Genomic DNA, 288,358 nt, shown 5'->3' with positions numbered 1-288,358 from the left:
GGCAGCGAATTGTTTGAGTACTTTCTCCCTATGTGTTATGTATTCAACTTGCGTGTTTATAAAATCCGAAAAACATTAAATCGAAATTAAGTTGGGGTTGTGTTTTTCATCACGCTGGCGCAGTGTAGCCAAAATAAAAAAAAGCCCTACCAAAAATCCCGACCGATTTTTCTTGATTTGTTTTCTCGAAATATATTTCGAGATATTTTATCAACTTGGTGCAGACTTAACATAAAAAGTTCAAGTAGTTTAAGCATTTAATACAATTGTTACAAAAATGTACTCTGCCACTCCTCATCTGACACATTTTTTAAAAATGACACGTGTCATATTCTTGACATTTGACACAACAGATGTTTTTGATATGATAGTGCACTTTTGCGCTGAGTTAATAATAAATTAAGCCAGCTGATTATTCATTGTTAATTTAGATCTTTTATGAACTATAGTATCAGTTTTAGTTTATTAAAAAAACACACAATTAACATAATATCTATGATTTTCAACGTGGAAATCGGAAACGAGGCTCCATATGCATGCACGGTAATTATCAACCAACGCCTAGATCATTGCATCTGTAGAGTAGATCAAAGCTTTGACAATTGTATCTGTAGAAAACGCATTGATGATACCTGATTATCTATAACAGATACTTGTCAGTCCTGTTCAACAGTAACCTCTATTTTATCATATAACACGTGTTTTCTCATGAAGTCGAGTGCATATAATACATGTAATAATAAAAACCGGATATCCTTAATGCATATCGTCTACAATATCCGGTCTGCAATGTAATTATGATATAGCTGGTAAACAACCATTTCACTCTGTATGCAATCAATGTAACACTGTACAAGACAAATCGGGGCTTAAACGGCCATCTGGTCTGGTAATTAATCATTCAGGATAACTAAACCACTTAACACAGCGTAGATGTTTTTCAATTAAAGGGATAGTCTCTATGTTATGGGTGTAATTTATTAGATTTAATGATGTCTTGACGTATAACAGTCAAAATGTTTAACAGAGTATATGTATTGTTAAAATGCTATTACACGGCAATTTAAATTGATTTCCGTATAATGCGTACACGTACGTTAGGCATTCTTGGTGTTTGACATCTTTTCCAGATAAGGAAAATGTTTGCAGTTTAGAATCAAATAATCTGTACACTTTCTTTTATTCGCGATGACTTTATTTCGCGATTTACCAGAAATGAACTAGCTGGCATCGACTAATGGAGTCCTATTTGTAATCTCTAACAAGCATTAGGACTTGAGCGGAATAGTTAACAGCAAGAAATATTTGCAAAGACAAACCTATTTGATTTAAATATAGACTTCAAATTCATTTTTTATGAAACATCTACACCTTAAACTGCTAACCGCCTGTTTAAGAAGAGGTTGTTAATGGACAATCGCGTAAACAAGCGCCATAAACTATAACAGCCATTTAGCCGTAAATCTTTGGTAAAGGATAAGACCATTATTTATTATAATACAGTCTGTACGAGAATATTTCAAAAGTGGTCAGTAACCTTGAACACGGTTAATTATCAAAGGTCAAGGTCGGTATTGTTATCGGTTAAAGTCCGTTAAACGTTTGTACGTCACATCTTCTGTCAGGGTTCGCTGATACGGTATATCTTCTATATTGGTTGCTGATTATCTGGACATTAACAATGACAGGAAAGACAAAATGTGTCATGATCTCTTGTGGAGATGAATATTGAGAATAATGGTATTTATGGAAGTGCATTTTCTCGGAGAAAAAACATACCATAATAATCAAGTTAGAAATTTCAGAATGATATGTTATGACAAAAAAATCTTGGAGAGACACATTGTTAGTATGAATGGTGTTTATGACTGTTGACGGTTTGTTTATGGAAATGTATATCATAAACCTGTAGTATGAACACATCTTTATAGTCTTTCTGGTATGATCATAAAAGGAGGAGAGGATATTACCTGTTTTAACATTATCCAAATAATAATATTTTATCTTTGGAATATAATAACAAAATTGACCATTTTAATTAACATTATAAAATTGAAAGTATACATACCAGTTGATTAAAATATAAAATTGCCTACACACTAGAGATTCAGCTAGATGCAAAATATGATAATTATAAGATTAAGTAATTAGTATATAAAAACCAATGTGTATTAAATACAGCTGAACTTCGATATCTCGAACACTAATATCTCGAGTACCATGGATTTGTCGAAGTGATTTGTAAGTCCCAGCCAGTTATTTTTTAAGTATTTTACACTCGATACAATACAATTTTATATTATTTAGTGTGCAATGATTAAATAAAACAATGATACAGCAATCAAATTAAAAATATATGAAATAGCAAATAGCTAAGAGTTAATTAGATAGCATTTAAACTACAACAATACAACAATAACATTAATGTGCAATATCAAGAGTAAAATGAAACAACATTTAAACAACGACCAACAACAACGAGGTTGAAATCCGATAACCTTTGCACTACACTGAAATAACATTAAGACCAGATAAGACATACTGATTTATTAAGACTTACATGAAACATCATTAGCACCACAAAAAATTACGCTTGAAACTACCACAATACTTCATTAAAATCACAAATTACATAATATACATAAACACAGAAATTAAACATTGGATAAAACTACTCATACAAGGGTCTAAAATCTAGACAACAAAGGTATTGTATTGATAAAAGCAAAAAAAAATAACTCATAAAAATGTTAGCTGCTTAAAATAATTGTTACATAGTCTTTAAACGTAACCAGAGTTAAAGATGTTTACGACTTTTCAGTCAGGTGATCGCTTATGACATTTCGTGAGAACGAGATTGAAGGAATTCTAGTAATTTGCTGGTTGAAGCATGTTACGTAAAAAATATCAAAGCACATTTTCAAGTTCAACAAAACTAGAGGAAGATGGGTAAGAGGCACTGACCTAATATCTTAAATGATCTCATTTGATAGATTTCAAAGTATAAAAAAACACCTTCGTTTTGTTACATTAATGATATATTTCACAGCATATATAGGTTAAAAGATTCACCAACCTCTTCCTCAATCAATGTTGGTACAGAATGAGATGTACTAGTATATGATGATAACTCTTTACATTGCTGGTAATAGACTATAAGATAGAAACCACTAAAATCGTCTTATATATGTCCGCCTGATATCTGGTCTTCATTTTAAGGAAATAACCTCGTGGGGTGAAAGAGTAATTTTTTCGGTTAAAGAAAAACTGTTTTAATTGATTATATATATAGAGTCAAAAAGCAAGTCATCAGTAAAGGGATTGCATCTCATAAATACCACTTTCAGTAACGAACATTCGTATGATATAAAGGAACTGCTAACGACCTGTACTTTGACTCAGAGAGTAAGGTTTATTTTTACGCAATCTTAGGCAAGACAAGAAAGATAAAAGAAGAAGAAGATATGCTATGATTCAACGCTGAGAAATGCTTCATTTGAACATGAATTTAAAATTAACCAAGTCGGACCAAGGAGAGATAAAGGTTTAACAGGGTTTTTCTTCGATGACCTTGACACTATCCTTGTATCTGTATTTAAAGTGATTGCACATGCTAAATCAGTAATGAATCTCTGGGTAAAATATGGTCTAGATTAAACAAAATCAGAGTTAAATGCTTTGATTTATGATTTTTAACAAGTTTTGTTATGTTATTGGTAAAAAAGATCTACCATAAACATGACCTCCGACTCCAAAACACGCGACGGCATTTAAACACGATCACTATTTAGGTGAGGTATGAGCCGGATTGAGAGCTAGGGGCTTCTACACAGAAATCTTATTGACTTTGACCCTTGATGTAGAATATTAGCTCAAGGTCCTTGACATTTGTTTTCGAAAATTCGCCCATATGCACTCTTAGCAAAAAGGCAGAAATAAGACTAATTTTACGCTATGAATTGTCAAGTGGACAAACCATATATTCTGTAAAAGTGGTGTAGTCCGGACAGTTGAGTGGTTTGGATGCTTTTTCAGTTGTATTTGCTTAACAAAACAATTAATACAATCGAAAATCTGTTCAACACGTTTTTACTGAAAGCGACGAAGATCCGTTCTAGTAGTATTTGTGCAACGTGATTCTTTAATTAGGACGTATAAATAAAATTGAGGAGTTTAAACTAGGCCACCCATGTTTATCCGTTTTTTAATAAAATAATTTAGGTGTCAATACTTCGAGTATCGATAATATATGAATATAATAGTTAACCAATATTTGATTTTATGAAAATAGGTTGTCAAAATAAATAAATCACAAGTACACTTGTTTCTCTTATTAAAAACGAAGGAATTATGAATATATATTCATTGCTATGAAATAAGAAAGTTGGAGAAAAATACTTGGTGACATTGCATTTTACATTTTTAATTTGTGTTTAGAGTTTTATAAGTTGTGACAGATTTGTAAAATAGCAAATACATCTATTATGGTCATCTGTTAAATCTTTAAATAGTCATAAGACATAAATCTAGTCTAAAGTTAATAAGGCAACAATAAATATTACAGCTGCTTTGTAAACCTGGCCCCAGGTCAGCACATGTAACTTTTAAACAAGATCAGGGGAGGGGGGGGGGGGGGTTGACCTTGCACGATCAATTTCTGGCAGACTTGACAGGATTAATGGCAATGTACCATGCTTCATGTACTCTTGTTTATATTTGTCTTAATCTTTTTATAGTTTAAAATGTGTACGTTGAACTGCTTAAACTAATTAAACAGTACAATTCCTTTTCTATATTTAAATCGTTGATTCTTTGTGACATTGGACATTATTTGCTTAAATCTGGAAAAAAAAATATTTGTACTTGCACTTTTAATATACTAGTACCTGACAATTCAAAGTTATGATTTTGATAAGTCATCATACCCTGTCTTTTCAACTTAATGTTTCCCTTAAAATATAATTCTCTTTGGAAATTATAGGATTGAGGACAGGACGAGAATGAAATATTTAAAACAGTTAGTTTCGAATTAAGATAAAAAGTGAAGATGCACAATTAAATATAAATCCATTTCTGTTAAGTAAGAAATTGGTGTCCACAGACAGGCTGCTTACTCAAGCTGCCTACCATGGTGCAAAATTTATAGGAGAAGAAATAATTTTTGTGCTAGATAAGACAAGACAACCAGATTCAGTCTCTTTTAATGATAATCATTTTAATAAGAAAACTGAAATGTCATGTATAGAACTTTGCATATTAAGGTTTTAATTTCATGGTTTTCAGTGGAAAATGTTTCATTTTTTATCTTTTTTCAAACACTGTTGTACTCCCCACTCGTAGACTAATTCTTGTCAATTTTTGGGAGTTGATCTTAATCAACCCTCCTATGCAGTCACTCTGGCAATCCGAAAGTGAAGCAGTGTTTGGACCTATCATCACCGCTGACAAGTCTTAGTTCTTGAATATAATAGAAAAATTCGATGTAATGTATGCTGAAGCATTGTTTTTCAAGGAAACTTATCTATAAACACTTTGAAAATAGTAAGATTTTATATAATACGAACAATTTAGATATTTATGTAGTCTCATGTATTCTAACACCAGAGTTTAATATAGTCTCGTTCAACCAAAGCTCGGCTGTCTCCGCAAATCTCCGACAAAAAGAGGGACTCTCGTCAATATGAATAGTGCTTGGATCCATATAATTTTTAGAATTGTTTCGATTACTAATACATAGTTTGAAATCTATCTTTAAATATTACACAACATGATTCATATGGGGTTTCTCTAAATTCTTTTCTGAAGAGTCTAATTAAAATTCATATTATAAAAAAGTGCGTAATTTAAATACAGACTAGAAACTAATTGCCATGCAAGATAAGTTGATTTTAAAATAAATGATAATCGATAAAATCAACTCCCGTCAGTACTTCAGTACTTTGATTAATTCTTGACTTGAAAATTATATGCCTAACGAATTTGTTTATAGCCAGATATCAAAAGAAAACTCGTTATATAATTTAACAATGAATTTGTTTTGAATAATTATGTGTGTATATCTTTTTTTAAAACGTTTTGAATACTAGTAACTGACATCACATTAACAATAATGTAATCATAACTATTTCGCGATATCATTGCGTTGCAATTCTTTAAGGATACATTCCTCTGGTATTAGAACAAAACGTATGTTCGTTTTATTACACAAAGCCAGCGCAGCTTAGCGTATCTATGTTTTCTATACTGCCACGGCGAGGTTTGTTTGTTTGGCATTGACCTACTTCCGCGGCTGGCAGCTTAAACAAAACAGCCTTTGATCGATAACATAAATCAACTCGACGGGCCTTATATGGGCATGAAATTGAACGTTGGTGTTGCTAGGCGGAATGTTTATTTATAGAAAGCTTTGAACGCTTGCCAGGATTTTGTTCGCCGCATAAACTGCCTACCGGGGAAACCTTTGTAGAACTTGAAAGGCAGACATTGAACGTTAAAGGGGTTATTGACGAAAGGATAAGTCTTAAATTGCATATGTGTCCTAATGAACAGTTCAAATGAAAATATGTATGAAGGATGCAATAACGCTTAATATACGGTTAATCAAAGTACTATCTGCAATGCATTAATTAGTAAGTGCACGATGTTTTGAAACCTTGATTTTCATGAGAAAGAGTTTAATTTCTTAGATTTCGCGAGTTCAATTCGCGTATCATAACTACTTTTTCTCACTACCTATTATCCTAACTACGATCCACTGAAAACTATCGGGCATTAAGCTTTCAGATTGATCGGTCATGGTTTAAATTCCATCGAGAATTGTACACTCACCAGAAAATAATTGTTGTCAAAGATATTAAAGAGTCATCATCACCCTTGTTAAATAACAACCATCATATACTCAGTAATGCATGTGATGCATGGGGGAAATTGCATAGAAGTTATAATATTTGTTAATTATAGTTAATTACTACAGTGCTTGTGTATGGTAGGGGTTTTCCTCACAATTCCGGAATAATAATTCAAAAAATATATGTATCTTTTGAATGTGCATATATACACCTATATCTAATTCTTTCTTTAATGGAACGAAAAATTTCCTCGATGCTTTAAACTTAAAATTGGGAGATATAGTTTACATTCAATTATCTACTCACAAGAAAAACATTTGTTGGTATAACTATATTGAATATAGACCTGGCAATTTTGCTTTTCAAAAAGCCTGTTTCGGAATCAATATCCAATATGTAACGGGAAGAGACATGTATCTAAATGCCCATAAAATCGCACATCATAAAACTATTCCCTGAGGAATACCTGTCCAAAGATTATCGAAAGGTTAATCCTCTTCATAGATCAAGACTGATTGATTATAAACTGTTTTAAGTCTCTTCGGGAAAACACATGTATCTAAATGCCCATAAAATCGCACATCATAAAACTATTACCTGAGGAATACCCGTCCAAAGATTATCGAAAGGTTATTCCTCTTCATAGATCAAGACTGATTGATTATAAACTGTTTTAAGTCGGGTGAGCCTTTCTGATCAAGATCTGTCTGTCTGTCTGTCTCTGGTTATTGGCGTTGTCGTTGGCGTCGTTTCACATTTTCATCTTCAAAAATCTTTTCAGAAAAAAAAGTTGGTCGGAAAAGCTTAAATTTGTTTGGAAGCATCTCAGGTAGTGTATATTCAAGTTTGTTCAAATCATGATCCCCGGGGATAGGGTGAGTCACAGTATGGGATGAAGTTTCACATAAGAATATATTGAGAAAATATTTAAAAATCTTTTTTTAACATCGATGAGCGAGAAAAGCTGCAGCTTGTGTGGAAGCATCCTCAGGTAGTGTAGATTAAAATTGGTCAAATTATGCTCCCCAGGGGTGGCCCACCATGGGTGAAATTTTTTAAAGAGCAATATAAAGAGAAAATCGTTGAAAATCTTCTCCTTAAAACTATTTGGCCAGAAAAGCTAGAAGTTGAGTGGAGGACCCTCATGTTGTGTGCATTCAAGTGTTTTCAAAATCATTGTCCCAGGGGGAAGGGTGGGGCCACAATGGGGTGATGAATCTTTTCAAACGAATATATTTTAAAAACTTTTTTAAATAAAAAATTGACCAGAAAAGCTTTAACTTGTGTTGAAGCATCCTCATGTAGTGTAGATTCAAGTTTGTTCAAATCGTGGTCCCCTAAAGCAGGATGGGGCCACAATAGGGTGATGATTGAGAGAAAATCTTCTTCTTTAAAAACATTTGGCCAGAAACACAGAAGTTTGTTTAGAACCATCCTCAGGTAGTATAGCTCAGAGTTTGTTCAAATTATGGTCCGCATGGGTACATGTATGGTGGGGTTATAATAGGGTGGTGTCAATTTTTTACTTAGGAAGATAAAGAAAAAATCATCTGGAGGAGTTCTCAGCCAGAAAGCTGAAACTTGTGTGAAAGCCCAGGTTGTGCAGATTAAATTTTGATCAAAACATGATTCTCTGAAGAAAATTTGGGAAAAGGGGATTTTAAGATAGGAATAAAGTTTTTCTCACAAATGTTAAAACACCAAAAGGGGCTCGGTATTTACCATAAAACATGTGTTGGATTAAACTGGCAGATTTTTAACTTTTCGTGTAAGATCAACTTTACTTAGTTGTCAAATTATTTTAATACTGTAATGCTAATTTGATCAGGGTTTTGACTATTGTTGCTCAGATGAGCAATGTGGCCCTTTGGTCTCTTGTTTTTAAATCAATCAGAATCTTTCTGTATGTATCAGTACAAAACACAAAAAGGGACACAAGTTTTGATAATCAACTTAAAGCATTTTAACTGGTAATTTTCTTCAAGTGATAATTAAAACAGGTACGTAGCATCGTCTCATTTTAAAAATCTTGACAAGCAAAACAAATACTCCTGTAAAATCATGAAAATCCTAATCTGTTGGAGGGAAGAGGAATATGCGTTTAGCTACTATAACTACAATTTCACTGTTAATTTCCTTAATTTCTCTGTAAGTTTTGCATGTAAATTTAAGAAAAATGTTTGCTGCAAGGAAAAGTGGTGCTACGTGCCGGTAAATACCGGTTATACGATTTTTTTTTACATGGAATCTTTTTTTATACCACTACTCATTCCATTATTGGCTGCTCCATAATTTACAATACGCCCATGCTGTTATCCATCTGCTGAGTATTTATGGGATGAGTCATCGCCACTCCTCGCCGGCAGCCAGGTGCTTGGCACGTGTTTAATGTTTCCGTACAGCGTGAGAAAATAAACCTTCCCTGCCTTGAATTTCCTTCAGTGTAATCACGAGGGAACATAATGAACGTAATAGAGGTTCTCACAACGGTTAATGCGAACATACGGGCCGCATGATACGCGAAAGATTTTTATTTATCAAACGCGATATTTTATCAACAATTATAAGCAAACATTTTCCACAGGAGGATTTCTATATAAATCTACAATTTAAGTTTCTATTTTTAATACGTAAAATACATTCTTTTCTTTCTAAACTATCTCCCCGGGTCGAAGATTTTGGTTGATTGATTTACTGATTGATATATTTTGTTGTTAAACGCTGTATATCTATGCAGCTGCTGTTAAGTATTGATCTTAACCATGGCAGATGTTGTGAGTTGATTTTCTTTTACACGAACATAATTTTTTTTACAATCAGGTACAAAAAATAACTTTTCTTTGTATTTTGTGCACAATGCAAGTACCTAAGAATAAAAAACCCCAACAAAACAAACTAAAACCGATTTGTGTGCTTATGTAAAGTAATATGCTCGTTATCTCAAGGTCCACTCTATCACAAAGACTGAAGGTCATATAACATGGTCATGTAATTCTTCTAATTCTTCTCATTTGGTAATACAGCAGATTTTGTTATCTTGGCCAAAAATTTAATCCGTAACTCAACACCGGTGTTATTCCTCAATTTTATCTTTTTTAATACGATATATTTGAAGAAAAAAACTATATTATTGTTTAACTTAAGATTTTCATAAATGATTTGTTTTTCATTTAAAGTGCTAGTCAATTGTTAAGATAAGAGCTAAAAAGTCCTGTCTGTCTACAATTATCAGTGGCTATAACCATTGTTTGAGTAAGATTGTTACTATTGATTCTGATTTAAAAAAAAAAAAATATTCAATTCATGGGCCTTTGAATTGCAAGACACATATATTGTTCGTGATCACTGACTGATCTCTATTTACGTCAAAAGGATAAAAGTCATATAAGTGTACTTATATCAGAAAATGTCAAAACTAAAGTAGTCTTCCCAATAGTTTTAAAGTTCCTTTATATGAAGTAACAGTACTTAAGTAAGCCATAACATGGTAACTGATTTCAGAAAATGTCAAAACTAAAGTAGTCTTACCAATAGTTTTAAAGTTCCTTTATATGAAGTAAAAGTACTTAGGTAAGCCATAACATGGGAACTTGTATTTGAGGTCAAATGGTCAAAGGTCGCTCTTTGTCCAACCAACCATGCAGATAAGAGTTCATTTGTCAAACAACAGAATAATTCTGAAAAAAAACAGCGGATGACCCAATTTGATTGTATACCTTCATGTCAAGGTCAACTAAAAAAACTACTACAAACAAAAGTGAAGAGGCAAACGGTATGAGAATTGAGAATCGTGGGTCATATAAAGTGGACATTCATAGCCGATGCTACTAGATAGTCGCAAGTCCCTATTAACCTTAGCAGCGTGTTCTTTATACAGCTTACTCTAACTGGTCACGTCTCAACATGAATCAATCAACGAGGGCGGAATCTGTTTTGAATGTTTTATTTATAATCGCGTTCTTGTCATTGTCATATCAACCTTAATTGGAGATTTGATTGAGTTAGTTATTTTCAGACAGTTGATAATCGCTCAAGGTCTCGGACGTCTTCTGGTGGATTGATCGATCCAATCTGTCAGGTTGGTTAAATCCTATCCAAATCAGTATGCCACGAGTTCAAATTTGTCTAATATACTTCAATGGTTTGCAGAGACCTTTAAGGTTTTCACGTCGATATGACCAGTTCACAAAAAGCCGAATACTTTGCTATACAATGAAATAAAAGGTTTATCATTTTTAGTCCAGACTAATAATAGACATGTCGTCATAGTTAAATGTCTTTTTTGGCCTTGGTGAACAGATAATCACTTTTCAGTTAAATGCCAACAAATTTTGATAAAAGTCAACACCATATCTGGAAGTTCAGTAAAGTCAAAGAGAGCAATCAGTGTAGAGGATCGGTAGCTAGAAATATCAACTCGAACGCTCGATTATTATTTCCAAACTGAGGTTTACAACAAGTACTAGTATATCATGGAGAGCACTGGGGGTCGCGATAATCTGCTTTCAGATAACAGGAAAAAAAATCATTCAAAATTGAAAAAAAAAATTACTGGACGAAATTGGCTTTATTACGCAAAAAAACGCATACAACTCGTTATGATTTTAAAACACTCTCACGCATTTTTTGCTTTTGTGCCTCACTGATGAGCATCTGGCAACCCAAAAAAAGACATTCACCCACAAATCCTTTTTAAGGTTTCTAAGAAGAAATTAATGGTCAGTAAATTTTTGTTATCAAGGGATCAAGTGTAGCTTAAAAAATTTCGCTGAATTTATTACGACCCACAACTCAATCTTTTTTAAATTATATTTTTAATTAAATTTTAAGTGAAATTTTGCTGGAGCTTATGATCTTACTTTAACATCCTGTACACCAATGTTGATGATGATGGTGTCACACATCAAAAAGAGTATATATTATAAGAGATAAAGGTTTCAGTAAAAATGACTACATTATTTCAGAAATAATAAGACCAAAAGTGGGTTTCTGATTTGATATTTGATATTATCTGATTTTACTTGCACTTATCTTAAAGTTGATTTATATAAATTATTAGACCTTATAATCATGCACACCAATTTGCGTTAGTTTGTTTCATTTTCCTGTGTTGTTGTTGTTGTTGTGTAAAGATTCAAGTCATGACACTTGGTATTGTGTTGCCTTTCCGTGTCTATTGAGAGATTCCATTACTTTTATGTCTTTAGAATACTTTTCACTTGTCTCTTTTAATCATTTCTTAATAACAATTGTAAAAATTTCTTTACAGATTCTTGGCGGTACATGCAGTTAATCCAAGAGGTAACGGGGGTAAATTCAAATTTTGCAAACCGGCTGCAACGTCAAAAAACAGCGGAGGACTCATTTTTTTTTCATGTTACCCTGACAAGGTCAACAGGTGAACTGCAACAGTTGAAAGCCATTAGGTGATCGGTTGGAATTGAGAGTCATGTGTCGTTTCAAGAAAAACAAAACAAAACCAATGCTGCACGCAAATATAGGTGTTTAAACTATGAACCAAATTCAGCTTACAATCTGCTCGTGTCACGTGTTTTAATGAATTATTTTATGAGGGAAGAATCTATTTTTAGATGTTATATGTTCAATTGCATTCATATCGTTGTCAGAACACATTAATGAAGTAAATTGAAGTAAACGCTTCATTAATGTTCAATCAGATATGTGTAAAAACAACCATGAAGCTGTTGATTATAGTTATTCTTCGACAGTTGATAATCGTTTGAGGTCTGGAAATTTTGCTCTGAGATTGATCGGTGCAATATCTCAGTCTGTTTATTCGTCTGTCATAAAACTAGTACACTACCTTATACAAAACATGTATGGAAATGTGCTAAAAGCTTTCTATTAGAAAGTTACAATGTTTTAGGTCGGTCAGATTGGTGTAAACCTATTCATATTAACATGTCGCAACCTCAAAATATTTTTCATGCATGAATGATATGGTCTTGCCTAAACAAATCACGTCAACATGCAAAGTCAAAATATTTTTAAAGGAAAATGATAAAATTGAATAAGGAAATAAAAGAATAACAGAACTTTGTCACAGATTGAGAGTTTAGCACCTAACAAAACGTTTTATCACAGTGTGATATCTATGTATATCAAAACATTGGAGAACGAGTTATAATTTGTCGGTCAAATGATTAAGGAAAGATTTTTTATGATAATCTTATCATTTTGAGTGTTCAGTTAAGTGACAGAGAACAAAAGATAATATGAAGGTCATAGACTCGAAATATCACATCGAACGCTCAAAACACTCGGTTATGAATTCCTACAATCGGATATGACTTACATCATGAATCTCATATGTATATCTTGCTGTTTTTCACAAATACCTCAAATTTATCCTTAACTTGAAAAAACTCGATTATCATTTCCTGTGCTCGAGTACGACTTTTATCATGGAACGCACTGGATGAATTAACATCTTCATCTTAATTAAAGATTGCCCGTCTTCAGAATAAACCAAGGTGGATATTCCAAATGATGGACGCAATTGACTTCACGTTTAATGTGTTACCAAAGTCATCGGTATCAAGCACAACGTTGACGTGGTGTTCAGTCATTTATTGATAAAGTTTTATGGACAATCAAACATAGTTGTAGGCGCATACAGATTAAATGTTCTCTTATATTTCTTTTACTTTTTGTATGTTCTTTGAATCGGTTTCTCTGCAGAAAAATCATCACAAGACGAACATCATTAGGTTTTGTGTCTGTGATACATATCCTGCTACTTAGAAAAATGCATTCGTTTGATATTAATTAAAAGCCAGCACCAAATCGACCTCTGGCACGACTCCAAACGTTACATCGCCATTTTATCCAGTTTCCACCTGTTCAAATCTGTCTGACTAGTAAAACTCTTTATCATCCTCTTTTATAGAAAGTATACATTTGATAGTAATATGTACATTCAGATGCATTCTCATTGCGTACTGATTGTGTTGAATCTTGCTCGGTGGTTATTCGAACCATTCATTTAGTGCTTGCACCAATTTTTCATCCCTTGACGACCTTTACCTTCATCTAGTTTTAACGTCAATATGTACTTTACAATATTCGATCAACTTGAACGTCATTACAGCACTATATGTTCATTAAAAAGTATTTTCAAAATCCAGATTTAGATAAACCGGTAATTTTTAAATTAACATAGTGTATTTACCAGGATTAATTATTTTTCTTGTTATTTTCTTGTTACTTTTGTTGTCTGTTAGTTATTCAAACCATGTTTTAAAAAAAGAGTAATGAATCGAAGTTTGACTGAAGGACTCGCATCATTCTATGTGATTTTTAATTGTTACACCACAGTCCTTTTTATCTGTTCATGAAGAAATCCAATCCTTTTGTTTGAATTTATTTTTCCTTAAAGAAGGAAGATGCAATGATTTCAAGAATTAAAACCTGCGCTTTGCCAAAAAATTATCGAATACAGTGTACTACAACAATAAAAGGTATCATTTTCATGCTTTGTCTATTTGCATGAAAAGCAATAATGTAGGACGGTGCTTAAATCTGTAAAATTACATATGTTTGGTGTTATTTAATTCTGCTGTTCAGCAAAATGCTTGATGTTACACGTTTTGGCCAAGCATTCTTTCATCCAATATTTTAGATTGTGTATGAGTTTGATATGTGTCCTACCACTTCGTTGTAAAATGAAAAAGGATGGAAAAGAATGAAGATTATAAAGATTTAGATCTCAGTTATAAATAAACTACATTATCTCAGAAAATAAGAAATTTCCGATTTTAAAATAGTACTCACACCTATTTTTCAAGTGATTTTATATGATATGTAAAATTCTTTACTCTAAGTGTATTATTCCCATTTCAATTTTACAGACTCATTTCAGCTGCATGTTGTGCAATTATCATTGCCATGGTATTTGAGACTGTGTTGTCATTTCATGTTCTTCAAGATTTTCATGACTTCCTTGTCTTCAGAATACAATTTGCTCTTCTCTTTTGGTCATCCATTAAATACAATTGCAAAATCTCTTTGCAAAATCTCATTAGTAAAGTTGAACAAGGACGTATTGAAGGTGAATACAAATCTTGCAAACCGGCTGCTTCGTCATAAAATAGCAGAGACCCATTTATTTCATGTTTCCATGTCAAGGTCAACAAGTTAACTGCAACAAACAAAAGACACCAGGTAAATTTGGTAAAATTGAGAGTCATTGCATTCCACGCCAGATATTCTGCTAGCTTTATAAAACTCCATTAGTTTTTGATAGCACTGTTAACCGAAAACAGGTTACTATCTGCACTGATCACGTGTCAAAATGGAAAGAATCTAATTTTAGATGTTGGTTTTATAAGAGCAGTTTGATTTTGTAAGAACACGTCAGACACTTCTTTGATATTCAATCAGAAATCTGTTTAAAACATTCATGTCGCTGTTGCTTAGTCGTTTGTAGTCTGGAAATTTCTAGAATAGGATAGACCTGTCCAATATCTAGGTCCGTCAATTCGTCTGTCATAGAGCTAGTACACTATCTGTATGCAAGAAATATATGAAACGTGCCAAATGTAAACTTATCCATATCACATGCCACAACCTCAAAATATATTTTCTGCCTGTTCCATGAATGATTCGTAATATCCCGAAAGGTATTTTCGGTTTAAAGGATAAAAACAATTCCACTGTTTTGCTAGATTTGAAATAATAATAAATAAAGGTTAACACAGTGTTGTGTAACAGATAGATATTAAACATACCAATGTATAAAAATGTCATTCGTTAATTGCTAGAACCTATATATCTATAATTGCATGGGTGAACGGGCAACTTGTCGGTCGAGAACAGCTAGAGAGGGCTCAAATAGGAAGATTGCCTGCTGATTTCGATCCCATTTTCGCCCCTTCTTAAATCATAAAATGTTGACCTAAATTAAACAAATTGCGAGTTACCGATGATGATGATGATGATGATGATGATGATGTTGCTGCTGCTGCTGCTGCTGCTGCTGATGATGATGATACACATATTATAAACAGAATTTAAAGACAACATTTTACATTGATCTTCCGATGGCCGACACGGACCAATTAGTTATTGCCACGAGAAGTACTTTAGATCCATATCCCATATCGACCAGTACATGTTTATAAGATAAAAAACAAAGCCAGTACGCACTAACCCTCTGGCACGACTCCAAGCGTTGTATCATCCGTTTTTTGTCTATTTAAAACCGGGTTTAACCGGTGAGACTATTTGTAGAAATTATGTATTGGATAGAAGTATGTACATTCAGATTCATTCTCATTGCATACTGATTGTGTTGAATCTTGCTCGGTGGTTATCCGTACCATTCATTTAGTGGTTTCAATTTTATGCAATGACAACCTTTACCTTCACCTAGCTTCAGCGTCAATACGTGTTATGCAATATCAAATCAGCCTGTGCATCATTACAACATTATATTCTTTACAAATTATTTTATTCTGCAAAATCCATTATTTGCTATTTACTAGGATAATTTTTTTCTTGTTATTTCTGTTGTATGTTAGTTATTCAAACCAGGTTTTTGAAAAAGAGCATTGAATCAAGGTTTGTTGTAATGACTGAGAGACTCGAGGCATTCTCTGTGATTATTCTTTGTTACAGCTTAGTCTTGTCATGTGGACATGAGAAAATCGTTTTCTCAAAGATCTCTCTTGATACTTCTTTCCTTAAAAAAGGAAGATGTGATGATTTTAAATTATTTGTAATCTAAATTAAACATTGTCTAAACATTATTGATTCCATTGATAATCAAATAATTTGCTATTACATATACTTGGCTTTCTAGTTCACTTTTAAACTGTCACATTATATTATGCAATGCGGTGTACTACAACGATAAAAGGTCTTCTCTTCGTGCTGAAAAAATGCAGGAAAATTACAGGCCGTCCTTTAATCTAAAATGTCGCATCAGTTTGTCAAACCATTTCCTTGTAAGATTTAAAAGTAAGACAAAGATGTTTGCAGTGAAGATTATCATAAGGGATAAAGATCTCGGTAAAAAAAAATATCTACATTATTTAAGAAAAGATTAAGACTAACATTGGGTTTCCGATCTGGGATAAGTACTTGCACTTATTTTCCAAGTGGGTTTATATGATATTTTAAAATTGTAATAATGAAAAGGACTTTGTTCTAGTGTGCTTTTATCCAATTTCAATTTTGCAAACTCATTTCAACTTGGTATTGTGTTTCATCTCTGTGTCCGTTGAGAGTTTTCATCACTTTCTTTTCTTCGGGTACTTTCTGCTTCTAGGAATTGGCCATCCTTTAAATACAGTTGTAAAGTCTAGTCTTGATAAAACCTCTGCGGTACATACGGTTAAACCAGAATGTATTGGTGGGGAATTCAAATCTTCCAAACCGGATCTATCATCCATAGCTTTAGAAAGAAGTAGACCATTAGTGTCAACAACAAACTGTTTTCAAAATCGATATCAAAATCAAATTTCAACGAGCTACAACTAAGGTTTCATGAATTAAAAAAAAATTTGATTCATTGATTACGAAGAATCAACTACTTGTTAACTGATTTCGTATAATTACATGAAACTGCGACATACATCAGTTTCACTAGAGCAAAAACGTTTTCGTTACAAAATATGATATTTGAATTTATGCCATTACCCATGCACCAGAAGAAGACTAGATATAAATGACCCTTTAATCATTTTTAATCAAAAGAAAAATAATGGAAAAGTTCAAAGTTTATATGATGTAATATTTACACTACATAAATGATGTTGTGTAGGATGAGTTCACTTCTAATTTAATTATTTTGAGAGAAAAATTGTCTATTTGGGGATTTGCAATGGTAGGTTGGAAGGTAGACCATCTGTTGTATAACCAGTATATTAATATAGCCCTCTGTTTGATAATCCTAACATTCCATACACATTCAGGACGTAAACATGGATGACTCAAATTGGCTTCCTGATCAGACGTTAGAGGCCACCTGGTTAACGCGTGCATTTCTTCTAATACTGTTCGAAAAGCGTCTTGAAAGTTCTTTAAGAGGCTTCGATGGTCGTGGCCATTTTAGACGTTATTGATCTTCTAAGGAAGAAGAGCTCTATACTAAGATATAGGAAAATATTTAAAGGACTATATATGATAAGGACCTAAAATGGCCCCCTAAAATGAACATCATCATTTTACTATCATTCTTTGTTTTCTTAGTACAGATATGTATGTGATGTGCTTACATAATATTCATTTTGGTTCAAGTGCCCACAATTTAGAAATATGACATTGTAAAGACAACCTTTTCCCGCCATTTTTGCATTTTTAGCGTAAAACAGCTTGTTTTCAAGCAGTTTTTCCTTCCGAAAACATAGAGCGCATTCTTGAACAAATCAAATATTTTAATCAGAGATGTATCTAGCCAAGACTAATAAGTGACAAAAAAATGTTCCTAGTTCAAGCATGCGCTCTATTTTTTCTCATTCGTAAATAGATAAGAAAAATGTCAAATTTTGGCTGATTTTGATTGAATTATAGAAATGGCGTCACTTCTGACGTCATATACTGCCAGTGAGTGCAAATAAATCAAATAAATAGATGAAAAATATATTTCATATCAACTCTTCTAAAAAAATTAGTTAACATTTTATTGTAGCGAAACACTTTAAAAAATGGCGAATTATGGGGGCCAAATTTAACTCTTATCATATATAGTTCTTTCCAAGCTAATATTTATGAAAATTATTCTTTGAATTCTTTACCAAGTATAAGTTTATAGCTAAAAACTTCATTTCTCTAAATTTAAGGTAGATCTGTTGGTTAATTTGTTGACCACCGAGCCCCCTTAAACTGTGAACATTGTATTGAAATAACTAGAGTAATTATTAGCCCCTAATGGTTTCTAAGATTAAAGAACCAACGGCATCATATGAACTCTCTGAAGAGCATTTGCTTGATGGTGACTAATATAAATTATTCAAGGCTTGAAGCTTCGCGATGGCAGAAATTTAACCCACTCTGATACTCATAACAAAGTCCACTTATATTTATTTTACATGCCATTTTAAAAAATCCCAATCATATAAGGTCATATTAGGTCATGACTCACCAAACAACGCAAATAGACGTCAAACAGGTGCGACAGAACGCATTCCGACTGTCGACTGTCCGTTGATATATGAGCGCGGTCATCTCGGGAATATCGCGATCAGGGTTTGAGGTATATATAATAGCATGGACGGATTATAACCGATCGATTACCAGACAAGAACTATCAACCTACATACTACACTACTTAAGTAACAACCACCACCGGGTAAAATCCGGTTATTAACCGACAACAAATATATATGTCGGTCGTGTCAGACAAAACGAAAATCACTAGAGCGAGTCTGGTTTATTCATTTCACGATCGGTAATTTACCGACAGTGAAATTCGGGTTCAATGAACACCAACGAAAGGATAAGGTCAAATGCAGCAAAGAAAGCCAATGAATGCCGTACAAAATGTGTGCCAACATGTATCAGCAAACGCAGATGGTGTTTATTCCAGTGTTTTAATAAACATATTCATAAATGTCGATGAAAGGACTTCGCCAATCCTCATAGAACATTAGCGTATTCGATTATCAAAATTAGACAACAAAAAGCGTACGTAAACGGAGACGAACGTATCAAAAAATCGTAAACCGTTGGACATCCAGATTTGCCAGCATTATCATTTGAGCTTTAGTTCAAATTTAAGAGAGGGCCTGTGAATGTTACTCGACATGCATGCAATCGACTTGATTTTAAGAAACTGGAATATTTCATATTCACTATATTATAGGTAATCGTATGGATGAAGCCATGATGTTAATTTGGGTCCTCTAAACAATCAAAATTTATCTGCTTTTAATACATAAACACCATGATGATGAAACGTGTAGAATGAATTTACTGGTCTTGCCTTTACTGAACTGGAATTAGAGGAAGAATGCTAGAAAATGACCTTAGAGTGTTTCAAGCTTTCCGTGATTAATTAAAAGATCGATGTTTTCGAAAAAGAAATCCCAGGTAACATCTAACTCATTTTGAACATCAAAGCGCAGTTGTTGAATCTGCAAGTTCGTGTAAGATATATATAATAATGCATTTATGGGGGTAATTGGTTTTGGATCAACTTATTACGTAATCTATTGTAAAACCAAAACTAAACCAAAAACCTTTTTTCTTTGCTGTTCATTTGCTTTCTTTGATTGATTAATTTTGTTTATTAACAGTGCATATTGTAATAGCATTTTGTTAATATGCTTTTCTTCAGTTCAACAAGTGCAATGTTTTTATAGTGCTGAAATAAATTTCTGGTTTCGGTCTGGCATGGTTCGAGAGTATGATGAAACTTCTCGGTGAATAAGTAATAAAATTTGATGACATGTAATTGGCCAGGAAGAGTTGCAAAATTAACATGGCACTTACATAGAAGAAGTGAAGTTTTACCAAATATATCCGGTTAAAACCAGACACTAAAATGTGTCAAGTTGACTTTAACTCTTGATTATCAATGTGAGTTAATTTATGCATTTATTTTATAGAAAAACTGATGGATGTTCACAGAAAGGTTAAAACAAGAAGATTTCAAAATGGGATGGAAAATAGTTTTTAAGCAGTGATTTCAATTACATGTATATGTAGTACACAGTACAATATTATGCATTTAGTGCATGATGGTGAGGGAGAAATACATACAGAGTAATTCATGGCAAAATCTGCATCACATCCCATATCAACCAGCGACTCCAATATCAGCACAAGAAGATTTCTAAGGGAATAAGTAATGAAATCTTCACATTTCCCGATCATTTGTAAGACGTCCGTCTTCTCAATCATCTTGAGGTGCAAACTTAGGAAACACTAAGTACAATAGAAGTTTCACAATCAGTTTATTAAAAATCATGATCGTATACGTTTGTCAAAGTTACAAAATCAAATATAACAGTCCAAGTTTTAAGGTGAAATTAAATCCAAATTCAAAATTATAATCCCAAAAATCAAAATTCTGCTTTAACATCATTTTACAGGGGATTATATAACATTTTACTTATGATTAACAGTTCCGACTAGTTCGGCCCATCTACGATGATCATGAGTGAACATTTATTCTTTAAATTCCAGAGTTATGTTTTATTTCCAAATACAGCAACAAAACAAACTGTCAGAACTGTCAATCAAAGAAAATTGGGATGCAGGTTTTGAGTCTCCGAGTCTCTCTCATGAGTATGACGCATCGCTGACGTACTATATTAAAAGGTCAGAGTTATAGACATTCATTCATACATGGCTTAAAGGGACTTGGTCACGATTTAAGCTTAAAATTCCAAATTTTATTTTTCTACTTTTAATGTCTAGAATTGTTAATATAGGCATTGTTAATGCTTCCTAAAATTTGGAAGTCAAATATCGAGTAACAAGCAAGATAAAGAGTATGAAGGTCTTTGTTTTGTAAACAAAGCTCTAGTCTTGTTATTGTTTCCATATGTGTTGTATTATTATAGGTTTTAATTAAATGGTGCTTATTTTTTTGTTTTTATTTTATTTATGAACACATTGAATCGGTTTATCTTGTTCGCCACTAGTCATTTTTGCAAAGAAATTGTATTTTTTTTTACTTAATATTATTTGCAAACAAACATAAGACTTGTTTAAGCTTTGTTTACATAACAATAATTGTTTACCCTCTTAATCTCGCTTGTAACTTGACATTAAACATTCAAATTTTGGTCAATGATTCAAAATTCACAAGTAAACCATTTTATGCATAAAAAAATTGATCTCAAATCATGTTTAAGTCCCTTTAAAGGTTACAAAGGTTAAACAGATAGAACAAGCATTACATGACTGGATTGCAGTATCAAGGCTATATCGTTGCAGACACAGGATCGCCAAATATGACCATTTGTTGATAACTTGTTTATATGATATTAACAATTTGGATTTTAATGTGCTCAAATTCCGTAGCTGAATACACAACCTTATTTAGGACTAGGAGTATAGGGATGCAGGTTTTGAGTCTCCCGCCTGAGTAGGAAGCATCGATTACGTACAATATTAAAGGTCATATATATAGAAGTTTACATAAGTACATGGGTTTCAGGGTTACAAAGGTTATATAAAACATGCAATACATGATTCAGTGTAGAGTTCCAGAGCTATCGATGCAGACAAAGGATCGCCAAATATGACAACTTGTTTATAAATTCTCAATTTGGATATTATTGTGCCCGCATTCTACACTTGGTTGCATAACATCATTTAGGAATACTGCGCAGTGCTACAAAAGTCACAAAGTTCATTCTGTTAGTCATCATAACCACAATTAATTGCGCAGTATCAAGGTATAACCACAATTAATTGCGCTGTATCAAGGTATACATAAGTATCATAATGACCGATTTGTAATACTAACAATTCAAGGTCATATCATTGCTATTACACATACATGCAATATTTTTTATTATACCTAAAGAACATAAGATTATACAAAATACGACAGGCTCTATTTTTTTTCAACCTTTAAAAAGCAAATATCTCGTGAATGTTTGATTTTCCTTGATATTCGGTTTTGTTTTTTGTTTTTTTATTAAATTGAAATTAAAAAAATTTGCTGTGTCCGATAAGGTATAATGTGATATTTATTCTCCGGGAGATATGACGGTTTGTTCGCCAGGTCACGTGCCTTTTTAGACCAATTATACTGTCCCAAGTTTCTGCTTCCACCACTTTTAGCAAGATATTTCAATAATCTTAAATACCTAGATATTGTAAGCATACTTTATATTTAATACATGTACATTGTAGTTAAGAGTAACCAATATGATACTAAAGTTTTATTTAAATCTAAATGATGTATCTTTAATTAGACTACCCCAAAAATAAAATGCTTACAGTATTAAACATGCGGAGGAAGTAAACATCATGCGTCATGGCGTTTTGAATTTTTGCGCCTTGTATTCATCCAATGACTTTTGAGATAAATGCTTGCGCAAAGAATAGAGCATCTATTTTAATTTTAGATCGGTTAGTACACCATTCGAATTTATTTCCAATATTTGAGGTCCCTTGTTATGATTCTACTTTACAGGTGGATTTTCACAACTACGTTTTATATATTTTTTTAATTCGGTCAAGTTAAAAAGTACAAAATGTAACAAGATATAACTTAATGACAAAATATGTATAAATTATTATACTTGTTCATGAGAATATCCTTTTTTATATCAATTGATTTGGCTGCTTGTATGTTGCTTTTTCGAACTTTATTAGGTCCCTTTATGTGTTAAACTTATTTTCAGCCAGTTGGACTGTAGACCCCATAAAGCCACTGTGTATAATAGTCAAAGCCCGGAAAGCAATTTACGAATTATGATATTGCAAAATGAAAAAAAAAACCGCTGCTAATATCTATAAAAAAAATCAGGTTGGCTGTTACCATGGAGCCACTACAAGTAAATAAAATTGCTACTTTCAGGCTATAAAGGATCAAATTTCACTAAAATTTATATCAAGCCAAATCAGTAGTGCTGTTAACTCAAATCATAGTTTTATTTGTCAAATTCCAATTAAAGATTCAAAAGCATGAGAAATTTTTTTTCTAAATGGCACGTACAATATACACTTATTATTAAAATAATGAATTTATATTGAAGTAAAATAAGATATTGCTATCATTTAAAGGAATTAAACTGGAAGAAAAATAGACGTGAAGAAAATCAGAGGAAATTCGGACTATGTTTTCTTTTCTTTTTGTTATTTTTCTTTGGCAATAAAATAATTTTTGACAGCCATTGATAACAAATTACAGTTTTTCATTTTTAAATAAATATAATTTAAAAATTTTCTATTGGTGATATCGAAATTATGAACAGTAATTCTACAAGTATGTCATGCAATGCAAAAAAAAAATAATTGAAAAATGTTCAAAATTATCAATCCACAGTATTTTAAAATTTTACCTCATATAAATTTAATGCCAGCAGAATAAGGTCATTATAAGTAATTCATGTTATAACAGTAAATGTTGGGGTTTTTTTTTTTTTTTTAAATCCGATTGTTTTTTTTTTCTTTTTTGCTTGGTAACTATATATTGATTCCAAAGTGGGTTGTTCAAAATTTGACAGATGTAATTTTTTACTGTATTTAGAAAAATCTCTTTAATTCACAATCACAATCATATTTGTGAAAATATATAAAGGGATTTATTAGACATATCAAAAATAAGTCCAATCCACATTTTGCAAAAGTTGTTTCCCTTTGCAGGGTCAACCCAAAGGTCAAAAGGGAAAAACCAAACTTTTCCCTTCTTTATGCTACCAAATATATGGCCATCCTGTGATAAAATCGCTTTGAATTTAATTTATTCCTTTATTGTGTGGGTTGTCCCATCCTGGGGCAATCAAAATACACAACGGAAACGGAATTTTTATTGTAAAATGACAAAGTTACAAACCTATAAACTACAAAGGCTACTGTGAGAAACCAAAGGGTTTTCCCCCAAAGATGGCGGCCAAGGGAAACTTTTGTAAGGTGTGGATTGGTCTATTCCAAGGCCAATGTCTCAAAAAGTACATGTAACGTTAGGTCATTGGTCTTTTTTAAGCTATGTGGTAGTAAAGTTTTAAAAAAAAATACAAAGATTCTCATCAGTGGATTTATTTACTCATATTGAGTTGAGTTAACAATAATTCATGAAGGAATCATTTTCATGAGCTCATTAAATTTTCAGGGAACTCCACTTAACCCACCCATTTTCCTCTTTTTACCTGCGCGTGATTCAACAAATGATTCAATGTGACGCTATATCCTGACACAATCATGACGCAAACGATCGGATAGCAAGTGATTCGATGAGTCACTTGATACATGACACAAAGTATTTACTTTAATGAATGAAATCATGATTGTATGAGGTTGTTGATGGTAACATATGCCAAGGTAGGGCGTGAGTTATCAAAAATTATTTATGACACGTGTCAATCAAATGATCCGCCAAGATCCGCCTCATTGATCCCGCCTCAGCGTTGTAGACTGCTACTTCCTGTCGTTCAGAGTGAGGCTCTACTCATGGCGGTAGGTTCGGAGATAGTGAAACAACTGTTCTGCAGCGAAACTAGTGCTTTTTATGAATGATACAGGATTGATTCAGAAATTTAAATGGCTGAAGCAAGCCTACCAATAGCTGAAAATGGTAATCTCGAAGTGTGTGTTTTATGTGCTTCGGAATTAAAAGACAAAAATCCGAAATTGTTGTCGTGTTTACATACTTTATGTGAGAATTGCTTGAATTCGCTGTTTCAAGTGCAAATTCAACAGAAACGGCCAAATGGAGAAAACGTCGACACAGCACCGGATGAAAAAGGCGAGGCCACAGGTATTTAATTTAAGATCGTTATGAAATAAATCCGTCCATGACTTTTGAACCGATGCAGTAGTGGTAGAAGCGTTATGTACGAAGGGGGGTAACTCGTAAAGTCCGTATAGAAATGCGATATAGTGCACTGTATTTTTCTAATTTTTGATGATTTTTTTTATTTGCTTTGTAGTAGCTGAGAACTGTACAATATTGTGTCCAGCATGTAACGCTACGGTTGAAAAGTCCAAGGTGTTGGACAACTTGTTCGTTCAAAGTGCACCCATTGTACATTTAATTGACGATGAAGAAGAGAAAGAAGAGGACAGGCATGTCTGTACAGGGTGTGATGAAAATGAGGAAGCCACATCTTTTTGTGTTGAGTGTAAAGAATGGTTATGTGACCAGTGTGTGATAGCACACCGACGTGTTCGCATTACAAAAGACCACATGATTCAATCAAAAGAGGAAGCCAAAAAGATTGAGGATGATACCAATTCCACGCCTCAGAAAATCATGTTTTGTACTGTGCACAAAAATGAACAGCTTAAATTGTTTTGTGAAACCTGTGATAAATTAACATGTAGGGACTGTCAATTAGAGGAACATAAAGACCATAAGTATCAGTTTCTATCAGAAGCAATCAGGCAACAGAGGGAAAACATTCAAAATGCAGTTGTTAAATTGAAACAAAAGTTAGTAAATTACCAGCAAGCTGACAAAATCTTAACATCAAAGAACACTGAACTTAAATCTAAACTCAATGATGTTTGTCAGAATATGAGAGATGTGGCAGAAATCATCACCAAAGAGGTAAACAAACACACGGACAATCTCATTCAGTATCTCGAAAAGTATGTCAGTACAAAAACCAATGTTATATCTGACAAACAGCGCTTGGTGAAGGAAGCTTTGGACAAGATGAAGCACACCATTGAATTTGTAGAAAATGCATTGACTGTTGGTGACGATACATCTATTCTCTATGCCAAAGGTGTGATGATGAAAACATTACGAGTGCTTGCTAACAATGGAATTCCTTTCCACCCAAGCATTCTCAATTATTCAATATCCTATGAGCATGAAAAAGATTTCATTTTGAAAAACATCAACAAAGCCGGGACATTGGTGATAGACAATAACAAGTTTCCTGCACCCCCAGGGCAAAGACCGACCTCTAGTCCTCAACAAGTCCAACCCAGACCCAGTCAGCCCAATGTCTACCCACAGCCTGCCATGCAGAACCGCACGACCAGTGCGAGTGGCTACTACACTAGTCGGAATACCATTCCACCTCGCATCCAACAAAACTTTGGCCACCTCTCAGAGGTCGAGCAGAGAAATCTGACTCAGAAATTTTTCACCATGTTGAATCGTCAGCCAGGACCAGACCAGGTTTCAGGGGCCTCAAATTACCAGCCACAGGTCCCTCCGAACCAATTGAATTTTGACCAGTCTGTGCGCAATCTAACCAATCTTGTGAATGGCACCCCTTCACAGAGAACCATGCCATCAACTCGATATCCGCATAACTCACCTGCAGCCAACATGATGCAGCCACAACAAAAATTACCTACCTCCAAACCAACATGGCCAGATCAACGAGGTGGGATGCAGTTGCCCATAAGTTCCCACAGTGGCATGCACTCTGGGTCAGCGAGTCAAGTCGGTGGAATGGCACCCCCACATGTCTCCGCTGGGGATCAGGCCAGGTCTTCTATCAGTCCAAGTTCTGCAGCAGACAGAATCATTGCAGGGAGATCACAGCAAGGCCAAACATCGGGTAAATCTTGGAATTTTGTTGACATGGGTAGCCGTTTTCATCAACCAACCTTCGTTTCTCACATTGACCAGGGCTCACCAGGTAATTGTTGGGAGCTGTGTCACATGTGAAGCTTATCGAGCAACAGTTCTGTGCATGGTTGAATAATTAATGCTATATTTGATAATGAAAAAAAGATATGACATTAAATGCATTATAATGGAAAGCAAGTTTAATATAAATATGTTGGAATTTAGTTGAAAACAAACCTTAAGATTGAAAAAATTGATGCAGTAATTATTTTTGGCCAGTTTTTATATATCAATATAATGTTGTGTATTGCATCAGATATCACATATTTCTTGCACATAGTATCAAAATGACAAATCAGTCTAGCATGAATACTAATGTAGTACATGTACATGTATTTGTGGAGGTTTTAGTGTGTTGTACTGAAAGTGAAAGGAAATATATAAGATATGTATATTTTATCTTTTATTGACATATACAAAGTCTTTCTTAGAATTCAAAAGAAATTGCTTTTATACCTCCACTCCAAAGGGGGTGAGGGTATCCTGCTTTATCCTTGTGTGTCTGTCCTGAACAAATTTCTGTTGCATTTTTCTCAGCAATTATTAATTGCAGATGCTTAAAATTTTAACACACTCCCATGTTTAGGTATGTCATTTGGTGGGATTCATTTTGTACCAATCAGATGTCAACTTCCTGAAAACTTTGTTTATTTTTAGCCTTTTTGAATTTTCGAACAAATTTTCATCAAAAATTTTTCAGCAACCATTCATTGCAGATGGTTGAAATTGTAACACATTTTTTGTTTAGGCTTGCCATACAGTGGGATTCATTTTTTAACAAATTCAATGTCAAATTCTGGTTAAATGTTCACTTTGCTCGTTTCATTTATTCACATTATAACAGGGGTATCACTTGTGAGCATTACCTCACAGATATTTTGTTTGCATTTATTCATCATTCCTTGCTCTGTCAGTAGATGTAATCACTAAATGTTTAGAAATGATTTAAAATGTGCCCCAAGTAAAGTATTAACAATTAAGTATTTGATTTACTTAGAATGTATTTAAGTACATTTGTACTACAGAATATGTAGATTTCTGCTGGGTTCAGGTTGAAGTACTCGTAGGTGTTTGTTAACAGTTGGGATGAATGTAACCTCTACTTGTACATTTTTATGCTATAGGTCCCCAGGCTGCTTCACACCATAGCAAGGTACCGAGCCCAGCAGGGGCAGGATTTGATGAGAGATCCAGCAATCAGACGCGACATGAAACACCGGTGTCTGCTGTAGCAGGGTATGTAGAATGACACATCACACCTATAATTTGAGTTCCAGTAAAATGTATCTGTCATTGCTGTATTGTTGAAATGACTATTACATTGAGAAGAGTTAAATATTTGAAACTTGTACATGTATTTCTCATGAAAAGATTCACAGCCACTGCATATAATATCTAAACTCATTTAAGCAAATTAAAACTGAAAGAGCTTATATAATATATATATTGGAAAATATGTTTATTACTAAATACATATGCAACAGATTGTGTCATATTGTGCTATCAAATAAGCCTTTCTATATTTCATAAAATATGTTAATGGTGAAATAAATATCAAAATTAAAAGTGACTGGATTACAAGAAAATCCATCTCAGGTTAAACCAATGTATTTAATTTTTGTATAGGACTTCATGCCAAAATTATAACCAGTTGAAAAATGTTGGGAAATTGGAACTTTAAGCTCCATCAGATTGAAAAATTGACCAGAATCTCCTGTTGTCTTTAAAAATATGTTGTCACTGATTAAAGATTTCTTATTTTCTTATGTTGCAGGTCCCATGTAAAGGGAGAGGATAAACAGCTTCCGTCCTGCCAATTTGCCTCCAATGAGTCTGTAAGTATTTTATGACTTTAATTTTCAGTGTATTGATGCTTCTTTACTGTATTATTTTTGTGTTAATATATTATTCTTTATTAGAATAGGGTGTGTTAGATTTTGATCATGCTGTTAAATTGACACAAATAAAGGACTCTATTATTTTTATTTTTAGACTTCCATGTCTGAAAAAAGTCGGACACCACCACTACCAAGAACCACCCCTCCACTGCGAAGATCCACCCCTCCGCCATCAAGAACCCCACCCCCTCAACGCTCACAGGCCACACCCCCTCCTCCCCCGCCTTTAGTGCACACCAGTCATCTGAGCGTCTCGCACGGGAAACAGATGCCGGAGAATAAGGATGATGACCCTAACGAGGATTACTGTGCGGTCTGTCAGAATGGCGGGGATCTCCTATGCTGTGACAAGTGTCCCAAAGTCTATCACCTCAAGTGTCACATACCAGAGCTTAAGGAGTTCCCCAGGTATGGTGCTAGTCACAAAGGGAGATAATTGCATCACCATGTTGCGATGCTACATACGTAACCTTCCTTTAAATCAATATTTGATGAAAACTAATATCGTATTTGATATTTTTTAAAAGTACACATTTTTAAATTTATGATTTAAGAATCATTTTATGATATGAATTAGTCTAATTCTTTGTATTAGGCTGATATCTTAAGCAAGTCGTTTTCTAATTAAGTGGAATATTATTCCTTCAAAAGGGATGTGGAATGTTAAATTCATCTTAATTAAGAGTAGTGAAAAAAATATATTATGTGTGTCAGATTCAGAATTGAATTCCTTTGAAACATACCCGGTTGCTTGTACAATCTTCAATTATTAGTGACTGGATTTTTCAGTTATTTTTGTTTTCTTTGCATAGTGATGAGTGGCAGTGCACAATGTGCACCAATACAGACGACATGGTGCTGGCAGAAATAGAGAAGAAGGATCTAACAATGGGGCCGGGGAAACGCAAGGCTCCCTCTGGGCTCACAGAAAAAGAACTCAAGGTATGAGGGACGTTCTTGGCTATTTATTGATTGTGTTGGTCGAGTATTGGAGGCAATCTCAGAACAATACTCTCCAATGATGATAATGAGTTTTAGATAGTAATTTGGGCAATTACAGTTTGGATGAATACAGCTTTGAGAATTCTGATTGAAAGAAAAAAATGTGACCTAAGAAATATAGGCCACACTGATTTGATTTTCAGGAATTAAGTCTAGCATGAGTTATCCATCTTTTTCTAATCAGTTTTGTCCTTGTAATGTCAGAGAAGTTCCCAAAAAAATATCACTTTTGTTAATGCAAAATATTTTCAAATGACTCTTTTCTTATTGTTTCAAACAACGAGAAAAATATCACTCATTAAACATGTAGTTATTCATGTTTATTTATAATTTTCATAAATCTGCCTTCAACTGAAACAGACATTGTAGGTGTGACATTTCATGATATAATCATGTTAAAGACTTGTAATGATTATTTGTGCTTTTCAGGCTTGTGAGAGAATTTTACTGGAGTTGTTTACCAACAAGGAGAGTGCCGTGTTCCACGAACCCGTCAGTAAACTGGTATGTAGGGCCTCCATTTACCATATGTCCGAGGGTTTTTCGCGTGTCACAAAATTTTTGAAAATATATAGCATTTTTAATTTGCATCCGTATATTTTTGCGATTTTAAAAGTTTCTTATAGAAAATATTACAAGTTATAATTTCTGTGTATTCAGTATTGTGTGATTTGACAGAGATTGCGAAAAAAGCAGAAATTACATCATTTTGGAAATTACATGATATACAGTATCTTTGTATTCCGTCATATAGCAAAAATATAGGAGATTCAATAACAATGATTATCGGTATACTAGCTGTCTGACTTCTGAATTGCTTTAGATGTCTGAAGTCCATGACTCTCTTTGTAGGTCCCAAACTATTACAAAATAATCACCAGACCTATAGATTTCTCCAAGATCCGATCCAAACTACAGCGGCAGAACTTCAACCATTACAACACTGTGGAGGAGTTCCTGGCCGACTGTAAACTGGTCTTCAAGAACTGTTTCACCTATAACTCGGTATGTACTTAGGACACACTAGACGTTTCTCAGTTTTAAATAATTTTCCTTGATCAATTATTCCTTATCTATTTGCATTTGAACCTGTTAATGCCAAAAAATTAGGATACATTACCACGCTCTTTTTTGAGTTTGAATATTTAGAATTTTCCTTGTAATAGTATGCGATGTGCAATTGAATGCGTGTAAATAATGTCATAGTTGTCGTCTCCCCCCCCCCCCCCCCCCCCCACAACTCCAATTTATAAACAACAAAACAAAGCTTGGGGATAGGGTTATAAGGATAAAACAGATATTTTGAACTCAAAGTCATGTTGAACACACTTACCAAAATCTATGTCAAGTGACTCGCATGGCACAGATGAGTAACATAAGAACCTTTGCATTTTTTAGATGTTTTTTATGAGTGCAGTGAGGTACATTATTTCTTCTTCCACAATTCACATATAGATAGATTTTGACAAAATACATTGACCAGATTAAGGAGAAAAATGTACCTAAGTGTGCTTGTATATTTTAAAGGCTTTCAAAAGAGGGGCAAAGCTAAAGGTCTTTGGAGATTTATTGTAAACAGTCTACCTCTACCATAAATAACGATTTATCATATAAATCTCCCATGTGATTGTTTTTTTGGGGGGGTTAGAAAGGGATTCTATAAGAGTACATATATCATTGATTAATGAATAAGTACATGCAAAATAAAAAGGAAGTACTTGTACCTGCAAAATAAAAAAAGAAAACATTGAACCCCTACCATAAATATTGACATTTCCCTTGAAATTGTTTGTTCTTGGGGAAAGAAAGATATTGTATAATTTACATAAGAGTACATGTACATTCATCAAAGATTATGTACAAATGTATTTGCAAAATAAAAAGACAATTTCCAAAATGCACTACTACATGTATTTTAATCCCTTGCTGTAAAAGCAAATTATATTATAGAAGTCAATGTTCTGACATATATAGGAAAAGCAGGATTGCCATTAAATTGGTGTGTTGGAATGCAATTGTGTGGAGTCTTAGTGTCATTGTGAAAAAAAGGGATTTGTATGCAACTGCCAATAGAAATTTACATATAAACAAACTTGTTATTCACAGACTGCCAGTATCAAGATTGTTTGAATGGTAAATTTGTTGTTGAGCAGCTTCAAAATAAAGGGTTTTAAAACGATTCTATAACCAAGTTTTATGCAACTTCAGTCTTCTTGCAACTATTGCTGATTATGACATAATACTATTACGATACATACAACACATATTTCTTTAAGTTTGCTTTTAGATTTGAATGAACAAGATTTAAATATTGATTTTATATTGAATTATAGGTTGGCACTCCAATATATGTACAAGGTAAAATGTTGGATGAAGAGTTTGAAAGACTGGTGCAGAAGTTTTTACCATGCTATTATGATGTGTTGGATGAACTTGAAACTCGGACGGACACGCCCACCAGTGACGCATCAGATGGGGGTCCAGGGGAAAAGAAGAAGAAGAAGCGATATGAAGAAGACCCAAGTGTTGACCCATTGCACATACATTGAAATTCATAGCGATGTTTTATTTAATCATTGGGAATGACGAAGACATATGCAGAATTCCACGGCATTGATCTACATGATTTAAAGCAGATGATTGTCGCAATAAAATCCTTAACGATGTTTTAAAAGGAAAGTAAAGAAAAAAGGATGGACAAGTGGCCAGTGAACATATTCTGAAACTCATAGAGATGTTTCATTTTGTCAGCCTAAGCAAAAAAGATCAGTGCACACGCACTTAGTGACGTTCTCTGATTTGGCAATGATGAAGACAAATGTGTAAGATGAGTACACATAAACTCAGAAATCTTTTCTTAGCAAAAGATGATAATTATGTTGTGGACAAAATGTGCATCTTGCCTTATTGAAACTGGGATAAATGTTTAAACATCTGCAGGAGTAAATGAAAACCTACTAGTCTCAAATTCCAGCTAAAACTTGAATTCCTCAAGAGACCAATGTGTTTTATGTGAGTGATATCACTGTTTTTGCAATTTTGTAAATACTTAAAATCATTATAATTTATGAGTTTGATTGTTCATCTTAGGGTTTTTTTATACTTACATGTATAATATTTCTATTTGTACTTTAATATCATGTTAACCATGTAACAATGTTCACAGTGCACTGACAGCTTTATAAAGGGACCTCTTCAGAAATTCCATGTATGTTAAAACTTTCTACACAGAAAAAGTATTCCGATATTTGTTGACAACACAGGAACATCTATCGCAACGTCTTAATTCTTGAATTGAATATTTGGTACATGTTTTATGTACATTATTTGTACAGTGAAAAATATTGTTAATAAATAATTTTAGATTGATTTGATTTTGAGTTATCATTATTAAACTGTACAAATTTGAAAAATGAAACATTTTTATATCCTCTCTCCTTTGGAGAGGGGGATTTACTTTAGTGAGCTTTTCTGATCACTTTTTTGTCCTCCGTCCCTCTGTTTGTCTGTAATCTTTTTACATTTTCGACTTCTTCTCCTGAACCACTGGCCAATTTCAACCAAACTTGGCACAGAACATCAATGGGTAAAGGGGATTCAAGTTTCTTAAAATAAAGGGCCACGCCCCATATAAAGGGGAAATAATCAGGATTTATTGAAAATTTGATGATATTTTTCAAAAATCTTCTTGTGTGGAAGCATCCGCAGATAGTGTAGATTCAAGTTTGTTCTAATCATTGTCCCTGGGGGCACAATGGGGGTTAAAGTTTTACATAGGAGTATTTAGGGTTAATCATTAAAAATCTTCTAGTCAAATACCATTAGGCCAGAAAAGCTGAAACTTGTGTGGAAGCATCCTCAGATAGTGTAGATTCAAGTTTGTTCAAATCATGGTCCCTGGGGGAAAGGTGGGGCCATTTGGGGGTCAAAGTTTTACAAAGAAATATATAGAGTTAATCTTTAAAAAAACTTCAACTAAAAAACCATTTGGCCAAAAAAAAACTGATACTTGTGTGGAAGCATCCTCATATAAAAAATTTAATTCACCAAAACAAATGTTATATTAAATGTATGGTTCTACTTACATGCAAGCTTTTTGAAATATTGTTAATTCTTTAAAATTGTTCAGACTGACCCCTGGACAAATTTTTGTCTTCAAAAGTTTGTGGAGGTTTATACCTAATTCGATTTAGATCTTCTTGAGAAATGTAATGTTTAATTTGTGAAATGACTAAACTGTGACTAAAAGGGATCAATGATAAACAGAATATCCATGAGAAAAAAATTTTAATACAGGATCTGTTAGACTACATTGTCCATATTTTTTGTATATGACTCAGTGATTTTATAATGGCTATTGTTGCTCCGGTGAGCAATGTGGCCCATGGGCCTCTTGTTTACCCTTGTGTTTGTCCGTCCATCCATATGTAACAAAATTTCTGTCACATATTCCTAAGCAAATATTCATCCCAGGTTCTTGAAATTTTAAGAGACTTAAGCAAGCCATATGTTGGGGCTATTTTGTACCAATCGGATGTCAACTTCTTGTCTTCAAAGCGACAACTTATTTTTAGCATACATTTTCAAACAAATTTTTGTCAAAAATTTCTCAGACACTATTCAGCACAGGTGCTTTAGATTTTAACACACTCTGATTAGGCATGTCATATGGTAGAATCTATTTTTATACCAATCGGACGTAAATTTCCTGGTAAATGACAACTTTGTTTATTTTTGCCTAAAGTTTAAAACATTTTTTGTCAAAGATTTCTCGGCAACTATTCATAGCAGATGGTTGAAATGTTAACACACTCTTTGTTTAGGCATGTCATAAGGTGGGGTCTATTTCTATATTATTTGGATGTCAACTTCTTGTTAAATAATGACTTTGTATTTTTTAAGCCTAAATTTTCAGTTGTATTTTCTTCAAAGATTTTTCAGCAACTATTCATCGCAGATGTTTGAAATTTTAACACACTCTTTGTTTAGGCCCGCTTTTTGATGTATTTTTGTACCAATCAAAAGTTAACAGTCTGCTATATGTTGACTTTGTTTATTTTGTATTTATTAATTCACATCAGAACGAGAGTATTACTAGTGAGCATTGGCTCACAGATGCAGTATCTTGTTTGCCCAAAATTCATAAATTTTGAATTCAAAAGTGTTTGGGAGGTAAAGATATTTGAAATCATATTTACTGGTACTTTATTATTTTGGAGTTGGGATGAGTCCTCATCTTGGTCCTAGTACTGGTGGTAAGCGTTTTGTAAATGCATGTTATCAATGATAATGATGACAAGCTTATTAATAAGCTTGTGATTCAAGGGTTAAACACATTTATAAAACATTTACAGCTCACCTGAACCAAAGGCTTCTTCCCAAAAACTTTTATGCAAGAAATACTCGAATTTGTGTAGAAGCATCCTCAGGGAGTGTATATCTTAGTTTGTTGAAAACATGGTCCCCAGGGGAAGGATAGGGCCACAATGGGGTGGTGTTAAATTTTTACTTAGATACAGAGATAAATCTTATGGGAAAAGCATTCAGCCAAAAAAAAGTTGAAACTTGTGAAAGCATCGATTGTGCAGATTGAAGTTTGATCATGACTTTTTTTTGGAGAAAAGTGGAACCACAAAAGGGGGGGGGGGGGGTAATAAGAATAGAGAAAAATCGAAAACAACAAAAGGGGTTAGTAATACATGTATGTGGATAAAAATTGGCAGATTTTTAAATCTATTGATTTAATTGTTAAGGTATTTTGAATTTGATACTATTATGCTCATCTAATCGCAGTTATGGCTATTATTGCTCAGGTGAGCGAGGTGGTCCCTGGTCATATTGTATTGCATTGTAAGTTGAACACATTGTGTATTGTATAGTTTCACTTAACTGGTATATTTGCAATTCGATCATCGTGTAAACTACCTTCAAATTAACGTATATTTAAACTATTAACACTTTTCAAAATTAGACATGCTAATCATTTTGAGATTGAGAACTGGTATTGCAGGTTCCTACAAACTGGATAAAACCTTTTGCTAGCCGTACGTTTACCAGTATAATTGCTGTGCTATTTCAGTCCCTTGAAATTTCCTGTCAATGAAACCTTATAGGGTTTGCTAACACTGTGATTTCTTTATTAACTACTTAGACTCATAAAAACAATTGATATCAAAGAAATCAAAGGCTGCTTAAGGTTTGCTGACATTGCTATTGCATCAGCTACTTAAACACAAAAAGGATACGAGTGCCTGCTCGAGAATTAAAACTTTTAAAAAAATCTAACTGGACCTAGCTAATCAATATGTATTTCACCATGATACCTTTAACTGTTTTATTTCTGTTTTGATAATTACTGGCATCAATGGTGCCATGACAATTATTGTGCTCTTTTTCTGTGTTCCCAAGTCTATCATCTTTATCTTCGTTCAAAGTCTAAACCCACACTGCCTAATTTCAAAGAAATCAGATAAAGCTTGCTAATTTGAATTAAAACAAATGGGTTTTTTTTTTACCACGCACATTTGTTGTGGTGGTGTTGTGTATGGACGGTGATTATTGAAACCACATTTAAACATGTGATTTTAATCTTATTAACATCATTAAAACAACACAGCGATGGCAAAACAAGGATTAAGGCTAACACCACAGTCTGATATATAAACAGTCTGCTGGTAATGTAATCCTCACGTTTAATCTTTTATTTTAAAAGGCATTAGAATATACGATTACATATACAGTTGTATACTGTACAGTCAACCACAACAATTTACATTCTGTATCATTTCTCTGAACGTGCAAACTCGCAAACAACCTTATACTTCCAATCTCCCATTCTCTCAAGTAAGTCTTATAAATATTATGCTTCCGAGCTGAACCCGCTCTCTCTATCACACACATCTCGCCTCGGTGAACACGTATTGGATACAGAGAGCAAATGGCTTCGCTCACTGGCATTTGACTGACAGATGTCAGCAACTGTTTGCCTTTTCTCACAAGTTTGAAGTTCGTGTCTGTCATCCGAGAACTGTGATGCTGACGCGTGTTTAGGAGTCACTGGCTTCGAGTGATTCATTGTGAAAGTCTTGCAAGTATTATATTCTATCATCTCCTCCTCGTCCTCGTAGGCCGAATCCCTATTGCTGTTCTTCAACCACAGATACCCTTCATAGTGAGACGATAAGCTCCGCCTTTTACATGGTGATCCTTCGAATCCCTTTCTTGCAAAAGTCAAGTCTACTAAACTATTTGATTTATACGATGGGAATTTTTGGTCCATGTCCAAAGAATTACTCCACATTTGATTTAAATGTGACGATTTTCGCCACTCGTTTATATGCGAAGTTTTGTCAGTTCCTTTTGCAGGGGGTAAAATAAGAACACCTTTACTTTCGGGCATTTGGACATTAGGCGCCGATTGCCCATGTTGTTTAATTGTCAATGATTTTAAGCCCAAAGTATCGTTCTTCACTTTGCGTTTCTTAAAGTTTTCGTTAAAAGCACGTTTTGGCACATCAGACACCTGCCGTAGTAACATCTCTTCCTCGTCCGAGGACAAATTCTTATCTTCAATTGTCGTTATCTGAGTCGCACATGAATGCAACCGTTTAGGATGAAATTTACCACCAGGACCTTTCTTGCATTTCCCACTTTCTTTGGTATGAACTTGCAAGATTTCACTTTCGTCATTCAAGTGAATGACGATAGCTGTTTCCGGTTTAGAGTCAATCGGAACCGTTTTCTGGCCCGATTCTCGCACGGAAGTTCGATATGCGGGGATTACACCATTTCCGGTTTTCAGTTCCGGTGACCTACTGAGCTCAAACTGACGTTTGCTTTCTGGAATACTGCGCTTCTTTTTTTCGTTGTTGTCCAACAGACTACTGCTGGTCTCTTGTAGTTCTTGGTTTGGACCTCCGCCCATACTTCCACCAGACACCGAGTTTGTTATGCTGCTCCGTTTTTCTGTATGGAACGAAGGTCCATGCATTTGAGAATTTCTCCAAGAAGAACCCCCTAACGAGACCCTTCGACTGTTCAAATTTGAAAAACTTCGAGTTAAAGAGGATTCTTCAATCCTCCTACATAATTTTACACAATCCCTTTTGAATTGTTTCGTGAAAATTGCGTACAAAAACGGATTTGCACAGCTGTTCAAAGGCAACACAAAAATAGTCAGAACTTTGGCTTCGTTCAGTCCAATCAGATTTTTCCCAAAGGCTGCGGTGATAGAAAAGAAAATGATAGGCGCCCAGCAGAGAAAGTCAGTAAAGACAAGAATGGCCATCCGCTTAGCAATGCGAAAATCCTTTGAATTCCAAGCGTTGGATCCCAGTATTGAGCAGTACATTTTGATGTAGCATATAACGATGACGACGAACGACACAGCATTGAACAGCATCAGAAAACACACGTACGCTACAATGAACAAGAACATTTCTATTGGCATTTTCAAGAATGATTGAAGATGTGGACAAAACTGAAAATTGTTATTTTGAAGATATTACCTAATGATGCCCTGTCTGATGTCTCAAATGGAAGGCAGATTGCAAACTTCCTGTAGTCGCTTATTCCAAAATAAGGCAGACTTGCGTTGGTAATGGAGAACACCCATCCAAATGTCATTATTATTCCTTTCAAGTAGACAAAAGCATACACATGTACTGATCCTTAAATTACAAAGAATAAATCCCTCTTAAAAACCATACTACATTTGGTAAAATCTCTCTCTCTCTCTCTCCCTCCCTCTCTCTCTCTCTCTCATTGATTTCAATGAACAAGTACCTGCTTGTTTCAGTCTTATTCGTTTGTTGAGCTGCATTGCATTAGATATGGCATAGAACCTCTCCACTGTGATGACAGTTAAGGTGTACACGCTCAGCATACTGGAGACGATGCCCAAGAACCCCGCCGTGAGACACCCCCCACTCCGCTGCCATTTTATAGCGTAGAACTGGAATTCATCTGAAACACAATTTTGAATATCAATTGTTTTTCCTACATTGTTGAATCGAAGATATTTCCATGCCCAATTAAGCACTACTAAGTCAATGGCATAGATAATTATATTTCGAAAGAAAAAAAATCATACCTAAGGTCGACGCGTCAAGAATGGCTAAAATCCCAAGATAAGCACCCATCATGAAGTCCGCGCATGCCAGGTTGCAAATCAAAAACCTGGGGACGTCCATGGATAGTTTGGACCGGGCCGTGATGGACACGAACAGAACTATCCCGTTACCAACGACAGCCAACAGGAACACTATCCAGACCCCGCAACGCAGGGACCACCAGCCGAATAGGTCATCACAGGGTAGAAATGGTCCTAACACAACACAACAAGACATTTTGATTTACTTTTTTTACTGCTACGATACATTAATCGCTAGAATTCATATCATTGTAATTTATATGTCCAAAAGCCAACAATTTGAACAACTGACAATAATGCGAGTGTATTGTTATAATGTATTAAAGTTTTTACTTCTGAAAAAGCGAGCGATATTATACATGTACATGATATTATACATATAATGTACTGAAATGTTTCAAATACCGGAGATATGTTCAAGACATACCTGGTACAGGTTCACATTTGATGGGTGGTTGGACCCGTGCCAGAGAATCTGCGTGAATCGTCTCGTGAACAGGGACATTGGGGATATTGATGTCCGATTCGAAAGACGGCAGTTTCAAGTCGTAGTCTCCAAAATCAAGAAATTCAAATGTTTGGTTTTCTAGAATGAAAAAAAAATGTTCTTGGCTTTGGATTTTCTCAAAATTGTTCTTAGCTTCGGGTTATCTTAACTTTGTTTATAGTAGTTAGAATGTTCTATCGTTTAAATGACAGATATCATACGGGCCCGGCGTAGCCAAGTCACGGTAAGATTATTCTTTCTATCTTTATAGGGTTATCTTTTTGTATCATTAATCCATAATTTTGACGATGCCAAGAAAAGTTGTCTAAAACCGGGGACTTTATGGTTTTTTAAAAAAATATTTGTTAAACTTTCATATATTTTTCACCGTCAAGCTTGTAGACCGTATGATATGCTGTAAGAGTTAAGCAAAAGACCATAAACTTTTTTATATAGTGTGTCATGTTACGCGTTTATATAAGGAATAAGGAATAATTCTTTGAGTATTATGAGGTGATAATTTTGGTCGGGGCGTGATCAAATCCAATAAAGCCCGAAGGGCTTTATGATAGATTTGATCATGCCCCGGCCGAAATTATCACCTCATAATATTCAAAGAATGATTCTTTATGACTTATATTTATATAATTTTAGGCCATCGCACGATTTAATTTTCAAATATAAATAAGCAAACCCCGCTGGCGCCTCAATTTTGCGTCATTTGTATTATGGGTTATATAGTACAAAATCGATACGTAGTGTTATCATAGGCAAAGACACTGGAAAATGTAAATATAAAGAATTTTGCGTCTCCCTTAAGAAAAGTTCTTAAACAGGATATGATAACATTACAAGTATAGTAAACATTTCCCTACCATGATACATGTAATAATAAAACTATAGTCCACATTTACTTACCATGATACATGTAATATTAAAACTATAGTAAACATTTCCCTCCCATGATACATGCAATATTAAAACTATATTAAACATTTCCCTACCATGATACATGTAATATTAAAACTATAGTAAATATTTCCCTATAATGATAATATTAAAACTTTAGTAAACAGTTCCCTACCAAGACCGAATAACGTCTGATGATTCCAGAGGCTGAGATCCGTCTTGTTTGGATTGTTCAACCAAATCACCTCCTCATCTACTGAAACCTTAGACCCTCCCTAAAACAAGATTTAGAAAATCCATGACATGTATGCAAAATCATGTCTTGTGTAGTTACCATCATCAGAAAAACATTTATGCCTTTCTGTATCACCAAAATTGTTGTGTTAACAATGGGACGCACAATTCACCAGAGCAATAATGCAAAGCTAACTAGCTTTAACAATTAACTACAATATATTATGACTTGTTAATTTTTTAGACACAAGGAATTTCTATTTTTAAAAAAGTCCATCGACTCTGTCTCGTCGAATTCCAAACGATTAGGAGAATGAAATGCATGTTAAAAATTGAACCGTAATCGAAAACTCTTTGACTGGTTATATATCCTGACGGGAAATACATTTTTGATACACAAGCTAGAACTAGTGCTGCGAGCAGGCGTACATAGATGTACCAAAAATGTTAAGAAATTTATTACTCCATATCAATTTCACAATATCGATCCACAGAGAGAGAGAGAGAGAGAGAGAGAGAGAGAGAGAGAGAGAGAGAGAGAGAGAGAGAGAGAGAGAGAGAGAGAGAGAGAGAGAGAGAGAGAGAGAGAAAAAGAGAGAGAGAAGCATTAGCATTCATTTAAGATCTAGCTTAGGTGTGGTTTACATTCAAAAAATCCCTAACATTTAACAACTTTCCATATTTAACTTTTGGTTTCTTTTAGACACTATTGAAATTCATTCTGATATATTCTGGACCTAAAACTTACATCAGCCTTTCGCGAGTTGATAAAACTACAGCAGTGGTAAGCATAGGATAACACCAGATTTTGGATATTGGGAAGGTTTTCAGGATCAATCCGATCCTGAAGGTTTGTGTTGTGGAACGTCTTCAAGAACTTGAGTCTCTTTAACCCCGTTGTTGGAAGCCTCTGAAAGTTGTTCTCGGCCAGATTTCTGTAATTCAGTATTATCAGTAATTAAATTTGCTTCGGATGCCGTACAAATTTGAAATATGAGTTTTGTTCTTTAATTTTTTTTAAATTGATGATCTAGTGAGGTTTTCACATTACTTACAAGTCAATGAGTGATTCTAGAGATTTGAAAGCGTCATCATCTATTCCTTCTATCTCATTGAACTGCAAATCTCTGGAAAAAAAACATTGGATACAATCCTTAAATTTAAGTAATAATTTATTGATAATGATCCATTTTAGTTTTATTCTTTTTTTTCGGATAATATTCAAGATATCAAGTTTTTTTTACTTCTCGTAAAAATTAGGATAATTCTTAAGGAGGCGGGGTAGTGGGCAGATTAACATTCATAACTACTTTAAAATAATAAATGAAAAAACATTTTTCGGGGGAATGAAAAATTTCTTATAATTTATGCTTGAAATTTGAATATTTCCCTCTATCTTTATACAAAGTTCTCCTTCTAAAAGAGACCAAAACAGTCTATAAATGGTCGCACCATCCAGTCCCCTTAATTAATCAAAACAAAATACCTATTTCTGAACAAGCTCTGTAATTTCAACGTAATAACAAAAAACAGAATCCCTAACCAACTAATTCGATTAAATACGTTGAATTGCGTTTTCGATGATTATATCGACAAAGGAGATCTTACGCCCCAGGAATTTACAAGTAATAAGAAAAAAAATAGATTTTTAAAATAGACTCTCATTAAATGTTTTTAGAGATTGCTTCCAATTTTGGAACGATGTAGACACGTTTTTATTCTAATCACTATTACATAAGTATCATTTGCCGATTACTATTGTTTTATACAAACAAACAAAAACCAAAATACCGGTGAACATATTTTTTTAAAGTCTTTCGAGTAGTGATGTAATGCAATCAAAGACCTTTAGAAACTGTTTGCAGAAGGAACTTCTACATTAATGTTTCACGATTTTCCAGACCAAAATACCACACAAAGACGGAGCGTGTTGTATGCCGACACCCACTTGCTTTTTATGATCCAGTTATTACGTCTACTTACAAGTACTCTAATTTCCGCAGACCTTTGAATGCCCCACTTCCAATGTAGGGAATGTAGTTATGGGACAAGGTCAGATCCTGTAGGCGAGTAGCGTTAACAAACGGACAGCCTTCCAGTGAAGTTATCATGTTGTTGCCCAGGTTTCTATAATAAAAATTAAATATACATATATCGTTTTGAAACATGCTTGCGACTTGCACTGACCTTATGTTTACAAGCAAGTCGCACTTGGTAATTGGTAACTTACAATTGTTTCAGATTGTTACAGTGTTCCAAGTCTGGAATCTTTGTTATCTTATTGGAATGCAGGTCTCTGAAAATAAAAAAAAACCCAACAAATTCGTTTTTTTTCTTTTAAAGAAGTATTATAACATTTGATAATGTTATAATACAAGTTCGAAAAAGCCAATTTCTAACTTTATTAAGTTTCAATATTTTAACAAACGATAAGAAAAAATGTACATAATGTCTGGGTGTTCTAACCACTGAGTCATTTCAGTCACAAATCATTGTATTGTTTAAGTGCTATATCCGACTATGGACACAAATTTAAGGATTTGAAATATTTTTTTTAAACGTTCACTTGCTATGATACAAAATGATATTTTTTAATGTAAAGTTGACCAGCTCTCCACGTTTTTGTTGGTTAAAATAAGTTCGTTTTTCCATTAGACATTATTAAGACTATGGCAAAAATATGGAGCACAGACCGACTCTATAAAATAAAAGGCATTGAAGTTCTAAAAATGACAATATTTAAATCATTTTTAAAAGAATTATCAGATTTGGTGTCATTTTAATTGTCCAGTAACTTATCCGTCGTTATATACTAGTAAGCATTTTACACATCTTATCCACATACCTTCTTTGCATTTGTTCTGATTGAAATTGTTATCAATCTAGACAATTTGTAGAACAAAAATTTCGATTGATTTCTGAATATTTAGAATTGTCATTGTGTTATGTGCTGTGCCATAGTGTATACACATTGCATGCAAATAATTACTTTTAAACTAGTTTGTAAATTAAAGATCAGCCGGTGTGAAGCTACTCGTACTCACAATGTGTTCAGATTTGGGAGTGTCATACACAAATCCCCGGGCACTTCTGCTATGCTCGCCCTATCTAGTCTGAGCAGTTCCAGACTGCGACATCCAGATACGTTAGGAAAATGTTCCAGGTCGCGGGCTTCCGATATTGTTCTAAATACAGAAAGACAGGATCTCACAAGCTGATTTATTTTCCTTGTGTTTTACTTAATTAGAGATGCTGAAATGAACCGTTAATGGCTTTTCTTGTTTCTCGATAACAGTGGTAATGAGCGTTCATTTTGGGCTTTTACCATTGGAAATGATTTATCTTGACTTTTGAAATAAAAAAGTATCCAATTTGGTTATTAGTCGTTACAAATGATCCACTTCAGTTTGCAGTGTCTATAACGACACGGCGAGAGCACGTGATCGATAATGGTCGCTAACACAGCGTGGGTATCAGATGCACTTTTTATACGTTATATATCGTTTCCCATTCAAGGAAGCAACACACTAAACAAAAAAAATTTATCATAATGCAAGCAGAACGCTTCTGAACGTCAGGTGAACATTTTATTAATGGGCACAGAAAGGTCATTTTTCGCATTCAATTTGATGTAAATACTAGTATGGCACAAGAATCTTTTCATTGTTCGAAAGTCACCATAAAACATTAAATATAAAAAGAATTATACATTATTAGAATACATGTATATTGGAAAATCACCTTATAAATACTAACTATATGGATTATTTTATGACTTTTTTTTTGTTAAATCGCGTCCTTTACTAGACCAAGGTACATGTAACTCTATTTAGTGTATTCTAGGTCATGAGCCGTAATCAATAGTGAATTCAAAATATTAATATCATATAACTTGATCACCACCAAACATACAAGGAAATGGACAAAAAATAAAAATAAAAATCGGTATACATATACTTTGAATAGAAAGACTGTCAATTTTGGAAGCCAAAGAAATACATTAGGTATATAGATGTGTCTGGAGATGAAAAATATAGTTCAACAAATGTTTTGCAGCCACTTTCATGATGCGATCAATGATACAACAAAGATATAGATTACTCATCGGGGATGAAACTATGAATAAAAAAGATATAAAAATGAGAATAAATATCTGGTTTGCACATATAAAAGAAAATCATACAATTCTCGTAAATAAGGAAGGCCCTGGAAAGCGTTGATTCCAAACGATAAAATTGGATTGCCTCGTAGCTTGATATCCCGAAGTTTTTTATTCAACGCAAAAACGTTGCTGGGAATGAATTGAATTCGGTTGTTTTCCAGATTCCTGTCAAAGAGAGAGATAGAGAGAAAATAACATTACGTCATTATAGTAATTAAAAACAAGGAAATAAACAGGGCAAACATGCAGTAAATAGTTGTCCATATTGGGTATAGAATGTCATTGCAAGAATTAATCAAAACAAAGACGGGTGACGTTATTCACATTCATCATGTTACTGTAGATTTGGTTCAGGAGAAATATCACGTAGTCAACAGGAGCAGGAAAGTTATTGGGTTAATTTGTCTTAGACCGAAATCTAATTTCCGTGTGTAACATCAGACTCTTTATTGCAACAGGCTATCTATTCGTGTTCCTCTCAAGTATCGACTACTGAAGTCTCTAGCTACGTCTCCAAATATGTTATTTTTTCTCTTTTTCTCTTTTTCATATGGGTCAAATTATTACAGTAAAACATGATTAAAGCGCACACGCTTATAATGAATTGACGCTGTGATATGGTCAAATTATTACAGTAAAACATGATTATAGCGCACACGCTAATAATGAATTGACGCTGTGATATGGTCAAATTATTACAGTAAAACATGATTATAGCGCACACGCTTATAATGAATTGACGCTTACAGCGTAATGTATGATATTCATTCCCCGTTATTTTATTTTGTGTTGCAAACTCAAATGATATAACGAATTATCACGCCTATAACGAAACATAACAATAAGCTATAACAATATGCCTTTGCACTTCGTTATAAGCGTGTTTAACTGTTATGTGTCACATGTGTATCTGCTTCTACCTTACTCCGATCGTACAAAAGATGTTTAATTGGCATTACAAAAAAAGAAGTATAAAAGAAGAGCACTTAAATTAAACAGAGAGACTTGAGGTACATCGAACTTACAGGTCCATTAGGTCTGGGAGGGTCATTATTCCCGGGGGTACATGGGAGAGACGGTTCCTTTGTAGTTCTCTGTCAAAACAGGAATATGGCAAGCGTTAACATAAAGCCGTATTCAGATTTGATGAAATCGATTACTTTCCTTTTTATCTTCACAAATTTAACACGATGAAGAATACGATTTTCTTTCAGACTATCTCAATCAATTACAATCTAAAGCCATCTATCACGAGTATAGCCTTTTTTGACACGTAGAGAGAAATCCAATACTGGTATCACCTTATCTCAAACTTGCTTTTGAAATAATAATGTTGGATAAAAAAAATCCCTTTTGTCAGATATTAAATACTTTTTGATACAAATCGCAACTTCTCGGACAGAGCTCGGAAAAACACCTCGAAAGTATGTCAACCCCTCAACTTTCTTTTTTATAAAACTTGATATAAATGCAACTCATTTTACGATCTGTTGAGATGTGAGCTAGACTTCATTTAATATATATATATATATATATATATATATATATATATATATATATATATATATATATATATATATATATATATATATATATATTATATATATATATATATATATATATATATATATATATATATATATATATATATATAATATATATATACTTTGTATAAAATTCTTACATGTAGTAGGGCCCGAGAAGTTGCGATTACTTTAGGCACATAAAAGTACATAACACGTTTTCTTTAACAGACGCTTATTTCTACAATAATAGTTCAGTCTGTAGCATAAGGCGAAATTTATTACAAAAACAAGTCCCTGTGTTTCCTTCACACAGTCTAGTACACTCACAGACTTGTCAGTACGTTTAGTCCTTCAAAAGCATGGTCCCGTATCACAGAAATCCTGTTGTCATGGATGGCTCTGTACGAAAAGGAAATATCATTATCTAATATATAATTCAAAACCAAGAAATCTTTCTTCGTCTGTGGAAAAATATAAATTTTGGTAGGTCACGTAACACCGCCTTGCTATTTACGAATTCCTTGAATGCATATGTACGTATATTTTATGAAAGGCAAAACATTTGCAAGTGTAAATATCAGTAGCCAATTGTAACCGGTTTGCTTTTGTCTTTATCATATATTCTTTCAGATTCCTTCTTTATCTTTAAACTCTAACAATGTTTAAGTGGTAAAATTATACCGCGCGATTCATTTAAACAACTGGTTTGTTGTTGATTGATTCGATATACAAACCATTCTAGATGTGAGATGCTATAATTCTTGATCGTTTAAATCTAAATATCACTTTATATTTTCGGGGTTTTTTTTCCATAAGCAACGGTCGTAGAGCTGACATACAATAAGATCATATATGATTCACATTACAAGTAATTTAATTATTTAGTAGATTAACATGTGATTTCAACACATTTGAAAAATAATCATATTCAAAATCGTGAGTGCGTCCGTTTCCATGGAAATACCAAGGAACGGTTACTGCTTTCCATTTTTATTCTCAATACAAACCGCGTATTGCCTTACATGGAGAAAAAGTGTGTAGTTTACCCACATATACTGTTCTTATACATTTATGTTTTAAATGGTTGTATCAGTGTAGCATTTCAGGTTTCGTTGTTTTTAATTGGTTTTTTTTCCAATTTTCACTTCAACTAATTGTCTAATTATAAAAGTGGGAGGAAACACTAATTGTCTGAGCTAGGAAGTATTCCACTATGACCCCAGAGCTCCCCCCAAGAAACAAATTGAAATTACAAAATTTCTTCATTTTGCAAATCTTTATGACGAACTAAATATGGTTTTAAAAGAAAGAACAAAAAAATGCACAAAAATGAAAACATTATATCTCTTGAAAGATTGTCAACGTTTATAACATCTCAATAACAAAGCCAAAAAAAAAAGGGAAACATTTTTCTTCTTTTTTTTCGCACAAAGCAGAAGCCAAACTTTCTGTTTCAATATCCAGACAATTAGCCTTTTTTTCTGCGCACTTTCAAATAAGACTGATAGATCAAGCCTGCAAACTTAATTTTTAAAAAAATGATTTGTCAGTTAAATAAATTTACTTTTGGCATCAGGGTTTTTAACCTTATCTTCTTTTTAAATATCTTTATTTTTTTTAAACTTGAATTAACTTGTTTATCTATAATTACTTACAATGAACTCAGGTATGTATTGTTGGCAAACGCAAAGTCCTCAATCTGTTGGATTTTATTGACAGAAATATCGCTGAAAGAAAACAAAATCTGATAAATAACGTCACACGCCATACTATTGATGATGGCGTTATTATAGTGCATTTGTCATTGATATTCTCATATAACATGGAGAGAGAGAGAGAGAGAGAGAGAGAGAGAGAGAGAGAGATTATATTTAGTCGTCAGCATTTCCTTTTCAGGAATGAATGTTATTGATTATGCTGCTATAGGATTTATTTTTTCCTACAATCGACTGTGTTATTTCGAGTGTTTTTTTCTTGGTTAAAATAATTTTTATCTTTTTCCTTCTTCTGTGAACAGTATGAATAATAACGAATTAAAGTATGCTCTTCTCCTTGTGTTGTAATAATTCTCCCATTATATGCTTAAATTAGCACCCATAAAAGAAAGGCATAAATCTATTTTAAAACTATCAATCCAATTTATAGTTTCTTTTGCCATACGCTGCAACTATTTTGCATATCTATTTCAGAAGGTGTAGGAACCGCAGAAGGAAAGAGAGAAAATAGTGATAAAGAAAAAAACTAAATTTTAAGTCTTTGCATATCATAATACTGTTGAGGGGAAAGAAACACACAAATTTATCAGACTCACAGCGCTTGCAGTCTTTGTAGCTTGGCGAGAGCTTCCCTTGGGATCTCTGTCAGATTGTTAGCATCTAGTCTTAGGAACAGCAGTCCATAAAGGCCCAGGAAAGAGTCGCTGGATATAGAGGCGATCTTGTTGGCATCCAAAAACCTTGACAACACAGATATAGTCGCATCGTTACCACACAAGACAACACAGATACAATCTTATAGTTACCGGTACGTGTTGCATGTAGGTTGTCATACAAAATAAAATCATTTGTTATGTTTTTAAGTAATTTGATTAATTCATCCTGCTCATCCAAAAACGTAGCGTGCAGTAACATTCATAAGGGGCTCTGTTTAATATAAATTCTGTATCAACAACATTGTATAGGCATTTTAGGCATTCGGATTCGAAATAATAAAGAAATCGACGGAATTAACATTGATGGTAAAGAGTGTAAGATATCCTATCATGCTGATGATAAATCCCTGATAAAAAATGGGTCAGCATCATTATAGATCGTATACTACAAACGTTAGACTCTTTTGCAGAAATAAGTTCAAGCTTCAACATTAATTTTATGAAACAAACAAGATCTGGATTGATAGTAAAAATCATAAAAAAAAATTTCTCTAAAATATCTAAACACGGTGTCATGAAAAAAATCCAGCAATGGTTGTAAATATTTCTGGTTAATTACTTTTCTATGCATTCATGACTGAATTTTTAAAAAAGAACTCGTCAAACGCGTCGAGACAAAGAGAGGCATAAAAACAATAGATGTTGAGATATTGTGTAAGCTTTACCAGTAGAAGTAGGGTAACATATCAATTCATTTATTGTACTAGCATCATAAAATAACAATAAAACAACAAAACAGCACTGTTATTGCTCGGCATTACACAAAAATGACTTCCATAGCGCTTCCATAGCGCCTCTGTCCATTTCATAAGGTTCCATTGCTGGTGCTGATGCATTAATTACACAACAAGCCTCGAGAGACGAGCCTGCTGCCTGGAATGGTGTTGTCGAAGTTTATGATTGAAAAAAATGTGGATATAGGGTTCTATTTCTGAGTCATTTCAAGACCAGACGTGAACTTCATTCTTACGGTCTGGCAAAGGTTTTTCAAAACAAGAGCATCTTAAAAATATGCTTGCATTTTTTAGGAGGCTGGGTGGTCAACAATTTGACCATCGAATCTGCCTTGAACTTTGACATATTATAAGTCTTGGCCACTAACTAACATTTAATATAAAGAAATTTTTTTTTTTGGAGCTTTCTCCCATACTTTTCTACAGGATTCTTCTTCATTGGGAGCTAGATAAACACAAATATGGCCTTAAAATAGCAACGTTCATCCAGCCCTCGGAAAGCTTGTTATTTTGGGTAAAAATCCCCTTTTACGATTTCTAAAAGATCCACAAGACCCATAAGTTATACTTACAGCTCGGTCAGTCTGTAGAGATTCCGGAACACGGCGCCACGGAGGGATGTTAGGTTATTTCCCATCAGGTACCTTTTACAGAAATAACAAAATGGTAAAATAGCAAGTGTTTTGGAAAGAGAAATATGCAAACGAATTCAAATTTCATTGAAAGCTTCATAGTTCATGTATTTTCCTTTGTAAGGGCACTTTATATTATCTATTCTTAATCTTTTTACTAATCCTTTAAATGGAGCATTCCATGATTAACGTTTTGATTAGATACAATGTAGAAATGTAACATTTTATAGGCGAAAATTTATGAAATGTACCATAAATATAAGAAGAAAATTTTAAATAATTCATAACGCCTGTGCCCTTGTTTAATGAGAGTTGATAAATTTTGCTGTGTGTTATTGTTGTTTGTTTGTGTTGTTGTTGTTTGTTTGTGTTGTTGTTTGTTTGTGTTGTTGTTGATTGTTTGTGTTGTTGTTTGTGTTGTTGTTGATTGTTTGTGTTGTTGTTTGTTTGTGTCATTGTTTGTTTGTTGTTGACTTACAGGGATTCCAGTTGATACAAGGACTGAAAGGCCGTCTCAGAGATACTGCTGATTCCATTACCCGCCAGTCGTCTACAAATAATCAACAGGTAATGATTACAACGCGTTATTACTGCAGGGTTCTCTTCTTATGTGAAGGTTAAAAAGTGACCTGCCATTTTATGAAAAATAGAAATTACTAAAATCTACATTGTATTGCTAAACTTGTTATTATTACAAGCATTCTTAATATTAGATTAGACAAAAATAAAGTAACGTCAAAAATTCATTTTGCATTACTTTCAAACAAATCGAAAGACTGAAAATCATTTATCAGTTCTGAAATATTTTAAGGGATGGCAATCTCTAATCGGTTAACCGATTACTCGGTCGGAACGATGAAAACCGGTTACAAAATCAGTAATTGGTTAGTCGTATAAAATAAAAAATAAAGTGTATTTTAACGCAAATTGAAAATAAATTTTTATATTATTGCCTTTCGAGACTACTATCTAATCAAATTAAATTGGTGACCGTTAAGGCCCCAAGGCTTAGCTCGTGGGGGGAAATTTGTCAGCAGGTGTTAATTATAAAGACTTTTAAAACAACAAGTCACTGCCTTGTCTGTTCAGCTTTTCAAATATCATTAATGATGATACCAATAATACTGCTGAGTACCGTTACAATTATTATTATTGTATCTACGGTCAGTGTTATCATTTTACCGTTTTTCCTTCACACAACACCAAATTATTACCTGTACATAGAAAGTGCAGTTGTCTATTGCGGATACATATTGTTGCATCTATGTATACTATCCGAAAGGATAATCATTTCAAATGGAGATCTATAACTAATATTGGGTAGACTTTGTTTTCAGAAGTCGAACTGACTGCGAAACTGCGACATCTATTTCTTGACTGTTTGCTCGTTGTTAAAGATTTCTTTTGGAAAATTATTATGAAATATAATTTTTGTATTATATTTTGATATATACACAAACAGAATATTCCTTTATGTGTTATTTTACATGTATGACAATAATTAAAAAATAATGATACCATGTCAAAAATCTGTGTATTTTGATACGAATAACCGGTTAATAGGTCGGAACGAATTGCGATTGACCGACTAGCAATTCTGCAATCGATTGCCATCCCTAATTATATTTTTGAAGATTTTTCTTTGGTATGAAACTATGGCATTTATCATTATTATGCTGAAAATAAACTAAATATAATTAATATGCACATCTTTATGCTATCGTAAGTCCAAAGTCATTATTCATAAGTGTAAATAGGCGTTTTATAGACATTAACACATCTTAGAAATACATATTTAGTTTAGAGTATTTTTCCTTTGGCGATAATATTATGAGTCGGTCTTTTGATATTTCGACTTTACGGAAAAGTGTATCCAACAGGCACAAACTACGAGGTCAGAATGGTTTTTTTTATTTGTCAATTATATCTTTGAATTTATCTAATAGAATGGCTACATTTGATATATTATTTCCTATGGGACAAACAAAGTTCACCTTGAATATCTATTTATCAATAATATACTTTGAAACGAGACATAAAGTGAGCGATATTGATCAAAATGCACAGTGACAATGATACCATACTCTATAAAATGTTCATGCAAGAATACATACCATAGTGTTCGACGGAGCTTTCAAATGCATACAAACCCATCTGTGCTGTAGATATTATTGAAAAGGGGGAAAAGCCTTTTGATTTAATGTTTTGATCATATATCTATTAATAAAGAGATTGCATCTGCTGTCCTTTGGGTACACATGCACTTGTAAACAAATACAGAATCCCTTTGACCGTATATTTTATGCATCATGTCTTTACACTATATAAATGTTTTAATATAATATTAATGCCACAAAACATTTCTACTAACAACAAACAACTAAAACATAAAAAAGACTTTAAAATACAATATCAAAACAGAAATCAAAAGGAAAAAATCCCAACCCATAAAAAAGCCATATTAAAGATAAAGAAACCGTAATATTGATGCATTGTTTAATGATGAAAAAAATGACGTTGACATGCTTTTTTAACATCATAACAACACAAAGATTAAAAACTCAACAGCTTTTGGCAATATTATGAAGGCCACGTTGACATTGGTGATAAATACCATGCTGTGTTTACACCATTACAAAACAAAAATATTCTAAACTCAACATTTTTTTGGCAATACTTACAAGGCCACAAGTTGATTATATCGTAAAAAAGCCTTGTCTGGTATTGTTGTCAAATTATTCATACTTAGGTCACTGAAAATACAAGACGCATCTACCATGTACATATAATTAATTAAGAAATCCCAAAAAATTCAAGAGTCTGGAATTTTCTTTAATATATCAGTTTCAACATAACAACACTGTAGAGGCACGAATTAATTCTGTAACATGTAACCATGAAATTACTCCTTGATTAATATCGTTGTCATAGACCAGACACACTCATCAATAACGGTTATATAATCTCGCAGAATACTGTAGATTCCTTACTTTACGCGGGTATTTAATTCTGCGATTCTGCTGTTTTGCATTATATCGCGGAGTATGAAATCGCGAACGCTAAATCATTTTCATTATTCCAATAGTTTGCATCTGTCCAAAAATAAAAGCGAGATTTTAAAATCCACGAGATGTGCTTCTCGCGATTTTACGCGGATATTAATTCTAATTGTACTATTAGATTGTATTAATCGCGTTTAATTAGGAATTTACTGTACTTCGTTATCTCTACGTTATTTCTGCCAGTATTGCTTAGTACTTTTCGAGCTTTCAAATGTGAGCCGACAATCCTTTATTAAGCAGACTTGGTGCAAACAAAAACACCTTATACCCACTATAATTCTGACACGTAAGTTCCTGTAAAATGATGTCTTTTCAAAGATTAAATCCGTTGCCAAACAATTATTATTGAATACACCCACAGAAATGTTTGAGTGGATAATAGCTTAATGGTAAATTAAAAGAATACAATCGCTTGATATCGCAATACAAGAAAAGGATACATTTATAATAGGGACCCTATCATTATTAAATCATCAATATCATTAATAATCTTTAGCTTCTTTGTCACAGGCCCGGGTAAGCAATAATTCAAACGGAAATTGACGTGTTTTGGAATGTAGCGCATAGTAAAAAAATGACTACAAGGAAAAATAGGAAATGAAATGTTTTCTAGATCAAATGAAGTATTGAACATAACTTTTGTAACTCATTAATAATTCATATAAAACACTATGGAAATTTTGTATATTCCTAGACAAAATGAATGTATATTCTTATCTTCGTTTATATTTTCGCGATAATTTGATTTTTACTTTTTTCAAGATAAGTATAATGGGTCCAGTACCAATTTCGTCTTGTTTTGTAACATAATAGTTACATTTTTTTAATAGCAACATTTTTGGTCTGTTTCTGGCAGAAACAAGCCTGTTCAAGAAATGTTTACATTTTTTTCCTTAAAGGTACAAGATGGCCGCACATTCCCCTTAAGCAGTCATCACAATTCTCTTGAGGATTATTTGACACAATTGCAAAATTCCAGTTTGTTTGCCTTGGTTTATTTAAACGACACGTTCCTCGAAAAATGATATTTTTTTCAAATTTTCAACGGCCTGATAATATACCAAATAAAATTATTATTATTCATTATCATATTTAAAATGATTAAGATTTTAAAAATATATATTCATATAATTTATATATATGCCAAAAAAAATTATATCATAAATTCAAATGTATTTTCAATAAGATTATATAGGAAACTGCATACTCTAGTATCTTGCACAAATGCCTGGTAACGTACCTTAATTTTTTAAAAGAAAGCATGTCAAAGTAGTGGTTAAATCAATAAAAAGTTCTGGAAAAAGTTATATCAAACTGAGGAACGTGTCGTCTGACCTTAAACAATAAATTGCATTCTTTGGTGTTTTATGCGGGTATCGAAGTATCGATCATTGCAGAAAACATGCATTACCCGCGTCATCAATGCAATGCTATGTTGCAGAGCAGTGCAATACCTTCACAGCCTGTATGAAACACCAAAGGAAGTATTTTACTGTGTATTTTTACGTCTTTCTTTGATTTTCTCTTCAGTTATCAATTATCATCTCAAACATTGCAGAAAAAATACAAATATTGAAATCATTTTAATTTTTTTCTTCAGTGGTCGCTACTACCATCATGGCTTGTTGGAAACAAAAAATAAAAAGCATTTTAATGTTTATATTTACATCTACCGTAATAATGAATCTTATCGATAAAAAGTAAGTCAAATACTAGTACTTAGTAAAATAACATTATTGTCGATCTGAACGATACACAGAAGGGTAGCATATTCTTCTATCAATGTAAAGGTAGCTATCATGGTTTTTTCAACTACATGGAAGTCTGAGGTCAGACTGTGCAAATCCTTGGAGTTCGTGTTCTCAGTGTAGCTTTTATATAAAGTTTTGATTGATCATGAACTAACTCAAAGTATGAGTTATAAAGGAATGCGTATATTCATACGCGGACGTGTAGTTTTAAACTAGGTAGAACTGGAATCAGGATTGCGTGGATTTCATTTGACTCTTATCATATTAGTGCTATGTAACAAAATGTTTTGAAATTATTGCATGAAAAGGTATTTAGTTGAAAAGTAATTCAATTTCGGCTAGAGAACGAGAACATGGTTACTAGAACAGTAACGTAATATGTTCAGGTCAGTATTCAAATGTGAACAAATTGCAGACAAGCCCTTCTCGTGATGCTGACCTTTGTAGCAATTAAATATATTTTGCAGTAGAAACAGGTACCCACGCGAGATCGAAAGTAAAAATGTCAGAATTGTTTTTCCTGCCTCGTAATAAAATCAAAACGAAATTTTGAAACTAATATGATGAAAGAAAATTAGAATGAAAAATATCACGTTCCTTCACAAACTGAAGTATATTTGAAATGTTCATGCATTCTTATCAACAGGATATAAATTTTTCATTTTTTTTTTGGTTTTGCTATAATTATACAGTGTATATCTTTTTTCACAAAATATCGTTGATGAGACGCTGTCATCAAAGTAAAACTGAACGACTGATTTTGCTTGATTGAAAATCCTTTGCGATGGGTTTCATTGCGACGTATAATAATAATTATTAAACAGGCTCTCTTGTACCCCTAGGGTATTGACCTATTATCACCCACCCATCTGTACTACGGTGTTTCATTCTCCGAAGCTCTCTGCTTCTTTAATACGAGACAAAATGTGATTAGCCAAAGCAATTACAGGCCGCCTTTAAAAAAATGAAATTCTGCACGTCTTGTAGGTAAATTACAATTGTTTGCCTCACCGATGATAACATTTATTTGATGTTTATTCCTTGCTTTATACTTTGCAAAAATGTCCTTCGGCATCAGTCTAGTCTGATATAGTAGTGGCAGTTAATAAACATTTCTGGATGGACGAAATGTAAAAGGGAAACAGAATTTCTAACGCATACAAAGTATTACCATTTATATGAAACCATCGGTATAATATCTTCTTTTGAATAATGAAATATAATCTTTGTATTTTCAACGTATACCATAGCAAATTTAGGCTGCATAGCAAAACTCAGGTTATTATTTTCTTCAATGTTCATTTCCCACAGTGCTTCATAAAGTGTTATTTGATGTGTGAAAGACTCCACTAATTTACATTCTCCATTTTATGCCTTTTTCCTATATATTTTGAAAATTGCAATTTGGAAGCGATATCTTAACATTACAAAATAGTGCATTATTCTTTTGATAAATTTTATTTTGTTTTCATCATAACGACAAAGAGATTCAATGAAGCTTTGTATATAAATGTACTTAAACTTTAAAGTGTATATCCAACAAATATTTGTATCAATAATCACAGATGTCAATTAATCTTGTACATGTGTTTACATGTAAACATATTTATTGGAATCGGACCAAGACAGTTTCCACCAATAGACAGATTTATCAGTGACACATTTATAAAGGTCAATAATAGAACATAAATATGAAAATAGATAAAACTTAAATTAGAGCAATGGATGTCATTTTTTTTTTATTCTAGATGAGTCTACAAAAACCGTTAAACGTCCGGAAGTGACGTCATGATAGAGGTTATAGGAGTTCAGAAGACATGCTTACACGAATTAATGGAGGCGACACAAATACACGAGTGAATGGGTATGACTGTCAGGCTTTGGGGTGACACTGTAAAGCTGCTGCCTCCCGATGTCTAACGGACACCGCGAGTTATGAAGCGATGGCCGTCAATATCGTGGTTTCATCAGTCTCATTAATTATACATAATTAATTTTAGGCAGTTCACTCTGTCCTTTGTACAATATAAAAATTCTTGTATTTTAGTCCGAGACAGATAAAGATAAATATCAGATGTTTATGAGCAAAACAAAACTGAGAGAATGGGGAAAAAGAGCATCCCGAAGGACAAAACTGCAATTATTTGATTTTTGTGTCATAGAGGCGCTGAAAGTTGATTTGAATATGTATGAAAATCCTCGGGGCGAAAATCATCGCGCTTAGACGCCTGTTGTCAAAACAAAGTGCATGGCGTCTGTCACAGCTTGTCTTTTTATAAGTAAATTGGACGATGACTAAATGATATTGTGGTTATGCCTCCAAGTACAGTACTATAACTACAGAGAGGTACCGAATGAGAAGGTTATCTGAACTTACGATTCTGGGCTGCATTTTACCAAAGAACCTACTACAAAGTCGTAAAATTTTCAGTCTTGTAGACTGATTTTAATGAACAAAATTTATAAAACCATTTGTTTATAACTATTTCAATTCCCATAATTATATTTTACGGACATAAGGAGAAAACATTGATTAATTTGTGATTAATGAGCTGGCTTTCTACTGGTGTATATAAAATCAGAACAAAACTTTCATATATAGGCGGTAGGTATATAATAAGTGAAATCTACGGTAGGGTCATAGACAGAATCTTAATTAAACAGCAAATCATCGGGATTTGACGCTAAAAACAAACCCAAGAGATATGATTCTCTTCTATTTTGTTTATCTTTACGTAAAACGACAACTTTTAAACACGGTGATGAAATACAAACAGGACAAGCCTCTCCACTCCCAAATCTATACTCACAACTACGCAAATGATAAAAAAAAGAAAACCTTTCAAATGAGAAAAATAAAGTACTGACATAAAGGTCTGCATTATAAATGAAGTCTCGCGAGATTTACGATCATTCTGTACATACTGACAGATCGGGATAAGATGCGAATCCCTATGACTGTTCAATTAATCAGAGCGTAGGGTGCAACACGTTTAAGTGCCATTTTTTATCGACCACGTCGACCTTATAGAAGATCAAAATCTGTTGAGTGCAACGTGCTAAATATTCTGTTTCGTGTAATGAACTGAAGAGATTATCGACATTCTCTCTCTCTCTCTCTCTCTCTCTCTCTCTGTATCTCTCTCTCTCTCTCTCTCTCTCTCTCTCTGAGAGAGATTGGGAACATTCTTCAGAAATTTCTTTCATGCTTTGTATTGATCTCCCATTCTCTGAATTTTTCTTGTACGGCGAAGAAATGTGTTGTTAGACGTAGATCTACTCAACTCTTCGTGTAGTTGAACTCGGCACACTTGGAGATCATACAAAGATGAGTCGACCGTGTTTTCCTATAGTTGTATTATATGTTGATCAATTCTTCCCTGTTCAAAACACACATCCCATGAAAAAAAAGGATTATTTGCATGTAATGTAAATCATTATGGTGGACTTATTTAGCCACCCCCTGTAGACCAAATACAAGTATATTTTTAATCGAGCTACTCAAAATTTTAATATTTTTCAACCCAAAACCAGCATGACAAATTGAAGAAACTTTTGCTATATAAATACCTTATACAGAACTCCAATAATCAAATTATTTCATAGTGTCTCCTTTTTACTGTACATGTTGACCTGCACTTGTAATGCCAACAAAATATGCTGTATGAATTGTTTAAGAGATCTACATATGTACATATTACGATGGGCCCTGATTGGTTTCCAGAATTAGAACGAATGTGTGTGATTTTCAAAAGTGTTACAGACAATGTGACGGCGATATGGAACAAATATCCAACTTCATAATTTAATAGGAGATAATGACTTTAGGCAATGTACAATTTATGGATAACAACTGATAAAATCATTTAGTACAAAATTTTCAAGTTGTGGTATTTTCTTATTTTTTTACCGTTTTTTATCACAGTGTTCATCTATATAGACAACAACATACGTCATGGTTTGAAAATGGTGTTCGATAAGTTTACAATTCTCACTTTCTGAGCATTCTAGCTAGTAGACTCACTAGACCACAACACAAGGGGGAAAAAGAACATCTCCTTTGTATGAGCTGCAATTAAACCACTTTTGACAGATTTTTGGAGCATGTTTTACTGTCATTTACATTTTTTGGTTGATTTTTGTAGAGATTGTTGTTCATGCAATTGCAAACATTAGCAATAAGCTAAAATTGATGTCTGGCGCCAAACGTCTACAGATTGTTGTTGATTAGGGAGCGGTTACGTTCTAAAACACTATTAAAACTTGAGCACTTTCAACCGTTGATCGATCATTCTCACCTGCATTTCATTTAGTAGCGAAATGATCGGTCGAGTATTGCGAGCTGTGGACACTCAGATTACAAAAATTGTTTGAAAAATAGGAAAGGATAAAGAGTTAAAACTCCAGAAGCTATAACGTTTTTGAAAATGACAGAAGAATCACATAGACTTTAATAAAAATCTATTTTTCTCCCGCCATTTAGCACTTGAAAACAAATGGTAACAGACAGGATGTTTATTATTAGATATGAAAAAAACACTTTTTTTTACATAGAGAAAATCAAGTACGGTACACATGATACAGAAAAAAAGGACAAAACAATTTTTTTTTTCGCTACAATTTTAACAATGCAATTTCGCAACTTCATTTTACGTTTTTGCTAAAAATAGTCCAAGATACTGAGCATCAGAGATCTTAAGTTTGACTATATCTCTGTTTCTGGATAAGTGTAAAAGATTTTTAGCAAGCTGTTCAACTGTCTGTAGATATCATTTTGTGATTGTGATTTTCAAATGACATTGCTTTAATTTTTGGACATTAATTTAGAATTTACGATGAATAATTTTCATCTCTTTGATTTTTTTAAATTAGATTTTCGGGTTATCTTTGATCTTTTGATAGATTTTCCGGTAGTAAATTCTAAATAAGTTATTCATTAAAATTATGTGAGGCAATTCTATTCGTTCTTTGACACAATTTCTATCAATTCAAATTGAATAATGGTGGTTTGAAATTAAGTTCTGCAACAGATCCGTATAACACAACGACTACTGAAACAAATATGGTACAGCCCATGACCTATTTATTTCAGTCCTTTAGTCAAGAAATCGTGTATTGATCTGATAGATGGCGTAATCGCCTGACGGGGACATGAACTTTCCGTATTGAACTAATTCCCTCAAATTAATGGTGATTATGTGTGTTAGGTCTCTTTTGTAACCTTTTTTTATGAAACAGCGTTTGAAAAACTGGATATCTACAAAATTATTTTAGAATTAACAGTAAGCATTGAAAAACGACACATTTTGCAATCCTTACGTAGTTAACACGTTCTTTCGGAAAACAACCCGCGCATTTCATGAAATTACGCAAAAGTACTTAAGGTACAATGACTTTATGGTAAGAGATTTTCTCGACGCTTGCGCGGTTAGGGAGTGGGATGGGGGTGGGGGTCCTTCAGACTTGTTAGATTTACATAACAAAGTTGCCAAAATTATGATCTCCCAAGGAGGGTTATTTCATGGACCTGAGCCTCTCATCAAAATAATCTTTGTAGAATTGTCAATTTTAAAGGTGTTTTCTTTCAAGGGTAAGCTTTAGATATCCGTATAAATTGTACACATACTTTATACATTTACCTTCGGGCATGTAGCACTCGATTCGAATACATGTAGTATGTAAATCATATTAAATATACACTTTTAAAAATGAATCTTTGTCATGTTTATTGAAAAATTTGTTGCTATTCTATTAATATCAAAGTACCTGAACATTCGTCTAAGCCAGGCTAGATTTTGCATCTCTAAAGATACACGTAATATTGGCACCAACAAGCCAATTCGTTCAATTTGCTCTCAGAGGACTATCAAATTATTTCCAATATAACGCATTTCCATTATTGGTCTTTCATGACAACAAAGAGAACTCTACGTATGTCAAAAGATAGTATTTTGCTATTATCGTTACAACATTATCGCTATATTATCTCCTGGTTTGCTTTATTGCATTACGAACGTCAGTCAAATAAATGTGAGATAAAACTAAAAAAAAAAAGGATAAAGGTTTTCATTGAGAGCATTAAGAAATGTATAATAAAATTTTAAAATGCATAAGTAACTCCCAAAGTAGCATTCAGAGTTTATCATACTATATCATATATTATTTCTATATATATTACATACATTGCATGTATGAAAGAATTGATGCTATAGTTGTGTTTAGTCAACATGAAAATAAATGTCATCCAAAAGTAAAGTATATACTTACAGATGCTTTATTTTGCCATCCATATTTTCCGGAATAGCTGTCAAATTTTTCCCGGAACACTCGACGGTCACAATGGACGGACAGAAACATCTTTGTGGACAGCCTGCTTGGACAGCAGCAACAAACAAGAATAGGGCAGGGACCCCAGCAGTGATCCCGGGGGTGAAAGCGTGCATGTCGACCCTCGCGCCCTCTACACAACTCCCATAAGTAGAGTATGCTCGTGCGTTGTACGAATGGACAGCAAATGAGGACAATGAAGACCACAACAAAACTGGAAATCTGGATCTAATCGGGCACAGACAAACATTTACCCAGTATTGCACTCGGACTAGAGATAACACTAACTTTATCTTGGTTTTATCTTCTTTTCAAATATTGAGATGGAGGATTTCCAGTCTTTGCTTGAACACCACAGAAGATAAAGATTCCTAATACAGCATAACTGGACATTTTATCTGGCAAGAAGATGACAAAAGCAGGCTACTAGAGTACCTGGGGGTCACAAGGAATTTCCGACCAGCTCCTTAGTGCTATTTCATGAGACATTACAATTCGTACGAGTTTCCCCTTCGACATAGCGACAGCATAATCTCACAGCAGATAAAATGACAGTCGCAGCGTATTTGTGACTGCAAAAAGCGGATCGCTGTGAACGCATTACATTGCACATTTCTCAAGAGAAGTTCCTCTGGATTCAAAGTATGAGACCATTCACTATTCATAGCAACCTTGGCCACAAATGTTACACATATTACTCCATGGCTATCTCGCCGACATGTCACTAGTAATTGTCTCAAACACGCTATTCCTCATGTTTATCCGGGAATTTCGGCTTCATTTGCTTTTAGAGTACAATGCTGCATGTACTTGTGGCATTTCCAGACGATTGCCAATAACGCCAATAACTCTTGATAGTTCTGTAGGAACTTCAATACCATCACTGACACATAGGCAGCAATATATCACAATCTCATTTTCATTGTGTCAGTATTATGGGATTATTTTTTGCATATTTTCTAATAAATCGGATCGGTTTGGTAATGTTAACTTTCAGCCACAAGGCAAACATATGACACTTTTAATCCAACTTCACACATTGAAATGCCAACTGATACATCTACTGCAATCATAGAATTCCCTGTATAAATTTTACGCAGGAAAAAAATCGAAATTGGTCTAACTACGTTACACATCATCAAAACTGCTGCGAAAGGAAAGCAATACCATCCGAATTTTAAAAAAATGCTCTAAATTCTTGTACTGTACCCGTAACATTGTGATGAATGTTTCAGTGACGAATCGATTCAGTGCGAACATTAAATTCGATCCACAGATTATACGAACAAGATCTAGAACACAGGATACAGGCAGTATGTATAATTCGTCGGGAGTGAAGGCAACAACAATGACCAGCAGGGGCTAAAGAGACTATTCTAAGGCAAAGCCAAGGTAGTTTAGCCCAGTTTACGCTTTCCATCGGTTATGATATGGCAGTTAAGGATATATTAAGCAAGATCATCGATACAAAAAAAAAACCGCCCTGGAAATTGATTGCGTCGCAGTGTTAGGACGTTATTTACAGGGTAGAGAAAGGGAGGAGGCCAGAGTAACTACAATGCACCAAAGTGTAATTAACGCTCATTATAATTAAAAGTCCTGTTCTCATGAGAAATAAACTACGAAAATAACCATTATGTTTTCGTCTGTTGATGATTTAATACTTGGGTCGGGTGTAATTAACATCCGTTTACATTTTCAAACATTGAACGCTACTTTTTGTGCATATTTGAACACAAACATTGAAGGAAAAATAATTGACTATTGATGAAAAGGAAGGTGTATTTATTATAATCACTAAACGTATCCTTACTAGTCTATCAATATCCATCATGGTTTTTTAATGTATGTTTGCTGCAATTGCTGCTAGCATTATATTTTATTCCCAAAAAACTTAAAATTGATTAATTTTAACCTAGTTAGCGCAAAACGATTACTGAGAACCGCAGAAAACAATTTCTAGATAGACAAAGACGAAGCAATAGTTTTTTGCAGTGTCGTAAAAGGCGATAAAACTCACGACGACGACGAAAGGGGACAGCTTAAAAAAGCCGTTTCGGATATTGAAGATTCCATTGAGTCTTCTTAATTAGAAAAAAATGTAGGACAAAACAGCCACAAGGGATTCCATTGGATGCCGGGGAGTGCAATGCGCTTTGGAGCAAATTGGGTTGGAACAGATAAAGGTCACGTGGTTTCATATAGCGCAACAGCTGAATCAAAACGTATGATCTAGATTTTACACTACTAACAAAACAAAATTAAATCCATCTCGATTGACCTCATCAATTCTTGTTCAATAATGACGACATAATGGTGATAAGACTCTTTATGAGGTAATAACAAAATAAAAATGATGTAAAATGATAATCTTCAATAAGGCGTGGTTGTAGTCGTTCACTCAATCATACAATAAATTCGATAATGGCCAACCGCATGTTTATTATTCCGTGTCGCACACAAATTCCTAGGACTCTTTTTAGATATTTGCACCCTAACCTTTCCATGACCAAAAAAATTAATTTCATTTTACATTTAATTCTAATGAATCAAAATTCATTCACTATTTATTCACAATTTTCGTCACATTACTATACAAGTGCGAGACATAGTTTTACAAATGCTTTCATAAAAGTTTGCACAAGGTAGATATTTCAAGTTGTAACCCTATTATTTACAACTGTTATTCAAATATTTAACTTGTTGTATCTTACAAGAAGGCCAATGTTTTATCGCATTTGATCTACTTTTTGTAGAAATGTCGGTGCATTGTATACAAAACAAAAGATTAAATCTGCTTTGTGTAAACTTAGGTTGGATTTTGTTGGTATTTTCTTTTCCTTCTCTTTTTAAAAAATGGTCTGTTTTTATGAGATGTCAAATATATTCATTTAAAAATTAAAGATAAATATATAGATATCTCATTCTTAATAAGTATTTTTACGACTCACGGGATACAAATGTAGCACCAGAAAGGGAAGTTGCAAATTGCTTCAGCTTGTATTTTCTTAACTAAATTTTTGTTTGGCAAGAACAGTATAGTGCCCCGGTTTTTCTTTTTGGAAAATAACATTTTAGCTATATATGTTGATAGCCTCAAAGAATGTCCCTTAAAAAGAAAAGAGATGAAACAAACTGAAATAATCAGAATGAAAGGCATATTTCATTATATCAATTAGAAAAAATGCACTAATATGAATATAAATCTGAGGATTGAGGATAAAAAATCTTCGTATTTGGAGCTATGAGATATTAATTCGCCTGACATTGCTTATATGAACATATATAACAAAGTGAACAGTAACAACAGCATTTATTTATTAAAAAAAAAGGAATTGATCGGAGGATGATACTAATTTTTCGTTTATCTTTTTTTCAGTTACAAAATTGTGAACCCTTTTCAAATCATTCAGGGATGAATATTTCTGATATTTTATTATGTTAATCTCCAGTAAAATGAAATAGTTTGGTTTGATTTGGTGCGTTTCTCGAAGAGCGAGTCTGCACACAACAATCGCCAGAGAATAGAGACGTTTGAACTTGTTCACACTGTACGGTCCGTAGCACAGAGTTTCTGGTACTCTTCAAATTGATTTTACAAGCTTTTTATTGTTTGTTTTTGTTTAAAGTTGATTTGATCATTACACGAGAAACGTATCGCTTTTGCATAATGAATGTTAATTTGTCACGATTCATGAAATTATATTAAAAAACAAAGCGTTCCTTTTTAATTATTTAGGCACTTTTAGGCAGAATTGATCTCTTTTAAAGAAGAGCTTAATATAGCAATGTAGAAAAATACAAAGAATTTAAAGGTAAATTAACTGGAATATTCCCTTTTTTAAATAGTACTTTATAGTTATAGAAACCATATCTTAAAATTTTGGGTAAATCTGATGGCTAATTTGATGACCATCCGGGCCTTAAAAGAAACACAGTCTAAGAGTCCTTTGACTCAAAACCCTCACCGAGCAGGGATTGGGTGGCGGTAATTTGTTTAATGGTTCTACCGAGGCATTGTTTGAAAAATTCAATGTCAGGACTATGAGTCAAATAAAAATATGAGTTAAGTATTTTAACCTCAGTATGGTGCGGTTTTTTTTATTGAAGATTGTGATCATTCTAGACAACATAGTTAGTTATAAATTGTTATAAATTGTTAGAAAATGATAAAATACGAATAGTTTTACTAAATTCATATTTTAATGAATTGTTTTAAGCTCATAGTAGGAATTTGATAAGTCCGAATTTCCTCTATAAATTTTTTAAATTCAACCATACTTTGATCAAGTATTCATAAAACCAAACCCTGACCTATAAAACCGTTTAGCTGGTCAATAATCAGTTTTACGAGATATTCTACCTGGAATCAATTTTATGTATTGCTAAAAAAAATTGCCCATCGCGTCCTACCCAGTGATATAAACTTATACACGAGATAATACAACCATACAAACTTAACTTTTGCAATTATGTTGCTACGAAACAAATATTTTTTAAAAGAAACTGAAAAATTTAAATTTCAAATGCTTAAGATATATGTTTTTACTTTTTTCTGTCAATTTCTAATTTTTAAAAGTCTTATAAGTTTGTGATTTCATCGCTTCAATTTTAAGTCCGCTATTCCTTTACCCTTTCCTCCAAAGTTTATGTCAGTTGTTAAGTGTATTTCTCTTTGCAACAAACGGTAAAGCACGAGTTCACGTCCATTGTAGTCGCAGTAATTACACGCAGACAGACAGTGGTCAAACCAGTTATCTTTAAATCGACAATAAGCAATTATGATATTGTTTATTACTTCAATTAAGGCGGAAACAAATATTTGTTCATAGATTTGATTGCCTTGGTGTTTTCATTTATTTGTCAAAAATGAATAATTATATATGTAAATAAATACACAAAAAATGAAGAAGAAAAAAACATGTAAATAAACACCCTCAACACCTAAAATACTATGGGCAGCGGAAAGGGCAAAAAATACATTTTTACAAAATCAACGATAAACTAAATTCAACAATCTAAAATAATATTATCAATGACCATAAATGCAAAACCAACAGTCTTCTTTGCAAAATAAATGTACATAAAAATCAACCAAAGGTATTTAAATACAAATCAAACACAAAAAGTAAAACCAACAGACATAAATGTAAAACGAACATACATCAACATGAAACAAGCGGACGCACAAATAAACGCCAGGTGGCGTTTTTTGGGTAGCAATATACGTCATCGATTATTGGAATCCGGGATGGTTTGCACCTATTCTGTTTCGCCCTGAGATGTTTCGCACCTGCCTCGGAGCGAAACATCTCACTGTATTTAGATATTTTTCTCGTATTATCATTCCCCTGAAATTAATCATTACCTATACAAGAATTGAAATAATTATGTTTTTTTTTTAAAACCTATTGAAACAGTGCTTGTCTTTATGCATGCACCGCCAATTAAGAGAGCGTTCTTGCTTGATTAGGATTTTTATTTACTAATTTTATTAAGACATGTCGTTTTTTATGGTCCAGAACAAGAGGTGTGAACTGTGTTGTTATAACATTTATAGTCTGTCATTCACTTGAGAATTACCTGTATTTTTATAATGAAAAATTTGGGAATGTTAATTACAAATGTAAAATATTATATTGTTAGCATAGCTCTGTTTTGGGGATCATTTAATTACATAAATTATCAGCTTGAACTTTACATTACCCCCCCTCCCCCTCCCCTGTATCCATTTTTTAAACTACGCCTATTGCCAGTCTTATTCTTATGGAAAAAGTCAAACTCGTTAAAATTTTTATTTTTATCCGACTTTTTTATATTCTATAAATTGTTTATTTACCGGATGGCAGTAAATGCAAAATTTACAAAGATGTCAAGTTGTAAATTTTGCATTACTTCCACCCAGTAAAATTAAAGTGATACGAAATGCAACAAATGACTGACAAATTGTACGTGAATAGAGGCGTGAAAATTTGGTTTGCTATAAATATCTATATAGATGTGCCATAGCCTGACGGAAACGGAAAGTCATAAAATAAACATTTTGTTTAAATTGTTATCACCAAATATGCATTAATTAATGCATACAATGTTTTCTATAACGAAGTTTGATTTGTTTTCCTACAGTCTTATGCATTGTCTGTACAAGTAGTTTGAAGAAAATTTAAGGCATGGCAGTATTCATGTCGCACTGGCGTCGGAAGCAAATTGAAAGTGGGGGGGGAGGGGGGGGGGGGGCTAGACTGATCCTCAGAAATATTGAGAGAGAAAAAACTAATTCCCTAAATCATAAAAATCCTAATCCGTGGGGGAGGGGGGGGTAAGGGTGGGGGGAGTAAACCTATACTTCCAAAAGAAAAAATCTAACCTACATTAAAAATTATTTCCCCCCAAATCATGAAAATCTTAATCCGTTGTGGGGGGGGGGGGGGGGGGTGGGCTAGTATGCCTAAGACTCAAACTTCTCAATCGTTCAAGGTACATTAAGGAACAATTATATTTCCTGCGAGAAAAAGTGGGGGGGGGGGGGGGGCTGAACCGTCTATTCTGCTATGTGCCTAATGGTTAGGTCTAACTTTGCAAAAAGCCCCCCCCCCCCCCCTGGTTCCGAAGCCTATGTGTCGATAAGCTTGAAGTATTCTGATACATGCACTTGATTTTAATTCACAATGTACATATGTCTTGTAGCATTTTAAAAATGTTTTTTTCAGATATTTGTATATCATCATGTTTATGGGTAACAAATAAATGACTTTCTTTTTATATAAGACTGTACAATAATTGATTATACATATGTTTTCATCCGAATATGAAATTTGGAACAAATGTACGAGTATAAACAGGTCATTAAAATATTATTTATAATTTTAAATAAATCATAATAAATAAATGGGAATGGAAATAATATTTAACCCCACCTTTGCTATAAGAATAAAACTGGTAAAAATCGTAGTTAAATAGTGGATGCAGTTGGGTAATGTAAAGTTCAAGCAGATACCGGTAATTTATGTAATCAAATGGTCCCCAAAATAGATCTATGCTAACTATATATACACATGCGCGGATCCAGAAAATTTTTCCAGGGGGGGTCCGAAGGATAATTGTGTTTGCCAGGGGGGGTCCGAGGCATATTTTCGCGATAATTTTACTATGTAAATTTAATAAATTTTCATTTTCCAGGGGGGGGGGGGTCGGGACACCCCCCCCCCCCCTCTAGATCCGCGCATGTATACATGTACATTTCTAATTACATCAACACTCCATTACATTACATTATATTACAGTCAGATGTTTTGCTCCGAGGCAGGTGCGAAACATTGACGTGGGAAACATCTCAGGGCGAAACAGAATAGGTGCAAACCATCCCGGATTCCAATAATCGATGACGTATATTGCTACCCAAAAACGCCACCTGGCGTTTATTTGTGCGTCCGCTTGTTTCATGTTGATGTATGTTCGTTTTACATTTATGTCTGTTGGTTTTACTTTTTGTGTTTGATTTGTATTTAAATACCTTTGGTTGATTTTTATGTACATTTATTTTGCAAAGAAGACTGTTGGTTTTGCATTTATGGTCATTGATAATATTATTTTAGATTGCTGAATTTAGTTTATTGTTGATTTTGTAAAAATGTATTTTTTGCCCTTTCCGCTGCCCATAAAATACTCCCTTCCTTTCGAGGCCAAATGACTGAAGTAAGTTAAAAAAAAATGAGGTAAAATTCAAAACATTTAATATATTCCTAATGTATTAGTATCTGTTCTGAAAGTTGTGGGGTTATTATTATTTTATGTTCCTATGTTATTTAAAGCCAAGACAACTGCACTTAGTTTTTTGATGTTGAGCATAGTGAAAACAAAACAGGTATAGAAATGAACACATGTCATTTATTGAAGTAAATGACGAAAAATAAATATATACACCATCAAGGGGGTCAGCATAGACTAGAAAACAACTGACTACTGTGTAAAGTCTTTGGCAGTACATTATGCAATATGCTGACCCCCAATAGTAAAACATATCAAAAATCAAGGCAATGATATATGCCAAACATCAAAAAAGGGTGGAAAATAACAATCTGGACCCCTGATGAGGCTTACTTAACCGCCGAAACACTCTACAACTACCATTATAACTACATGTATTTTTTCAATATTATCATGATGCAACAATCAGGTGTGGTTTAGAGTGTCGGGTCCTAATAATTCAATATCAAGTCTGGTTGATTGATGTTGTTTATTTTAAACATGTGGGGTTATTATTATTTTTTTTATGATTTTATAATGAGAAGATTAAAAGAAAATTCCAAAAAAGACATTACAGTCATGTTTTTAGCATTAGCAGTTCCACAAAAATATGACTTACCGATGTAATATTTTTATAAAGCAGTATTCGGGTTCACCATCTTAAGGTAAATTATTCATTTCTTAAGGAGGCTGGATGATCAAAAATTGATCATATCTTCCTAAAATATTTTGAATTTAATTGTTATGCTATGAATTTTAATGTGGCAGAGAAAAAAAATCATAAATTTTCATTGTTTTCTATATTTAATATGGAGCTCTTCTTTAAAAAGAGATCAATACAGTCTAAAAACAATAACCTAGACCATCGAACCTTCTTGATAAGTTGTTATATTTTTTATAACTCATATAAGATATGATATGATATGAATTCCGATTGAGAAAGAAAGACATGTATTGCAAGATCTACATGACTACAGTTTTAAACTCTGTCTAGGCAATAACAGTGAAGAATTTACGCAACTGTGGAATACAATAACAATAAAGAACTTACGTCAATTTAAAACGTTGAAGTGATGCAAAAACGGGTTTCATGTGCTGGCATTAAGAGTTATATTTATTGCCTTTCCGAAAAAGACACAATTAATTGGAAATTGTAAAAATAAAAATGAATTTCATTGAAACCAATGATCCAGTCTAGTTACTTCTAATTGTTCATTGTTTCTTAGTTTCGTTGATATGTTCGAGTCATGCGCACTTCATAATGGTAATTATCACACAAAAAAGTATAGTTTTCAATTACTTTTAAACTAGACGAATTGCTGTTAGTTTTTACAAGCAATTAGATTTTCAACCCACATTTTTGTCGGGTTTGTTCTATTTATTCATATGACTCACAAAGATACAAATTAAAATGATTATTTACATGTAATTATGGTAAGTACTTATTAGAAAAAATATATACTTTAAGCTAAACATGTACGTTTCTAGACACGAACATTTTACAAATCATGATTTTACAACATTATTGAATCGCTTATATCCAGCGTGTTGATAAAGACGTCTTTCAACAAATTATTGTAAAAATATTAATGAGAGGATGGAAAACAATAAATGTTACATAAATCTTAATACTCTGTACGAAAAAATCACACTTTTAAGTATTTCGTTAGGGAAAGTTGAGTTCACCAAATCAGATTTTTAAAGCTCCTTGAGGCATTGGGATGAGGAAAGCGTAGAACATTTATTTCTTTAGTTTATAGATGTAGAAAATGTCACTTATATAAGTTTTTATCTCGCAAATAAATCTTTACTCTGTCTGTCTTCATAAACTTGCAATAAAATTAAGCTTATTTGTCTATCTTTTTATTTATTTTAAGCATAGATAAATAGTTGCGTACGTTTAACACATTCGGTTTAGGTTTAACACTGAAAGTTTTACTTCAACGTTCAAAATGTGAACAAACGTTTTGTTTACATAGCGAAGAATTTCAAACTATGTAACTCGCTAATTACTAAACAAATGACAATCAAATTTCGGTTGCTTATTAAAAATGCCTCTCTAGAGCATTGTTAAAATTGGGAAAAAAATTTGACCAAAATCGTGACCATTCCTTCAAATGTAAAAAAAATCACCATTTAAATATTTTTTCTTTTTATTCTGTTCTTCTTGCTTTCCGAACTAAACAAAAAAAATTTGCATGTATGCAACATATTTTACAATTTTAATGCTATAAAAGTATTTTTAAAAAGACTTCCATACGTGTTGAGACATCTTTTAACAAGGATGCTGTATTGTATATTTCTACGTATCGATAAATAGCCTGATATGCAAAAACGTCATACTAAAATTGTTGAATGCTGTATTGAATTGTTGACCAGTTGCATGTATGTCATACGTTGTATTACCACCCTCTGGAATTTTTTTTTCACTTCGGGAGATTAACCCATATAATGACATTTTTTCTCTATCTATTCAGCTATAAAATTGATTGATCGTTTCTTGCATGCGTACATTGGATTATCGATTTATGTATACACCTATACAAAACAGAACTGAATGCAGTTTGGCCATGACATTCAGACACAAAAAATGAGAACAAAATTTCATCGACTTTGAAAGAAATTACTTCAGAGAGAAATAAAATCAGTTTAATTCGTAAACACATGACTCTTTCTCTATTTTGTTTGACAATCTACAAATTTTTTGATCAACAGTCTTTGTTGAGGATTATAAACCGGCTTATAGAATGCTGTGACAGGCGCTAATTTAACGTTGATTAGACTAATCTCAAAACAAATCTACCTTCCTATCCTTAATTTCACTTGGTATACTTCTAAATATCGTTAATCTAATTCATATGATTGATCCAAGCAGGGACACTTGTTTCAAAAGACAAGAAAATTTGGCTAGAATAAAATGTACAATAGATATGTTTAAAACTTTTCGTGATTTTGAAGTCCTGTGAAATGAAATCTTTAACACACATTCATAGTAATTTATTAATCTAACTCGAGTATCTTAATGTTGGGATCCGTCTAAAAACACTAAAGAACACGCCCTATCGACAAGAGTTTATTTGAATGAAGATAGTATTGTATTTAATTATAAAAACATGGTATTTAGTTTTGGTCATTGATCTCTGAAAAAAGTTAGAATTTTGTAGCTTTATTTGACAGGCAAAAGTTATAAAAATAAACAAGATGAAACTTTTGTGTTCCGCTGTTGTTTAACTAAATTCCTCGTCTGTATTTAAAATTAAACAGCAAATTACTGTCATTGTTCGCTTTTTTTTCCCAAGAAAAGGTGTACACTACAAATGGAATGGACATGATTCTCAGTACTTTCAGTACTTTGATTTTTCCTGACCTCAAATGAATCAACTGGTTATCAAGTTTTGAGTGGTGTCTTAATCTTTCAGGAAGATGTGGCTCTTTACGCCGCGACTGATGAATCCTCTTTTCAATGATTGCTCAACATACGAGCATACATGTACATAGTAGTCGTTAAGTTCTGACCTTGAGAAATCTCGACTCCATGCAGTCCTTGGAAATGATTTCCGCATTGGCATCTCACCTTTCTGCCTTGGAGTATGGACTAAATCTGACGAAAATTATCTACCTGTATTTCTTTGTATGTCTACTTTAAACAAAGGTTTTTCGTCGGCCCAGCAAATTTAACCTTAAATAAAAGATATCGTTGAAATTTTAAGTGCGGTTACAAACAGCTGTTGCTGTAAAGACCTCCGTACAATTATACACAATGCTTTATATGGTTTCTGATCCCATATGGTGATATAATTTATAAATCAATTATTCACTGAACGCCGATCATTGAAATTAAATTAAAGAATAAACTTTTTACCTGAAAACCGTTTTGCTGTAAATTGGAAAATCTAATTCATTGGGTTCAAAGAACTTTGATGTAATACGAAAAAAAGAGCTTTGGATTTTTTTTAATTAAAAGATACTATACTATCGACATTGTGTCTAACAGAAAAATTAAACACTTAAAATTAAAGCATATCTGCCAACTTTAGAAACGGATTTCAAGACGGTTAAATTAAAAACTATTGGAAATCGGTGTCTTTGAAAAACAGCTTGCCATAAAATATACGATTGTACTAGTTTGATTTTAACTAAAATTGCGCAAAACTGGATTTCATATACAATTTTACTTAGTAACAAATCATTCACATGAAGGACATTGTAATTATCAAAATGCAAGGGTCTTGTACAAAAATATATGCTGAATATACAGCAAACTAGATTGAACCTTAACAAACACTGTATTATTTTAAAGCTTAACTTCCCATTTGAATTATTTTATAGCGGAAAAAGATCAATATACGATGCAGAGAGCACGTAATTTCAATAAGGATTTGCTGGCTTGTTGTGTTTGTTTTTACAAATCATATCCAATGACATTAAGTTATAAAAACAATATAAATAGAATTTTCTTATTGGTTCCCTAGGGGATTACAAGTAGCTTGCTGAATAAGACCTTTTCCGCATCTTGCTTGCATCGATATTGCAAAATTAATACCCTCTGACAGCAGACTATGATTATATATTTGATTATTGCCCTAATACAATTAAAAATATAAAGTCATGTCTGAAACAGATATTATCCAATCGTGTCCCTTTGTAATCTTGAATCTGTTTTTCATCTAAATTTGGATGTACGTGACCTTGCTTTTAAGGAGATTATATGATATAGAATGGTAGTCTAGCCTGGTGATCAAGTTTAGGTTTGTTTAAACTACACATTATTTTCTAGACCACAAAGTTATTATATAGATTTAGTTACATAAACTGCACGTACCAAAACTTTTAAAAATAGAAACCAAAGAATTGAAATGAATTTTGGTTGTAAACACAAATTTTCCATGATGTTTTCTTTCATTCTACAGATTGTTCGACCTGATATGTTTTGAGGGGAAGACCCATACATTTTACTTTAATAGTACATATATGAAGAATAAATCTTAAAATCGGGGTTTTTTTTTGTCTTTGCGTTTTGAGATTGAAGACATCTAAAATCCTAATTATTGTTAGGAACAGTAAAGAAAATCGAGCTAATGTGGGATTTTTTCTATGGTCAGTTACTAGGACAAGAGGACTCAGAATGACGTGGCTTGTTACTGTGACGTCACAGGGAGACCACGCCAACTAAGGGCTCTGAAAATGTCCCACATTGTATTTTGACCACGCAATGTGACGTCACAGGGACGTTTTATTGTGCCAACACGACATGCAGTTAGAATTGTAGAAGTCCAACAGAGCGTCTTACAACCCGCTGTCGAGCTAACACGCGGCTTTTATGACGCATTATGTTTCACAACTTCACACGGCATGCCATTGAGCTATGTCACACAACACGCTGCGTGGTGTGCTTACATAAATACGCCTTCGTAACTTCACACAAGATACTAAAGCTCTGTCATACAACACATCGCCGAACTCACACAACTATATCGTGATAGCACAAAAAAGCTTTTTTAAGACGCAACAGCGCGTCGATTGGCGAATCAAGGCAACAGAGTATGACAATGGTCTGCTCTGGACACATTCTTGTTAGATACCGACGTGTAGTCGATAATATTGTCTAGACAATTTATAAAGTAAAGGAAGTGCTTTTTTAACACAGCAATTCACGTGGTTGTTCTTAACCTTCAGTTAGACACTACTGTGATTGCTTAGCGCTCTGCAACGACACTTTCATTATACTTGACTCTGACATTAAAACGGACATTTGCAAGACCAACATGTATTCAAGGCATTTGTAAATGAGAGAGAATTAAAATGTAAAGTTATTTCATGAACACTATTTTTATTTCAGTCAAAACCAGGAAACAGTTTACTGCACGCATTGTCTTACAGAGTTTGGCGACAATGTATTGATTGGCAGATACATGAATTGGCAAAAATGAGTTATGTTGTAGATACTCAAATATTGGAAAGTGTTATCAGAAAACTGTGTTTACGAAGGACTAATTATCGCTATACTCTTTTATACTTTTATTCAATGCTATATATGAATTGATTTCCCAATCGTCGATGTCATATTTTGAACATTTTATACTTTAGCCATTTTTAGAACATATGTGATTGTATACTAAATTTGATAAACATTTACAAACGGTTCGAACGAAAGTTCTTACAACTCAAAATTGTTGTCCTATTTTTTTTTTTTATTTGATCCCTTTTTATGCTTTGAAATAAGATTCAAATATGATAAATCAGATCGAAAACTTCAAACTTAGAAAAAAACAGATGAATACGACGGACGATGCAGGCAAGTTCTGATTTTACACACAGATTAAGATTGAGATCACATTCGCTTTGAAATATCTCAACGTATTCACATTGAAACTTCGTAAATTATACGGAAATACAAAATATAACAGATTTTCTGCTGCCCTCTATTGCAACATATAGCCATGCCCATTTATTAGTATCATACTGATTTTCGTTTTGTGCATTGAACAGCTGTTAGTGTAGAGACGACAAAATATTCTGTATGCTAGATATACTAGACTTATTTGAACGAGCAAGCGAGTTCATTAGAGTTTCATCATATGTTGAAAAATATAGTTCCTTTGAAAAGGAAAAACCATAATAGCAGGAAAATTTGTTTTTCTTCAAAGTTGAACATTTTGGAAGATAAAAGAAAGTATAAAATAATTGGCTCATTCTGATTGAAAAGACGTAATTGCTGACATAACCTAAAAATGTCATCATGACAGGCGTTATCCTCTGATGACCATGGTATCTGCATTTTTCATCCACCGTAGAAAACGCTACTTTGACAGCATAAGATTGGAACAAGCAAAGGTTTGATAGACTAAGGAGATGAAATCATTTGTTCTTTCGTGACATTTCAAAACATTTCTCTTTCAACATCACACCAAAAAAACCCTCAGGAGAATTAACATGAAGAATCAATTAATTGCAAATTCGTGAAAACAAACAATGATATTATGTGAATGCAGATAAAATCACATTAACGCGACATGTTCTCCGACATGTTTGTCACTTCAGATAAAGAGCACGAGATGGTCGTTGTCATTTTTAGACTATATTGATCTTCTTAAAAACAAGAGCTCTTCGTTTAAACATATAAGAAAATATAAGATTTTAGGGTCATTATATTTGGGATTTTACTTTCACAATTAGAGTTCATAGCTTAAAACATCATTTCTAAAAATTAAAGGTAAATCTGATGGTTAATTTGTCGACCACCGTGCCTCCTTAGGCATTAATAGTTGAATGTTATTTTTCCAAAAACCCTCTACAAGGTACTGGTAATAAAGCTATTAAGCTTACTTGGAACACATTTGGTTCTTGGTAAACATATTAATAAGACCCTTGCATGTCTTGAAGAAAGTATCGAAATTTTCTTGCATTCTTGTATTTGCATCCTGCGATTTGAGCAATGAAAGAAGAAACCGTACATCATAACAGACAAAAACATGGAACGGTATGGTAATATAAGGCTTTAGGTAAATAATATCGCCCAAATCACAGATGACAGATGTAATATAATGCATTCATGCATGGCAATATAATTTATTTACCATTTGTAAATTCTACTATACATGAATGAATAACAAAAATATGTACATAGCATTTTTTGCATCATGTTTCACGGGAGCCGAGACTTTACCTACATGTACTATTGTCTATATTAATCATAGATGTAAACAAAATCATATCATGATTTATCCAATCTTTGATTACATTTCAACAATTTCTGACAAATAAAATCACAGAATACAGGATGAATGTCATATAAATGACAATGAATCTAAAACGCATAAACCAACCACTCACAATTTGAAGTTTTTGTTGTTGTTTTTTTTTTTTTTTTTGAAATGAGGAGGAAGCAAACCCACTCAATAATAAGTCTGTCAACTCAGCATCTTTATCATGATACCATTTTTTTTCAACCAATGTACTCTTGCAGTGACGAATCCTTTTTTTATTTCACTCAGATTAATAAAAAGCACTTTTATATTGAAAACCAATAAGGATAGAATGAAAATTAATTTAAATTACTTTGTATGGACAATCCTTTGACTCTTTATGACTTCAATGATCATTAAGTCTGAGTCATATGGTAGTTTCCTTGTGTTCTGTCGTCATTTTTAAAATGCCAATGAAAACCAAAAACATTTTTTTCGAACCACACGACAAAGTCATGCATTTTTTTTTAAGCTTTTGAAATTTCCCAACCCCCATCTGAATTGTTTTCCATGCACGTTTTGTCACACCTCTTCAGTTATAAACACGATTTATCGTGTTTCAAATTAAATTTTGAAAATGTCAGATCGAATTTTCTGTAAACATCTTTCAGTTCCAGTTTCAATGTTAAATGACGTCGGCGTTTTTCCTGCCTAAATTGATTTTATTTTAGGATCCATCCTTGTTATTCTTCCTTGAGTCATGCTAACAACGATAACACAAACTTGGATATTTGCACTTTGCCATGACTTTGGTCACTATATGAGACACCTCGGCATATAGAGTGTAGGGTCTTAGGAGATTATTTATGGCAAAGCAAAGGTATTTAAGCTCAGTTCACGCTTACCATTGGTAATGCTATTGTAATTGAGGATATTAAGCAAGACCATCGATACCAAAAACAACCGCCTTGGAAATTGATTGCGTACCCAGTGTAAGGACGTTATTTACGGTGTAGAGAAAGGGAGAAGGTCAGGATAACTACAAAGCGCCGAAGTTTAATGAACGCTCATTATAATTAAAAGTTCTGTTCTCCTGAGAAATAAGCTACGAAAATAACCATTATGTTTTCGGTCGTTGATGGTTTAGAATATTGGGCGGCTGTAGCTAACATCCGTTAACATTTTCCAACATTAAACGCCACATCTTCATACATATTTGAATTAAAACATTTAAGAAAATATGCATTATATTGATTAAAGTCAAGGTATATTTATCATAGTGGCTACGTGTATCCATTATAGTACATCACATATTCATCAAGGTTTTCATGTGAATTTCTGCAATTGCTGCTACATCTCACCATATCCAAAACCTCCCACCCTAATCAAAGGAAAGTTTAAAATTGAATAATTTCGGTCTAGTAAGCGTAAAACGACTAATAAGGATTCACGTAAACAAAACAACGGTGCAACATTCTGTTGGTAGGATCGAAAAAAAGCCTTAAAACCAACGACCGACGACATCTGCCTCACAAAAAGAAGACAGCTAACAAAAAAGCCGTTTCGGATGTTGAAGATTTCTTTGAGTCTCTTGTATTAAAGAGAAAGAAAGTAGGACGAAATGGACGCAGGGGATTCCACAGTACAATGCGATTTGGAGGAGTTAGTTGGGTTGGAACAGGAAAAGTAACGTGGTGTTATCGTGCAACAACTGTATTATGGAGACTCGATGGTCAACAAATTCACCATCGGATCTACCTTAAAATTTTTGACACCATTTCTTCAGCCATTAACTATAATTTAGTTTTAAAAAAAACCAATATCTTAGATATGAGTTTCGAATATTTTCCTTTATCTTTACACAAAGGAGATTAATGTACACATGTAGTATGAAAAATTGCAACAATCATCCAGCCATTCTAATAATTCTATACATGATTCATAAATATGTGAAAATATTAAAATACATGTATAAATCAACGATGGGTACATGTATACAACGTATATGCAGCAAACTTTTATACATGAAACTATGATGGGAAATGGGGAAAAAATATTCGTATATATATGAAACCCCGCTTATTACCCTATTTCATAGGCTCCGCCTGCCATTGGACCTATGTATGACAGAGTGGGCGCTTACGACAATAACAGTTAATTTTGTTAATAAAATGTTTGGAGTGGGTTTTATTTTTAATTTATTAATTTATCTATCTTTTTTTTTCAATTACGAAAAAAAGTAATCCCCAATATTCAACACCCAGTCTTGGATATTCTTTACATATTTTATTATTGAAATTTTTGAATCATGGCTTTTGTCGAAGAGCGAGTCGACATACCACGATCGCCTGAGAATAGAGACATTTACACTTTGTCATACTGTACGGTCCGTAGCATACAGTTACCGGTACTCTTTAACCATTGCTTTTACAAGCTCCTTATTGTTTGTTTTTGTTTTAAGTTAAATCCATCATTACTTGAGAAACGTACTACTTTTGTATAGTGAATGTAAAATTCTCACGATTCATGACCATAATATTAAAGAACAAGGTTTATCTATTAATAATTAACGCACATTAAGATAGAGTGTCCTTTGACTCAGATCATGTACTGAGGCATTATTTTAAAAATGCAATGTCATGAACATGAGTAAGACACGAATATAAGTTGAATATTTTAACACCAGTACAATGATTCTTTTCTTATCTAAGAGGGCTGGATGGCGTGGCCATTTTAGACTAGTAAATGGATATCCTTAGAAAGACTGTATAAAGTTATATGAAAAATTTAAACTAAAATACATTAAACTTTTCTTTACTAAATAATTGCTTACAGCTAAACAAAATTTTAAAAATTAAGATAAGATTTATGAGTATTTTTTGGCCCATTCAGCCTCGTTACTATACAATTCTAGTCGCTTTGTCATCAATGCTGTTGTTTTGGTTGACAGTCTGGTTGTTTTGTTACTTTATTGTTTTGTGTTGTTCTGGTTGTTTGATTAGGTTTTTGAGGTTTTAGCTTTACCTTTGTAACTCTCCTCTTCTACTCTATCCACCGGAGGTAAGGGTTTCGGAAATACAAAAACTTCTCTAGATATTAAACGAATGTCATCATTTCTTATGCACTTTCCGTATGACCACCGAATTAACCACATTGTTAAACCATTTTTATGCTTTGTCACTAATGTCAATCTTCTATAATTGGATTATTTTTATTGAAAATCTATTTTTTTCTTAATTGCTTTAGACGGTTGCCTTTATATATCAATCAAATCAATATTTAAAAGTCTTGTGAGTTGTGACTGTTTCACATCAATTTTCAGTTTGTTATTTTTTGAGTTTTGTACTGAGAATTTTATTTTAAAAATTGTTTTCACTGTCAGGTTTTTAGAATTCTAATTTACCAAAAATATGACTTCGTGAAATAACATTGGTATATAGCAGTATTTAGGGTCCGTCATCCCAAGCAAAAATTATCCAATTTTTATCAGGTTGTCATATTTTCATAATTCATATAACATTGGACATGGCTCTCGGTTGATAAGGAAATATTTCAACATCTACATGTATTTCAGTCTTTAACTCAGTCTAGGCAATAACAGTAAAGAAAATACACAACTGTACGCAATACATGTAACAATGAAGAACTAACGCAACACACAGCTACGCAGTAAACTAACAATTTCTAAAGAACTTACGCAATAACAATGAAGAACTTATCTTAGAGACAATTGCAGTCTGAAAAAAAGCTAGTAAACTCATTCCGAAAATGTTGATCTTGTTTGACATCACATTGATAAATCTGTTGCTATAGATTTGAAATATCAAAGAAATCTTTTCCGCTCTTGAAGTGAATCCAAACCGATTAAGTGACACAAATACGGGTTTCAGGCTCAAGTAAAAAAACAGACATTAAGAGTTATAAAGATATATTACCTTTCAGAAGAAGACACAAATTGAAAATTGATAAAAAAAAATGTATTTCATTGAAATCAATGCCCTTGTCCTACTTCTGTTTGTAACTTGTTTTCTGAATTTTGTTGATACAGTCGATACATGCGCATTGCAAAATATCAATTACCAAACAAAAAGGTCTAGTTTTCAATTAATTGTTAACTTGACGAATAAATGTAAATTTCAATAAGCAACTGTATTTTCAACCTAGATTTATGGCTGGTTTATTCTACATATTGAAAGAAGAAAAGTGTAAATTTGAATCAAGAAAAATATCATGTATTAAGTATTCATTTCGAAGAATAGATGTAAAATCTAGGCATATGCAGACCATATATGATTGGCACACGAAATATTTCTGTCACAATTCATGTTTTACAACACAATTTAATCACTTATAACCAGCGTTTGTTTTGGGTGAAGACATCCTTCAATCATATACTAGTATTGTAAAAATATAAACGAAAGGACAAAAAGCAACAAATATTAAATCAATCTTTGATTCATACGAAAAAGAGTTGTTGTTGATTATTTCATAATGACAAGTTGTAGTCACCATCACAGATAATTTTACGCTCTTTGTGGCATAAGAATGAGAAAGGTGCAGCAAAATGTACTTTTTATAGATGTAGAAAATGTCACCCCAGTTTCTGTCTCGTAAATAAACTTTTACAATGCCTGTCGTCGTAAACTTGCAATAAATATATACTAATTTGCGGTTTACACTCATGTTTTAAACTTTCTTGAAGTAAAGTACATTTAAACCAACATCATTAAGAGAGTCTTCTAAATCATAAAGATATAAAAGACTAGGGATCAAAATTAGCAATTAAATGTAATTTTTTCAGTAATTGAATTTCTATCTAATTATTCTGTTTTTTATTGCTCTCCGGATTAAGATAAACATTTATAAATATATATATATATATCATAAACCTGTATATTGTCTGCCAAAGCAGAGAGTCATATTTATTCGAGAAAAAAGGACTTTTATATATGTAAATTTTGAGAATCTCCTTTTGTCGATGCAGAATATAATATTTCTCAGTATCAATATTGATCTTGCATTTTTAATGCGATTCTTAATTATTGACCAGGTATGCCATACATTGTATTACCACCCTCTGAGTTTTTTTAATTTTTTTTTTTTTTTGCACATCGGGAGATAAACCCATAAAATGACGTTTCTCCATTTATTCAGCTATAAAAATTATTGATTGTTTCTTGCATGCACACATTGGATTATCGAATTAGGTACATCTATATAAAACAGAACTGAATGCAGTCCGGCTATGACATTCAGAAACAAAAGAATGAATACAAAACTTCATCGACTTTGAAAGAAAATGCTTCAGAGAGAAATAAAATCAGTGAAATTTGTAAACACATGACTGCTGTTCTTTTTTGTTTGACAATCTAAAAAGGTCTATTCACTGTTTTTGTCGGGAGTTATTAACCGACTTCTAAAATGCTGTCGCCAATCAACGTTGATTACACTAATCTCAAAACAAATCTACCTTTCCATCCTAGATTTTATTTGATTTTTCTTTTGTTATACTTATTGTATAGTAAATTTAATGCATGTGATTGGTTGAAAAAGGGGCTGTTCTTTTCTTAAGGCGAGCAAATTCGGCTTAATGACAGGTATATGCTGAAAAGTTTTTGTGACTTTCAACTTTTTTGTGAAAAAATCCTTACTCCATACTTAATTAAACATATTTGTAGGATCCTTTTAAAGAGGCAAGCAAAATAAAAGGTAAAGGCACATCCTATCCACACGAGTACATTTGTGTGAAGATATCTAAGTATTGAATGCTTAACTTTGAATGTTGTCGGTCCTATTACTCACCAGGCCGTGTAGACAAATTGACTACCGCGCGTTCGTGTGGTATATATGATAGTTTGTCTGCACGGTTTGGCTTGTTAAAGGACCAACGAATTAAAAATATAAGCACTCAGTGCTGATATTTATATTTATATTCGTGTTTACTCGTAAGAAATATTTGCTTTTAAGCCATTATATACTTTCTTATCAGGAATATGAACAATAGATGGAACAGCCATAAAACATATTTTGTTCGCTTCCGCGAAGTAACCTTAATTATGCTAATTACCATCGATGTGTACTAGTATTTGAGTCGAAAACTTGACTGTCAATATTTTTTCAAGAAAAGGTGTAAACTACGCATGAATGGACACGACTCTCAGTACTTTCAGTACTTTTCCTGACCTAGTCTTGCAGTGGAGTCTAAACCTTCAGGGAAGATGTGTCTCTTTATGCCGCGACTGGTGAACTGATTAGTTCACAGACGAGTATAGTATTTCATGCACTTGATGGCAGTTATGTGATGATGTTGAGAAATCTTATCTCCATGCGGTCTTTCAAAATAATTTCCGCATTGGCATCTCACCTTTCTGCCTTTGGGTATGCACTAAATCTAACGAAAATTATCTAACTGTATTTCTTTGTATGTCTCCTTAAAACAAAGGCTTTTCATTGCTCCAACCATTTAAAAAGCCTTGAAGGTATATCGTTTAGAAGAGATATTTTAATTAAAATCTATGAGCAAGGCTGTTGCAGTGAAGACCTCCGTACAGTCATGTACAATCCTTTATATAATTTCTGATTCCAGATGGTGATATGATTTATAAATCAACTATTCATTATTCACTGAATGCGGAGCATTGAACTTACAAGGTAGAAAAACATTTCACATGAAAATCGTTTTGCTGTAAATTAGAAAATCTAATTCCTTGGATTCTAAGAACTCTAATGCACTGCGCAAATGCTTTGAAGTCACCGATGATAAGCTACTATAATTGTGTCATTGTGTCTAAAGGGAAACAATGAAAGCATATTGGTTATTCAGATTTGAAAGGGAATTCTTAAAAACTTAAAGACTGTTCATTTAGAAAAAAAAGTGAAAATCGGTATTATAAAAAACAACTTTCCATGAAATATACGATTGTACTATGCTTAATTTTATATGACAATGTGTAAAGTGCATGTCATGCACAATTGTATGTCGTGTTATATTCACTTGTAGTTCACGTGAAACATCATTTACATACAATAAAGCGCATTGAAGTGGTAAAAGTTTTCGTTTGAATGGAATGTTCAAATCAAAACTTTATATCGAACGTCAATTGTTACATAAGACACGTCCGTTTCTTTTGAAACGAGGAAAACAGTATTCGTCACAATACTCTCGGAACCGCCCCTCTTCTAAACAGCACAAGCAGGAATTTCACAAACGTGCATTGTACACAACCTCTTTCCAGCTATGTTCAGGAACAGTGATATTGTTCAAAATAAAGAGTCAAGAATATTTTAGTGACAAATTTATTTGTTTTTTGAACTTTTTGTTACATGTACTGTATTGCAAATGAAGAAAAGTTTTTTCACAACATATATGCACATTTTTCAGGTTTTCATTTTAGAGGGGTAAGCTACGTTCTTCGTCCTCTTCTGCATTTGTTGTTGTGTTAGCAGCATGTTGAGGGGACTGGTATGTGCGCGGGGCATGGAAAACATGTACGGATAAAATATCGGGATTCAGCTTGTGTCCACTGTTCCAAGGTCCGCAGCTCTGCTTGTGTTGTTTAGAAGATGAGCGGTTCCGAAAACATTGTTACAAATACTGTTTTCCTCGTTATAAAAGAAATGGGCGTGTCTTATGAAACAATTGACGTTCGATACAAATTTTAGGACATTCTATTCAAACGAAAACTTTTACCACTTCAATGCGCTTCATTGTAATATTCATATGGAAGACATTGTAATTACCGAATTGGAAGGTTATTCTTTGTTTGTTTGTTTGTTTTTTACCGGGTTTTTCAACGGAAAAATCCGGTTATTAAGCTGGTTGAAATGGCGGGCGGGCAGGCGGCTGCCAAAGGGTACCGTTGTTGTACGGATAACTCCTCCTACAGTTTTCAAGATAAGAAATTGTTCTTTTGCAGATCAATTGTACATATATTATAGGTGTGCATATTGCTAGGATATTGGTTTCTAATAATTTATGAAAAAAAATACCAGCTTTTGAACTTAGTCATTTTTGGGGGCAAAATATTGCATATGGGTACTCCATTTCACTGGATACGGTAGGTAGTGTTTATCAATTCAGGGTTTACATGGATTATGGATACAGTTCACATTAAAGAAAACCCTGTTTGCTGTCACATTGACAGGTTTTCACTTGTTTTTAATCGAGTTGCCAGTACTTTGCAGAAATTTTGCTACAGTTTCAGTGTATCAGCGATAAATATGCATTCATAAAACCTCAATCACAGCTGTAAAATGGAACATGTAAAATAAAAAATGCATTTGCAATTTTACATGTGCAGAAATTATTAGAATATGTTCCTTAAAAACAGTATTATTAAAGATCCTTAAATGGGATTCATAAAATCAATTTTTTTTGGCGGGAAAAAGGTCAATATACGACAGCAGAGAGCACGTAATTTCAATAATTATTTGCTGGCTTATTGTGTTTGTTTTTTACAATCATATCCAATGACATTAAGTTATAGGAACGTCACACTGATAATTTTCTTATTGGTCCCCTAGGGGCTTACAAGTAGCTTGCATAATAAGACCTTTTCCGCGTCTTGCTCGCATCAATACTCCAAAATCAATATCCTCTGACAGCAGAATACTATTATATGTTTGGTTTTCGTAAATTTGTCCTTGAACAATTAACAAAAATATAAAGTCATGTTCAGAGAGAGAGAGAGAGAGAGAGAGAGAGAGAGAGAGAGAGAGAGAGAGAGAGAGAGAGAGAGAGAGAGAGAGAGAGAGAGAGAGAGTCTGAATTGCAATGAAACAGATGTCATCCAAACATGTCCCTTTGTAATCTTGAATATGTTTTCTATTTGACTTTGGATTTACTATACCTTTAATTTAAGGAGATTATATAAAACCGAATTGTAGTCTAGACTATTAGTTATACATTTTTTCCTCACATTGTTTAGCTCGATCTGTTTGGAAAAACATTTCTGAAATTGAAAACACTCTTTTAGAAATCCAGGATCAAAATTTTAAAAAAAAATCAAAAACATCAAAACAGTAAAAATAAACAAATTCAGTGGTTAAATTTTAAATAAGCAATGCGACATCACAGAGACGCGTCACTGTGCCAACATCCTCTGAGCAATTTCTTGCAATCTGCAGGTTATCAGCGCGTCTCACAACACGCTGTCGAGCTAACACGCTGTCGATCAAGTTAACACGTTGTCGAGTTAACACGCTGATCTCTTGACGCACTGTGTTTCACAAGTCTACACAACTCACTTTATGGTGGCATACATATATACGCCTTCGTTACTTTATACAAAATACAATAGCCATACAACATGTCGCTGAACTCACACAACTATATCGTGACAGCGCAAAAGAGCTTTATTGTAAGAGGCGATAGTACGTTGATTATTGAATGAAAGTCGTTTAAAAGCTGGCATGGTGATTTTTACTAACTCACTGCAAGTTTTTTTGCAACAGGACTTATCAAGAAAAATTCTCTTCTGTATTTGATAATAGAGTCTAGACTACTCAATAAAGTGAAGGAAGTGATTATTTTAACACAACAATTCACGCAGCTGTTGTTTATCATTAAGAAGATACCACAATGATTAAAAAGCGCTCTGTAGTGACCCTTTCATTACTTGTCTCTTACATGAACAATTACATTTGCGAAACTTATTTAATGCATTGGCAAACGAGAGTGAGTTATACTTGAATGAACACTGTCTTTATTTCAAAACCAGAATATGGATTGGACAGCACGCGCGTTGTCTCATGTAGAGTTTGACGACAATGTATTAATGGATTAATAGGCAGAATAGATATCACATAAAATGGCAATAATGAATTATGCAATAGATGCTCAAAAAATGTTACTGGTTTTTTTTTCAAAAGTTTAAAAATTACTGATTTTTTATTACAGTATTTTTATATGCATTTATCAAATGCAATAAATGATTTCATTTCTCAATCTATTCCATTCAATTTTCGACATTTGTATCTTTTAAATATTAAGCTATTTCTGCAGTGAGATCTAATATAAATTTTATTGTATACAATAGTTGATATACAAATGGTTCGAATGCAAGTTTTAACTTCATAAAGATTTTAATCATATAGCTTCAATTATTAATTGAACTTCAATTATCAATGTTCGGTTTAAAACAAAATAGGCGCTCTCAACTGACTTAGTGTATATTGTAAAAAAAAAATCTGCATCTCAAAAGTATCAATTCATTAATGGTCTGCAATTCGTCGCAATTTGGTTTTTACAGGAAGTGACTAAGATTGTAAATTTCTCTAATCTAAAATGATAAATTTTGATTTGGACCACTTAGCATTCCTATATGATCCCTTAATGTGTCTAGAAATATGCTTCAAATATGCATAAATCAAATATCGAAAATTTTAAACCGAAATAAAACAAATAATTATGACAGATGTTGCAGGCAAATCCTGCTTTTAGAAAGAGATTTTGGTTGGAATTTGCTGGGAAAACGTTATCTAATTCAACTTGAAATCTTTGTAGATGATAAAGAATCTGCAGGATTTTTACAAGCATTCAAAGTTTTGCTGCCTTATACTAGTAACGCAACAGACCCTTATACCTAATCCCTTACACAAGCCTAAGTTAACTTTGCTCTAATTGATATTATTTTTACTTTTGTACAGTGAAAAATATGGTATCGAAACGAATATAATACTTGGTATGCTTGAATTGTCTAGATATATTATTGAAGTGGTTTGTACTAGCACATGCGAATTCATCCAATTGTTTGAGTTCTATTTCATAAACCACTATGTTTTTTAACAAGTCAAGTTTTCATTTTTCCATCATTTCAACATTTAGCATTTTAGCATCACGTTGCCTTTTTTATACAGTTTCAATCTAGAAATCAGTTTTATCACAAGGTAAAAAAAAATCATTTCTTTAAAAAGGATAAAACTAATCATATAATATTTTTTCATCAAAGCTGCACTTTTTGGAAGATAAAGGAAAGTGAAATGCATGTTATTGGCTTTTCTGATTGGATTGCCAAAAATGACGTACAAGTATTTTCTGACGTAACCTAATGGTATCATCGAGACGAGTGTTAGAGTGCCTTTTCTTTTAATCAACGATAGAAAACGCTGCTCAAACAGTATCAGATTGAAAAATGCAAAATTTTGTTAAAATAAGGATTTCGGTACATTTCAAAATATTTATTTAATATCGGAAGAGAAAGGAAATGAGGAGAATTATTAGAAAAAATTAATGAACCATAAATTCGTTCAAAATCAAACAATGATGTACTGTGAATGCAGATAAATTCACATATAGATGCGACATGTTCTTCTTTGCGGCCTAAGATTAAACATAAATAGCTGAATGATATTTTTGTTAACACTTCTTTAAAGTAGCAAAGCTATGAAACATACTTGAAACGCTTTTGATCACATTTAGACTCTCGTACCAATTAGACCTTTTTAAGCCATTTTTCATTAATTTTTAAAGCGCTAAGCATAGCCTAGCGCTTTATTGTCGTTAGACTTCTACTTCTGGTGCATCGAATAACCGCCCCCTATAAGCAGAAGTATACATCATTTAGACTGGTTAGGGAACCAGTTTCAGGGGTTTATGCACATAACTGCACGGGCTATTGTGAATCATACGGGTTATTGTAAATTTTATGTACGGGGCTTCCATGCATCATTGCAGGGGGTGTCACGCAGTGATGAGGAAATACGGTATAGTGCCAATACAGAAGCTGAAATGTTATATACATACACTGTTTATCCTTAATATACATTCAGAGGCTGGGTTAGCGCTTTTCAGTACTATGAGTATTTTAATTTTCATTGGAAATATTCATAACAGAGTCTCAAAAAAAGCTACAGTTCTTATCTTGATTTAATTCAAAACATGGTTTCACCAACTGATTTTTTTTTTTCGAATGGTCTATTTATTATCTTGAAAGTATCAGTGTTTTTGCTGAAGTTGTCATATCTATGTTACTGTTTAAAACATTTTTTTAAGTTCAACGATAGCGTAAAAAATTAATAGACCGAATCTTTACTCTTGTAGAAACGAAAGTCATCAGCCTGCATGCTTGAATCTGCACCCAGCGCTTTGGGTAGTGAAGAATTCATGTCTTATAACGTACATATGGTATGGTGACATGAAGCTGTAATTTTAATCATTTCATCCAAATCATTGTCGATACATGTAATCCACTACATGCATGACAGCATATTTTTTTGTTAAATTCTACGTAAACGAAAAAATAGAAAAAGTACTTTTTTGGCATCTTCAGAATTAAGCACGTTTAATTAAGTCATTAAGTCAGCTGATTATTAACGCATTATTGTCTATGTCATCTATAGATCTAGACGAATTAATATCATAATGTATCAGATCTTTCAATAATTTTTAACAGATAAAGATACAGAATACAGTCAGCTTTGAATAAATGACAAAGTGAACAACGAATCTAACGCATAACCCTAACATTACCAAGAAGTGGATAAAAGCTATTATGTTTTATATATCGGAGAGGGAAATCCAATTAAGAATACAGTGCCAACTCAGCATTTTAATAATTGTATCATTTTGTCAACCGATGAGCTGTTTCAGTGATAAATTCTACATGTACCTTTGATTCCACTCAGGTTAATAAAAAAGATGTATAGGAAACCAATAAAGATCGTATGAAAATGAATTTAAATCACTTTGTACTGACAATCCGTTGATTCTTTATGGCTTCAAGGAACATAAAGTCTGGATAGTTTCCTCGTTCTAAAAATGTCAGTGACAACCAAACACAATATTTTTTCTCAACCACACCACGAAGTCGTGCACTTATTTTTTTTCAATCTTCTGAAATTACTTAATCCTCCTTTGATATGTTTTCCATCTGCAATTTTATCTCACCTCTTCACTTCGATTTATCTTGTTTCAAATTGAAATTTGAAAATGTCAGTTTGAATTTTCTGCAAATACCTTTTAGATATTGTGTCAATTTTAATTCTTGATTAATTATTGTATCCGCTTTTCTTACTCAACTGGATTGATATGAAAAAAAAAACCGGTTACACACCAGCCATTTAATGCCAAAATAATACAATCTGTCAGTTAAGTATTCCCTTCCTAATTTGTCTATAATATCCGTCCCTTCCTTGAATCATGCAAACAACAAAAACACAAATTTTGAATCGACTAAATTGACACATGCACTTCACCATGGCATTATTTACTACAGGGGACACCTTGGTTTTTACATTGTAGGTTCATCGGTGATAAAGAAACATGTCCAAATTACCAGCCAATATTTCGACAGCAGCGATTCTATTGGCTATTTGAAAGGTCACTCTGAGATGACCTCGTACTTGATGTTGTTAGATCTTGCATCTGCTTATATAGGTCACCCTATAATATACCTGTAGTTCATTAACCAAGAGACGTTACGGCTTCGATAAGTAATGGACTGGACAAATAGAACTCGATAGGATGTGTTGTCGTGCGTTGTAAACTGATAGTAAGCAGTGTGTCATTTTTATGACCCTTCTAAGCTTCTGGGACTGAAACCCATAACGCAGTTAATTGATTATTATTTGATAGCATCAGCTGATTTGTCTTTTGACAGATTGTAAATCAAGTACTTTTTAGTCAGATGTAAGGGTGTGTCATATAGCTGTGTTATCATACCTAATCCATTTTCCGACCATATTGCAAAATGATAATCATATTTTGTTACACATTATTTTCACAACGTCACAAGTATTTAAGTTATGGTGAAATATATGAGTTGTATGTGGCATAAATTGAATGCAATAAGAAAACTAAATTGTTTATTGAAAGTTCGCAAAAAAATCAAATGTGCAAGAGGTTTTTTTCGGGTGTTCGGTGCAGTGGAAATAAGAGTGGTTATTGTCAATGATTTAATCAATATGAGCTCACCCGAGCCAAAGGTTCAAGGGAGCTTTTGTCATCGTTTTCACATTTTCATTTTCTCCAGAACCAATAGACTCATTTCAACTATACCTTAAGTAGATGGACTTCAAGTTTGTTCAAATGAAGGACCATGCCTTTCTACAAGGGGAAGTAATTGTCAAACACATGTGATTTAGTGGCTAGTTTTAAATGCTTCTTCCTGAAGAACCAACGAGCCATAAATCACCAAACATAAATAAAAGCACCTTTAGCAAGATTCAATTTTCTTCATTATAGAATTTTTAAATTCAGTCATAGTGCTAGAATCCTTTTTGATCAAAGTAAGGGATAGTGTTTACAATTTTATTATAGCATTAAATAGGAAAATTCATGCTAAATAAAATTGAAGCTACCATACATCATACCGTTACACATTTGTGTCATAAAGGGATTTTTAAAATAAGACAAATGGTTTAAGACATATAAAATGAGAGGGGATAGACATAAAGAAGACAGAGGTTATATTATTATGAAATTCACACAAAGCATAAATTTGAAGACTAGATACATATTATTTTCAGAGACTCTTCAGATAAGAAAGGGATCGCATAGATTTCAGCAAATAATGTGGAATCAAGCTTATATACATATTTTTACGTTATATCTTTTTTTGGATTTGAAAGAAATTATACAGTTGAGTCAGTCCATATTTACATTTATAAATGCGAAAAAAAATTGGTATAATAGGATGACTTTTTTGGCGAAATTGACTGGAAGCAAGCTAATGTTATATTAAAGAATAATGAAAAACAGACTTGTTCAACTTTTTAAAATAAATACTTTGATAAAAACAAAGTTAATGTTTCAATATTTATGTACATTTAGATATATTGTATATGATAAAAAAGCTACATTCAATGTACGTACATGCGGTAGACATTCTTGTTCAACTGGGCGATGCGGCCCATCTGCCTTTCGTTTTATTTCCCGTGTTTTTTATTGTACTTTGTATTTTTGGGGGTTTTTTTTGGTTTTAGGTTATTTCTTTTATCTCGCTTGTGCCTAATTGTTTTTTTTAAATATTTATTGGGGGCTGTTCTTGTCAGGCATTAAAATATCTGCACAATATAGAAAAAAAAGATTTAACGGAATTTTTTCCGAAGAGCTTCAGTTGTTGCAGCTAACAGAAACTAAGAAAACAAGGGGGGATTGGCATTATTTGTTTAATTAGTTAAAAGATGCACATGTAATTAGCTGTACACTTATGCGGCTATTTCAAAAGGTCTTTCGATGGCTGTTTGAAAAATTTCATTTTATCGCTGATATCGCATTCTGAGTTTCATCCAAGCCCGAGTCAGACTAGAACCCCTCACTTTATACGAACTGATTCATGCATTCTTTATAACACAGACTAGGGATTTGCCGTTACGATGATGATTAGATTTTTATAGTCGTACATATATTAGGACATTCCCAAATGTCAATTACGAAAGTCGATGTAAGGCGAGATCATTGAATTACTCTAATTTCCTGCAAAATCTCCGAATACAAAAAACTGTAAATTATGAATGATGTACACCTGCTTTTTAAAGATATTAATTCATTTCCATGTCCGTTTGACAATTCTGTATTGTAACACTAACGAGGTATCGGCTAGGTTGCTGTCGATATTCTTTGCGATGTTTGCTTACATAAAGGAAGATCAAGCCTGAGTGTCTCTCTGAGGAACAAGACTAGAATAAAACTGGAGCAATATACAATTCTTATAAATGTGAATTAAAACTTCAATTTGGGTGAGCATTGGTCCCCTGATAGTTTATATCTCAAGATAAAAATAGTTCAAGGATGGCTTGCGATTAATTAAATTGATATTACTATTTATAACATTTCATTATTCGGTGATAGTGCGTTCGAGGTTTTTTAACTAGTTTTGCCAAAGTGGCCAAAGAAGTTTTGCGATTGGAGTTATACGAGTTGGAAAAGTGCATGTTCATTTATCAAATCAAGTAGGTTTAATAAAAAATGTATCTAAGGCCTTTGACAATTTTACATCATGTGTATCGGAAAGGAACTTACAAAAAAAATTGTCGATTCTGCAATGCATGGTGTTCGATCGGTCTTGCTGGAAGCTAGCTTGCATAAATTTAGAAAAAATAGCATAAAAGGATATCATTGAAACCATTAAAGTAATCTGTATTGCATCAGTTATGATTAAAACGGAAAAGGTACTACTAAAAAAATTTTAATGATATATATGTTTTAAGTAAATCACTACTTTTCTCGCTTACACGATTTCAGCGTTTATTTTGCCAGCAGAATACTTTCGTTTCCATTGCCTGCACTTCAAATCTAAAATAAGAATTCAAAGTCATTTTGTATGAAGAATTGATTACACCAATAAGCTATTCTCGTATAGCAAAAACAAACATTGATGCACCAATGGAAATATAAAAAAGATAGGTAAAGTTAGCTACTAGTAACTGGCTACTAGTAACTGGCTACGAGAAGTAAGAAAAGCTAGTTACTAGTAACTGGCTACGAGATTAAATAAAAGTTGGCTACTAGTAACTGGCTACTAGTAAATGGCTACGAGAAGTAAGAAAAGCTAGCTACTAGTAACTGGCTACGAGATGAAAGAAACTTGGCTTCTAGTTACTTCTTACTGTCCATGTGAGAACACATACCAAGGATTTCTTTTTGTGTTCTTAAGATGTACATTGAACTATATCAGTGTCAATTGTCAATATATCTCAAGTAGCTATATATATATAGACTGAAGATATATGACCGACTTGCTAATATCAACATTCTGTCAAGTCATCCACATAATATTACGACACAATTACTCAGATATCTCTCTTTATGTAGTCAGCTACTCGTGCATTTTGTTACAAATATCTTTATTTTTTGGCTGTTTTATCAATATATCTCAAGTAGCTAATAAAGATAGACTGAAGATACTAGTATATGCCAGACATGCTAATATCAACATTCTGTCAAGTCATCCACATAATATCAAAACACAATTACTCAGATATCTCTCTTTATGTAGTCAGCTACTTGTGCATTTCATTACAAATATCTTCATTTCTTGGCGGTTTTGTCAATACATCTCAAGTAGCTGTATATATAAATTGAAGATATATTCCAGACATGCTAATATCAACATTCTGTTAGGTCATCCACATAATATTGCGATACAATTACACAGATATCTCTCTTTATGTAGTCAGCTACTTTTGCATTTTGTTACAAATATCTTTGTTTTGCCTCGGACTAGAATGTCGCGACGTCATTGGATGAAACGCGTCACGTGGCTGCCTTACAAATTTCTTTAAAAGGCAAGCGTCAAAATTTATAGCGCAACATGGTGGACGTAACGTTATTTGAACTGATTTTCTACACAAACGTTTGTTTACATATCAAACTTTAGGTCCTCGACAAAACAAAACACTTATTAGGTTTGTTACTGACTGTTTAAAGAAATTTGTGGGGTCGGTAAAGTCCATAGAAGGCGAGGCGCCGCCTCGCCTTCTATGGACTTTACCGACCCCACAAATTTCTTTAAACAGTCAGTAACAAACCTAATAAGTAATATTATCTTTTTGCTGTTCTGTCTACATATCTCAAGTAGCTGTATATATAGATTGAATATATATGCAAGTCTTGCTAATATCAACATTCTGTCAAGTCATCCACATAATATTACGACATAATTACTCAGATATCTCTCTTTATGTAGTCAGCTACTTGTGCATTTCGTTACAAATATCTTCCTTTCTTGGCGGTTTTGTCATCATATCTCAAGTAGCTGAATATATAGATTGAAGATATATGCCAGACATGCTAATATCAACATTCTGTTAGGTCATCCACATAATATTATAACACAATTACTCAGATATCTCTCTTTATGTAGTTAGCTACTTGTGCATTTCGTTACAAATATCTTTATCTTTTCGCTGTTTTGTCTATATATCTCAAGTAGCTGTATATCTAAATGGAAGATATATGCCAGACATGCTAATATCAACATTCTGCCAAGTCACCAACATAATATTACGACACAATTACTCAGATATCTCTCTTCATATAGTCAGCTTCTTGTGCATTTTGTTATAAATATCTTTATTTTTTGGCTATTTTGTCAATATATCTCAAGTAGCTGAATATATAGACTGTAGATATATGCCAGACATGCTAATATGAACATTCTGTCAAGTCATCCACTTACTATTACGACACAATTACTCAGATATCTCTCTTTATGTAGCCAGCTACTTATGCATTTCATTACAAATATCTTCATTTCTTGGCGGTTTTGTCAATACATCACAAGTAGCTGTATATATAGATTGAAGATATATGCCAGACATGCTAATATCAACATTCTGTTAGGTCATCCACATAATATTACGATACAATTACTCAGATATCTCTCTTTATTTAGTCAGCTACTTGTGCATTTTGTTACAAATATCTTTTATCTTTTTGCTGTTCTGTCTACATATCTCAAGTTGCTGTGTATATAGATTGAAGATATATGCAAGTCTGGCTAATATCAACATTCTGTCAAGTCATCCACATAATATTACGACACAATTACTCAGATTTCTCTCTTTATGTAGTCAGCTACTTGTGCATTTTGTTACAAATATCTTTATTTTTTGGCGGTTTTGTCAACATATCTCAAGTAGCTGAATATATAGATTGAAGATATATGCCAGACACGCTAATATCAACATTCTGTTAGGTCATCCACATAATATTACGACACAATTAATCAGATATCTCTCTTTATGTAGTCAGCTACTTGTGCATTTTGTTACAAATATCTTTATTTTTTTGGCTGTTTTGTCTATATATCTCAAGTAGCTGAATATATAGACTGAAGATATATGCCAGACATGCTAATATCAACATTCTGTCAAGTCATCCACATAATATTACGACACAATTACTCAGATATCTCTCTTTATGTAGTCAGCTACTTGTGCATTTCGATTCAAATATCTTTATTTTTTGGCGGTTTTGTCAATATATCTCAAGTAGCTGAATATATAGATTAAAGAAATATGCCAGACATGCTAATATCAACATTCTGTCAAATCATCCACATAACATTACGACACAATTACTCAGATATCTCTCTTTATGTAGTCAGCTACTTGTGCATTTTGTTATAAATATCTTTATTTTTTGGCGGTTTTGTCAATATATCTCAAGTAGCTGTATATATAGATTGAAGATATATGCCACACATGCTAATTTGAACATTCTGTTAGGTCATCCACATAATATTACGACACAATTACTCAGATATCTCTCTTTATGTAGTCAGCTACTTGTGCATTCTGTTACACATATCTTTATCTTTTCGCTGTTTTGTCTATATCTTAAGTAGCTGTATATCTAAATAAAAAATATATGCCAGACACGCTAATATCGACATTCTGCCAAGTCATCCACATAATATTACGACACAATTACTCAGATATCTCTCTTTATGTAGTCAGCTACTTGTGCATTTCATTACAAATATCTTCATTTCTTGGCGGTTTTGTCAATACATCTCAAGTAGCTGTATGTATAGATTGAAGATATATGCCAGACATGCTAATATCAACATTCTGTTAGATCATCCACATAATATTAAGATACAATTACTCAGATATCTCTCTTTATATAGTTAGATACTTGTGCATTTTGTTACATATATCTTTTATCTTTTTGCTGTTCTGTCTACATATCTCAAGTAGCTGTATATATAGATTGAATATATATGCAAGTCTTGCGAATATCAACATTCTGTCAAGTCATCCACACAATATTACGACACAATTACTCACATATCTCTCTTTTTGTAGTCAGCTACTTGTGCATTTTGTTATAAATATCTTTATTTTTTGGCGGTTTTGTCAATATATCTCAAGTAGCTGTATATATAGATTGAAGATATATGCCACACATGCTAATTTGAACATTCTGTTAGGTCATCCACATAATATTACGACACAATTACTCAGATATCTCTCTTTATGTAGTCAGCTACTTGTGCATTCTGTTACACATATCTTTATCTTTTCGCTGTTTTGTCTATATCTCAAGTAGCTGAATATCTAAATGAAAAATATATGCCAGACACGCTAATATCGACATTCTGCCAAGTCATCTACATAATATTACGACACAATTACTCAGATATATCTCTTTATGTAGTCAGCTACCTGTGCATTTCATTACAAATATCTTCATTTCTTGGCGGTTTTGTCAATACATCTCAAGTAGCTGTATGTATAGATTGAAGATATATGCCAGACATGCTAATATCAACATTCTGTTAGATCATCCACATAATATTAAGAAACAATTACTCAGATATCTCTCTTTATATAGTTAGCTACTTGTGCATTTTGTTACAAATATCTTTTATCTTTTTGCTGTTCTGTCTACATATCTCAAGTAGCTGTATATATAGATTGAATATATATGCAAGTCTTGCGAATATCAACATTCTGTCAAGTCATCCACACAATATTACGACACAATTACTCACATATCTCTCTTTTTGTAGTCAGCTTCTTGTGCATATTGTTATAAATATCTTTATTTTTTGGCGGTTTTGTCAATATATCTCAAGTAGCTGTATATATAGATTGAAGATATATGCCACACATGCTAATTTGAACATTCTGTTAGGTCATTCACATAATATTACGACACAATTACTCAGATATATCTCTTTATGTAGTCAGCTACTTGTGCATTTCGTAACAAATATCTTCATTTTTTGGCGGTTTTGTCAATATATCTCAAGTAGCTATATAAAGATTGGTGATATTTACAAGTCTTGTTTATTCTAATATTATGTTAGGACATCCACATGATATTACGACACAATTACTCATTTATCTTTCTCAATGTTGTCGGCTACTAGTGCATTTTGTTATAAAAACTTTCATTTTTAACAGTTTAGTTGATAAACCTCAAGTAGCTGTGTAAAAAGAATGAAGATATCTACTAATGTGGTTATTTTAAACATTCTATAAGGTCACCAACATGATAGTATGACACAAATACTTATATATCCCTTTAAATCTCGTCAGCTTCTAAAACATTTTGTTAAAAATATTTCTATTTTTTATGAGTTTGTCAACATTTTACAAGTAGATTTATATAAAGATTGCTCATATTAACCAGTCAACATTCTATTAGGTCATTCATATGATATTACGGCACAACTACTCAGATATCACTCATAATCTCGTCAGCTACTAGTGCATTTCGTTACAAATATCTCCATTTTTAACACTTTCCATGTTACTTAAGTTGCTGTACATATAGATTAAAGATTAAAGCTATCTAGTTTTTAATTTAAATTTTGACGAACAAACAAAAACATTTATAATCATAAAAACTGTAAAAATCGTATCTCTAGGGGAATGGGGGAGGGGGCATAGTTTACTTATAATTTCAATTTCACTGGTTATTTTCTTTCATTCACTTCATCATTTTACGTGCATACGAAAAAACGCATGGGGAGAAACTCTCTGTTAAATCCCTTTTTAATTGAAAGAAATTTGCTGCGAGGAAAAGACTCTCTCCTCTGAAGCTACGAGTACAAAAGAGGAATACATTATAAACATTGAAACGCTTGCGTTTACAGCTTCAAATTTCTGCTTAGGATTTTATCTTTCCTATAAACCAGGTTTCTAACGGAAACTATTTTCCGTGCACATTTATACGCACTACTATACGGAGCAGATACGTATGGAAATACATGTTTCTTATAAAACTAAGCATACATGTGCAAAAAATAGCATACACTTTTTTGTCTCGACGAAATTTTAAATAACCGACTTTACAGACAGCAGATTCCAGTGAGAGTAAATCCAGAACGAAACTGTATAAGGATTCATTGTCTGACGTCATGACGTCAGGCATATCTAAGGTTTAAAAGTTGCATTCTCCAAAACAGTGCAGACAATGGGACAAACAATATCATGATTTCTCACAAAAAAAAGATTAACCGATGCATGTTCAAAATGTCAGCATTAACACTCACAATTGCTGAAAATGTTATATGGCATGTAATAACAACAGCGAGCAAGAGTTTTCAAGTAAAAGGGACGTTCACCATGCAGTCCACATGTGTAATCCTGATTTAAACATAGATCAGAATTCCACTATATATGAACGGTGGAAAAGGGGGAGGGGGTCATCCTAACAAGTTGTAACATATTGTCTATTACGGTACAATATAAGTAATAATTGGTGTTGGATTATCATTATTACGAGAGACACATCAGTTTTGATTAAAACAAATATATATTTATACAGCTGGAATGTTTACTGAAGGAACTTAATCGCCGAAGCGGGGTGTGACCCGATTTTCGTTCAGTTGGGCGATTTTAGTAATCTTGAAAAAGGAACATAACTCGCGTGTCTTAGTAAATGTACATTACTACATTTAACAATTACTAATCAAGTGTATTTCTTAATTCGTTAGATTCCTTCCAAAACATCCGATACTAAGTAAATATACATGTATGTAGCTGTTACAAAACAAATGTCAAAAAATTCATCTGACCCCCTCCCCATGGCTCATGAGTTCATTCGTTGCGTGAACGGTAATAGCAGGATTTCGCGTCATAATGTCTCATTCATAGTTTTTGCGCACCGATTAGTTGACAATTCCGTTGGGATCATGCGAATACCCCAGAGCACACCATGTGTTTACATCACAGGCACGTAGCATCGCGGTTTGGGATAAGGGGGCTGTTTCCCCCTCCCCACTGTTTTGGTAGCTGGCACTTTTCTTTACTTTATATGATAAATGGAAATATCATGGATTTGCCCTCCCCTCCACTTTTTGAGGAGCATGCCATAAATGAAACTGCGAATAAGGAATGATTTGATTGGAACATATTTTATTGTGTAAATTACACAAAAGGATTGGAAACAAGTTTTTACAACTTACAAGTTCCTCTCCCAATGATAATACATACAATATATACAAATGTCATAGTAGAATTACATGTTAATAATAGTTATTGACTTTATTATAATTAAATTCATAGACATGCATTTACAAAGTACTTGCAAATATATAGTAGATAACGTTAAAATACAGTATAAAAAGCAAAAGCAAAAATTAATTTAAATATTTAATCTTCCAGACTCTTTATAATGAACTTTTGAACTGCTGAAAAATTATGAATTTTGTATTGTAAGACTATATTGACAAAACCGCCAAAAAATTAAGATATATGTAACGAAATGCCCAAGTAGCTGACTACATAAAGAGAGATATCTGAGTAATTGTGTCGTAATATTATGTGGATGACTTGACAGAATGTTGATATTAGCATGTATGGCATATATCTTCAATCTATATATTCAGCTACTTCAGATATATTGACAAAACACCCAAAAAATAAAGATATTTATAACAAAAGGCACAAGTAGCTGACTACATAAAGAGAGATATCTGAGTAATTGTGTCGCAATATTATGTGGATGACTTGACAGAATGTTGATATTAGCATGTCTGGCATATATCTTCAATCTATATATTCAGCTACTTCAGATATAAAGACAAAACCGCCAAAAAAAGAATGATATTTGTAACAAAATGCACAAGTAGCTGACTACATAAAGAGAGATATCTGAGTAATTGTGTCGTAGTATTATGTGGATGACTTGACAGAATGTTGATATTAGCATGTATGGCATATATCTTCAATCTATATATTCAGATACTTGAGAAATATTGACAAGACACCCAAAAAATAAAGATATTTGTAACGAAATGCACAAATAGCTAACTACATAAAGAGAGATATCTGAGTAATTGTGTCGTAATATTATGTGGATGACCTACAATGTAACAGACTGTTGATATTAGCATGTATGGCATATATCTTCAATCTGTATATTTAGCTACTTGGGATATATTAACAAAACTGCCAAAAAAGAATGATATTTGTAACGAAATGTACAAGTAGCTGACTACATAAAGATAGATATTTGAATAATTGTGTTGAGTATTATGTGGATGACTTGACAGAATGTTGATATTAGCATGTCTGGCATATATCTTCAAACTATATATTCAGCTACTTGAGAAATATTGACAAAACACCCAAAAAATAAAGATATTTGTAACGAAATGCACAAGTAGCTAACTACATAAAGAGAGATATCTGAGTAATTGTGTCGTAATATTATGTGGATTACTTGACAGAATGTTGATATTAGCATGTATGGCATATATCTTCAATCTATATATTCAGCTACTTCAGATATATTGACAAAACCGCCAAAAAACAATATTTGTAACAAAATGCACAAGTAGCTGACTACATAAAGAGAGATATCTGAGTAATTGTGTCGTAATATTATGTGGATGACTCGACAGAATGTTGGTATGGGCATTTCTGGCATATATCTTCAATCTATATATTCAGCTACTTGAGAAATATTGACAAAACACCCAAAAAATAAAGATATTTGTGACAAAATGCACAAGTAGCTGACTACATAAAGAGAGATATCTGAGTAGTTGTGTCGTAATATTATGTGGATGACTTGACAGAATGTTGATATTAGCATGTCTTGCATATTTCGTTAATCTATATATTCAGCTACTTGAGATATATTGACAAAACCGCCAAAAAATAAAGATATTTGAATCGAAATGCACAAGTAGCTGACTACATAAAGAGAGATATCTGAGTAATTGTGTCGTAATATTATGTGGATGACTTGACAGAATGTTGATATTAGCATGTATGGCATATATCTTCAATCTATATATTCAGCTACTTGAGAAATATTGACAAAACCGCAAAAAAAGAATGATATTTGTAACGAAATGCACAAGTAGCTGACTACATAAAGAGAGATATCTGAGTAATTGTGTCGTAATATTATGTGGATGACTTGACAGAATGTTGATATTAGCATGTCTGGCATATATCTTCAATCTATATATTCAGCTACTTCAGATATATTGACAAAACCGCCAAAAAACAATATTTGTAACAAAATGCACAAGTAGCTGACTACATAAAAAGAGATATCTGAGTAATTGTGTTGTAATATTATGTGGATGACTTGACAGAATGTTGGTATGAGCATTTCTGGCATATATCTTTAATCTATATATTAAGCTACTTGAGAAATATTGACAAAACACCCAAAAAATAAAGATATTTGTGACAAAATGCACAAGTAGCTGACTACATAAAGAGAGATATCTGAGTAATTGTGTCGTAATATTATGTGGATGACTTGACAGAATGTTGATATTAGCATGTCTTGCATATTTCGTTAATCTATATATTCAGCTACTTGAGATATATTGACAAAACCGCCAAAAAATAAAGATATTTGAATCGAAATGCACAAGTAGCTGACTACATAAAGAGAGATATCTGAGTAATTGTGTCGTAATATTATGTGGATGACTTGACAGAATGTTGATATTAGCATGTATGGCATATATCTTCAATCTATATATTCAGCTACTTGAGAAATATTGACAAAACACCCAAAAAATACAGATATTTGTAACGAAATGCACAAGTAGCTAACTACATAAAAAGAGATATCTGAGTAATTGTGTCGTAATATTATGTGGATGACCTACAATGTAACAGACTGTTGATATTAGCATGTATGGCATATATCTTCAATCTGTATATTTAGCTACTTGGGATATATTAACAAAACTGCCAAAAAAGAATGATATTTGTAACGAAATGCACAAGTAGCTGACTACATAAAAAGAGATATTTGAATAATTGTGTCGTAGTATTATGTGGATGACTTGACAGAATGTTGATATTAGCATGTCTGGCATATATCTTCAAACTATATATTCAGCTACTTGAGAAATATTGACAAAACACCCAAAAAATAAAGATATTTGTAACGAAATGCACAAGTAGCTAACTACATAAAGAGAGATATCTGAGTAATTGTGTCGTAATATTATGTGGATTACTTGACAGAATGTTGATATTAGCATGTATGGCATATATCTTCAATCTATATATTCAGCTACTTGAGATATATTGACAAAACGGCCAAAAACAATATTTGTAACAAAATGCACAAGTAGCTGACTACATAAAGAGAGATATCTGAGTAATTGTGTCGTAATATTATGTGGATGATTTGACAGAATGTTGATATATTAGCATGTCTGGCATATTTCTTTAATCTATATATTCAGCTACTTGAGATATATTGACAAAACCGCCAAAAAATAAAGATATTTGAATCGAAATGCACAAGTAGCTGACTACATAAAGAGAGATATCTGAGTAATTGTGTCGTAATATTATGTGGATGACTTGACAGAATGTTGATATTAGCATGTATGGCATATATCTTCAAACTATATATTCAGCTACTTGAGAAATATTGACAAAACACCCAAAAAATAAAGATATTTGTGACAAAATGCACAAGTAGCTGACTACATAAAGAGAGATATTTGAGTAATTGTGTCGTAGTATTATGTGGTTGACTTGACAGAATGTTGATATTAGCATGTCTTGCATATTTCTTCAATCTATATATTCAGCTACTTGAGATATATTGACAAAACCGCCAAAAAACAATATTTGTAACAAAATGCACAAGTAGCTGACTACATAAAGAGAGATATCTGAGTAATTGTGTTGTAATATTATGTGGATGACTTGACAGAATGTTGGTATGAGCATTTCTGGCATATATCTTCAATCTATATATTAAGCTACTTGAGAAATATTGACAAAACACCCAAAAAATAAAGATATTTGTGACAAAATGCACAAGTAGCTAACTACATAAAGAGAGATATCTGAGTAATTGTGTCGTAATATTATGTGGATTACTTGACAGAATGTTGATATTAGCATGTATGGCATATATCTTCAATCTATATATTCAGCTACTTCAGATATATTGACAAAACCGCCAAAAATTAATATTTGTAACAAAATGCACTAGTAGCTGACTACATAAAGAGAGATATCTGAGTAATTGTGTCGTAGTATTATGTGTATGACTTGACAGAATGTTGGTATGAGCATTTCTGGCATATATCTCAATCTATATATTAAGCTACTTGAGAAATATTGACAAAACACCCAAAAAATAAAGATATATGTGACAAAATGCACAAGTAGCTGACTACATAAAGAGAGATATCTGAGTAATTGTGTCGTAATATTATGTGGATGACTTGACAGAATGTTGATATTAGCATGTCTTGCATATTTCTTTAATCTATATATTCAGCTACTTGAGATATATTGACAAAACACCCAAAAAATAAAGATATTTGAATCGAAATGCACAAGTAGCTGACTACATAAAGTGAGATATCTGAGTAATTGTGTCGTAATATTATGTGGATGACTTGACAGAATGTTGATATTAGCATGTATGGCATATATCTTCAATCTATATATTCAGCTACTTCAGATATATTGACAAAACCGCCAAAAAAGAATGATATTTGTAACGAAATGCACAAGTAGCTGACTACATAAAGAGAGATATCTGAGTAATTGTATTGTAATATTATGTGGATGACTTGACAGAATGTTGGTATGAGCATTTCTGGCATATATCTTCAATCTATATATCAAGCTACTTGAGAAATATTGACAAAACACCCAAAAAATAAAGATATTTGTAACGAAATGCACAAGTAGCTAACTCTTAAAGAGAGATATATTAAGCTACTTGAGAAATATTGACAAAACACAAAAAAAATAAAGATATTTGTGACAAAATGCACAAGTAGCTGACTACATAAAGGGAGATATTTGAGTAATTGTGTCGTAGTATTATGTGGATGACTTGACAGAATGTTGATATTAGCATGTCTTGCATATATCTTCAATCTATATATTCAGCTACTTGAGATATATTGACAAAACCGCCAAAAAGAAGATATTTATAACAAAATGCACAAGTAGCTGACTACATAAAGTGAGATATCTGAGTAATTGTGTCGTAATATTATGTGGATGACCTAACAGACTGTTGATATAAGCATGCCTGGCATATATCTCCAATCTGTATATTTAACTACTTGAGATATATTGACAAAACTGCCAAAAAAGAATGATATTTGTAACGAAATGCACAAGTAGCTGACTACATAAAGAGAGATATCTGAGTAATTGTGTCGTAATATTATGTGGATGACTTGACAGAATGTTGATATTAGCATGTCTGGCATATACCTTCATTCTGTATATTCAGCTACTTGAGATATATTGACAAAACACCCAAAAAATAAAGATATTTGAATCGAAATGAACAAGTAGCTGACTACATAAAGAGAGATATCTGAGTAATTGTGTTGTAATATTATGTGGATGACTTGGCAGAATGTTGATATTAGCAAGACTTGCATATATCTTCAATCTATATATTAAGCTACTTGGGATATATTGACAAAACTGCCAAAAAAAAATGATATTTGTAACGAAATGCACAAGTAGCTGACTACATAAAGAGAAATATCTGAGAAATTGTGTTGTAATATTATGTGGATGACTTGACAGAATGTCGGTATGAGCATGTCTGGCATATATATTCAATCTATATATTAAGCTACTTGAGAAATATTGACAAAACACCCAAAAAATAAAGATATATGTGACAAAATGCACAAGTAGCTGACTACATAAAGAGAGATATCTGAGTAATTGTGTCGTAATATTGTGTGGATGACTTGACACAATGTTGATATTAGCATGTCTGGCATATTTCTTTAATCTATATATTCAGCTACTTGAGATATATTGACAAAACCGCCAAAAAAGAATGATATTTGAATCGAAATGCACAAGTAGCTGACTACATAAAGAGAGATATCTGAGTAATTGTGTCGTAATATTATGTGGATGACTTGACAGAATGTTGATATTAGCATGTCTGGCATATACCTTCATTCTATATATTCAGCTACTTGAGAAATTTTGACAAAACAGCCAAAAAAATAAAGATATTTGTAACAAAATGCACAAGTAGCTGACTACATAAAGAGAGATATCTGGGTAATTGTGTCGTAATATTATGTGGATGACTTGACAGAATGTTGATATTAGCATGTATTGCATATATCTTCAATCTATATATTCAGCTACTTGAGAAATATTGACAAAACCGCCAAAAAAGAATGATATTTGTAACGAAATGCACAAGTAGCTGACTACATAAAGAGAGATATCTGAGTAATTGTGTCGTAATATTATGTGGATGACTTGGCAGAATGTTGATATTAGCAAGACTTGCATATATCTTCAATCTATATATACAGCTACTTAAGATATATAGACAAAACAGCCAAAAAAGAATATTTGTAACAAAATGCACAAGTAGCTGACTACATAAAGAGAGATATCTGAGTAATTGTGTCGTAATATTATGTGGATGACTTGACAGAATGTTGATATTAGCATGTCTGGCATATATCTTCAATCTGTATATTCAGCTACTTGAGATATATTGACAAAACTGCCAAAAAATAAAGATTTTTGCGACAAAAAGCACAAGTAGCTGACTACATAAAGAGTGATATCTGAGTAATTGTGTTGTAATATTATGTGGATGACTTGGTAGAATGTTGATATTAGCAAGACTTGCATATATCTTCAATTTATATATACAGCTACTTGAGATATATTAACAACACCTACAAGAAATGAAGATATTTGTAACGAAACGCACAAGTAGCTGACTACATAAAGAGAGATATCTGAGTAATTGTGTCGTAATATTATGTGGATGACTTGACAGAATGATGATATTAGCAAGTCGGTCATATATCTTCAGTCTATATATATACAGCTACTTGAGAGATATCGACAATTGACAGTGATATAGTTCAATGTACATCTTAAAAACACGAGAAGAAATCCTTGGTATGTGTTCTCACATGGACAGTAAGAAGTAACTAGAAGCCAAGTTTCTTTCATCTCGTAGCCAGTTACTAGTAGTTAGCTTTTCTTACTTCTCGTAGCCAGTTACTAGTAGCCAGTTATTAGTAGCCAACTTTTATTTAATCTCGTAGCCAGTTACTAGTAACTAGCTTTTCTTACTTCTCGTAGCCAGTTACTAGTAGCTAACTTTACCAGAATGACCAAACTGATTATCTATAAAATCAAAAAATATATGAAATTCGAGCATAAACCCCAAAATCATGCAGTTCTGTTCCATCAGCATTTTTTAACTGTGTTACTCTTCTCTTTCTGATGGCTCACATTTGAAGTTACGCGTTTCCTTAAACTCTCCTTTTGCTAACAGTTGGAGTATGATCCACAAACATTTGGTGATCTAATTCAAAATTTAAAACTTTTTCTCTTATAAGTAAAAAAACATCCCTGTAGCATTATAATAGCTTCAGTATACAAGGAAATTTTTATTTCTGGGGGGGGGGGGGGGGGGGGGAGGTTCAAAACGTCAGGTGCTTGTGACTTGTTTTATAAATTTTGTTCACTTCTCAGAACTGATGAAACTATTGCATTTAGATAATAGTCATTACCATTCTAGTCCCCATATTCATTGGACAAAATCAACAGATTAATGATTTTCATTTAGTCCACTGTTTTTATTTGTTTAAAAGAATGGCCTAAACTTGTTGCTCTATGGTAATTTTTTAGAATTTTGATTGCATTTTTCTACGCGAATGTCCTTCAAAGAATATAGTCCTTACTAAACAATTTGAAGGTCAATTTGAATGGTTGTTTGGAAAAAAAAAATCTTATTATTCTCTAACATCTAAATAAAATGGACACTTCATAATCTTTAATTTCACAGTTTTCATCATTTGTAAGTTATAACAATCTAATTAGAATTAACATTTCCATCCGCTTCCCGGTTTCGATACGTCACGTGACATATCGAATACGGGAACAAGATGGATCTAATTTTAATTAGACTGAAGTTATATTAGTTATCTTTAGCTAAATGAACATACCCGAATTCAGTCTGTCGTATAATTCTTTCATGTAACTATCTTCAACTAATTCAAATTATGGCAGCTTTGTAACTACTAGTCTTTGGACATGTTTCTATCGATGATTAATCGTCTCATACGGGGAAAAGTTGTTGCTACGGACTTAAATCTATCGAAATAAAATACATGTGTAAATACTAGTATGGCTTGCACAGAATACACAAATATCGATCGTAAAATGAAATTTCTTTTTAAAAAAAAAAAAAGAGGAAAGTTTCAAAAAGAGAGTATTTCATGTTTTGTTTCTGTGTGCTTTAAATTGATCTGTGTTTTATTTTACATTTGTGAGTTTTACCGTTAACTTGATTTGTATTTTGTTTTGTATTGTTGTCATGTTGTAAATGCTTAATTTTCCGGGTGGCGGTAAATACAAAAGGACTATATATGATATGGGCCTAAAATGGCCCCCTAAAATGAACATTGTCAATTTACTGTAATTCTTTGTTTTCTTTGTACAGATATATATTTGCGATGTTTTTACATAGTGTTCATTTTGATTCAACTGCCCACAATTTAGAAATATGACATCGTAAAGACAACCTTTTCCCGCCATTTTTGCATTTTTAGCATAAAACAGCTTGTTTTTAAGCAGTTTTTCTTTCTGGAAACATAGAGCGCATGCTTGAACAAACAAAATATTTTAATCAGAGATGTATCTAGCCAAGGCTAATAAGTGACAATTTTTTTTCCTTGTTCAAGCATGCGCTCTATATTTCCCATTCATAAATAGGTAAGAAAAATGTCAATTTTTGACTGATTTTGATTGAATTATAGAAACAGGGTCACTTCTGACGTCATATACTGCCAGTGAGTGCAAATAAATCAAATAAATAGGTGAAAAATATATTTTACATCAACTCATCTAAAATATAACATAACATTTTATTGTACCCAAAACACTTAAAAAGATGACGAATTATGGGGGCGAAATTTAACTCTTATCATATATAGTTCTTTACCAACAATGACATTGCAAGCTACACCAAAAATGTGTCTAATATTTATCCTTTTGAATCAGTTACTTGTGCATTCTATACACGCTCAAAATGATTTATAATCACATTTTATCATATATTTTTCGGTTCATGAATACATGTAAGCCATATCAGAAGGGTTTCAAAGAAGGAATTTGATAATGATATATCAGTTAAAGCACTTAGCAAGTTAAATGTGTCCCATTGCGCTATCAGTAAAGCTGGAAGCTACATATGTACATGTATCTTGTTGCTCAATATTCATAAATTTAGATTAAATAGCACGAAAAGGTGCCATTATGACCATTTAAGTAATCTTCATAGCTAGTTTTACACCAGCGTTCTGATAAAAGGCGGAAAAATTACAACAACGTATCTTATGCTATATAAATCTACTAAATCCCTGCTACTTTTCTCGTTTACACAATTTTGAATTTGACGTTTATTTTACCCCCCGGAATACTTTGATTTAAATAGATTTTTAAAAAAAAAATGTCAATTTTATCTTAAATAAACAAATATTTTTGTGATTAGAATTGAACTTGCAAGCCAGCCATTCTCTTTTGTAGTCAGAAAAATGCTTTGAGTGCACTTTGGAAATAAACCATCGCTCATAAATATTCCAAGCTTCTACAAATATTGAGTCGTTAAAAATACTGTGGAATCATTAAATTTCGTGGTGGCTCAATTTTCGTGGAATTCGTGGGTACCTCTCATCCACGAATTTACATCCTCCACGAATTAATAAATAAGTGTTATAAAACCATATGTCCTCGTGTTGGTATAAAAGAATACACGAAATTACGTCCCCACGAACCTGTAAAAGTGAACAAATCCACGAAAATTGGCCCCCACGAATTATAATCATTTCACAGTACCTGTATAAAAACAGCATAAAAATAGGTGCTATCATTATAAAAAAACACAACTGATTATCTGTATAGTCAAACATACGAATGATTCAAACAAAAATTAAACTCGTGATCTGCATGATCAGCATTTTCAATCACATGGTTTTTCTCTGTTTCTGGATGGCATTCTCGTCTCCTGAAACTAATTTTAAAGTAAACTAATCTCAACAGCCGGTGTTATGACGAAAAGTGACCCCCAATACATTTAACTTGGTAGCTTAATTCAACAGTTACTCATTGCTCAAAAAAAGGCCAACCATGAAGATAATGCTGTGACATCTTTGACAACGATAATAAATTATTAGTATTAGTAAATTATTAGTCGAAAATGAAAAACATTTTGTACTTTACTGTCCAGTGTATGACAATCTTCGATTTCATTATTGTGATATTTTCAATGATGAATTGTACTTTGGTATTGATCCCATAAAAGAAATTGTTAATCCATGTGATTATAATACAACAAAACGTCTATGTATCTACTTGGATAAATGTTTTATGCAGAGAAAACAGTTCCAGGGACTATGAAGTATTGTATAAAACTGTCTTGCATGCTGTAGCCTTTATGTTACAATTTTCTTTTGTCTGTCCTTTGATTTCATTTTGACTGTATGCGAACATGGTGATGTCAATAAACCATTGAATTGAATTGAATCATAAAATCGTCATTGATATGCTGGTCCCATGCAATATTTGGGTCTGAGTTTGTTTGTTTTGAGTTTGATCTAGTTATACTTCATTAAAAAATCCTGTTATTTTTTTTAAACTGTCACTAATAATCAGTGAAAATAAGATTCAAACTTCCGGCCATGCGCAGGTTCAGCTAAATGTGTACCTTGATCATGCCTACTGATGGGAAGTGGTGCACTCTAGATTAACCCAAGCTATCGAAAAGAACAAAACGTAGACCTAATCAATCTGCACACGAAAATTTCTGAATTCGTTAGCTATGTGTTAACTTTGTCGAAGCTTCAAATTGACTGTATCGTAAATTGTGTTGTACATGACGAAAATAGCATATATTAACATATATGTGATTTATTTGTCTTTTTAAATTATTAAAATTTGATTTTCTTCACGTTCTAAATGGTTTAAACCACATTTTACCATATTGCTCGGTTTATGAATATTGCATGTGAGACAAACAAATCGTTTCAAAGGTTTCAAAGCATTTTTACCATAGTATTTCAACGAAGCGTCACTAAGATCCTAGACTGAAGTCAATTTCAATGAAATCTATTTTTAAACTAAATTCCCCATGCTCTATATTTACGTAATCAACCCTTTGACCTAAATTTGACTTCAGTCTAGGAACTTGGTGATGATTTACATATATGATACCTCATTACGATGCCCAGAACATCCAAATCTAGATTTGGTAAGAATTACTAGTGTATGTCCAACTGAAATATTAATTTACCATTCTTAAGTAAGACAACCAGTTTATTTTTTAGAAATCAGTTGCGTATATATCATACATGTATAATGCTGGATAACTAAAAAACTAGCTGAAGATCGTCGTTTCCTCTTTTAATTTTCTTCGAACCGCAAATAGAAAATTGAAACATCTTATTGTATTTATGCTCCTATTCAATCCAAGCGTTCAGCTACCTATCCTACATCCCACATCCCACAGTTTGGACTGTGCATCAGATATCAAAATTGATACTCATCATTGTCTCTTGTGAGTCCTAGCCAAGGTTACTGTTCTTTTAATGAGGGATCAAGCTCATTATAGCCGTTTAAATGTTATTTTTGATGATGATGTTTGTATGATTTTTATATGGTTATTCTCGATATTGGTGCATCATTTTTCGCTAAAACTGGGTTCTTCTGATTCTACAACCTTTATCCCTGTCCTGTAAAAGGAAACATCATTTAAATTTAGAAAAGTCATTGCTTGAAATGAGATAAATATCTTTAATGTTACTGTCATTTTTAATGGAAATTAAGCTCATTCTAGCTAGCCGTGTAAACGTTCTTTTTGATGAGGATTTTTGTATGATCTTTTATTAATGTCCTTGATATTGGTGTACCACTTTTCGTTTGAACTTAATTTTTTGGTTTCTACGATCTGTATCTCTGGTCTGTAAAAGGAAAAATCATTTTAAATTTAGGAATGCCATTGCGTGAAGAAAAAATATCTTCATTTGCGATCTAACCGGATGTTCACTTGTTCATCCTCTATCAATTAAGATAAGTGTACGGGTCGTTTAGTAAATCTCCATTCAGACTCTAACGGATGCGTGATTTTTGCACAAAATGGAACAAACTGTTCCAGAAAATCCCTGTTAATTAAAATGGTGTGATCGTTAAAATTATGTTGCAGAATGCGGTCTTTAGATGCATTCACTGATAGCTAAAACGAGAGAATAGCAGAGAACTTGAGGAAATTAGGATCGTCGGAGAGTGCGTGCGGAAGGTCCGTTATTTTGATTGGGTAAACATGCAATGTATTAAAATATCCTCTATCTAAAGGCGGATATGAAATAAAACATTAATTGTTGATTAATTAAATGTCTTAGAAAATGAGGATTTAAAGGAGAATTCACGTACCGTTTGTATTGTTATCTTTTCACTGTATCTTAATTTTGTGCCAGGAAACGGAAATGTTGTCAACATTTACATTCCTTTAGACTTGAGATGCGGCTTAATGTTATCCCACAAATGCGTACACTGCTGTAGTAAATCATGCATAGCTAAAGAAAAAGGACATATTGATGATCACTGAACACAATTCATTTTGCACCAGCTTTGCAACTTGAAAAGCCATTCTCGTATCAAAGCTGTTTTAATTGAGTACATGTACCATTTTGCAAAATAATTCAATTCTTTATAATGGTAGAATCTTTGGTTCATTTGAAAGAATATATTACCCACAAACCACTACCCACTCACAGACTCCAACTTAACCATGCCTTGTACAATGGCCTCCCTGGACAAATGAATTCAGCTACTCTTGTCTTGTCTTTGATCTTCATAATAACTCTGAAGAATTTATCAAACAAATTTGTTGCATCGTAAGTTGATGGAATACTTTTAAAACATATATACTAGTACTTGGTTCTGAAAAAAGGACAAACTAAATCATATTTTATGCAATTAGAACCATTTTAGCAAGAGATTGGACTTTGGGTAGTTGAGTCAAACGGCAATGTGATGTAGGCCTGTCTATTTCACTGTAGGCCACTCAGCCATGGCTCTTTGAAATCAACAGGATTTGTCTGGCTTTAGAGCGAGAATAAGCAATCAGTGTGTATTTCGTTTGAAACCAGCGTCACTTTAACTTGTTTTGACGCAAAAAATATGTCGCTACATCCTACTAAAAGTCCAAGGTTTAAATGGTTCTAGCAACTCAGTTCATAGCTTATATAAACCCCTCTGTCGTATCCAAAGTACATGTACATGACCATAAAATGCTATTCTAAAAATGCTATTCTAGTCCGAGACAGTACTGTAGGTAAAGCAGTGACGACTAGCCTTTGTGTGGAGACCAGTGATGAAATTCCTGACCAATATCCTATATTTACATTTTCAAGCCTCTTTCTCTGTGATAACACTACGAATCGATAATGTAACGCATACTAGTAATCCAATACATTTCACCAATGACGCGGTATGCAAGACGGGCTGTGCATAATTATACAATATGAAAATATTTAAAATATTTATATTTCAATTTTTAGTTAAATAGCTAAATATTATATAAATGTATTTATTTATAAATACGAATCTATCATAAATCCCTTCGAGTTTTATTGGATTTGATTACTTCGGCCGTAATTGGTCACCTCGTACAATGTAGCTTAATACTCAAAAATGATTCCGTATTCGTTAAATTATTGCACTTGAAGCCTTATAGTTTCATGAGAAAAGTGATTTCACGTGCTGGTTGTATATTATAGGCGTAGTGAATAAAACAAATCATCTCCATGTTACATGACTGATTCAGATGGGCACGCGCCTAAGGTGAATATTCAAACTTTTAAAAAAAAATAACAATAAAAAGGTTTCATGAAATTCATGAGCCTCGCATATACACGACCATTTCTTGCATGTAAGCCTGTTTATATACAAGGTTCTACATAACAGAACAAAGTGTAACAAAGGTAGACGTGTAAATCGAACTAAACCCTGTCACAGATCACTGATCATGTTCAGCGTAAAAACTTTTATGAATAAGTCGGATGAACCAACTTCCTCATTGTGTACTTTCTCTTTATAACACGGATGTTAGTAGTATATGACCACATGTACTGTATTTTATAACCCCCCTCTGACTAATTCACAGAATGCGGATGTCAACAATATCAACTAACGTCGGAAGATGAACATGTGTGTTGTCGGTGTCTTAACAACACAGTGATTTGAGCATGATCATTTAAATATCCTTGTTCGATAAGCATCGACTTTGAGCATGGGAGGGTCCCCCTCATTTCCACGGGAGCCACTGAGTCCAGAAAAGGTGGTAATCGTCACCGGTGGAAATACAGGTAGGAATTTGGGGGGAGGGGGAAGAGGGGAGTTTCTTCCAACGTCTCGTTTACTGAGCCCAGTATTTATCAAAAGGTTATACACCGTTGTTTACCTTTATAAGGTAAAAATATGGGACATTCCGGGTAAGAATATTTCACCTTTGCCCCCCCCCTTTCCTGCTCTTTAATGGGGTGCCTTACTTTGCGCTAATAAGTGTTCTATAGTGAGCAAATTCATTCATTGACTAACACGAATCGATTCCTATAGTTCCTTGACTGTGAATGCAGAACTAGATCACGCTTAATAATTCAAACTGACACGATTTTGTTTTGCATGTAAATTTAACATAAAACATAAAATATTTCCTATCTTGATTGAATATTATGAATACTATATGTTTAATCCGTCTAAATATCAAAATGTGTATTACAAAGCTCAAGAAAAATGAGTCCAAAAAAATTACAATGTCCAGTTAGTGTTTAGTATTCTAAAGGAGAATATATAATATACTGTTTAGTAGTAACTACTTGTATATCTTTATCAAACCCACATACTTCCTAAATTGCATAATATCAAAACAGGAGCAGCGTTAAGGCAGCGAACAAACATGACAATGTACATAGTCAACCGGTACTTGAAACACCGTCTTGAAGTGTAAGGATTTAAAAAAAAAAATTCTCTCCCTTTCCCTAATACTAGCATATATAACAGATTAAACAACTAAAACGCAGACACATATCAGTATAAGTGACATGACATTATCGTATTTATGTCAAGTTCATTTCATGAGGTCAAGGTGATTTTATTGCAAATGAAGGTGACCCTCCTCGGATGTTCAGAATACATGACATTGTACTATGAGCTCAATGGTAAATTTTAATTTTTATTATTGAAGGCATCGGATATGAGACCGCAAAATGGATCGCGATGATGGGGGCACATGTGATCATTGCGTGTAGAACCAAGGAACGGGCGTTGCATGCAAGTTTTTAATTTTATAAAGCTCACATCAGTTTACTTGTTGGATTAAACATACAGCAAAATTAATCTTTCAAAGAACTGATCCCATTTTTCATTCCGAAATTTCACCATAAAATAATATAAATATCACTTCTGAAGAAAAGACACCACTTTTAATGGTCTCTTACTTTTTAGGCAATTACAAGGATGGAAGCAGATTTCGAGCAGGAGAAACAAAAAGGTACTTCCGGTCTAACATCCGGGGAATTGTCTGTGGAGTTAATGGAGCTGGACCTGTCCTCGCTAAAATCTACACAGAAGTTTATCGAGGAATTCAAGGCATCAGGAAAACCGCTTCACGTTCTTATCTGTAACGCTGGACTGGGGATGCATCCATTAAGTAGGTACATGTGCCAACCGTAACTTCTCGGGTCTTTCCGGAGAAACTCGCTTGTAGGAGAGACCCGAGAAGTTGTGCTTTGGCCTATTTTACCATTTTACGGATGCTCTCGATTTCTTTACTTCTTGATTTCTATTTTAGATGTTTGAAAATATCAAATGACATACTTACAAAATACAAACATGTATAAAGTAGATCTTTTTATATTTGCGTTTATTTATGTTTCAAATTTCCTGAAAATTTCATTTTCAGCTTATACGGAAGACGGAAATGAGTTGATGTTTCAAGTACGTAATACATTTAGTACGGTAATATATTGTCCGTCTGTCCGTCTGTGTATCTCTCTCTCTCTCTCTCTCTTTCTTTCTCTCTCTCAAATAATAAACATTGTTAGATATTATTTTCCCTAGAGCCTAGCTTTCGAATTTTCTTGCTGTTGTTGTTGATAGATATATGAAACTGATAAATATCTGATAGTATCATAGAGCCTCAACTCTGAAACTTTTTTGGGATTTTTTGTGCAGGTGAATTACCTAGCCCACTTTTTGATCATAGTAAAGCTACTGCCTATCATGTACAAAAGTGGGCCGGACTGCCGTATAGTCCTGGTGGCCAGTATGGCTCACAAGTGGACGTCCTTCCATCTAGACCAAATCCAGGCCAGGCAGCAAAACGAGGCTAACTTTGATAGAGCCGATTACTACTATAAATCAAAATTGTATCAAGTAAGTTCTCTCTCTCTCTCTCTCTCTCTCTCTCTCTCTCTCTCTCTCTCTCTCTCTCTCGCGCGCGCGCGCGTTTGTTTCCCGACCCTTTTCCCGACCCTTGTAATCTTCCACGTAACATTGATGAAACTAACACGACACTAAATTGATCAAAATAGATCATTCTAATATTGTCTAAATTGAGGTCTTTATTTTCTATTTTTGTACGTTTCATAACAGGTGATGCAAATGTACAGTTTGAATCAACGGATCAACCAATCAAATGTGACCGTGAACTCGTTACATCCGGGTGTTGTCCACTCCGAGTTCACCCGATCTTTTGAGGATGACTGCACGTGGACATGTACATATAACTGTGCAAAATGCTTTGGTAATATAATTTCGTTTCTGGTCAACTGACTCTAGGCTGAAATATATGCCAATCACATCCTTTTTATCTATTATTTCTGTTTGAATCAAACCATCTTTTCAAGTCAAGGGAGTCTGATCCTTTCAAGTCTGTGAAGAGCGGAACGGACCAGAAAACCTTGAATGACTTCGGAAGATGGAGTCTACCAAAATATTTGTTATCTATACGAATTTTCATCTACTCTAAGTTTAGGTTCTTTTCTTTGCAAGAATAAAAAGGAAACAGTGTAAAAAAAACAAACGTACTAAAAAGTTATAAAATGACTGGTAACCCTTGTCATCAGTTGATGCACATTTAAAATTTGAATGTTGGAAAGAATGGAATGGATGGAGATTGAAAAACATTGGGAAAAAAATAACTGGTTTCATTTAAATGAAAGGACATTCGATTTCTTTAAGAAACTAACAACAAAATCTAAAAAGAAACGCCAAAACGCAATGGTTGACCTGTTAGCAATTTGTTTTTGCGTGACTCTGGTTTGTGTAGCAGGCATCAAGAAAAATGCAAATACTTGCTATCTGATTGTTTATACAAAATTTAACCATTGGTCTAATATTAGAATATTTACAAATAGTCTTGTACAACCCCAGGCATGCAACGGCTTTGTATTCATTAGAACTGAATCACGGCATATTTCTGCGTCTCTAAATCCCAATTGAACACAAAGATTCCGTACTTTCCTCGTAAAGACATTAGTTTATGTCGTATTTAGAAACAGGGACGCGTGCAAACAAATCAAAACCTTATTTGTTAGACTGGTTTCATTCAAACTTTTTTTGCTATAATGAGTGACTTGTGCTTATAAATACTCCCGCAATTCTATTTTATTATATAATATAATTCTATCTTATTAATTTTCTTTAGTTTGGGGTTTTTAGAGCGACGGAAGCAAGGCTTTATTTATCGCAGGTCTGGAATAAAACAATAATTACATCCCCAGATAATATGTCTCTGACTCACGTATAGGTCTTACTCCGTACTACACAGCCACAATGGTATGGAGGGTAATCGTGTTCAAAAATCCAGACATGTAAACTTGTAAATCCGAATATGCAATCGTGTTGATGTGTGAGTCTGAGCATGAATATGTGTAATTCTGATCGTGTAACCTATAAAACTCGGGCATAAACACGTGTAAGATTTGACTCAGTTCCTTCGCATGATGCACATTTTGCAATTTTATTGTTTACATTAGTTAATTAAACCTTCAACTTTGCACACTTTCAATCCGTAGTTTCTGCATTTGTAACCTCAGGCTCGGCAATAGCACATCTGACATGATACAAATTGACAAATGTAAAGTCTACAAGTTTGTCGAATTTTGACATGACCTTATATGGCAACTGCCTTGCTGCGGGAAAAGGCATGCCGTAACCGCCGGACCGGAATGAACGAAAAAAAAAACCATAATATTCAGCTTAACTGTTGCAATAAGCTTTTAATGAACGACACACACCGGTATTATTTTTAGAAAAAAAACTGAGGTATGATTGAAACTGGACCAATTAGGAATAGGTTCATGTAGAATAAAAATCGTTGCCGATGTGACGAATGTGCTAATTTCCGTAATATAATTCTCATGGTATTATAAAAGGAAATGCCTAATATCTTATATCTAATTAATTTAAACTGGAATATAAGTAAATGCGTACTCTTTTCTAGAAATGAGACGGATCAAGAAATCTCCTAAGGGGGTAAATATATTTTGAGCGGCATGGGGTTCGAAGACCGCCGTGAGGTCCCATGTAACTCCATTTCTTCTGAATTCTAAGAATTTTGAGAGTGAATTTTTAACCGGGTTTCCGATTATTGAAATAGTAAAAATTGCAGACGGGCGAGTGGCTGTCAAAAAGATGCCCTTATTGTACCGATAACTCCTCAAACAGTTTTCAAGATAGGAAGTTGTTCTTTTGCAGATCATTTATACATATCAGAAGTATGCAAATTGCTATTTGGATTTTGATTTCTGATAATTTATGAAAAATATCAGCTGTTGAACTTAGTCATTTTTGGGCAAAAACATTGCATATAGAGTACCCCATTTTTACTCTTGTTATTTTTCTGAATTAGTTAGAATAAACGACCTGCAAGGATTTGGTAATTTTTCGCGGAAAATTTTATGCTACTTTACATGTACTTATACTTTTTGTTGTTGTGTAAGTGAAAGATAGATAATAACAAAATCTTCAATAATAATAATTAAAAAACTAGCGCATATTTTTTGTGCGCCGTAAATTGAAGTTTTACTATGGGAGGCACTGTAGCTCAAAGATCGTCCATCTGTATTTTTAGACAGGGAGCTACAGACCTGCAGCTAGTTCACAAGTGACTGTATCATATTATCTCTCCAGAATTTTTTTATCAGCCAACTTAACAAAGTGAGTCTGTATTGAACCGACATTCAGGACGTCATACTCAATCCCGTAATAATTGCTTAAAATAATTTTTAAAAAATGTCAATTTTTACCTGCATGATAGGCTTTTTTCCCTATATATTGCCGACAATGCAAAGAAACATTTCTTGAAATAATTTATACACATTTTAATTTCACGACAGTTAACCTTATCTTTGGAATAATTTATTCTTTTTTTAAAGAGGGTGTCGCTTCTTATGTCTCATATTACCGGGTAATCACAATCTCCAAACCAATGTCTTTAAATAGTTTGTTTATCTTATCGATAACTTTGCAACTCAGCTGACGGACCCCGTGTAATTTTTCGCGTGGGGGGGGGGGGGGTTCTTGTCACAACTTTGTGGTAGCGATAAGGATGCATTTGGAGATATTTTCTTAATTCAGCCGAGGCCTATACTTTAACAATTTGTTGCATGTACTCTAATAACAGTGGCGTCGGAAGCAAATTGAAAGGGGGGGGGGGCTAAACTAATCATGAAAAATATTGACAAGAATTCCCATAATCATGAAAATTCTAATCCGTGGGGGAGGGTACACCAATAACTCCAATCTTACCTGCCCAATCCCCCCCCCCCAAATCATGAAATTCCTAATCCGTGGTGGTGGTGGTGGGTGGGGGGGGGGGTGGGGGTGCTAGTATACCTACTATGACTCTAATTTTCAATATCACTATTAATATTTCATTCTCTTTAAGGTCTTTTATGGAACAATTTTGTTTGTTGCGAGGAAAAAGTAGGGGGGGGGGGGGTTGAATCCTCCCTGTTGCTATGTTCCTAATGGTTAGGTCTAACTTGGCAAAAAAGTGGTGGGGGGGCATAGTCCCCCCCCCCCAGCCCCCCCCCTCCCGGTTCAGGCGCCTATGAATAAAAATGCGTATATATCTTTATACACGTGTATTCAAACAAAGTCATTGAATGTAATTTTTTTCAGTTCTAAGAGGATATCTGAAGCCGATCGAATTCTTTACTCGCATCTTTTATACATTCTCTTGATAAAATGTACACCAATCTCATGATTTAATTTTCCGAAAAATAATACTCTATGAAATGTTTTTATCCAGAGATAATATGATTATAGGCTAATACCTAATATTTTTATATTTATTTATTCCGTCCCTATTCCGGCGATTACGGCATGCCTTTACCTGCAGCTAGCCTTTTTCTATCAGTGACGTCACGGTTTCCATATAAGGTCATGTCAAAATTCGACAAACTTGTAGACTTTACATTTGTCAATTTGTATCATGTCAGATGTGCTATTGCCGAGCCTGAAGTTACAAATGCAGAAACTACGGATTGAAAGTGTGCAAAGTTGAAGGTTTAATTAACTAATGTAAACAATAAAGTTGCAAAATGTGCATCATGCGAAGGAACTGAGTCAAATCTTACACGTGTTTATGCCCGAGTTTTATAGGTTACACGATCAGAATTACACATATTCATGCTCAGGCTCACACATCAACACGATTGCATATTCGGATTTACAAGTTTACATGTCTGGATTTTTGAACACGATTACCCTCCATACAATGGACACTTTTACTTTACTGTTAACAATTTTGAGTACTATTTTGAAACGATGCATAACGTTTGGTTTCCTCGCACGAATTTAGATCGAACCTGGGGCCCAAAGGTGTGGTGGTAAACAATGGAAGCTGCTCACATAATCAGGAGCACAGTGACGATCTAGATGTTATATCAAAAATGTTTCTCTTGGAACAAAAAAGAAATAAATGTTGCAAGAATTTTAAACCATATATATTTTCTATTTTAAAGAATTGAAGTGCGTTATTTATATGTAAACGATTTACACGTAAGTTACCTGAACCAATCTGCTAAAGACCTTGAAATATTTGTATACGATTTACTATAAAAAAATTTTGGCAACGATTGAGAACTTCGAGTAAGGAAACAGTGGCTACGACAAATTAAGTTCTCGGCAGTAAATGTCGCGAAGTTTTCATGATTCTCTTTTCTACCTCGTAGTCTTAAATATTTTCTTCCTCAGGGGTGTCCATTTCGCCATACAAGGGTGCTATTACCAGTATAGACGTCGCGGTGAACAGTAAACACAGTGGGGTGAGGGACGTTTACTTCGATAAGTGTGCTCCAGCCAACCCTTCACCAGAGGCGACGTAAGTCCTCGTTCTATAAATAACCGTAAATGCTTTTCATGCCGATATTGTAGATATTAACTCTTTTTATAATACATTATTATATATTAACACAAATATCAAACAACCAACTTTGTTCTTAAGGACAAAATAGATGCCGTCTTCGCTAGCCAAGTGTCCGGTTCGTTTTTCTCATCTCATCATGACGCCTGGCTAGCGAAGATTAATATATGCATGCAAATTGTATACTTGATAGTTAAAACAACTGTCACTTCAGTTTGTATACTTGAAGTTAAAAGCATGGCTGCTTATATAACTTAATAATGAACTTTTTGTTATTTTGCAGAAATGTGGAGAAACAGGAACAACTTTGGAAGTTTAGTTTAGACTGCCTTAAAGATTATATTACAGAGGAGGACTTGAATAACTTAGGTGCAAAAACTTAGCGAAGTTCCGCCAAACAAACAAATCTTTGTATAATATGTTTTACGGTGTGACCGTTGGGGCGAGCGCAGAAGGAGTCACACATAGATCTGTCATCATTGTTAAATGCAACCCGTGGACTTAACCAAACCAAAAAACTTTGGCTTTGTCTCGGAAAACTTTTACCACCGCAAGGAACCGGAAGATATCAAACTTTTATTCCAATGGTCCCTTACTAGGTTTATACACTTAAACAAAAAACTACCACTGAGCATTAATAAAATGTTAAACAGACTTATTAGAATATTTTGATAAACACAAAGCCAGTTTTTTTTTGTTTTTTTTTATCTCTTCTTTACCTTTTAATAATGATCATTAAAATCAATAAATTGTGTGTCTGTGTTATTTCTCATTTTGTTCCTTGCTGTTACCGGTGTTTTAATTTTCCTCTGTGACATCAATTTTGTTTTTAATCTTTTTAATTTTTGTACGCTATATAAGCGTTGTAGACATGTACCCTCCCCCTTTTTTTAGTGTGTGATATCCAATATAATTGAAAGGTTTGACCACATATGCAACTATAACAAATACATGTAGATATTTTAACAGTTTCATTTTTTTCTTTTATTTATTCATTACAAAATAACGTGGCTACACGTAGATCTAATAATGATTAGACTTTTCTTTTATAATAATTTTTTGTCACCTACCTAACGTATACAATGATTGGATCAATGTGACAATAAAATAAGCATGGAACTTGCATGTGTACTTACTGAGCAAAAAAAATCATCAAAACAAAACTAATCAGCCAAAGAGTCCCCGTTAATAGTGAGCGCAGTATCAGTATTAACGGTGACTCCCTACTGTGTACTTCCTACACGTTACATTCAGTACAGATGCTTGATCCACCTCTAAATGAATCGCGGGAATATAAAACACGAGATCAATGTGACGTCATACTTAACTTTTTGCGCTCGACAGTTTTCGTAAATTGTCGGACAAATTCGGGGAAGGAAATGACGTCATAGGTACAGTTTTTACGTAAGCATATGTGTTGTTTACTTTAAATGTTTTTTAAAAGGATTTTTTATTGTTAAATGAAAATGATGTATGCGATTTACAGGTAAGAATTTTCCTTAGAAACGCTTCCTGTTCCGCCAAGTTGCTATGCACCGCAAAGGATCACTGGGATAGTAGAACGTTTTCACGTGGCCTCATAAAATTTTCTTTGAACAATGTGCAGATTTCAACTCGAATTTCCTCCGTTCGTACACGTTGTCTATGGAGCTCGCTACGCGAGCGGCGCTTCGCGCCGCCTCGCTGCGCTCGCTATTATATATTGCTTGTTGACATTAAGTGTTTGCGCATCCTTCGTTCTTGAAATTTTTATGTTTAAATAAATTGTTATATTTTTTAGAAAATGCATCAATCTTTTGTCTGTTTTCTGGCTTAGTCATACATAGTTGAGGAATTGTTAAAGAGGATCATGACGTTGCAGTGTAATCTTATTTTGATACATCATCATTAAGATGTCCTCTACAACATGTATTTTTTGCGGTAACTTTCTTGCATTGCAAGAGTGCTATTTTAATATGGTTTATCCCCTTCTCTGGCATTATGATTTTGAGCTCACCTAAGCCGAAGGCTCAAGTGAGTTTTTCTGATCAAAATTTGACCGTTGTTTGTCGTCGTCGTCACTGAGCCAATTTCAACTAAACTTGGCACAAAGCATTATTGGGTGAAGAGGATATAAGACTGTTCAAATGAAGGGACATTGCCTTCTTTAAAGGGGAGATAATTTAGAGTTATTGAAAATTTGTTAGTATATTTCGAAATCTTCTCAAAAACCATTTTACAAGGAAAGCTGAAACTTCTGTGGAGGCATCCTCAATTAGTGTAAACTCAAGTTTGTTCAAATCGTGATCCCTGGGAGTAAGGTAGGGCCACAATGGAGGCTCGAATTGCTTCATGAAAAAATATATAGAAAAATATTTAAAGATCTTCTCAAAACCCTGTAGGCGAGCCAAGCAGTAACTTATTGGAAGCATATTCAGGTAGACGTGTAGATTCAAGTCTGTACAAGTCATGATCCCCGGGGATAGGATGAGGCTACAATGGGAGGGGGAGGGTCACATTTTTATATAGGAATTTATTCAAATAATCTTTTGAAAACCTTATAATCAAAAACCAATTAAATGGCCTAAAAAGCTGTAACCTGTTTGGAAGCATCCTCAGGTAGTGTTGATTCAAGTTTGTTTGAATCATGATCCACGGAGGTAGGGTAAGGCCAAAATGGGGAAGGGGGGGGGGTTACATGGGAATACATAGTGAAAAATCTGTAAAGAAATCTTCACAAAATCAATTGGCCAGAAAAGTTATAATTGTGTGGAAGCATTACCGGGTGAGGTAGATTCAAGTTTGTTCATATCATGATCCACGGGGGTAGGGTATGCCACGGAAAGGGGAAAGGTAGAATCTTTACTCAGGAATATAAAGAAAATCCTGTGTAAATATTCTACCTTTTATTCTAAAAAAAAGAGTCGGCCAGAAAAGATGTATCTTGAATGGAAGCATCTTCAGTAAGGTAAATTCAAATTTGTTTAAATCGTGTTCTCTGGGGGTATGGTGGGATCACAATGGGGGGGGGGGGGGGGCAAATTTCACATAGGAATAAATAGAGAAAAATCTTCTTCTCTAAAACCAATTGGCCAGAAAAGCTTTAACATGTGTGGAAGCATCCTCAGGTAGTGTGGATTCAAGTTTGTTAGAATCATGATCCCCGGGGGGTAGGGTAGTGTCATAAGGGGGATTTTTACATACGAATATATAGAGGAAATTTTTTTTCCCAAAAATCAATTGGTAAGAAAAGCTGTAAATTGTGTGGAAGCATCATCAGGTAATGTAGATTCAAGTCTGTTCGAATCATAGTAGGGTAGGGTAAGGACATGCACTTATGATATTGTGCATCTACATTTCTTAAATTAAAAAAAAAAATCACAAATTCACCCGACTTACGTACATGTACATGTACTTTGAATTAGGAAATTTTACATAATACAACTTATCAGAATACGACAGATTACTAAGATTTTAACATTGTATTTTTTGTTACACACACAAGAACCACTACTTTTTCACGGAGAAGATGTGAGTCGACAACAGTTGGCTATCCGGGTTTAAAAATATCCGAGCTGGATTCGGATGACGTAATGTTCAACACTTTGATATATAAACTACAATAAACTATTTCTTTCAAAAACCACACTTACTAAGAGAGTGCCAAAAGATATAATATCATATTTCTTATACTTAGAAAATGATATATACTTACCTAAAGATAATAAAATACCTAAATAAAATTAAAATACTTCTATATGTCCGTAATTAGTTTACATAATATGCTAATATTAATATTTTATCACTTTAAGTTCTGAGCAAAGAATTCTTTTATACAAAGGACTTCTAGGGGAAATCCATCCATCAGTAAACATGGTAAAACACAACCAATAGCTTTCCTCATTGAAGCACACCTTCAAAACTGACCACAAATCAGTATATTAGGTAACTACGTGGATGATTTTGAAATGACAAAGAAGCCAAAATATATCGTACATTTTCTACTTGTCAATATCAATAACAAACTGTATTAACTGCTAAGATTTATTAAATAAATAACAAGCCTCATACTGCTACAAAGTTAGTCTAATTATTTATTCCCTTATTTTATCACATCTTGTTTACCCCAAGAATCTCGGTCGAACCCGTTTATGAGGATTACTCTTTAGGTATTTTAAGAAAATCGGACTGCGACAGTTCCTTTGATGGTTTAGCGTGTGGAAGAGTACATGTATACACATATATCCGTAGAACTTTTCTGACTGAATTTGCTGCTGCTGGGAAAGTACTTGTTAATGAGATATAAAAAAAATGTCATGCTAGGGTTTTGAGAGATGTTAATTTAATTTTTTACCTGGATATTTTTAAATAAAGTTATATACTATTCCGGAACATTGTTTTTTTTACTTTTAGGTTTTAGGTTGTAAATGTTATATCCGGTAAAGACACACGCACTGACGCAGGGTCGGGTTGTGTGTGCATCGTCATGTTTTCTTTCCAAACTATTTATACCGTAGTCTTTTTTCTGCAACTAATCAATAATGTAAACTCAGATGGAGTTTTGGGCTGCGGGGGGTTCGTAAAGTCTGACGTAGACATCAATTTCTCATTAGTTGAGGTAGGTGAAGAACCGTGAAGTGAAGTCGGTGTTTGATGAGTTCGAATTTTCTCATTCTCTTGAATTTACATGACATATCAAAGCAGAACGAAATGTTTCTTATCTATTCTTGCTGTGCATAGTGCAGTCAATTCCAGATATTTCATTGAAATCCGCCTGCAACAATCTCGGATTAATTATCAGATCAAAAGAAGTAACCCCATGTTGACATAAGAGTCGGCAATTGTATTAATTATATTCGTTGTAAATTGACAGCAAACAGGAAAATTCTACCAGTGAGTCTTGCAAAAAAAAGAGGAAAGCGACAGGATAGCAACATGTTTTCTCAATTTTCTCTAATTTGCTATCCAAGTATAATTACCTGTACACTCAAGATATCAACTCTGTGATGTTAGAACCATTTTAACAAGAGCTTGGACTTTGGGTAGTTGGTGTCAAACTGCAATGTGACGTAGGCCTGTCTATTTCACTGCAGGCCACTCGGCCATTTCTCTTTGAAATTAACACGATTTAACACGAGCTGAGACTACTCAATCGGTGTATATTTTACCTGAAGCCAGCGTCATTTTTAACTTGTTTGACGCAAGAAATAGAGAGTTACGTCCTACTGTAAGTCCAAGGCCTGGTTAAAATGGTTCTATTTTATCAATTCATTGCATTTTTATTCCCCTACAGTTATCCTTCAAATTCATTTTAATTCCATTTCTGCACATCTTGATCTTAAACAGTGGCCATTGACACATGTAATTTCATGTGACATCATTTTTTTCAGATTGAAACTTGATTTTTAAGTTGAAGTGTACAATGGTTTCTTTCAGGTGAAGCTGTACACAACACATGGCAGCATTAAGTACCAGACAGACTGTGCCCCCAACACCGGCTATTATCTGATTCCTCTGTATGAGAAGGCTGATTTTATTCTTAAAGTAGAACCCCCTAAAGGATGGAGCTTTGGTATGTGACAAATGATGTAGACCTAGTATGTGCACAAAATTAAAAAGTCTTATCTGGCAAATGTGCAACATTTAGACATTCCAAAAAAGATTAAGAAAATTCAGAGAATATACAAATTAATTCTGTGTATGAGATGCTGGTTCAGTCTAAGTAAATTCATGTAGGCACATTGTCTGTACAGCTACATTTCTGTTTATGTCAAAATTTATTGGCACAAAGCCTTACTTTGATTATTAGAGAGGTTTAGCAGACCAATGGGTACACGTACTTGAACATTTAGGTTACAAGTAGAACTATGCGTACCAGTTCATATAAGTTTTCTTGTTTAGCTGCAGTTGTAACGTGTTCTTGTATGTGTAAATGTTATAATGTAATTCTAGATATTCTCTCGTACTAATCTGAGAATTTTAGTCGCAGTCGAAAATAAAGATTGCTGCATGTGTTAATTTTTCATAAATCATTGTTTATATATGTTTATTTTATTTATCACAGATGAATAAAACAACATAGCCATTGCATAATTTGGAGGAAGAGATCTGTGTATTAAAACTCCAATAACGTATTAAATTTTAATGAAAATTGATGTTTGTTGATATAAGTATTCGCATTAAATATTCAGGCTTAAGAAAAATAAACATATTTGTTTAAATAAATAGCTAACAGGGAAACAGAAGCTACAAGTTCGACCTTATGGGTACTTTGCAATTTACATATATATTCATTCGGGTACATATGTGTAGAAATTCATCAGTGCACAAACTGATGAAGTAATGCACATGTTTTCCTTTCTACACGTACCCGTACACGGTTTGCCAAACCTTTCTTTTGACTTATTGAAAAATTACTCTGCAACTGATGTTATCACGTTTGCATCAGAAAAATTCCAAACATCCTCATCATCCCCATAAAGTGATTTAGCGGGGGGTTTGTTTACAGGCTGATGCAAGTAAAGGAATAAACTCAATAGTAATATTTTTTAAAGAATGGTATTGCTTTTGTGTGTACAACTAATTTTGCAAGTTTTTATACAATTACAGTAGGTTATTGTTTTGTTATAATTATTGATGCATATTACTTATCATATCAATAGCTTTTCTTGACATTATCACCTTTTTAGCCTGTCTTATTTTACTTGTTTTCATACAGTGTTCATGTCATTGTGTTTTTCGCTTTTTCAGATCCAGATAGTTACGACCTGAAGGTGGACGGGGAGACGGACAAATGCAGTCGCGGGGAGGATATCAACTTTCGATTCACCGGATTCACTGTGTCCGGGAAGGTACATACTTCTTTCTTGGTTCTTTGTTCTTTATACAGTTGACACTGTATATTCTTAATTAAACGCGAAGAATTAATATCCTCATAAAATTATGAGATGCAGTCCATGCAGATTTTAAATTCTCACTTTTATTTTTTCAGAGTTTTGAACTACAGGAAATTATAACAAAAAATTAGTACTCATGATTTTATAAATTTGTGATTTTATATGACACAGTGAAATCGCATAATTAATTACTCCCGTAAAATAAGGAATTTACAGTACATTGGCATGTAAATAATCATTGTTTACAATAGAATACAGTTATTGGTCATAGACATGTCAAGGAATTGTAAAGAAATCAAAGCCTTTTACGGTTGATCCCAATGGATGGGTTTTGCATGTTGACAAACGAGACAATTGATAATTTACGTTAACCTCCAGTGGTGAAAAAGAGGTAGATTAAGAACCCAAAATAAGTAGCAATGTGCGCTGCCTCTTTTGCATAGATTTGAAATCACGTATATATGTAGATAGAGTGGCATGCATTTACTACCAAATCGTTGAAGCTTTTTTGGAGGAAAAAATTCTTTGTGTGCAGAGACATTCACAATTACCATTGTTCTGTAAAAAGTTGCCAAAATTGAACAAATAAGGGAAGTAAGAGCTAGTAGTTAATCGTATAATTAACACAAACTGTACAGTGTTGCAGTAAAATGCAAGTCAAGTTTACTTTTATGGCAAGTTAAAAGATGTATTCAGTCATCACTAAAGTCACATGTGGAATAGCTATAAAGCTAATTCCTTTTTGTTTGCAAGGATATCGACATGTCTTGAAATTAATGTAATTACTGGAAGTGGCGTCATTTATTGTTCAATGAAAAAAAACATGCTTGAAATCTTTTATTTTTTATCAGACTTAAAAATATACAGTACTTTGTGGTAACGAACCTCTGTTGGATAATAACATTTCAGTTGTAACTTCAATCTCCATGTTAAAAAAATTAAGAATTGTTTTTGTTTTAATTCTGAAACCTATAATAATAATCACTGTCAATTGCATTACAGTCTAAGCAAATCTAATCCTGCAAGTCATATCTGTTGACATAAGAATGATCCAATATATTGACAGCACAAATATTTAATTCATCTTCGACAAATATTTACGTCATCTTTGATGGATTGATTAAAAAAATAATTAAAAACTAACTGTAGAAACTTATTTGTCATCTGTGTTTGCTCCAATGATCAAAGTGTTGGAAATTAACAAGATAATTGTGATTAATACTTTATAATATTGAAGGAAAAATTTATATTGTGCATCTTGTGTATGACTGTAGTTCATATTTTATAATATGACTTTGTATTACAGTGTAATTAGTAAAAATTGTAATAAATGGGGGAAAAAGGAATAAAAGTAGATATTTTGAAAAATGGGGTATATTGAAATTGTCCTTATAACATGTAGTTGGATATGTTGTAGACTGTTAGTGTTTGAAACTCAATAAACCAAAATAATCTTGTATAATGACACAAGACTTGTATATAAGACATAAGACTTGGTACAAAGGTTTGCTTTTAGGTGGCTCACTACACCGTGAAATATTGTCTCAGATCAGCAGAAAATTACTTGATATGATAGATATCAAAATGGATAAGAAGTATTTAAGTATGATAGGCAAAAAATGTGTAATTTTGGATGAAAAATTACTTTTTTAAAAAATTTAATTCAGTTTACATTTTGAAAAAAAGGTCCAGGCGGATTCGAACTCATTATCTGCAGTTCAGAAGCCCAATACTTTAACCACTGAGCTACGACAATATACAACCAAAGGGAACGATATAAACAGTTTAACAAAACATTTAAATTGCCATCTTGTGACGTAGTGTCTTAAAGTGAGGTACCTTAAGGAGGAAATGACATCTATAGATTTAGTGATCACAAGGCCAAGTGTCAAATTACAATGGACATCACCCCCAGACCTTGTGTTAATGACTCAATGGTTTTCTTAAAAGTTCTATTACACAATTTGTTCTGAATAACAAAGGACCATTTATTTTGAAGTCTTTGGCGTTTTGAATCTAGGTGGTTTGGGACATTGATTTAGATGTGAGGGCTGAGGAATCCCCCCCCCCCCCTTCCCCTTTTCACACTGCTACTGTCAAAGTAGATCTCTCTCATCCTCACTTTTATGGCTAAATAGACTGTTGGATCTGACATTGATGTATAGACTGATCCCCTTTCTCTCTCGATCCATCTCCCAGAGTGATTAAAACCAAGGTTGATTTTCAGAGAGAAAAGTGTCTTATTTGTGAAGGAGAATTCTTCTCCATGTTCCCTTGGCCTTTGTTATTAGATACAGACACAAACAACTTGTTTTTCTTTGGCTTTCCTTAAATACCAAATTAAAGTCTGCCAAACTTCTGTCTAGTTGTTATGATAAACAAGGCCAGAGTCAATCTCAAGCTCCATGTTCGTTTCCTGAATGGCCCTCTAGTTACATTGACTTGTAACCGAATCGTCTCAATGTATGAACAGTGGAGATAAACAATATTAAAGTCTCTTCTATCATGTGGTTGGTCCTTTAATGATCAGGACTGTCATAATGTAAATAGACATGATTACTTTCATGAAGGCTTTGAAATTAAAAAAAAAATGAACAGATTTCTTGGCATTTTCCTGAAGCCTGAGAAGTCTGAATTAAGTCATCAAATTACAGTACATTGCTCGACGCTGTTGTACCGGTAAATGAGATATGATCATGACAATTGTAGTCGGAGGTAGTAAAGACTTACATTGTATATCTATACAAGGTGAATTTGGAAACTAGCTTAGATGGCTGTAAATTTTATAGATGAGCTTATTGTTTTTTAAAGTATGCCATTTGCCATCAATAAATTACATTGGAGCTAAAATAGCTAATTACATCGTGAAAATTATCAAAATAGTTTATTACCAAGTCCTGTAGCATACTGACATAAGTGATAACTATGAAAATCTGAAAACTTTTGTATACCTGAAACTCTAAGGTGATATGAGACACTTCCATATTGTAATGTACTTCTGTTCGTACAATGTACGTTGGTAGCCAAAATTTTCCTATTTCGTGGGGACATAATTTCGTTGGTAATTTAATCAGGATAATTTTAATATACATTAAACAAATTATTGTATACACATCCATGGGGATGTAATTCGTGGGGAAGAGCTGCCAACGAAAGCCACAAGCATTGGTCCTCAACAAACGATGATGATTCCTTAATGTTGTATAATTTGAAAATTCTGAACTTGTGAAAGTATTTTAATTATATATTCTTTTATCCACATTAGTACATGTATCAACAAGTGTCCCATACCACCTTAAGGTCAGACGACACGTTCCTCAATTTTAGATAACTTTTTCCAGGAATTTGTTAATGGTTTACTACTACTTTGACAAGCTTTCTTGCAAACAATTAGGGTACCTTACCAGGCATTTTTGCAAAATACTAGAGTGTGCAATTTCCTATATAATCTTCTTGAAAATACACTTGAATTGCTGATATAAAAATAAATACATCTTCAGCACAGCGAAATTCACTATATTAGAAATATATCTCCGCCGGGGCGAGGCTTTGAACTCACAACCTCTAGAACCTATACACTTCTGACAGTGTGCGGCCATGGTTCCAACCACTCGACCATCTAGACACGTACCTAGATTCTAGTAAATTTTGAACATTTTTAAAGTAATTATAAAATTAATATTTTTTATTGGAACTCTTTATTACGAGGAGGTAGAAAAAAGATTCTCGAGGAACGTGTCGTCTGACCTTAATTTGTCAACTATAGTACAAGTGGGCTTAAAAATTTCTTCTCAAAGGATGCATACTTTCATTAAAAAAATAAGAAAACTAATGTAGAGAACTCTAGCAAGAAGTAAGATCTAAATTGACAATGTGATGACCAAGTGTTATTTTTACTAGGTGATCAGTAAGGGGCAGTCAGATGGCCCAGCGGGAGTCACTGTGAACCTATTTAAGGAGGGCACCACCTCTGTCCTTCAGACCACTACCACAGGAGAGGGAGGTGCCTACACCTTCTCCAAGGTCATGCCCGGAGACTACTCGGTCCAGGCCACCTCTACAGGATACAAGTTTTCTCAGGTACTGGTTATACTGTTCTTTCCCTGTTGAAAAATTTGTTGTATTGTTAAGTTTCAGGGTTGGCTGGAGCGAGGCAAAGTTATACTGTTTTAATTGATAAAATTATCAACATTCTTTGGAAACACAGAATTAACTTGTTGAAATGATCCTCTGAAAGCTATTGGAGAAATTTTAAACCAAAACTTTAAACACATATTTGGCAGAAATGGGGATCAATGAAGTGTAAAAACACTGATAACATCATTTTGACCATTTAAACTTGGTACTTGTAGTTTTATTAGTACAAATGTTAACATTCTTACCATGGGGTTCTTTTTTCTTTCTTGCAGAGTCAGGCCAAGTTTACAGTGAAGGCAGACAATGTGAATGTTGCCAGCTCTATGGTCATTTCTGGATACCAAGTCACTGTAAGAGTGTAATCATGTTTGACGTAGGGAGTGAAATCTAAAATGTTCAGTAATTACGATTTCTTCATCAAAAATCGTTTCTCTTGTAGGGGAGTGTTCAGAGTGAAGGCGAGGCCATCAAGGGAGTTAACTTTATCCTGTTCTCAAAACAGTTCAAAAAGGAGGTAGGACTTTTAAAAAAAAAAAACTGAAAATTCCTGAAAGAAAATATGGTCAACTCCGTGTTAAGTACTGATGTTTGGCTAATGATTTTGATAATTTTGTGATGTTTTTATAATTTTGTAATTTTTTTCCAGGATATTTCTGACTGCAAGAAGGACATTCCGTCAAGTTTCACCCACTCCGAGTCTGTCTCTCCCCTGTGTTACGTCCTGTCCGGTGAGGATGGAACCTTTGTGTTTCCTTCCCTGCCTGTGGGAGACTTCTTTATTGTGAGCTTAACATGATTTTTGTATATTTTATCAACAACAGTATATTGTCATATTAAAACGGTCATCTTGTACATTTATTGATAAAATTTTGTGACTTCATGTATTAATGTATGTGAAAAAAATTGCAAGAAAGTTTCATAATCATGAAAATTTTATAAAGTTTTTCATTCAAGGGATTGAACTTCATGCCCATAAGACATTTCTAAAAGTGACAATATTATTTTAAATTGCCATATATAACTGATCAAAGGCATAATGTAAAATATGATTTTTACAGGTGCCATTTTATAAAGGAGAGCACATTCGTTTTGATGTAGCTCCTGGGAAATTGGACTTCCATGTGCCTCATAGTCCCTTTACTATTCCTGTAAGTAGAAAATGAATTTGCTTGTTTCATTCAAGAACTGAATGCAGTAACGAAGGTGAAATAAACTCATGAGATCAAAATCTATGACCTTACAGGGTTTCTTGGAAATTTACTCGCAGTTAACATAGAAAAACTTTGTATAATCTTACATTTATGGTTAAAAAGAGATTACTCTGACTTTTCATGTAATAAAACTGTTTCCAATATATCAATTTAATTACCATGAACATGTACTATAAAATAAGAATACATACATATATGTTCAAGTATTAAGGTTTTATTCTCTACATTTTAAACCATTGATATTTAAGGAGGTGTTCCAGGTGAAAGGATTCTCTGTGACTGGAAGAGTTCTAGAGGCAGCTAAGGTAGAGTAATACTGCAGATTCCTTATTAAATGCGAGGAATTAATATCCATGTAAAATTGTGAGAAGGATTCTTTGCGGATTCTAAAATGTCGCCACTGTTTTCTGAGAGTTGGGATTTATGAGAAATAAGAAGAAAAAAGTTTCGCGTTCACAATTTTGTATTCTCGTAATTTGATACAAAACAGCAGGGTTGCAGAATACAGTAATGTAAGGAATTTAGAATGTCTAAATGCAAGCTGTTGAAAAATTTATTTGTTATGGTCCAAAGGAATGTCTTTTCTTAATAGGAAAAAAATATCCCCAAATAACACAAAACAAGCAAATTTATTATCAAGATGATGTATGCACACAGTTATTGGATGACAATTTAGTTAACGTCATTAATTTTGTATTTTGAATTATATTTTGTATTAGTTTCTTTATTGTAACGAATTAAGTGCAATTTAAAATAATTTAAAGCTGGTTGAAACGCCTTTGGCCTCTCAAATTCATTTATATTGTGTGACATAACTTGCCTACTTCACATTTGTTAAACGTCCTTGGCATAACCTTTTATAATGAATGCTTTATCAGGGCAGTGGGGTTGGAGGAGCAAAGGTTTTGATTGATGGCAAACAGCAGACGACAACTGGTCCGGATGGGATGTACCACCTGGAAAATATGAAGACTGGAACATACCGGATCCAAGTCCAGAAGGAACACATGTCCTTTGATGAGATTACAGTCAAAATTACTCCCAATACCCCCCAGATACAGGACATTATAGCATCAGGGTGCGTTATCACAGGAATTCTCCTAGATATAGAATATATTGTCCGCAAAGGAAGGGAAATTACCTTTCAGATTCGTTTTTTCAAAAGTGTTTAGATGATACTTTCAATATTGAAATTTTCTGACGAAGTTTATTTTAAATTCATAAACTTCCTGTATATTCCAATTAAAAAATCTGATATAATGTTGCATACTACACAATGATATAATAAACATTAATGTGCTGGCGATTTCCAGGTTTGATATGTGTGGTCAGATTGTCATTGGGAAGCTCCCCGACAGTGTCCAGGGGTCAGCTAACAGACGGGTCATCTATTACCCCCAGGGGAAGGGCTCTGATGCCGAGTCAGTCTCCACTGGCAATGACAACAAATTCTGTGCCAAGGTCAAACCAGGCAAATATGTTGTCAAGGTAGAGTTCATAATTACTTTTCAATACATACGTCTATTTTCATTGGCTCAGTTTAAAATGATAAGAAATAGTTTGGTGATTAAGATTAAATGGGGTTACAAGAAATCTTTCCGTTTACATTGACCTGGTACTGTAAACGTCTTTAGTTCCACATGTCTAAAATTTCACGATTTCCTGTGTAAATACCTTTCACGGTGTTTTTAATTTCACGGATAATCGATTTCTTATCCTAAAAAAGTAGATCCTGTTTGTAAAAAAATATGATGAGTGATGAACCTGCATCATGTAATTTACCCTATTTTCTTTTGAATAACGTAAAATTAAAGCCTTATTTAAGTTAAGTGTTATATGAATAATAAAACATGTTTGGGTCGAATGTAATAAGCACTGGTGTTAAATGTGCATTTGATATTTTGGGCATGAAAATTAAGGGGAAAACGTACATGTAATCTGTTAGAAAGAAGTACACCTTTATAATCAGTCAATCTTAAAATGAACTGCTCAATATGAATGCCGATGGCAGACAACTCATGGTTGTACATGCCCTAAGGAGATGTCCGAGATATTAAGTGACAATTAGCACCCTTGTTCACAATGGCTTCGATAGGGCCACAGAGATAAAGGTGAAACGAATATTCCGTTATAAAAATTTGTTTAATTAGATATTATTTGCATTAAATTAACGTAATACTCATGCTTGCTATTTTTTAACGAATTATAAATATACTATGATTACGATAAACATGGGGTAACTTAGGCCTCGCTCAAGCACACATGCATCTGTAATGACAGAGATGGTGAATGCTCAGCTCAATATTCATGGTGGCTTAATGTTCACGGAAAATTGTCTGACTGTGAACATAGTGAAATTAAAAACGCTGTAATGTTTACCACGTCTAGAGTATTTAATCTTTGACCTTGACCTGGTTTCCGATAGATTCACCTGACGGATGAGGAGATTAAGGCTGGACTGCAGCTAGTACCCAGTGAGAAGGAGGTCACGGTACAGAACGCCCCGGTCATGGACATCACTTTCTCACAATTCAGAGCCAAGCTGTCGGGATCCATCAAATGTTTAGGTACATGTGTATTATTGTATATTTCAGTATCTCTTTTGAGCAAGGTGGTTAGTTTTTCTGATTTGATGTACATTTGGGTATGATGCATTAGATGGAAAGAAGGGTAGAAGTGAGTATGCTAGGATATAAATTTTACTATGTCAAATTATCAAACTAATTTCTTGGAAGAGTCAGTAGTGTTTGAAATTTACTCCAAGTCAGATTAAACATGTTTTGTTACATCATACATATATTAAAAACTGCCGTCTTTGTGTTTTTGTCTTTGATACCACAATTACACAGAGGCTGGTTCGATAAAAATAATTTAAATGACTATCTTCTTTTCTATATCAATATTTATTTTATTATTTTTGTTTCCCCAGAGAAGTGTGGAGGAATGGAGGTGTCCCTGAGTCCTGTCAACAGAGGGGACAAGAAACAAATCACTCAGGTGTGTTACCTGTACATTTATTGTCATCAAACAGATATCAACAAAACCTACAAAAATTATGATTACAAATTATGTGAATTTGGTACTTGAATGGTTTTAATATTCTATTCTAAAAAAGACCATGTAAAAACAGATAAAGTAAAAAAAATAACTTTTAGTTTAACCATTGAGAGACAAAGTAGTTTTTAAACAAGTACAAGTATGTATTTGTCAGATTTTCATCAAAGATTTTGTTTCACTTTAGGCCAAGGAAGGTGCAAAGGGCACAGTGTTTCAGTTTGAGAATGTTCTGCCTGGGAAATACAAAGGTAGGAATGATTTAATTTACACAGATTAGGTATAGGTAAATGACAGTTTCATTAACATTGCATTTACTCATTTTTATATGCACCCCTTACCCCTTTCCCATATGTTGGTTATACATGTATTGACTTTTGTCTATTTATCAGTATGCTTGATGATCTGTACTACTTAGCATTTAAAAAAAAAATAATCCAGACCCAGACCTGTTTTATAGTTTTCTAGGTTTGAGATTGACTTGTTTACCTTATTCAAAATTTGGAAAGAAAAGTTGGAAAAACTATCAGCCTTTTTTTAGATGACAGTTCTTATATGTAACCAGTTACCACTGCTTTAGAGACAATACTAACCGAAATCTTTACCTTTTCAATGTCCAACAGCAATTATTCAGACAAGTAGTTTTTCAAATAAAAAAGTGCAGGTTTCCAGCAAATGGATTTGATTTTTGATACACCCAGTTTGAACTTCTGTTATGACTTTCAGTGACCCTCCTCCATGACACCTGGTGCTGGAAGGACAAGACCCTGGAGGTCGAGGTCAAGAGCAGTGACGTTGCCGACGTAGACTTCACCCAGACTGGCTACATCCTCAAGTGTACCATCTCCCACGAAATCAAACTGGTAAGCAGCTATTCACCCAAAGCTCTACTAAATATGGAATATCAGTTTCCAGTTTCAAAATACTCTTGAGGCCTTATTTTATGGGAGTACTTAATTCTGTGATTTTTCGGTTTTCCATCAAATTGCGAGAACCTAATACAGTAAAACACGCTTATAACGAAGTTCCGGGGACGGGTAAGTTAACTTCGTTATAAGCGTAATTCGTTATATCCGTCAAGTTTACAGCATGAAATAGAGACTTAGGGAATGAAATTCACTTCGCTGTAAGCGTCAATAAGCGTGTTCGCTATAACCGTGTTTTACTGTATCACGAATGCCGAATTTTTAACATAGTTTCATGTAGTTTAGATATGTTCAAAAATTAAAAGTGAGATTTTAAAATTCGCAAGATGGGCTTCTCGCGATTTTACGCTGATATTAATTCCTCGCCTTTAAATAGGAATCTACAGGATATGTACAAGTGTCATATTATGCTATGAATATTCTGATGAAACCTGAATAAAAAACACACAATATTAGATTCTTTACTTTCTCTGTTTTAGGAGTGGTTATACATGTTTAAATTTTTTGGATTTCAGCACTTTGCTCATAACAAGAAAAGTGGATCCGTTGGCTCCTTTGATTTGAACAAGGGCACAAACCGGTTCTGTCTGGCCCAGCCTGGTGTATACAAGTTGAGACCAGACTCCTGCCACAAGTTTGAAAAAGAGGAATACATATATGACACGTATGTATGCTCTCAATCAGTAAACAAATAGAGAGAAGTTAGGAGTAAATAGTTCCGTAAACAATTTGACATAGGATCATGTTGTACATATATGTACTAGTATATTTTAGTTTCTCTTCCCTTGATTCATTTTACCATTACTGATTCTTTGTTATTCTGTATTCTCTTTATTTGGGTATTCATTATTGGGCCATTTCTGCTATACATTGCTATCATTTCATGGATCACGATCTCCACTTTGGGCCCTTGGAATTTTGTTTTCTTCATTTTTTTGCAAGACTTCTATTATTTATAACATTTACCTGTTTTAGAATGAATTGGTATGATAGTTTAGAATAACGAAAGAGAATAGATTTTTGACATTATCCAACCTCAAGATACTTTTGTTTATTATACCACAATATTTGTTTTTTAATATTTCAGAGGAAGCCCAGAGTTACTAGCCCTGACAGCTGTGTCGCATCTTGTAGAGGGCAGCGTGACAGCAGAGGAGAAAGTTAACGACATCAAGATAGATGTTACGTAAGTGTAGCTGTGTTAATCATAGCTTTAAGTAATAGCTTTGATATGTTTCATTACTAATCGTATGCATATAAACATCTGCTGACAAGCATTCAATTGGATTGAACATTGCCAAGGACATCTGGTGTGCATGATTTGTTTGAAAAAAGTTATGAAATATAAAAAGTCTGTAGAGAATTGAGTTCTATAGAGTATCTGTATAGATTTTTCCATGATTTGACAGGTCGAGCCTGAACACAGAGACAGTCACACTGGGCCCCCTCACTGTCACAGAGGAAATCAAGGGAGCCTTTGTCTACAAGTTCCAACACTGGGCCAAGTATTATCATAATAACATCACAAATACATTGATAGATCTTCTGTTTTTGATGGAAGAATGAAATTTATTGTTTTTATTTATGAATTTGTAGATCCAATGAGAAAGTGGTGTTTTCCGTGAAATCAAACGAGCTCCTGTTTAGCCCAGCCTCTGTTGAGGTCACAATTGTTGGAGGTAAATTCAAATCTGGTTATGTGTGAAAGTATAATGTTCAATTTAGAAGATATCAAGATAATTTCATCTGATTTTTTAATCCCATTTTGTATATTTGATCTAGAGACTTTGCAGTTTTAATGATTTCATAAATTGTCGACTATCATGAAAGTATATACACTAACTTTGTTGTGTAAAAGACTTTGACATTGCCCTGTGGACTGTACACTGTAGATCTACAGGAATGGCATTTGTAATTTGTAGACACTTGTCCTGGGGAGGCGGTGAAGTTTGTGGGGAGGAGGGGAATCTTCATCACAGGAAGTATCAAACCTAAACTAGCTGGGGTCAAGGTCACAGTCACTCACAAAGATGGAACAGCTGACCCTATTGTCATAGAAACACCTGACTCAGGAGAGTTCAAGTAGGTCAAAGTTCATGTTGCATTGCTAACAACTATAAAGATTTTCATGTTTATTAGTAAAATCTATGTGCCTCTAATCAAGATATTAGATACTGAGGCATAGAAGGGATGTAGACACATACATGTGCAGGAATACAAGTAGTTCAACCTTGGATCTTGAAAAGAATTTGATCTTTGAAAGTGACACTCTTTTGTTAATAAATAAATCAGGAATCCATATCTGCTTTTTCAGAATTGGCCCACTGCACAGGGAAAAGCAATATGAAGTAGCAGCCGAGAAACCAGGCTATGTGTTGGAGAAGGAGAAGGAAGACCCTCTGCTGTTCTCAGCATTCAAACTCGGTGAAATCTCTGTACAGGTCTGTACTTTGTTAAACTGTTTGAATGTTATGTAAGGGACAGGACTTGTCAGTGAATGATTTTGAATTAGACCCTTTTATCAGTCATATCAAAGCAATGGATCAGTAAAGTATCAGATCATCTTCCCAATACCAACGATGACATTGGACTCAGTGTATCAGAGTTCAAGCAATTTCTTGTTATGCTGAATACAGGGTAATTTTCGCCGTGTATAATTTTTGCCTTTCAACACTCGCAACCAGTTTCACCCCATCTTGAATTTGCCCAGACATAGTTTTGTTAAAAGAAAAATAAATTATGACATTTGGATTTGCCCAGTCCTAAATTCTCCCATTGACAATGAAGGCAAAAGGGGCGAAAAATAAATAAAGCTGAATAATTCCCTGTATACATGTACAGTACTTATTTCAAGAATCACTCGCTTATAATGTATCACCTGTACTCAAACCTGAGTAATACATGTACATGTAAGTACACACTTTTAATGTGGTCAATGTGGCAGTAAAGTAAAACCCGGTAATAACGAATACGCTTATTATGAATTGATGCTTACAGTGAAGTGATTTTCATTTCCCGTGACTTTATTATTACATGTTGTAAACTTGAGGGATATAACGAATTACGCTAAAAATGAAGCAAAATCTTCCATCACTGGCACTTAGTTATAAGCGGTTTTACTGTACTTAAGAATAAGGAAATTTCAGTAGTCTAACCGGTATTAAATGTACACGTACACGTATAAGGCTTAACTATTTGAATTTCGTAAATCCGTAGGTTGTGGATGAAGAAAACAAGCCCTTGTCTGACGTCCTGCTGTCACTGAGTGGAGGCAAGCAGTACCGCAGTAACAACGTCACCGGGGTCAACGGATCCATCGTGTTTATTGGCCTGGTGAGTGGTGTTTGTGCAATCTCTCACCAGAGGGCGTATTACGCTGCGCTACAACACCTCTGTTAACGTCTAAATGCCAAGAATCTTGGCAAAACCCATTCTCAATCATGATATTATAAATTATAGTTTTATATGTATTCAGTCTACATTTCGATGTTAAAGCCTCGCTAAAAATATTGAAATAAAAAGATTTTTATTGGTAAATCACGGTAATAAACAAAGAACTATTTCTCGGAGTAATACTCCATTACCAATGTTTTCGTGGCACTACTTTTTAGACGTTAACAGAGGTATAAGTGGAGCGAAGCAGGAACGATAACTCTGGGTAGAGATTGGTGTTTGTGTACAGGACAGCAAATGCTTGATGAGATAATTAAAGTGTTTTTACTTGTGTTATTAAGTTTGAATTTATGAATTTCACATTATGAATATGAAGATAACTTTTTGGTCAAAATATCAACTACTCAATGTTAACACCTGAAGTGAGAAGTAAGGTGTATGTCTTATGTTTGTTTTCATATTTTCATATATTTGTAGTCACTTGGAAGTTTGCTTGAAAAGATAATATAAGTAGCATTCCTAACCCCCCCCCCCCATCCTTACACACAAACATATGCACATACAGTATTTCAGTCATGTATATCCATAACATGTATTAGTATCTCCAGCAACAGAAGAGTATCAATGTTCACTGAATTAAGTGGCAGTTGTTTTTAACAAATGATAATGCATGATACATTCCACAATTGTTTACAGAGTCCTGGTCAGTACTACCTTCGGCCAATGATGAAGGAGTACCAGTTCCAGCCCAACTCCCAGATGATTGATGTGTTGGAGGGAGGGACCAAGAAGATCAGCATCAAGGGGGTCAGGGTGGCCTACAGGTGAGACAGGTCAATAACAAGGGGGTCAGACCGTCAGGGTGGCCTTTGGGTAAGACAGATCAGAATCAAGGGGGGCAGGGTGGCCTTCAGGTGAGACAGAGTACCTGGTGAAGTTTGGTTTGATTTGGGTGAAGCTATAATTTAGAAATGTGCAAGTAAATATGTGTGTGTCAAGACTTGATTTGGAAATATGTAGTTCATGTATATGAATCTGATCTTTGATGTTCTTTTTAATAAAAATTGTACTTTGCATAAATCTTTGAAAAGATGGTGTTACAGTTTGTATGTTACCATCGAATATATTATAATTTTATTGTAAATTGGATTATCGATTTGAAGAAAATCAACTTAAAAGATGTAGTTCAGCTTAGTCTGATAAACGAAACATAGAGTTGCATTTTATACATAAATTGATGCAGTAAAAAACATTTTTGTAAAAGACTGTTACAAACATTTTCACTTATGACATGAGCCTCTCCCTCTATAGTTGCTATGGCATGGTGACTTCCCTTATTGATGCAGTAGAACATTTTCTGTAAAAGATTATAACAAACATTTACACATGTAACCTTTGCTGGACCTCTCTGACAGTTGCTATGTTTCGGTGACCTTTACTTTGCCTGTCTCTGTAGTTTCTATGGTAAGGTGACCTCTATGACCTATACTTTGCCTCTCTCTGTAGTTGCTATGGTTCGGTGACCTCCCTGAACGGTGAGGTGGAACAGGGGGTGATCGTGGAGGCTGTGGGGGACAGACCCGAGTGTAACCAGGAGGAGAGTAAGACTGAGGCGGACGGCTCCTACAGGATCAGGGGGCTACAGGTACACCTCATTATTACACCTCATTGACAAGGGAAAAACCTAACTGGATTATGGATTTTGAAATTTAAAGATTTGGTCAGTAGGTAGAAATTTTAACATTAAGGTGTCTAAGTTTTTTTTTGTTTTGTAGCCTAAATGTACTTATCAGATTCGATTGAAATCGGAGGTTAACCCCCACATAGAGAAGTCAGCCCCTCAGTTCCACGAATTAGTGGTAAGTACAGTCTTCATCGGCCAAGTACCACCAGCAGGAACAAATTCATGATACTTTGCACATTCTATACCTACTACGTGGTTAGCCACAACTACATGTACGTGTTTGGTTGAAATTATCAAATCTATTTATAGACTTTATTTATTAGCCAAGAAAATGAATTTTCTAAAAGGACTGACTATTTTCATGTCATAAGATTTTTTAAGGTACCAGTAAGTGCAAATACATGTGCTGCAAAGAGATAATTTTTTTGAAGTACCAGTATGTTTCATTGTTAAGTCTCTGCCATTCTGTTTTCACGTACAAAGATGTATTCTAATGGTTCATTCTTTTCATCTCCTTCTTTTACAGGTGAAGGACTCTGATTTCACTGGCATCAACATTATTGCTTTCCGTCGAAACAACCAAATGGACATCAGTGGAAATGTGGTCACTCCGGAGGAATTCCTCCAGCACCTCAAGGTTTGATTATGAATGTGTTGTATTTTACTTTAAACTCTGCATGTGAAAATGTAACTTAAAATTTACCAAAAAAACAAAAAAACAAGCTTGTGTTGTTTATTTTCAGTTTCCATTTGTACATGTATTATAGTGTGTTTTAGGTGCGCTTGTACCGAGATGACAACCCAGATTCTCCCATCCACACTGCCAGTCTGGGCCCAGTATCCTTCTTTTATCTACCTTCACTGCAGATGACTAATGAGGTACTTTAAAGTGGGAAAATGTTGTTGGTTCATGGTTTTGAATATTTCCCAGTAACTATTTTATCACTTAGCAGTGGAGTTGGAAGCAAATTATAAGGGGGGCTAGACTTGTCAAAAATCTTGACAAGCCAAATAAAAAAAGATTATGGCTATATTTATGTTTAACTTTGCAAAAAACCTTAGAAATATTTACTTTGCACTTGTTTTAATTTTACTCTGTTCATGGATTTGATATGTCGATGTTATAATATTTTCTGATTTCGTCCTCAGAAATACTTGCTTCGTCTGGAGAGCACCCTGTCTAAGGCATCCTACGAGTACGAACTCCCGGAGATCAGCTTCCAGACTAACAAGTCCTACAAACACTTTACATTCCAGTTTACTCCTAAGGTGCGGGTCATCTTTGCAGATCAGATTTTCACCATATGTTTTACTGTAGATTCCTTTATTTATGCGAGTACTTTATCTTTACTTTACTTTATCTGTTTTGCATCAAATCGCAAAAATATGAAATCGCAAACACCAAATTTTTATCTTTACTTCATTTAGTTTACTTCTGTCCAAAAAATAAAAGTTTGATTTTAAATTCTGCGAAATGCGTTTCTCATAATTTTACGCATATATTGATACCTCGCATTTATTTAGGAATCAACAGTATATGATATGCCATAAAGATTTTTCATTGGTGAAATTTTCTTTTATGACGATTTTCAAATATTGCTGTATACAACTCATTTCTACTCATGGTAAATGTTGTTCATGTAGTGATGAGAACACATTTTGGATAAACATGATTATCATAGAATTATTGCCAGATCCCATACAAATACATCAATATTTTTTTTATCAGAGGAAATCCTTGGAACAGGAGCTGAACCAGGGTTCTGTGCTGGCCCTTCCTCTAGCCATACTTGTAGGCGTGGCTATCTATAACTACCAAAAGGTAAATCTTATTACCAAATAAACAAACAAATTGTCCAAGGTTTGCAAATACCCCGGTATTAGCAAAACATTGATTTGCTATATGCTCTAATCTTATCTGAACATCTGTTATTTTTGCCAGATTGATGAATTTCTTGGTGTATGAAACAAATACACTTGTCAATCAACTCTTACTGTACATGTACATTAGTTGAATGCTTGCTGCATGAACATGTATTTCCTCATGTTTTGACTAAAATGATGATTATTTACTACATTGTTGGCTTCTTTAAAACATGTCATAACAGATATCCTTGTGATTAAGTGTGCATGAACTTAAGATCTTTCTTTAAACAGTAGTGATCTTCTTCAGTAAATTCATCGGTTTACCACATCCTTTGATGATATGATCTAGAAATAAACAGGAAACTTCCCTTAAGAAACCAACAGATTTGATCATAGGTTTTTTCTATACTTTATTTTTTCTCTGCAGTTGTTACCTGTGCTGTCCAAAGCTGCCATTCAGGCGAAGACTTTTCTAGCTGCCAGTCAGGCGGAGGTTGCCGCTAGTAACGGGTCGAGTGAGCCATCTACATACTCCGCTAGTTTCACAGAACCGTCTAAAAAGAAAAATAAACCCCGGAAAACATGATGTTTATTGAGAGTTTAGAATGTATGTGAGCTTTGTGGTTTGTGAGACGTGTGCAATTTTTTTTTTTTTTTTTAAATCGTCATGGTGACGAACTTTAGAGTCTGATTGTTTTGGAACAAATTTTACTGATTTAAGGAGGCCGATTTGGGTTTTTTTGCGGAAAAACTACAATAGCATAACTCTTTATTTTTTAACCATATGTAATTCAAACCAACTCTAGTTTATTTGCGAAGGTTCAAGAAAATCGACTGTCTGGTTCTTTTAAGGGACCATCTCAAAATAGAGGTACATTTACTATAGGAATATATAGGAAACTGTCATTTTCCGCACATCAAAGCAGTTTAAAATAAATACTACAATAGCTTTTTTTCTCAAATTGTTATATATGATTAGTAATATCATTTCCTACCTTATATGTAAAAAACACAAAATTCTACCGTCTGGTTTTTAGTGGGGGCCATCTCAAAATATTAAAACGCACCAAATTTTGCTAAATATTTGGATCATCACGAATGATGATTGGTACAATGGATTCATTCCAAAAATGAGGAAAACAGCTTACAATTTTTACTTTTTCTTTTATGTTGTTTCTTATAACGTACTCCTACAAAGCATCATTTTATCATAAGGTCATAAAAGCGAAATGGCAATGCTCCCCTACCGCACAACGTAAAAAACGTGTTTAAAATAAAAATTTCCTTTAAAAATCTAAATATTTTTATCTGCATTTTGTTTATTGTGTTCAATTTTATAAATGATATCGAAAATAATTCATGAGAAGTATAAATCAACTGTATTATATTAGAATGCGCAATAACATGCGCAATGCAAACTAAAGTCGGCCTCCTTAAAGATTAGGCAAAGTTTTCATTTCATTAAATAAATTATTTACTTATCATTATGCCTGAAAAATCATTTGTTTTTTAACAGGAAACCTGAGCAATATCTGAAGACTCAATAACATTTGTGCCCATTTTATCACCAATCCCAACACCCATTATTTTTTCCCTGTATCATGAACAGTTTTTGAATATTGTTTAGCGAGTACCCCAATGTTGTGCAAGAATTTTACAGTGCAATTCTTTTGTTCAAACTTGTTGTTAGAATATCTATGGGTCAGTGTGATGTTTTTGTTAGTGAATGATGTTATATACTGGTAGTCTGGAATTGTGAGCATGAAAGATGGGACATGACAAGTTATCAACCTTGTGAAGTGAAAGTGTGTACTACAATCTTAAATTTCAAGTTTTGAATGTAGAATTTTTTAGTGTGAGGTATATTTTTTTTTAACATTGGTGAGAGAAACATTTGTGCTATCTGCCTGTGAACATTTTGTGTGGTAAGACACTTCTTCATATGCACAATTTAGAAAAAAAACCAGTTATATTAGAGAAATACATTGTTACAATTGATTTCAAAATCGACTCTTAGAAAAAGCATTTTAATACAAATGTAATAGAATTTGATTACAAAAGAAAATGTCCTAAACAGGTAATTTTTATACATTATGAAAATCATTTTTCTTTTTATTGAAAACAAACAAAATTAAATGCACTTCAGCATTTTAAAACTGCTAATCATGCTATACTTATGATACAGAACAGCTTCCTGATCAGTAATTAGTGATTTCAAGTGATTTTCAAGGATGGAAGTCAAACTTAAAAAAACAGATCAAATTGAGGGGGCAAGATTATGTAACAGTGCTTGATCTAGAATGTGTGAGCTTTGAGTGATACATGTGTGGCAGATGTATTAGATCATTGACTGAACGTATATCTACTTTGTATTTATATTGATTTTTTTTTTTTTTGGGGGGGGGGGGGGGGGGGATGGGGTGTGAGGGGTTACTGCTACTTCATTTAAAGATGCATTATTCAGAAACTTGAAAATTCTGTATTTAGATGTCTAACTTCATTTTCTTCATTTATTTACTTTTTGTAATTGTCAGATTTTGTCTTAATATATAATACAACTTTATACATCAGTGATGTTTTCATATTACTTAAATCAATAAACAACAAACAAATGGTGTAAAAAAATGTTGAATTCTCAAATGCATGAAGATTGAGATTCAATCCACCAGAGTGCACTTGTACCAAACCATAAACACATACTAAACTTGTGTGAGGAGGTGCAGAGGATTACGGGTTGTAGGGTACCATGGCTTTATTTTTTTCCAGTTTACTATTTTACACAGCAGATAGTTCCAACTTTTGAGGGTTGGGAGAGGGGTGGAATCCAATAATCATTGTTGAATAAGTGCTCTTTATGATGGATGTATATTTATACATGTGGACAAGTGTCATTAATGTATTCATTGTGCTGCCCTTGACACTGTTGAGTAACACAAGGAGGTTTTTTGGGGGACAGGAAATGTGTATACATATTGATAATGTTAGGATAAGAACAGCGCAGTTCAGAGAAAGAGTAACTCATCGGAAACTATTGATGTGTTCTATATCTGTAGGAACACTGGCACTCGGTGAACCGGAAGGACAGGCACACGACGGTTATTCCCCATTAATGTAGTGTATAGCAGTGTCGGTAGATCTTTGTTTCCAATAGACAATCACCCCCCCCCCCCCCTCCAAAAATGAATAATAAGATTCCTGGAGTAGGGCTTAGGTGCAACTGTCATCAACAGATCACACTTTAAGATGAAAAGCAAGATGCAAAATACTTATCGTTTTTAAACTCTTTGAATAAGCAAAACTTCGACGTTCATGTGACTAACATTAAACATGCAAGGAATGCCTGATAGTGTCAAGAAATATAAAAAAAATCGTCGTTATCTGAGAGGCAAAATCTACTTTAATTTTTTTACAGCTCAAAAATTATCTACAGTTGTACACAGTTAATTCGAACACACTTATAACGCATTCACGCTTACTGTGGAATCGACTTCGTTTCCCAGATTTTTAAGCCGCTTGATCCGATTTTAAAGCAAAGTAATTTAAAAGGATCGCCTTCTTTTGCAATATCTATAATAAAACATTGCAATTCGCCAGCAATACCAATATGCCAGCAATTACGTTTAAAACCTATAGCTTTGATAGTGTTCGGTTAATCAAAAATAAACACATGAAATTAAACAGAAATGTTGACTTCATTATAGTTTGTATTAATAGTAAGTAATAAACATTAACTTTGAAACGATGAATGAAACTAAATAAATTGCTATTGTTAGCACTTTCATTGCTCATGGGCAATTACTTTATGTGTAATCCAACAAAATTTACTTTTATTCTTCAATCTTTTCAATATTTTGTTTATTTACTTTAAATATTTATGTGGATATTACTTGGTGAAAAGCTTGTAATTTTTTAAGAGAAGTTGTCTTCATGAAAAGTTATTTGATTCAGCTTTGTTATTAAAAAAATTGGATCAAGCAGCTTTAAAATCGGATATACTGAATAACAATTGTAACTCGTATGCCCCGTCACTATGCTGCGACCGTGTTTTACTTTTTTCATTACAAAGTACACAAGACAAATAAGATAGAGAACAGGTTGAACCATGTATGTCCTAACACGTGGACATTGTAACTTGGAAGCAAAGGGGACTGGGTTAGCATATTGGATAGGGGGCAGTGAAGAGGTGCATCGGAGCTATAATATGTACCCGGTAAATCTGTTGACCCATTTCCGTAACCCGTGGTATCGGGTTTTCCCCAGCAAATCTGTCCGTAGCATTCCTTAGATATTGAGGTTCAGTCGGTAGACATTGAGATAAATATGTCAAAAAATGTGTCAAAAAAATCGGTTCATGTATCAGATACCTGGATGTGAATGGTACAAGGTGAAGGTCAGTAGACACCCCTCCCCCTGCACAAACATAAACACACGTGACTTTACGATGAATTTTGTTTGAGGGGAGGAGGGTACAGCAAATATCAGAATCATTTATCTCTTTTTGAAACGAACTTTGGCCTTTCAGGAAATATTCTAGAAATATCGAGATTTTTACAAGTAGGACAACGAACACTAAACAGATCTGACCCGAATCTCCGAAAAACATAACAATGAAGGAAAATTAATATTGTATTAACAAATACAGAAATAATTTGTATTCAACGATATTCCATGCATGGCATTGGTGATATGTACATGACTCTTCGATCTCAAAAGTATTTACACATAATGTTTTACTCGTTTATATATTACTTACACAAGCACAATTTTGGTTCTTAATGGGGTTCGATGGTCGTAGACATTTTATAGCATTTTCTTTCTCCAAAAAAGAATAATTTTATTATAACTTTATTTATTGCACGATTAGTATATATATAAAGTTGTTTTAAACCAGAAAAAATATAGGTTTAAATGAAATATGAATGCACAATAATTTCAAGGAATGTTACAATTAAAACAAGTGGGCCAATATTCCACATCGCTCATTGCAACATTAGCAAACTGTCATAACCTTGATCCAAACAGTCTTAACAAATCAAATACGAAAATATATGTACAATTTAGCAGATTCTCTTGTCTTGTTTTTTTTTTTAATATAATTTTTGGGATCCATATTTAAATGGATTTAATTTTTTTGAAAATTAAGGTATTCAATGTATAATGAAGGGATATTGAACAATTTTGAATCATTTTAAACCAGTCAAATATGTATTGCTAGATAGCAATGACACTGAAATGAACCAAATTCACATGACTGACAACATATAAGAAGCCGGTCATTTTGCACCTTAATTTTTTTTAAAGAGTTATCTCCCCTTGTCGAAAAAAAAAGAAAAGTTTAATTTCGTCCAAACACCTGCGGTAAATGGTTCATTTTATTTCATATTTTAATAAAGAGAAAGTTTATGCATGTATTAACCAAGAGAGTTTTACAAATTTTAAGTTACTTTTTACAATATCTTATTAAAACGTACGTTGCTCATAGACTTCAATGCAAAATTCAAGGTGTAATTAGTTGGACCATAATTAATATTTCGAAAATTCCTTTGGTGGAGTATTTTTATTTGATAACATCTTCAAAATGATATCATGATTAAGAATATCGGAACATTCATTTATTAGGTACAAAATGTGGTCGTTATACATCGAATACCTTAAGTCCATAATATAAAATGAAATATTTGAATGATTTTCCTTGATTACCTTAAGGGATAATGATTAAAACAAACTTGATACCGCGCCGAGAATGCTTCCATATAGGGTTTCATCTTATCTAGCAAAATGTACTGTGAAAAGATCCTCCACTTTGTCTTACCATCATAACCCTGGGGTGATAATTTGAACAAAATTTAATCGATGCTTCCACATAGGTTTTTACTTTCCCGACAAAGTTGTTTTTGATTTTTAGAAATTTAACCTCAGGGGGGATCATGATTTGAATAAATATGAGCCTACACTACACTAGGAAAATTCTACACAAATATCAAATTTTCTGACCAAAGGGTTTTTGAAATGTCGAATAAATTTTAATCATTTCTTAATCATATCTCCCTTTTAACAGTGTAAGAAAGGTGTGACCCTTCATTTCACCAAATTTAAATTCCCTTGGATTCTTTGAGCCAAGTTTGGTTAAAATAGGTCCAATGGATGATTCTGGACACGAAGAAGATGACAATGCGAGAGGTTTACAACAACTACAACGATAACGACCGACAATGGAAAAAAATGATTAAAAGTTCACATGAGCGTTTGACTAAGATGAGCTAAAAAGACAATGCATAAGTAGAGGACTGAATACTACATGTAAGTATTCAACCACTGAAATAAACCTACAATGATTATATTTTCATCTTGTGAAGTTTGTTGTCGACCATCTTCGCAAGTAAAGCCCTCTCTGTAATTTTCGGAGAGTCTCAGTGGGAATCGTAAACACGCTCTCTTGAAGAGTCGCAGAGCGATCGTAAACCCTTGGCTAGCGAACATGGTAGTCGACATAAGTTTAAAATGTTGATTACATTGGGTGATGTGTACTCTACGTGTATAGGTATATGATACTTTCCCCAATTAAAATAGCTCTGAACATTCCTTAACATTATGAGTTCAGTGGTATGTTCTAAGTAACCAATAGAACAAACTCTTTCATCGAGTTTGATATTGTACCGTCTTTCAGTTCAAATGTTATTTGATGTTCAACATCTAGAAGAATTTTTTGAATTTACGAGGTCATGGTGATATGTTGATTTAATTTTTACGACCAATGATGGACATAAAAAATTCAGTATACATCTATTCCTGATTAATAAAATATAACCGAATAATTTTTGATCTCGATATCATTGATTCACAGCTGCCAATTTACGATATTTCAGAACCCACACTAGTCTAGTGTTCAATTTAAAAAACTTGTCAAGTCAACTGCAAAATATTAAATTAATATTTATTTTGAAGTTATATTACGGCAAGATAAAAGTGTTTGAATTTAAGGAGCCTTGTCATTTGCAAATAATGGGGCCTTTTCATTTGCAAATAATCTAAACAAGAAAAAAAATTTGAAAGTGAAATATTTAATTATGGATGATTGTGTTATAATGTAACGATTCTTGTCCTTCAATTTTCACCATTAAAATATTGAACATCACACACACTCCCTCATAGGAATAGAATTCGTTCAATGCATATATAAACATTAATATGACAGCGAAATTATAATGCACATCAAATATGGATCTCTAGTAAATTGTAAAAACCCAACTTTACAAACCTTACAAAAGAGGCGGATCCATGTTCGTGCATGAAGCAATCTTACCGTGAGGTTTGAATGATAAAATAAATCTTTGGGGTGGGGATTAAAGCCATTGCTTTATATATCTTAAAAAATTAGATTATCAACTGTAAATGTAATTTTTTTTACAAAATTTTTACAATTTTTCTAAATCCCCTTCCAGAAAAAGTGCATGGAGAGTCTGTTTGGCTGAAAAATCTTAGCATATATTAAGTCGGTTGATGAAAAACCTCGCCCAGAATACAGATACTCGGGTCAATAGAGGCTTATTATTCTGAAATGTAGGCATTTTCTTACAACCTTTGCTTCACGATAAGATGAAGATTAAAGAAAGTTTCTCAATTGTTCAATGAACATAAAAAAAATATTTGAAGTAAGTGACTTTTTCTGGCATGAATTTAAATTGAATTCATTTAATTAAATTAGAATTAAAGTTTTTGTGATTGAGCGTTATGAAAACGGGTCTTTATTACATTGCCATAATGATGTCATAAATATACAAGTACGTTTTGTTGACCAATAAAAAAAATTTGCTTGAACGTTGACGCTGTAGATTGGCCATTTTAGTAGTAATGACAGGAAATATGTACAGTTGGTATTATTTCAATATTATCAAAATTATGTTGTCTACATATACATGTAGGAATTATTGTAAAAACGAATTTATAAAAAAAATAATAAACTAACCATACGTCAAATTGTGTTTATTTTTACATGTACAACGTTGGAAGTCCGATAAAGAAATATTTGTAAACAGGGTGAATGAAAAAGTCTAATCATTAAATATTTTAATTCACCAGAGGAACCGGGGTGGGGGTGTGGGGAGGGGGGGGGGGGCTCGGCAGGAAATAAAAACAAATGGAACATATTAGAGGAAATATAATCTGAGACATTGGTACAAGTGTTCTCCCCTTCTCAGAGTATGAGTGAAATCGCAAATAAATGTACATGTACATGTGTATATGTTTTTAATGAAGTCCTTTTTTAACGATTTTGATACATGTGTATATGATAAAAAAAATGATACGTATGGCTTCTGGCCATGCAGTTGCCTCACAAAAAAAAAAGACGCCAGAAGCAGGATTTATTTACATATTTATAGTTATAAGGCAGATATTGGAGTACTTTTTAAAGTACCGTGGAGCTTTTGAAGTCAGGCACAGAATTTGATAGATGAAATTTTGTTTTCTCCTGCAAACCTTTTTTTGGGACGGAAAGTTCTACCGATTTTTACCTTTGTGATTTTTTTCTTTTTCTAAATTACATTTAAAAAGTAGCACAGACGCAATATCGGGAACTATATACTTCCGTGGCAATATATTCTAACTTACCAGGAATATTTTCAATTGCGAGATCGATTTAGAAAAGGGAATAGAAACTTCACAGAGTTTATTAAAACTTTGCATGAATCAATTTCTACAGTATAATCAAAGGGAAGCAACTCCCGCCAAAAAACATATTGAACTGTCATGTGCTCCTACGTCACGAGGGCAAAGGGCAAAGTGTAATGTGTACACTGAAGAAGAAAAAGATCGTCAATATACACATGGATTTGTAAATACACCAAAGTTTTGATTTTCTGATTCCGGTGATCCAATGGAAGTCCTGGCGGACGACCAGGCTATCCGAGATGCCATAGGTAAGTTGGACTGTCGTCCCAAACGACATGTTTAAAAAACTTAGCAAAGTATCCTTAGATTTCCGGTGAAAAGAGAGAAGAGAGATTTCAGTTGACGAAGACGTGTTTTAAAGTGTCAGAGCTTGACGCTCAACCTTTTATTGAGATGGATCGTTTCTAAATGTATAGTTTTTCAGCAAAATGTGCGTTTGTAGAGAACTGATTGTCTTTGAAAGTAAATATGTCAATACTCATGGTATATACAGTAGATCTTGCGTGCAGACTGTCATTTTCTTTACTCTCGGGAATAAGGTCATGGGGTATCAACCGCCCCCTTTTTTTAATAGCAAAAATTTAATATACACGCGCTAAACTAGAGGCCTGTATATTTGCTTATTTTGAGCAAACGATTTAAATGTTTCATTCTGAAATGACATTGCATACGTATCATATTCATAGTTTGATTTTGGCTCCAAAATGTTTGTAAAGTCTAGAGCCAGCTCTCAAAATCGCTGGTATATGTACAGTAGTGTAAAATGATTTTATGGAATTTTATTTCACAAGTAAACCATGCTTCAGTAACATATATATCATGACTATAATCATATATATGTATCATGTTTATTATCTATAAGGTCACATATCTATATAACCTAGGTTGGGTACTAGATTCATATTCTATTGAGCCTGTTCTATCTCTCTATCAAAACAATGAGTCTTTTCTATAATGGATGAACTGCATAAAGAAAAGCTGAATATAACTTCAAATTTAAGAAACACCAATTTGATAAAAAAAAAAAAAAAGAAAATTAAATTTAAAAAAAATGCAGAATATAAAATGAATTTTAAATCGGTTAAGAAAATTTCGAGATAAAGCAAATTGAAAAAGAAGGAAAAAGTGCTTCATCTATTTGTCATCATGATGAAATGAAGAAGGTTGGGTACATATCCCTGATGAAATATTGATTTGAAACCCATTAATTATTATAACACGGGTTCCTTGATCATACTTTATGCTTGTTAATGGGCTTCAAAGAGTCTGCAAGATAAAAGTTTAATGTACTAGGTTAATACGGGTATGCGACACACCTCATAATCAACTCATGCTTCACTTGTACTATCAGATGTTTTAACCGTGATTCACGATCAATTATTTTCCTGTAAATCAAAGAAGGTTGCAGACCTAATTGTGCTTGGTATTTTTGCCCAGTTTTCTTTTTTTAGAGAGCACCTTTAAAAGTGTATATCCCTCAGGCATAACCATGTTTTGTTGATCATTTTCTTGCTAAAATCCATAGTGTGTTAGTGAAGGGTGCCGTTTTTAGTGTGAACACAACAACAGAAATTCTGTAGAATCCCTCGACTGAATCCGAGACAGTTTAACTGACAGATTGTAGAATTAAATCCCAAAATAGGATTAAATTGGTTATGCTAGCTAGTGTAACTGATTTTAAAACTCCAGAAGTAATGATATGAAAATATTTTGATATGGGGAGAGAAAAAAAAAGGTAGTTTGGTGGGTGCGATGTCTTAGGTGGGTGGGTGGTCTATTGTTCCATTTCTGGTAAATGGTTTATAAATAAACTGGAATGTTTGAGGGAAAAAAAATTGTTTAATATTTTATTTGAAATTAATACTTTTAACAAAGTTTGTGGGGATGGGGTTGGGTTAGGTTGGAGTGAGGTGGACTGGAGAGGCAAAAATGCAAGGGAGGGGGAGGGGAGAATAAGGTTACTATTAAACACAAGTAAAGTATACCTAAATTTCATTTGTTGTAAATATCAGTTAATAGTGTTAATTTAAGTAGCTAGTTGAATTAAAAGTTTTATTGTGATTAAACAAAAGTGGAGCTGATTTTTAATACAAATGTAGCTTGATGAAAAAAATCTGTAACACATCTGAAAAATCAAGATGTTTATCCTTAAATTTAGTTTGATATCCATGAAGGTACCATATTTACAATTAGTTATTTACAACACACTTCTTTTTTTCAAGACACCCCCCCCCCCCCATTTTTTCCTCCTCCAAACGCACAGCACACGACATACAAGCTTTACATGACTCTGTAAGTAGGTTATACTCTGTAAAATTAATTGCAGACTTTTAATTACTGGGCAATTTTTAGGAAAACAATCTTCCTAGGATCGGAACTCTCTTGCAATCCTTCCTTTTTGCCATGACACACTTCCGCTTTGAATTGCTTTTTTGATCTAGTTTTTTGTTGTTACAAAAGTTTTTATTTTTCATGGGGAAAGAGACATCAGGACATATTCAAATCCACTTCAAAATACTCTTATGAAAACCAAATTATATGTATTAATAAAATTATTGTTGATATGATGTTTTAAATTGAAAAAGATAATGAGTCTATGGAAGTCAAGAATAATTAATTTTAAACTGATTACATTTTGAATGAATGGACTTATTTAAAAAAAGATGAAGTTTTTGATTTAAAAAAAAAAGAAGGCATTTTAGTATAATTAATTTTGTTTACATTGTTAAATGTTTTAAACAATAATTCTGAGAAAAGAATGAAATAAGATGTATGAAATAATACATACTGGTATGAGGTTTCTTAAAGCTGTATGGGACATATGTCGATATTAATGTGGATTCAAGTACATTATCATTAAAATACTTTTATTGGTTTAGAATTTTCAGGTTTCACAATACTTAACCATAAAATACATTTTAAAAACTTTTGGAGAAGTAAAAATGTTGAAATCCCCAGCAGGATTTGAACTCATGACTTACATGTTCATAGAGAAACCTCTAACCCACTGCGCTACGCTGTTAGGTGACAATTTTGAAAAAGAAACTATTAACAAAATTGCACTTGATTTTATTGCTTATTTTGATAAACAGTAGGTCACAGCATGGGAGTGTCCCAATTACCAGCTTAAGTTAACCTTTTTGATGATAAAACATTGCAGCTTTTACTTTTTATTTTCTGATTTACAATTATAGTTATGTAAGAGATACTATTTCTAATTCTGTAAGATTGTTGTACAGGATATTACATACAACAGTGCAAGCATATCAATTATCGTTTTCCCAAAGCTTTAAATGTAAGACAAATTTGAAAAGTTAGAATAGAATTGTTGCTAAAAAATTGAAACAGTTGAAATAATCAGGAAATTATTTAATTACATTATAATCTTTCTGTTTTTCTGCTATAAACTAGCTGTCCCCTTTTTGACCCAGCACAGTGCGTCATACACACACACACACTTACTTTTTCCATTTTCGTCCAACTTGAGTGGACAAATAGATGTAAATTGTTATACTTTCGAGAGAAAATGACAAATTTATTTTTCAAGTGGCCTTAAGTAATAGTCATGAATTAAAATTCTAAAAATCGATTTGTGCTGTTCATTTTGCGAACTGTAATCCAGATTCTAAATCAAGTGCTTTTCAAAGCGTTTGATGTGAGTGTAGTATAATGTATTTTTTGCTGAAGTGTTAAAAATAATACCTAATTCATTTAAATAGGGAAAAAAAACCCCAAAGAATGTCAAATAATTTGGTGTAAAACCGCAGTGCATGGAGAGAGAATGTTACAGGTTGTCAAAGAATTATCGAACTTAACGGAGCATATTAACGGCATAATTTATCTTCCTACCTGTAATTTTCTGAAAATGGTGTACAAATGATGTTAATGAAGTCAGTTAATTTTTTAATCATTATTTGATGGCACAAATCAGTCAAAAACAGGGGAAAAAAGGATTATCTAGTTTATATTTATAATATTTGTACTTAGCTTAAAGGTCACCATGACAGCTTTGAAAACAAGTCTTCCTTTGTTTTCATCGAAAAAACGTAAGAATTTGCAATGGAGGCTGCTATCAAAGGTTAGGAGCTCTGATTCTTGCAGATAAATTATTATTTCTGTGAGATATACACTAGGTAGCACCGTACTTTACCGAGATAGTTGTTCATAGCTTGACACTCTATATGGACAAGTTTTCAAAAAATCATGATGGTATTCCATGTGTATACAGGAACTGACTTCCTTGCTAAGTGTTTGTTGACTGACCACAAAGTGAGTCACTCTTGGGGCTTAGGACCACAGTTCTTAAGAATTTCCTAGTGTTTGGTTATAGATATGACTGTTTTCCCATTGAAATATTACTATTTGTTGACTTTTGTTTTTGGCGTAATCGCTTATTTTTTGCAATTTGTATGTTTATACATAAGTTTTGAAAGAAATATGATCTAACTTTAATATTCAAAGTATATATTATAAGTACGTTGTGATTTTAGCGGCATAACCATTGATCTGATGCACCAAAGACAGACGTGTAGTTTCAAGAAAAAATCCACTCTTCCCACCCCCTCAACTTACTGATCTATTTAGAAAAAAAATGACAAATAGAAGTGAACGCGGCAGTGCCTTTTCCTTTGCTTGTTTTAGACCTCACAACAGGAAAATTATGAGGGAGGCCTTGCTGTTCAACAATTAGATACTACTAAAAATTTCATAGCAAGTGTGAAAAAGCCAAATATCCAAAAACGATCGTGACTTCTAGTGACAGATGATGTATACTGTACTGCTAATTGATCAGTCTTAGTTAGGGCTATTTCACATTTGATTATATAGTCAGCATTGCATGTATGAATTTTTGTTTTTGGTGGTAAAACCAAAAAGTATTTTTTCAATTGCAATGATTTTGAAGCTGTTAAGTGATTACACTTGTAAAAATACAAAATCGTTTTAACTCATTCAAAACTGAGTTCTTGGTACTTACCAGCTATTAAACATTACAGCATTTTATAGCAATACTTGGACAAGACTGGTTCCAGTTGTATTAATTCATTTGTGGTGAGAAGAATATTTAAAGGTCACGGGGACATTTTCAGGGTTATATGGCACCGGATTTGACGAAGTGTTGAATTTCAGTTGTTTTAGATACTCATATTAATTACATGGTTGATCAAGTAAAAAGTGCATATAGAGTTTTTTTTGTTTTTTTTAAATGGTTTGAATATATTTTACATCTTTCTCTGAAGGCTTCCATAACAAAGCTAGATTCTTTTGGATAGTACATCTCTAGGTTTAAAATGAACTAGTCTAAACATATATACATTTTTCGTCATAAGCACTGAATGCTGCAATTATGATACTGTATATTTGAAAGAAAAAAACCCCACACCAACATAAAGATGGTTGGAGGAAAGGGTTTACTTTTAGTATTAAGTATTTTTCTGTTATAATTGTGAATATATTTCTCCATAAGTTGTACCTTTTTCAGTTTATTGATAACGGCGATAAAAATAATTTTGTTAAGCTGTTGCAAAGTGAAGCCTGCAATATACCAAGATTTATATGCCTGCTTTGATGTCACTGACCATTATTTTGAACTCCTGGCATTGAACAAACCAGATTCAGTCCATATAAAGCATTGTTTCATTCCCACTCCATAATTTGGGGAAAACGTCAGTCCGGTTTCGATAGTATTCCCTTTCTGCAAAAAAAAGGAGGAAAAAGTACATGCATGTATGAACATTTTAAAAGTATTTTCTTACAAAGGTACATGAGAGACAATTTGGACTAGATGACATTCATCTAGCTGCAAGCTGGTTTGGACATTAAGTGATAATTGTTTAATTATCATGATGTCACGATGTGTTCAGAGGATAAACTTCATGGAAGAAATGGGTTAAGGTTAAGGGTGGGGATATGCTCATTTCTCTTTCATTTAGGACACCATCCATCATGTTCACTTAAAAATGAGATAGTCTTGTCAAATTAACCATCGACAACATCAACAAGCTGTTAAAAAGAGTCTAGCAAGGGAACCCAGATGTCATTCTGTACTCTTGACAAAAGTATTTATGTGTCACCTTATACTGGAAAAAAGATTGAAGAAAATTCGGATGAAAATAGGATTTACTGAGTGTTAAGTTTTTTAAAAAAATTCCTGCGGAAAAATGAACTGGTGTGTGATTCTGTTTTCACACATAGATGTAATGTAGACAAACAAGCCTTTTGTGTCATAATGGCTATAAGTAAATGTTCACGAAGGCTGAAGAAAATTAGTGAAGATCGAAGCCCTGAGTATATAATATTTTGATGGAAAGATCTTGTTTGTCTTCTTTCTTAGAGTTTTGTTGAAAACACAGCATAACTTGGGTATGTGTGTTTTGGCCCATCCTTGTATGGATATTGAACTGCAAAAGAATTAGTCACAGGAATGCCAATATTTTGTTAGCTTGCCATCTATAAGCCTCCAGGCTATTTTTGCGACTGTTTGGGTGTTAGCTGGGTTTTAATTGAAAAGCTGATAGGGAGATTTTAATTTAAGATTTACTCGGCCAGTGTTTATTTATGCCACCTAGTGGACAAGATAATAAATCCCTTTTTTTGTGAATTAAAAGGATGTTATGTACTAATTGAAAACAATTTTTACAAAGACTTAGAACTATATTAGTTGTAGGGTTTATTGTTTAATGCATTCTATTTCATGACAGATAGAACAGTAGAGTCTTGTTTCAGATTTTTTAAACGGAAACAGAGGAAAAAGTATCTGAAAAAAAATTGTCCAGTTATTGCATGATTAAAATACCACATTAATTTTTTTTAAATTTGAAAAAGAAAGATAAATCTTACAAAAATGTAGTGTCTGGCAGTTGTTTAATTCAAAATTAAGTACTTTTAGAAATTATTTGGGAAAAAATGATTAAATTCAGTCTTTTTAGCTATGGTTTCGAATGTTTGCATTGCATCATGTATTCAGTGGTCCGAGCACTGCTATGCCTGCATGTTCATGTTTATCACAAAGCAATTAACTGAGATGGATCTGAAGCACATGGTGTTGAAATATGGATGACCATACAAGAGGCTGGATCTCTCTCCTTGAATTATTCATTATCAAGTTTTAGATCATAATTTACCAAGGCAATCATTGTCGCCTTCATTAATAAGTTAATTAATTGATAGCAGAATATGAAAGCTGGGTTATATGTACTGAGGGCGCAATTTATGTTTCTTTTGATGGAGGATTTGAAAATATCATAGATAGTTTGTATCATGATGATGTCTTTCTTTTTGGAGAGCTGATCTGGTGTCCAATAGAAAATCTACCTATATCTATAAATGATGGTGCACAGTTTGAAGTATTTGTGACTGTTTCGTATTTGCCCATTAAACATCCCATGTACATGAAATTGTTTTTGCTTTGAGACATTATGGTACATCACAATCAATTTCTCCTTTTTTTTTTCAACACAAAGAAATAACGGAAAACTTGCACTCTTCTTGAGTGACTTTAGGAAAGCCATAGTCAATGATAAAATTCTCTTAAAAATAAAGTCTTAAGGAAATGAGCCAGAGAGTCTCCCAACTAGCTTCTTGTCAATATTAAATGGAAAATACAAGTACACTGCAGCTTTAACAAGATAAGCAGAACACAGGAGATAGCTGACATCTAGGTGCACTAAGGCTGTGGACTTCTACTGTTTCTTAGTTCTGTTAAAAAATCTGTTTGACACCAAGAAATGACATTAGTACAAATGAGCGGTCCCATGAACTAATTTGTTGACATTCCGAGATTTGTTTTTTTATGCTGTGCAGAAAGAATCAACAACAATTGATGTTTCAGTTAATTTTACCATTTCTTTTGATCGTTGATTGGATTGGATATATTTTATTTGCTTTCGTATAACATGAAGATATATATTCATCCTTTAAAAAGGTTTTATTTTCAGTGGAATATTGTTGATTATTGTAAAATTATTTTTTTTATAGCCAGGTAAAATATTTGTTGAAAATTGAAGCTTTACCAATTGTTCACATTTTTAAGATTTAATTAATGAACCTTAAGCCAAATATTATTGTGAAAAGTTGCAAATCAAATCAAAGATGACGGAAATTAAATAAAATGGACCCATACAAAGCATGGTCCATAAGTACTGGGCAATACACCTGTAAATCTGAAGAATTATTGCTCATACTGACTGATAAGAGATGTGTACAGTGCAGTAATACCAGCACATGCCAACATCATACAGTTTGTATTGTGATAGATTAATGCCCTGGATTGAAGTGTTCTAGTAAATCTCCAGCAGTCGTTGGGCCATTTGTATTACAAGGGTCATTAACACACTGATTATAGGGCCTTGCATGACTGTGGGTAAGTGGACTGGACACTCAGTACAACTGTGTGGAGATATTTATGGACCGGAATGCAGTACTGTGTGTATATAAATATAGCCACTGTAATAAAGGCCCTGAGACAATGTGGCAATCAACAATATAACAACTAATTGTGCTAAGGTCCTCGTGTTGAACAAGATTACAGCATGTTTATGACTGTATGAAGACTTCTGTACAGAAAGTTCAGAGAAACTTATGAAACCGTGGTAACTTCTTAGTCAGTAAGGGTTCTTTTTGGCCACTTTTACTATGCAGGGGGTGCAGATTGTTGGTAGGGGGTGGGGATACTTAGGTATATACCTGATGACTACTGGTACATGCTTCAGAATTGACAACTTCATCAAAATTGTGATGAAAGTATGTCACTGCCAGATCCCATTCTGGAAATAGTTGAAGATCATCATGCAGTCTGCCACTATAAATATTCATTTGGTTTTTGAAATAAGATGTTTAACATTGGAATTGCTGTAATTGCTGTTTTATCTTGTCCTGGGACCAAAAAACCAAATCACAAAGCAGCCATTGCACTTTGGATTGTGTGCTATAGTTGTAAGCAGTTGTCAAACAGAGATGACTAGGAATATATCTTGTGCAATATTAGATCCGGCAGCAGGCGTTTTATGAACCCAGGTGTATCAACAATGACACAGAATAAAAAAAAAATGGGGGGGGGGGGCATTAGACAGTTTATAATAGCCCTACTAATTATTATGCTGCTAGTGTATTAATTGTCCCATATTACCTGGGTCTATCTTTTTACAGCAGATGATGTACCAGGTGAACCAGCTAAAATTATATTTGATGTTAATATTAGGTTGAGTGGATGGTCAGCTACAGTAGGGATTTGATGTTTGTCTGTGTTTGACCGAGTCACTGTCTTGACAGAATATACAGATATTATGTATATTTATTTTGTACAGCCAGGTATATACTCTGTTGTACTTTGTACAAATCGTAATTGTTGCATAACATAATTTCTGACTGCATGTACACATGGAGACCCAGATAGTAGTTTTATCATAGGGGTTAAATCAGCTGACTTGGAATCTCGTATCACTAATTGTTTACCCAGATGATTGTGCATTACCCCAGATTTGATGTTTTTGTTTACTGTATATATTATGACATTTGCACTGTTCTAACCCTTCAAAGCGATTTCAGGAATCTGAAAAAGCAAACAAGAAATGAATTTGGTCACACAGTAAAAAAGGCAACCTTGATCAAAATTACTGGGATGGTAGATCTTGTTTATTCAATCAGTCGGTCCTAAGTTCTGGAACCTTAGTGTCCTATAGGACTAAAGGATTAAAACATTGCTTTTGTTATCCCCATCAACTTTCCCTTTCCCAAATGGAACTTAAAATCTCGAACGCAAACATATCTTGGTCATCCTTGGGTCGATCATTTGCAATACTGACACAGTAAGGGAAATGTAGTAGGTGCAATGATTTATCCCTCATGTTGGTTGTAACACAGTGTGACATGAAACCGCTGTGGATAAAAACCTTGTAGTGCTGTGGTTAGTTTTTTTTGCCTCTCAGATGTCACTTGGACATGTACAAGATCATGGCAGCCTGTCTGGATGACAGTATGTTAATGGAGCACAGGTCCACTTATTGATGACACCAGACAGCTCAGCTGACTGTGGATGGAGATGCTCTTGTTGGTTTTTTTTTTTTACGTTTATTTTTATTTGCATGCACAAACGAATGGGTTAGAACAGACCATGATGCTGTCATGGTATACATTAGTGGACACCATATGCTTTCCATTTCTGCTATGTACAGCAGAACCATTAGTAAACATGATCACCAAATACTTCAGATATTATTTTGAACAAATGCATATACACTGGATTCCATCAGGACTTGGACAAGTTGCATATTATTGTCATTAATCTGATTGACATTTGTATGTGTCATGTTAGTTTTTTTTCCGTTTTTTCAGTAAAGGTCATTTTCCTTTGAACTTGAAGCACAACCATCATAGAAAGGTCACAATAACACATACATGTACAGTTAGATTTGTATATGCAGTAAGGAACATGCAGGTTCTGCTTTTGATGACCTTTGGCAATTCCTATCTCCTCCTTCTATGTTGAAAACTAAACAAACAGACTGTAACAACAACATTATTTATCAATCTATCTACTGCAGACAATGTTTTATTAATCAAACCTTGTAAAAATTAGAGAGAGAAAAAAAATCAATTATCTCTTGTATGTTAAATCTAGTTTGAAATAATAACATATTGAAGTGAATGTTGTCAAACCGTCCTCTCTAACTTCTACGTCACGAGTAGACATCAGAGAAATCTTTGTTAGAACAGGCTGCCTTAAGAGGCTTTATCCTCTCCTCAAGTGTCCCTTTCCCTTCTGAAGCAATATCTCTATTGTATTACAGTTCTGTACATGTTTTTTTTTTCCACCAGACATGCCTCATACTGTGTACTGTATTCATGTCTTAACCATACAAACTGTGTCTTTAGCCTTATTGTATGTACTTGTATGTGATAGTCTCCATGCATTTGTTTTATTTTTTTTTCAACCATTTGAGACTGCGATATGAACTTTTTCTAAAAACAACAGTTCTTTTTTTTTTAGGGGGTAGGGACGGGTTAATTTCTATTGAAGTGGAAGTGAATGCATGATGGTTAATTAGAAATATTTCCAAACAACTTTGATAATTGATCTTCACATTTGCCGAAACTTAAGTTAAGGAAGTGTAATTCAATTGGAGGATAGAAATCAGACATGGAAAATTACATTGCATAGAAGAGGCTTTTTAGCTTGTAATAAGGACTTTTAAGACTTTAAGTTTAACATGATGGCATCAGATGACAAATTCAAAGCAACTGAGATGTCTTATATATACAGTACATAATATTGGTACACAACCAAGACTATATGTATTAATGCATGAACATTTAGAATTCTGAGAAGCTACTACCGGTAAATCAAGATTTTTCAAACCTAACAGTAAGCAAAATTAATTTTCAAAAACTGTAGGTGATTTGAAAAAAAAAAAGGTGATATGAAAATTTTGTTAAAAATGTTTTTAGTATGTTAATGACAGAAGATTGAAAGAATAGTTAATATGAATAATATTCGGGATTTCGCGTCTTTTTTTAGCTCTGTCGGTGTTTTCACCTCTCTTTTTTGTACTCATTTTTTTCCTGACAGGAGATCTTTGTGCCATTGTTGAATTCATTAATTATTTTAATTTATAGAATATTTCCTTGACTGTGTTTATTTTTCCTGATATGTGTATAGATTTATATATCTTAAGTAGACCTGCATTTATAATTAAGATTCAATGTATTGGCAGAAAATTGTCTAAGTACAAGCAGTACTTGATTTCCCCCCCCCCCCCCCCCCCCCCCCCCCCCCCCCCAGATTTTATTGACTTTTATGAAACTATCCAACTTCATTTAGAGAAATAAACAAGCCTATAAAGCCGCATTTGCATGTACTTGATAAATGAAAATGGGAATATATGCTTGGTCACGATTAAATTACATTAATAAAGTGCAGGGATTACTGCATTTCATTTTGTCCTCTAAGAAGTATTTGAATATTCTTTATAGCTACAGTGCTTTATGTAAGAATGATAAGAATATATTACCAGTATAATATATATATATATACTTTTCTATATATTTTCGCATTTAAGCTTATATTTATGGCATGCCCTAGCTGCCATGTTCATATGATCATGGCATATTAAGGACCATTCAGAGGTCATATGTACATGGCCTTGACCTCTCTTATAACCTTGACATCATATTGAATATTAGCTCAAACTGAATTAAGAAACAAAATTCACATGTACTATTGATATGATGATTTGCTTCTTTTTCTGTTGCAATGTACCACTGGACAGCTAGGGCTTCAATTGCCATATAAACATCACCATTGTAAGTTGAAATGCATGTTTTTCAAAAGATACATACTGCCTATATATATATTCAAAAATGTGCATCAGGATGTAGAACTTGTCAAGGTTATACTATCATTATGAAACAAATACATGTACTTGCTATGATTTCTTAAGATGAAAATAAGATTCTGTGTTTTAAGGTCAGACAACGCGTTCCTCAATTTGTTATAACTTTTTCCAGGAATTTGTTGATGGTTTACTACTATTTTGACAGGCTTCCTTGCCAAAAATTAGGGTACCTTACCAGGCATTGCTGCAAAATACTAGAGTATGCCATTTCCTATACAATCTTCTTAGAAAATACACTTGAATTGCTGATATATAAATAAATACATATACAGCACAGCAAAATTCACTATATTGGAACTCTATTTCGGCCGGGGCGAGGTTTCGAACTCACGACCTCTAGAACCCAATGAGCGGCCACGGTTCTAGCCACTCGGCCATGTAGATACATTACTACATTGAATTAAATTTTAATCATTTTTAAAATAATTATAAAATTAATATTTTTTATTGGAACTCTTTATTACGAGGAGATACAAAAAAGATTCTCGAGGAACGTGTCATCTGACCTTAAATTGAAATGCAATTTAAAGTTGTAAACAAGCACACATGAATTCATTAATAGAGCCCAGCTATATAAGACTACCTCTATTTAAGAACACCAGGACTGTTTTGAGCTGTCAGAATTTGTATATTTAATGGGCAATCAAAACAGGCTCCCATGTAATATACAACAATTTTTTGGTGGCTGCTCCAGAACAATGTCATACTGAAGGAAATTTTTACAATTTTGAGTATGGACTTCACAAATTTTTTCTTAAATATCATCACATATGTTGATTTGGAAAGAAATATTTTATGCTATGATTATTATTAATCTTGATTGTAAGAAGATTACTATAGCCCTTGGCTTTACAATTTTCTTATTCAAGTCCAATGTGTTTGATATCAGAAGGGACGATACAATACTTTCTGTTGTATTTCCAAGAATTCTGCATCTTACTGGAGATGAATAAGTATGAATGACAGATTATCAGATTTTATCAGATCCGTGTAAGGGTTGATTGGAGTGTTTTGAAGTATTATCTGCACCCAGTGAATGTATGTGGTTCAACATATCAGGTTAGGTACACAAACAAGGTTCAGTATTTATCTCATTACAATTGAATACATTAGTTCATGGTACTACACTGGAATTTGCGTGCATTTGATATGCTGATATTCATGGTCACATCAATATTAATTAATCTTTTTCTTACGAAAAAAAAAAATGATACATGAAAATTTTATTTGGGAACAAGGTTTTTTACCTAAATTTTGCCGGAATTGTAATTGTAGTTCATAGATTTGTCTGTTTTTGCATATAATACCCTATACATTTATTTTGAATCTACTGCCATTGATATTGGTAATGTCTTCAGCAGTTTTAACTAATTTTGGTCAGTAAAGAGAGGAAAGAGGAAGAGAATGGAGTGGGGGTGGAGTTATCTTTGGAATAATGCTATTTTTCACAGCCAAATACTTTAAGCTTGGTGCCACAAAACTGGGGATAATTAGGGACAAAATCAAGTCTCATATAGGAAGGTTAGAATAGGATGGTGTTATTGTCAAAACAATCAGATTATCTCTACAGATTTCTTGAATCTTTGATTTAATATAGAATGTTTCATTTTATGAATTGGATCACAGCTTTACTTCCATTGGTCACATAAGCCTTTGCTGACAGTAGCTATAAACAGGTACAAGTAATCGGAGATATTTAGAACTTGTCAACCAAGAACAGACTAGGACATAATTGTGGGTAACACTGTGGTAGGAATGACAGCATCAAACTGATTCAATATTTGACTTTTGGTGTTTACACAAGTGTAAATATCTGTTGAAAGCCTGGGTTTTTAAAATGGAATTTGAGATGTTTTGCTATATACCGGTAATAAGGGACAAAATCCCAGTTCATGATACATGTATCATTGCTTCTCTCCATTACAGCTTTTTCACCCAGAAAATAACTGGACTAGTGCAACATAATAGTCCTATTGAGTATCATTCAACAAGCCTTATGATTTTTCCATCTGTCTCTCAGTCCATTGGTCTGTCTGTCTTTGTGTGTTAGTGGGTCAATTTGATGAAGTACAACTCCAGTTTTTGTTCCAAAGAGACACAAAATTTTTTATAATTTTATAACCTGCTCTGTCACATTTTTCTCTATAATAGACTTCAGGCATATGGAGAGCAGGATTCATTTTCAAAGAAATTATGCTGGGTTTAGAAATAGATCTTGAGGTTTTCATTTAGTAGATAATATCCTGTTAAACATGCTCTTAGGGTTCTTCCTTGATAATCTCATGACGTGTATAGTTTGAATAAATATACATATTCATTTTTTTTTTGCACAGTCCTGTTTTGAATCTACTCAACAGTTTTAGATGATCAAAAAGTTCATTGTATTGTTGACATACAGTCGATGAATGCGTAAACTTCGTCTTTATGCCTTTAAGAGATTAATTCTGTTAGATTGGAAATTAATATATACACCTGTGACAAGTACTACAGGGGGATTGGGAGGCTCATTAGTATAATAATATCAGACTATATCATAAATTGATGTCATCCAATTTGCATTTCTGTTTTGGGAATGAACACACAGGTCCATGGCGGACCGATCGAGGCTTTGTGTTGTAATTCTGCAAGAAGTACGTGACCCAAACTCCAGACACGTTCAGGAGCAGTAGCTTCAACCGACCTTGACCCCAAAATTGATTTAGACAAATTTGATGATCTGAATAATAAGGAGTTTTTTTTCTTCTCTAATTGAGTTTGGGATATATACCAATATGGTTGTGAATTTTCCAGCTGGGCCTTTCGGTGAATATTGTGGTAAAAATTTGTTCATCAGTCTTGGACTTTTTTTTCTACGGAGGTTATTTGTAATGATTTGGATTCATCTGTCAATGTGGGAGGCTGGATCATGTGAATTGAATTTCAATGGATTTCTTATTTATTTTTTAGCCCAAGACTTTGTGATCGATGAAGCTTTGGACATGGACTTGGAACGCTACCTCGGGGACGGCAAAATGTGAGTACAGTTCTCGACGATCATCAAGGACGTACTTTTAAGATATATAAATAACTGTTCATCATAACAGAGCTGAGTCAATCAGCTTATTCTAAGTAAAAGCTTTTAAAAGATTGAGAGGGCTTTCCGTGATTAAAGATCATCTGTTTTTTGTTTTTATTTTAAGGATAAAGGAAAAATATCAATGTTTATGTAATTTTCATTTCGTAAAGCACTTCTATAAAAGAATATGAACGGCTACAGGCTTTAAAACTTCCTGATTTTGTAATCCATTTTATATGCTATTAGCAATGTAATGCTAATTGATTTGTATAAGTTATTCTTCCAATTGATGTTAAAATATATATTTCTGTGGGGAGGGGAAGGCATGCAGCTAGGTTACGTTCATTGAATAGTGATCTCCTATCTAAGCTTGAAGAGGCCAAGGTTTTGATGTAAGCAGAGACATATTAATAGTTTCTGTCTGTGAAAATCAAGAGAGATGAAGCATGGAATTCATGCTATGTCACATTTGAAAAGCAAGCGCAACCAAAATGGTAGCCAAACAAGTTTTAAGGGAAATGTTCTACACTTATTTTTACTTTAAAAATGATGGTTTTCAAGTGAATATGTAGTGTGTCATAGCGTAATGTTAATTGAGAAATATTCAGCCCTGGGGTTAAGCCATTAGAGATTATAAATATCTTTATCCAAGTCCTAGACAAGGATTTAGAGATTTAGAAACCTAAAGTACAGTACATCTTCATTGCAGGTCTGAATATTATAAAAAAAAAAAAATAAATGCCAACATTTGAAAGATCTCTTTAACCAGCTTACCCAAAACGTTTAAAAGGCAGATAATCAGAAAACATAACAAAGAATTCTCTGTGTTAAAAGTGACAATTACATCAGACCCAAACACCGAAAGCACACAAGTCGGTGCTCGGTGCTCAAAAGAAAATTTGTTTAATGGATTTTGTGTTCGGCAATCGTCAACACAATTTTGTTTGACTTTTGAAATCAGGTTATAAAAGAATTAAGTACTTCAAAAATCCCAGACAATAATTGATTGACTATCATCGGCCCCAAGTTATTCTTTTAAATTCTTAGTTATATCAATACTGGGAAGAACTGATTTGATCATTTTGGAAGAGGTATATAAGATCTTGATATGAAATCTGAAGCCTACATTTTAATATGTAATTAAAAACAGCCGGCATTTCTTTTCCATAAAATTGAATGTATACATTATGACACACGCATACTTTTAAACCTCTTATAAAAAGGATGTATTGTACATTTGGCATGGCCATCAAGTGTGTACTGCTTTTGGCAAAAATTGCCCTTTTAATGTGCTTTTATATTTTAATTAAATTTCCTCCAAATTTTAACAATTTAAATATTTCAGTCTTTTAGAGAATTATGTCATGATAATGTCTGTATTTCAAGGTTTTAAGAAGGAAGTGAAATGTAATAGATTTAATATGGATGTATGTACAAGTGATACGCATGTGAGTGTGGGGACTACATCATAGGGAGACAGTCCATTTGTGTACACTGTGAAACAAATTTTAAATTTGATATGAGAGAGAGAGAGAGAGAGAGAGAGAGAGAGAGAGAGAGAGAGAGAGAGAGGAGAGTAATTCAAATAAAAAAAACTAAATACTAAAAAACTGAAATCATAAGGACCTTTTTTTAAGAATTTAAACTGACAGATTTAATTTTCCTTCAGTATCTTTAGATGTTTATAAATGGCTTTTACAAGTACGCAGCATTATCTGCCATGTTAAGAATATGAGTGGATATCTTAAAAGAAAAAGAATGTAAAAAAAGTTTCCATCTGCACGTTTTGAAAAATGACATTTTAGGGCATGCCCACTGAACTGTGAAAATTTCATCATATGAATCCCTGATTTTCTGAACAGAATTAACACAGATTTAGATTGCCATCAATAAGATTGACTTGCAAATTAAAACATTAATTAATGAAAATTATGTTCTGTCTGTTAAAACATGTTTGTATGTATGAGTAAGTATAGGGAGATAAGGGTTTGTTGGTGTGTAAATTAATGATTTATCATATGAAAAAAAAAACTTATTCTGTTTGCTACTTATTATTATTCTTGACTAATTTTTATGGCTTAAATAAAACAAAAGGACTTGATGTATAGCTTTAAGCAAGATTGTGAATGTAAAATGATTAAGTTGGACGGAAAATGTAATCTTTTTTGTATGAAATTGGGGACATAAGACAACAAAAGTCTGAATATATATAAAAACTTGTCTTTTAAAAACAACACCCTCGCCCATAGATATTAATTTATCTAATTATGAAAAAGAATTTATATTCTGAAGCCACTCTCAAAAACACAGGGAATGGCTGACAGTAGGCATTTTGCACTCAATTTTTGGGGTTCTATCAGAACTTTGTGATGAATACCTAGGTTACAGTACACACATCCAAAAAAAACACATAAGCAATAACAAATAACCTAAAGAGGAAATTCATTTGGTGATTTGATTTCATTTGCCAATGACCCAAAGGAGGCTTTCATGAATAACCAATAACCAAAAGTAGACATTCATTTGGTGAATAACCAATGACCCAAAGGAGACATTGGTGGATAACCAATAACTTAAAGGACACATTGGTGGATAAATAATAACCAAAAGTAGACATTGGTGGATAACCAATAACCAAAAGTAGACATTGATGGATAACCAATAACCAAAAGTAGACATTGGTTGATAAATAATAACCAAAAGTAGACATTGATGGATAACCAATAACCAAAAGGAGACATTGGTGGATAACCAATAACCAAAAGTAGACAATGGTGGATAACCAATTACCAAAAGGAGACAATGGTGGATAAGCAATAACCAAAAATAGACATTGGTTGATAACCAATAACCAAAAGTAGACAGTGATGGATAACCAATAACCAAAAGTAGACATTGGTGGATAACCAATAACCAAAAGTAGACATTGATGGATAACCAATAACCAAAGTAGACAGTGATGGATAACCAATAACCAAAAGTAGACATTGATGGATAACCAATAACCAAAAGTAGACATTGATGGATAACCAATAACCAAAAGTAAACATTGATGGATAACCAATAACCAAAAGTAGACTTTGATGGATAACCAATAACCAAAAGTAGACAATGATGGATAACCAATAACCAAAAGTAGATATTGATGGATAACCAATTACCAAAAGGAGACATTGGTGGATAAGCAATAACCAAAAGTAGACATTGGTGAATATCCAATAATCAAAAGGAGTCAACGGTGGATATAACATAAACCCAAAAGGCATTTGTGAATTACCCATAACCAAAAGGAGACTGGTGAATAACCAATAACGAATAGGAAACATTGGTGGATTAACATTTACCAAAGGTAGACATTGTGGATAAACTATTACTAAAAGGATACATTTGTGGACATACAATAACAAAAGGGAGACATAGGTGAACAACTAAAACCAAGAGACATTGGTGGATCCACAAAACCAAAAGAAGACATTGGGCAGGTGGATAAACAATAAATAAAAGATGAAGAAATTGGTGAACAACCAAAACCGAAAGAAACAATAGGGGATAAACAACATCAAGAAGGAGACATTGGTGAATAAACAATAAATCAAAGATGAAGACATTGGTGAACAACCAAAACCAAAAGAGACATTGGTGGATAAACAATAACAATAAAAAGGAGACATTAATGGATAAAAAATAAACAAAAGGAAAAGACATTGGTTAACAACCAAAACAAAAAGAGACAATTGTGGACAAACAATAAAAAAAAAGAAACATTGGTGGATAAACAATAAAAATAAGGGGACATTGGTTGATAAACAATAACTGAAAGTATACACTGGAGAATAAACAATAGCTAAAATTCTTTAAGACACTCTGACTTGATGTGTCTCTAAAATGGTACATTTTGCTCCCACATTCTTCCTTAGAATACTTAATAGAAGAATTTTAGATTAAAGAACCCTATTATGGCATTCCATATATAAAGTAATTTTTTTAAGAAGACCTAAATTTTTGCAAGAAATAAGCTACAGTGTATGCTATAGATGGGAAGGAAATGAAAGTCTATGACAAACTGACTTGTCATAAAGTCTTGGTTTATAGTCTTCAGAGAAAATTATTGGAAATCCATTAATGAAAATACTGTATGGTTTATGAAGAAAAACGATTTTTTTATCATAATAAATATGATACATTATCAACATATTGTTTTTGTAACTGGATCAACCATCTGGAAAAAGGGACACCATTGAAATACAAATTTAAAATGCCTAAACCATCTAAAAACTGAAAAGCATTACCATTATAGATTTCAAGAGTTTCATCTGGGTTTTCAGAAAGACCCCCCCCTTCCACTTTCATTAACTGTTCCTTGTTATCTTTGATACAAAAATTATTTTAAAAAAGATTTTCATTTACGGAATTCATAATAATGTTGTTAAATATGACAACTGTCCCTTTGAATAACTGAGGGTTCACACACAAGGTTAAAAAACCATAGCAACTGAAACTTGACCTTAATTCTGCACACTTACAGTCAAACCTGATGTTTTTTTTTTCAAAATATACAAAGATACAAGAAATAAAGGATATTAAAGTTAAAAAAAAAAACAATTATTGGGACTTGAAATTCGTGTTGTCTCACAAAATGATTGAAGAACTGTTTACTGTTAATTAATAAGACACACAGGTAACCAAAGTTTTAGACACGGAAATGGCAGAAGGTAATGTTGCAGTAAAGTAATTGGAATAGAGTGCGAGTTTTGTCAGTGATGTCACAATTTGAATTGGAAATTGGCATGCCTGTTGATCTATCTACATTCTGAATATTTTAAATATGGAGTAGTACAAAAAAAATCACTTTTCAATATGAGAAGACATTAGCAAATTTTTAAAATGCCATCACAAAATGATATATGGATTGGGGTCTATAAATATTGATTTTAATAGCTGACTTTCTGCAACAAAGTGTCAATTATTATTGCATATTTTACCTGCAGCCCTAAATGTTTTTTCACAGTACAGGTAGCTCCCATAAAAGTTGAATGCTCTAGCGTCTATCATTTTGTGAAGTAATAAAATTGTCAATAAGATTTAATTAAGAGTTTAATTAAGAGTCTGTGGACAATTTTATTGTTTTGTTTTTTTTATTTTGTTGATGTGTTTTAAATTTATAAAATAATTGGGAAAGTCCCCAGTTGTTTTGAATTTTTGATTCAGGGATGGGATTTGGGGGGTAGATGTAGATAAATTCTCTGTAAAAAAAGAAGGATGGTAATATTCCTGTTATGAAATAAATTGAATACTGTGAAGGTTTAACCAAGCATGTGACTTTATATATTTATAAACAAATATTGAGTTATAAAATGTTTGGTTTATGACTGTCAAATTTTATGCGTCTTTAATAACATCTCAAAAGCCTCCATTTAAATTGGCGTTGTGTACATTGTACAGAACGAATTGCCGTACCGAATATGCTAATAGCTTACCTTAATATTGGAGATTTATGATGGAATTTTTCATGGTAAATCGAGCTGCTTTATGGCTGGTTAAGCTGTTATTAATATGAGGACCTCATCTAATTTCTGTTTTGATGTGGAGAGGTTTTATTTGGAATATAAAGAGTTGGTCAATAAATTTTGTTTCTGAATCCTAATTAGAATATATAAATCTTGTGTAAATAAGGTACGTATGCTGATCTGGAACATATATATGTCTTTAATCATCCATCAGTTTCTTCCACCCCTCTCTCCGACTTTATCATTCAATCCAACTGCAAATTGATAATCACTGTGAACTTATGAACAGATCCAACAGTGAAAATTCACAATATTCTATGGAGGCCAACATTTTTTGGGATGGAAAAATTACATGATTTGTGATCATTGAAAGGGTTTTGTAGGGATTTAATTTCATAGTTTAAGAAATGAATAGAATAAAAATTTTACTTAGGCTTAATGTTTTGATAAATGTTATCCAAATAAAGAAACAAATAATTCTGTCTTACAATTTTAGACTGTAGATAATTTGATGTCCTGTGACCTTGATCTTATTTGAAGGTCACATTTTGAAAATCATGGTATAAAACCACCCTAATTGATGTTTGTAGATATAGACAAATGAATCGTTGCTATCAGTATCCCAGGTTACTAATTTTGTCATAATGTTGTAGGTTTTTCAGAATTATAAATTTTGTAAATTAAGGTTATGATTGTCATAGTATTATAGGCATTGTCAGTATATATTTAAGACATTTACCACTCAGTATCAGAATCTAAATATGTAACCACGAGTCTTCAGTAACATTGTTGTTCTCAATGTGAGGGAAATATTTTTAAAGGAATATACATTGAGCAACTATCTGGTATTCACTACGGACTTTGCCTGTGGCTGGAACTGCATTTACTGTTTAACCTGTATGAGACCTGTTTTATTATTGCCATGTAAGAAATTGTCACTCGATTTTTATCTGATCTGAATGAATCAGGAATCAAACAAAATGATATAGATGTACTTGTGTTAAGCATGTGTCAGGGACAGACATTGAATAAGATCATTGATGTGGAAGGAACAAGCTTAAGTCAATTTCCAATGCACTGCTTTATATTGAAGTAATATACTTTATTGATAACCCATGTTGTTTTAATCAGGTTCAGACGTATATATGTCATAGTGAAATCTTGTACCAAAGGTTGTTCTCTCCAAATCTGTGATTTGTCAATCGCAAAAGGGAACACATTGAATAGCTGCTCAGACAGGACAATCAAAAAATTACTTCCAATGAAAAGCAAAACAAGCAGGATGTGTCAGATGAAATAAGATTTTAGCAGACCAAGATTTAGTCGGCTTGACAGGCAGTCAAGTCGCCTAGAGTTGTGGGTCACTGTGATTTGAGAGGAGATCTTGACCTTTGAATTTGATAACTAGAAAAAGCATTTAGGTTATAACTGGAAAATACATTAGAGCTAACGTTGGGGGTGGGTTGATGAGGATGTTAAAAATCCCAGAGAAAAGACAGCATGCGTGTGCTTATGATGAGTAATCATCTTAAATATGATGCATATATAGAAGAAACTGATTTGATCAGAAGAGGGTGTTTCCATGCATCAACTTCCTGGTGAAGGGATTTTGAAGTGATGAGAAAAATATTAAGAATGTATAGAGGGATGTAGAGAGAGAGAGAGAGAGAGAGAGAGAGAGAGAGAGAAAGAGAAAGAGAGAGAGAGAGATTTTCAAATTATTGTACTTTAAGCATCTTCCCTTTTTGTCAGTGCTTACAGTGAAATTTGAAAGGAACTGCCGGTCTAGTTGCTCTAACCGGATTTGGGAGTAATTCCATTGTTACAAAACAACCATTGCTATATGTAATATCAGGAAGAGGTCATTACAGTAGTATTGGGTTATTAAATTTGATTCAAATAAATCAGGAAAAAAAACATTGGAATGAAATATCGGATAATAAAAATGGTCTCTAAAAGAGCTCTTTAGTTGAAAACTGCAGATTAATTTATAAGGTCAATTGATGCATCAGGCATTTATATCTATTAGGTCTGTGAATTAGAGTAATAAGTTAGCAACAGTTGTAGAGAAAATTCTAGTTGAAAATTCATTAATCTATAATATATGAACTGTATAATATTACATTAAATCAATATTGTAAATCAGCACAAGACAATAATATTAGATGAGGTGATAGGTGAGAGGGTTTTTTAAGTACTAAGCATAAAATGTCTCCCTATGTCACTCACAGAAAACAATATGTTAATCGGGTCATGCCATGCCCAGAGTCACAATATCTCTATGTGTGTGAGAGTGTGTATGTATTTTGAGAGTAATTGTTGGTTAATTCTACAATTAAATTTAACACTGGGTCAGTGCTTGTCACTGTGTCAATTAAGATGGAGGGAACATGCAGAGACTGCAGCGTCTAAGTGTGGGGCGTTAATTCCATTCCCGACAAAAGGTCGATGAAGTTAAGAATTAACATGAATTAATATGATAAATATAGCCCGTCCGTGTGAACAAAAATGTGTATATATATATATATATATATAAAAGATACTTACAGTGCAAGACAAAAATCGTGTGATGACCTAGTTTCTTTGTTATTTTTGTGAAATTTCTATATGTGCTAAATCAACCAATCAATTATTTACTGGCATGGAGTTTGATACTGTACCTTATAAAATAGGAGATGCTCATTTAACTTATTATTTGGTGTTCCACATCACCTTTTTTTATAAAAAAAACCTGATAAAATTACCTCTATTTTACCTCGGGCACTTTGTGTACAATTTATCTGTAAAAACAGTTTATATATAGACTTCCATGTTTATTCGTCTCTTGGAGTATTGCAAAAACGGCCATTGTTCAAGATTCTGTTTTATAAATAATGCAGTTTTGGACTACGGTGCAATAAGTGCCGATTCTTATTTCAATGAAACCAATAGCAGATTGGGCGATAGATTTCTTCAACAACAATTACACAAACTGCAGCCGACTCTATGGTAATGATAAAAGCTCTTTGCTAGTTTCAATAGAATATAATTCTAGAAATATTGTGGTAAAGAAAAAAAAATCTATGATAGCTGTGATTAAGCCCATTAATCATTATCAGGCATATGAAACAGGTAGTTAACCATATGATTAATGCGTTTTTCAGCTGAAAGACTGAATTCGTCCTGACATTTAAAATATCTTAGAGCCAATTGTTTTTAGCTTATTGATCTTTTTTTTTTCATAAACATTTAAGTTCATTAGGTAATTACATTGTTTAGAATTGCACAGATCCTTTTTCCGATACCATCCGTATAAGGTTTCTTGTTGTACGTTAGATCTTCATTGGGAATTTGTCACGGCAAGGGCTAAAAATAAGGCCCCCACATAGACCTGATTATATCTGCCAGAATTTTTGTCTCGCCTATTATTGTTCTCTTTAGAGAGTAACTTTTTTGTTCTTTCTGAAATAATTTGAATCATTTTGTGAAATTGAAATCTTAGTTTAGGTTGGGTATCGCTTGATGGGTAATTTATATAGAATATTTTATATATGAGAGAGAGAGAGAGAGAGAGAGAGAGAGAGAGAGAATATTTTTTGTAGACAGCCATAAATCTTGGGTTTTTTTGAAGGATTTAAATGTCATGTTAAGGATATGCACATGATATTTTGATGCATAAAACAAATAGATTGCAACCCAATTTTAACTTTTTCTGTTTTTAGGACTCCTCTCCCCGCATAAAATTTTATCAGATTAATTTTATAGATAGAGTAATATTTTTTCTTTTTCAAAATATGAGTATGATTGACTGTTTTTATACACTAAAAGAAAACCATTCTTGCTACTGTGAGGAACCCATTCTATTTTTGGTGTCTGGAGAACTTGTACTCTTACAGGCATAACAGTACTTTGATCGTATATAAAAGCTATCATCAGCGTAGAGTGTGATTCTTACTATAAAGGGTGAAAATTTGCATCCATTGAACGAATTTCTCTTCATTAAACTATTTTCTTATCAAGGGCCTGTCTGAGATAGATGGGAAAATGTTGATAAAATGATTACGATTTTTCAAGAGTCTTATCTTGATCTCCCCTAGTCTTATGATGTACTGGGCTTTATGGCCCTGTATGGTAATTTTTGTTTGAGAAAGACTGAAGAATTACACATATAATGTAAAACACTGTAGTCATTGTTGATATAGGCTGAGATAGTCATGTTAATAAGCCGGTCAGTCGTGTGAATTCCGGAGGTTTCTTCTTCACACACAAGGTAAGAGGGATAACTCTTGTAAAAAAAATTGTGACTTCAATTTAACCCCCCCCCCCCCCCACCACCACCACCACTGACTCTAAAATATTAAATAAATATTATTATATCAATTGATGAATTATTTAAAATTTTTTGACCTGATTTATTCATTGGGCATGATATCAATTATTTTAAGATTTAAGACCTTTTTGAATAATTATTAAGGTGAATATAAATTTAAAGGATAAATGTTTAAGAAACTGATTTATGAGGAGCAGGAGATTTCTTTAATCCTTTATTTTTTAGTGTATCTAAAACATGGAACTGAAATTGTGGAGAAGTTACTGTGAATATATAACTTTGATAATTATAAGGAAAAAGCAATACTGTCTTAAATTTGTAATTGCATGCTAAAATGTAACACCATATCACCTTAAAATTATGAATGATAATGTGAAGTTCAAATGTTTAAATGACTTAACTTATGAAAAGTACACAAAAGCGTTTTGATAAATTGTTTTTTATATAACATTTGGTCATGGAAAAAACAATTAACTTATTCAAGTATATCTCAACACATTGAGTGCATGATTCTGATTCAGAAAGTTTAATTTACAAACAAAGACGTGTTACAATAATATGATAAGATGGCTTTTAAGGACATGTTTCCATTTGTAGCTGTATGTTTTATTTGAGTCTTTTTTTTTACATTATAAAAAGGATCTAAATGCTTTTTCATCTCAATGTAAGCCAAAGGTGGTGACCAAAGAGAGATAATTCTGATTTTATATCAAGTTCAGTTATCTTTCTTTAAAAAGTTTGGTGATTAATTTAAAATTGGGTAAAAATGAAGTTCAAATAAACTTGATACACGTTTTTCTCACATTTTACCTCCCTTAAACCTTTAATACCAGTTCTATCAAACAAACTGGTGATCAAAATAGTGTAAAACTTAACAAAAAATATAATTGTGAAGATAGTTAATACTTTATTGTTTACACTTAAAAGTTACGTGCATGAAATGTGAGGGTATGTAAATGAGAAACAATTGGCATAAAATTATGGAAAATGAAATAGGTATATTCATTACACCTGTGGTTAGGGGGATGGAAATGAATTTATTGTGAAAATGAATTTATTGTTAAGAAAACAGCAAGAACAGTATTACGATTGAAACGCCTTTATGACATAGTGTTGTTGTGGATCGCTTCAAATTAACACAGATTCTCGGATACAGGTATGGGGAATTCAATTAATTAATTGACTAATTAGCATATAGTCGTATTCCACAAGGTAGGAAATATATATTGAGGTAATAATGACTCCAGGAAAGATCGTTTTTACATGATGAAATATTTAAGGCGTAAAAAAGTGCGAAATGAGTTTCACAGATTTCAGGAAAAAAATTAGTTTGGATGTTGAATTGTGTCTTACTCGGATGAATATTTGTTTAGAAATTTACAAATTTTATTGTTCAGAAGTATTTGATAGACTTTTAAATTTTTCCTTACATTTGAATTGTTTTATATGATGAAATGATGATATGTACATTTTTACAATGGAATCTGAACATTCATCGTTGGATCTTAGGTACATCAATTTTGATTTCCTTACCTAGTTTATATTATGAAGCAAATATGGTTTTTATGTGCCATCTTTGGCAAAACAAACTATAAGGTTTAGATGGAGTTGAGACAGAGACTAAAGGTTGGTATGGTAAAAGTGTTTTAGATCCATAAAAGGACACAAATAATATTGGACAATATTACCGGTAGCTCAGAAACAGGTCATTGCTTAGGGAATAGTTAGAACTTTTCTACTAGACCTAATTGTGGCATATCTACCATATCAATCTGAAATACACAAACTAATAGTGTCCCCATTACGTATTACAAAAGTATTAAACTAACTCTACCTTGAAATCATCTACCAATAGTACGTACTGCATTTACTGACATAACAAACAATGCCGTTTACTGATGGTTGCATGTAACAGTAGGTGTGGTCAACTTAAAGTGGATTTTGTTGTGCCTGTGTAAGCTATTACCCATTGTTGAGGGCCCTCTAAGATGGAGACTTTTTGATAAAGTTTAATTCAGCCTGTCTTAGTTGAATGTCAAAGTAATGCTAATACTTGTCGCATTCATCTCCTATAAGAATTCGGGATAATTTGATAAATTGGTACCCTTTTGAGTTCTACATTACGAAAACCCCGCCCAAATAGTAAAAAAGTGAAAAAGAAATAGTTGATATTAATTATTACTAATATGTAGAAGGGTTAACGTTTTCACTTTACAAAATCTCATTAAGAGGAAAATTGTATTGTTAAATGATCACCTGCAAATCTCGGCAGATTATAAACAACACAAATTATCGATCACAAGCATCGCAGGGGGATGAAAATTGGCCAGCGGGAGCTTCCTATTTCATGGGTGGATCTATGTAATTATTCGCACGGTGCCAACTTCCTCAGCCGTTTACGGCTGGCTGGTGTCAGATTTTGTAATTATCTTCTATTTTGTACAAAAAGGAGGAAGACGGACCTTTCGACACATCGGTGACAAATGAGTAAGGAGATTGATGGCATCAGTAGTATTACATGTCTTTACAGACATTCATTTTACCTCCATCTTTTGTGCTTATAATTGTTCAGTAACACAGTGCCCTGTGCACAGTGCCGTATGCACTTTAGATGTGCTTTATTAACTCTTGCACTTCCTATTTTTTATACAAAAAAATATAAATTACATAGATACTACCGGTAAAGGCAACTATGGTATTTAAAAAACTAATGATATTTTTACTGGTATGGTAAAATGGAAATCAACATCTTTCACACCACCCATTTAAGGTGGCTCTATACACCACTTTTTGATGACGCAGTACGCAAAAAAGTAAATCTGGAAACATGCATTTCCGGTACTGGCTGATTTAAACTGAGGTGAATTGTATGGGAACCGCTATTTTGAAAAATTTGTTAAATGGATAGATTTAATTTGATAATTGGAAAATTCATTACTTACAAGTAATGTGGTATGTGACACCTTCACGTTGTGTGGTATTATTTATCGAAATAAACAATAAAATCAAGTATACATTTTTAAAGAGTTTCTTTAGCATCATCGATATGTTACACCGTAGCGCAGTGGGTTAGTGGGTTCACTACAAACCAGTAGGTCATGAGTTCGATTCCCGTTGAGAGCAATTATTCTTTTAACTTTACAAAATTTTCTAAAACGTATTTTTTGGTTGAATACCGTGAAAGAAAATTCTAAACAGGTGAAACTATTTCAATTATAATATACTTTAATGCACATTAATATCGACACCTAACGGGGATGAGAGGGTTGCTTTGAATTTCTCTCAGGTTGGGATACATAAATCCTATTAGCCTAGTCAATGTTCCCCTTTATTTATTTGACTTAGTTTTGCACTAAAGCGAATATATTCACTTATATAGGGCAAAGTCTATAATGAAATATGCATGTATTTATCATTCAAACATTATATTTAGGAAATTTTCTTCAACTCAGAAATGAAAAGTCCCCAAGGTGTTTGGGCCTTGGGACTTAGGAACGATAACCCTTACATGAGGAACTTTCATACCAAATAAAATTTAAAATATTTTTTGTGTTTATTTGCAATTGTTTTCATTCAATTTTTTATTTCACATTTATTAAAATATATTTTCTTATAACATCAAGCAACTTTTTCAGATGATTTGTCAACAGAGTAAGAAAATATGAAAAAATATATTTTGGGGAAATACTAAAAAAAATTGCAATAATAACATTTTTGAATGTTAAGAAGTGTTATATTTTTTTTTATGTGTCCGAAGGAAATATCCATCATATGACAAAATAATTTCTCTCAATTTGTTGATAGCTGTCTTTTTAAAAAATATTTTACAAAAACACGAAAAAACATTAAAAAATTCTTTAAAAATACCTATAGTATCCCGATCGTCATTTTAATATTTGATAAGTATATGTTTTGTGGTCTTCTATTGAAAATTGGAATAAACTGTGGGTGTATAGAGCCACCTTAAGTATTGGTGCCAGGGGCATTTAAGAATTTTAAAATAGTAGAATCGGCAACCCTTGGAAATTCTTGTACACAGAACAAATAAAAAGTGTTCATTGATTAATGATAAAGTTATAAAGTTGATTCTATCACTTTTGTATTTGTTGAAAAATATTTTTATTGATTAAATGAAATCGAAATTGGGTTTTAAAATCATGTAGCAGAGGGAAGAGTCAAATGTAATATTTGCATTTGGATAAAGGGACTTATATAGTGGCCTAATTCACATATTCAGAAAATCAAAAGACCTGAAATTGCCAAAGATATTAATTTATCTCCTTAAAGTTTAATTGTACATGTATTTCTAATTAAGAACAAAAGTTTGAAAACAAAAAATAAAAAAAAATTGAATTCTTGATTTTTTTACTTAAAAATCCTGATGTTCTTCTATGAACACTTTTCCTGCTTGCATGAGAACAAGTTTCCCATATTGCTCTCTATTTCCTTATCAATTCAAAAGTATATCTTTTGATAAATAAACAAAGATATTTCCGGAGAATTCAGTCGTCATCAGTATGTAAACTTTGCAGTGATGAATTTTCCCACACTTGGGTGGATATAATTCTTAGAATTGTTGAAATTGTTACATCTGCTACAGAGGAAACTTAATTAGTGCATCCATTTAATTATCAGAGGTTCTGATTGGGAAAGGCCGGGTGTCAGATTTTGTCTGGTACAGCATGTGGACTTTCATCAAAATTATTGACATGCACTTATCTTTTTTTTAAGATCAACTTGAGATGGTTTCGTGATAAGACAGAATGTCTATCGTGATAAAAATAGAATGAGTCTCTGTTGAGGTTTATACCTATATTGGTGAGATCTCAGTAGGTTCTTCACGCTTTCTTAATTATATTTATAAAATCCATGTTATATATGAAGAATAAAAAGAAGTACTTCTCTAATTCTTTTTTTCATGGGTATTGTCTGCTGCACTGAATTAGTTTGGAATCTCCTTTGGGATGATCTGTGTCATTATCTGAAAGATGGAAAAGGTTATAACAATTATTTATGTTTGAAAGAACAAGAGGGAATTATTGGCTCATTATCCGAAAGATGCTAAATAAGTTATTTGTATTTGAGAGAGAGAGAGAGAGAGAGAGAGAGAGAGAGAGAGAGAGAGAGAGAGAGAGAGAGAGAGAGAGATGGGTTTATAATGTTAAATTAACACTTTAAGAACAACTTAAGAGATATGAATGTTTCAAATATAGCATAAATCAGACGATAATTTTCCGGGATTTTTTCTCTTCTCTTTTTTTAGCCATATGTTTTGAAATTACTTTTTAATGACAGTCGCCTAATAATGTACAGAAATTTGCAGAAAATATGGAAATTGTTGTGGGGATTAGGTGACTGTTTATTTCAGGAACCATTCACTCTCTTGATAATACTACCTGACGTAACGGAGACCATTACCTAGTGGATCTTACAATGAATGAATATTCAAACCCAAATATTTGTGTTAATTATTCTCGAAGACAGGGGCCCCTGGTACTTGAGTCTTAAAGAATGATTACACACCGAAGTTCATTTGCATGTTTGAATTTTTGACAAATGTTTGCCATTAATGCTAAATCATTCTTTATCTGCATCGTGATTTTTGTGACGTTTATCCAGTCGTATGAATAAGAGTTACTTCCCTTTGCACATCGTTATTGGATTCTGTGCTCTCAAGTTGGAGGAAGTGTAAACAGATTTATCAATGGTTTAGGATGACATTGAGTTTGATTGATGCTTTGTAGGACATGATGTGAACCAGGTTGAAGCAATATCTTAGTAGAAACTGGGTTGACGGCATAGATTAAAATTTTGCAACTCTTTGAAAGATCTGCCAGTACATTACAATAAAATAAATGACGAAAATTGATGGGTCTGGAGATATAAAAGATTAACATTTTACGGTCTTGAATGTATAGATTTAACAATTAAAAATTCTTTTAGATACTGAAGTACTGAAGTGACTTTTCTCTATCTCAACAATACCTCCCCCCCCCCCTCCATGAAAGAAATGATTACAGAGAGTCTTAATTTTTAAGTCAGGGTGAATAATGAGTAATCTTGCATTTTTTTAAATCACAAAACTGCACTAAATAATTTTGTTGTTTAGAACATTAAGTGGTGATTATTCTTTTTTTTTTTGGGAGGGGGGGGTATTATTGACTTTAGTCAACTCTTAATTGTAACAATGTGACCCCCTGAATAAGTCTATACAAAAAAAGATTGGTTTCATTGTAATGCATGAAAAGAAGAGTACATACCATCATTCAAATTACAAAAAAGAATTTCAATGTTTGAAAAAGACCCATTAAAAATGGGGTGATCAATCAGTTTGTTATTTCATCAATTTAACTGTTCTCCTTCAAGTTGAGAGCAAATAAATGGATTTGAAATCAAACACCGATGCACCCTCAAACAACCGTGTTATAAATGAAGAATTGGATTTTTATTTTTCGCCATTCACCATTGCATGGTAATTTAGAGAGTTGGTAAAGAGGAGGAAAGAAAGAGAGAAAGAAAAGAGAGAGAGAAAGACTGAGAGAGCTTTAAGGTGTCTAATCTGGTGGTTTTCTGAAGCCTGACAGCTTGGACAAGACGTTCAAAGTCGTACCACTGTAACACGAGCCGTGCGTACCAGGCGGCGATCGGTGCCGATTGTCATCGGCTGTGCGAGACCGTGTTAGCTGCCTTCAGGTATGAATTATAGATGTCTCCAAACATTCAGGCAAAGAATGGCTCTTAGTGTTGCAGGTTTATATATATACCTTGCTGAAATTTTCAAGAGGAAAAAGACAGAGCCACCCTTAAACTATGCTAAAACCAAAAGGAAAACATTTGAATTCTTCAGATTTGTCTATATTTGTTAGGGGGAGGGCGTGAAGTACCAATGTACTGAAGTACAGCTGATATGATAGACCAATTAATTAGCTGTTAAGACACATGTTAAGACTGACAAGTTACTGTTTACTTTATGCCTGTTAAACGATACCTTGCACGCTTCATTAAGTCATAAGTAAACAGTAGTAGAGTAGTGAATGTACAATAATAATAGGACCTGGTACCCTTAGGGCACGGTTAGGGTCGTCCATGACTTGTTCCGCCTTCCTACACAGCCCTTGTTCTGTCCGACTTCGGGGTACGCTTTAGAGAATACATTACGGGGCAGTTAAAGTCTCCACTATCAGACAATATGATCACGAATGATTTTTCAATCAGGTGGTGTATTTTGGACATCATGTGGTGAAATCTTGACCTAATCTGTCTGTATTTGATTGCTTTGAGGCAGGAGGAATAAAAAAAGAGGAGTCTCAAAAAATTAATTTGGTAGACACTAGTGCTCGGTTTTGACCAATTTGGTTTTATATATGTGTGTGTGTTTTGTTTGTGTATTGCAAAAGTGACAGAACTGTACCAGGATAAAGTAAATCACCAAATTTGATATTAAAACTGGAATTCCATTACTTAAGAGTAATCCAAATTCAGTGGAGTGGAAAATAAGGGTCCTAAAATTGTTTGATGACTGCTTATATCAGCCCTGTTATTCAAATATATCAACAAAAGTGCTTCAATATGATTGAAAAAAGCTTAATGTGGGCCGAGAGCTTTTCCCTCAATGTCTAATTGCCCTGTTTGAGTATTAACAACAAAATTGATATATTCTGTGACTGTTCGACCACACTTGTGTTTGAAATGTGATATTAAAAAAAAAATTTGACAAATTTAACAAGGAATATTTTGACAACCAAGATGCCACAGCTTTGACATGTACAGGTAAATTAGATAAATTCATTATTTTGAAAATCTTAAAGTTTAATTTTTTATGTAGAAAGCCATTGACTTTGGGTGGCAAGAAGATTTTTTTTTTTAATTTTGAAACATGAATCACTTGGTATACTTGAGTACCAGTGTAAATTATATGTATAAAATTTCCTGGATAAGGAAAACAGATGATTAAATGTTTATAAAAATGTAATTAGACATAGATCTATAGCTAAAGGAGAATTTTTTGGGATGGAGGGTGTGTTGAACACATTAGCCTAATTTTTCTCAGTTCTTGTATACCTGCAACAAAGAGGTGTTAAGAGGTTTTGTAGGACTACAAATGATGTTAAAATGGATTGACAGATCGTAATCGTCTCAAGTCGGCATAATAAAGGAATGCTGTGTAAAGGGTCCACCCGGCACCCCAGTTTGTCTTATTCTATCATTGTTGTTATTTCCCACAAAATGCATGAAAAGTTGAGCAGCGAATTAAACGAATAAGTTTTGTTCACTTAAGTGATTTAAACATCAGGGACTGGTTTAATTAGAGGCACTGGTGTATAGAGGTACCAGCCTCGTAGCTTTACTTACTTGGGTTTTTTTGTTATATAACTGTGGCAATCTATGTGTTACACCACTAAGTTCTAACAGCGTTCCAATGGGGACCCTTCTGCACGTTATTTACTCAAAGTACATCAATTATTTTGTGATAAAAAAGATTTTCGTCGTTAATTTTATTATCTCTCTGTTTACTTTCTGAAAAGGCGGACATCTTGTGCACATATGCTCGTCCGATGCTCCTAGGGTGCAATTTTGAAAATTTTAGATTAATTATTTTTTCAACTATGAGCAATTTGTTGAAAATGCTAATTGACGAGCTGAATCACTTTTGATTTTAAATTCATTGACTTTAATTAGTGAAAAACTTCTGTTTGAAGTGGGAGAAGGTTTTTTCCTGATGTTTGATATTTCTAATCAGACCTGAGGACAGTCAACCAAGTGTATCTTAGAAAACTGGATCATTTGTTTAATATGTACTTTGCATATTTAACGTGAAATAACCATGAGGTAATTATGGAGTTATGATTTACATGTCTGTGATAAATTTATGTTGATAGACATCTAATCTGCTCTCAATCATCGATTTTATTCGGATTTTAGAGGAGTTTTTTTATTCAGGATATTCATGTTTTAAAGTGTTTGGGGAATGTGTGCAGTATCATGATGTCCAAAGAGCTTCTCCTGGGGATTCTTTGCCGATTTAGTGACGCATTTGGGGAAAATAGTTGTAGGACTCTCTAAGCTTCTTATTCTTGTTTGTAAAGTGTTGTGTTTTGGATAAATCAATTGAAGGCCATATGGATCGGTTACATTAACAGACTTTCACTATTGATTACTGCATAGAAATTCCTTTTTATGAATGATTAAAAAAAAAAAACAAGGTTTGAGATTCTGAATCAAACTTTGTTATTGTGTGTCCCAAGTTCCTGTTTTTGTCACTTTCTGTGAATTTCCTTTATACTGGCAAATATAAATACCCATCATTGAAGAAACATTAAAATTGGTATAAGGAAAACATCCCGATTTCCTCTTCCATATTCTCCCCTTTTATAACCAAGAGAAATTTATACGACTGATAACAAATTCCTTACGGGAATTTGAAATGGAAAAATATGAAATCTTTTATCGATTTTGGTGTTCTTGAACATCTTGCTCAACATCATTAGAAAGGTACTTATACGTTCTCTACAGTTCAAACACCATATACTTTTTCTTTAAAGCAGTGTCTTTCAAAACAGACGCAATTTTAAATAAGGCCACTTTCATAACATAAATCTTGAAATATTTTCATTCTAGTTTGGACTCAAAGTTATAAAACAGATATTGAAATACTATTAAGCAAAAAGTGATGGAGACAGGAACTTGAAACACTGACTTTAGGATCTATAGGTGTATTTTCTAATATATACACATATATTACTGGAATACATTTTAAAAGAAATTTATGTTTTGGATTCATGAAACTGATTATGATATTAAGGAAAACCGCATTGTCAACGGAGATAATATTGGTCTTTGTCTCTTTTTGTGACACTAGTGTAATTAAATCTGGATAAATCGTATCTCAATACATGCAGAGGAAGTACTTTATTAATTTAATCAGTTGAATTGTGCTCTCCAGTGTTGTAATTCATTGATTGATGAAGCGCTCAAAGTGGTTTTGATAACAAAATACCAAAAACAGGCTATACCTCAAGTATTCTTTATCATTAATTAAGTTTTTTGTTTTGACACAAAGGGAAGTAACTTTTATAACGGTTTGAGTGAAAAGATAAGATTTTTGACACAAATGGACAGGTGTTATTTTGTTGAGAACTATCTTTTGGAAATCATAACATTGTGTCAAAAAGAGGAAGGATTAATGAAATTACGTGCTTGCAATAATTAAGCTCTGTTAATTATAGTGAAAGTATGATTTGTGTTCACTTTGAAATTTTTAGTTGACTTTCGAGGTTTTTTTCTTCTTTAAGGTGCCTCCCCGAGGAAGCCATTCCCGCCATAGCGTACCCTAACAACGGGCGACCCGTCCCCCCACAGAACCACCCCAGTCTTCCACCGCAGCAGCTGGACCAGTGCTACAAGTTCAACCACCTGGCAAACCCCCATGCCCCCAACTCCACCCCTCCCCACACCCAGACACAAAGCCCAATGAACGGACTGTATAGCTGCACAGGAATCAACAATTCCATCAACGGCATTCAACAAGGTTATGATAACCGGCTTATGAACCCGTACGTATATATACATTGTGTGTGTGTGTGTGTAAGTCACATTGCCCAGCTACTGTAGTAAAAGCTCCTTAATGACGTAGAATTATGAGTGAATATCTTGAGTGCAATGAAAATGCAGTTTTTCAGAAAAAATATATAATGTTAGTACATGTAGAATACGCTACTTATGTTAGAATGGGTTAATTAGCCATAGGTATGTATATACGTTTTGTTTTTTTTAGTATTACTAATGAAAAAGATGAAGAAAAAAAAATGTGGACAATTTTTAGCTTTGTATAAAGTATGTGAAACAAAATACTTGAAAGTTTGTGATAAGTGCAATCTCATATGACTTTCATGTCTCAATCTGTTTCACGAGAATTTAGTAGTCATTAAGAGGTGCAGAAATTTCTGTTGTATTTTACCACAGTGTTTGTATCATTATAAGCAAAGCTTGAAATTGTTGCAAATGATAAATTTCTGCAAAATAGAAAAATAGCTTAAATCAAAGAGCCTCATAAAACTCTTGAAATTGAAAAATCAATTAAAATAGGACATTTGAAATAGTAGAATAGAAAGATCGAGATTCATGTAGTAAGTTCATTGAACATTGGACTTTTTGTGTAATATACTACACTTCCTATCTGTTTAAACACTGCTTTTATTTCCATCACTTGTTATGGTTTAAAAATGGTATGTGTCAATAGGGAGTTCATCATTGAATCATTTAACAAGCACTTGCTTCTTGTGTAAAAAGGGAAAATTCATCATATTTTGTACTAAGTAGTAAATTGACTCATATCAAAATGTGTTTACAAGGGTCAAAATGTATTGTAACAATGTTAAAATGTGAAAGTGGAAGCTATTTTTATTGACTATCCAAACTATAGAGTCAAGTTCAGATGGCTCACTGCAACTTGAAATCATTTCTCAAATCAGCAGAAAATTATTTCCTTATGAAAGATAGCATGATGCATAAAAAGTACATGTATATAAGTCAAATAGGAGAAAAAAAATTTTGGATAAAGAATCTCGATTTTCAAAAATTTCATTCAGCTAATATGAGCAAAAGCCAAAGGTGGATTCAAGCCCATGATCTACCATTCACAAGCCTGATACTTCAACCACTGGGCTATGATTATATACAACAAAATGGATTCATTGATACAAACAATTTAACAACACATAAAAATCACCATCTTGAAAAGTATGATTCTTAATGTAATGAGGTACCTTAAATACATTTTATTTTTATTTGTTTATTGGTAAAATAACAACATGTGTCAGCTTCTGAGGTAGTTCAGGAAATGTGTTGGCTGTCTTCCAATACCATACAATTCACTCTAGGATAATGTTTTTATCAGGAATAATACAACTGTTACTTATCAGCAATCTTTGAAAAAAAAAGTTTACAATAAGCATAGGGCACTGAGAAACTACGAGAGAAATAAAGCAAAAATGAACACGAGAGGTAATTTTGACCCGCCAATGGCAGAAAACAGATTTTAAGTTGACATATGGTATTGGTCAAAGGGTTGTACCATCTCGACAAACCACAGCACGTTGGGTCGGGCCATAACGATGGATTGCTGGTACTACCAGCTGCTGGTCCGTACCGTAAGTACACACAATGATAGGGGAGTAAGACAGGGAGTAGACTTAGGGGCTTTGTTATTTATAAAAAAAATAAAAAATTGATCTTTGATTGCGATATAAGATAGGTCATACTTAAGTATTAACATAGATATTTTGTTTATCATTTTCAGAGTGAAGATTTGTTATTTTTTTTTTTTTCATTGAGAATTGAATTCACATGGAAATGTTGAGATTCAGCTAGGTGTCTTAGAATATTACAAATGTCAAGACTGAATTTATTATTTCTGACTGTGTCAATGCAAGAGCAGAAAATTTGATAAAAATTACTCATTTCTGAATGAACGGTCATAAATCATGACCAGAGAACTATCCAATTCAAGTCTTTAGTATGAATAGAAAGTGGAAGATTTTTCTGAGGATACCAGCATTCTCAGTTACAGCTCGACATTGATTTGGTTAAGGAGACATTTGGTTTTTGGTACAACTTGTTTAATCTGTCCGATCGCCTGGAACGTAACAGTCACTGCTTGAAATTGAACCACTCGTGCTCAGATACCATCTGAACAAATGCTATTACACTTTAGACCAATCTAATTCAATTTAAGTTCTTGTCAGAGGGTGAAAAGGTAAACATTTTGTTAATCTTTTTTTTTCATACATCAGTTCATACATGGTTTTTTTTTTTAATCATTAGTGGTCACAGATTTTTTTCATCTAAATGCAAACAGTAATGTTGCAATGTTTACCTTTAAAAGTTCTAGCTTTTTGTTTGTACTAAATTGTATAGGCCAGAATTGAAAATCACTTCCAGCAGCATACAATTGAAAGTAATATACTAGTAATGTAATTTGAATTATTTTTATTTGGAACAATTGTATGGCATCAAAATTATATACTCATTTGAAAAAAAAGAAAAGTTTTAGAAATAATTAGTAATGCACAATTTTAAACGAATAAATAAATTATAGAATAATTTTTTTCCTTATTTAAAAAAGGGTACCAAATTTGGTAATGCTAAAATGTATTAATTAGGGAACGAAAACCACCAAAACAGCAATAAAATATTTGAAAAACAATTAAATAACTGCTTTCCAGAATTTCATAGTGCTTCCTGCAAAATACTGTGCACGATGAAGTACAAAAGCAAGCTTGGGTCACAGCCTTAGCCGTATGGTATATTTTATATTGAGGATATTCCCTTTTATCAGGAAGCAAGTGTATGTAAATAGTAAAAAATAAAAAAAAAACTCCTTTGATTTCTAAAGCCAACAGAATCAGGAAAAACAAAACAGGGGTCTGGCTTTGACTTACAGAGATGTTTTTGGCTGTTCCAGCACCCTCCCTGATAGCCCTCCAGAATCTGAGCCATATTCTCCTCCAGATGGTCACCATAGCAACCACACAATGAATGGTAGCAACCATATAATCTGCACCACACAAGGTATGAACATGTTTCAAAAAATATTAATAATGAGTTTTTATGATCAGTATTTTTTATTTTAAGTCTTTGGATTCAGGTACAGGGTGAATGTAAATAAAGCATAATATATAAGTACCAGAATGCAGAGCTGTGTAAAGTCAAGTAACCCTACTTAGGGGAACTAGAATGAACAGAACCAGGTAGTTCATCATTTGAATTTCAATAAAATGTGTGAATTTTCCTCATTGCAGTGAAGCCAAAAAGTAATAGAATAGTTTATAACTATTGCATAAAGGAACTCGATACAAAAATTGTTCCAGTATTAATGAGTTTGGTTGTATTGTACATTAACTATTCAAATATGACAAGCTGAAAACACAAAGGAAGTGAACACAACATGATATTTTTGGTTTTCCTTTCAAAAGCTAGCCAACACATACTTTTAGTTAAAACAAAGTGCTTTAAGGATGTGTTCAATGCGAGTTCTATAAGCATCAGACAACAGATACTGCGCCCAATTTTAATAATAATTAATTTGTATTTTCTTTCTCTCCCTCTCAAGGGATGCACATAAATAGCCTATTGAAAAGAAAAAACCCAAAATGAAATATTCATACTCAATTTTGTATTCAACTTGTAGCTGTATGACTAATAAGAGTAAAAAAGTATATTCCGAAAATAATACAAAATAAAATGCTAGCCATAAAGTAATTGTGGACATCCATGTTCATCCTGAGGTTTTGCGGTGGACGTGGGCTTTATATTAATGGCCGACAGAGGACATAAGTCTGAGGGCCAATGGCTGCAGTACCAGGCGGGGTGCAGTACTGACCGGTCCCCCCCTGGACACTTACCTAGAAAAGTCAAAATTCTGGCAGGTGTTACTGGACATCAAAATAATTGTTTTACTGTGAAAGGTATATGGTCAGAATAACATATCATTGTAGTTGATCAAAAACAAAAGTGAACCAAATGCGTGCATGTTCTTAAGGGTTATTTGGCTAGGTGGTTATCGGATGAATTTATTTTTGTAATTATTTTTTCGTACAGTATGTGATGAAACTACTACAGTTGGTATCTTATTATTAATATTTTCTTTTTAAGAAGCAGCTTTTTATAAGCAAGTTGAGATTTTTAAATATCATACTCGATGTAAAACATAGTGTCAAAATTTTGCTTCTGTCTCAAAAATTTTAGAGCATAAAGTCATAGCAAAAAATTCTTGTTTAAGTTAATTTTTTTGTTATAATGAAATATAAATGTCAGAGATTTTGTAAAAAAAATGTTACCTTTAGAGAAAGCAGGATTCGGTGGTGAGTGTACAAAAGTAGTGAGACGTTTTTTATACGACGAAAAACACTTGCACTGTGAATAATATGTTTTTCGCGGGATTTCTTAAGTAATGTTTTAATGAACTGTTGCGAGTAAAAACGCCATCTGTTATGTCATGGTTGAGAGTTTTGGCCATATATTTTCACATTGCCGCAGTCCTTAAAAAAACAGGAACGCAGCCTAATTAAACCTAAATGTTAATGTGTAGACAAGAAAGTTTTTTGGGCAGGAACTCAATTTCTCGTGAAAAGTAATGACAGCGAACAAGCAAATTTTAACTCGATTTGATGGACCAAAAATTAAGCAAGTCTTCTAAAATCGCTAAAACATTTTTTGATCACGTTTGCCGCTTAGAGAATAACCGCAAAAAAAAATGTTGCGTTAGAATTTTAAAAGAATAAAAATATTTACTAGTTACTTAAATGCTGTGTGGTGTGGTCAATTCTATTGTCTTTTTTGTCGAATAAAAAAATTGTTCGTTGTGGGTTGGCAAAAAAGTTGATTTAGATGGATGGAACTCTGCTTTTTGGCACTGTCTAACATTTTTGACTTGATTATATTCTTGTACACAGTTTTGACCTGTCAAGAACTTTGTCTTCAAGAATAAAGGACTATCCTGAAAAGGCCTACTCCGATATGGATTGACTCGGACATCTTTCTTTTTTGGGATAAAACCTGCATTAGTTCTGGTCTTTAAACCTTTTCAACTCTTGAACTTAAATAAAACTGTAAACCTTTGATGCATGAGTTTGACCAGTGCATCGAGTAAGATATGGCTTTGAACTGCACGGCACACGACTACCTGTGTACCACAAGACACCTCTCCATTAGATTATTGAAAGATTTGCCTTGTATCTTCTTGTCACCTTCCTCACTTGGTGTAGCCATTGTGGCCAAAAGGCGAGAGATAGGTGCAAGGATATAGAGTGAAGCCGCATGATTTAATCACAGCGATTAGTACTGACCCCAGGGAATTGCAGAGCAGTGGTGATCTGAACCGCCAGGCAGTCTATGGTACTAACAAACCCAGAACAGGGTCTGCCTTGGTCATTCAATTAATTTTTCCATCCACAACCCATTCTCCTCCTGTCCCCACTTGACTTGTTGGTACACCGTGTCTCAGTTCAAATGCACACAGTTACAAATTGTTGGTCATTTCATTAGCTCACACTACCATTGTGGCTTGGTGTGTTCAGAAGGTCATTTTTTCTGGAAGAAAGAGAAGAGAAATTTTATATGGGGTTTTCTCTATCATCTGGTATAAGGAATGCTTGACCATTTTGTTTGTGCTGTTGGATTATGTGTGATACGAAATGGGAATATCTCTTCTAAAAAACTTTCACATTTGTCGACTTGAAATCTTCACTTTCCCCATGGAAATCTACAAAACTGCTACCAGTACTTCTTGTTTGGGCTGTATCATTAAGAGATCAGATGGTCCCACCACCTGAATTTAAACTAATAGCTTGCAGTATTGTTAGGTTGAAACAGTATCTGTTTGAAAATCTGGCCTTTTTTCGGAGGAGAAAAGATTGCGGGCATTCGTGATAAATGGAAAACTTATTTATTTTAAGGTTCTCTGTAAAGTGGTGTCAAATTCTGTACCATGATGCGATCAATCTTTGCATCCCATAATGAACTGTACATTATTACGACATCGTCTCTAGCGCAAAAAGAAAGTTTACATTACATACGCCGTCCTTATAATAACAAAAGCTTCGTGCATATGATTATAATTAAACATGGTGTCGGCGATGTTTGCTGTCTTTCTTTTAAACATTTAATGTCAGTGTTAATTTCATGGTTGGGAAGAGAGAGAGGACAATGATTGGATTAACTTCAGCGCTAATTGATTGCAGACGGAAAAAACTGTGATGGGGATGGCCCACTTTGAGAAAATGCCTAATTTGTGAATTTTTAACTTCTTTACGTGAAAAACTCGGTTCTCTTTTTCAAATTCCGAAACAAGTTATTGAGGCGATTTGTCGGTTGAAATTTCATACAGTGTTGTTTTAAACAGTGATTCAATTTTGAAAGGATGACTAAATTTAAATCGGTGTTTCATAGGATATATGGTCATGGTGAGTAGTTTGATAATTTTTATTAAGTAGCGGTCACTTTATTGTTACTTATTATTTTCAGCCATCTGATTGGCCAATGTATTGATATTACATGGTGTGAAGTAATCACCGGCCAACGATGTGTAATTGTCTATTTTTTTCAGAATAAACTTGATGGTCATTTTTAAGAGAAATACAGTAGTTTTTATATCTCGAGAGGGTTCATGATCCTATTTTTATGAGTTGTTTGTCAAAGGGCAAATAATAATTTTGCGAAGCTATATATCAGTCAAATAAGTTCTTTTGGGGCGATCTCATACTGAGGGAATTGCTATGTATCATGGTAAGAAATCATTACAAAGTGGAATTCAAAATTTTTCTTTTCTTTTTTCAAAATGCGAGTATCAAATGGCTGGTACAGAGTAGCATTTAGGGTGAGGTATGCCATATCAGCTTGCCGCTAGTTGCTCGGGGCTGAGCGATTAAGAATTCAATTTAAGAAAATCTTTATCTTGTGTTGAATCTCTCTGGTATCCTTATTTGCAAATTATATTTCTTTTCATGGAGGAACAGTATAGATTGTCCAGATACTATGCATTAGAATTAATTGGCATTAGTTTTACTGAAAAAAGAAGAAAAAAACCTGAAAAAAAAAACTTCGGCAACTTACTCTTAAAAATGAAAAAATTCAGGATATAAACTAAATTGAATATAGATTTTAATATTTAAAATAAATGAGGAATATGTTTTTTAATTGATATATAAATTCACTGCAGTCATTTTCATTTCCAAATTAATGAATCTGCAGACATGTAACTTCCTTTAATACCAGTGTAGCGGTATATGCAATACTGGTACATTTGGCTCCCAAGATACTGATTCTGTTACTGTTTAGGTTCAGTAATTGTACCATCAGCCATTTCAAGGAAATGTACCACTTTACGTTAGCTGAGACTGGCGGCAAACAGGAATTGAAAAAACACAAAACAAAAAATTGTGGGTCATATATTTGTAGTTGAAATTGGTTTATTTTGTCAAGTGTTTTGTTCGTAAATCAGGAAATAGTTGTATCCGTTATTTATTACGGATTAGAATAGAATTCAGGAATTAAAGCGTGGGAACTTAAGGGATGCACAGTCTCCATAATTCATTAATGCCATCTGGACATAGGTGCCACTCTTGAAAGACGTTTCGAAAAGTTGTTGTAATGATTTTTTTAAAATCAAAATCAAGATTTCTTCGATTTATTTCTTTTTCTTGAAATTTACCATAAAATACCCCGTCCAGTTCTCACATGAACTCGCAGTATGGAATACATCATAGCATTTAAATCTCAGAGTAAGTATCATATGTATTATGACTTTTTGATTTATTAAGGTTTCAATTTTCAATTTTATCTTTGTAAAATTAATTAAGCAATTTATCCAAATAAAAAAATTACATAACTAATTTTGATTTATAAATTTGATATAAAATAATTAATTGATACAAATTGAATTTTTTGTGTAACTAATATTTGTTTTTTTTTTCCCAACCTATTTTGAATTCAATTTTCTTATAATTTTAGCAAGTCTTAGTTGTTGATTATATATGCAATGGTTTTTTTAAACTGATGATAAAGGTGTTTTATCATTAATAACCCAACAAAATTTTAGTTTCTATTTATACAGTGATTGTATTTATTTACTTAATATACAATTCTTTTCCAAATAATGTCTTGCATGTACAAAACAACATTGAAAGTTAAAAAAAACCTCAACAAGTAGCTACTGAAATTGTTATGTAGGAAAAATAGAACTGTTTGATTTTAAATCCTGTTTCCGACTGTTTTCCTTTAGGAATTAACATTTCCTCAGATTTTTTTATGTTAGAAAAAATGGATATGCAAATAATTCGTGTACATAAAAAACTCAATTGCCCAAAAAAAAAATAAAAAATATTAATAAGTAGTTGATTAATCTCTAAATTATTTTCCTTCCTCTGAATCAATTATTTCCTCATATTGTTTAATTTATTGTTCTGTTAACATTTTTTTCTATTTAAAAATAAACTATAGATTACTTAAGTACATCCCCAAGGATTATTAGATGTAGGAATGCTTACATGTGCCGCAGCTTAATTAAGTGAATTTCATCTTAGTACGTCAAATATTTTCCATGTATGAATAGGAAAAGAGAAACTCCCAAATGTTGTTAAAAGGACATATTTCAAAGGGCACATTTTAAACAGCATTTATAGATATTCTGATTGCATCAGCTGTTAAAGTCGTCGCAAATCTTATTTCTTTTGTTAACTTTTCGAGTGTGCAAATAAAGTAATGCCAACCAGGTCTTTATTCAATTAATGTGGATTTTTGCTCTCTTCTTCTCGTGCTATTTTTTTTGACACATCAATTCAACACGTGCCAATGAAATCAGGATATCTGATACTTTCTCCCCGGTGCATATTATATTCTTTGTTTTCAAATCCTGAAAAAGAAATTTTGACATGATCTTATTGTTAATTTTATTTTTGGGGTGGTACACGCGTTATACCATTTAGAAAGCTAGTCTTCCAGCGCATGATTGAGAGTTAACATGAAGCAACTGGGCTTTTTTTAGTTTTAAAAGATGTGTTTTGATTGAAACAATATGGCTCTCAGCGTCTAAACAAGGTTTAGTTATCTTTATAAATCCAAGCATGGATCATTGTATATACACATACTGTACAGTAATGGATTTTTTAACAGAGTGGCATTTGCATGTTCTTGTACTGTATTTTTTGAAGGCTAAGTGATATCAAAACTATGAAATTGAATAATACAGCAGAGGAAAAAGTGCCTGATATCACCGCACCCTTTAATAAATTGCACCAACGCAAGACAAAACTGCATATAGATAAGTGTAATGGATTTTTTTTTATTGATGAAACACAGGAAATTCTTTTGAATTTTGAACTGCCTTGGCAAAGTCCTTCTAATTTTAAATCGGTTAGACTATTCAAAGTCCAGGATTGTATGAGCGAGGCAAAATAAAGATTACTTCTTCTGGGAAGTAATTTAATTTTTGTCTTTCATCGAAGGTTTCCATGGATTTGTTTTATTTCTTACGTTGAAAATTTTAACGTATTTTCCGACTTGTTCTGAAGATTGTTCTAAAGGTCGTAAAATTGGCTGTCTGGAAGTTTTCGTGATCAATAGATGAATTGCGTGATACTGTAATTAATGCTTTCTGCATTTGATGGCGTTTTACAAAGTAGACGGTAGAGCGGAGGAATTGACTAGCTGGATTTCCTTAAGTTATGTGTGTCAAGGTGAGAATTTACTAATATTTATTGAGCTATTGTTGATAAGGGTCCAATTTAAAACGTTGCTGAACCAAAATAAAATAAAAATGAAGGACAAAACATGGATGGAGTATATGAATCAAAAAGTGGGATTTTTTTATTGTATTTTAACAACACACTTGACTGTCGTACTTAAGGGGCACTTGCCACTAGTAGTCTGTTTGGTGGTTTGCTATTGTTTCTGTAATGAATTGGTGTACATCATTAAAAGTCAGCCTTCCGGAGAAAGTTTATTGGTTTTTTTTTTAAGTATTATATAATTGATAAATTTCTGAATTGGAAATACCAGATATTGTTCTGTATTTTGTTCCGGCCAATGTGTCTTTTGATAAAAGTTTTTTGGTTTATATCATATTTCGATAAAGTGCAGAACCATTTGGATACTCTAGATCTGTCAACATCTCAAAAAAGAACTTTTACTATCCCAAGAGGAAACACATGTATACTGGTACTATAATGTTACTGATCATTGTGGATCGATCGATAAATTGATTTTAAAATGTACATGGTATTTTTGATTTAAAAGATATTTGATAAATTCTAGTTATTCAAAATATCAAAATATTTGGTTAAGACATTTCTTATAGACTGGTATTACCGGGTAATGCTTATTTTTTTTTTATCTAAGAATTAAAAAACTTATAGAATATAATCCGGTAGTTATATAATATTTGCAATGAAAAATTAGAGCTCATTGGAAGTGACATTACGAGGCAAGTATATGGCTGTACACCGGGAAGTCTGAAGGTCAAGTGTATGGACTGCTGTGCAAGCTTCAAAGTATTCAAAGTTTGTCACTGTTACTTTGTCCCCAGAGACCTCGATCAGGGAGGGGCATTGCCCAAACAAAACACTGACCAACGACTTGTCAAAATACAAAGCGATGAACGGAAATGGAAAACTGAGCACGCGGTCTTGTTTAAATGCGAAGAATTAAAGTCTTGATTAAATCTCCCATCTTCTTCTCGCTGGATTGTAATGGACGCAGAGCGGAAAACTACTGATTAAAATCAAACACAGAAATGAATTCATATGTAACAATTTTTATTTCATCCAACATTGATTTAAATTTATCAAGCATGCCTGACTCTTTTAAAAAGTTTTAACAAATTCAGTTTTAGCTTTACAAAGATCAGATAAAAAGGGATATTTTATTTCCAAATGTGAATCACAAAAAAATGCTTTTTCATTTCCTTTGTGTTTGAGGCTTCTCTCTGTCTTAGGTGACTTTAAGTGATAATTGAAAGTTTGCTCAAGACTACATTGCAGAAATCTGCTGATTTTTTTGCTGTTGTGTTGCTTGCATTCTGGACTTTTGTTAAACTATAGTTTAAAGCATTCACCCTGGATTTGAGAACAAATATGTACTATAACCACCGGTCCTCTCTGGAGGACAAAGACAGAGGCACCCCCATGTGTTATACTGTGCTAGAGTCTGACTCCAGTGTGGCTTATTTTACAGAGAGCAAGTACGGGCTGAGCACTCCTGTGACATCGATGCATCAACACGGCATGTATCCGCACCATCCCCGACCCCCGGGGATGCCACCCACAGGACCCAAGTCCATGCCGCCAGGGTATAATGAGCCACCCACCCTGAACCATCTCTCAGCCACCCACCCCCCTCCCCCACAACCCTCCTCAACGCTACCTCTCCCCACATCGCAGATGAACCCGCAGCTTCCTCTCTCGCCAAACCATCTCAGGTAAATATTTACCGGTATATGCTGGGCAGGTAATTTCAGGTTATTTTTTTTTATAAATATTTATATTAGTATGAAACAAATTATATGAATTTCAGAAAAAAAATGGTCTAGAAAAGTTCAAAATTTTTAGAGATTATAATTAACTTTACATATAGGGAATGTTTTGCAAGTTGCATATGCAATGTACTTTTGTATGATTTTGTAACTCAATTTCACTCAATTTATATCTATTGCATAGTTTGATAAATGTATGTATAGTAAATTTTAAATATAACATTTCAAATGTGTTTAAAGGGGGAACATTTACAATGTTTCTTGTAAATATCACAAATATAAAATTAAAGTCCTAGAAGGTTGAGAATATTTTGAATTTTGCAGGCAATTTTTAAATTATGAATCCAGAAGTTTTAGATTATATATATAATTTTCAGATTGAGAACTTCATTCATTTAAAAGGTCTTTTAGAATATTAGATAAAGGTCTTACTCGAAGTTATAAAAAATTACAATTTAAGAAAAATAGCATATTGCTAGAAATTTATTCATTAACTCACTGTAACTTTTTAACAAGAGCTGATCAGAATATTTCCAATATAGTAATTTTTTAGCTGAATTCATTTATTTTTTTTAAAAAGTCAAGTTGCGCTCTTTTTTATTGATATTAGAAAATAAAAACTTAAACACATGAAAAAGCCTTTATAGATAGTCATCAAACCTTACTGGAAAAGCTGAGTCTATGTTAAAATATGACAAATTAATTTATCAAGATGAAAAAAAGAAAAAGCATTTTCATGTTTGAAAAAAATTAAGAAGGGTGCATTCAGACTGTCAAAGCAAAGAACAGTAATCTTTTGTTATATCTTCTTTTGACAAAAAGCAAATCTAGCATACAAAAAAGGTTAATTAAGCCCAATGCTTAGTGCAGTGTACTTAGGAATTGTACAAAATAGATTGAAAAGTACATTGTACTCACAATAATTAAGATTTGTACGACACAGGGCACTTAAAAGCTCCTTCACTTACACACATCCCTACACATCCGATAGAAGAACACAATGAGGAAATACTGGCCTGAACCTTGGGGAAATTCAATCATCAAAAATTGAATAATATCTACATCTTGTTGGTACTAACTATCTGTACCTGTCTTAGTGATGGGTCGAGCTGTTTGATGGTGTCACCCCCTGTTAGGCGCCGCCGAGTTAGGTACCTCACCATCCATGTGACAGGGGGGTCCCTAGTCTGTACGACACACTTGCAGTACCGTATACCACTTTGCCGTTTTTTTATTTACCGAGATTATGACGGCTACACGTGCTGGATGTCGTTTGTTACCAGCATCTCGGACTTGTGATATCATCTGTTACTCCGATAATGAGATGCTCAGGAAAACTTTGAAATTCTGAGCATTTTGTCACGAATGGCCAAATAGGAATTCAATTTCAAAGTCTGATCAGAAAATTAGGAATCCTTTTCATGATTGTTTTTGATGATTTGGTGACTAGGGGTTCTATAAATGTCCACATGGTCTTTGAGAAGACGGAATTTCGATCCAAGTCTCACTTTAATTACATAAAACTACAAATACTCTATTTTCTGGAATGCCCATGTTAAGGATCAACAACTCACAAGTTGTATAATTCATGATAATAGTTTATAGATAAGCATTGGTCTCCCCAACAACTTTGATTTATTGGACTCCGTACAAATCTGCATTATGAATGCAATGACTTGACCTGTACTGGCCAGTGACAATGTAAGCATCACCACACAACACTCAGCACTAGGGTTATATTGTAAATCCATGTATTAAGTCCATATTTTAGTACCTAATCCATATAAGTTACCAGATATTGCTTGATGTCCTTAAATTTTATAGCATTTCATATTCTATTTATTTTTTATTTCTTGCCCCTCCTTATTATGTACATTTTAAACTTTTGCCCATATTTTTTTACCATTGCATGAATAAGAGATCAGAGATTTTTCCAAGGGCTATGAGTAAATAATTGACAAACACATTTTTTGACATTGATAGCTTATTAATCAGAATTCTAAAATTTAACTTTTTCTTCATGCAATTTTACAATAAATGAAAAATGATTAATAATATTGATGAGAACATCAAATGTGAACAAGAACATTATGTCAGTGACATGTTTTTTTCTTCTACAGCCCCAACCCTTGCAACATGAGTCACAAGAAGAGGAAGTACCAAGACCAGCCTTCCCACAGTGCACTTGTGACCAACGCGCTTCTCAATGGACGAGCCAGCGTGCTCAACATCAAACAAGAACCGAACGGTAATTCAAGTCTTTTTTTTTTTGCGAGCAAAGACAAATTTTCTATCTTCACACCTTGTTTTTCCTGGTTCGACATTTTGCTCAGAGTAAAAGCTAATGCATACATTTAGACGGGAAATAAACATCTGGATGCATTAAGGAGGTGTATACTTGAATAACTTTTATAGTTCTCGGGGAAAATGACTTTCTGCTTCAGTGAGAAATGTATTGATCACAGGCAGAGATTATCGAGGTAAATGTATGGGTTGACACACTATGTGTCTCTTTGCTGCAGGGCCCAACTACGGCAACTATAATTTGGCAGTGGACTGCGATGACGAATTCGGCTATGATCAGGAGAGCACGAACGGAACCACCGGTTACCTTGACAGCACGTACCAGGTCATCAAGTGGTCCTCCTACAACCAGCGAGACTGGGCCACGCTCAAAAATGAAAATCTCAAAGATTTGTAAGTGTCTGCTCCAGTGCCGTTTTGATTGGTCAAATTTTGTTCGAGACTTTTTTGCAAACCATTTGCCATAAATTCCTTTCTGAAGTTAAAAAGGACGAAACACAAGAATTATATAATTTCTAACCAGTCAGACAAAATTGCTCAAAATAAATATAATTATGTTCATCATGATTTATAAATGTAACATAATTTTTACTTAAATCTGTTATGTCTGGCATTGTGTTCTAATTTTTCAGACCCCAGCCAAATTTTCGCGTGGATGCAGACAAAGGGTTTAACTTTTCACAGCCCGATGATTCGTTTGTGTGTCAGAAGAAGAACCACTTTCAGGTGACGGTGCACATGCAGGTGTCTGGGGACGCGCGCTATGTCACCACTCCAGAGGGCGTCAAGAAAATTGACGCGTTCTTCCTACATTTCAATGGAATCAAGGTACAACAAAGATTTGAGTTATTTGAAGGGGAAAGGGTGCCCTCAATTTTCTATGAGTTTAAACATACATATGGTTTGCTTTAAAGTCATGCTGACATATAAATATAAATGTACTATACATCAATGAATGCATTTTTGTATTGAAGGTGGAGTCACCCACCCAGACAATAAAGATTGAACAGTCTCAGTCTGACCGCAGCAAGAAACCCTTCCACCCTGTCAGGTAAGATTCACCCCAGAAACAAGTGATGTGAGGGCTTCGCAATGAGACGCAGGCGTCCTTAAATAATAAATCTAACAGTTCTTTTGTGCTCAAGAAAAATTTGAAATACCGTACAGGAAACTTTTGTTTCAAATTCTTTACATAATGAAATTTGGGGGAAATCTCTTGTTAGCGATTTTTACAATTTGTTATTGTTATGGGATGCCTTGCTTCGATTTGTCAGCTGTTGTCTTTATAATGTGTTTTGAACAATGAATTTGTCCCTTGCTTTGGTCATTGAATGTTTTTGAAATCATTGTTTTTTGAAATTTTTTTTTTTTAATGAAATTTGAAATTTCATATGTACTATACAAAGCAAAAATCATCTTGTATTGTAATGTTCACAGAAGTAATGTATTTGATAAATAAATACACTTATAATATTCTACATGAATATAATCAAAATGTCTGATTGATCTCCATGTGGGAGATTCTGTGAGTACAACAGTTCATGAATTTATATAGGTTTACGTTTTCTACCAGGGTGGATTTGATACCTGAACAGACCAACAAAGTGACTGTGGGCCGGCTCCACTTCAGCGAAACCACCTCCAACAACATGCGTAAAAAGGGCCGCCCCAACCCCGACCAGCGCTACTTCATGCTGGTGGTCTCCCTTTATGCGTACAGCGGAGAATACAAGTACATAGTGGCAGCCAGTGTGTCCGAAAAAATCATCGTCAGGGTGAGTCTTTAATACAGTAAAACACGGATATAGCGAACACGCTAATAATGAATTGATGCTTACAGCGAAGTGATTTTCATTCTCTGTGTCTATATAACATGTTGGAAACATGACAGATAAAACAAATTACGCTTATAACCAAGCAAAATTGTATGTCGTTATAGCCGTGTTTTACTGTTCATACATGTAGCTGTATTTTGTTCATTGGTTTTATATGATTATCGTAGCTTAGGATAGAAGATGAAACTTGCTTCTCTTAATTTAGAAATCAAAATTATTAACAACAATGTTCAAAGATTGTGGAATTTATGACTGTTTGTTATAGTGTAATATTTTGCATTCGCTTCAGAGATGAACAAAATCAAGAACTGAAAATGTTTTTGATACAAGGAAATATTGTTGCTGTTGTTATGATTGATATTCACTAAGTGCATATGTTATTATTGAGTGCTAATGAATTTTAACAGATCTTAGCATGATAAATCTATACAAATAGTATACATGTTAGATAATTTTGAGAATGCAAAGAATTACTGCATTGTCAGTTTCACACATTTCCTGCTTTTAGAAACCATGCAGCATTTTAATTGAGAAAATTTGTTGACAGGCTTCGAACCCTGGTCAGTTTGATAATGATGTGGACGTAACATGGCAGAAGGGACAGACCCCAGACAGCGTGTACCACGTGGGGCGTGTTGGGGTCAACACAGAGCACCCCGAGGAGGCATTAACGGTCCATGGCAACATGAGACTGACCGGGCACCTGCTGCAACCCTCAGACCTCAGGGCCAAAGAAAATCTCAAAGAGGTATGAAGATCCTTAATTACAGTCCTGTAGGCTGTACAACTCCTTAGTAACAGTCCTGTAGGCTTTATGGCTCTTTAGTTACAGTCCTCTAGGATTTAATGCTCCGTGTGTAGGATGTAAGACTCTTAGTTACATTCCTAATAGGCTGGTATGCAAGGTAAGTCTAAATAGTAATTGCTTAACCATGTAGTGCAACATCATCTGCTGGGAAAATTCTTGGCAGATATTTGAGATGGATGCTAGGGTCCACTTGCAAGACCATTTCTTGAAGGAATTGTTCTGGTGTCTCTTCAAGTACTGGTATTTTATACCGCAATTTTTATTTGTTCTATGCTGCTTTATTTATTTGAGTAAATCTCAGAGCATGTTTTCTAAAAACAACAAAAAAAGATAATTCACAAACCGTCCAAAAAATATGAAACTACCAGGAATTTTTTAACTCCAGTGAAGGAGAACAGGGCTGCGGTAAAGTATGTTCTCAGACAGAAGAAAGACATTAAGTTTGACAATATCATTACTTAAAACTGACAAATTCAGACAACTCATTTTCGTGATGGCAAATGGGATATGCTAATGGACAAGTCGGGAGCTTGTAGGTCAGATACATTGGCCCGGAGTACATGTAGACTGATGGCCCCGCTCTGTGGCTCTGCTCCGTGGCCCCGCTCTGTGGTTGATAGAGGCGGTATTAACCAAAATGGTCCTGCCAGGAGCCATTTGTAAATTTTAAAGCCAGATTTTGAAGGAATTTGTGTGATGCGATATTTCAAACTTTTGGCAGTTTATCAGCACTTTCTTGTAGACTCTATCGTTGGGGTTAACTGCTGGGTTTATCGTTAACATTGGCCATTTTTTAAATTTTTATACCCCTTCCCACCCCTTTTTGTTCTAAATATTAAAAAGTTAACCAAGCAAAATTTGCTCTGCTAGGATGAAGATTTTCCTTAATTAATGCTAAATATTTAACAAAAAGACTTGATTGAATTATTCCTATCAGTGCAAAGCAATCAACACACACTTGCGTTGTAGATTTTTTCATGTCTTTAATGCAAACAATAAAACTGCAATAAACATCTCATTAGTATGCATAAATACAAACATCAAACGTTTATCCTTCGATTAGAGGTTGACATCAATAAAACAGGTGATGAATTCCTACCAAAGAGTTCGAAGTAATCTGTGCTAGCAGACTTGCAAATCCCCCTCATAAAATAACACTGTGTAGAAATTGAAGTGCATGCAATCAGACAGACAATGGAGAAGAAAGAAAGGGTGATATCATGGACTGGTACGACTTTACAAGAGCAGGGCACATGGCTGTCTTATAGAGACATCTCCTTTGATAAAAAAAAAAAATGAAGAAACCCAGGCATGAAAACTTATCTTAGTTTGTGGATTTGGTGATGAGCGGTTCACTTCCCTGTTTTTTTCACTTCCAATACAACAGCCATTGCGTTACACAGTTCCATTTCTCCTTGCAGCTGGATTCTAAAGAACAGCTAAAAAAAGTTGCCCAGATGAAGCTGTACAATTACAAGTTCAGCGACGACTTTGCCAATGCCATGGGGATCCCCGAGGACAGTCGGGAGGATACCGGCGTCATCGCTCAGGAAATCCGGGAGGTACTTCCCGAGGCCGTCAAAGAGGCGGGGGATGTCCCACTGGGCAACGGAGAGGTCATCAAGGATTTCCTTGTGGTCAATAAGGTAATTATAAGGGGTCAGTCATTTCAGGGGTGGGTGGGGTGTTACTGATGATGTAGTAGTCATGGGGTTTGGATTTTTAGAAGATATGTTACTTTAAACTTAATCTCTAACTCTTGGAGATAAAATCCAAAATATCAGAAAGATCCAAAAGAAAATTTTGTTTCCAATCTTTTATTATCTTTATGTATTTTGTTTCCAATCTTTTATTATCTCTATGTATTTTTTTTCCAATCTTTTATTATCTTTATGTAGTACATGTACCGGTATATAGAAAAATCGGTATTTGTAGGATGAAGAATATTTAATTTACTTTATTTATTTAATTAGGACAAAATTTACATGGAGAATGTTGGTGCTGTCAAAGAACTGTGCAAAGTGACAGGAAATCTAGAAATGAGAATTGATGAACTCGAAAAAATGAACAGCAAAATATCAAAGTTAAAGAGACTTGACAGTATCAAGTCAACAGTCAGCACCAAATCAAACTGTAGTGTTAGCACAATAGGGTGAGTAGTCAAATCCACCAATCTGTAACTTTTTGTAACAGGTGAACAAATTTAAAAGTCTTATAACGTCAGACAATGATTCTATTCTTGGAATTCATGCAACCATTCTTTAACTGTTCTAAACAGGTGTAGAAATTGGTAATCTAATAATTTTAGAAAATATTTCCATTCTTGGAATTCATTTCTATGAAAAAGTATTTTCAAAAAGGCTTCCTTCCTTTGAAATTCTGTGAGGAATTTGTTGATGAAGTTTTCATTGGTTTAATTTTTTTTCTAGCTCATCATCACCTAAGAAATCATCTCGACTCTGTAATGGTCAAACTCATCAGCACCCACTCTCTAAAAGCAGCCAGAAATATGCCACATGTGCACAACCGCCCAAGAAGGGTTACTGTAGCAACCGTTACGTCTGCTGGGGCACCATCATCAGCATCATCATCACATTCTGGTACGCCGCCATCTTGTTCAGTGAACAGCGAAAATCCTGATTACTATTACTTAATTAATGACTCTTTATTACCACCTAACAAAAGTTCTCTGTATCATTATATGTTTGGTTATCTCTCCCCACAGCTTGGCATCTCTAATGATTCTGCTGATATTGGAGCAGAACAAAGAACCAAAGCACCCCTTGAGTCAGAATCTGGCAGGAAATAAGAAGTAAGGGCAGTTTTATACATAATTAACAACTGAAGTCATATAATATTTTTTTCTAAGTGTTTTATAGAATTTTCATTACTTTCATCACTATGCCTAAAAGTTCAGGTAAAAGTGTATGCAGCACTGTAATTAAAAATGCTTTAAGATCTTTCAACAAACCTAAGTCTTACATAATTTGTATTTTACTGTCTGTACATTTGTTCAGAAGATCTGAAAGACTGATTTTTTGTGTTTGTTTTTTTTTTAAAGTCCTTCCGTCACAGACTTCAGTGACAGGAGCACAGACAGCCCCTGGGGTACTACCTCCTCCTCTAAAACACAGGCTCCAAATGCAGGTAAACAAATTCATTTAGTAGGTCAAAAGGTCAAAGGCTCAGGAGGTCAAGGTCATATTTTAAAAATTAGAAAATTCTTTGTTTTTTTTTTTTCATTTTATACAATTCACAATTGCATGGTGAAAATTTTCATTGCTGTTCTAGTTCTGTTTCTAGCCGAATTATAAAAAGGAACCTTAAAATGTTAAAATTCTAAAATATCATCAGTCATTTGATGGTAAATGAGTACTGATGAATGTACGATATACATATAACAATAAGAATTTAACAGTTGTCAATTTCTATGCACAAAATCAAGAAAAAGAAGCAAATGGTAGAAATACAGAAAGTTCTGAAGAGTAATTTCTATGCAGTATTTATTTTTTTTGTAAATGAAATTTCAGAGATCTCTACATGTATATGAAAACTGATGGGACAAATTGTTTGGTATATCGACGAGAAATATATGGAAAAACATTTAGTATAGTAAAGTGAAATGCATGTATAACAAGAAAGTTGCTGAATTCAATTAAAAGTTGTTAAACTATAAATACTTAATAACAATTTTGTAAGTGGAACAAAGATGTGTCAGATGAATGTGAGTTTTGTCAAACCACCAAAGACAGTATTACATGTACTGATAATGTGTATTTTAATTTGAATGATTATATGTACTAGATATATATTCATAAAACATACTTCATTTTCATTACAATTACTTTGGGGTTCTGTCCCTCAGTTGAAAGACAAGGGGGGATTTTAATGGACTTAGTATGTGTGCTCCCCTTGTCAGCATTGAATACTTTTTACAGAATAGTTTGTGTATAACTGTATTTTTGACTGTATTTTACTTTGTATTGCTGATAAATTTGTAATAAATTATGACCAAAAAAAATTAATATTGTGACCTACACATTTTAAACATATGATGATTTTTATTCTATTTAACACTAAGTTTTTATTTGTATAATGTATTACAACCCTGTTTTTTCATTGACTGAACTAGTTTCCTTACAAAAGTTAGAAGTTTATATAGCTAGTAAATGTTGCTAGAACAGGCTTTTTTGGAGTTATGGCTCTTGTATCTGCAAATTACCAAAAAAAATATACTTCATGAAACTCCAATCTACCGGTAATTAGAATTAGATTTGTAATTCCGCTCCTCTACGATACGCTAAACCCTATCGTAGAGGAGCGGAATTACAAGTCTAATTTTAATTAGATTGCATGAAACTCCATTCCAACTCCTTCAACCATTGCTTTTTTACTCCTGCATCACCAATATCTTGTCCTTTTCCTCTCACAACAGACAAACCAGGCACCCTCCTTCCTCCATACCCCTACTGCGACTTCACCACACGGCTTTGCGAGCGAAAGTGTTGCCCACCCCCTGAGCAATCGGACGAGCCTCAAACCCTACCCATCAACCCCACGTACCAAATCTGTAAGTATAACACAGTCAGACAGTTATGGTTTATTTTTTGTTAGCTTGGTCCACAATTCCACCGTACCCCTATTGTGACCCCACGACCTCGCTGTGTGAGCGGCACTGTTGCCCCCCACCATTGCCCTTCGATGAGGAAGTGGTGACCAGTACGATGGTTATCAGTGGTCTGGAGGTACAGACTCGTAAGTGATACCCCATCTTTGGCATTGAGACCAGGATGTGCTGATTAATGCAAGAAGTGATGTTTTAAATAAAAATTGACCTGGATTAAAAAACCTGTATCTCCCTATAATTATAATACAGTGGACCTAAGTTTGTGTAATACCTATTTGATATTATAATTTGCTTTTTAAAACTTTTCATTCTTTTTTTATCAATTTATCAATACAAAGGACTAATAATTTTGAATTAATGACTTTGTAATAGAGCATGAATAAGACTTGGTGTTGATGATAATAACATGCTTGTACAATTTATGTTATTATTCATTGTTACATGTTTAGTTTTTAATTTCATGTAATTCAAATTTTGAATAATATTCCAATTCAATCTAACTTTTCGCTGCAATATTCAATACTTTTTTTCTTAATTTAAGTATCAATTTGCATTTTAAATGAACATTTTCTGAAATCTGTCTGTATTTTGTAGTTACACCCCCAGCTCCCTCCAATAATCTCCCCAGACCGACAACAGAGAGCAACCTGGAGACGATAATCAGTGTAAGTCAGACTCTTGAAACCAGTGTCGATCATGATCACAAACTGAAAATAAGTCTAAATTTCAGTTTTGCAGTCAGTTTATACCTCAGAATACTATACAAAGGGTTATAACTTTTAAATATTTTCAACTCCAATGAATAGAATTCAAATTTCATTTTTTGACTAAGTCTGTTCTCAGTTTATGGTGTCTGGGCCAGTGATTTACAATTATCTCTCAGACATGTTGATATTATAATAAGATTTCTGATTGTAATTTTTTGGTCTCTTCCTGTAGACCTTGAAATCTAAGAATGAGGGACCCCAAGTTAACGTGCTTGGCAATGAGTCAAATGAACTCCCAGACTTCAAACAGCCGCAGTACCCTGGGGACATAGACTCCAACACCATCAAGAAAATCCACTACGCCAGACGCAGACGAAGTGTACCGCAGGGTAAGTCAGACGGGGGGACCCCGTGTACAAGAGTGAACCAGTCGGGACCTCAATTGTTATAGCTACTGAATGTTTTAAATTAAGCACCAGTAATTAAAAATTGTTGGATATACAGTGTAATTGGTTTAAATATATTTTGCATGTTAATAATAAATCCATGAAACTGAAACATTTAAGATTTAGTCCAAAATGCAGCCTCAGACTGCATTCAATTTAACAGCCCAGGCTGCATTCAAGATCAAAGCAGCTAACAAGCTCTTTATATAGCTGCTACAAATTTTGAACAGTAAATCATCTATCTGTGCATTTGCTGTCTTTGTATCTGAGTGGTACAAAAATCTGATATCTGGTGATTTTCGGTCTTTGCATCTGGTTGTACATAATTCTGATATCTGGTGATTTTCGGTCTTTGCATCTGGTTGTACATAATTCTGATATCTGGTGATTTTCGGTCTTTGAATCTGGTTGTACATAATTCTGATATCTGGTGATTTTCGGTCTTTGTATCTGGTTGTACATAATTCTGATATCTGGTGATTTTCGGTCTTTGTATCTGGTTATACATAATTCTGATATCTGGTGATTTTCTGTCTTTGAATCTGGTTGTACATAATTCTGATATCTGGTGATTTTCGGTCTTTGTATCTGGTTATATGTATTTATGGTGTTTTCTATCTTTGCAGAGGACCTACACACCAATATCTTCATCAAGGAGATCAACGTGACGATCGGGGCGGAGCACTGCACCAGCTGTAACCAGACAAGCAAGGTGTTCCGGCTCAAACTCAGCCAGTACTTCTCATACGACCTGATCACGTTCCAGTTTCTGTGAGTAATCCATACCATTCTATTATCTGCTATCTCCACTCCCAATTGCTATTTTCTACTGGTGCAGGAAATGGTTTTAACCTGTATTTTAATATATCCTGTAATCAGTGTTTTCCCAGATCATTTTTTTTTTAAGTTTTCAAATGAAAATTAATTCACAAATCAGAAAAATATATGATAATAAATTTTGAAATGTCTTATTTTTAAATTTTTTTTATTAATACAGAACTTCGGAGCAGGCTTCTGCCACCCTGTGTTATAACCACACATCAAGGAACTGTAACCCCAGTGTTGACGGAGAACTGATTGCACGCATACCAAACCAGGTTAGTCCCTGAAGCTATACTTACATCCAAATAATTAGCCTTTTGCATCCTGATCTTTACCTGGTCATAAAAGTACTGTTTATAGTTTTATACATTTTTGTATATAGATCTAAAGGACTTTTTTAATTTTGTTAACCTTTTCAAATTGAACACCAATTTGAAAAAAAATAAACAAAACAATCTCTAGTATCGGGCCTTCCCAATCCCAAGTTAGCATGATATTTAATTTTTAATCAATATTGCTTTTTTTCTTCAAGTATGTATGTTGACTCTTTTATTTAAGATATAATTTTTCCCCCAGAATAAGTTATGAACATTACTTTTCTTTGATTTCAGTGGCAGATACCCATTGGAAAATATTTCAGCAGTGTGTTTAAATTTCGTGTGTCTCATAAGGTTTGTTTACATGTATTTTCAAATAATGCTGATATGTCACAAAGAACATGCAGACATAAATATATTATTATCTTACTGGATGTCCTTCCTTTATTTTCAGGATGCTAAACAGAACGTGTGCAAGAAACCAGCCAGTGAAAATGTGGAATCCTTGGAATTTGTGGAATACACCTTGATTTTCGATAGAACATGTGAAATGGATTAAAGAAAACAAAAATGAAAAAAAAATCACATCTGTTTCATCTTAGAATCTGCTAAAGACATTTGATAAAAGCAGAACACCCATGGCCTTGACCTAATTATTATGGCCTTGATCCCATAGCTTCATTGTCGAACCATTGATCTCTCTCGTCTGGTGAATGATCAAAGATGCTTCACTGTTTCATGTGTGCTTTACAAATTTACAAACGTTTCTATGACTGACATTTCCTTGATTTGTCTTGTTGACTTGATTACAAAAATTTCTTATAATATATCTGATCTTTATATGTTTATTATACATGTTATTTATTGTATATATTGACCCATTTTGACTGCTTTCTTCCCTCTTGATAAACATTCCTTTTGGCTGTATTCATTCATTATTTTGTGTACGGTATCATTTTGTCATGAGAGTGTATACACCTAGTATAAATGGCAACTTTTCAGAGGGATACCTCGCTACTCTGTTCCCTTCCAAGGAATACGCAAACAAATATATTTTATACGCATAAATTTTCTGGCTTTTTAACATATCTGAGCTTTTTTGGTATATTCATTCAATAATTTTGCTCTCTTTTTTATAAAAAATCAAAAGCATTGATTCAAAATTATTTTGTTAAGAGAATTTTTATAATTTTTTTTTTTTTTACTATATATGGCTAAGAATGGAATGAGATATAATGATAAGAATATGATTCTTGTCTCTATGTGTTTATACCTATATGTAGTGCTTCATATATTTTTTATCAGTATTCCTATTCAGTCTATTTACAAACTTTCAGCAATATACAAGAAGTCTGCATCGTAGACTGCAATTACTTGAGATTTTGCTTTTAAATTTATGAGATTCTAACAATTTTTTGTTTTGTTTGTAAATCAAAACTTCTTATAAGTTTGTTTCAATTGTAGTTGAACTGACATATTTGTCTGTCCATTCTTATAAAATATGGACAAATATTATTGATGTTTATAACATTGGAAATGTTCTTTCTGCTCAATAATAACCCAATGCATTGGAGAGGAATTTGATGATATTAAAGTACAGATTGCAAGATACTCCAAATCTCTCAATAAAAAAAACACAAGCTTCAGCATAATTAAAAGAACAGATACTCGTCTAGATTGGTTTTTTTTTTTGCCAAAGAGATTTTTTATGTCAAAGAGATCATTATGTGTATTCCTCTGATTTCTTAATATATGCTTACAAATTTGTTACCTCCCTTAGTTTAGGGCTTGGGTGAAAGGGAGGTAACTCGTATAGTGAGAGCTTTGTATCAAATTATTATTGAGAAAAGTGCCTCTAAAATGGTTAAAACCTAGTAATATTTTCTGTAGAAATATATTCACCCTTATTTGTTATTTTAGTTATCGGTGGACCAAAACTTGCTGAAATTGATATGACTTTTTCTTAGAACATTCCAATTATTTTAGTGCCTTCCTATTGTTGTACATTCTTTTTATTAATTTTATATTATATTATATATATATCATAGATTTATCATAAGAAAAAAAAATCTTTTGCAGTGCAAATGTTTATATGGTATTAAAATGTTATGATTTTGCATTTTATCATTTGTATATATGTCTTTCAGTCATCATTATCATCGCCTATATTGTATGACTCTGAAGGAGAATATTTTTTTTTTTGTTAAACAATCGCCATTTTTCTCTCTCTGTCCATTTAATGCCTATGAAATGGTTTAACTGGAGGAAAGAAAATGTATATTTTGATTCATCAGTACTTGAACATTACCAAGTTTGTGGGCAGGAATATTTCAGATCCATTTTATTTTTGTATAAACTCTTGCATGTACAATTTTTTCATTGATTAGTCAGTTTGCAATTGGTGGAAGAAATTAAGAGTATACATGTATCTGTATTTATCAAAAATGTTGATATATTTTTTCAGTGATACTAAAACATTAACAAGATTGGTATGTATTTAAAAGCCAAACTGTTGGATTTAATTATTTTAAATAGTAATCAATGTTTTAGATGATCTGGATAATTTTACTTGAGCAAGATGAAGTGTTACTTTATCTCTTTTTTTTATCATATTAAATGGATAATTCATTTTGTTGTACATGAATATGTAGGTGAATTATGTTCAAGTTTCATATTTAATGTAAATCAGCCTATGAGAAAACAATAAAATTCCTAAAAATAAAGTGAGTGGATTTATTTTTTTTCACACTAGGCCTAGATACTGTAGCTGGAAGGTGCACCTGAAGCTCACCTGGGCTGCATTCAAGATCGTAGCAGCTATATGTACCTAGCTCTCTGTAGCCACCATATAATGATCTTGAACAATATGCTAGCTTAGCAATATTCAGTCAGTGCATTGGACCAAGATATCTTTAAGCAGCTAGAACAGCGCTACAATCTTCTAAGGCAAGCCTAATCTAGGCAAACATTTATCATGGTACAGGGTTAGGGCGATAAAACCTATGATCTACAGAGGAGAGACAAGACTGTAACATTGGCATTTGGCCAAGTTTTTGTAGATGTAGATCCAGATTTTTATGGAATATGTAATGGTACAGATATATTTCTAGAAGATTGTAATAGAGTACATGTTTTTCTGGAGTATTTTCAATGGGTAAAAAGAACTGCATTTAAAATACCTGAGCACAGACTACTTTGCAGGACACAAACTGAATCCTGCACCAAAAAGTACCACTAGGATATTGTAAACTCTTTAGAATGCATCATAAATCGAAAAATTACAAAACTCATCAAAACACAGTTCTGATAACTGTATTTTTGTTATTTTGCCCATGATGCTCTGGGGTGAGGTTGGACTAATCTGTTCAAGCACCAGTATTACAGTTGCTGACCATTCTCATCAAGTGAAAAATAAGAGACAAAATTGTTAGTGTTTGGATGCTGTATTTGCATAAAAACATTCTATGCCATACACAGTATCGTAAGTATCAAATATCACAAATCGCATTTATACAAGATGGAGAAATAAATACACTTATAACAGAGTTAAAATTTGCAGTGAGAAGCAGCTTGGATATCTCGCACACATTTATTCACTGTACAAAGAAAGCCGACCATTCAAACCATCTCTACACATTTACTTACATGTAAATTAAATCAATTATGTTTTAAATCCTAATAAATTTCTCAAACATGATTATTACAGTTGCTTACTTTTTGGTCTTTATGATTGCATAAGTCAAATGCAAAAGCAAGATTCCCTAAATTTGACAGTCACAATTTTCTAGAGCAATTTGGTTTGAAAGAAATTAACATACATGGGTAAATTGACAAACACATCTTGCCTTGTTTTTATTTTTGCCCAATCACACTTATAAAAGATTTTGCACCTTTTTAAAATTCACCCCCTCAAAATTTTGGTTAAGGAGACTTATTTACTGTTTTCAATTTGCCCAAAGGTGATGATGGCCAATACTGCAAAAATAAAGCAGGTGTACACAACAAGTAGAGACAACTCAAATGTCAACAGAAATTCAATGATGAACACATCTGCAATAAAGGTCCGAAATCCAACTTCATTAGAATCCAATAATGACTAAAACCATTGAACAGGGAGTTTCTGTCACTGAATATGATCCATCTTCTGAAACGCTTGCAACATCCTCTATATTCATCTTTAATTACAATTAACAATTATAGCGACACTGTACTTTAGACTTGCTTTCATGGCATGTACAACAAAGAACCCTTCACTTTGTTAAAGTTAACTATAGTTCAATATGTATAAGATAAATGGATTACTGTGTATTGACAACCGACATCTTAAGATTCTTCAACCTCCTAACTGTTAAAGTGTTCATGAATATTAACGACTCTCTTATCAATCTTAATTTCTCTAATAACTACAGTTATATAATAACAAATCACATTAATATTATAGTCTGACTCATTTTTACAGCCCTCGTTCACAACTAGATTTCTATATGCTGCCACCTGCCACAACCATCTCGGGGTTAGACTTGGGTTTCCTCTAAATGTTAATCTAAAATACTGAATAACAACAGCATATTTCAATTGCCATTTCTAGCAGGATCACAACCTCATGCTAAATTCTGACAACCTCGAGTATGCAAACTTTTTTTTACATCAAGAAAAATCTAATTCTGCTCATTAAAAAAATGTGATTTTGTGGATGGTGTATGTTAACAATTGATTCTACATTATACACATACATACACACTTGTTTCAAGTATGGAAGATTTTAAAGAATGGTTATTCCCCTCATAAATCTATTTTCTTCTCTTTGCCAAAACAGCAGTGCCAAATACATGTAAAAATGAACTGGATTTTAATGCAAAATGCAGACAAAAACTGAGTTCTTTAAAATCCTGAACCTTCATTCATAATTTTGTCTGATAAAAATTGATACATGTACATATACACTGGTTAACTAATGGAATTTCTAACTAAATCATGCTTAATATTTATCTTTGTGCAGTAGATTAATGCTGATCTCTGTCTATTTATACATTCAATACAAAAAAGGAATATTGCTGGTAGGAATATTAAAAAATATCTACCTAAATAATACCGGTACATAAGGTATACATTGTACAAAGAAGTTATTCATTTTAAAACATTTTTTCTTAAAATGATAACTGAATCATGCTTTTCTTATTAAGAACTGTTTTTTAAAGCTCTTCTTAAGCTAGGTTATTCAGAATTTAGTTTAATTTTTTATGTATGTTAATGATTGATGCATTGATAAGTTACCCCAATACACATGTAATGACTATGTATTTCATTCAAAGCTTTGCACTCCATTGTGTGACTCCATTAAATCGCACATTTCTGACAAGAGCTGAGGAGAAAAGATTTTTTATAGTGCAAATGAAATAAAAAACTTTTGATAGCACTTACGGATTTCAATTTATATACATAGTCACTGAGCATTTATATTCAGAGGGACAACACTAATATTTCATCTATGTCCCTCAATGGCCTCTTAATAAATGATGAATGTTATGGTTGTACAATTGTAAATTTCAAATATTATTTTTTATCATCTACATGAAGTTACCTAAATATAATGGAATTGTTTTACAGTCAATTCTTTTAAAAATCATTATTTTAGGTTAAAAAAATTTATTTTATTCTCTATACTACCCCAGTGAGAGAAATTACCACATAATTCTATTGTCCAATACTTAGTTTCAAACAGGTTTTAAATTTCTACAAAAAAAAATTGATGATGTAAAAAATGAAAAGAATTTTGTAGGAATGTTCATAAGTTACAGCATTTTCATTTTATTAAGAATTCTTTTTGCAAAGCAATGGACGCCTTATCTTATAATCACACTGGGTCAGTCTCAAATTCAGTCACACTGAAAATAGGTTGGAAAAATTCACATTAACGCTACAAACTCTATACCAATATATCTCTTAAATATGTTAACATTTATTTATAAGTTAAATCAGTATATGTACATGAAAATGATTAATTTCTATTATGTCTTATACTTTTTCATGTCTTTCGATAACTAATATCTATATATCTTATATTTTAAGTAGTATGAATATCTAGTCATATATTATGCATATCTACATTATAATTGTACTATGTTGAGGTATTATCATTTGTTTTATAAAGGGAGAGGGGGTAGGAGTTATTTCCCCTAAAGAGAGGAAAAAATGTACGAACCAGATCTTCATTACTCTTTGATACAAACTTTAGCCTGCGACACCGATAATACACATACATACACACCGTGACATCGAGATGATTCTAATGTAATTTTGGTCTTGGTAAAGTCAATGGCGTAAACTTCTGAATGATAAATCTAAGTCATATGAACGATAAAAAAATGAACGATCGCACACACAAAAGAATTTTTCTGTATATTACATGAAAAAATCCTGGTATAAATCTACCAAATAATCTATACAAACAACATTCTACCACTCTATTTGAATATGGTTTTGCACTATTCACATGTTTGATTTTTATATAACAAGACAGCATACGAGGACACTGTAATCTGAACATCAGACACTCCCCCAAGATAAATACAGCGTCTCCAAGGAAGAGAGAGAGTAGTAAATTATAATACATAATTTGTTCATAGATTTTCTATTCGTACACAGAGACGCTGACGATTGGTTGAACAGTCTTGGATAGAACCTGTCAGTGGTTCGTCACGCATTCGGTGGTTCGTCAGTAGTTCATCATGTGTTCGGTGGTGCGGCGGTGCATTGAGTTGTCCGCCCCGCCCTGCCTGCGACTGTGTTGGGGGGACTGTTGGGTCTGACCCTCGGTCCCGCTCGGCTCCCCCTCATCCCCGCTCTCACGACTCCTGTCCTTGGTCCGAAACTTTTTCCTCCATGATGGAGCTCGTCTCAACTTTCCACCCTCACCCTGGAAAAAATGAGAATATCTGGTAAGTAACAACAGACATTCATACGCGTATGAAGTACCATATCAACAAAATCATAATAAGCAACTGATAATAAAATAATCCAACTGCTATAAAAAAATTACGATTATTGAAGCATTCATTACAAAAATAGGATCAGAATTTTGAGGAACAAAATCTTTCTAAATGTCTTAGTCTACAAAATTAACTGCAATAATTCAAATAAAATAGCATATATACATTTTTAATAAGAAACATTTAAGTTACTCTATAGTAATTGTCAGTCAATCTGTGATTGAGATTATTTCACTTGTAAGCTCCCAAAGCTTATAAGCTTGAATCTGTTTTGTGAGCTGTCGACACATCACGTGGCATTTCAACATGTACAGTTTCAATGTATAAGGCAGATGATTCATGTGGGAGACAGATCTGGAAAACTTCTGTCATAATACAATATAAATACCTTCTTTCAAATCCAAAAAAGTAATTTCTGTACATATAGAAATTTTACTTGGTAAGCTCTTAGAGCAAGCACCTAGCTTATGTATTCATCAAAATGTTTGTAAGTGCCAAAGCAACCGTATCCCAGCAAACAAATGGTTGTGAACTTCGTTTCAATGACACATATATAAGTATAAAGCATGAGTTGTAGTGAAAAAAAATCCAGCCAATATACCTAAAAAACCATCGAGATTTGAATATTTAACAATGACAAAATCCTCTTCTTTAATATACAATACATGTATATTAATATAACAATTTATTTTTTCTATCTACAATATTCATGCACATTTTGTACAGTCTGGTGGTCTTAGTTTATATCATATATGCATACTAGCATATGAATTATATGTAATACATAAGTTCTTGCAGCAGCTGCACTTTGATACATAAAATCTAAACTACTAATTCCCTTATTGACTTATGAAAGCTCTTTTGTTTCATGCAATATACCAGAGAACTGAATTTTTCTGCAGGTGCAAATTTTTGCATTTTCATTTGAAAATAGGTCAATTTATTTTGTTTGAAATCTTAATCAAGAATAATGTTGAACATTCTTTTTGCGAAAGAAATTTTTGCATTTGAGATTCTACAAAAAATTGCACCCCACTGAAAAATCCAATTATACAGTATTAAAAGACTGAATATTGTAGAAAGTCAAGGATAAGATCAGAAACATATATACTGGTCAGATTTTATTAAAACTAGAGGGAGTGGGCCAGTTTAAAAGCGAGTCAAAATCTGTAAGCAAAATTACAGTTGGATTAGAAAATAAGTTTCTAGCAAAAAATATCAGTACAATTATTGGTAGATTTGAATCTTATCTACTAACAACATTATCTTTTTTATCAGCAAAAGATTCTTGCAAAACTTTGCTTTGTTAATTTTTCTATGAATACAACTTAGTATGTCGATCAGCAAAAAGTTTAACTACCTGTATTTACAAAAACTGAATCAACTGGGATAAACTTTGTTAATAACAGAAAATAAGAGGTGAAGAAATTCAGTGAGGCTCCCATTCTCCCTGGAGTTGGATGTGGGTACGTGATAGTTTCAATTCATCAAAAAATGAGATTTGAACAAAAGATGGCAGTATCAAAAGGAGAGCTGTATCTGGTTACAAGTTTCAAAGAGTGATACAATCAAAAAGAGAATGATTAAGGAAAAGCACACTGTAAAGGCCTGGTATGTCCCGAATAAATGCGGCCAATCCAAAATGCATCAGTAATGTGTTATGGCGTGAAAGCGGTTATCTCACTGTTATCTCACCTAGGAAAGATACTAATCCTTTCTTTTTTTTCTTCTGAAAATTCAAAATTCACCTTCAAGATTAGCATACGGTTAACTAGCACAAACAAAATGACATCAGCCATCTACATGAATATCATTCTTTTTAAATGAAGATTTTCTTTTTTTTCAACCTCTTTTTGGTTGGTTTAGCCATACATAGCAGTCTAAAACTTGTCAATCAAATGAAATAAATGAATCAAATCAATCAAATGTACTCTGAACAAAAATAACATGCATACTATCCAATCTGAACAAGTTCGCTTTTTGCACATGGTTGGATAAAATGCTCAGTATTGAAATCTCATGCAATCTGAGAATCATTTTATTTCAAATTTCAAAAAATAATATTCAATCAAATACACTGTACATCATACCTTTAACCATTATAAATGTGACAAAAAACAAGCTGTGATGAAAATCAAATTTTCTTTAATTACCATGCAACAACATCCTAATATAATTCTTAAATTGAAAGGAAAATTTGGATTGAGTGCAATATCCACCTGTTTGGTTTAGGGAAAATCAATGACAAACCACATACCAAAACCTTACCAGATTCCACCATTCAATAAATGATACAGTTACTTGTTTACTTGTAATACGGAACAACTTGCATTCTGGGAACTGTTCACTCAGGTTTACAACCACTGGGGTCAAAGGTGACAGGGATCCAATCATACGTCACAAAAGGGGGACAACTCGAACTGTAATATTGTAACTGACCTACCTCGTCCAATCGTCTGTCTGTTCCCAACACCAACAAGTTCCCAAACTCTCGCTCCAAAACCGCCCGTGCCTGCTACAATTCAAATGTTATCAATTAATTACATGGATCACATAATAAAAAAATAATCATATTACCTCATTAACACATAACATGAGTATAAAGAATGCATGCTTATTCCATAAATAATTTTATATTTTTTAAAATTGTTCTTTTTCTTTTACTTGATAGTTACAGAACAAGAGAAAAGATTAGTAAAAATCCTCATAAAGATATGAAGGCTAAAGGAAGAAGTCAGAGAGAAAAGAAATCCAGCATGTTAGGAGACAAGAGCAGAGAAGGAAAAATAAGATAGACTGTGAGAGAAAACAAGGAGAGAGATATCTCCTAGAGGGCCACCAACCTGGGGACTCTGGCTGGGGATCTGTAGCGCCAGGGCCATGCTGTTGGCATCAAAGCTTTCATCTAAGGCAATAAGAGCACCGTGAACCCCAGACTCGATCAAGTTATTTGCATATTCCCGTAGACCTATGGATTGGACCCACTTTATCAATCTCTCGTTTGACCAGACCAGTACATCTGAAAAAGAATGGAAATTGAACATCAGGTTTCATACTTTTAAACAAGGATAAATGGCCACAGTGAATGCTAAAAATTCATAATCTTAAGTTGATTTATTTATGTTTTGAATTTTAGCACCTTTCTGTAATCCCATTTCAAGTAAGTCATATTTCTGTATAATTGAAATATAATTCTTATTTACAAAGAACTGTATGATACATTCAAGATTATATACAGTCATGTATTTTTCATTTCATGTCAAATAAAACTGATAAGCATCTTATTCAAATTGCAATTTCATTTTCTTTTGTGCTTTATCGAAGTTCACAGCCTGAACAGGAATGCCGATATCTACCTTTAATTTCTGAAGCACTTTCTTCTCTCCTCCTCTCCAGTTCCTTCTTGTCATAATTCACACGTTTTAGACAATTAATAGCATACTGTAAACTTGTTCTGAAAGGAAACAAAATGATAATTTATACACATAGCACTTACAAAACTCCCCACTTTCCAGTATACATATTCTGACCTATACTAATTAAGGATATTGGCCATAATTTCACAAAATTTATTTTCATAGTAATTGGATTGGTAGTTACTTGGTGATTAAAAATTCCAGTTAAATCTACCGAAATTTCGGGCACAGGGCATATATTCATGCTTGATGGCTCATGTGCCAGGAATTTAAATCAGAAACAAGCAGGCTTATTTTTTGCTTCCTTTAGGAGGGAAATATTATCTTAAAGATTCCCTTACCAATGAATAATAATTTAAGTTTGAGTTTCAAAATGCATTAAGGACGTAAATTCATGGGCGAGGGTACCCAAGAAATCCACAAAAAAATCAGCCACCACAAATATCTCGGATTTCAGAGTATTTTCAGACATCGTCTAGAAGACAGACCTATGGAAGCTGTCCACCATTTTGAGCTGTCCCCTCAGATCTTTCTTGGTCAGGTGGTCCAGCATGCGGGCGTCCACCAGACACTCCATGAAGTGACTGCGGTACTGGGGGAGTCCGATGGAGGGCAGCCACTCGTTACCGATCCACTCGTGGTTCATGTCTCCGAATGCCAGAGTCTGCAAACGCAACAAATTGAGCACGGTGTCATTTCCATACAAATCTCAGACCTCTGTATATTGTGTCAGTATTAGTGATTTGCCAGAGCCATGTATACATTACGTAAAGAAACAAAGCCTGTCAATGATTAGCATAGCCTTTAATTCAGCTCAGCATGATATAATTTAATTAGGTACACTTACATAATAAACATGTAGATCTTTGAAAAAATATGCAAATGCACATTAAAACATAAAAAGACTTCAATAACCAATTTTCAAGAAACAGTATATGGATATTTCTTTCATTAAAGCTTTTTCATGAAAATATCATTTTTCTACTACTAAGGATTACTTTAAATTTAAGATGTTTAATTCTAATTGATTGTCCACTTTTTTCATTGGGATGTCACTATATGGATTCAGTTTTACTTAAAATGAATAAAGACTGTGTTTGATAATTCATTGAGGATATAAATTCATGGGCAAATAGAACCAATAAGATCCACAAATACTAAGCCACCACTCTTATAAACTCTTATGATTCCATAGTATTTCTTAAAATAATTACAGTTTCAGCACTTAGTAGAATTTCTAACTTCCGAGAGAAGTGTGACCACCCCCTGACTTACAGAGCTGGTGGGTTTGGGAGCGGAGGGACTGGTCAGGCTGACCATCTCCTGTATGGCCAGCCTCAACTTGAGGCGGTGCAGCGGGTTACTGATCCCGATCTCCCGCTGGATCTCCTGGTCCGACAGCGCCGACATTATTGCACCACTTTTGACGTTTGCTCTGCAGGCGGCCACATACCAAGCTGGCATACCCACCCACAGCTGTGTACAGAAAACAGAGAAGTCTTTATTAATGGATTCAAACTTTGGAATACTCATTATACTTTATTTAATGATTAACTTTTTTAATCAGTTATTTCTTTGTAATCAAGGGAAGATCCCATGATTCTAACAATTAAAATACATAGCATATTTTATTTAACAATTTACTTTTCTTATCAGGGTGTTAGCAATGGAGGGCATATTGCAACACAAATCATCATCAAAAATATTATTTCTGTGCACTTGAATCTTATGTCTGAATGTTCATAGTACATGTATGGTATAATATATGTTTTGCTTTATCCTATCGACTGCTAAAATATGTTATGCATTTCTCACCTCTAACCAGGCTACCACAGTCGGCCCATTCCACAGAGCGAACGGAGTCCCTGCCTTCATGGCTTCCTCTAGCAACTCATGCCTGCAGTGAAACAAAACATCATCAACATGTAAAAAGAACACTTACTAAATTGAGGCCTGTTATTTCTTATAAAAACTTGTATACATATATACAAATTTGTTCTCACTGGTTGGTAAAATAATTCCTTCCCAAGGTGTTACTGGGTGTTAAATGACTTCCGTTTTTTCTAAGCCTGATATTCTACTCTGACTTGTTTACATGTAGACACAGTATACTTACTTTTTCTTCTTCCTCCTGTCGTACTCAGACTGTCCGAGACCCAGGGTCAGGGCATCCCCCGCCCCCATGTCACTCAGGTCACCAAAGCCTCCACCTGAACAGGAAATATCAAACACATTAATTATGTCTACCAAGAATATGGCAACTTAGAAAATAGAGGACATTGAAAAGCATTCCATCTATGTGATGCTAATGTTTAACATTTCTAAGATAAAATGAAAAACTTTCTAACACTAAGTTTAAGAATAAAAATTATTTCTATATAAATCTAATTTTTTATCTTATTTATATTTCTTCTTTTTCTTACCTCTTGCCTAGCAGATTTAGATAAATGTGAAACCTAATGGCAATTCAAGTGTATATGCAAGTCTGTTTGTAAGCCATGCTGTAAATATATCTAAGGATAAATGGCTGATTTTACAGGATCCTGTGAGAATATCATGCAAGGTAAGTACCCACCGGATGGAAGGAGCAAGTCCTGAGCTAGGGCCTTGGCTTTCTGCTTCTCCTTCTTGCTGAAGAGTCGGCCCAGCGAGCTCTTGATGCCCTTCTTCTTCTGCTGTTGTTGCTGCTGCTGGTTTTTGTGGAGTGAGTCCTGACTACTGTTGGGGGTACTGAAAGGACTCTGTGAGGACTGTGTAGTGTCTATCACGGTTCTACTGTAAAACATACACAGACAATTACAATAAACAATGGCTACTGTTGGGGGTACTGAAGGGACTCTGTGAGGACTGTGTGGTGTCAATCACAGTTCTACTGTAAAACAAACACAGACAATTACAATCACAGTAAACAATGGCTACTGTTGGGGGTACTGAAAGGACTCTGTGAGGACTGTGTAGTGTCTATCACGGTTCTACTGTAAAACATACACAGACAATTACAATAAACAATGGCTACTGTTGGGGGCACTGAAAGGACTCTGTGAGGACTGAGTGGTGTCTATCACAGTTCTATTGTAAAACAAATACAGACAATTACAATCACAGTAAACAATACTAACAGAGTTCTACTGTAAAACCAACACATAATTACAATACATGTAACACCACACTGTGTAGATTTGTTGAACAGATATCCAAACATTTCATGTAAACATTGTCAATAATAATAAAATCTAATATAGTGGCCTTATGAAAGCTGATAAAATCCTGTTTCTTTTAACATAACCCAACAATCCAGACTGTAAAGAATCCCTGTGAATCTGACACTGACTCACTATCCTTCCAACAATGACAAACTCCATGGAAACAATTATAACCTCTGACCTCTCTCAATGACTCTGACGTTGTACAAAACTAACCTCCAAATCTCTCAGCTGATAAATGAAAATAACAAAAAATGTGTGGCCAATATTCAATTTCTTACAGAGAATCAGAGAGACATATGGTAAATGTATATACACTGTCAACAAGGATGTCATTAGTAATCAAAGCAAAACAAAATCCCCAAACATTTTTCCTTCACATGTACGTGCAAGTCTTTGAATCAACCCATATGTCGCTCTACAGGGACTAACTGACCTTGGTGTGTCCTCTGCGGAGGTATTATGACTGCCTGAGCCTCGCTCCAGCCGTAGAGATCGGGGGGTGGGGGGACTAGATTCACACTTGATTGGTCGGTTCTCCTCGTTAATGGCTGAGTCATCTCTACTGTACATCTGAAACGCACAAAGGAGCTACAAAGTATACTATTTTTGGTTACTAGTATTGTGTATTAATATCTTCCAATGAATCTTGATAGTGAAAAAAGCTGAGCTACCAATTTAAACTTGTTTTTATACAACAGCAGAGATATACATGTACTTTGTAACTCTGATAAATATACATCCATAAATTATTATGAGTACATTTCAACATATCCCTCTTCCATTGTTTATTTTATTATCACGTAATGTGGTCAATAGCTAGGTACATCTATCGTTTACTGGATTAACTTACCTGTGATATACTGTGGTCATTGGCAGCAGTGGCTAACTGAGGACTAGATGAGGAGTAGGTATACAGGTGGGCAGTGGTCATTCCAGCAGGAGCCTGAAATGTAACACCAAAATCAAAATGTGCCTTCATTACATGCAGAAGTTTCAAACTCAAATCACAGATTTGTTTTCAAAACGTACAGCAAAATATTCTTACTTTTCTGTGTACCGTACTTCATGCAAATCAAAACTAAATATAGCTGTAAAAGGATTCTGGATTTTCATGCATTTTCTAAACCACTGATTTTAATCAAACTCATTTTTTATGAGTAAAAACTTGAACTAAGTCAACAACTGTACCAAACAATATAAAACAGAGAGCATGCAAAATGTGTATAAATGTGCTGTATAGATGACAAATTTTAAACTTGAATTGATTGGAAAAGCAACCCATCTACCTGTACTTGCATTATTCAAAGAGCACTTACAGAAGTGAATTTGAAATATTCTTGATGTGACAAAAACCAACAAATATATCCCCAGTACTTCACAGTCAATGCCAGCACATTTGAAACACACGAGATGATAGGGAGTCAGTAGAACACTAGTGTAATAATACAGAAACCTGAACTGTCCATTAACAAACTGAAAACCAGCAAATCTGGACAAATTCTTTGTGAAGGGAAAATTAACAAGTTGAAAAAAAAATATCAGGAAAGAGGGAGAAAAAAAATACTAAATTTTCATAAAAAAGTCACAAAAATGTGAAAATTACAAAAAAATAATGAAAAAATAACTAATTGTTGATATACCGTAAAAAAAAAAAAACTGTCACAAAAGAATGTGAAATTTACTGTGGGGTGATAGAGGAAACTGAGGTGAGATGAAAATGAACAAACCAAACCTAGAGAAAGAGGGACTACCACATCCACTACAACAATCACTGACTCCCCACTTACGGTGTGGTACTTTTGAAGGTAATCTCTTGTTTGCAATGTACGAGTAGTGGGCGTCGCCCTCTCGCTCAGAGGCGGAGAGGTACGCCATCTGTTGGCAATCGTATCAAGACTACCACTCCCTACCCGACTTTCCAGCTCCTCAGCTCGCTGCTCCGTCGTTTCTTTCTCTTCCTGGATTAACCTGTAAGGTCAAACATGTGGCGTATTAAATTTAGGAGATAGTAAAAGTGTACACTCAAATCAATTGTCAAGATAAAAGTCACATTTTTTTTCATTATGTATTACAATTTCTGATCCTTTGCACAACATTTACAGTACTGGGCTAAGATACAATACCCATATAGTAAAACCAAATTTCCATATATTTTTTAATACTGAAACACTTAAACAGTTGGACACAAACGCTTAAGGATCAGGAAAAATACTATCTTTTTACTAATTAGAATTCAAGTTGTTAAAATAAAATTTTATTCTACAAACCCATGCCATTGCATCAAATTTTCTATGACCTACATATAAATTGAACTGTACCTACCTGATTTCATTATTGATTGCGTCTAACTGCTCCTGCAGCATCAGGGCCAGGGTCTGGGCGTCGGTGGGGCCGCTGGGGGACCACATGTCAAAGGCCTCGATCACTGATTCGTTCTCGCTGCCCTCTTCACTCCCACTGGCGTCAAACGCTTGCTGTAGCTTCTCCAGTATTTGGGCCTGCTTCAACTTCTCGTGTTCTTGTTCATTCAGAGTATTAACCTGAAATACAGTATTTTCATTTTATTTTATTTTTCAAATTCAGCTTTTAATTTTCACAAAAAAAACCCGAATTGGTTGTTATCTACAGCCTACTCCGGATATATTGAAATTCAGGGGACTATGCAAATTATTTCAATTTATCCGTATTTCAATATAAGCGAAATTGACTGACGTGAAGCCGCCATTTTTGAAAGTTCAATCCTGATGTAAGCATAAAAAACCAAACCCGAACAAATTATTAGATCATCATTTATCTATTACAATAAACGGATTACATGGAACATTAGTCCTTGAAAGTTTGATTAAAATTATATCCGAAAGTTTTGTAAGTTTCGTTTTGTTACTATCTTAAACCTCATCATAATCTCGGATCGCATTCTTTGACGTTTTAGAAAAACGTTAGAGAAAAATCACCACACCCAAACGCTTCAAATATTGCTGAACGCTGCTTATATATCATCGTAAGTGTACACGCGATAATCTCAAAATCCTTAGCTATTTCGAATTTAGGCTTTGTTCTTTCGTCAATAGCCATAACTAGTTTGTATTTAGCGTCCGGAGATAAGGTATTTCTTTTCTGTGGGGTTTCCATATTACGTCTAGCCTCAATACATCTGTATTCGTAAAAACAAAATATTAAACAGTGAATAAATTTTACTTTTTAGTAAAAGTATAAAAACACACATGAAGAGAACTTATCAATTCACACCTTTGTATATCAACCGGTCAGTCTGGCATAATTACTGTCACCAACCGTGACGACAGCCGCCAGGGAGAACTTCAATATAACTGTTATAAAAACAACTAATTATCACCTTTGGGGACCGATCAGTGGCTTCAATATAAGCGATATTTCAAAATAACCGATTTCATAATATCCGTGAAATCAATGCAAAGAATATGAAAGGCAAAAACTGGGGATTTATTTCTATTTCAAAATAAGCGGAATTTCAAAATAAGCGAGCTCAATATAAGTGGAGTAAGCTGTACAATGTTCTGTGGAATTTTGATGTGTTTTTTTTGTGTCATGTAAATGTACATTTACATGAACAAGCTGATGCCGAATTAATATGAGAACCTTAGTACTAAATCTCAAAGCATTATCACAAAACCTCAAACCATAGCTTAAATAAATTTCTGAAAACCATTACTAGGTGTGTTCAACTGTACATGTGTATTGCTTACCTTAGTGGGGTCCTCTTCCAGGGACTGCTCTCTGCCCCGCTGTGACCTTCGAGTGACCTCATCCATTGGACTTCTTATCACGTACCCACTCCCTGGCCTGTCAACCGAACAAGAAAACAAATAGTGTCATGTACAAATTACTATCAGACTATTCCTCCAAATCCAAGATTCCAGAGTATATGGGTATTAATGGATAAAGATTTGACATACATGTACCTGGCAAGGTGCTCTATCTGCTGCCTGAGGGTATCCACCTCTCGGTTGGCTCTCATCAAATCTTCCGATATTCTTTCCTGCAAATTTTAACAACAATCTCTTAATTTAAGAACAGACATTTTCAAGAAAATCCTCAAATTTTGAAGCTCATTTCAAACAAGCATAGAAGTAGTCAAGTTTCCAAATTCCCCAATACAAGAATGATTCCCTTAACTGTCCACAATTTAGAAACTAACCTTTTCTTGCTGGTTTTCATCCAGAGCTTTGCGGATTCGTTCCAGTTCCTGGGTGAGTTGGTTCTTCTCCTCTAGGGCAGCCATTCTCTCCTTTAGGTGAAGTTGTAGTCGCTCGTTCGACTCGGCCAGTAACTTGTCGACCGTGGCTGACAGCCGGGCATTGTGCTCCTCATTCATCTTCTCCCTCATTCTGGCCTGTAACAAAGTCCAAAGTGCATTAAATTAATTTTTTTTATAAATATATGTCTACCAAAGGTGAGGCAATGCAGTTGATAATTTATCAAATTTTCCTGTTTCATCATTCCAGAAAAAATTTCCCTTAAATTGAAATTTCCCCAACCAAAAAATATTCACTAACTAGATGGACATAGTTTTTTGTTATATGAGAAATGCGGTGAATTGAATGGGCCAAACAAATACAAAACATGACCAAAGGTAACCTGGTATATGGTAAACAAGACATTACTGGCCAAACCCCAAATGGAGAGTTCTGCTGAGAATAATACTAACATAGTTCATGTATATGGTAAATAAGACATTACAGGCCAACCCTTAAATGGAGAGTTCTGCTGAAAATATAAGTACAGTGTATGGTAAACAAGGCATTGCAGGCCCAACCCTAAATGAAAAGTTCTGCGGAGAACAATACTAACACAGTACATGTATATGGTATACAACACCCACCCTGGAGAGCTCCGCCTCATTGTCCATCAGTTTCTGCTCCACCCTGGACACCCTCTCCTCCGCGGACCCATGCAGCTCCTCTGCCTTACTGAGGGCCTCCAGTCTCTGCTGTAGCTCCGCCTCTACAGTGGGTAGGGCCTCCGCCTTCTTCAGCGACTGCTGTAGTTTCTGGTCCGCCAACTCCAGCTTCTCTTGGAGCTGTCGAATCTTCTCCTCATTCTGCATATACATAAGAGAAACTTCATTACATCATTTACTTTGTGAAATCTTGATAATCTTATCTCTGCCAATAAAATAACTAAATCTGTTCAATTATTGTTATGTGGTATATTATCTGTTTCAGGTCTGCTAAACAAAGAGAAAAATGAAAAAACATAACATCGAACACAGTTGAAATAACCAAAATCACATATGTACCAAAAAACCTAAGGATTACTGTAACTCACTATCATGAATTGAGAATTAAAACAAAACTTAAACTGTAAAGTTTAGACAGGTACTTACAGACTTTAAATGGCTTTCTTTATTAGCTAATTCAGACTCCAACTTGTCATTCAGGTCATGGAGTGAGGTAGACTCCCTTTGGGCGTTTAGGTACCTCTTCTCCAATGTGGCTATTCTCTCCTCCTGATCCTCTCTCTGAGCAAGAGACTACAAACAAACAAACAAACACATAAAAATATATTTGATAAAGTCACCATCATACTTGGGAAAATTAAATCTTTATAAAAAAGAATCCCAATATTTATTGTTTCTACTAACACTTGTATCATATTAAATATAGTCTATAAGTGAGCTCTTCAACACTCCACTTTAGATTTATTGTTTTGGAATTCCTTATGTCAACTTTTATGAAAACTTTTTTTTTAAGATTCCAGAGTCTCGTTATAGCAAAATTGTAGAATACTAGGTGCCATCAAATAAACTTCATCCAGAACAAGCACCAAAGTTTGGAAAACACCCAGTTTCAATTTTCTACACGGCCTGCTGATAGCCACATGTTAGACATTAGGTCCTCACTAACTGTTACCTATCTGCTTTCAGTAAATCTCACCTCTCGGAGGTCCCTCTGTAGCTTCACTAGCTGTTCCTGAGTTTTGTTCAGATCCTTTGTGGCAGTGGTCGAGGTTTCTTCCAGCTCTGTGATTTTATTGGTCAGTTCCAGCAGCCTGGTTCTGGCCGAGGTCAGCTCAGAGTTCTGTTTTTCCACCGTGTCCTGGAGCTCGATGACCCGATTAACCTCTGAATCTGGGTCAATGGTGCCATTTGACAATCTTTGCTAAAAGACAAAATCATTGTTGACCATTAAAGCCTTTTCATACATATTCGGGTAAGCACTAAACAAGATTGTAAGTAACCCTTGAGAAAATTTTAGTTCCTTATTACTAAGATTTTTAATATTTAATTAAGATTAGGAAATGGGAAAAATATATATTTTCCTTAAAACCAAGATTTTTTTATTACCACATTCCTGATAAGCCCAGTTGTTTCTATAAAGAAATGTTCTGGATGGGCAATTTTTTGTACCCCTAGCACAAGTGAAGTCAAGATACATCTTCAATATATTACATCAAAAGAGGAGAAAAATTTAGCTAACAATCAAAAATTCTTCAATTTTGTCAAAATTTGAAAAAAAAACAACTTTGAAATAATAACAAATGCCTTCTAACCTAATTTTTTTTTTAAACATATGCATTCAATAATAGACAAGCATATATGCTTTAATGTACATGGTATTTAGACCCACCTTGTGAATTTCTGGTTTTGGATGGTCGGTGTCCTGGGGTCCTGAGTCATGTTTTATGGTTTTTAGACTGTCCTCTGTGCTTCCACTGGAATGTCTAGACTTACTCTGCAGTTCTCTTAAGGTGAATAACTGTGAATATAAATCTTTGAACATTAATACATCTGCCACAAGTATACTGCAATCCTGTGCAGTAGAATATTGGTATTTATATAAAATTATAGAATACTGGTAGTTAATGCTAAGCAAACAACACCAACCCATCAACCTCCCCCCCCCCCCCCCCCCCCCAAAAAAAAAATGACAACCAAAAAACCTTACCTCTTGATTAGCATTCGCCAATTCTTCTTCTAAAGAAGCCACTTTCTCCAAGGCAACTCGAAGACGTTCTCGGACCTTGAAAAAACAAAGACCAGTTTACACTTGGAATTCATATGAAAAAAAAAAATGGCGTTATCACGCTCGTTAAAATTAGAGTTTTTTCCAATTTTTTTTCTACTTGCATCTTCAAGTTTCAGTAAAAATAAAATTGAACAAGCTGTTTATATCCTAATATTCACAACCTTTTTCAGCATTTGATTGTATAACACCAAGTATTGCATAACCCATATGAAATAAACATAAATAACCTCTAATAAAATGTCATTTGAGATCATAGTAAAATTTGACCATAATGCTCCCTTGTTATCCCGATCACCTACTTTCCAATAAAAGGCCAGCAATATTCTAAAAATCTAGCCAGGAAAACAGTTTGATCACTAGTTGGCGTCTGATTCTGAGCTCCGAGACCCCAAATAGGCAAATTATACAGAGATTTACATCATTCCTAGGCATGATAAGACTATTTTGTAAGTTGATATTTTGTCACATTTTCACCGATAGATCAGCCACTGACTGAAATGCTGCATGATTTTTGTTATTACCAGTTTTCATTGGTCTTATAAACAATGAAAACCAGGATTATCACTCAACTTACTGCTTCTTGTTTTAACCTTTAATCACTGTTACCTAACTGTCCATGAGAGAGAGAGAGAGAGAGAGAGAGAGAGAGAGAGAGAGAGAGAGAGAGAAGAGAGAGAGAGAGAGAGAGAGAGAGAGAGAGAGAGAGAGATTTTTTGCTATTTGCTATCAGCATTAGCGATAAGAGAGAACTACGATAATGTGCAAATACTCCGAGTCTGCGTCCGGATCCTGGAATCCGAGAGACAGGGAGAAACAGCAAGTTGGCAGAATCAATTTATCCTAGGATTGCACCATCTTTGGCTGTCCCTATATCACAATGCTAGGCTAATCAGGAAGAAAAAGCCCCATTAAGAAGACAGAAATCGGCCAGGTCAATGGCGCTGTGATTGATTTTTTCCATGGTTATTTAATACAGATAACTTCACTGCCCCGAGGTGCCACAGCAGTTGTGTTTTCTGGGTCTTTCCGATTATGATGCTGATAATATTGTTTCGTTACAGTATGCCAATATTTTATCAAATAATTGACAGATAGCTGAAGGCTTGAGGATTCTCTTTTCTCTGAATTTTTTTTTTTGTTTTACACCCATTATGTAATATTGGTTCAATAATCACACAGCATAAACTCACTAATGCTGGAAATTTGTATTTTGGCTACATGTTTACTTTAGAATTGTAAAAAATTAATTGGTGTACTGTAAATCCACCAATACAATGTGTTACTAATGTCCTGCCTAACCACATACACCTGTCCTCAGGGAAAGTTTGAATGCAATGCAAAAAAAATTTTTTTTGCTGACTAGAAAATCACTTTTATAAAGCCAAGTTACCCAAACATTTCTAATGACACAAGAGTTTAATTCTTCATTCATAAAATATACTTCCATCAGCCATCAATTTCCATTTAAAGAAAGCCTTTGGTTATGAATTGATCTAACAAAGATGCGGTACATATAAATATAAATGGAAGAGAAGCAATGAATTAGCAGTAAGGCTTGGTAATACTATTCTGTGTCAGAGAGACACTGCTGAATCAATGACAGTGTTTAAACACGGAGATGGTCACTGTCTGAAGGCTCCCTCAGAAAATGGGTCAATGTGACCAATTGCCAAACTGGGTAATATGGGGGGGGGGGGGGGTCCATAGAATTTTTTACAGTGAATAAATGGCCTCTAGTCTAAAGAGACCTATTTAGATAAACCTGACCAACTATCTATGACTGATAATGGTTAATTGAATGTAAATCACTTAGACTTGTAATTTCCATAATCTGAGGTGGTCGCAGTTTAAAGACTTATTTATCTAGTGCGCATGCAGCATTGGTAGCAAAGAATCAAAGAAAATTGAAAAACTATGAATCATCCAACATCATTGTAGTTTCTTAATCCCTTTCCTGTCAACACTGGATTTTGCAACAAGTTCATGAAATAGTACAGTTTCACACATTAGTGCCTCAGCATCAAAAGTGGACAAACATCCATTTCTTACTTGATAAGACTCAGAACCCTGATATTTCATAAGCAATAAGGTCTCAAAATGCGATATAAAACAAAATAAATATCTTCTGTATGAAACAGTACCTACATGTACATGTAGATTCTGACATATACCTTGTAAGCTATTCACAATGGTGTAGAAAGGTTTTAAAGGTTGAACTAAACAAATCACATCAAACAATAAAATGTACAGACAACATTGCACACTATGTTCAAGAGGTAACATTTTCAAAATGTTCCATTTTCAGGTAACACAAATTAATGTACCAGCCAGTATCTTGTTATGACTTCCTTCTTCTATTCAGAGTGCCTAGGAAATTATCATTTTTAAAATAAGCTGCATAAATTCTCCTTACAGAGATAAGAATGACAAAAACAAGTCTAAAACTTGAGAGAACATCAGAATGTGATGTGTTTTATGACAGCTGTGTGTAATACTGGGGTATAATCTTTCACAGCTTCGTCACAACAGTATGCAATTTCGTTACAATTATTTACTTGTTCTGTACAGTGTATATATTTCATAATCTATTCTCATCTTGTCAAGTTAGATCTTCAGAGTTATTTGAAAACCTGTCTCCAAGGCCTATGATGTTACACTTTTCTCCAACATCAGAGGAATATCTGACAGTTGTAACAATTATTCATACAGTAAAAAATAACATAAAATTAACAAACTCAAAATTTGGCAGAATCAGCACATTTTGGGGCTTGTGGTGTTTAAAGACTTGTTTACAGTAGAATACAATTTACAGTACATGTATTACCTTTTCATCCAGGGCCTTGTAATGTTTTGAGACTTGTTACAGTAGAATACAATTTCCAGTATTACTTTTTCATCCAGGGCCTTGTGATGTTTAGAGACTTGTTTAAAATAGAACACAATTTACAGTATTACCTTTTCATCCAGGGCCTTGTGATGTTTAGAGACTTGTTTAAAATAGAACACAATTTACAGTATTACCTTTTCATCCAGGGCCTTGTAATGTTTTGAGACTTGTTGCAGTAGAATACAATTTACAGTATTACCTTTTCATCCAGGGCCTTGTGGTGTTCAAACAGCGACTTGAGGGCCTTGAGGACCTCAACTTCACTGGACACGCCCGCCGGGGACGACGCCTGCCGCTTGACCACCGTCATCCGCAAGGACCGCTCATGTCTGGATACCAAACACTCAAGATGCTCCAGTAACAACTGCAATCAGAGGGCAAAACTACAAGTTATAGCAGGGCTGCATACAATTATATATAGTATATCCCGTATTTTTTGTGTCACAAAATTTTGGAATATGTGTAATATTTCTACTTGCCTCAGTCATTTTTTGCATTTTTTTAATTTTCTAATAGCAAACAATACAGGAAATAATTTCTGTGTAATGAATATTTTGTGATGTAAAAGTGATCACGAAAATTATATCATTGTGAAAATTACCTGATATACGGTTACAAGTCTTAGAACATATGTACATGTATATTGCATCTACAGGTTGTATTGGACCAACAAAAGGTTGACATAACAAATATCATACCATATTAAGAATTTATTAATCTACTAATCTTTTAAACTAAAGAATATACCAGTAATTAGTTACATAATTCTGTTAAAAAACAATTTATAAAAGATCAAAATTATAATTCAACGAGAATGATTTTCTCTATTATTATTATTTATACAGAAAGAATTCGCAAAATTTGAGTTCAAAGTAAAAGCCTTCCATCGTTTTGTTCAAATAATTGCATGTACATCATTCATATAAGTTAAATTGACCTGGACACCATATTGAAGTCAAGGTCATAAAATATTAAATTTAAGGTTTATCAAACCAGAATATTTCTAACAAGAAGACTTGAAATCCCATGGTATTATAAAATTCATATAACAGCAGAGCAAAAAAAGGTAACTTGGCCTCTAGACTAAACTAGAAAAAGCATGCTATAATAATTCTGGTATAAATCAAAAAGATACACATTGAACAGTCTTTCCTGTATAAACTGCAATGTGTAATACACCCCTGCTAGTCTTACACAAGAAACAAATCAATCGAAACCATTGCATGACAAAACAGCACACCAGCGACAAACTTACAGAAAACCTTTCTTTTAAACCATCAATAAATTTGTAACCACTCCTATTCATTGACTTTCCTTGTTTTCTGTCCACAGCTCCGAGTCAGAAGTCATGGTCACATGGTACAGCCCCGCACGGCCGCTCGGGAAATCCCTGAACCTCCTTTTGGGGTCTCTCCGGAATTCCCGGGCACAAATCCTCCAGCGGTGCACCGTATTCAAATAAAACAGTCTTCTGATGCCAATCAATCTTCTACTACTCCTAACACACACACAAAATGTCTTGTCAATTGCTAGTAACCATGAGAGGCAGACATCTGTTCACTTATTGAGTCCATCTTTTGGACTAAGGGTTAAACCTTCTTGGGGGGTTTCAAAATCATGCCATTCTAAATACACTTTACTCCATCTGAGCCAAACTTCAAACAAGTGGTTTTCATTAAAGAAAAAAAAAAAAAAAGATTTTCTATTTTATTTCAGCAGACAAATTTCTTTTGTCTTTCATGAAATGATCTATATATGCTAATTAAGCTACAAGCAATGTTCAGACACATTGATGTTAATACACTTTTTAAAATTAGTGATGTTTTGTCAGCATCATAGATTCAAGCACATGGCACTATACCAATGTCAGTCCTCTGCAATGTGTCTTCCCCTTGTAATGCCTTCAGATTGTCACAATTACAGTAAGATTATTACATAATTTATCATATGACTCATCATGTATTTTGTGTACAGTGCGTGTGTGTACAACTCTGCCTAATCATTGATCAATCTGCCCAAGGAATATAACAAAACTCTGCGATTACATCATGCATGTTTCAAATACGAAGGATCAAGTTATTGAATTGTAATCCCACAGATAAAAGACCAATATTCACTATTTTCAGTCAAGGGGGGCTTGCATCCTTAATTTCTTGCCAGTCTGTGCGTAACATCAGCAGAGATCTCGTAAGAAAACGGCGAGCCTGACGATAAAACATAAACTATCATGTAGATGATCCCAACTTGAAAAAAAAAAATCCATAACAGAAAATATTATACACTTCTATTGCATTTTTCTTCAGACCCGTCTATTGATCTTGAAAGTGGAAGTCTGCGTAGTAAAAGCTGTGCCTTTTTTTTGCAGATGCTATCACATGTTTTAGCTTTAATCCCCTTTCTCTGGTCTCTGTGTAGATCTCTGGATAATTACAACTGCAAGAGTAACCTGTGACCCAAGTGTTTGCTGCTTATCTTGTTTCTAGTTATCAATTTTTATTTCAAAACACTTTCTCATTCAAATATCCAAGCATTTTGACTGGAAAACATAAAGATTTCATATTCAGATAGCCAACGCTACTGCTGGCAAAGAGAAGGCTAATTGTCTTGTACATCACAAAACTAAAATCATTGCAGGAATCATCATGTGTTTAAAAAATGTCTTTAGATATAGGTTTCTACAAAGGCTTTCAGAAAAATATAGAACCAAAATTCATCATCATCATCATCATTGTCGTCGTCATCATCATCATCATCATGATCATCGTCATCATCATGATCATCATCACACATTATTATAACATATAGTGAAATTTAGTCAATTTGTTAACATTGATAGTAATTTGTTAATATAATTATTGACACATCAATGCATAAAGTAGTCTCCTAAGGCATTACTTCAAATATTGTATCAACAACAATACATTGATAGATAATGAATTTTTTTTTACAACCTAACCAGTTTACATCATGAACATCCAAGAGGGAGCACTTCTGTTTTATCTATGGGACCATATGTTGAATAACTGGGATAATTAATCAAAACATTCCAACACCTGTTTCTGCTGCTATAAATATCAATGTAACTTCTACACTATGTTTTCTTCTAATTGCCACCGTTTTGATAATTATTACAACTTGAACTGCATGTAAAAGTCTACAACGCCCAAAGTAATTAAACTCTTAAAAAAAACGTATGTTGACAATTTGTGAACAATCTTTGAAAATATCTATACACTTAGTACCATTTTAACAAGGCCTTGGACATTAAGTAGGATGTAACTATCTATTTCTTGCATCAAAACAAGTTGAAAATGACACTGGTTTCAAGTGAAATATACATCGATTGCGTAGTTTTAGCCCAAAAGCCAGAAAAAATCTTGTTGATTTCAAAGAGCAATGGCTGAGTGGCTATCGATGAAATAGACATGCAGGCCTACTTCACAATGCTGTTTGACACCAACTACCCAAAGTCCAAGCTCTTGTTAAAATGGTTCTATATAACACATACATGTATATTAATGTTCTTTGTCGCAAACCATAGAATTGCGTACACAAGGTCCCTCAAAGGGAGAGAATTGATGCTAGTCACAGGTGATTTACCAAAAATGATTCAAGTCTAAAATCATTTATAAAAAGAATCGTTGACTTGAAGTACATTGTCAATTTTAGATTGCATACATTTATGTAAAAATACTAATGAAATATTAAATTTAAACAAGAAAAAAGATAGGGATAAAAGATAAAAACCTAAAAACATGTAAAAGTTTTAAATTACACAAGGAAATACAACAGAAAGCATGATTTTCTCAATCAGCTTAATATATAAAAATAATTTTTCCACACTAACTAGATCTATAGTGAAAAAAAAAATCTGAGTTAAACCATTTTGTAGATGTAGATAGTATCATATGTTGAATATAAATCAAGAGTAATGCTGCCACAAAACACATTAATTCCTAATTATCTCTTTAAGGTGGATTCAAATGATTCTCTAATGTGATCCAACATGTCTACTTAATTTGTGGGAATGCAGTTTATCCAGATTCTACCAGAAAAAAACTTTTCTCAAATAGTAAATTGCCACATGTGTACTGTATTTTCCCTCCCTGATTATTAGATACTGCATCATGAAGTGATTGAATGAACAGTGAACTGTAAAGAACAATTTCTCTGATTCTTTGAAGACATAAACCATTTAGTATCTCTTTTAAAATGAAGGTACGTGTATTTTAATTAATATGATTCCTTTTGGTGTGCAAGTGACATACATATGCAGTTTTATAGCAGAAAAAAAGATAGGAAATGAATTCAAATGATAAATTGCATTGATGATTTTTTTTCGCTGAAGCCACATAAAATTCATATAAGATAATAAATACATGAATGTTTTACTTATTTACAATGTTACTGTATTGCTTGTATATATCTTTGATATTTGAACAGCCACTGATATTTGAATGTAGGCAATAAAGGTCCTCTCTCAAGAGTTCAAAACACTTAACACCTGACACACTTAATGTACCACTGCTTGACTATTTATGATACACAATAAATTTCATTCACATTTATAAAAAAAGAAATCATCAAATAGACCTAGTCTAAAGATGTTCATAAGCTTGGAGTATCTGTGATCGTGTATGGGCATTTGACAGAAAAGGGACAAGGGGTTGGGAGGTATACACACGTGTAAATAAAACTGTAATGTTACAGAGCATCTGACATACCCGTGTATTATTCCTCTCTGCCTTTAGTTCTGAAACTTCTTCTTCCCTTTCCAACAATTGATCTCGTAGCTGGTTCACTTCTTTTGATATATTGGCAAATTCTTGCTGCAAAACAGAGATAACATGTGTATCTTAATGTAATAATATGTTTTACGGTGCTACCGTTGTGGCGAGCGCAGCAAGAATTACACATACCTTGCATCATTGTCAACTTATAGTTTTATTTAGGTATCAACTTTTGAGAGAGTATTGCTCTACAATAAGTATGCCAAAGAGAGAGAGAGAGAGAGAGAGAGAGAGAGAGAGAGAGAGAGAGAGAGAGAAAGAGAGAGAGACCGGTACCTGTTTGTAAGTGTGTAGTTTCCCACTTTTAAATTTAATGGTCTGACTATATGCAATATCTACATAATTTTTTAAACTGTTTATTTTTCATTTTATTCCTTTTTATTTATTTCAAAATGTCCTATTGTTTATTTCCTCTCTACTCATGCATGCACAATTAGCTTAAAAATGGATCGATATGACAGTAAAGTATGGCTCTTGCTAATATATATACATAAAATCTCTATATTAAAAAAGATTTTAAAAAATCATACGTCAATGAGGCAGGTATCGCAATCTATACTGAAATAGCTAGTACACGCATTACAGATGTTTGATCCACCTCTAAATTTATCGCGGGAAATATAGCGCGAGTGCACTGTGACGTCATCCATGACTTTGTTCGTCTTTGTTTACGTTTCTCGACTCAATACGGAGGTATGGAAGCATGTAACAAATCTTTTGAGTCTTGCCAAAGCATATGCGGTACTCAAAACGTGTCTTCAAACTTTAAGTCACTGTAAATTACGAGTTAAAAGTCGGCCATTTTTGGCATAGCACCACGGGTGAAAACATTAGAGAGCATTATGGGACGTAGACAAAAATTTTTGTTTGATGAACTGTAGGTTTAGCTCGTTCTTTTTCCCGCGCACACTGGTTCTTAGAGCTCGCTTCGCTCGCCGGCGCTGCGCGCCGGCGAGCTGCGCTCGCTATTACTAATTTGTTGGAATTGAATCTTAAATTAAACAACCTACAACTATTTCAATTTCAAAAATATCTATGAATTATTTTTAGTTTTTTTATAAATTTGATCACCTCGAATTACTTAATAAGTTAATTATCTTGCATATCTGCACTGAATGAATAAAATCAGCTATTGATTAAATTATCCGGAACTTAGCAATCTATCATGTCTATTTAACAGGCGCACATTGTGTATTTAAAATCATCGGTTATTAAACATTGAACAGTTTCCATTGAGTAAATTTCAATGCTTTACTCCAAATATGAAAATGTGTATTATAATCAATACACAGTTTTTATTATTTGTTGGCATCTAGTATGCATGAACCCTTTAATTAATGTGGATTTTATTCATGTTTTATGTTTTGTTTATGGTGTCACTGGGTAAGAAAACATTTTTGATTTTTTTTCCCCAAAGAAACAACATGTTTTTAACTGTGTGTCTTCAATGACCTATATGTATTTTATGAATGAGGTATATACATAGCATAACAATGAATGAGGATTGGCTCTGTGAAGACTGAATCATCAAAGGAACGACATTTTTAGTCCACTGAGCCATTGTTGTAAATTTAAAACACACAGGTGACATAATAAACTATCAGTACATCCCGAGGCTGCTTAATGTATTTAAAATGGCGTCTGATTTATTCGGAATCCCTATCCGATGATGTCAGTGTTTGCTGCATCATAAAATAGGCAACCCTCTGACCCCAGAGGACAAATACCTGAGGTGTGGTGGCTTGAAATTGCCCCTGTAAGGTATCTCGTTCTTTCTCCACGTCGGCCAGTTTCTGCTGGGTGAGGGTTAAACTATCTTGGGTCTCCCGAAGTGTTTCCATCAGTTTATCCCTCTCATCAAGCATGTTGACCATCAGCTGCTCAAAGTTGGCCTCATCTTGCGAGCTCTGAGACTCCCGGTCATTAGAACCGGACTCAGAAATCGTAGGCATCACGTCGCACATCATTTTGATGATATTACATTAGTAATCGGCGACATGAATCCCACAACAACATTGTTTATGATAGCATCCCGTGTTAAAATGCCGGTTCTGCTACATTAAATTAATAAATCACAGGTATAAAGATCACTTGGTTTATCTAGGATAAAAGATGCATACTTCCGTTTGAATCTATTCACTGGAAACTTTACAAAGTCCTTCATGTCAAGAGAATTTGGATTTCCTATCAGCATCATTTACATGAACGGGAGCCATCTTTCTTGGTCGAAGTGTGTCATTACCCATAATTCCGTTTTCAAAAAAAATCAAAGGGAGGCAACTTGCATTTGTCTAACGAGTTATCGTTCTTTACGCGCACACCAAAAAAAAATTAATTTTAATGTTTATATATATTTGAAAACATCTTATGACTCGTCGCAAGCCTGCCTGTACGATTTTTCTAGACTGCATGAAAAAACCTGAATATTTCATATTTTGTGGCTTAAGAAGCAGTAAAGGAACCATCCATTGTATATTATCAAAGACAAAAATAAATTATCTTTTCTGAGTAATGTGAAAGTAACCTCATTGGGTCATAATTAAATTACAACATTATATTTATTTTTAGTCAAATTCTCGTTTATTTTTAATGATGAAATAGATGAATTTAATTGATTATTATATCAAATAATCATTTTTTAACAATAACATTGATTTCAAATAATTAACTTTCTATATCCCTGCTTAAAAGGTTTGTTTTGTTTTGAACATATTTTATTGAATTAATCAAGAATGCTCAAGTTCTTGCAACTTACAAGTTCGTCTCCTTAGATACTTAGTATAACGATAAGTCATGCATAATAGGAAACAACTGAATTAAAACAATATATATTTATATGTCTATCGAGTATGATCCCCTCTATTTCTTACGGAAACTTATTGTAATTCATGGCTATGTAGAAACTGACAGGATTGAAATCTACAGGCCCCGTTTATCGATTGGTCGAAACAAATCGAAATGTTAAAAGAAAGATGTATTGATAAGAAAAAATTAAATGTTCTCTTTGGTGATTCATTCGGTTTATGAGGGTAGCGATCATTAAAGAAAAAATTACAAAACCTGGCAACCGGGGGGGGGGGGGGTGTATTTTTCTGCAATGTCGCCATCTTCATATTATCATATTAATCATCAGCAATCACCAAAGAAAGCATTTTATTATTTAAATTAATACACTTTAATTAAAAACAAAGAAAAAGAAAATATTTACATTAATCTGCATTCATGTTCTATCTATATATTTTTTTTTTCAAAAAATTTCATAGATCTAAACAAGTGCCAGAGATGGAAAGTGTACCCAATTTATTTTCGATTTTGACCTCTGCCCTCTGAATCAATTATTCTTTCATGGAAGACACTTTCACGTTGAACATATTTTACTGCATAAACATATAGAAATGGTTCGAACATAAGTTCTAACAACTTACGAGGTTCTTACCAAGTATCACAATTTACAACTGTGTAGTAGTTTAAAATGGAAAATACATAGAAATGGATATTACTATAATGGTTAAACTATTGATCAAACGTACATGTATTCATAAACAGTTCTGTTTGAATTTGGTCTAGGCAGTAAGACTGAAATTACGAGAATCTGCCACAATCTCTGATAAATCCTTGAACAGCTAATAAAATACGTTGGTTTAAATTGACAGTCAGAGATTCATCTCCCCACATAAGTAAATGACAATTAATAATGTTAATTTGATTAAAAAGGTTTGAAAACGGTTCATTTCATGCATTGGTATATTTCTTACATCCAAAAAACAAATGATAAGAATCTTCTGGTAATCTTAGGGCTTTCAATAATATTTCTTCTGAAAAGGTCGAAGTTTAAGATACATAGGTACGGAACAAACACAGGAAGATACTTTAATACACACGGACGCTCAAAAAAGAATCACATGATAGTAATTCCAGTGAAGAGACCAAGCAAAAAGTAGAGGGACCGATTAGCTTACACAAGTATGTTTACTGTCGTACAGTAAATTAATGATAAATTAGTACGCATTTTATAAAAGTTGAGTTAAGGGACCAGCCCACTCATGACCCCCTGTTTTTTTTGCTTTGTGCCTTTAAGGAGAAAAAAAGCCCAAAAAACAAATGCGAAATTGTGTAACTGTTACCTTTGCATTTAAGATGAAATCGTTCTGTTTCTAATGTGAACTGCACGCAATATTATGAGAGTCAGATTATATAACCTCTATAAATTATTTTTAAGGTGAAAAAGTTCCGCGACAACGCACTCAAGTGTTTTGGTTACGTACGTCTCTCTCTCTCTCTCTCTCTCTCTCTCTCTCTCTCTCTCTCTGTATTTGCTTGACTGCCTGTTCGTTTGTTTTTGCGTGGTTTTTTTGTGGTTCACGATAAATAGTTTTGCCTGACTGAAAAGCTCACATATATGACATAGTGTAAATCACATCTCTCTGTTTGCCTAAAGCAACAGAAACTGATCATTTGGATGTATATTTTATTGGAGAGCAGCAATAAACTGCATTGGACATCCTATCTTGAGTGATCATTAGCCGAGGGCCCCACCGTGACGTGTGACGTAGATAATTACTCCATACGATATACAGGTTATTCAGGTAGTTGCTGATTTTAAAAAAAAAACCAACAAACTACATGTATTCAATATTTAGTTTGGATTTAACAGGAAACCGTTCAACCAGGATATGGAAATTTAAGTAGTTTTATTTTCTCACGGGACAATGAAGGTATGAATTTTATTTCAGATCCCTCTATTACAATTTATTATCTTTCGTTAGTGGTTTTCAATTAGAGTGATATAAATACAACAAGGACTGAGATTTCACAGTAAGTTAGAATTACGCAATGCTGTAGTAGTAAAAGAAGTAGTAGTAGTAGCAACATTATTCTCGATATAGAGAAGTGGACAGGCATGCATGGCCTTTATCCCAGGAAGACGCCTAGATGTCTGTCCTCTTCTCTGAGGAGGATAGTTGTAATAGTAGTTACCTAGTTGCGGTCGGAGTTAGTGATATGGTCTAATGAAAAAAAATTATATGTGCAAATGTTCCTCTTCATTTCAGAAAAAGAAAGATCGAAAATTAAAGAGAGGTGAACGCATGCGAAAGGTAGGAGTAACTCATACTGTGAATTAGTGATTGCATCTCATTACGAAGGCAAGATATATGTTACATGTACATAATAGGGATTGGGTATTACGATATTCTAAATAACGTGAAATGGAATTTAAGGTATTCGATGTATAACGACCACATTTTGTACCTAAGAAATGAATGGTCCGGTATTCCTAATCATGGTATCATTTTGAATGTGTTATCAAATGAAAATACTCCACCAAAGGAATTTTCAAAATATTAATCATGGTCAAACTAATTACACCTTGAATTTTGTATTGAAGTCTATGGGCAACGTATGTTTTAATGCGATATTGTAAAAAGAAACTTAAAATTTGTAAAACTCTCTTGGTTATTACATGCATAAACTTTCTCTTTATCAAAATATGAATTAAAATGAACCATTTACCGAAGATATTCTGACGAATTAAAATTTTCTTTTTTTCAACAAGGGGAGATAACTCTTAAAAAAAATTAAGGTGCAAAATGACCGGCTTCTTATATGTTGTCAGTCATGTGAATTTGGTTCATTTCACTTTCATTGTTTTTTAGCAGTACATATTTAACTGGTTTTAAACGATTCAAAATTATTCAATATCCCTTCATTATACATTGAATACCTTAACACAGACACCTTGTTTTTTCTCTCCCTTTTAAATTCAAAACACAATGACCTTACACATGCCGCGAATTCAACACCATCGCATTCCAGACTTAATCGTCACAATTTGTTTTTATAAAAGAATTAAACTTCCTTTTAAAATAAACTTTTAAGTAAATAAGGATCAAAACAGGAAGGCTTTTTGCTGGACATGTAATCCTATAAGTATAGATACCTGCAGTGTTCAACTCGACAAAAAGGGGCAATTTAACTTTTATAATTATTCCTGTACCTGTATACATGTGTATGCACACCTTCAAACATCTCTCTCTCTCTCTCTCTCTCTCTCTCTCTCTCTCTCTCTCTCTCTCTCTCTCTCTCTCTCTCTCTCTCTCTCAACTTTTATTTTCTAATGATACCTTTAGGATAAGAACTGATCTGTCATCTGAGTGGTGAATTTTTTTAAGGATTAAAATCGTCATTTGTCGTACTTGTTGATACTTAAAAGTATAAGCAAAGAAATATGCATCTATGTTCAGTACATGTAGTTTTAACTTTTATAGATATGTGACAAATATATGCCGTATGTGTATTTTGCTTTTATAGGTATTGCATTGGCTCATATATATATACATGAAAACACGCTAGATTTCTATCTATCCCACTCCCACTTCAGTCTTCAGGGCAGTTGTAAATAGCGACATATTTTCCCCTAAAATATTCCCAAATGAGGGCCAACGAATTCTTTCACCTTCCTCTTTTTCAAAGATAATGTTGCGCATTATTGACCCGCGGAAACATCTTGAAGTTCTTAAGAGAATAATAGATATGGAGAGAAAATTCCAAACTTTGAGACGACCCATAGATAGCAGTACTAAAAGGATGGACGAAATTGATTTTGATACATATCTTTTAGAGTTCAAAAGATAATCCGTGGGTATAATTTTAGAAAACTTCCTTTTTTCTTCTTTTTTCTTTTAGGGTGTTAAAAAAAGACATGACGATTTGGATGCCGATCCTGAAAATCCAGAGGAACTTGAGGTACACTAGAAAGACATACTCATGATGCTACTCGGGAGAAATAAAACTACATTATGCAAAATGACCTCAAACCCCCCCCCCCCCCCCCCCCAAAAAAAAAGAAAAATTGTTCACATTTTTAAATGAATCGCAGAGCAATATTTCAATTTCTTCTTCAAATTATAATGATGATACAGGTCACCGTCTGAACATTCAAAAAGTTGAGATTCAACGATATTTCTTCATATATATCTAAATGTAGAGGGGGATGTGGGGAGTATCTAGCTAGAGAACTATAGCTCAACGGGAAATTTAGGTTGACGGACCATAGAAGCTCCACGGTCCGTCAACCCAATTTCCCGAGTGGAGCTACAGTTCTTCAACTAGGGAGTATATTAAGGGAATTTTAAGAAAAACTCGATGGGGACGAGGCAGGAGGGAATGGACATAATAAATAACAATGGCTATTGTTTCTTTAATTTATTTTTACAAAATGATACAGATATGGTGAAAAGTTTACACTTATGCTCCAGGACCAGCGTTGTGCCCCATCCCTGTTGCAATAACAGACGGTGAGACCCCCTCTCAAGTTGGAGAGAAAAGTTTTATGCATTATTAAAATCTGTTATTAAAGGCATTTTGTCTATGAGAACCATCTCTTTGGACTTTCTGTTTAATAAATGATTATGGACCCCCCCCCCCCCTTCCCCCACTTTCCACAGACCAAGAAAGGGGTTATTGAATTATCGCCTGGAACAATAAGTTTTTAAGTAACTTTAAAGAGGCTCTTACAAATACTGCAATGTGTTTTTAATATGGGACAGGGAAAATAAATATGTAAGAAAATACGTGGAGGTTATTGAAATCTTCACTTTTCAACTATGAATAAGATTCATCATTTTAAAGTAAAAATGATAAGAGATGATAAGAGTTTTTAGTTTCGACAAAGAGTAATATGTTTTAAGTTCAACTATTGTGAATCCTGAAATATTTTTAATTATTGCTATGGCCAATCTTGAATATCTTTCCTGTATTGCAACAGACATGCCTTCTCTCGGAGGAGAAGCGATGTCGAAGTTTGGAAGACCTGCGAAGTACGGAGCCAGAAAGTAGAGAACTGAAAGAATTTGTGCGGATAAATAGTATCCGGAAAACAAAAAGTGTTGACGATATCCTGCGAGAACAGCTTGAGGAAGTTAAAGAAGTAATGCATCTAAATCTTGTGAAAATTCGCGACAGGAATGGGAAACTGGACGATCTAGTTGAAAAGGGAAACATGTTAACTGGTTCAGTAAGCTGTCTTTATGCAATCATAGAACATGTACCAACTTAAGGTTAAATAAGTTGAAATTACATATTATTTTGATTTCCCCCCATACATTTACTGCCTTTACCATTACCTTTACTTTGAAATCTATTTAGACATTTAGTTATTGAACATTACAATTTCTCTGCTAGCTCAATTATAAAACGCATAAAAAATTCAAGAATATATTCTTTTGTGTACTATTGTCAGAGAGCAATGCAATACAATGAGCTTGCAACACCGCAACGATCTTTCAAAGTAGTTTTTTTTTGGAAAAAAAAATTGTGCTTGAAATCTAATTAATGCATTACCATAACACATTGCCCTAATCTAATAGCTCTATTATATAGATGGCTCTAAGCTATTTTATTTTAAAGGGACCTGGACACGATTTTAGATCAAAATTTTATTTCTTATTTTTTAGATATAAAATTGTTTACTCGCACTTTTTCAATGATTGACCAAAATTTGAATGTTATAATATAATTTAATTAATAAGAGAGATACAGAGGTAAGAATTCATTGTTATGTAAACAAAGCTCGAGTCTTATATTTGTAAAGTATGGAATTACCATTTCTTTGACAAAATAACTCGTAAAAAACAAGGCAAACTTGTCCAATGTGTTTATAAAATATATTATCGATAGAAGAAAGCAAGATATGATTGAAATTTATACCAATAAATACATATGTAAACAATAACAAGGCTCGAGCTTTGTTTACAAAACAAAGAATTCCAAACTCTGTATCTTGCTCATAACTCAATACCTGACTTTCAAACTTTGATAAAGCATTAAAAATACCCATATAAACCATTTTAAACATTAAAAGTGGAAAAATAAAATTTAAAATTTTGAGCTCAAATCGTGCCCAAGTCCCTTTAAAAGAAATGTCAGATGGCCCATTGGTATAAACCTCACTAGTGCATCACATTCATCCCATATTTGCAGCAGTAGACAGGTCACCTGTTGTAGTAACACGTAGTGATTGACTGTGTTCTTCAAATTTTCAATGGAAATTTTCATTTGTTTTGACCACCCCATACTAAAATTAAAAAAAAATGAAAATAATCAATCTTCCGTTTTATAGAAAAAAATGACAAGCTTTTCGGGGAGAGTGGAGATAAAATTAGTTTTACGTGTTATTTTTGGCAATTGCAATTGGATCGGTACTAATACAGCAAACTTGTCTAAATAGCAAGATTTTTTAAATCTGAAACAATGCTCTTGCATAGATTACTAGCATAATCACCACACATCTTTTTTTCCCAGTGTCAACAGTTTAAGGTGGTCAGCAATAAAGTTAGACAGAAGCAAAACCTGAGGCTGTGGAGGACCCGCATCCTTGTAGCGGTTGCTGTTGCGGTTGGCATTGTGGTGCTAATTGTGGTGATTGTGGTAGTGGTGGTGTCGCAACAAGATGAGACGCCACAAACAAATCTATATTTGGGTTCCTTCAACCATGGACCATCGAATAAAACGTCCTAGTGCGCCACTGGGGCTTCATCATTGGAGTTTTTCTGGCCAGAATACTTACTGCATTTGTTCATCAATTGTGTAGAAGGCGGATGGATGTGGAATTAATGTGTGTTGTGCATTCCATTCGTATAACTTTTATGAAGTGATACTCAAAATTTGGTATTGATGCCAAAATCTCCATTATTTTCAAGACGTCTGGTTGAAGTTTGAAGAAATACTTATGTTTGTAATAACAGTTCAAAATTTGATGTCCTTGCAGAATTGCAAACTAGGCCTGTTTAACCCGTCGCCATATAGGTCATTCGAAAGTCATTCAAATGGAAAAAAAAATGATATCAAATGTTAACTATCGCACTACATGCTTCTGATTTTTTCCCAACTTTGCTTTGTATCAACGTCATTTGGATATTTTTTTATTTTAAAGAAAAATGCTCGCACTATGCAAAATCAACATCGGGTAGAACACTTTAAAATAACTAATGAAAAACCCACCTTATCATGACATCATGAAATATATGTATATACGTACTACGCATTATAATATTAAAAGAACTAGTTCAAAACTTGAAAAAAAAAGAAAACATTTGACTAGATACTTATATGAAACATGAATCAACGAACAAAAAAAAAAACGAAAAAAGAAGACGTTAGGTTACTAAGGTTAGTTAACCTAATTAATGAACAACCTATGAAGAATGCAACACAGTTTTAGTGTTGAACATCTGTTAAAGAGTGAATAAAGAGTGAATAAGCATCCAGCTTGGTATGCAAATGTTCATCCTCAGGTAAAATAACTTTCCACACGTTAACCACATGTGCACTTTCTAAAAGCATTATTTTTATTTCATCACTGTCAGTAACTGGTATATCGACAACCCGCCTATTTTCTGTAAAAGACGTTGGTTCTCATAATTAATGAAGTAATTTTCCAGTTGAAAATGAGTTATAATCTATAAATTATTTTTTATTAATTGTTTACTACTGAAATTAGAAAATACAAACACATGTATAACATATAAAGAATACTAGTATTCAATAAGTGGCATTGATGAGATAAATGAATTATGACTGAAATTTTGTTAGTTTTTTTTTTTAGATGTATGTGAAACAGTTTTTACATTCCTTCATGTTGCTGAGAATATTATCAATAATGAGAAGCAAATAATTCTCAAATTTTAATCTGAATTTGAAGCGACGTCACTGGAAGATGTAATATAACATCGCTCAGAACTAAACTGCCAAACCGAAGGTCACGAGTTTAAATCTAATAAAGATTTCTTTTTCTTTTTTTATAATTATACTTTATGTATCTATGAATTTTAAAGTATAAATCCAACCCCACCAACACATCAAATCATGCAAATTTTTTTAACCTACTCCTCCAAAAACATATCTGTAAAACTCTGACAGTGTTTACTAGTTTGAAAAAAGAGAAAATTTCCGAGTGCGTTAAGCCTTTATTACCACTATTACCGCTACAGGGTACATTATTATGATAAGATGGGGGTACTTGATAAGGCACTGTCCGATCTCAACGAGGCCACTTATAAACCAAGGGGGTATAGGAAAAAATCTTAAAATTAGAATAAAAAATTCCCCGGGTAAAATATCGAATAAATTGACCATAAGTTCTCACGATATATTAACAGCGTAAATTTTCACGTCCCGGTTATACTGCGAATTGACCGGAACAAGAGAGGAGTGTCGAGATGGAGAAAGTTTCGATGTTTATCATTGCCTTCTGTCTGGTGCTTCAGTTTTATGACGTCTCGTCGTCTGCAGAAGGTAATAATATTTGTTTTGTCATCCATTTAGTGATTTTTATTTTATATAAGCTTATGTATTTAATTACTTGCCCGGAATTCGATCCCCGGGCAGGTATATATATTGACAGCTCATAAAACTTCTTCACTGGCCGCTAAATTAGATCTACTGCTAGATAATTGAAATGCAAAATTTTCTGAAGCCATCTTTTGGGCTAACACACATAAAAAAAGAAAGAAATAATTGAAATTTTTTAAGATAAGATACTTCCTTTTTGGAACTATATGACGTAAAGTAATCTAAATTAAGTTAGTTGTTGCTGACACAATGAGTTCTACTCACTGTTCAATGGGTGCGGGACTGTGAATATTATGATATCATCATATCAGAGGAACTTCCTCAAATGACCAAATGTATTTTCAAATAAATAAATCATAATGAAAATGTTCAATCACAAACAAACGTTTCCAATACTATCAGATCTGGATGAGAAGGAACGTAGACAATACGACATGCTCCGCAACAAGGTCCATGAACTTATCAGCGCTGCCAAGAGCTTCGATCGTCGCCAGGAATGCGAGAATCGTGTGACTGACTGCGACTCACACACGACCGGTCACTGGCTATCTCGCTGTATGACCAACTACTACAACCAGAACTGCTGCGCCTGGTGCATGGCGGCCTCCCAAATAGTCATCTCCTAAATCGCTGGTCAGTCGTGAATAAATTATGTACTGCATGTGCTTTTTTGAATAATTAAGTACTATTGGAAATATATTGTCAATATGTACATGGGTTATTTTAAGTCAGATCATATATGTTCCACTTTCCATTAATTTAAGGGATTGAGAGTTTAGGCATATATAAAACCTGGCCTGGCCTGGCTTGGCCCCATTGGCCTGGCCTGGCCACAAAGTTGGCCTGGCCTCATTTTTGGCCTCAAAATTGGCCTGGCCCCAAATTTTTGCCTGGCCTCAAAAATTGGCCTGGCCTCTTACTTGGCCTCTTCAAAAAATTTTGGCCTCAAATTTTAAAATTTCTTTTTTTCTCTTTTTCTTAGATTTAGATAGAATTTTTATTGATTTCTTTTAAACATTGAATATTCCTAAGGAATAATCATATGAAAAAATATATATGACAAGATGACCGATTTGCTCTCACTACCGGTATAAGGAACAGATTTTGCCAATACTAAATCGATTAAGTTGCCACTACCATCTCCCATTTAAAATTAAAACATCATTTTAAGAGACTAACCTTATTGATATCCAAAACATTTGTAAACTGGTACTTAGCATTAAATTGTTATCACTGTGTAATGCACTTTAAAATTTGCTGTTTGTTTACATTACCTGTCAACACCAATCAAGCCCAAATTTCCCTCTCCAGCAGAAATCCAATATCAACCTTTTCTGTCCCTAATCTACTACACTGGGGTCAGATTCTTTGCCTATCCTGTCATTTAACATTTCACACGGTCTAATTTAATTAATGGCATTTGTGAACGACTGCAACATTGCATCCTTCGATAACTTGACTCAGTGATGGTCATTAATCATCATCTCCTGATTATAGAGTAGAGTTTCCTGTATGTGTTGCCTGTATATTTAGGAAATAATTGTTCTCCTATGGGGAATCATCGTCATTATCAGAATTTGAACAAAGCAGAACATTTTGTGATTTTTGATGTTGGTTAGGATAAACAAATATTGGCCTCTTCCATTACTTTTTCTCAAACAAGTCGTTGGTAAAAGAAGCGTTGCATAGATATTGTCCAATCCTGGGAGCAGTTTGATCTAAATACATTGCGAAAACATGCCATGGTTATACAATGACAGGGCAAAATCACATTCTTGAGTTATTAAGAATTTAAATCAGAATGAATAAAAATCTGTTAGAATTGATTACTTGACATATATACATTGTTAGTACTATATTTTCGATTGTAACTATTATTTTTAGTGGACTTTCACTTTAAGACACTATAGCCACCAAAAGGGATGTTTAATGTGCATTAAAAAATCAATAAAAACAACAAATATGTAAAGAAAATATAAAAATAAATTTGAGGCCAAAAATTTTTTAAGAGGCCAAATCTGAGGCCAGGCTCAACTTTGAGGCCAGGCCATCTTTGAGGCCAGGCCAGGCCAATGGGGCCAAGCCAGGCCAGGCCTGGTTTTAGAGTATGCCGAGAGTTTAGATTGGTTTTAGCGATAAAGTATTACTTAGATCTGTCCTAAAGGGGTATAAATCTAACTTAATCATAAAATTATAAAGCCATTTTAAACTTCTTGTTATAGGCCACATATTTAAACAGCTATGTGAAACAAAATTTAACTGAATCAACAAATTGTATTTACGGAAATACATGTATTAACAGTTTAAAATACACGTATTGATCTTTAATAAATCAAATCTATAAGAAAAAAATAAGAAATACACAAAAGACTTGCTTCTTGATAAATCAAACATTAATATCTCGATTTTTTTCAGCGATATACCAGTTGCTGTTGACAAATCAAAGAACCTATCAAGATGTGTATAGGCGTTTTTATGTTGTAGTTTAATAGATTAAATCTTTGTTTTGCATGACTTAGCGTTCTTTGATTTTTAAAAATTCTTTAATAAAGTGATGGAATGTCAGCAATAAAATTGTAATTAAATGTTATAACTAGCAGAAGTAATCAAATTGGTTACCTTTTTAAAAAAAATATGTACACGAAAATCCTCTTAACCTTTTCATCATCTAACAATCTTAAATAGTGCATGAATAACTACATTTATAACAAACATAAAAAAAGAAGAAGAAAAAAACTGAATTCTTTTATTGAAAAAATAAATTGATATTGAACATAGGAGCCACAACTCTGTAGAAAAAATGTAAACATAATTTACAAAACACCAAGGTAAAGTATTTTTTCCATTGAGATATCAACTTGACAAGTAACAAAAATGGAACAATAAAAAACTATACAAAATCATTTATACACGAGTAAATCATAAAGCATTACATGAATTCTATCGGAGCTACACAAATATTTCTTCAAGGTTTATATAATTAATTTATTCGACGACCTCTCCTTTTTCTCCTCGCCAACAAAACCGTTCAGCGCGCTCCACCCCCAAAAACCTCAAAGAAATCATAATGCCCCAAAAATCCTTTAAAATGAATGATTCATGTTTGTTTTACTTGGAAAAATTCCAATGACTAGTTGCAGAGTACTAATATAATGAGATTCTATATCAGGCGTAAATATAATTGCACCTTTCAAATCAGTAATTCAAATCCACTCCATCAGTTTCCGTTAAATTTGACACAGGATTCCTTGCATGCATTGTTGGAGTTACGGTTCTTTCCCTTCCGATCTAGGGATAGTATCCCTACATACATGTCGTATATATCCGCCTTTCTGTCGGGACCTACGGGCAGTCCTAGGTCGGATAATTTGGTCAGTGCCCAGGATAGGTCGTGATTGTGTTGTACCGCGGCGGCCAAAACAGCGATGTATGCTGAAAGAGGAAAGAAAGAGGGTACATTAAGGATGTTCGACACCTATGTATTAATTGAATGTCATTGTTAGTTGAACTCACAGCGAGAATCTTTGTCAACATTAATATTAGCTGAAGTTTCAAAAGAAATCAAAATTGAAAAGCTTATCAAGACTTACGATATATTTATATTTTTAACTTTACAAATAATCTATAAATCTATTTTTAATAAATGTTCTTTATCATAAAAAGAACTTTATAAATAATAATCAATAGTGTTACAGAACATGTAAAATACATCTTTTCAATTCAAAGGATTTAAATTCCACCCTACCTGCCCGTTTGGAGCTGGCGCAGTGAACAAGAACTGGTCCTCGGTTGATGGCGTCCATTAATTCTGGCTGATAGAGAGCAAATAGTTCAGCTGAAAATGGTTCACTGTTGACTGCAAGAGAAAAAAAAAACTAGTTAAAAATTTGATCATAATTATCCTATAGTTACATTCAACTTTATGGAGAAAAAAAAAACAAAGTTTGAATATAGAAAAGTTTTCACTTCATTTCTCCCATAATGTGTATTGGATTTTAATACCTACCAACTGGTAAGTGATAATAAGGGAACCCTGCTTTACGAAAGGCGAGTTTTTCAAGATCTTCGTTATAACCAATGAGATCTCCGAATTCTTCTGGATTGGACGTGGCGAAATTGTGTGATGAGTTCGGGGATACATATGAGTTCTCTTTAAGGGGATCAAGAATCTTTTGTTTTAACGCGTCTATACTCTGCCTGGGACCTAAACTCTCATCACCATAGGTCTTAGAATTGTCCGCAATATTCATCAGTGTAACCTTTTCTTGTGCTGGTTTCCCCTTGTGGGTTGTACCAGCTCGAAGGTTCACAACGGATTTGAACCCAGCTTGCATGATGCGAGGAATATGTGATTCCAAAATTTGCCCTGCCACAAACCAATTCTTATATACGGGTATAGCATGCCAGTAATTCAGCCACTGCTTTGGTAAATTATCTAACTTAGAAAACTCGACATTTTCTCCGGTTACTTTACACAGTTTCTGATTGGTACATTTCATACTCAAGTCCATTCCCAACACATGACTTATAGCAGCAGCTCTGTCCATCGTAAAATTCTTATCATAATTTAATAAATACATAAACAAAGTAAATGTTGCACTGTAGCCCCGGTCTGAAAGCACAAGTACGGGAGTGGGGATATTGTTCAGTGCCTGTTTTAGTTGTGAAACGGAATCGGCGGAAGATGGCAAGGTCCCCGCCGAATCCATCACGGTTCTAAACTGAAGTCCAGACTCTTTGGCAATCGTAGCCATTTTGGATGTTTCGGGTAAATAGTCCATCCCTAAACAGCAGTCTTTGTCGTTCTCGTATGTAAATAAAGAAACAACACTTTTGAAGCCTCCTTCGGCCGCGTATTGTAACTGTCGTCTGCTCAGTCTTCCCGCTACGTAATATTCAGGGGTGACTTGCTTCGTCCACCAAAGCTTCAGCCCCGAGTTTAATCCGGGTGGGCTTCGAGAAATAACTGCACCAGTTTCATGACTGAATTTTGAATTCAAGGCACATGTAGACATACGAATCCCATTCTGTAGAAGAACGGCCGAAAACACACTTGTCAGAAGCGCTGGATTTTTAATCATTAGACCTATCATATTTGTGCAGAAACAGAGAAGTTAAAATCTCATCTGTCCTGTAAAATGTTCCAAAATATGTGAAAGAAATTCTCTCCTGAAATAAAACAAATTGTAAAACAGTCCCAAGACAAATTCAAAATACCAGTCAATGTGTAAGGCATAGCAAATATATATACCGGTTATAAGGCGCTTAGCAGGTGAACGTGACAAGATCGCACTGTTTACAATTACAATGTACCCTGCAGTAGGTCAAACGGGGCAAAAATATTTAAGACTTGTTTCTTGACACTCAAGTGCTTTAAATAACACTAATCTTGAATCAAACTCCACCTATAATCATAGGTTATTGTAATTTAAATATGTAGTCTTCATATATATTGTATAACTATGTAGATATTCTGAGAATTCAAGAAGAACAAGCGACTTTTAATTCCTCGCTGCAATGGAATTGTGTCCCAACAGGGTCGCCATACAATAACAAATCACGTAGCTTCTGTGAAGGTCACTGACGCAATGGCGCGAGAACGTGAGGCGGAACTGTGTGAACGTGACGGATACAGAGGATAGCATAGGCGTCGGAACCGGGGGGGCTAGGGGGGGCTTAGCCCCCCCACTTTTTTTGCAAAGTTATACCTAACCATTAGAAACATAGCATGATAGAGGGTTCAGCCCCCCCACTTTTTCTCGCAGGAAAGACTATTGTTCCTAAATTTACCTTGAAAGATTGAGAGGTTAGATTCAGAAGCATACTAGCCCCCCCCCCCCCCCCCCCCCCCCCACGGATTAGGAATTTCATGATTTTGAGAAAAAAAATTTTGGTAAGTAATTTTTTTTTTTTGGAAGTATAGGTATATTCCCCCCCCCCCCCCCCCCCCCCCCCCCCCCCCCACGGATTAGGATTTCCATGATTTTGGGAATTACTTTTTTCTCAATATTTCTGAGGATTAGTCTAGCCCCCCCACTTTCAATTTGCTTCCGACGCCTATGGATAGGATGTGTCTTACGTAATATTCCGCTTCTTACATTCATCAGCACCATCAAACAGTTTTCCTTCTTTTAAAATTATCCCCCACTCAATCTATTTAGATCCTTAAAGGATTGTGCGTTCAACAATTTATGGTATTTTGTGTATGAAATTTTGTACTGAGTTAATTTGTGTGTCTTTAATGATTTTAGACATTTTTACAATCTAAAAATTAAGTTGGTATTTTCAAAACATTTTAATTATTTTTTTTTTATATAATCTTATCATCATGTCGCAAAGCAGATATTATAAACACTGATAAAGGAATATTATTACCTCTAAATATATATAGGCCTAAAAGAAATAAAGGTATTTTCTAGATTTCGAATAACAAAGCTCAAGTGAACTTTCTATTTATGTCTTTTATAACCTCAACACATTTGCGTAATAAACGGCTATTAAACAAACAAACAAACAGACCAAAGTAATTGATTGATATTATAACCTATAGTTGATCTCTAATGCATTGCCAACTATTCATAAACAAATACAGTACCTACTGTATCAAAAGGTCGTGCTTTGTTTTCCAGAAAGAGGCCCTCTAGCAATGTTAAGAAAAATGTTTGTTTGTTTTTTTAATTTTGATAAATTCATATCGTTCATATTAAAAAGTGAAGATATTTATGAACAGAGTAGTACATGTACCCCCCCCCCCCCAATAATAAAAAAAATTAAAAAGAGATAATAGCCAATCAAGAAAACCTGCAAATATACCGGTATATCTTTTGATAATACTTTAAAATATATACACAATTACTATTCATAGAAAAAAAGTATTTGAAATTACATTTGACAAAAGAAAATGATTAAAATGGAAATCCCCCATTTCTCTCTCTCTCAGAGAGAGAGAGAGAGAGAGAGAGAGAGAGAGAATTTATATAAAGTATTTTTTAACCTTTAGTATACTTAAAAAAATACATTAGAATTTCATATAAAAATACGAAGACCTTGAATTTGATTGTATATTCTTGATAATATGAATTATATGCAGCAAATTACATTTTCTTCTGGAGTGAGGTATTAAGGCAAGTTAAAAAAATCGCAAATGTTAAATTACGGATAGAGGAGGTATGGGGATCTCTTGTTAGCTACTTGTACGTTGTGAATCGTACTCTCATGTACGTACAGATTTAAGTTTTCTGGAGCATACTAACGTTGAATTCAAACAATGAACTGCTTATAAAAAGGGGTGAGCATGCACATACACCTTACTAACTATTAACTGCTTTTTACTCAGTGTATTTGTTTCAAACTCAAATTCTTTATTGTTTGATAATCTATTATTTATCAATGATAAACAGAATATATGCATGAACGGATTAAACAATAACTTCACTATAACAACTTTTTTTAGAATCAACTATAATATCACAACCTCTTTGGAGAGATAATGTACATGAAAATGTATTATTTTCAACAAATTAGATATTTAATAACAGAATAAATCATTAAAATTGTCAGGTGGGAACATTTACAAATGTTGCTTTTGGAGTTGCACTCATATGAGTAACCTTAGGAACAAGTTTCTCGCCATTCTGTTCCGATTTTGGATCATCGTAATTGGACATTGGGTCAGGAGTCTTAGGTCGCATCTTGGAACTCGATAATGGTTTCGTGTCATCTTCTTTGATGACTGCGATCGTTTCTTTTTCTTTTGCTTTTCTTTCCTCCGCCTCTTTCAAGATATCTATAAAACTAACATGGCTACTCCGTCCGGAATTCAGCCGACTGTTACTGCGGATGCCCTCTGCAATACTTCGCCGTCCCTCTCGTTGTGACGTACTTCTAGACAGAGATAATTCGGTATCGTTCCGCATCATCAGTCGACCGAAACTTTCCGACTGAGAATCCGAGAGCAGGATTTTATAAGGACTGGTCACTTTGACGGGACTAGATAAATCTAACTTCCGTGGAGATTGAGAACTAACTCGGCTCCATCTATCATAATTATCTTCGTTGTTCCCCACGGTCATTTTAAGTGTAGTAGAAGTCAAAGACGTTCTTGGCGTCAGGAAAGAATCTCGTGATTTGGTAGAATGTAGCGGTTTTTGTAACGGTTTTAACTGCTGGCGCCTTGGATGGTCCATCTTCAGAAATGGGATGACTGGAGATCCGAAAACTGCGAATGGATTGGACATGCGTAGACCTGAACTTCCTTCCAACGTCTCCAGACGAGGAGTGGCCAAGGTGGAGGACATTCGTGCGTGAAGTAGTTGGCTTTCCTTGCCAAGGTCTTTTAAAATCACTTTTTGTGCTTTTTCATAATACTGCATCTCTCGCGACAATCTATTGCTACAACGGTTATTGTTTCTCCTGACGACTTCATTATACTCAGATCTTGGTATGTGGTCGCCATATTGAATTTTTCTGTTTCGCTTCCGAACTTCTAGTTTTTTGTCCTTTTCCTGCATTTTGCGCAACTGCTTCCCTGTGGGTATTTGCATGATTGCTCATTTCTAAAATGAAAAGCAGGTCGTTATATTTTCAAAACTAATTGAAAAGAAAACTGCATCTTATTTAGAAAATACCCCACTTTTGCTTTTATATATTTTGGTGTAAAAGTTAAAAGATTTTTTGATGCAACATGTATATGTTTTTAAGACTACATTTGGATTAGATTTAAAATCTACATATTAATATTTTTTATAACTTTTATCAAAAATCAAACAAATATACATATGTATTAAGAAACAGTTAGTACATGTATTAGTTATCTGAATGGCATCAAGGCAGATTTTAGAATAAGTCTATGAAATGATGACTCTTGCAAAGAGACAACCAATGTTTTACTTGTTGAATTAATACATCAAATAAGGACAAGCTCATATTGACAATAACTTTTGCTATATGTTTGATAGTAATAAATGGAAAAGGGTTAAATTTATTCTAGATAGGACCTGGTTTTTGTGAGATGAATGTGAGAGGACAGCGAGATGACTGTGAGAGGGCTGAGATGGCTCTGAGATGACAGCGAGATGACTGTGAGGTGGCTCTGAGTTGACAGTGAGATGACAGTGAGATGGCTGAGATGACAGCGAGAAGACAGTGAGATGACCGAATGATTACGGTATGATGTATAGGGACAAAGTCAGGTTTCTCAGAGATGGTTTGATTAGAACTGATATACCGGTAGACCGCTGTTAATTTGTAGATTGGCCATTGAATGTGAATTTTAACTTTTTCCAGGGACTTTTAAGTTAAGTGGAAACACATCCCAAAGAGACAGAAAAACAACCAGCCAAATGAGACGTCATATCAACGATAAGATACAGATCTAAGAATGTAATGGCACCTCCAACGCATGACCGGAACTGTACAGTCCTCCATCAAAACCAATTGCTGTTTACTAGACCAGAAAAAAATGTGGATAAATTTAGACCAAAAGAAATACCGTAACGACCAAAATGTAGAACATTATAGATTTTAAATATGATGGAAAAAGTCCACGGCCTTTAAGACAAACGTTAACTAAGCTTGTGGGCGACTTTTAGTGCCAGTTAACAAGACGATAACAATTAGGATAATTCCTGTACATTCCTGACGACGCCTTGTGCCGTTATACACGTAAGGTATCGTCTGACAGAATCACAGCTTTAAAAGACTTGATAAATGTAACTGCAGACGATCATCAGGGCCGCATAAATCATTTGATTGTGACGTCAGTTTTCAAGGTTCGTAAGAGCTACCCATTCTACCTTGATATAAAATGAATATCCTTTGGGCCAAAGAACTGCATATGTTGTCCATTAGGGTTAATTACGTTGAATAATTTATTTTGATTCAGACCTTTTTTCCTTTTTGTTAGATTACCTAGTATCTGTAGAACGCCGAAGGAGAACGCAATTCATTTTCAATTTTCTATCTCGGAGAGAAAGCATTAATATCACATGTTTTCGTGACTGAGTAAAATTCAATTTAAGGAATGGAAGGGGATACTTCTCAACAATTTTTATCTCTATATATCTGTGATTGATTTTTTTTACCACTATATTAAATCGCATGTATGTAGATCGCAAACCTCTTTTCACAAACTTTTATTTCTATGTTTAGCAATACAAGATCACAGATTTTTGTATTGATAAAATCATTTTAACTCATGAATTCAGTAGAATCTTTTACTGTTGTTGTAAGATTTATTTTTCATCGCTCAAATTTGCCGTGATAAAAAATCCTTTGTTACCCTGAATGCAATTTTTTTTCAATGATACAATGCAAATATTTCTGCTAGACTTACTCACTCCATCAAAATATGCCAGTAGTCAGTTATGACTGCGCATCAAGAAATGCAAATGAAATTGCAGACTAGTGGTCATGTTTGAAAGGAATATAAACTTTCTCCAATCTTTTTTTTTTTTTTTGCGTAAGACGCAAAATTTTTTTTTTACCCCGTAGCAATTGAATCATTATACTCATATATATGATCAGTTCTCATGAAGAGGAAGATGAACAAAAAAGGGATCGGGCATTACGAAAGAAAGACAAGAAAATAACTTCAATAAAATGATATAGTGTTAAATAAAATGATTGGTGTTAAATAATCCAAAAATGTAAAGCAATGTATATACTCATCATATTTTAGAATATTATTATATTTATTAATGTTATACGTTGATGATAATAGAATGAAGCAACTTAATGTTATTTTGGTATCTCTGTTTTATACACTTCGGTATTAGTTTACTCTCCCTCTTTTTTCCACTTTTGACATTTAGTGATTTTTTTCAGAAGCGCTTATTTAGTGAATAGAGTCGTAAGCAGAGTGTAGACTATTTAAACATGACTATATACACGATTGTAATACAATTTCTTTTTCTAAAATATCTTTAAAAAAATCTTACTACCCCCTCCGAATAACAGGATTTATATTCTATACATGTACCATTAAAGATTCTTAACATACTTAGTCTAGTATCCATTTTTTTCGCGTTCTCATCTGGTTCTCAAAAAATTCTCTTGAATGATACTCAATATATTTCTCAAATGATATTCTTGCCCCCCCCCCCCCCCTCCCCCACCCTCAGGAAAAGTCAGAAATTATATTTAAAAAAAAGTTAACAAAAACGCACATTCACCCTCTTTTACATCTTAAATAAGAATATCCCTAGGACCTCTCCCGGAAATTTTCTTTGCCAGCTTATTATAATATATAAACTATCCAAATTCTTTTATGTAATATATCAAGTTATATAAAAATTCCAACGATATCATAAATTTGTTCTCTATTTTTTTTTCAAAGGAATGTCAGATACCGGACCATTTTAGCAATATTATAGAGAATCTTCGCCGCAAGTGTCGTTTAAGAATTACTTCCGGTTTTTGATTGATTTGATTCCGCGCTGAACAATACATAATTACTCCTATTATACATTGATTTTTATTACTGGAAAATATTTTGATTTCTTTTTGGTTGATATTATTAGCATTGGTACATATTTTTAGATCTTTTGGTAGATATTATGTTTTATGGTTATTTAATATAACTAGGGTTAAAACAATTTCTGTATCTTATTTAAGCCTTGTAAACAAAGTAGGTATTTTCATAGAGTGTCGTAAAATAACATGTTATCTTTGTTTAAGTTGCTATAATTCAAAGATATACCTTGAAAACCGTTGTGACATGTTTGACTTCATACAAATTGTTTAGTTGAATTTTTTATTAAAACTTATACAATGCTCGATCTTGTTAAAGCTGCTTGGTCCGATTTTATATCAAATTTTATGCACGCTTTTAAACGATGGCTATGCTTAGTATATGTATAATAATAGACATTGCAGTAGTTTTACCCGTCAATTATGCTAAATTTCAATGAAGAAAAATACATACAAAATTTGCTAACAAAACAAACGACATTAAAAGGTACCGCGTTATTTCGCCTCATGTTAAATTTCACCCCTGACGACGAGACGGGTATGGTTGTATTACGACTTTGACATCGCTTTAAATAAAGGTCGAAATGATCAGACAAATTACAAATAAACATGTGTAAGTTTTGTTCGCTAATATTTCCAAAGTCTGCTTTCTTTACAATCGATGCATAGCATGCGGGTTGAATAACCCCAATCATTCGGGGAACGAAACCAAGCGGTTTCCTTTTCTAAACATTCCCGTGATGCATTTTGGTTTGTTTTTTCGTTTGCCAAAAGAGAAATTATTTTTATTTACTTTGAATATTTTTAACTTTGAAAAGAGACTGATTCTGCTGGTGTAAATAGGAGAAAGTCCATAACTTTCTAAGATAAATGATTTGTATGGAAAAAATTTTGATACTGTAATTACAAAAAAATCGGACCAAGCAGCTTAAGTTTCAAGCGGCTATGAAAGCAATTGTGCTTAAAAAACTTAACTATACACAAAACAAAACATGACAGTTTTCTAAAAAGCATGTTTACATTTCTCTCTGAATCTTTTTGATCATCTATATAACGTTAATAAAAGTACATTATGTACCTAATGAGTTCAAAAATTGGACCATAAGCTTTATAAATGTATATATTTTCTCTAATATTTCAATAGGATTGGGAAACGGACAAAGCATGTACATACACTTTATCCCATTATTACTGTTTTCAGGATTATGATATTTGGAATTTTGTGTTGATTAACAAGGGAAATTAATTTTTTTTGGTTAGTTTTACAAGAGGTTGTATTTATAGCCATTTGTTGATTCAACATTCACACCAACAGAAGCAATCACCTTCAATATTGCTAAAAGATGCATTTGAGGGTGGTTAAAGAAAATGAGAATTGCGTATACTCAATATTCATGCGCGAAGAAATTGGTTTAAACTAGTATATAATAGTGATGTAGTTTCGTCATGAATTCTGAAGAATTAGGAAGAAATAATATACAGTAGATGCAATTATATTTGATGACAGATGCAATGAAAATTAAGATTTTCATAATTTATTATCATTTTTCATTTATCACAGACGATAAGATATTCACCTTATTATAAAATGTCTGCATGCAAGTGTGTTTCAGAGAGGCCCTTAAATAAATAATATAAAGGGCATGTATTTTGCAAAAAATCATATGTTGTTTATAAACTGTATCATTGTTTAATATGTGTCAATATCATAAATGCTATGGGAGGTTATCGATTTAAAGGCAATCAAAGTATAATCAGCTCTATTAAACACGTGAAAAGGGATTTTTTTTTATCTTTTGAAAATTTTTAAACACATATAGTCCCGAAAATCTTAAGGAGGAACATTATATTTTGAGAGAGAGAGAGAGAGAGAGAGAGAGAGAGAGAGAGAGAGAGAGTCTATTACTAGTTACTTAGCTGTCAAGGTTTGCAAAAATTGACATCTATTAAGATTCTCAATATTGTCCGTTGTCAATTATTTACAAATCATATCTACCCTATGTTAGTATATAGATATGTCTTTTTATCCATAAAGTTAAACTATAATTTACTAAAGATATATTCCAAATATTTGGCTTAAGAATTTTGACATTTTCCAATATCTTTAAACAGAGACCTTCCTTTCATGAAGATTATAAATAATAAACTAGAAATGACCAAAACCATCCAACCCCTTTAAGATACTATGTAACATCTATTCGACCGTCATGAAGTCTCACTTAATACTACTCACCATCGCTATAGTTTAAAGTCTTTCCTTGCTACCACACACAGTGAAAATCTACTGCCACTGGTCATAGCGCGAGAAGAGACTCGGTTCTGCAATCAATATTTCAATATTGTTTGATCAGACGCGCTCTTGGTTTCTTTCAAGCACTTCCCCCTTTGTTTTCGCAATCGAAGTCTAACAAGATGATTACACCTTAACACGGATGCAAAACATTAACCCAGATAAGATCTGATTAAAAATACACCAGTACCCAGTGTCTTGTTGTGTAACACATTAATAAGAAAGAATAATGGCCTGGTGTTCGGGTTTTTTTTTTATCACAGCTCAAGTTTATTATTTTGGTAGTAAAGAACAATTATTCAAAAATTCCTACTTGAGCCAGCTTCTCCAGGAAACTGAGTTTCGTGAAGGATTAACAAAGGAAATGAAGACCGCTACCTACAAGTTTAGCTACTTAATTAAGTAAAATAAGGCTATTTGAAGTTAAATTTGAACCCTCTCAGAATTGATAATCGTTTGTCTTTCGTTATCTTAAAATTATTTCTCTATTCTAATATCTTGATTTAAGAAAATAGGTAAGTTTCTTAAGAAAGTGGGACCGGATCCCATTTGCCCCAACCCCTTTTGCAGCGTGCCTGATTTACCTACAAGTATATACCGGTATTAGTATTCCCTATATACATGCAAACATGTAACAATGAAGAATTTACTGCTTTAATAAGGCCATTTTTGTCGTTATTCAAAATATGAGTGCTACACATGTATCTAGGACACTTATTATAATATTACACTAGCAGTATTTTTAGTTTTTTTTTCATAAAACTATTATTAAGTATATAGGCCAGAACACACTGTCAAATTCTGTCCATAGAAGCTCACATTCAGTCTGAAGCCCAATGCAGGTGAGCCAAAAACCAATTTGATCAGATTTGTTCAGTTGTGTTTTTTTCCACCGAATATGATCGGAAATGATAAAAATGTAGTTATGTTAGAAGGTTATAAGGCGATACCACGTGTTCAGTGTTTCAGTAACTCTAAACTTAGGCCCTGTTACCATTACGTACCAAGCCTTTGTTATTCAGACTAAAATACACACTTAATTATGGCTAATTTTCATTAGCTCTTAATCGGATCATGTAGTATTAAACAGCAAACAAGGTCATGGAGGCAGTCACAGATACGCAAATACTGCAGGCTTGCTATAGTTTTCACTAAACTGAAAAATCCACGTGTTTCGAATCGTAATTAACAATTATCTAATTGTCAGAGCCATATGTTCATTACTTGTACATCTTCATTTTATCACGTGTAATTGTTTTTTTTTATTGTTATGATCGAATGGAGAGATATAAAATTGAATCAGTTTATAAAAATAAATATTAACGATGATGGTAATAATTGTGAGGAAGAAGAGGACGATATACAGTATAACACCTATACAAAGTATACATGTATTTAAATTAGTTAGTCAATCTGCGAATTGTTGCGGAAGGGTTTTAGGGTCAAGAGGCAATAGACCTATTTTCTAGACACGGTACATATGGCAGGCGGATCCATTTTACCAGATTACTAACAAGAGCCTCAGGCAAAGATAGATTTACCGAATAACTTTCGCACCAATTTTATGGGGATTTTAGCTAATGTAAAACTATAAAGTTTTCAATGTTCAGAAAAGTTAATGTATCTCTAATTGAATATATACCTCAAAAAGATTGGCTTTTTAAAAACATTTAAAAGAATTCACAACTCAAATTTTTCAATTTTGTGATAACAGAGTAGTTCTGCCAATAAAATTCACCGATGGGCAAAAAATTACTCTTAAGCTGATGTTCAGTTTGATTTTCTGCAAGATCGGTTTTGAATGAAATATACCTTCAAAGATAGTGTCCTTCCTCAGTCATTGCAACCCAATTCCATTATAAATCTACATATGTACTACAAATATCAATCCAATTTTGTTTTGTTTTGTGAAATCTAGTTGATACGTTTAACCGCATTTAGTTATTACTTTATTTCATGTATAAATTCACAACCAAATGTGAATGAGTAAATTGTATGCACATAAAACAATGAAACAACCAAATCCTGAAGACCTAGAATACTATATATACAAATATAGTAATTATTGTAGGCCTAGGAAAATAAATTCCAAACTGAGAACTGCATGAGTTGACGAAATAAAAAACATACGGTCGTTCTTATGAATACTAGAATTACCATTAACAATTCATTTATATCTTTCTGAATAGAAAAAGTACTTCATTACTAATACTTGCATTATATTTCTTTAAAGAAATCGCTAATATTGGGAAAAAGAAACTTTACATGAACTTACATGAAGTGCCTGATACACTATATGTATCACAAGTTAATATCCTTAAATTATCCTGAACTAAATGTCCTTCCAAGTACAACTCTGTGATATTAAGCGAACATCGCCATGAACTGTTTTAGAGGATTAATCATTAAACCTTCACGATTAAGTTGAAGCATGTAAAAAAAAAATTGAGGGCCATTCAAAATTTTAATCCCGAGTTCTTATACCGGATTTCTGTACGCCTAGAGTGCTTAATTTACATATCCTGTTAAATCGTACAGATATCGAATGTTACTTTAATTTTTATATAATATGTTACACATAGGGTGTAAGCTGTAAATTATCAACTAAATAATAAAACTTTTGTAGTTAAATAAAATACATGTTAACTTTTTTTCACATTCTGGAGCCATCTTTATGAATAAGTTGTTGTTAGTGTGGGGTTGAGGTATTTAGTTATCAATTTTTTCATACATTTACTTGTGAAATTGTATTTTTCACTATTATGTACATCCTTGGGGTATTATTTTTCAAGTCTAAGATTGTACTTTGATCTTTGTATAATTGAAAATGCAAAATTGATACATTATTCATAAGACAAAATATTGTTTTATAGGTTTCTTTGTATACTATTCTGTAGTTATGTTGAATATTTTTACACCTTGCAAAAAAGTGTAAAAAGGGAATTTCTAAAATGGAAAAATAGACATAAACAAATCTTACTCTGACCGGATATTTAACATTTGATCGTTTTTATATCAAATAATAATAAATTAAATTAACCAATGAAAAAAGGCAAAGGAGAATAGATCTATGGATGTAAAATTAGCGAAATGAATTTCTGTGATGGATAGCACAATGGATGATAATGCAAAACTCAAGCAAATGCTTTCCAAAAATAGAATAAATAAAATTCATTGCTTAAAAACCCCAAAACCATGAAGTATCATTTTAATCAATATCTAACAGATGTATAGGTACAATATCACTCTGTCTAGTTTTTTTGTCTTATTTCACTCCATTGGAGATTTTCATATTAACATAAACACACATAGTGTGCAAGAAACATTTCCGGAAAAAGGATAACCCCTTTTAATATTGTGTTATAAATATACATGTCAAGTAAATTCACAAAGGTATACATATGTATGAAAATCGCTAGTTTGTGGGTACAATTGAAAGACTATTACATTTTTCATTGTTGTCTTAAGCGATGGGCTACACACATGAATCCTTGCTTCTTACACCAACATGAGTCGGAGAACAGTTGAACATACACTCACTCAAACATCACGTTTTTCATTTTTATCAAAGGACCCCAAACGTAGGATAATGTGTCCCCCTTCTGTTTGAATTGATCCTGAGTTTGTATTGTAGGCCCCTCGTCAATCCATTCTAACAAGTTTTTGATATTGACTTGAGCCTCCTTTTCCTTAGGGAATGTTGTTGTCAAAAACACTCGACATGGTCTCTGTTTTTGTATAGTATTGACTTCTAATATCTCTTCCATTTCTTCTTTTGTCATACAGTTATCCTGATCTCTTTTATGCAGAGCAATTGCGATGGGGATATCTTTAAGTTCCTCTTCATTTACAAATTCTTCGAGGTACTCTTTTGCTGCGCCCACTCTTTCCCTGTTCGTACTATCGACAACAAACACTAGACCAGTGATGTCTCAAAAAGATTCTGTTTTTCATACGATTACCCACGTCTAAAACGGTCAATTCTGATCTGTTTAATTTACAAGTTTCGATGTTATCTATAAGTGATGGCAAAGTGTGAACATGTCTGTCCAGGACATATTGATAAAGATGGCTAGTTTTTCCGGCAGCGTATAAACCAAGTATTAGTACATGTACCTGTCTCGATTTTCGACGACAAAATGCATCACTAAGCTGGTTTCCCATTTCATTTAATCATGATACAGAAATTGCCTTTTAGATTCTATTTCTCTTAAAACCATTGTGTCTCTTCCTTCGTGATTAATTAACAGTTTGTTTGTCAACAAAGATTGCGAAATAGGAAGCATCGCCATGATAGATACCGAGCCCGATGCGATATTTTAAAATCTACTACTCAGTCTTTAACTAGTAGCAAACTATAACAAAACAATTTATTATATTAAAAGAACACCATTATTACTTTATGGTTCAAATGTATACATATAATAATGATAATAATAAAGAAACAAAACCATAAACACAAATTCAGTATTTTTCATTCAAAGTCAAATAATTACCTTGGAATACGCAGAACACTTAGCTTGCATATAACCTTTATACTTTCAATCTAAAACAATACTTCGTAGAGGAGAGGGTTTTACAAGTCTAGATTTGATTAGATTGTTATACTTTCTTCCTTTCCATTTCTTTGTTTAAAGTTGACTTTTTTTCGGTCGTTCGTTTATGTCTTGACTAGGCTTTCTAAAAGAAAACGTACAAGAGACGTCTTAAAAAACCCCAATAAAAAATAATTGTCTCCTGATGAATCTGCATTGCTATTAACAAATCCAACTCGATCCTTATTAATCTGTCTTACTGTAAATTACCAGTACCTACTCATGCTATGCCTTTTCTATTCTTTCTGATATTCATTCGCCAACGTATGAGTTGACAAGTCTAGTTCTTAACAAAGAACTCTTTATTTAAGAAGATACATATAGTCTAAAAATGGCTGCAACCATTCAGCCGTCCTTGGTTTACTTGGAATGTATTAATTTTAATTCTAACAGATATGTTGTCTTGAGAAAAACGTTTTTTTTTTAATTTAAAAGTCGATGTCTTATATCATAATAATGTGTAGTGTTAATTCCCGCTCTTGCGCGGGCTTTCTTCTAATATAGTCTAAAAATGGATGCAACCATTCAGCCGTCCTAAGTATCCCAGGATTTATTTTGAAAAACATTTTCACAATTGTGGTTCAGGAATCTATTATTAAAACTAAAGTTCCAGAACTTATTATTACAACTATGGTTTCAAACCTTATTATTACAACTATGGTTTTATAACCTAAAATAATAACTATGGTTCCAGAACTTATAAAACAAATTGCGGTTCCAGAACGCATCATTACATTTGTGGTTCAGGAACCTATTATTACAACTATGGTTTCAGAACCTATTATGCATGTGCTACAAATTCCTTTACACGGCAAGCGTCAAAATTTATACGGCAACATGGAAGACGTAACGTTATTTAAGCTGATTTTTTACACAAATGTTTAACCATACCTTTGATTTTTAAGCCCCAAAATATTTAGAGTGACCCCCCTTTGCCCGTGACTTAATATTATGATCCTACAATATGGCATCCAGGTTTGCACAGACTGACGAGAAAGGTAAAAAATTAGAGAATTAAGCTATGAAATTTAATATTATGTATTATCATCTGTTTGTTTACATATCAAACTTTAGGTCCTCGACAAAACATTAACAAAACACTTATTAGGTTTGTTACTGACTGTGTAAAGAAATTTGTGGGATCGGTAAAGTCCATAGAAGGCTCGGCTATGCCTTTACCGACCCCACAAATTTCTGTACACAGTCAGTAACAAACCTAATAAGTATTATTGTTTTGCCTCGGACTGGAATGTCTCGACGTCATTGGATGAATAGCGTCACGTGATTGCCTTATAAATTTCTTTACACGGCGAGCGTCACTTTTTTTGCAAAGCTATACCTAACCATTAGAAACATAGCATGATAGAGGGTTCAGCCCCCCCCCCCCCACTTTTTCTCGCAGGAAAGGTTATTGTTCCTAAATTTACCTTGAAAGATTGAGATGTTGGATTCAGAAGCATACTAGTGTCCCCCCCCCCCCCCCCCCCGGATTAGGATTTCCATGATTTTGGGAATTACTTTTTTCTCAATATTTCTGAGGATTAGTCTAGCCCCCCCCCCCCCCCACTCTCAATTTGCTTCCGACGCCAGTGTATATAGAATTATAACTTAACTAGTCCACCATACAATTTTATAATGTAACCTAAGATCGATAACTCTATTCTTTATCAGTAGAAGGAGGGTCTACCCGAGTGGCAGTGTAAGTGTTTGTTTTTGCCTGAGCTTTTTTGTTCAAAAATTCCTTATGATAAAGCTAATGAATTTGTTAAATTACCGATGTACAGAATTTCTGATTTTAAAAAAATGTTTTGTTTAAGCTAGCCTCATTTGCAAGCTTTCGAATGGGGTTAATAAATAGAACGAGACTAACGTGTATTGAACGTCGGTTAGCTTTCTTCATGAATGAGAATGTGATTATAAGTTTGCAAAATATCAAAACATTGGACCCATATCATGCACTTAATTAAATTCAAAAATTAATTAAACAATCATTTCTTAATCAAAACCTAATGTTAATATTCCATGCATGAACTGTCCCTCACGCCTGAGTTTGTTTTTGAAATTTCCTCTCCAGATGTCATTGGCTGTCGTGGTAATAGATTTGGAAGGTCAAAATTCGTTGATTTCATTTACCACGGTCAAAATTTATCTCAGAATTCTTGTTACAATGTATGGGGGGGGGGGGGGGGGGGGGGGGGCGGACGCTGTCCCTCTCATATTGTAAATCTACATACATCAAGTTAATTCAGAATTAACGTTATGCTAGGTCCAGCCCTTGTTCTTAAAATTTTGATATCTTTATTTTATTTGAAAATATAATATTTTTCAACCCTCGCGAAAATGATGTAGAGAGAAAAGCAATCGGTGTCTAAGATACAAAACATCGAATTTTAATAAAGTTGAAAAGAAAGGTAAGGTGATTGCTATGTCTTAAATAATCTCTATTCCATTTTAAGTCTAGCATTCTATATTTTGACAGTTGCATTACTTTTTACTTTTTAGATTTTAAAATGTTGAATTACGAAATCCACTCGGTGTCAAGATCATCTGCTTCTATTTCCTTTTATGGAATTCCGTACGCTGATTTCGATAGAACAGGTAGTGTACATGTAGTTTAAATGATAAAAGGTTCCAATTATTTTCTAGAAACACCAAATTACACATTTACTAAGATAAGTTTCTTCTGAAATCTGTGGACTTGGAAAGTTACATTTAATTTCAATTTCAAAAATTAAAGAAGCCCAAAATTTTGACTTTTGTTGCATTTTATTCTATTCTTTTAGTGTTTAGAACAAATTTTACTCATGACATTGAACTTTATAGCAATCCGAATTTGAGAACTCAAACCCTGAGTAAACAACGTCCTTAAATAGTCTATTAGAAATCAATAAAAATTAACCATGATATAAATAGTGACATGATTTTCGAACATTTTAAGCATAAATAACCCCTTCAATAGTTACAAATAAAATGTACATTTTTTCACGAAATTACTAACATTTCATCAACATGACAGATTAAAATCATTAATTTTGACATTTTGTAGCTATAAAACGGGTGAGGCAACATCACTTGAAATTTATGAGAAAAAGACTTTTAGTATAGTGAACAAAATGGTATGTAACTCTGTACAGTGCCTGAAAATGCCAGCCGCAAACCTTACCTTAAAATGATAAAATGGTTCCTTTTTTGTGTTCATAATGGGTATGACGGTAGTTGGTTTATGAAAATTTTATACCTGTATCGGAAATAATTGCAACCGTAATATCATCTGATAGACACACGATTTCTTCTTCACTTTCTCTAGGCCATTGGGCAGTATGGTGTATTTCCAAAATGTTTGAGGCATCTAGAGCTTTAGCTTTGTACAATGGATTTTTGGATTTGGCTAAAATCTATCACCAAGACGAAACTATAGTGATTGCTAAACAAGAGATTAAATTAAATCCCAAAGTTCATCAGATAAAACTGAAACCACAATCTCATTTGTTGTTCGATGTGAAATTACTGGAAGTCGGAGAAAGGTCCATTACGAATGTGACAGAGCTCAGAGACGGGTCCACGAAAGAGAGGCTTGGTGAAACCTTTCTAAAATTTGTCAGATTCAGTCGTAAAACAAGACGTTCAATTTCATTTCCTGAGTGGTACATCAAATCACTTGAACTACACGAGAGCCCACAGAAACAACAGTTTCGAAGCAAAACTGCTTTGCCAGATATTCCAGACAACGCTTTCAAATTCCGTCTAGTCCCAAACTATAGTGATATGGATCGAAACAACCACGTGAACCAATCGTCGTACATCAAATTCTGCATGGATGCTGCCACTCATGCGTCTTTGAGTGGTCACTACGTGCACTTCAACGAGGACATGTGTCTATATGCCCCTCTCCTGTGGACCATCAGCTATGTTGGTGAATGCAGAGCAAACGACGAACTGTCCATCTACACTTGGCAGAGCGAAAGTTCGTCCCCGGAGCACATTGAGTTTTCAATACTTTTGAACGAGAGACTTATTTTCCATGCCTCTACCATTTTTGAGAAGGAGGCGAAGAAAGTCGCATCCTCATTATCAAAAATCTAAGCGATATTATTTTTCTTTCTTCCGTGAGATAAAATATGTGAATTTATACAAGAATCATGTACGTATTGACAAAATAAATTAATATTAATTCATCATTTTAAGAAATTGTTATGAATATTACGCAGTTGGTACAGATAGTGTAGCAGTTCAGTGCTGTCGGTACTTGAAGATACTTATAATAACTAATTTTAAACATACTTATAATAACTGATTTTCTAGAATGACCTTTTTATGAAAAAAAATCTTTATGCATGATAATCCTTACCCTATAAATTCATTTTACCATTAATTTCGTCTCTGGATGAAAATCAAAGACTAAGGAAAATAGGTATTTTAAGAACCACGAAACAAATGATGTTGAGTCTGTACCTCACTGTGTGTACAGCTCTCTGTTTTTATGGTGTCGTTTGGCGGAGACGCAAGCAAAGATCATGCTTTTTGTGGCAAATAAACAATATTATAATCTGTCCCAAATTATTGCTTCCATCACTTTTTGATGATCTTAATAAAAATACACATACCTGTGAAAGAAATACAGTTGAAATCGATGAAATCTTCATTGAAAAATTATCCCTTTTCACTAATTAATGTTTACAGGAACGAAAACAAATTTCTTCCGGAGATTTATAATGGGAAATGTTTACATCTTTTTTCCATTCGGAAGTACTCGGGACACCTCCCGCAATTTTTAAAACGTTATCATCCGGGCTGTTAAATGGCTGATGCAATGCAAAATCCCCGTAGACTTTATATTTTTGGATGTGTATTGAAACCTGAAGCGGTACATAGGGGGCATTTCCAAAAAGATAATCTGGACATTTTTCATATAAATGGATGAACTTAGTTTGAGTACAAAGGTATTTATTATTCTCGAAATACCAAGCGAAAAGTGGTGGATTTATAAAAAGTATAACTATGAAAAGAAATTGTCACTTTATAATTACACAGCTGTGGCGTGTTAAGAGTTATTAATACGCAAAGATATGTAATACTTACTGTCGGTACAGTATGGTCGATCTTATTTTACCTCGAGTAAAAACTAGATCAGTCGTTCTTATAATTACCTAAAATGCAATCCCCCCCCCCCCCAAAAAAAAATACCGTGAAGAAGTATTTTTGAATATTGATAATTATACCACCAAAATTTAAAGAGAATATTTTGGAGAAAATGATTCTCAATGAGAAAACTACTTTTTGGCCTTCAATTTTTGCCGTAATGGTGTACCGTACAAAAGTTAGGCAACTCTACATTGTACCTTGCACCTCACAACAGTTCTACATTATCACCTTGTTATTAGGTAAGAAGGTAAACTTTCCAACAAAAATATCTAAGATCTTTTCATTTATTCTACCTTTAAATCAGAGCTAAAACTCTTTGAGGTTTCGTATATCTGGTTTTTTTTAATATATAGCTGAACATTTTGTGATTTTGAATTAAAAGTACTAAGAGACGGCCTTTTTATATCAATGTAAGGAAGAGGACATGTGTCCTCAGAACTCTATAACTATAGAATTTCCTCCTATTTCACTCTTTATCATCCTCCGAGTTTTGGGGAAAATTACTTATCATAATGGTTAAATTATCAACATTACATTTTATTCATGATTTTCAGCGTTTAAGACATCCACCGGTTATAATTCCCAGCTTAGTGTTGACAATCCGGCCGTACCATATGCATGTCGCACCTTTACGTGACAGAAACTTACCTGTCTGTAGTTTACTATATTTATGTCCTTCCACCCAATTTTCATGTTTTTACCTCCTATTTGTAACTTGCAATTTTACTGTATACATGTAAAGCTATCCAAATAGTCATAGCGAGCATAAATGTAATGTATAAAGTGTATAAAATTTGTTTAGGTTTTCATAATTCATACATACATACTTATATAGAGGTTAAAAAATCACAATTAAGCCCCAAAACATCTCCTATAAAAGAAAACTCTTAAAATTGAGGAAAAAAGTCAAGAATATGAAGGGCTGCGTTCAAGATCGTAGCAGCTAGCCTAGCCGCTAGGTCGTATATACATGTATCTACATGTAGGTCTATTGAACGGACCGCTAGGTTAGCCGCTAGGTCTCAGATTTGAAGTTGGAAATATTCAACTAAAGACTAATTACATCAACATAATTTGTTAATTGCAAGCGGAAATATACATGTTAAAATTCATTATAACTTATAGAATGAACAAAATATCACTGAGTAAATAGATTTCATGTTTGTTACAAAGTGGTAACTAAGGTGGTCATCTTGAATTTGATGCTTAACGAAAAATATTCAGGCTACGAATATCTACGTAGCGGCTAGGTTAGTGCATTAGCTTAGCGTTCAACTACGTAGCCATAGGTAGCAGCTACGATTTTGAACGCAGCCCAGGAGCATATCACCCCGATCCTGGCAGATCTCCGTTTGCTACCTGTGCACTTTCGTACGCAGCGCAAAATACTGACATATGTCTATCAATCGCTCCACGGGTAAGCTCCATCCTATATCAAGGACTTCAATACTTTAATTTAAGCACACCAGATTACTGCAGTCTGAGTCTACATTACCCTTAGTGACTCCAAAAATCTGGACAAAGACATACGGAGAATGCCAGCTAGAGCTGGCAAGCAGCGCACTTCGGGAATTTCCTTTCTGGCGACATAAAACAGGCACAGTCTTTGAACATCTTTAAAAGACATTCAAAGAAACAGTTTTATGAAATAGCTTTTTTAAATACTTGCCGTTCTTGTTTTTCTGAACATTTTGCTTGAACTTGCTTCCTTATATTATAGCACATATTACTTGCATAGCACTTGTTCATTTTCTTCTTTTTAGATATAGATATGAGTTTTACCAGTTACAGCAGTATTTTATAATGTTATTTATCCTTTTTTTCCATTTACATTGTTTATCCGAAGTGTGTTTTATCACGCCAATTTTCAAGTTTTGTTGTACAACGCTTTGGAGTAATCTTAGAATTTTATTTAGCGCGTTATATTTTTTAAATTTTATATTATGATGAATTATAAGTATGTACGCGTAATATACTCTATTTATAATATGCTTACGTCTTAATCTTTGAAAAGATAAAAAAAGTATATGCATTTGAAGCTGCAAATGTTTGCGTATGTACAAAAAACTGACCAACATTACGATTCATGTATTTTATATTAGTCTGTTTGGCTGCATCGTTTACCACCATTCTTTTCACAGAAGATGACGCATTACGAGATCAACCATGCAACAGGATCGTCTGCCTCTGTCTCCTTCTTTGGAATTCCTTACGCTGATTTTGATAGAACAGGTGCTGTTACATAACATTTAAATGATTTAAATTTGTTTGTATAAACAATACATTCAATGTCATGCACTCTGCTTTCTAAATGAATAAAACTAATAAACACTGTGCTGAATAATTATCCCAGTGCCATTGAAGGTGACATTTTTGTATCCGTCCAAGCTTTATGCATTAAAAATTCAAATATGCCATATGATAGACTATTGTTTGAGAAGTTATAACCACCTTTGTTAATATTGTATCTAACCTGTTTTTCCCATAGGAAAAACAATTTTGCCAAAGGATAGATGGAAATTCCTTTCAGAATAAAAGAACTTTCCATAGGAATTTAAATTCGAATAGGATTTGAACAAAACTTCCATAGGACATTAAAATCTACCTGTCTGAATCGATTTTCTACAGGAAATATTTAAATCCTACAGGAAATATAATTCCTCTAGGGATTTTAGAATATCTTAAGGGATTTTCAGATTTTGGTGTAGGTAAATCATTTCTCTTATGGAAATCATTATTTTCCTCTGGGATATCTAGTTTTAAAGGTAAATAATTAACTCTCCTTATAGGTGGGGAACACTAAAAACGAAAGTAGACATCTACCCTTAAAAGCTTGGGAAAATTGTCTGTCTTTTATTGTATATGAATTTTTACAAAACTGCATCCTAAGCAGGTGCAAAAATTCCACCTTGGCACTGGCATACTTATCCGACACAGTGTTACTAGATGAAAGAAATACATAATTGTTTTTAAAGGTTTTGAAAAAAGCAACGGTGTGTTTTTCTTATATTTGCTTTTAATAACATGTTATAACTTTTCAGTGTTAAGCAATTGTTTTGATGATGAAATGTTTTCAATGTTTTCATTTTGCCAAAATTTGCATGTTTATTTTAGGTCATTGGGCAATTTGGTATGTATCGAAAATGTTCGAAGCAGCCCGTATCCTTGCATTGTATAATGGATTCATAGACTTTACGAAAATCGATGGTAGGGAAGCGGCTTTGGTGATTGTCAAACAACAACTGAAACTAATCCCGAAGCTTCATGAAAAAGGCATGAACGTGAAATTTACGATGTTGTTTGATTTGAGGTTAGTAGAAGTCGGGAAAACGTCGGTACAGTTCGTTGTTGAGTTCAAAGATGGCAACACTAGGGAGGTTTATGGTGAAAATTTGATTAAAATGGTCCGGATGTCTCGCAAAACGAGACGTCCTGTCACGTTTCCGGAATGGTTCTACGAAAAATACGACTCATACAGGAATTCCTACGGATCAACACAAGCTTTGCCCAGAGACGCTTTGCCAAAAATTCCAGATAACGCTTTCAAGTTCGATTTGATTCCGCGCCACAGTGACTCGGATCGAAACAACCACGTGAACCAATCGTCGTACATTAAATTCTGCATGGATGCTGCCACGCATGCGTCTTTGAGTGGTCACTACGTGCACTTCAACGAGGACATGTGTCTATATGCCCCTCTCCTGTGGACCATCAGCTATGTGGGTGAAAGCAGAGCAAACGACGAACTGTCCATCTACACTTGGCAGAACGAGGCTGGATCTCCGGAGCACATCCAGTTCTCAATTCTTTTGAATGGCAGACTTATTTTCCATGCTTCAGCCATTTTTGAAAAGCAGGCGAAGAAAAAAAGGCTGGTGCCTAAATTATAGATTTGTTAATTGTTTTCACAAAATGATTTGATTTTTTTTAAATGATTGAATTATGTAAGTTACATAATGATAAAATGCTAAGTGAATGGAAGATTATCGAAAGTTACATTTTTTCATTCTATAAGTGGTATACATTATAAATACTTGACTAGAGATACATGAATTATTCTAGGAAAATCATGCAGTCATACATCGTACCACATATAATTTTTTTAAGGAATCTTTTACTAGTATTTACATGTAAATGTACACGGTTATTAAAATAAAAAAAATGTTGTACTGATGTCTATTTGTGTGAAATAATTATGAGTATTCTCGCTGTAAAGCCATTATATACGCTCTCAGTCAGGGATATGAAACATACATAGAACAGCCATAGTAACATGCTATTTAGTTCGCTTCGACCATTTGAAAACATTATAACATTTATGTACAACAAAAATGGTAACTCACTCCTCCTGTTCGTATTTAAGGCAATGATTTAGACTCGTAAACAGGCTATATCATTCAACCATACGTCAGATTTTATAACTTCTTAAAACCGTTTTGGAATTCATTAGCATAAACATGAACTGCATGTCTACAGAAATTGAAAGCATTAGCTCCTTTACTGTGTAGTATTCTTAGCGGGGGTCTTTTTTGTTGTTTAAGCAAGAGGAATGAACGTGCGTTTTAATGATAAATTATATCACCAAATAAAAAGGGATTGTATAAAAGATGATATTCAAACAAAAGTGTCAACCTATTTTTACTTGCTATTTACATTGTAATGTTACATGTACAAGAAATTCCACGTATATCTTGATTCGTACGTATTATTTTAGTCAAATTCTGTCATTATCAGGTTAATCGTGAAGATCATTTAACGCGATCGTACGTTTATCAAGAACATCGTTCATCCTTTCCTATCGTGTATAAATCATATCGTATCGTGCATGTGTGAATTCTGTTCTTTCGTGCGGTGCGTTTATCCTATCGTATCGTGCTTAAATTCTATTTTTCGTTTATCTTGTAAAAAATAACGATGCTGGTACTGTATCTATATGATTAATTGCAATTTTATATTGATACTGTATCTATTTATAAGCAAGTCATATACAGGAACATGATAAATTTAAGAAGATTGATTTTACTTTTATGAATAAAAACATTTAGTTGGACGACCAATCTTTTAGACCTTTATTTAAGAGATGACACAATAAGTAGAGTAAGGTACGTCGGTTTACCACTTGGCCGCAGCCCTGTTTTATCATCAGTCTTGTACTCATTTCATCGGTAAGTTGCTAGTGATATTCAAAATCATTTACTAGGAATTTTCTTATGTTGATAAAGCAATTACGCCTTAATTTTATGTGGACTTTTGAAATTACGTTGAAATTTCTTTGCAAAATTTGGTTCTATCCTTCTATATCCCTTTTTTACTGGAGGGGGGGGGGGGGGGGGTAAAAAAGATTAAAATATAAATTAGTGGCGTACATGTAACTTTTATGTATCAATATTGTCAGTTTTTGGAAACAATCCTTTATATTTACGTAATAAAATCTTGTACTTGAACGGAAGGGTGTAGACAATCTTAGACGTCTGCTATGAATGATTTATGTACATGTGTGTCGTTCACAAAGGGTTCAAAGTAAACTATATTTTATAATTGTTTTCATATCAGCACATTTTATTTTGAATTCAAATCTGTTTATAGTGAATCGTAGGTTTAAAGATATAAATGTCACACTTAATGGTTGATATGATTTAATATAATTTCATACAAGATGGCAATGCATCTTTATATTGACTTTCTCTTCAAAACATAAAACTATAATTATATGGAAGGTTAAGCAATAAACCAGATCTTTTTTGAAAACACAACATACGCTCAACTTCATTGGCCTCATATCAAGTATTCACCTTGCTTCGTCTAAAATCTCAGTTTTGTATACTTTTGTAACTATCAGCTATCGCCCAAGACTACACAATATTTATTTAGCGTCTTATCATATAATCCTAGTTTCGTTCCCAAAGAAATGTTGAAAACGTAGAATATATATTTGCATTGTTCTGTACTTAAAATGAATTATCAGATTAAGGTTTATAGGAGGGTTTGGGGAGGGTGTTGTTGACCATGTGTTTTAATATAAGACGCATTTATTTGTAACCGAAAAAAAATAATTGATAACTGTGTCAGAGTCGGAGCTGCCTGAAAAAGTTTTTAAAATAAATGTGTTTTAAAAAAGTGTCATATATTGTAACAACATGCGGTAATTAATATTGTCGGAAGAAAAGTGAAAAGAAAGACGTACTTCTTAAATAATTAAGCGTTATTTTATGATGTTTTTGCTGTATTTTTTTTTTAACAGAGCTCTTATTATTTAACAATTTTAACAAATTCTTTTATAGTCATTCACAGTCACACATATTTTTGGTATAATTAAACATGGTAAACACTATTGCAGGAATAGAAACATTTTCAAAATCATGCGCACGCTGTTTAAAATGCCATTATCGTAATTAATTTACGATAAGATAACCAGCGAATGCTTCGTCTTGCTATGATAGTTACACGTACTATACTTGTATGATTTGTATTATTGAAATAGTGACCAAGCACTAGATGTATGAATTGATGTCTTAGAACAAAATATCCTTGATGCCTATAACTTTCATTCTCAGATAATATTAGTATGCCAAAGGATTATTCTGGTTTTTTTAATCAATTTTTATGCTAATGACATATGTCTGTCAAGTCCCAAATTGAAAGTTTTATATTTACATTATCCAGTGTCTTTGCCTGTGATAACACTACGTATCGATTTTGTACTATATAACCCATAATACAAATGACGCCAAATCGAGGCGCCAGTGGGGTTTGCTTATTTATATTTAAATATTAAATCGTACGATGGCCTAAAATTATATAAATATAAGTAATAAGGAATCATTCTTTGAATATTATGAGGTGATAATTTCGGTCGGGCGTGATCAAATCTATCATAAAGCCCTTCGGGCTTTATTGGATTTGATCACGCCCCGACCAAAATTATCATCTCATAATACTCAAAGAATGATTCCTTATTCCTTATGAATTTACACCCACCCATTGAAATAAAAATACATTTAGAAACTGACAGATCTAAAATCTACACGCCTCGTTTATCAATTGATCGAAACCGTCATCATCGACCGAAGAAAAAACACGGACTGCACGAAATAATCATGACGATTTCACACTCAAATTCTCGTTTCAGACAACTTGTTTATTCTTTTATTTAACGTACTAATGCACATTAACAGTAATTCAATTTTACTTACTCTTTACGATCAAATCATTAATTTGTTAAAAGAAAAATGCAAATATAAACAAAAACTGCTTACTCTGATGATCCATGCAGGTTTTGAAAGTAATGCTCACTGCAGAAAAAAATAATTAAAAAATAATTACATAACTCGCTAACGCGGTAATTTTTTCTTCCAGCAATGTCACAATCTCCATATCCCATATGAATCATCAAAGTAAGCATTTTGTTTTTTAAGTGTACAATATGACAATAAGATGAAGAAATGCCATTAATACATTATAAACCTGATTTAAAAAAAAAAGGTTTTGCAGTTATACATGTTTAAATCATACTTTTGTTGCATCGGATTTATTAGGAAATATGTGTTTAAAATTTTCAACTGCGCAAATGTTATTGTTAGCTTTATTTTAATGCGTGTTGTAAGCAATTAATAATTCATTACTGTTTATACTTATTTGAGTGAAATATGTTTTCCTGACATTGACCAACTAATTTGTAACGATCTTAATCACAACCCCCACCTACTAATTACCGTCAGACTTTTAACGGCCCAAATTCCATCGTGGTTTAGTGTTCTTGGTTCATTTGTACTTTTATTGCTTATGAGCACCTGGTAACATAAGTTGCAATTTTTAAATGCACCTTAAGAATTATGCAAAATACTTGTGCGTGAAATACTGTTTATACATCAAGAAATTATATGTTTGAAAACTATTCTTTTAGCTATGTGATTTAGCATTTGTACTTAGCTATTATCCGTCCCTATGCAAATGTTCATACATGACATATCTCTCTCTCTCTCTCTCTCTCTCTCTCTCTCTCTCTAAAATACAACATTCCTGAAATATCAGGTTTATTGACAGTGATGAAAATGTCAATGTCATACAAACATTGCATGTTAAACATAAATCAATCAACAGATATGATAACTCAGTATGCGTACTCGCTACTTTAAGATGCAGATATGTTTATCATAGGGCGAGCAACGGAAATGATGGGCATGGTTGGAATGGGAACAATATTGCTGCCTTGACAATGTGTACAGTCCCTGCCTTCTGAGCCAATGAGACGATAAAAAAAGATGTACAACCCTCCCTCTTTTGACATAGGTTAATTACATAGGTGAAAGTCTGTCTAACCTAAACGCTTACCTTTTTGAATTTTAACGACGCTTAGTATGCTTAGATTGTTGTTAGACACTGAACACATTTCATTTTTTATTAGACCGTAATGTGCAAAAAAAAATTAAAAACCTTCACTTACAATAATTACTGTAGATCATAATAGAGGCATTGGTAGACGCAATGATTGGCGTTTGATATGTTAATTAATTACAATTATGAATTATAATTAATGATTCATAGAGAAGATTCAATTCCGATTGACAGTCAATTAGTACGTTATGCACAGAAGGAAACATTTTGGATGACTAATTCACTTTTCAATGAATTAGTTCTATTTACCAATTCACTACATGTGTCCAAAATTGCAAGTTTCCAATCAATGTGAAAAGGATTTTTGTTCCTTGTTGTTCTCAAAATTTAGTTAAGATGGATAATAAATTTTAACTTTAACATCAAACAATACCAACGCTCTGGTCAACACGCTGGCTAAAAAAAAAACAACCCATGAGCGCTAAAGACCTACAGTATCCCCTAATTAGAGCGAATTTAAGATTTTCAAATGCATTAAATACATGTGATTTTAATTACATTATAGGGCGGTCGACATCGTTTTTAATTACAGATCATTTTTGTTCTTAATACGTTTTGTAAACATAAAAGCACAATAGCAACGCAACCTTTATGCATCAAAGTTCTAAGTTGCGAATTGGAATTTTTATAAAAGTATTTTAAGCATAATCCATTTAAAACACTTTTCGTTAAAGGAAAACTTTTCCAACATTTACATTCTTTTTCGTTACAAAAAGCTTCTTTCATTGATATTATAACACTTTATAAGATATTTATTGTTGTTACATATATAAAATGTTTCAGTAGCTCAGTATGGTAAGACATACTTTTAAAAATTGTGTGGATGTTCAAATATTTTCCTTTTCTCTGCAAGGCGTGTTCTGGTTGTACCCGAAAATCGGGCCTACGTGTAGTTTACATTGTACATGTTTTCAAGAGTCATGCCAATATCGATCTAGCGCCCGTAACAAGATTGCATAGTAACATACTCTTATATGAACAAAAAAAATTAATAAAATAAAAAATTAAAAGGTAAGCAAAAGGAGATTAATGTTGTGTTAACCATTGCATAACCAAGAATATTTTTCATAAGGCATGTTCTGATCCCAAGGGTATCGACAAGACTTGTTCGCTCCGCTTCTTTTTAACCGTTGTTATATTTGGTGCAAAAGGGATACATGTACTTGGCCTATGATATTTGTTCGATATTAATGATTTTTAGCAACTTACTCATTTTTTAAAATTTGAAATTGAATAATGAAAAAGGTCTTTACTTGTTTGACACGTTGATATTGGTTTTTTAAGAAACTAAAAACTAGATACCGGTAGTACATAGTGCAGAATTTGAGAATGATAACGCCCATTTCAGTTTAAAAGACACTCTTTAATCTTAAGCCTACCAGTCGTACCAAAACCATTCACTGTTTTATCTTCATATAATTAAAAGGGCGATTCTCTAAAGAGCAGAGCAATACATAAAGTTAAAAATATTGCCGAGAATAAATAATGATAAATTAGGTTTAAAATGAATATTTTATTGCCCATACAATGGGGTAAAAAGAAAGACAAAAGGGGAGTTTGATATATTACGGCATAGTCTTAAATCAAACAAAAATTCGCGGGAAAAAATGATCAAGTACGCCTAATCGGATAAGGACTTTAATGTAAGCCTCCCACAACGAGGGCTAGGGCGATGTCTGTGTCACGATTCACGATGGTTAAGTCTCGCCGACTTTCCCATGATTGATAGGGGGCATTTCATTCCGAGAAACTAGACTCTATTTGCAGAATAAAGTGTCTTAGAATAAACAGAAAAATATACAAGAAAAGGTTGAAACTGACTGAAGATAGAATCGTTTTCAATATGATCAACGTTTCTTAAAAGAGAATGTAAAGGCGTCTGAGAAAGAGGTCTAAAAGCTTCAATAATCAATCCATCGGTCTTCACATTTGATCATGTGACCAACAAAGTTTATATCCAAGTCAAATTTTCAACTTCGCCATTTCATAGTATAGACTTTTGCAAAGGGCCCTATCCGGACACCGTAGTTTAGGCCTTTTTCTTCATAGCATCTTTTCAACGTCCAGTTTTAGCTGTACACTAACATTGTAATGACATTATATGTCTGCTTAAAAGATCCGAGTTTCATTAGATGAGACAATCACATCTTATGAGTACGTCCATTTTGTATCAGTTTTTTGAACGCTAAGAATTTCATAACTTTATTATTCTACAGGTAATCTGGCCAGTTAAAATTGGTGTCTAATTATCAGCTAAATAGATTATGATCAGACATGATTGTCACTAACACTGCAAAAATCTATCGATTGCAATTCGTCATGACTGATGTATAATCCATACACGTGTGTTTGAAACCATAGAACACACTTTGACTGAAACCAATCCATGAAAGCACACCTATAAAAGCTGTCCGAGTTTACGAAGATTCGTAAAAAGAGGTACTAGTATTTGTTTTTTTTACTCAATGTATCTATCACTGATAACACCTTTACGAAAATAATATTTAACCGTATATATTGATAAACTGTGATACAATCATTAATTTTGTAGAAGCATACAGGAAGTTTATGCACGCGTTACGAACACAAACATGAAAATATGCAAATTTTAATAACAAAAACTAAAGATTATGCACAGCGCCTTGCCCGGAAGTGATTTGCATATTGACTGCGCATTCCCATGCAGTCATGACATGACAAACACGTCAACTCGAAAACATTTCTGAGAAGGTTAAATGTATAGTAACATTTATGGCAGACCCACAACTTCTAAGAACGTATTTTCTAAAGATTTACATTTTCACTAGCTTGCCATCATTGTTACCTTGGAGAAAAATTCTAGAAATGTTTAACATAAAGTTTATGTAGTTGAAGACCTATAGCAGCAAATTTATTCACTTGTACTAAATTGCCATCTAAAACTAAAACGAAATTGCCACCATATACTATGTACAAACCTAACTGCTACCTTACCATTTTATTCTCCATTTTGCGACTTTATAGGCAATTTTATCTCGGAATTAAATGTCACAAATGTCATTTTACTCTTCTGAACCAGGTTTTTTTTTTCAAATGATGACTCGCCGAATTTCAACAATCGGGAATCACATGGGACGTTTTAAAACTGTTTCCATCTTTCCATTTTTAGGTTAAAAAGTAAAGAAGACTTTGATGATCAATTCCATCTAAAACCTGTAATACTAGTAGTATATTTGTACAGCTGTACTATTCAATATCTTTCAATGGTATGAACAGAAGCCTAGAGCTATTTTGGGGAGTTGATTTCAATGAACTCTCCTATGCAGTCACCCTTGCAAACCGGAAGTGAAAAAGTGTTTGGACCTATTAGGCACAAATCATCACCACTGACAAGAGATAGTACTTGGAAATAATCGAAAATTCTATGTAATGAATCTTCAGAAGCATTTCTTTCAAAAACTTATTTACAAATACTTCGAAAAAGTCAAATTTTAAATGCTACGAACATTTTAGATCTTTTTGTAGTAGTTTGTTTTCCTACGCCAGAGTTCAATATACTCTCGTTCAACTAGACGTTCGACTGTCTCCATAAATCGCTAGCTAGCAAAGAGTCTCTTTGTTTCTCTTTCAGCTTGTTGGACATTTACGGAGACAGCCGAGCGTCTGGTTGAACGACAGGAGTTCAATATCGCTTAGATCCATGTAATTTCGCGAAAATGTTTCGATTACTAATACATAGGTAGATGGAATTACTTCTATTTTTAAATATTACACAATATGTTTTATATTGGGTTTTCTCAGAATTATTTTTGGTATTTGTATTAAAACAAATAATGTGGTTAATTCAAATACAGCTAAGACACGTCTTGCTTTACATATTTTTCATTTTAAAATAAATAATAGTGGATAAAATCAACTCCCGTGAGTACTTCGGTACTTTGTTTAAACCTTATAGTCATTTCAATAGAGCCAGTCGTTGACCACTGTTGTAAAAATTGTAAGGAAACGGGTAGAGATTATTGAAGAAATCAGAGCTTATATAAAAGTTCGCACAAAACTCGGTCATTCGGTAATTCAGATTGTTACTGATTTGTAGAAGTTTATGGGTCTGATAAGGTATTATTAGAGACAGTTCGTAGTTGAAGAAAGAAATTTCTGACTGACACAGGGTCCGTCAAAGATGCAGCAAAATCTTGCCGACCTGTGACTGTAACAAGAAAGGCAAATGTCTCAAAAGTCAGGGAAATAACTGAGAGCGATGGCAGATACACGATTCGTGGTATTGCCAAAGCTGTTGGCATATCGCTATCGCGGATACATTTCATGTTCAAGCGTATTTTGAAAGTATGAAAGATTTCTGCCAGATGGATATCGTGAATATTGACATGATAAAAAACAGGTACGAAAACAAACCGCTACGCAATTTGCTATATTTCCAAATTCAAAATCAAAGACAATTTGCAAATATTGTTACTGGTGACGACACATTTGTTAACTTTTTCGAACCATTAAGAAAAATTGGAAACAAAATATGGCTAATTGTACACGGTAGATGGCCTGTAGTTGCCAAAAGAACCAAAGAAGGTTCCTTCTTATTGCATATTCTTCTCATGATGATATAGCCGTACAAATAGGTATTTATTTACCCATATGTTATACTGAAAAAGCTCAGGAAATATTGTCATAAACGACGCCC

The 288,358-nt window shown here is 33.5% G+C and overlaps 11 protein-coding genes and 1 pseudogene across 27 annotated transcripts in view; 7 read left to right on the top strand and 5 right to left on the bottom strand.

Annotated features, from left to right (window-relative positions):
• Positions 1-24,770: 24,770 nt before the first annotated feature.
• LOC128189265 (E3 ubiquitin-protein ligase TRIM33-like) lies at positions 24,771-33,353 on the top strand. Of its 2 annotated transcripts, none has more exons than XM_052860820.1 (9): positions 24,771-25,251; positions 25,424-27,094; positions 28,209-28,320; positions 28,859-28,919; positions 29,077-29,390; positions 29,795-29,924; positions 30,414-30,488; positions 30,837-30,989; positions 32,318-33,353. In XM_052860820.1, the coding sequence occupies exons 1-9, from the start codon at positions 25,035-25,037 to the stop codon at positions 32,531-32,533; spliced, it is 2,949 nt and encodes a 982-aa protein (XP_052716780.1). In that variant the 5' UTR covers positions 24,771-25,034; the 3' UTR covers positions 32,534-33,353. The 2 variants fall into 2 exon arrangements, with proteins under 2 accessions (XP_052716780.1, XP_052716788.1); XM_052860828.1 differs by having other exon boundaries at positions 24,772-25,251; positions 25,424-27,013.
• Positions 33,354-36,603: 3,250 nt separating this feature from the next.
• LOC128160394 (leucine-rich repeat-containing G-protein coupled receptor 5-like) lies at positions 36,604-62,918 on the bottom strand. Of its 2 annotated transcripts, XM_052823709.1 has the most exons (20): positions 61,331-62,918; positions 52,932-53,003; positions 50,729-50,800; positions 50,191-50,262; positions 48,765-48,908; positions 48,109-48,180; positions 46,781-46,852; positions 45,953-46,021; positions 44,949-45,092; positions 43,810-43,950; positions 42,996-43,061; positions 42,749-42,892; positions 41,821-41,892; positions 41,514-41,700; positions 40,707-40,806; positions 39,563-39,721; positions 39,076-39,309; positions 38,769-38,948; positions 38,492-38,617; positions 36,604-38,402 (listed from the first exon to the last, which is right to left on the bottom strand). In XM_052823709.1, the coding sequence occupies exons 1-20, from the start codon at positions 61,504-61,506 to the stop codon at positions 36,844-36,846; spliced, it is 3,861 nt and encodes a 1,286-aa protein (XP_052679669.1). In that variant the 5' UTR covers positions 61,507-62,918; the 3' UTR covers positions 36,604-36,843. The 2 variants fall into 2 exon arrangements, with proteins under 2 accessions (XP_052679669.1, XP_052679676.1); XM_052823716.1 differs by lacking the exon at positions 52,932-53,003 and having other exon boundaries at positions 61,331-62,917.
• A 50,876-nt stretch (positions 62,919-113,794) lies between these two features.
• LOC128181102 (nodal modulator 1-like) lies at positions 113,795-146,899 on the top strand. The gene is given in 39 exon segments (XM_052849376.1): positions 113,795-114,116; positions 114,995-115,080; positions 115,255-115,459; positions 115,712-115,746; positions 115,984-116,184; positions 116,404-116,554; positions 121,015-121,141; positions 121,467-121,552; positions 124,475-124,478; positions 125,576-125,780; positions 126,599-126,734; positions 127,913-128,013; positions 131,959-132,138; positions 132,468-132,545; positions 132,635-132,709; positions 132,842-132,976; positions 133,254-133,343; positions 133,655-133,711; positions 134,285-134,484; positions 134,720-134,894; positions 135,832-135,973; positions 136,336-136,403; positions 136,648-136,711; positions 137,187-137,323; positions 137,902-138,050; positions 138,474-138,572; positions 138,796-138,891; positions 138,983-139,065; positions 139,309-139,468; positions 139,701-139,827; positions 140,603-140,719; positions 141,476-141,603; positions 142,286-142,424; positions 142,555-142,638; positions 142,990-143,100; positions 143,241-143,342; positions 143,613-143,732; positions 144,193-144,285; positions 144,757-146,899. Coding segments are annotated over 39 exon segments (4,581 nt in total). The 5' UTR covers positions 113,795-114,040; the 3' UTR covers positions 144,916-146,899.
• A 6,198-nt stretch (positions 146,900-153,097) lies between these two features.
• Positions 153,098-214,872, top strand: LOC128184491 (myelin regulatory factor-like). 8 transcript variants are annotated; one of them, XM_052854028.1, is made up of 23 exons: positions 153,098-153,247; positions 168,335-168,401; positions 188,552-188,812; positions 191,722-191,828; positions 199,986-200,229; positions 202,404-202,531; positions 202,806-202,980; positions 203,220-203,415; positions 203,562-203,638; positions 204,143-204,362; positions 204,970-205,170; positions 206,652-206,876; positions 207,204-207,382; positions 207,660-207,830; positions 207,956-208,042; positions 208,292-208,377; positions 209,845-209,985; positions 210,452-210,522; positions 210,797-210,953; positions 211,637-211,781; positions 212,008-212,107; positions 212,444-212,503; positions 212,604-214,872. In XM_052854028.1, the coding sequence occupies exons 1-23, from the start codon at positions 153,205-153,207 to the stop codon at positions 212,706-212,708; spliced, it is 3,246 nt and encodes a 1,081-aa protein (XP_052709988.1). In that variant the 5' UTR covers positions 153,098-153,204; the 3' UTR covers positions 212,709-214,872. The 8 variants fall into 8 exon arrangements, with proteins under 8 accessions (XP_052709988.1, XP_052710001.1, XP_052709978.1 ...); XM_052854041.1 differs by having other exon boundaries at positions 191,653-191,828; positions 199,986-200,100; XM_052854018.1 differs by having other exon boundaries at positions 191,653-191,828; positions 204,161-204,362.
• A 701-nt stretch (positions 214,873-215,573) lies between these two features.
• LOC128184454 (liprin-alpha-1-like) lies at positions 215,574-242,676 on the bottom strand. Of its 4 annotated transcripts, XM_052853949.1 has the most exons (25): positions 242,172-242,676; positions 240,379-240,483; positions 235,854-236,018; positions 232,687-232,761; positions 232,369-232,497; positions 231,676-231,900; positions 231,126-231,272; positions 230,622-230,840; positions 229,938-230,132; positions 229,696-229,778; positions 229,486-229,582; positions 228,083-228,300; positions 227,548-227,728; positions 226,611-226,703; positions 226,194-226,330; positions 225,130-225,329; positions 224,671-224,764; positions 224,370-224,451; positions 223,830-224,030; positions 223,043-223,218; positions 222,495-222,592; positions 221,982-222,157; positions 221,582-221,653; positions 220,834-220,867; positions 218,928-219,065 (listed from the first exon to the last, which is right to left on the bottom strand). In XM_052853949.1, the coding sequence occupies exons 1-25, from the start codon at positions 242,409-242,411 to the stop codon at positions 219,061-219,063; spliced, it is 3,447 nt and encodes a 1,148-aa protein (XP_052709909.1). In that variant the 5' UTR covers positions 242,412-242,676; the 3' UTR covers positions 218,928-219,060. The 4 variants fall into 4 exon arrangements, with proteins under 4 accessions (XP_052709880.1, XP_052709901.1, XP_052709891.1 ...); XM_052853920.1 differs by lacking the exon at positions 220,834-220,867 and having other exon boundaries at positions 215,574-219,065; XM_052853941.1 differs by lacking the exon at positions 220,834-220,867 and having other exon boundaries at positions 215,574-219,065; positions 227,671-227,728.
• A 2,107-nt stretch (positions 242,677-244,783) lies between these two features.
• Positions 244,784-254,307, top strand: LOC128184480 (uncharacterized). Of its 2 annotated transcripts, none has more exons than XM_052853990.1 (7): positions 244,784-245,030; positions 245,496-245,540; positions 247,129-247,188; positions 248,210-248,458; positions 249,745-251,736; positions 252,196-252,426; positions 254,209-254,307. In XM_052853990.1, exons 2-5 carry the CDS (start codon positions 245,532-245,534, stop codon positions 249,958-249,960), a joined length of 534 nt encoding a protein of 177 aa, XP_052709950.1. In that variant the 5' UTR covers positions 244,784-245,030; positions 245,496-245,531; the 3' UTR covers positions 249,961-251,736; positions 252,196-252,426; positions 254,209-254,307. The 2 variants fall into 2 exon arrangements, with proteins under 2 accessions (XP_052709950.1, XP_052709941.1); XM_052853981.1 differs by having other exon boundaries at positions 245,020-245,159.
• A 218-nt stretch (positions 254,308-254,525) lies between these two features.
• On the bottom strand, positions 254,526-257,099 carry LOC128184466 (uncharacterized). Of its 2 annotated transcripts, XM_052853968.1 has the most exons (4): positions 257,045-257,090; positions 255,800-256,962; positions 255,539-255,649; positions 254,526-255,225 (listed from the first exon to the last, which is right to left on the bottom strand). In XM_052853968.1, the coding sequence occupies exons 2-4, from the start codon at positions 256,884-256,886 to the stop codon at positions 255,011-255,013; spliced, it is 1,413 nt and encodes a 470-aa protein (XP_052709928.1). In that variant the 5' UTR covers positions 256,887-256,962; positions 257,045-257,090; the 3' UTR covers positions 254,526-255,010. The 2 variants fall into 2 exon arrangements, with proteins under 2 accessions (XP_052709928.1, XP_052709921.1); XM_052853961.1 differs by having other exon boundaries at positions 255,800-257,099.
• Positions 257,100-259,118: 2,019 nt separating this feature from the next.
• On the bottom strand, positions 259,119-267,970 carry LOC128183737 (uncharacterized). 2 transcript variants are annotated; one of them, XM_052852921.1, is made up of 2 exons: positions 267,828-267,970; positions 259,119-260,348 (listed from the first exon to the last, which is right to left on the bottom strand). In XM_052852921.1, the coding sequence occupies exon 2, from the start codon at positions 260,334-260,336 to the stop codon at positions 259,350-259,352; it is 987 nt and encodes a 328-aa protein (XP_052708881.1). In that variant the 5' UTR covers positions 260,337-260,348; positions 267,828-267,970; the 3' UTR covers positions 259,119-259,349. The 2 variants fall into 2 exon arrangements, with proteins under 2 accessions (XP_052708881.1, XP_052708942.1); XM_052852982.1 differs by lacking the exon at positions 267,828-267,970 and adding an exon at positions 265,496-265,581.
• A 766-nt stretch (positions 267,971-268,736) lies between these two features.
• On the bottom strand, positions 268,737-269,806 carry LOC128158906 (ADP-ribosylation factor 1-like; annotated as a pseudogene).
• A 1,970-nt stretch (positions 269,807-271,776) lies between these two features.
• Positions 271,777-274,323, top strand: LOC128165818 (uncharacterized). The gene is made up of 3 exons (XM_052830666.1): positions 271,777-271,846; positions 272,650-272,745; positions 273,455-274,323. Exons 2-3 carry the CDS (start codon positions 272,658-272,660, stop codon positions 274,228-274,230), a joined length of 864 nt encoding a protein of 287 aa, XP_052686626.1. The 5' UTR covers positions 271,777-271,846; positions 272,650-272,657; the 3' UTR covers positions 274,231-274,323.
• A 1,139-nt stretch (positions 274,324-275,462) lies between these two features.
• On the top strand, positions 275,463-279,457 carry LOC128165825 (uncharacterized). 2 transcript variants are annotated; one of them, XM_052830678.1, is made up of 3 exons: positions 275,463-275,528; positions 277,431-277,521; positions 278,404-279,457. In XM_052830678.1, exons 2-3 carry the CDS (start codon positions 277,434-277,436, stop codon positions 279,177-279,179), a joined length of 864 nt encoding a protein of 287 aa, XP_052686638.1. In that variant the 5' UTR covers positions 275,463-275,528; positions 277,431-277,433; the 3' UTR covers positions 279,180-279,457. The 2 variants fall into 2 exon arrangements, with proteins under 2 accessions (XP_052686638.1, XP_052686645.1); XM_052830685.1 differs by lacking the exons at positions 275,463-275,528; positions 277,431-277,521 and adding an exon at positions 278,132-278,182.
• Positions 279,458-286,104: 6,647 nt separating this feature from the next.
• Positions 286,105-288,358, top strand: part of LOC128190255 (EGF-like domain-containing protein 2) — a 12,535-nt gene continuing 10,281 nt past the window's right edge. The window contains exon 1 of the mRNA XM_052862245.1: positions 286,105-286,122. The gene's annotated coding sequence lies outside the window, so the exon portion shown is untranslated. The remainder of the gene's footprint in view (positions 286,123-288,358) is intronic.

The sequence above is a fragment of the Crassostrea angulata genome, chromosome 1 (genome assembly GCF_025612915.1).
Source record: "Crassostrea angulata isolate pt1a10 chromosome 1, ASM2561291v2, whole genome shotgun sequence".
Taxonomy (NCBI): Eukaryota; Metazoa; Mollusca; class Bivalvia; order Ostreida; family Ostreidae; genus Magallana; species Magallana angulata.
Note: the sequence above shows the minus strand (reverse complement) of the source record. Positions and strands in the feature narration are given on the sequence as shown.

Bases quoted from the DNA above. Each gene is read 5' to 3' on its own strand.
- LOC128189265 (XM_052860820.1), top strand. From the start codon at position 25,035: ATGGCTGAAGCAAGCCTACCAATAGCTGAAAATGGTAATCTCGAAGTG. The intron at 28,321-28,858 runs GTATGTAGAATG...CTTATGTTGCAG, and splicing joins CCGGTGTCTGCTGTAGCAGG to GTCCCATGTAAAGGGAGAGG. The intron at 29,391-29,794 runs GTATGGTGCTAG...TTCTTTGCATAG, and splicing joins GAGCTTAAGGAGTTCCCCAG to TGATGAGTGGCAGTGCACAA.
- LOC128160394 (XM_052823709.1), bottom strand. From the start codon at position 61,506: ATGCACGCTTTCACCCCCGGGATCACTGCTGGGGTCCCTGCCCTATTC. The intron at 41,893-42,748 runs GTAAGTAGACGT...TTTTTTTTCCAG, and splicing joins CTGCGGAAATTAGAGTACTT to AGATTTGCAGTTCAATGAGA. The intron at 39,722-40,706 runs GTAGGGAACTGT...TTTTCATTCTAG, and splicing joins TCAGACGTTATTCGGTCTTG to AAAACCAAACATTTGAATTT.
- LOC128184491 (XM_052854003.1), top strand. From the start codon at position 153,205: ATGGAAGTCCTGGCGGACGACCAGGCTATCCGAGATGCCATAG. The intron at 209,986-210,451 runs GTAAGTGATACC...TGTATTTTGTAG, and splicing joins TGGTCTGGAGGTACAGACTC to TTACACCCCCAGCTCCCTCC. The intron at 212,108-212,443 runs GTTAGTCCCTGA...CTTTGATTTCAG, and splicing joins TTGCACGCATACCAAACCAG to TGGCAGATACCCATTGGAAA.
- LOC128184454 (XM_052853920.1), bottom strand. From the start codon at position 242,411: ATGATGTGCGACGTGATGCCTACGATTTCTGAGTCCGGTTCTAATGAC. The intron at 232,762-235,853 runs GTAATACTGTAA...TGTTTTTTCAAG, and splicing joins ACAAGGCCCTGGATGAAAAG to GTCCGAGAACGTCTTCGAGT. The intron at 224,765-225,129 runs GTGGGTACTTAC...TTTCCTGTTCAG, and splicing joins GGACTTGCTCCTTCCATCCG to GTGGAGGCTTTGGTGACCTG.
- LOC128184480 (XM_052853981.1), top strand. The intron at 247,189-248,209 runs GTACACTAGAAA...GTATTGCAACAG, and splicing joins AAAATCCAGAGGAACTTGAG to ACATGCCTTCTCTCGGAGGA. The intron at 248,459-249,744 runs GTAAGCTGTCTT...TTTTTTTCCCAG, and splicing joins GAAACATGTTAACTGGTTCA to TGTCAACAGTTTAAGGTGGT.
- LOC128184466 (XM_052853961.1), bottom strand. From the start codon at position 256,886: ATGATAGGTCTAATGATTAAAAATCCAGCGCTTCTGACAAGTGTGTTT. The intron at 255,650-255,799 runs GTAGGTATTAAA...TTTCTCTTGCAG, and splicing joins TTATTATCACTTACCAGTTG to TCAACAGTGAACCATTTTCA. The intron at 255,226-255,538 runs GTAGGGTGGAAT...TTCCTCTTTCAG, and splicing joins CGCCAGCTCCAAACGGGCAG to CATACATCGCTGTTTTGGCC.
- LOC128183737 (XM_052852921.1), bottom strand. From the start codon at position 260,336: ATGCAAATACCCACAGGGAAGCAGTTGCGCAAAATGCAGGAAAAGGAC.
- LOC128165818 (XM_052830666.1), top strand. From the start codon at position 272,658: ATGTTGAATTACGAAATCCACTCGGTGTCAAGATCATCTGCTTCTATT. The intron at 272,746-273,454 runs GTAGTGTACATG...CACTTTCTCTAG, and splicing joins CGCTGATTTCGATAGAACAG to GCCATTGGGCAGTATGGTGT.
- LOC128165825 (XM_052830678.1), top strand. From the start codon at position 277,434: ATGACGCATTACGAGATCAACCATGCAACAGGATCGTCTGCCTCTGTC. The intron at 277,522-278,403 runs GTGCTGTTACAT...TGTTTATTTTAG, and splicing joins CGCTGATTTTGATAGAACAG to GTCATTGGGCAATTTGGTAT.